Genomic DNA, 288,358 nt, shown 5'->3' on the forward strand with positions numbered 1-288,358 from the left:
CCAAACAATCAATTTTCCAGATGTCTCAAACAGCCGGAAGGGAGCTTCATCAGAAAAAAAATATTTGCACCAGTCTTCTGCTGTCCAATCCTTGTACTTCATGCAGAATTTCAGTCTATTCCTTGACATTTTTCTAGGAGAGAAGTGGCTTCTTTGCTGCTCTTCTTGACACCAGGCCAGTGTCCAAAAGTCTTCTCCTCACTGTGCATGCAGATGCTTTCACACCAACCTACTGCCATTCCTGAGCAAGCTCTGCACTGCTGGTGACACGATTCCATAGCTGACTCCTCAGGAGGAGACGTTCTGATGCTTGCTGGACACTCTGGGATGTCCTGAAGACTTCTTCACTGCAGTTGAACCTCAACTCCAGTTGATAGTGATCAACCTGACTACTCATTTACACTTCACATCTACTGCTGATATTATTAGTGAATTTCTGTCAGCTGGTCATTTAGGGTGTGTAATAATATAAACTCCATAATCATCGGGAAGAAGGAGGCGGGAACAATCAAATAACATTTTAATTATTCAAAATAAACACAAAACATCGCACCAGCCCCTCACGGACGACTGGTGCGCTCAAATAAAAAGCAAAACATAAAATAAGGCCCAGGCCTGGTCCTCTCTCGTCCTTCACTATCGTCGCTCCAGTTTTATGTCCTTCTATCTCTTACGTGAGACTCGAGACCGGCGGTGGGGCGCAGGTGTCGCTGATTTCCCAATCATTCCGCCAGCCTCACTCCTTGTTCCCACGTCCCTGGGCCCCGCCCCACTCGTCACAGGGTGCTTTCACACTTGGTTCACTTGCCTGGTCCGAACCCAGAGTTCGGTTGCGGTTCACTTCCATGATTTGGTATGACTGTGTTCACATAAGCAGCGGACCGTACCAGAGTTCACATGAAGCTTACACCAGACCACCGTTTTTAAGCAAACTCAGGTACGGTTCGCGGGTGCGCATCCGAGTACGGAAGACAGCGTTCACATCATCCAAACGAACCGAACTCTGACATCAAAGAACCCGGGTGCGCTAGTGTGAAAGCACCCTTAGTGTCAGGATCAAAAACAGTGAAATTAGTTTTTTTCTAAAAGTGTATTTTTGGGCCAATGAAGATTTTAGCAACTATTTAAAATGCATCTGATCATTCAAAACAATAATCTAGAAACAATGTGGATAAAAACCACAACAGCTTAAGCAGCAAACTTTGCAAAACACAACATTTATGTCACTGCCAAAACCTTTGGCCATGTATTCCTGACAAGCCTGTGATTTGTTGACCCACTGAGATCTCTGTGAAATGGTGGAGGTCCCAGCATTGACTCAGATTTGGTTCAGTGCTGGTAAGCATGATTAGTTTCTTGTGAGTGATAAATTGATCTGCTCTGTGTCACTGTTGAAAGAACTGATCAGTTATTCATTTGAATAAGAGCTTTTGTTCTTTGATGACTCATGGAGTAGCTGATGTGGTTAAATCATTAGGAGTCTGCACACTGTTAAACCTGGCCCAGTTATTTTGGTTCAGTAGGTTACCCAAGTATGCTTTCAACATGGCGGACATATTCTTTGACTTAGTCATTTGTAGAGTCAGCAGGCTATGTTAGTCTGTAACTTCTCTTATCCATATGTGACTCCTCATCAGAGCTTGTTATATTATTAGACCTTAAGTGCTCTTTGTCTCACCTAAGAGTAAGGCACAGGTGTTTTCCGATGTTTGAATAGACAAGCACTTCTCTGTCAAGCACTCTTTCCCTTTCACTAATAATACATGACCACACGCACAACCCCTGCTCTTCTCTTTCTTCTTTGACTGTCTCTCTGTCTCTCTCTCTCTTCTAGTAGTCTTCCTCATCCTTGATGTTGATTGTCTGATGAGTGTTAATGTGTTGGCCCCCAGGCATTTGTCATGTATTTCAAAACCATCTGACTGTTGTGCACTAGCTAGCTATTATTAGAGACTGGCAATAACGGCTGCTCCATGCTCCCAGTCTGTGGAAAAAAGGGTGTATCTAACTGGTAGAGTGGAGCTGAATGATCCTCAAGACCCAGACTAGAGTCTTCAGGGAGGAATGTTGCAAAACAGCACAGCAATAGTGGCAATTTCATGATCTTATGAAACAGAGTTGTTTTGCAATGTAGTTCATGACATGCTCTTTGTGTGTGTTTCCAAGAGTCTGATCATCTGATGAAAGGGAATCTCATATGATATTCTTGGTAGCACTAATGCTTAGCTGCCCCATGCAAATGCTTCTTCCAACACATACAGCCTTGATTTTGTGCTTGTACAAACTTGTTTCATAAAAAGCTCATTAAAGCCAGAAAATTATTTTCATATAACATTTTAATTGTGTGTCCATGCCAAACATCTGAAAATTGATTAAATAAAGTTTAATGGTCGAAAATGATGCACATTTTCTTTTGGCCAGGATCAATTAATTTATTACAAATTATGGAAATTATGCATGCAGTGACTTAAAGACACATCTTCTATGATTTAATTGTTTATCTTTTCTAAATTAAATTGTTTAATATTTTGTTGCGCAAGAAATGTATAATTTAGACCCCTTGTGTGTCAAACTCAATAAGTCAATGGCAAAGGCTAAGTTTGATGACAACAGCAAAACATTAATTAATTAATTAATTATTTTATTTATTTATTTATTTTTAGAGTCTAAATTTTTGTTTATAAATTTTTATTATAATAATGATTTTCTTTTTTTTAAAAGAAGAGTATTTAACCAAGAACCGAGAACAGTATTCCTTTGACCATAACATTAAACTAGCACCACATTTTACATACAAAATTTGTGAAAAAGTATTTATTATGTTGTATTGTCCCTTGTTTGGAAAAATAAATGCAATATGCCTTTTTAGTTTTAAACATTAAAGATGGTTTGATTTGGTTGCATGTTTAAGCTATGATAAATCTGAATGATCTTCATTCATTTTCTTGATTATGAAAACAGCAAGGACTGAGAATGCACATCTGAAGAGTGTGAACTGTTATACAGTATCTAAGTGAAACTGAGGAATCCACAGACATTAACCTGAAGAAGGTCATGAGTGGGCTGACAGCAGAATGTAGTCTGCTGCGGCAAGCTCCCTCCCTTCTAATTTATTAGAATAAACATTTTCATTCTTTTTATAACGTAAAACATTTATCATTTATTTCCCTTGCAAAAAAAGCTTAAGTATACAATTACACAGCTAAAAACAGTCTGATCCAGTCTCAGCCACAGACAAAATAATAGGGAAGTGTTGTGATTCATTCATGCTGTAAGCCAGAGATCACTCTTAAAATGCTTGTGTGTGTGCATGCTCTCTGGCAGCATTTCCGTAGTCCTGAAATATGTTTTCATGAATGTCAAATAAGAAAAGAAAAAATTGGCTAAAGCAGAACAATGAACCATTGTTTGACAGAATGTGCCTTTAATGTGCATATTGTATTAACATTTGCATTAGGCCTGTCAATTTAACTCTTTAATTAGTACAATTACATATACATAAAATAACATTCAAAGATACATTTTGTACATTAATTCCATTCCATCTATAAAAAGATTTTCCTATCCATGATTAAATGCATTTTCCTATCACAGGAACAATTCATTTCCTTAAGTCAAATATATATATATATATATATATATATATATATATATATATATATATATATATATATATATATATATATATATATATAGATAGATAGATAGATAGATAGATAGATATATTGTGTATTTTCATAGATTTACTCTTCACTGGGGGCTTGTCTTAGTAAATGTTTATATATAATGCATTGTATTAATAACTGTCATGTAATTATTTTATATTAGTTTGACCAAAGTTTGAATAGTAGATCTGATTATTATATTTTTTGAAATTTTAATGAATGTTGAATGTTTTTGCTTGAAGTGATTCTATCTGTTCTCTCAAATAAACAGCAAGCACAATTGGTGCTGTTCTTATTGTCTCACTATACTCCGTGTCAAACACACACACACAACAGTCATGTACGTCTGCTACTGCCAGCCTTGACAGAGAGGATCCAGCAGTCTTTTACATTTCCCCTGTGTTACTGAAGCAGACTGAGCATGGGTGGCCCTCCACCTTCTAAAAATATGTTAAATCCATTCTTTCAGCTCTGAAAACTGAATACTGTCTCCACTGATCAAGCACAGTCTGCAGTGTGTGATTAAACACAGGGGTTGTAAAGATGTATGTCCCATGTCAGAACTTCCTTTGTGGTCGAATTAACATTTAAATACTGCTCAGCTTTATTGTTGTGTGCAGTTACAGACCAAATATGACGATGGTAACAATGGCAATGAGGATGAAGATTGGAACCTTTTACCTTTACTCAATTACATTCCAAGTCAAAATATCGTTCTACATTCCAGTGAAACATTGGGTTCCTTGTTATCTGGAAGTAAAGTAACATTGAAAATTGATAACATGCACCACTCAGCAAGCTTAGCGATTATTTTCCCATAGCTTTGAAATCTCATTCACACTTCTGAATATTCAAACATGCTGAGACTCGATCAATCATGAAATAAAACAGCCAGTGGCATTCTGAATCACTGACTTCAAACTTGGTGCATTGCATCTTCACATGGCATATTTGCAGTTAATATAACTGAATTTTGAGAGCATTAGTCCAGGGAAATATTTTCAGCAAATCAAGATGTTTTAGTCTATTCCTTACACAAAACTATTATATGCCTTAAGAAGACTTGTAATATAGTGTATCAAGCTTTATGATGCCTTTTTTTTTTTTTTTGAATGGTCAAATGTTGCTATGCAATAATACAGTATCTGTCTTAGGATTCTTAACTTTACTAATTTTAATGGCCTGCCCTAAGTTATTACACAAAGCTTTTGAAGGCTTGTTTTCTCAAGAATATATATACTGCTGTTACCATACATACCAACACATGCATAGATTATTGTATTATTGTATTATAATTATATTCACACACACACACACACACACACACACACACACACATTGGTTTTCCATGTTTAATGGGGACTCTCCATAGGCATAATTTTTACATTGTACAAACTATTTTCAATCCACTTACCCTAAACCTACCTCTCACACAAAACTTTCTGCATTTTTAATGTTAAAAAAAAGATAATTCTATATGATGTATAAGCTTGTTTATAAAGGGACAAAAAATAATTATAGAGAATAAATAAAATAAAACAAAAAAAAAATGCAAAATAATATTTTAATAGCAGTTATAAAATACTATAGACTAATTCACACTAACCATAAAAAAAAGAAAGAAAAAAAACTTTTCATTTATATTTTCTTCTATTTTTTTATTATATATATTTTTTATACAAATAATAGTAATAGTAATATTTATCAGAATATCTGTAGTAGAGTTGAAATTTATTTGATCTGACTTCATTTTATTTGTTCTACACCAATGCTTACACACACTAAGAAGAGAACTACAGCTGGGACAAGCACAATGTTCAGTATTGCTGATTTAGGATGATTTTGGGACATTTAACTTCCCTTTTTTTTGATGGCCAATGATTTCATGTGAATTCTATGCAACCATTATTTTCGTACATGAAGAAGTAAATTTGTATTGTTTTTATGAAATGGTTCAGTGATTTTTTTTACAGGCAGTAAACAATTACAGGAAAACTTCAATAACAAAATCAAGCATATTCTGATACATTTTATGATACAAAATGTAGCCTATTTAGAATATATTTAAAGCTGTGATTTATGCTGCTACCAATCAAAGAAAGCATTAGCCGCCCAAGTATTTCAAACTGTACACAAGGCAGCAAACACCATTTTATTTTATCTCTGCATTCTCAACAGCAACGCTTGATTATACATTTCTTAGTTTGGCAGTTTGTCAAGTATAAGAGGCAATTCTGAGAATTAAAGGATCTTGTGATGTCAGGTGATGCCATTACATCTTCAGTTCAATTTTACATGGTTTCACAAAATGTAGTCATAGAACAGTCATTCATAGATTTTTACCCTGGAACAACATAGATTCATCTGAAATTGATACTGTTTTTATTAACTTCACTTTTATTAACTTTTAAGCTTTATTAACATAGTGTAATAAGTGTATTTCATTATTATATAAAAGACCAAAGCCACTTGGATATGGTTACTCTGAATGAACAGACCGTTCATCTTAGTTTTACTATCTTATGAGAGATTTAGCCTCAGGCTTCATGTCATGTGCATGCCCTCTTTAGGACAGAAAATGTGTGTAGAAGACACACACGTACGGAGTGTGTAAGAATGTTAAGCGCAATGCTAACAACTGAGTAAACAACTGAGAATTCATATGCAGCTGCCATCACACAGGAAAATGTTAAGGATGTAAAAAATAATTTCCTTTTAACAGCTTAAGACACAGGAAACAAAGAATACATTACAAATTCTTATAGACTACTTTTCCAACCAGGCTCTAATTTGTTGGTGTTTTTTTTTATTTTTATTTTTTTTTTTTTGGTTTGAAGAAAGTCTTTTGGATGTCATAGTCTTTGCTGCACATATGGGTGTGCTGCGCACGTCCTGATTTTGCCAAGTTCGATGTGTTCCTAGGTCAACATATTTTGTTGACCCTGGAACAACATTTTACTCCAAAAATATGTTCTTAACCATATCCCTACACCTAAACCTAACCTTAACCATGAGTAATCCCTAAAATCAGAGGAAATGATAGATGAATGACACTGATGTAAAAGCACCAAACACTGATTTTAAGCATAAACTTCACAAAATCTATAAACTGGTTCTTCAAATCTGATTGGTTAATCACAATGTTGTTCCAGGGTCAACAACGATGTTGTCCCAGGAACATGTCTCACTTGGTAAAATCAGGTTCTGCGGTGTGCTGCATGAGAGAGTGGAAGAGGCATTACATGTGTTATGTATTTTTTTCAATATAAAATTCCTTCAAATTAATGTTTTCCTAAAAGCTAAGAATGCTTGACCCAATAACCCTTTCACCCACTCATTTAGACTGGTCACATTTACACACACACAGTGTGTGTGTGTGTGTGTGTAATTGTGACCAGTCTTAACGAGTGGGTGAAAGGGTTATTGGGTCAAGCATTCTTAGCTTTTAGGAAAACTTCCACTAACCTCACAAGAACAATCAATCGTAACCTACACAAATCTCAACAAAACCTTTAAGGTCTCAACTGTGAATTTAAAACAAATTCTAACAAGCCTACTAAAAGACCTGCTTATTCAAATAGCTACTGTAAATTCTTCAAGTCTTCTGTTTTGCTTATTAATGTGTACAGGCTTGAAGAACAGTTTGTATTGCAAATTGTCATTTGGGTAGTTCATTAACATCAGTAAGGTGTTTCCCCAAGAAATTGCAGTAGTTTAGTGGAGTTTTGCCTCACGCAGATCTTCAGCGATGGCCATTATTCAGTACTGTTGACTTTTTGTAGGTTCACTGCATGGGCCTGCCATGGTAAACTCACTCTTTGCTTCTCAAGTTGGTGATTCTGGCACAGAACACTCACACCTTAGATGGGGGCCCCATCTGTTCTGAACACAAAGCATATAAAAAAATAACTGTTACAGAACACAGATAATACAATGTCAGACAGGTCCCTCCAGAAACTGAATTAGCTCTTCCATGAGTGCTTTTGTTTGATATTACATTTTAAATTATCTGCTTATGCGATGTTATGATTTTTACATAAAAACCTATGCAGGTAGGCAAGATTCTTTGGTATGCAATATGCCTAATTGTGAAATATTGTGATTTTTTTGGACATTTTAGAGCCTTTCTTTTGTAAATGTTTATAGGTAGTGGACTAGTTTTTTCTTAAATTGACTACTTTTTTAAGTATAAGTGTCTCAGTCTAATTAAATTCATAGTACTTTTAAGAATTAAAAGTAATTTATTCATTATATTTTAATGAAGTAATGTTCATTTATCTTAGTCAATGTTGCCTTTCTCTTTCAGTATTGGAGTAAATGTACTAAGCATCTTTACTCCACTACATTTGTAATGAGTGCTGCAATTACACATGACATTTTGCTTAGCACTTAGCTTTTTCTGCAGCAGTTTATTTCTGCTACAAAAGAAGTGATATCACCAGGTACAAGGCACTGAAAGTACAGTATCTTTTGTGTTTTGCCCATACTCACCCAAACTTGTCAACTATAGGCGACTTTATGTAAATGTTCATCCATTGGACAGAGGTTTCGACTTTTTAATTTTACTTTCACTCATCTCCTGTTTTATTATCATGTTACTGTTGTAAAAGTCCAATAAATAAATTGTAAATACATAAAAAAAAAAAAAAAAAAAAAAAAAAATTAAATACATAAGTACTGTTAAACTGTACATTTACTGGAGTTGTTTTTGAATTGGTGGCTTTGTAACATGTAGTGGAGTCATTTTCGCTGTACTTTTACTCAAGTATGAATTTCAGGTACTCTTTACATCTCTGAACATAGAACACATTATGAACACATGGGAAACATAAATAATTAAATACATGCTGTAATATAATTGATCACAAAAAAATCTTTAATGAGGAAATAAATGATGGCAATAGTCTCAATTTTCAACTAACAATGTGCGACAACTATGAAATATTTTTTTAATAAAAAATACATCACAAAATCCAGATGTAGAATCAATATATTTACTAACACAGTTTGAGGAGTGCTTCAGTTTGATTATTTCCTCTATGGGTTTCCTGGAAGGTTTTTTATTTAACCTTTTATTTCCAGCAACGCAATCTGAGGCACTTTTTTTTTCTTCTGAATAGGAATATTTTGTTATACTGTACACATTATGTTATATTATTACTTTTTTGCATAGTTATAATACAAAATATTACAACCTAATTAAAAATTGTTTGGATCCAGTTGTCCATTAGGAACATTAATTCCAGCTGCCTCTCTGCTAGCTTCCAGATGAAACCCCTGCCTCTATCAAGTAATTCATCCAAATATCAGCGATATTAAAGTGAATTGCTCTCCTGTGGAATAAGCTTTTCGGGATACAGGTTAAGCCTGATTTCATCATGCACAAAGTCTTGGCAATTAATCAGGAATCACTGTGCATAAACAGCCAAAACTATACTAACAGTCTTTCATAAAAAAAATAAAACAGAATCTGACATAGTTGGTTAAGCCTAACAACATAGAATGGATAATGTAAAAAAAAAAAAAAAAAAAAAAAAAAAAAACTATGGTGGGACAACTTTTAACTCTCATTTTGAGGCTTTTTTTTTTCTAATGCATATACAGTAACCCTCATGCTGATCATGAATCATAAATATACTCATTCAAAAAAGTTGTATCTGCAAGAGCCAAGACTGGGATTTCAGTGAGATGTTTATTTAACCTTTCCTCCTCCCGAGAAACAGTAATGCACAAACCTATTATAATGGTAGTACACATCTATATTAGTACTTAATGTCTTAAATTGTTTCATGCTGTTTAAATAGAATTTACTGTTTCATAAATACCATTGACGCTACATCATGTTTAAAAAGAAAGAGAATGCTCATAAATATTATAAATAATACCTTCACAAGGTGCCCTTTACAAGGACACAGCAAGCACTGGCCTCTTATTTGCTGGTTGTTCAAGTATGAGTTTTCCAACTTTTATATTGGAAGGTGGCTGCAGAAATCAGGTCGGTTAAGTTTAGCCCGGAGGTGACCAAGGAGTGTTCGGGTGGGGGAGGTTGCTACTGTCTTTCTACATTTTGCTTGCACATTGCCTCTCGGTTGTTATATGTGGACCAGTTCTTTTTGGATCCCACACCCACATGACTGTGGAACCCAAGGAAGATGTTTGAAGTTGACACTTTTTAATAGGGTGTGTCCTGTTCCAGTAGTGACTCATCAACCTCCCTGAGATTCACCTGTATACTGAATGTGTGGTGTTACCTTTACAAACGTGAGAACCGAAACTTAAGTTCAGTCTCTTATGCTCAACAAGACTGCAATTTTTGTGATCAAATATTATTACAATTTACAATAAACAAATTTTAATTATAATTTATTCCTGTGATGGCAAATCTATTTATGTTGCATGTATTACTTTAGTCTATAGTGTCACATGATCCTTTAGAAGTATGTTGATTTGGTGCTACATTATTTGGTGCAACTATGTTATTATTGGTGCTCAATTATTAATAATGATTCTTACTATTTTTTTTTTTTTTTATATAATACTGCTTAATATTTATATGGAAACGGTGATAAAAGAACAGCATTTATTTGAAACATAAATTTTTTCCCCCTCCATAATAAATGTCTTTACTGTCTTTTTAGATCAATTTTATTGTTCTTCCTATCCTGAATCTTTTATTGTGAGTGTATCACGGATTTCAAAACTGATATTTCTAGTGCACCAAATCAGCACATTAGGATGGTTTCTGAAGGACCATGTGACACTGAATACTGGAGAAATGGTTTCTAAAAACAATTAAGCTTTTCCATCATATGGATAAATTACATTATATAATACAACACAAGTTTTAAATTGTAATAATATTCCACAGTATTTTCGGTCGGACTTGGTGAGCATATGAGACTTCTTTCAAAAACATGAAAACAAAAACTGGTAGTATATACATACACACAGTAGCCCCTAAGCATGTATAAATGTCCTTGCATTTTATAATTGCAATATCAACCCAAGTGGAATTGCAAAATACAGATATAGCAGACTTTTCTGCAAAACGTTTCAGTAAATTTTCCCAAATGATAAAACAATAGTTATAATGTTGAAAATATATACTATATATATACACACACATATATCGCTCTAGGTGAAAAACTTTTCATAAAACATGTTTACAATGTGGTTACACTGTACACTTGTGTGAACCCCATTTCATTTATCCAAACAATGGTTGCATCGAAGTTGAATGAAATGTTGCCTTGAATTGCAAGGTCCTGAATTTTGCAAGGTCCTGAATTTGCACAAACTATTTCCCAGTACCATTTAAAGGGTTGCAATCGCACCGACAGTGTGTACTAGGAAGTGATGTAAGCTGGTTGACAGTGACGTAATTTGTCCGCGGCGTTCAACGGAAATAAAGAAGAACATCGTTAACAACAGGAGGATGGAGGATGCTGTGGTAGGAGCTGTGTTTTTGTTGTGTTTCGTGGGGTTTCACAATAATAGACGTGGAATGTCGACGTATACATAAAGCGATCGAAAGAACCAAAAGGAGGACTAAGAATCTCCAATCGACAAATGGCAGTGCTACAAGTGCCTGCCCTTCAGCATCCGTCCATCTATCGCTGTTCATCATACTTAGGAAATAAGTTGACACAATGTTTACAGTATGTTTACACAGCGTTTTAAATCATGGCGAGTGAGGCTGTTTTCGAACACGTCTGGTCAATCAATGTCTACTTATACGTCACGGGTAGTACCAGTTGTGCTGGTTAGCAGCATAGTAGAAGCTAATTTGGTTCTCAAAAAAGGCAGTCCGGTACTGAAATCGGCAAATGTGGGTGGTTCCACAATTAGTTCTGGAACTATGAAAAGGCCTGATGAGGCAGAGGCGACAAGTCAGCTGCTTACGATCTTGGATGTGGCCAATCACTCTATCAGCAGTTCCTTATAATTGTCAATCCAAAAACTGTGGAAATAGTTCAGAGAAAAGGTAATTTTGTCATACATTCATTTATACATTCTATGGCCAAATATTTTTTGAAACCACTGTGTTTAGGGGAGCATCGCTCTACAATTCATAGATAGTATGTAAAAACATATGCAGTTCTACTTCAGCCCATCCAGTATGGTTATTCGTAGATGTTCAAAAGTTGTGTGTTTTCTTGCCAGTTACTCTGAAAGGCCAGCAGCTCTCGAGGATCATTGTGCAATGCAATTTGCTGTCCCTGTGGACGCAGGTTGTTGCTGGAGACAGACAGAGTAGGCAGTCTTCACTTACTTCAGACAGAGTCATCAACATGCAGGCAGCAGAGAGAAGGAAGCGAGAACCTCGATCCTGTGATAGCCATATGAGATTCCACATGCTCTGATGAGTCATTTCTCCCTCCCTCCCTTCCTCATCCCTCCCTCCCGACATATGAAGCGTATGAGCCTGAGTCATCAGCTAGCTTTGTTTCTCTTGCTCCAACCATACCGCCTTGTCTCTTTTCTTTCTTTCCCACCCTTTACTTTCACTATTTCTGTTTCGCTTACGCTGCCGCCACTTTCTACCTGCCATTCTCATTCTCTTTCTCTACCTGTATGAAACTAACAGCAGGAGAACAATCGGTTAGAAATGAACAAATATTCTGAGCAAAGCCGCTGGTATTTCCCCATTCACATCAAAAATTCCCCTCGCTGCTTGCCTTGGAGACAACGGATGGCCCTATGCCAAGATGTCAAAATGCACTGTGAATGAGAGAAACAGATATTTGACCTAAGAGTTTCTGATTTGAATGCACAACAGATCACAAGCATTTGGATCTGGATTTTATGGGAAACATTTTTAGTACCTGAAACGTAACTAATTGTAATAACAAACCTCAGATTCTATAAACACTCTTCTCTAAAGGATGATGTCCATAAGGAAAGCACATTTTGGCTCTAATCACTATATTACAGATCCTGTGGGAGCGGTTATGTTAGGACTGATTTAAGAGCAGTTAATCGCTGAGCATTGCAAGAGCAATAAGGATTTTTAGGGGCATTATGACTGGGTCAGTATAACACAGCTGCCCCTAAAAGTCCCTCACTTTTCTTGCTGACATATTCAGTTTCTTTTTCTGCCTGCTTTTCGAGAAATTTTTAAGGTTTATTCCATGGTTCTAAAGACTCAAACTAAAGTCTAAAAGTCAGTCTAGTCTGGATTATAAAATGCCTCCTCTCCCAGAACAAGTGCAAAAGTTCAGACCCTTATTATTAGAATGCATTAAATGACTAAATGATTTCAAACGATAAACTACGTTTTTAACCGAACACAAAGCGGTTTTCAGCAGGTTTACAGCAACATTCAAATTACAAACACTTCTTTATCATTCAGGCAAATTTTTCCCGGTACAAAACTTTGCGTGCCCTGCTTGTTATAATCAAATTATGCAAATAAAATATTATAATATTAATAGAAGTCAACACAGGTGCTTGATTAAAACTCCTGTGAAACGGTCTGGTAAAATGGTAAAATGACTTGCTAATCATTGGTAAATGTGAGAATAAGTAAATATGAATTTATTTTTGTAAAATAATTGGTAAAGCAAATGTATGTTTTAACCTGTATATTACGACCGCATTATGGGTATTTCAAATTTAAATTCACGCGTTTAATCCCTATATTAGTTGCTTTATGGGGAAGTATAGCAAATTAGATATTTTATGGTATCTTAATAGGAACTAATCTCGGAACATCTAATAAAATAACTTTTAAATATACAATTCATTATAATTCCATGCTTTTCATGTGTGACATTTGAAGAGGTTACTTTACAATGATTACAGACATTTGCAAATGTCAAGTTGTGTGACTGCATCAGAACAATATACAAATCCTTTTCGAAACTATTGGCAGGAAACTTTCAGAACTGCTTAATACGGCAAACTGTATCAGACATGCTTGGCAGCAGAAATCACACTAACAAAGCTGCCTGTAACCTGCCTCTGCCACTCCCTAAACAATAAAATCTATATTGAGAACTGACATACTTTTATTTTCACAGAAACTGTGACAAATGAAGTCTATCTTTTTGCTTTTTAATATCTTTTTGTTGTCTTTGAACTCAAAACCTTACTTGCCGACATTCGATAACCTGACTTTTTTTTTATAGTTAAATAAAAACTAAATTGAATTACTTCATGACAATAAGTCTTAGTGTTACACAAATGTGCCATTATTGTGAGTAATGTTTTAAGTAAAAATTTTTTTTTTTAAATCCTATTTGTTTGTATTTTTATATTTTCTACATTTTGATTATAAACAAAAATAAATGTAACATACCACCTCAATACTAACAAATAGCTCTAAATTATAAAAATATATAATAATAATAATAATAATAATATGACACGTATCAAGGTTTTATACTGAAAAACACTCATAACTACATGTTTAACAAAAGTGTATTATATATTTCATTTAAACATTCATAATACATAATTACAGGCCTAAACCAGTAATAATCTTTTGTACAAATCTATTTAATTTTTCTTTATTTCTTTCAACTACACATCGAACTTTAGTTTAATAAAGATAGGCCTACTTTAAAACTAATGATGACAAAAGATTTCTACTATATATATGTGTGTGTGTGTGTGTGTGTTTTGCTATATTTACGTATACATTTATCAATTTTTTTCGTATATCAAATATTTTAAGTGCGTAAATAATTCTACATTTAAATCATAAATAAAAATGAAAGGTTTAAGAAAGTTTTAAAAAAGTGTTTAGAACTAATTTAAAAGATGAGTAATGATCCAATTATCACATAATCTTTAAGAATTATATTTTATTTTATTGTTCTGTTGCAGTTCTTCATCATTATCGATAGGCTACTGGAGATAAACTCCACTACACACACAGATAACACACATACACACACATTCCATTCAGCACGTTCAACTGACAGAGATGGTCACATGGGCCGAAAACTGGGACTTTGTAGGCCAGTTGAATACAAGGATAACTCACCTTGCCCGCAAAGACCCAGCCTCTGACACACTATCAATTGTTGCTGAATTCTGCTTCAGGCTGCGTGATCTTCTGTTAAAAGTGTGTTAGTCTGTGTTAATCTGTGCCATTTGCAATAGACCATCGGCAAATCTCGGAAACGCGATCATCCCAGTGCCTATTTCACGAGTAGGCTAATAACGACACGACGCGTCCGGTGAAGAGCGCGCGAGCCTATCCGTCAGGGTCTCACTTTTTACCTGTCATTTTCACCATGTCCAGCAACCTTCCTCCTTGGAGCTTCTTTAGAAAGAATGGGCATCGACTGAAGAAGAACGGAAAATGTTGCCGTGTAGTGAGAAGTTGCAGCCACTCTTAACACATGATCATCACCCGCCCCCTTATCTGCGCTCAACTCCTCATGAAGACACGGTATATCCACAGGGACCGCTTACAACACTCTCCTTTTGCGCAAAAGTGGACGAAGGGATAAAAGTCAATATTACGCGGCGGAGCCTCATTAATGCGCAAGCCTTTTGAAATTGTCCACGTAACGCGCGCTGTTTTAGCCAGAGCGACCCCATGTGCTTGTTATTAATGAATTATCCATCTGGCTGCTGTAGACATGTCATATTTGTACATGTTGCGCTGAAGCGCCACCGACTGGTTCCTTCGATCACATGCGAAATGAATTGTGTCTGGGACTAGAATCGGAAAACCTTACTATGGTGAAGGCTTAGTTTATGAATATGAATTAAGCCAGGCTGACGTTGCTTAGTAACCCTCCAGAAGTGTCCATTCTCGTACCCTAATTAATTTTTAATCTTTAGTTAAACCGCCTGATGGTTGACCTACCGGGTAGACGTCACTCGACCTAATAAATATTCATAAGACAATACTTCATCGTAGTAGGACGTGTGTATCCGCGCTCGGGACCTCCCAAAATTGGATCTTTGATATGACTGCATAGCCAGGCTATTTCAAGGTCCTCCTGTAGAGCCGATGAGAAATGCACTGGACCTGTCTGTCATAATAAACTATGTTCTTTATGTTGTATCAAAGCACTTACTAATTTAGTGGCATTTTATAAACAATAATAATAATTATTATTTATTTATTTATTAAAACGTTTTATTTTTAAATAGATTTAAATGTATTAACACGTTTTGTTTAGTGCTTTACGTAATATATAATTAAAATAATCCATTATTATTAGATTTATGTCGCCTCTAAAGTATCGTTTAATGTCTGTGCAACACAATTTAAAAAATAACATTAAATTTTGAATTTAATTTTGTTTTTTATAGCCTAGTCAGTTGAAATCTGAAAGTATTCCCTCATTAAACAACATACTGTAAATGTATGATTTTTTCTTCAATAATTTGGGATTCCCATTCTAAAGGCTTTGATTGCAGTGCAGTGTGGAGCGGCACCCTGTGGTGACATTAATATACCATTCGTAAATATCCGTATCGTTCTACTTTTTCCACGACTGTAGAACTGTATTACGTACCTATATAGAACAAAACATAAACAGGGCATGAAAACATATAAACAAAAATATGTTAAAAGCCAGATTAATTACCAGTAGTATTGTGTTTGTAAAAATTTTTTTTTCGTTTTTCGTTGTCTATGTTGTTTTCCCCCCAAATTATATTTAAAGAGATTTTTCATTTTGTACACAAGCTTATATAATAAACTGGCTTGTCATTGGAAGACACGCCCTTTACAATGTCGTCATCAAGGCAGCCGCTTCAGGCTCGCGACGGGGCCAGAGGATTTCTGTCATACGGCCCGGTATATTTTCACAAAATATTCAGCTGTACGAATGATCATCCACGTTGCATTCGTTGTTCAGCTAACATCGGTGATCCATTGGTGAGTGTTCATCATTGTTCATCACGCTGTTTGTTTGAGCAAGGATGCCAGCTGACGATTGTTTTCATCTCTGACGCCTCTCTCTCTCTCATCGTTCCCTAAATGCTGTGGTCTAGCTTCTTTCAAAACTGTTTGATACTATTTCACACATAGTGCATTTTATTCAGCACGGATGATGCTTATACACATAGGGAGATATACAATGGGCCTAGTGAGCTGAGCACTGAAGGCCTGTAAATCAGTGCAAAGTTGTACAGTTCCTCGTGATCGAGTAGGCAGTGGTACGGGCTTTTCAATTGTTTTCACAACATGTAAACATTAGGGGCTGTGAGTCGTATCTGGGGTCGTTCTGTCAGGTGGGCAGACTGACTGGTAAAAGCAGTTAACAAAAGAAACGACAATATTACAAGCAAATACGTTATAATATAAAACAGCATCTCTTTCAGTTGTATGGAAGCCCCAGAGCGTCCTGTTAATAATTCTCCATACAAACGCCTACATTGTTTTGATTATTTTCCATTTTGATTAATACAAGTTATTAGTGGGATATTGAAGATGCCTGCACACTTTTTCTTCTGTGTTGTCATGTGTTCCAATAATAGAAATTACATATTGCATAATTTTACAAATTCTTATAAAAATAAGAGTCAAACAGGACTTTGTCATCAGCTGTAGACAGGCATAAAGTGCCCTTAGTTTAGTGTGAGGAATCCGTTCAGTGTTGTTCTTTTATGATGCATAATTGTACAACCACACATCTGTTCAAGCAGATCTTTATCTAGTCACATGCTCAGTGTGATGGCAGTGAAATGCTTTTCACTTGGAATTAAAGGTAAAGTTCACCAAAATATATATATATATATATATATATATATATATATATATATATATATATATATATATATATATATATATATATATATATATATATATATTTGTCATTGTTCCACACCATATGACTTGCTTTCTTTTGTGGAACAGAAAATAAGATATTTTATTTTAATAATGTTGGTGACCAAAAAAAGACTTCCAATGTATGGACATGATAATAATAATAATAACTTAACTAATGCATACATAATTAATAATAATAATAATTATTATTATTATAATAACTGAACTAATGCATACATAACTTAATTAATGCTTACATAAATACTGACACATTTATGTCTTCTATGTTCTGCAGAATTAAGAAAATAGTCTGGATCAACTTGACGGTGACTAAATGATTATGACGAAATTTCATTTTTGGAGACCTATCCCTTTTACATGCTGTAGAATTTGTTGTAGAACCAGACAAGATATTATAATAAGAAATATTACAATAGAGGGTGCATAGAACATTAAATGTATAAAGTATGTACATTGTACCCAGACAGTGTTGCTACTTTATTTTGAGTGTATTTTAATTTGACCATGCCCCCAGGGTTTTTTTTCTAAAATAATTAATATATAATAATAATAAAAAAGGTTATGCTGGTTAAGCTTTTATTGTCTTTTGTCAATATACTGTGTGCTCCTCAGGCTTTCGGCATGCTGTACCAATTCTCTTCTCTGTCCCTTAGTGGGAGTGGGGTGAGTGAGGGCTGCTGTGAGGATCCCACACTGTGGAGCAGCCACACACTGAATGGTGTCTCCCACAATGAAGGCTTTGGTGGATGCAGTCTGGGTGGTGTGGGGCATCGGGGCCTCAATCTATGATTACATCCACACCAGTGCCATGGAAGAACGCATTCACTCACTGGAGAGTGCTATAACCATCCACCAGTGTGTCATTGGCCTGCTCTCTGCTGGACTTGTGGCCCTCTTCACCTACATTCTGCTAAGGAAGCACTGACACAAAATTTCAGCCATTGTTTGTGTGCAAGACTACATCAGTGATGTCAGAGGAAATTGAAATTCTGGAACCATGTTGATGTCAAGCAATGTTCAGATAATTTTAAAGGGATTTTAGAATGTATGAAGTTCACCTAATTGATTACTTACTAAACTTAATTAGTTTCCAATTCTGTTGAAATTTCCCTACGGTATTATCAGATCTGATGTGATTCGGTGTAATCTGGTAAACCAAAATAGGTGTGTCTCTTAATTAAAAATATTCTTCCACCATGTACTGTAAAGGATTTTCAAGGTCGTCGTTGGCCATCACAGATGAAAGGATTCAGAGATGCTCCCTGCCCATGGTTCTTTACACAACCTTGGTTACAGCCGAACAAACACAAAACAACCACTGGATCAGCAGGCTTTTCAACCTGTTTGCGGTTATTGTCAATGGAGTCAGCTTGTGTGTCTTGGTTACTTTTAACAAAGCATTCAACTTGCCAATGACTAAGCATAATGTCATTTATTTATTGTTAGCCTATGACATCTCATACAGCTTATTTCTTAACTCCATTGTCAATGAGAGACTGCGATTAAATTCTTTTTACAACTTGATAGAGAACTTGAAGTGTCCTTAATCACTAAAGATATCTGATGTAGATAACACCACAATGTTATCAGTGTATTATCTATTACTATGTATAAATGACAACTTTTATTTCATGTTAAAGCTGTGACATCAGTTAACGCACTGTTGTGTTTCATATTTTTACTTTTACCATGTTTCCTTAGAAACTTTTTTCATAGTGCAAAAAAACAAAAACAAATAAAAACTGCTAATGAAAACTACACCTGTTCTGTGTTAACAAAAATTAATGTCTAACTTTATGATGCAAAAGAAAAGTCACAGTATTTGAAATTGATGCAAATTACTTTTTTGTTTGTTTGTTTAGTGTGCTGATGCAAGTCAGGTTCTGTTAAAACACAGTGTAAAGCATTTCTTTAACATTAAGACAATTTTAAGTCATAAAATGTTTATTACTGGAACAGAAAAGCACAAAAGTCTATGCATCAACATGTTTGAACTTCATTTTTCCCAGCCTGCAACACGGGAATTGGGATTTTCAAAGAGAAATCACTGAAGCCAGTTTGTGGTCCAAATATGAACAATACAGAAAACACTGAAGATTTATGCTGTTTTTACATGTGCCCGGTCTGCAGAAGTGTGTACTGCGTGGTAAAACGTTCAACACTTTCACCCTCCAGGGTCTTAACAGCCCTCCAGTGGAGCTTCCCACAGTTCTCTGGGTTTCCGTGTCTTCCCAACTCTTCCTTGATATAGTCCATCCAGAGATCTAAAACATCAAATTATTTTGGTTAACTAGTAAAATATACATAAAGTATGAATGAGAGTTGCCACTTCAAAGGCTTTAAGCAATGAACCACTCACTTTCATCTGAGGAACCGAACTCACGAAGCGCTCGCTCATAGTAGTCTCTCAGGTTACTCATCTTTGGTGTCTCCTGGGAGAATAATACAAATCAGTAATACATTGTATGTGTTTATATACATGTCTGCTGGTTACTAGAGATTTTAGACGGCTGACAGGTGCTACATCACCTTTACCTGCTCTTTCTCAATCTCTATCATCATCATGAAGAATGCCTTCGTGAAGGGTCTGTGTTCATGCAAGCTGAAATCCAAGAGAAGGGGTTGTTTTAAAATTGCTTATGCCCAATTTCTATATATAGTAGTGTCCCAAAAGTCTAAAACCACATTGAAAATCTAATATTTAAAAATAAAACTGAAAATAACATTTCCGGATTTGGAATTAAAACAACTGTTTTAAACTAGAACAATGCAAAATATATTTGTAAAAATAATATAAAATATTTGTATTAGTGGCTTCAGCATTTTAGGACCCACTGTATATACAGAAAGAAAGAGAACCATAGAGCACAGCTGTATTTGATCTGTACCTTGTGAATGTTTTTCTAGCTCTTTTGTAACCACCAGTTTTATATGACCATTCAAGGTATTTTTCCTTCATGGCAGATGACACTGCAGGTACTAGGGAACGAAGACCTTTCTGCAAGTACAGGATCAGGAGCAATTTAATTACATTAACACTGTGGACTACATTAGAATTAAAACTTATGTAATCAAATTAAACATTAAGGAACCAGGAATATAAAAACATATCAGAAATGATCTGAATGCCTTTTTATCCACCATCATCACCTTGTCCTGGATGGGTTTTAGTGCAAACATATTTTTAAGTAATGTCCCACCTGAAAAAAGGTCTCCGTGTCCTCTGGTCTCTGTGAGATCATGCACCAATCAGCCTGCAGCTGCCATAATGGAAGACTTTCCTGTAGAACATATTATTGACCGATTATTAAATATATCATTTGGTTTAGGCTTCTGATAATACAATTCATGAAAATAAGAGCATTTGCACTACTGCTACAAGGATTTTGGACCTCATCATGTTACATTTCATTAGTAATGGGTTAAACTGACCATATTGTTTGGGGAAAAAACAAATAAACAAAAAATACAAAGATATAAAGAAAGACTGAGAAATGAAACAGGATAACTGTGCATGCTGATATCACTCTATATCATTATGTTCCCATGTGGTTGGAAACCAGCCTCTATGCAGGGTTATGGAACTACAACTACATTTCTCACTAGTTGGTTTATGAAAGAGTGCTGAGGACAGAGCAGAGTTAGACTAGCAGAGGATGACTCTTATCGCTTAACAGTAGAGCATGATGTTGGCAACACCAAGGTCTGGAGTTTAATTCCCAGGGCACGCATTTACTGATAAACTGTTTTAGAAGCAATGTTAAGTCACTTTGGATAAAAGCCATTAAAAGCCTTAATGTAACTATAGTACTTTTATTCAATTGTTATTTAATTTTTTTAAAGGAAAAGCATTCAGAAGAAGTTAATTTGTTCAAGTGGACTAATTAGGGAAAAATCTGCTGTTAGATGTCCCACTTAGATGCAGCTGTGGCACAACCGCTACCTTGGGATTCACATGTTTCAGGGCTTCCTGGAATAGATGTCCCGCCTCTGCACTCTCCAGCTGGACCAATGTCTGGAGGCTGAAGCTCCACATCTCAACTGATTGGCTGAAGCACTGGGTGGCTGTAATGGCGATCTGGGCAGCAGACACTGTATCCCCTGACGACAGCAGGACCTGTACCTGTTTTTTTTGTTGTTGAGGAAATAGAAATTGGCCTACATTATACCTGCAGCAGCATCAAGTTCTGCACAAGGTGTGTAAGCAGGAGGTTTTGTGACAGATTCCAATGCTAAGAGTGAACATTACCCAGTTCTTGTAGAATGACTCTTGCAAAAGCTTGGCATCGTGAGCACTCTGTAAGACTCGGAGTAATCGTTCCTTTCTCTGAAAAAGTGAACAGGCATAATATGTCCAAAAAATAAATTAAATAATAATAATCAGAAATGTAAAAATGGTTTAATATAATAAATCAAACTTCCCAAATACAGCAAGTCCATGTTAATCTGATCAAGATTATCATGAACACTGAAACACATTATGAAGAAGAAAAGAAAAAAACAGTTTTATTACCTTTTCCTTGAGTTCACTGACATTTGTCTTCCGCTTATATCTCTCAAGACAGAATGTGACATAACATGTCCACATGGCCTCTACAATAATAAATAACACATAAGTAGGCAAATAACACACTGCTAAAACCATGAGAATCCACTCATATTCCACCGCTGAATTCTAGTGTTACATCATGATACCTGTATTAAGGCTCTTAAAAGCCTCTTCATAAACAACACAGCAGCGTTCTTCTCTACGGTCTGTATCAGAAGCTCTTCCTTTCGCAGACTGGAGCTCTGGAGCCCCAGCAGCATCCAGCTCACGCTTAGCCATGAAATCCCACATCATGCAGTCATCGACATACTGACTCTGCAGTCTGAAACAAACAGTATTTAAACATCACCTTTTAAGGACTTCCTGTAAATGGATTTTCTCCAATACTAGTTTCAGCATTTATCTGTTCATTTACAATAAGTCCGACAGCATTTTTATTCAGCAAAAATTATAAATCAGTCAACCTCTAACTAAATGGATAGTTCACTCTGAAATTAAATTCTCACTGCCATTCACGAGAGTACCACAACTCTCACGCAGCGCATGCGTTTTCTATGTCATCAGCACCACACGTGTCTAGTGGTACTCTCGTGAATGGGGGAAGATGATGCCATGGAAAAGGAGAATCGTTGAATAAAGTCGTTATTTCTGTTTCCTTTGAACACAAAAAGTATTCTAGTAGCTCTATAAAATTACTGTTAAACCACTGATGTCACATGGACTATTTAACGATGTCCTTACTACCTTTCTGGGCCTTGAACGTGTGTAGTTCCGTTGCCATCTATACAGGGTCAGAAAGCTCTCTGATTTCATTAAAAATATCTTAATTTGTGTTGATGAACACAATTCTTACGGGTTTGAAACAACATGAGGGTGAATAATAAATGACATAATTTTCATTTTTGGGTGAACTATCCCTTTAATGTGATCAACTTAAAACTAAAAAAAAAAAAACACAGCAAGACACGTGTTTGCGTAAATTGTCTGATCTCAGAAGTGGTAGGGAAAAGACTCTGTACTCTTGGAGGATGGTGTCCTGTAGCTCCTTTGTGAAGTCAAAGATAGCAGCAATCTGTAGCAGCGACAAGATGAATTCAGCCCCTGATAAGACAAGACGGATAAATTTACAGCAGTCAGCTAATACAACCTGTTGAGTTAAACAGTTATGTGGAAATTTAGCTGACCTTTAATTTTTTGTGCAGCATCCCTGTACACCACCTCAGCAAGTTTCCCACTCAAGATTTCCGGAGAAAAATTATATTCCCCCTAATTTGAGAAAACATGTTTTGTTACTTGCTTTTTAATTAGCATTTTATTTACCCAAGAAAGGGCTCAGATATACACCTATAAACCTACCACATCTATTTTAGCTTGTTCCAACTCCTGCTGCTGTTTCCTCAGTTTCTCAGCATGCATGAGCTCCATCCGGAAATACTATGCACAGACAAATTATGGACCTTTTATAATGAAATGTTTTATTAGTTGTTACAAGCCAATTCAAAGAGATGCCAGTGTCTCCTCACCTCCTGATAGAGTTTTTTATTCTCAGGATGAAAGCGCAAGGCACGGAGGAAGAGATGTCGGGCACTCTCTGAAGAGTTTCTGTCCTCCATCTCGCACTTAGCAGCCATTATCCACAAAGCTGCAAGTATTATAATATTACTTTATTTGTGGCAGGCCATCGGCTTTGAAATATCTTACACATCTAAACCAAATGAATATGAATACTTTATAGAACAATAAAGATTTTAGGCAAGCCAACTAAAACTAAATTTATTTTCTTTTTTAAATAAAAGCTTACCTGGTTTGTCAGGATGGATAGCTAACATTGATGACAACACCTTGCTGAGCTGAGTCTTTGTGCCCTAATAAAAAGATGATGAGAACAGAATTAAATAATTAACATAACCATAAGAAAAGCACAGGCACTTTATAACAAAAAGTGTTATTAACAAAATCACATACCCATTTTTTATTAAAGGCAACATGTGAAAGCCAGAGCTGCACATCCTCCTACAGAAAGAGCATTGATTTGAAGCAAGGAAAAAAATGTACAACAAATTACAACATCTAAAGCAAGGTTATTGTTTTTGTTTTGTTTTTTGCATATTGTCCAACCTGCCATTTTGTTGTAGCCCTTCTGAAAACATGGTTTATGCGATGAATGATGGGATACTCAATTTCCTCCCGTTTAAAATGGTAACCAACTCTCTGTAAACATAACAGTACAGTTCAAAGGCATATATTCACTTTTACCATTCCACAATGTCAGGATTACCCATGACTAAAAATATAATTAAAAAAGAAATAAACAAAAGCTCTACTCACTGCTCTCCTCTTTTTGATAAGCTCTAGGACGTTTATTTCATACTGATGAAGAACAGAAACAAAAACACCCAATTACACGTCTCATGTTATACGCTATTAGGATCTTGGAACGGGTTAGAAAGGTAATTTGAAAACAAAATATATTAAACAGCCTTGTGTCAATACAGACCTGTATGTATGTAATAAAATCGTCTTTACTCTGAACTGTTCGGTGCAGCTTGTACTCCAGAGCAGTAGATCTTTTTAACATAGACCTGAAACAAAAGCCTTGTTTGAGGAATCTGTCTGTTTCAGAGTAGAACCGCTTGTTTTTATCTGTTGTGATTGTGTGTGCAGTAATACTCACTTGACTTCTTTATTGGTGAACAGACCCACTCTTTCCAACTGTTCAAGCGCTGGTATTCTCTCCTCTAATCGTTGTTGCACAATGTCAGCCATTTCTAAAGAGTGTAAGGTAAATCTTCAGATAAAGGTGTAAGATTTTCGCAGTTTTAGTGGAAGAACGAAACCTTGACTGTCTTCACATCCCTACACACGTGGGGACGGAAAGTTGTCATGTGGTCTACATCCGGTTGCTCATCAGAAAAACCTCCGACGGGAATTCTGCACTCGATTGATGGATCCTCGGTTTTTATTGTTTTTATTTTTAAAGCTCTTAATTTTAGGAGAACTTCATAATTTAGAATGTTTAAATTATGTATGTTTTCCTGAATATCGAAAAAGCTTTGTGGAGTGGCCGAGAGCCAACAGCTTTCAACAGTTTTCATTGTATAATTCGATTGAAATGTCGAACACAAATATCATTTCGGTACATTCTTTCATTGCTATTTTTATTTGAAATAATAATTTGCAATAGATAAGTAAACAGCCCGAGTTATGTGCTTTTCTTCCCCGCGTTCTCTCCCAGAATCAAAACATTCTTGGCGGCAATTTGTCTCCTCTACCAATCTTAATGTCGCGTCTATCAAGGCAAGTAAAGCCAATAGAAAACCTCGATGTCACCAGACGACGTCTCCGATTGGCTGCACAACATTGACATGGGCGGGTTCTCATGGCACTTCTCTCAATCACTCGGGCGATACAAGTAATATCGATATACATCACTTGGTTGATTTCTCCCATACAAAATAAACGCAATTTCGGGCGCAAATAACAGATATAAAAAAAAAAACACAACGTTTATCTAAACCAGTACGTGAACGGCCTGTACGGATGGAGAACCAGTTGCCGTTTAACTGTGTTTTCGTCGTTGTGAAGAACCGCATACTAACGTGTTTATTTTCATCGTTTGAGGGTCAGTGAGCAGACTGAGGACGTACATTTATAACATATTTACAACTCATATGTTTTATTCATATGAGTCATGTATTAGTCACAGAGACCGGTGACCACCGATATCTGATGTTTAGGTGATGGTAGGGAGCTGGTTGAAGGAGCGAAGTCAGCTGTCTGTCATTACTGTGCAAATATTCATTTTGCCTGGTGTTGTTTTGGTCTGACGTTTCAGTTAGTTGTTAGATCATAATGGCTCCTCAGAAATACCCGGCTCAGGTGATGAACTGTAAAGCGAATGGTGCTGTATACCCATCCTCTGGCATGAGCTCCATAAAGAAGCCCAAGATGGAGCAGCTGCAGGCCGACCATGAGCTCTTCCTGCAGGCCTTTGAAAGTGAGTCTGTGTCTGTCTCATTTCGCACACCAAGTAAAACTGATCTCCATTAGGAGAGTATTTTAACAACACACTTACATCTGTCACAAATCTTTATCATGATAAAGTTTTTTGTTCTGCTATTACTGCTGTTAGATATGTGGATCCTTGGATTTAATAGCTTTGTAATGCCTTATAGCTGTTTTTAAAATAATGCTGTTTTTCATCAGTATCTCTAAGTAATACTAATTTTGCAGACAGTTACTTAAAACCCTTTAGTTTATTGTTCATGAAGGGTTTAAAAGCCACATACAGAAGTTGCTTTGACTTTGAAGCTTTAAAATAGTATGTTTTTGTTAATTATTATGCATTTTGTCTTCAGAGCCTACTCAAATATACAGATTCCTACGAACAAGGAACCTAATAGCTGTAAGTATACCTTTATAAATTAATCAAAAGGCATAACATCAAATTTATATTAACATCTGGTCTGGTTGTACTTGTTTTTTACCACTTTCTTTCTCTTTCACAGCCGATATTACTTCATAGGACCCTCAACTTCATGTCTCATAGAAACTCACGAACAAATGCCACAAGGTAGGTCGTCTCTATGTTCTAATAATAGATATCTGAAAATCTGCTTTGCTTTGCTTTGCTTACAATGTGTTCATTAAATAAACTGGCGTTTTTCTTCAGGAAAACATTTAAAGTGGATGATTTGCTGTCCAATGTGGAGGGAATGAAAGGAGAGCCTGTGTCTCAGAGGTAATGGTCTTCAACAGATGTTTTGCACACTTTGTTCTTACACAGATATGATCCTAAAGGTTGTAATACATTACACAACTTTTATTTATCTGAATAGATTTTCAAGCAATAGGCCGTATACACTTGCCACCTTTATAAATGGTTACAGAGGAAAAACTGGGCATTGTATCCTCCATCTGAATTGTATCATAGTCTTAAGCTAAATAAGTCTGTGCCCATCACATATTATGCAATTTCCTGTGCAATTTGTCAACTCCAGTTTCCCTAAATTTGCAGAGTGGTTCTGATTTTTGGCAACTGGTGTTGACACTTCTAGTCAGCAAAGTTGAGCAAAAAATCTGGCCAAACGTTGTGTAGTCTATTAAATTGTGAGATAGAGAAGGCTTTGGCCCACTGTTTTAAGACTGACTGTGTTTTAAAGTGAGTAACTGAGTAGTTTTCAGTTGTGTTATACAAAATTGTGAAAGGATCATTTGGTTCTAAATAGTGATTTTTTTTTAGTAATATTTCATATGTGATTTCAGTTTAACTTCACATCTGCAACTGACATTCACTGGATTTTTTCACAAAAGTGGTGAGATTTTTGAAATCTAAATTTGCCTAAAGTGTACAGCACTAATGAACGTCTGAATGATCATATCTATATCTTACCATTATTTTAGAGTTCTGATATAATTTTGTTCTTTAAACAGATACACCATGTCAAAACTCAGAAAATGATCAAAACTCAGTTTCACTTGAGGTGCTACTCGTCAAAGTCTGTCATAAAAAGCGTAAGGTGAGCTCCTCTTTCATTTTATTTCATAACAATGTGTTATTTTGGGTTAATGTAAATGTAAGTAAATGTTTATATATGCTGCTTTAAATATCTCTCTTTTTTTGTTATGATGGTCATTCTGCTCCCTTAGGATGTCAGCTGCCCTATAAAGCAAGTGCCTACGGGGAAAAAGCTGGTGCCTTTGAACCCAAATCTCAGCCAGACCAAGTCTGGTGCCTTCCCTTCCCTGCTGGTGTCCAGCAATGAGTTTGAGGCCAGTAACAGTCACATGGTCAAATCCTATTCTCTTCTCTTCAGAGTGTCTCACGCAGGGAAAAGAGACCCCAATGGCTTCATCAACTATGAGGCAGATGAGAATTTTGGTGAGTGTATGTACACAGTGTGTGACATCTGTTAACATCAACTTCAAGTGTTAAATGCTGTGTAAAGGCTCTGCAGACTTCATCCTCATTTGTTTTATGGCTTTAGTGTGTTAGGTTAAAGAAAGTTCACCCAGAAATGAAAATGGTGTCATTATTTACTCATTGTCATGCTTTTCCAAACCTGTACAATTTTCTTTTGGTCCCTACAATTAAAGTCAATGGGGTCCAGTGTTCTTTGAACCCTACTAACTTACATTATGAGCACAAAACTGTTCTTTAGTCAACGCTGATAGCCTCGTGGTTAGTGCGTTGACATACAGCGCAACTGTGCTCACGGTGACCTGAGTACGCTTCCTGTCTTGAGGTCCTTTGTCGATCCTGGTCCCCTTTCTCCACCCAATGCTTTCCTGTCATCTCTTTACTGTCCTGTCCCAGTAAAGCAGTAAAAGACCCTTAATGTAACTTGTTCTTTAAAAAAAGAAAAACATATTCTTTAAAATATTGTGTATCACAGAATAAGGAATATCATACAGGTTGGATCAACATGGGTGTTAAAGCTAAGACAGCATTTCAAGTTTTGGGTGAACTAACCCTTAATATCCATATATCAAGGAGATAGATGACGATTTAAGAAGTATCATGTTTTTTCAGAAATTCTGATGGTGTGACTGACTGAAATCGAACCTTTTCTGTCGTCTGTCCATGATGATGTGAAGAGCAATTAAAGTCAGCACCCTACATTTTCAAATATAGTCAATACAGTTAATTGAGCACTGCCTTCCGCAGTTGTTGTAGCCTCAGCCTCACAAATGCCAGACAAATGCTAAAATGGAGCAGAACAGTCCTAATGCTTTTATTTATAGATGTGAAAGAGGAACTACCATCCAGAAAGAGGAGAAACTTATCCCACAGAGGTAACGGAGAGACCCCAGAAACATTTGTTGCTCAGATGACTGTTTTCGATAAAAACAGGTTAGTAATAGCAGTGCTTTCAGAAGGCTTCATTTTACTTAGAGGTCCCAGAAAAATTCCTTATGTGATGGAAAAACTGCACAGTATAGCTTTATAATGATTGTCCTTCAGACGGCTGCAGCTGCTGGATGGAGAGTATGAGGTTTCCATGCAACAGATTGAAGACTGTCCAATCAGCAAGAAGAGGGCCACATGGGAGACTATACTGGATGGAAAGGTTGGTTATGTGGCGGAAATAAGCTGCTGACTTTCCTGTTAAGCACTAAACAAAGCCAGTGGGGTGTTGTTTGGCAGTCAAATGTAGTCCTACATTTTTATTTAAAAAAAGCTAGCTTTTAAAAATATTACTTTATTTTCCAAATTGTAGTAGATGTATGATTTCATTAAGTGGCAATGTAGATCTTAACTTTTGATTCTTGTATTTTGAAGAGGCTGCCCCCTTTTGAGACCTTCTCTCAGGGACCCACTTTGCAGTTCACTCTTCGCTGGACAGGTGACTCTTCAACGGCCCCTGTGGCCAAACCTCTCTCCACTCGCAGTTCTGACACCAGCACCACAGAGAACAGAACCAGCACTCTCCGAAATGCACCTGTTGGTAAGGAAGCAAACTAGCATCGGTTTAAATTTGTTAGCAATCATGGCCTGCTTGGTCTGTTTAGATTTTATGAAGTTTCTGATTCTGTAATGTCTGTTTAAGGCTGTTAATCATTTTATTCTTTTAGTGGTGAAGGATTTAGTGAGCACCAGCATACAGCCCAGGAGAGAGCAGTCGCTCTGTGAACCCTTACAAAAGCTACGCATCTTTTATCAGGTAGCAATTATGAACTCTTTATTATAGGACATATATGTATATTGCACTATTTAAAGTCACTTGCATACTACATCATCGAAAACACAATTTACTCATACTGCAGTGTAAAAACAAATTTCCAGAACTTTATGCAACATGCTGGTATTTCTGTTTGTCCACAGTTTCTGTACAACAATAACACTCGTCAGCAGACAGAGGCCAGAGACGACCTGCACTGTCCCTGGTGCACACTCAACTGCCGTAAACTCTACAGCCTGCTGAAACACCTCAAACTCTCCCACAGCAGATTCATATTTAACTATGTGGTGAGCACAGTAGGACACATTTATAAATATCTGCCTGTTTAATTTCAACAGATGAATAGAATCAATTAATTAGGTAAAAAATTATTTATATAGTTATACATGGGGCTGTGTGGTAGGATGATACAGTATATATTGTGGTAACGATATAAAGTGTTTATGCATGGAGATTTTTATCTTGGTATGTAAATATATCCATTTATCTGTATGCAGTATTATAAGTTATTGATACATTAGAGTAAAGCAACACGCATGAATGAGAAAAACGGTAATGAGTGTAAAAAGCTGAGTTATTTCTGCTATAACTGTTGTTCTTGAATTCTATGTATTCCAGCCTCATCCTAAAGGTGCTCGGATAGATGTGTCCATAAATGAGTGCTATGATGGCTCATATGTTGGCAATCCACAAGATATCCACAGCCAGCCTGGCTTTGCCTTTAGCCGCAATGGCCCTGTTAAGAGGACAGCTGTCACTCATATACTTGTTTGTCGGTATGAAACGGGTCTCAATGTGTCTGTGTTTTAGGAAAAATGCTATTATTGTTGACTAGAGGGACATTTTGATTGATTTTAGTTTTATGTGTAAACCCAACATTAAATCAAAATGCACATTTCTCAATTAATAATGTAATGTTGCAGCTTTTATTATAAATGATTTATCCATAAAAAAAAGTATGGCCATGATTTCTAATTATTTTGAATTCAAACCCCAGGGTTTTGATGTCAAAATAAATACAGGATGTGCATATCGAATAAGCTGCCAGAATCCCTGTAAAGATTTTTATGAAGAACAAAATGGGGTTATGTGCTTAAGTCTTCGAATTGGGTTTTACTTAAACCATTATCAGTTTTACTTGAAAAAACATTTACATGACCTAACTTATTGTTGGCATATTAAGCATAATCTATATGGTTTTGCATCAGTCACAAGTGTTCTTTTTGCTGACTAAATCATGTATGTGGTGCAAGTCCTAAAAGTATAATACAGATAAATGCAGAATACTCCTGTTTTATATATGGTTGTGATGCCAGAAATGTTAATCATGGATGTTTAATAATCTCTCACTTTCAACTTAGGCCAAAACGAACAAAGCCAAGCCTGTCTGAATTTTTGGAGTCTGAGGACGGTGAGCCAGAGCAGCAGCGGACTTATGTTAGCGGACATAATCGCCTGTATTTCCACAGCGACAGCTGCATGCCCCTCCGTCCACAGGAGATGGAAGTTGACAGTGAGGATGAGAAGGATCCAGAGTGGCTCAGAGAAAAAACCACCACGGTTAGTCAACAAGATAGTAATTGATATTTATTTGCATTTGAATCCAACAGTTTACACTCTTTTATGTATTATGAGTCTGACTGAAACTATTCAGTTCATGCGTCATGATCAGTACGTTTTGTTTTGACTGAAGCAAATTGAAGAATTCACAGATGTCAATGAAGGAGAAAAAGAAGTAATGAAGTTGTGGAATCTTCACGTTATGAAGAATGGGTAAAAATGCATTCTTGTTGTTTGTCTTTTGCTCATGTTAATTGTATTATTAGAACATTTATCATACAGCCGTGGCCAGAAGTTTTGAGAGTTACACAAATATAAATTTTCATTAAGTCTGCTTTATATGAAGGCAATTTGCATATAGTCCAGAATGCTATAAAGAATGATTAGATGAATTGCAATTTGCCATGAAAATAAACGTAACCCCGAACAACTTTTGGAGGATGGTCTGGTGTCAAGAAGGGCAGCAAAGAAGCTAATTCTTAAACAAAAAAATGTGAGGGACACACTTAATATTCTTCAAAAGTACAGGGATTGGACTGTGGACTGGGGTGAAGTAATTTTCTCTGATGAATCCCCTTTCCTATTGTTTGGGGCATCTGGAAAAAAAACTGGTCTACAGAAGAAAAGTTGAGCGCTACCATCAGTCCTTTGTCATGCCAACAGTAAAGCATCCTGAGACCATTTGTGTGTGGGGTTGCTTCTTGGCCAAGGGAGTGCGCTCACTCACAGCCATGAATGAAGAATTTTACAAAACATCCTCTGAGAGCAGCAACTTCCAACCATTTAAGAACAGTTTGGTGATGAACAATGCCTTTTCCAGCATGATGGAGCACCTTGCCATAAGGCAAAAGTGATAAAGTGGCTTGAGGAACAAAACAACAAAGTTTTGGGTCCATGGCCAGGAAATTCGCCAGACCTGAATCCCATTAAGAACTTGTGGTCAATCCTCAGGTGGGTGGACAAACAAAAACCCACAAATCCTGACAAACTCCAAGCATTGATTATGCAAGAATGGGCTGCCATCAGTCAGTATGTGGCCCAGAAATTGATTGACCGCATGTCAGGGCAGGTTGCAGAGGTCTTGAAAAAGCAGAGTTAACACTACAAATATTGAGTCTTTACATAAACTTCATGTAATTGTCAAAAAAGCCTTTTACAGTTATGAAAATCTTGTAATTATACTTCAGTATAACATAGCAGACTTTATTAATATTTGTGTCATTCTCAAAACTTTTGGCCACAGCTGTAGACTTACAAAAACATCCAACATTGGTGGAATATTGGTGATGTCCTTATCTTGCTATCTCTCCTTTCTCCAGATTCATTTGTGATAATCAGATGAGTCAGGCGAGCATGCTGTTTGTGGAGAACTATGGGCCATACATCATTCGCAGAAATTTGTGTCGGAACTTTCTGCTTCACCTGGTCAATCTGCATGACTTTAACCTAGTCACCACAGCAACCATTGACCGGGCCATGGCCCATATGAAGGAGATGGAGGAGTCACTTCCTGAACTAGAGGAGGGGCAGAATTCAGCAGATGCCACTTGCAACGGGCATGCTGTGTCCTTGGGAATTTCATTACATGGCAAACGCTCCAAAAGTGGAGTATCAGACTGACAACAGTCGGTTTTACAAGAAAAATTATGAACATAATGAACATACTCTAGTTTGAACTCAAATTCTGCATACTTATCCCATGGAATCATCAATCTCAATCAACAATATATGTGGCTTAGAGCATTTGTTCTATTTCTGATCTGCCAATATATGTTCATTTATTAATAAGGGCCCCCTTTGAGCTGCTGGTATGACAGACTCACTCAAGTACTGTTGACTGAATTGATGCAATTTTTCAACGTGTTGTCCAGTGTTTTGGACACACTTTCAAACCAATATAATTTCTGCAGTCATGTCTAGTATAATCTTCAGTTTTTCTTCCGAAAACCCATTATGCGAAGAAGTGAGTTACTATAGGAGTACTGTTAGTTGACATTTTCTGTATATATTTTATAATGTTGTTTAATCACTGCATTCAGTGATTATTTAGCACATGGTAGCACTTGTACTACTTATTCAGTGGCTGTAGAATCAGAATTGGTGACATGGACACTAATTTGTGATATTCAGGTTTCTCAAATTGATTGGATTGTTTTAGATTGGACCGATCAGTATATAGGTTTCACAGGGAGTGAGAAGATCCTTCAATATTAGAATGGCATCTTCTCTGAATATTTTTTTAAATACCAGTTATATTGTTAATTAGCAATATAAAAGCACACACATGAAAGGAGAAGTGAGCCACTAGAAGTCCTTGTTTCATAAGTCTTTGTAAATCAACCTCATTATGCCATTTGAAGTGAGGATTAAGAGCAGTTTTAAATCCAGTGTAGGTGATGTCAAACTGATGTTAATATTGAATGTGTTGTTATAAAATAGTTTGTTGTTATTACAAGGTTGAGATGTTGTACATGCCAAAGTATATCAGAGACCGTATCCTTTTTTCCTTCGATTTGTTTCATCTGCAAAATGCACAAGTTTGGTCTACACAAAACTATTTAGAAATTAAAGATGTGTAAATGTTTGGTTTAAATGCATTTTAATTAATTGTGCTCAAAACTGCTATTGGTTCATCTATTATCAAAGATGTAGTGTTTCATAAGTCATTCTGAATGATGTAATAATAAATAAAAAAAATCAGGAAACAAGTGTTTACAATGCTAGAGAAACAATTTATTTAATAGTAAATGCTAGGTTACTTTTCTTCATCTGTGTATTGAACTTGCAGTGGATTTCTATGGGCAAGAAGTCACACTCCCTCAACAAAAATATCCAATAGTCGGAGTGAACGTCATTTGTAAGAAGCGATCTTATGGACCCTTTTCACATTTGAAATGTGAAATTATTCAGCCAAGCGATGATATCTCAGATCAATATTTAGTTTTGTGCAAACTTCATATAGCTAAAACTGTAAATTCTACTTCTTGTTACAAGTTTGGTCGAACCATCACTTCTACCACAAAAGACTGCTTTGTAAGTAATCTTCCTGATGTATCCCAATTCCTTAGAATATCCAAAACCTCCGAACAACTTGATGATGTAACATAAACATAAATGCATGGATTAACATTTCTGCATTTGACACTGAGATCATAGGCCGTAATTTAGATATATTTTTGAGATGGCAAAAGGCAGTTTTACAAATGCTAGAAACGTGGCTTTCTAAGGAAAGAGTGCTATAAAATAGCTCACCTAGGTTCCTAACTGAAGAACTGACAGAGCAGCCATCAAGTCTTAGGCAGTGTTCTAGTTTATTACATCCATAGTTTTTAGGTCCTATAGTTAACACTGTTTTTTTTTTTTTTTTCAGAACTTAGCAGTAAGAAATTACTCATCATCCAGTTTTTTATATCAACTATGCATTTCATTTGTTTTTCAAATTGGTGTGTTTCACCGGGCCGCGAAGAAATACAGAGCTGAGTATCATCAGCATAACACTGAAAGCTAACACCATGTTTCCTGCTGATATCTCCCAAGGGTAACATGTGAAGAGTAGCAGTCCTAGTACTGAGCCTTGAGGTACTCCATACTGCATTTATGATCGATATGATACCTCTTCATTCACTGCTACGAATTGATGGCTGTCATATAAGTAATATTTAAACCATCCTAATGCACATCCATTAATGCCAACAAAGTGTTCTAGTCTATGCAAAAGAATGTTGTGATCAATTGTTTCAAATGCAGCACTAAGATCCAATAGCACTAATAGAGAGAAACAACCGTGATCAGATGATAAGAGCTGGTCATTTGTAACTCTAGAGAGCAGTTTCAGTTCTATGATACGGTCTAAATCCTGACTGAAAATCCTCACAGATACAATTTTTCTCTAAGAAGGAATATAATTGTGAGGATACTACCTTTTCTAGTATCTTGGACAGAAAAGGGAGATTCAAGATCGGTCTAATAACTAGTTATTACAATAATCTAACCTTGAGGTCATAAATGCATGGATTAACATTTCTGCATTTGTCATTGAGAGCATAAGTCGTAATTTAGATATATTTTTGAGATGGGAAAATGCAGGTTTCACTGCATGGTTACAATTTTATCTCTAATAGTATCGATCTTAGAAGTAAAGTAGTTCATAAAGTCATTACTGCTGTGATGTTGGGAAATGGCAATACTTGTTGATGCTTTATTTTTCATTAATTTAGCCACTGTATTGAATAAATACTTGGGGTTATATTTGTTTTCTTCTAAAAGAGATGAAAAGTAATCAGGTCTAGCAGTTTTTAATACTTTTCTGTAGGATAGGTTACTTTCCCACCAAGCAATACAAAATACTTCTAGTTTTGTTTTTCTCAAGCTGCGTTTCATTTTCCGTGCTTTAGGGTGCGAGTGTGATTCTTCTGCACAATCTGACGTTGCTGCAGCCTGAAATTAAACTACTGGTATCGCCTGGTCAGAAGAGAACTGGCCCCCCAACTGTGATATATAAATAAAGGTGACTTGACTTGACTTAATGCTTAATTGGGTGGTTGTTCTGCAAGTTTAATAAGCAAACTCCAACTAGTCAAAATGCAGCGGCTAGAGCTCTTAGTACAATCAGGAAGTATGACCATATTAGCCCGGTCTGTCAACACTGCACTGGCTCCCTATCAATATCACTGCTGACTGTTATTTGCTGCAATGTTAAGTTTAGGAATGGAATATATCTATGGCAAAATGAAGACACCATTCATTCTACCTCAGCATAATAGAATCAAGAAGTGACTTCCGTAAGTATCTCTGAAAGAAGGGCCTTTGCGGAGAACCTACTAGAGCCGATGTTCTGACAAATAATGTTACCAACACTGTATTTATAATAGGTTTATTTATAATAGTCTGCTAGGTATTTTTAAAGGCAGCTGGTTAAAAGAATGTAAAATGAGAGCACTTAGGAGAGGAGAAGACCAGAAGAAAGGAGGATAAAGAAGGAAATCAGTAATGGTAATGAAATTGCAGACTGCAAACACATGCAGTTATTGCAATAACGAAATACAACATTAATCTGTATTTTTTTCCTTTATTTTCTTAAACTGACAAATGTGTGAATAGTGTGAAAGTGAAAGTGACGTGACATTCAGCCAAGTATGGTGACCCATACTCAGAATTTGTGCTCTGCATTTAACCCATCTGAAGTGCGCACACCCGGAGCAGTGGGCAGCCATTTATGCTGCGGCGCCCGGGGAGCAGCTGGGGGTTCGATGCCTTGGGCACCTAAGTCGTGGTATTGAAGGTGGAGAGAGACTGTTCATGCACTCCCCCCACCCACAATTCCTGCCGGCCTTGGACTCGAACTCACAACCTTTCGATTGTGAGTCTGACTCTCTAACCATTAGGTCACGACTTCCCCTAATACATTTCTTTGCCTTTAGAGTTGTGGGACTCTGGTGATTTTGAAGGTGATACTGTGTCTATAGACCATGAGCAGGAGCTGTGTAATACAGTGGTGCTCATGATTGGTCCATTAGGAGTGGGTAAAATGGCTGCTGTGTATGCCTGTGCTCAAGAGCTGGGATTTAAGGTCTCGGTGCAATATGTTCTATTACATTTATTACAATAAGCAATATCCTGACTGGCTCTTAAACCAGCATTATTTGCATCTTCCTCTGTTTCGTGGTCACACAGGTGTTCGAGGTGAATATCTCAGTCCTGCGCTGTGGTCATCCCATTCTCTCCCAGCTGACAGAAGCATTTCAATCTCATCAGGTGGACATTCAGAGAAATAAAAACCTTAAAACGGATCTTCCTTGTGAATGAACTTCTTTAGTTTATACAGTTTGAATCAGAGATCAGTGTCTGGTTTTAAGGACAACAAACAAGGTGATCAAGAATCAACGTGTCCTTCTAAAGGTCCTAATTCAGTTGGACAGAACCGAACAGAGTGATTATGGTGATGCACTTCATGATTTGTATCTCTGCTGTTAAATGATTATGACCGCATTAGAATTAATAAATTGTTTATTAGTAAATTGTTGATTTTATAAATAACTAATTTTGCTGATTTAACCCCCTTTACATTTTCCCTGAAGTTGTTGGATTCCTTGCAGCTATTAAGACTTTGATGAGCACAACCAAAAGAACCATGTTTCTGACAACCAATGGTGAGCGATGCTTTATTGAATCAAATCCACTAAAGCATTTATTTGTTTGTTGTAATATTGCTTCTTCACAAACCCATCATTTAGTGGAAGACTTAAGGGGGATTTTGATTAAATCCATTTCCTAACTCCTTCACTGGTGAGAAAAACCAATGTTTTGAAAAGCAGATATTGGAAACTACTTGTTTACCTTTTTATACTAAAGTTGTTGTGCAGTTGTTTTAAATAGCTATTATGGCACTGTTGTTATTTCAGATAATTGCATAATTATTTGAATTAATTATATTATGTATGATATTAAACTTAGCAAACCATCAGGAGCTATCTGCAGTGTTTGTGTGTGGTGGAGATTGAAGAACATGAGGACTGATCCAGAGGAAGTGGGCTTTTTGCTGTGTCAGAATAAGGGGGATATCAGACAGAGTATTCTCCAGCTTCAGCTCTGGGTCTGTAGGGCTGAAGGGAGCACAGAACAACAAATTCCCAAGAACATATTTAAAGTGAGCCAGACTGACATTCATGTATGCAATTATAGAGATGCAAGTAGTGGTCAGCTCCAAAAGTTTTTTATTTTGCACGATCACGATCACCAGCAAAAGGTGTTGCTGCTGTCTTAAATCTTATTACTAATATAGAATATTTGATTACAACTGTACCCATTCCAAGTATCCTTAAAGAATCTGGAAATTATTATTATTATTTTGCTAATTATATGTATACTGGAAATGAGGGCAAGTAAGTTGAGAAATTACTTTATGCTGACTGTCTCGCAGAGCTAGTAAGCCACTTGCACTGATTCATAAGCAGAAGTTAATGTTTGCATTCTGTCTTAAAATACATAGTGTGGATCCCGGACTGAGCTGGTAAACAACAGGTGTCTGGAGATCCTGGAAGAAAAAATGGGAGCAAGTCTGCTTTACTCAAACATCAGAAGTCTCTTTTCTCCACATTTCTCATCTGCAATCACTAAATTACTGAAAGAGCTAACCTGTAGCCGAAGAACCGCTTCTCAATATCATTAACTCGTCGTTATCTTTAGGTCACGTCCCAAAAGCATTCAAGCTGGCGGTTATCAAGCCTCTTATTAAGAAACCAAAACTAGATCCTAGTGTACTGGCAAATTATAGGCCTATTTTAAATCTTCCATTTATGTCTAAAATTTTAGAAAAAGTCTTACTTGATCTTAGTGCTACGTTCGACACCATAGATCATGACATACTCATAGATAGATTCAAAACTATACAGGTATTCAAGGGCAGACTCTACGATGGTTTAGATCCTACCTGTCCGATCACTACCATTTTGTTTACTTAAATGGGGTGTCATGTCATTTATCATCAGTAAAATATGGAGTGCCACAAGGATCCGTCCTAGGTCCCCTTCTATTTTCAACATACATGTTCCCCCTTGGTAATATTATTAGAAAATACGGAATTAGCTTCCACTGTTATGCTGATGATACTCAGCTATATATCTCAACGAGACCAGATGAAACTTCCCAATTATCTAAGCTAACAGAGTGTGTTAAAAATGTAAAAGATTGGATGACAAATAATTTTCTCCAATTAAATTCGGATAAGACAGAGATATTAATTATTGGACCAAAAAACACTACACAGAATCTTGTAGATTACAATCTGCAACTAGACGGATGTACTGTTACTTCCATACAGTCAGAAATCTGGGTGTTATATTAGACAGCAATTTGTCTTTTGAAAATCATATTTCCAATGTTACAAAAACTGCATTCTGCTATCTTAGAAACATTGCCATGCTACGAAACATGTTATCTGTTTCTGATGCAGAAAAGCTAGTTCATGCATTCATGACCTCTAGACTGGACTATTGTAATGCACTTCTAGGTGGTTGTCCTGCTTCGTCAATAAACAAGCTACAGGATGTCAGGATATAAGGCCCTAAATGGTTTAGCTCCTGCGTACCTAACTAGCCTTCTACCACGCTACAACCCATCACGCACCCTAAGGTCACAAAACGCTGGACTTTTGGTAGTTGCTAGGATAGCAAAGTCCACTAAAGGAGGTAGAGCTTTCTCACATTTGGCTCCCAAACTCTGGAATAGCCTTCCTGATAATGTTCGGGGTTCAGACACACTCTCTCTGTTTAAATCTAGATTAAAAACATGCAAACAACAATCTCTTTCGCCAAGCATACGAATAATGTAACTTTTAAATTGTGAGTGTAGTTGCATCTGATCAAATGTGCATTTTTATTCATTAGCTTGGGTTAAACTAATTTTACTTTGTTGGATCAGCAGTTATGCTAATGATGTCTCTATTTTGTTTCTATGTTTTGCCACGGGATTTACATCCTGGGGTAACTAGGATTTACACAAGCTCCAGTCTGGATCCAGAACACCTGAGAAGAGATGATGCTGACCCACAGAGGACCCCAGATGATGCTAACACTGAATCAACAAACAGAACTAACAATTATTGCTAAATGTGTGATTGCATCATATAATAACTATTAATTACTAATATTGATAGTTAATCGTCTAGCTGACTACGTCTTGTATTATTATTATTATTTTTTTTTTTAATCCTGTCAAACGTGCACAAACTACTAGCTACTACTAAATATTGTAGAAACGTAATTTTCTGTAAAGTTGCTTTGTAACGATTTGTATTGTAAAAAGCGCTATACAAATAAACTTGAATTGAATTGAATCAGCCAATAAATCCAAAGACGAAAGGAGAGTCAGAGAAAGAGAAAACCAGTCAAAGGCTTGATGTTACAGACCTCCACAAATGTACACAAGGTTAGACCAGACTGGCAGAAATAAAAAACTTTTCTCTTTGGACCAATCTTGTAAGTCCTCAGTGCCTTCAAAGCAAACAAAACATTTGGCTTCTGAAACAGATGTCCATAGAAAAGATGGATCAGTCATGCTGGTCTTTCAGCACATGGTGTGTGCATTGCAGTTTTTTGAAAACGACTTTCCTGGATGCTTATTTACAAAGACCACCTCTAAGAGGAACTGGATAATTCAGAACCTCTTGGTTGGATGGGTGCCACACTAAAGGACGGCTTATTGGACTTGCCAAGAGAGGAGCAGATCAGAGTGTTTTGAGAATTCATCACAGATATTGGCCATTGTGGAAGGTTTGGTGTTTCTGTCACTATCGGACTTTCCATGGACTACCTGCCCACAATCTGTAGATCTGAGCGAGATAAAGAATATCACTCCGTAAGGTATTTTGTAAGGAAATTTCTAATGCTTCATGAAAAAAATCTATATGCAGTAATTTTTTAATTGGTTCACTTTAAGTCGTGTGATTTAAACATGTATTATTTTTTTATGATTAAGACTTGCTTTTTTTTTTTTTGTCTCACTTTCAGACATTCACACTCCCTCTCAAGCCTTCACCTGCCCAGAAGCTTGCTGTAATTTATGGCTTTGGATTTTCCCGGATGTGTGACTGTCCTCCAAGACTTCTAAACTGTTTACTGTATTGTGACATGAGTGTGACTTGTGTTTGTAGTTGGTGACAGAAACATATTTGTCTGCTAGATCATTTATTCTTGGCGAATAAAGAAAATCTATATTTTTCTAATTAGCAGTGGGAATTTTAACCAGTACCTCAAATGAGCTTTGACATTCTCACTATACATTTCAGCAAATACGGTGGCTCCAAAAGGACACTTAAGTTCCTTTTAAAAAATGTCTTAACTTCACTGTATTAGACACAAGATGTCAATCAGAGTATCATCTGTGAACAAATAATACTAGAGCTTTCTCAGAATTTACTTTAGTGTCTTGGACCAGTTATTAAATGATTTTTAACTGTAATTCCTCCTTAAAGGGATAGTTCATCCAATTGGTAATTTTGTAATGATACTAGCAAAACATATACTACAATTATATACAAGTCAATGGCTACCAGCAACTGTTTGCTTACCCACATTCTTCTTTTGTATTCAACAGTAAAAAAAAAAAAAAACAGAAAAAGAGTAAAACACATACAGGTTTAGAACAATTTGAGGGTGAGTAAATGTTTACAAAATTTTCATTTTGGGAGGAAACACCCCCCTTTTTAAAATTGCTATAATCATGTGTGTTACTGTAGATTTTATTTAATAATATTTAACCTTTAAATATATAAAGTTTCTCCTCAACACCAACTAGGTTATAGTTTAACACTTAAATAAATACAAAAATTATTATAAAATCCTGTGTCAGGTTCAAGCAACTTAAATTAACTTTAATATGTAGTCTTTGTTTCAGAGAAAGCATAGCATAAAATTTTACTCAGTGGAAGGGAGAAGGAGCTCCAGAGTCAAACAAATGAGAGTCATTCAGTAGCGATTCACTCCTGCAGGAGTTCAAAAAACACAACAGCTTGCAGGAGAGCATCACATAGCTCTTCCCCTCTGTTCCTACTGCTCATCTTAAAGGAGTTTCTGTGCTTTAATACCAAGTCATGTGGAAAAATAACACGTGGGTTTTGCTTCATCACCGACTCCGTCATCATCTTCCTCACGGTCTCAGCTCCACTTGTACGACAATCTCCCACTATTAGGTTGAAATGGCGGCCGACAGCTGTTCGCATCATGTTAAGGACTTTGGGGGGGCTTCCTGGTTCCCTTGCTGGAGTGAGTAAAGCAAATAGCATGGCCTCTACTGTCCGGAGATGGGCCAAGACTGGATAAAGAGAAGTATTCTGGGGAGAGATGCTTGGTTTCTCCACCAAAAAAAAGTCGGCAGGAGGGAAGCTTGAAATAACAGTAGAGATCTGGGGTTGACAAACATATTAATAAATTAATTTATTAATAATAATCAATTATAATTCACATCCAAATAGGTTATTCCTCTCTATACAGAAGGTAAACCAGCAAAACTTGGCAGGAGAGCTTAAACAGCTAAAACATTCTTCAAAATCTATTCTGTTCTGCAGAATAAAGAAATGTATACAGATCTGGAACAGCACGAGGTGGGAGTAAATATTTATTTTAAAGAATATTAATTTTTGGAGGAAAGATGCTTAGAGTAAACATTAAATGGAAATTAACAAATATGTTTACTAAAAGCATGTTATTTATATTACTGTGAATGATTCGACTATGCAGGTTTCCTTTTTAAACATTTTTTTACCTAATAATTTTTTTATCAAAATGTCAAACCTGGATATTCGATCAGACTTCTCTCAGTCATTTTATGTTTTAATTTCCCCATTCTTACTATCGACGTCAAGCTTGCATCCAGATCGGCCTCTATCCAGTCAACAAGCAATGCATAGAACTGCACTACATCTCTTTCCCTTAGATGTACATCACAGTAATTAATCGAAGGGAACTGTAGCTACTTCCTTTAGCTACATTGCTTTAAGTTCTTTAAATCACAAGTGTTGCTGGTTTGCTTTCTTAAAAGAATATGCAAAAAATGTTATATGAATATTAAACTTGATACTGCTGAATCTAAAAAAAAAGGAGGATGAAGAAAGTTAAAAGTAACTCACATCTTCCAAATAATCGGATGCCATGTACATTCCTTTCATAAAACTCTTGCACTCTGCTTGCTGCCAGTCTAATACAGTTCTTGCACGATCCATGTGTGTCCATGCGATTTTATTAGTACCACAAACAATGGACACAATAGAGCTTGCATCCTGCAAGAAATTCATAAATAAGACTTAGCACAAGAACTCCTCATTCAGAAAAGCTATTAGATAGAGTGGTTTAGAAAGATTTGCCTCACCTCCAACAGAGCTCGGTCAACCTCAGGCCTTATGAATTTAGCCAGATGGACTTTTCCCTTTTTCCTCTCCTTCTTGTCAGTTGGTTTAAGAATGGAGTCAAAGACTATGACAGCACTCTTGTGTTTCAGTAATGGCACATTCATGACACTCTCAAGACTGTTGAATGGTCCATGTGCAGTTCTGTATTTGACAATGTTAACAGCTTTCCGTCCTCGTAGCAGTTTGACCTGCTCCAGGTCTGACTCTGTGGCTGTATTGAGGCACTGGAGGATGACAGCACGCTGCTCAGTGGTATAACATGAGTCCAGGGATTTGTCATTTTCTTGGCTTAATTCAGAAGAAACTGATGCATTCAGGATGTCAAGCCCAGAGATCATTATTTTGCTGCTTCTGCAACAGGTGCAGTGCAAGAATCTGAGCTCATATTGAGGCAAGGAGCTTGGGGGGCGACCGAACAGACTGTAATGTCCTGTAACCAATCAATGATTTAGTCAGAAAATAATCACACACACACACACACACACATATATACATACATATACATATACATATGTATATATATAATTCAAACAAGGTCACATTTTATTTAATTAATTATTGCAAAATTAATCAATCATAAAATGACAATCAATTTTAAATTTCAGCTATAAAGCAGCTCCACAGAAGACAATACTGTCATTATTCAGCTCAATTCGGTTCAAGATTGTGTGTTCGTATTCGATAGTGTCAGTAATTAGATCTTAGTCCCAACAAAAAAAAAACGTAATTCAACAAACAAACTCTAAAAAACAAACATTAAATACATATATTGAAATAATAAACTTTTTGCACAATATTTTACTTAAATTAGGGCACCTGAAAATCCAAGATCGAAAAAAGATCTGTGATACTGGAAGATACTAAGTTAGTCCTTGTGACTGACAAAGCATGTTCAAAATAAATGTCATACCTAATATCTTTACAAGTGTTATTTATTACCTTTGAGGAATATGGAGGATAAGAGGCGTTTTGCGATCCACATGTTTGATCGCCACATTTCTGTGTTTTTCTTACATATGACTGAACCCCATGCACCGGCTCTAGCAGCGGGGATTGTGACGTGTTTCCGACTACACTCTCTACTGGGCTAACAGTTTCCGGTTCCCGGTTCCGTATTTTCATCTGACGCTAACCCACGTAATAACCTTTTATATGGCGCTAAACTTAACAGTGGAAATAAAGCTTTTAGAGAGCTTTAAAAAAACCACACTCCCTCTGAGTTAAAACAAACCAATATCCCGGAGTAATTCATTTACTCAAACAGTACACTGACTGAACTGCTGTGAAGAGAGAACTGAAAATGAACACCGAGCCGATCCAGATCATGAACAAAACATTGACTCGTCCACGAGTCAAGAACCGGTTGCATCGGTTTTCGGATCACCAGTACTTCTTTCGGACAGTTCGATTCAATAAAACGGTTGAAGAAAATGGTTCACCGGTTCTTTTGCGCTCGAAGTAATGGCGTCATTGGCGATGATTACCCTTGATTCAAACCTTTGGTTTACTCATGCACATAACACTAGCACAGAATCAGTTCAGAATCAATCACCAAAAGAATCAGTTCGGTTCAGACGCTCTAAGAGAGCCATTGCCCTAAGAGGTCCGACTCGTGAGGAAACACAGCTGTGTGACTTTGGTTCCGACTACGAATGGACGCTTTGCTCAAGAAAATAAAGTGATCTGTGGGACTTTCAGTTTCGATTCCGAAGAAAACCGTCTCATGATGTCGCTATATGAAGATATTGTGAAGTTCGTCTCGATTAACCTTAAATGCCCTATATGTATGGAGATTTTCACAAAGCCGGTTACACTAGTATGTGGGCATAACTATTGTCAGAAGTGCATTTATGCATGTTGGGCAAAGAGCAGCGCAAGAAGGGATTGCCCACATTGCCGTGCAGATGTGAGCAGTAGTAAACTAGAGATGAATTTCACTCTGTGTGACATACTGGAATTACAGGACCTTGGTGGTCGCGAGAAATGGGAGCAAATTCTGGCAGAAGCAGATCAAACGCCACACGCTACGAGAACTGTTACAAGAGTGGCAAGTTTATGGTCTTATCTTATCAAATAGCTTAATAATACAATATAATAATGAACAAGGTAGTTGACTGAAAAGCCAGCTTTGAGCTTTTGCTAACTTTATAACTTTTACTGCGATTTGCTTGCTCTCTTTAGGATAGTTTAACGAAACGTCTGGATTGGTTAAAAGCTGAGATCAAAAAGACGGAAGCAACACTTTCAGCTGAACTAAAATCAAATCAGCCTTGTGAGGTAATACGTTTAAAGTTTTAATACTTTTAAATTTGCACATGCACTATGTGGAAAAAAAGTATCATAAGAAATAATGATCATTTTGAACCACACTCAGGATGGCATTTATAATTCCTCAATTGTTCCGATGGATGTTTCCAGTTCGTCTTTAGACAGTGATGCTTCAAGTTGCTATGCTGGCATAAGTTTGAGTCAGACATCATGGGATTTACCTTCTCAGTCTGAAGAGGTAATATGAGGTTTGGGAACCAAAGTGTCAAATCACCTCCAACATATGTTTTCACTAGTGATACAAGGATTTAAGTAATGAAGAATTCTGAGAAATATATTTACATATATATTCATTACTCATGGAAAGGAGCTGATTGTAGAAAACATGATCTTTCTCAGGAGAGTTCACAGGAGTTTGTAGACGAGGCTCCAGAGAATTCAGAATCTCTGTTTGAGGATGCTCACCTCACTCCCAGTGCTGGAGCACAGCAGCGCAACAGAGACAGTGCTGAGGGTTATGTTTCTTATGTTAACATTGATTTTTATGCATGCTTGAACTAAAAATGTGTCTTTGGTGCTATGTATGTTAACTTTAATATCTTTCTTTCTCTCCCAGCTGGTCTTCATGCAGAGTTCGTTGAGCTTACTTTTTCTCCCCAGCTGGGAAACAGGCGGCTGGTTTTTCACACGGAGAGCCGCAGAGTAGAAACACACCCGGGGCACCAAGCAAGAACCTCACACGGGCGTTTTGATGCCTGTCAGTGGATGGCGGAGCAGGAATTCAGAGGAGAGTGGGTTTACTGGGACGTGGATACCACATTCAGCACTGGATGGGCTGTTGGTGTGGCATATCCCAGTCTGAAGCGTAACGAGAGGTTGGGAAGAACACCCTCATCTTGGTGTTTGGAGTGGAGCAGTGGGCAACTGAATGCTTGGCACAATAATTTAAAAACCTCTGTTAAGCATAGTATCCATAATGGGATCAGAGTCATTCTGGACATGCCAAAAAAACAGTTGTCCTTTCAGAGTCTGTGCAATAGCCAGCTTGAATTACACATTTTCCAGGTGGATTCTTCTGGCCCTTTCATACCTGTCTTCTGGCTTTATGGACTGTCACATAATGCCTTAACCTTTCCTAGACATTGAGTTCAGGATAACATAGATCTGTAGCATTTACACTTTATACTTTTTACACTCTATTTTGTTTACATAATATGCATTCTATTACTAGTACTATATAAATCTATACTATATGAATCTTGAATTTTCTTTTTTTTTTATTTTTTTTTATAACATACATGTCTAATTTGGCTTTCTGGCTTTTAACCATTTAGCCACACATCCATATTATTCTAGGACTGAAGAATGTCCCTTTTATACTATCCTGGTTAATTCTACAATTTTAGATTGCAATACTGCTAATATTTTTGGCTCCTTTATGATGCTTTCTTCTTCTTCATTGTATTTTGGGCACTTTAGATAAAAGTTAAAATTTACATGTATAAATGACTGCTGTAACATACTGTAATCTTAATAAGTCCAAATGGGTGCCCTAAGCAGGATTGTATTGTTGTGCCCCCTTCCTCAAATTTGATGATGGAAAAAAACAACAACTATGGGGTGAAAATAGAACTTTAATCAAATAAAAAAGTAAATGAATAAATTTTATTATTTACAAATTGCAATTGTAGCTCTCGACATTTACCTATGGCAATAACTTTATTATGACTCTAATTTATTTTGTAGTCTCAAGCATTCAGAAATCATGCAAAAGAAAGTTAAGCAGTTTTACTATGATAAGGGTTGTGATATGCATGTTTTTTGTTGAATAAATTATAAAGGCTGTGTCATCTATAACAAAAAGGTGTCCAAAAATGAAAGATTAAGTGAATATTTGAATTAAATGTTTGGTCAGTAGCCTAAACAAGGATTTGATTGTCCTGTAAGTTTAACAGCAGCAATTACATGGCATTTTGCTCCCTTTGCAGGTATTTGTAATAACATGTACAGAAATTGTTTATTTTGTATTTACCTACATTATGTATTTTAACAATGTTATACCAATCATTATTGTATCATTGTATTTTTATATAATGCATTTTAAGTCATTTTAAAGGCCATTGAGGTCTGTTTTTATAGCAACAACACCACCACCAACAACAAAAAATATTACAGTATATTAATACTTCTTTGTAAATTATTATTTGAAGTAACAAAACCATGGTTAATTTGAAGTTACCATGTCTACAAGAACGATGATTTGTGGTGTTATTTTAAAAACCATGGGTAATCGTTTCGTAAGGCAACCTGAAAAATAAAAACTTTCACAGGAATTTGACTGAAAAGTGATAAACGGGCCTTGTTTTTACCTAATAGTTCATCATTTATTTTAATATATATAAAAAATGTTTAAAGTGTGCATTGTTGCTGACACTTAAATTAACACAATATATCCAATTGAAGCCGCGGCTTTCACCATAACACGACAGTTCTTGTTATATGAACTCGGGAGGTGAATTAATTGCATAGTTTATCTCTGACTGCATTCTGATTTCGGAATGTGATCGCGTGTGTGGACCAAAAATAAATTTGCTGCTGAAAATACAATATTTTATTTTACCTGAACGATTTAAGATTAAATTTAACGCTACTGAACAAAATTCAGAGTTCTGATCTTGTAATATTTAATGTACTTAATCGATATTATATCCACCAGTAATATTCAATATATTAGCCACCTAGAAATAATACAGTGTTTTATTTTTTGCATTTGAAGAGCGAGATGTTCCATTACTGATTGTGTTTGTAATATGTAGTATTTTTTCACTTATCTAGAGTTATTCATTTTGCAGGATCAGTACAGATTTGCTTCTGCAGATACAGTCTGTATATTGTTGGAAATTAAAAATAAATAAATAAAAAAACAGTGTTATGTTTCTTTGTTTGAATATTTATGGTTTGTAGTAAAATCACATATTTAAGCTAAAACATTTTTTCTTTCAAACACTCTCATCCACCCATGCAGCTTTCACAGACACCCCTCACAAACTGTCAACAAGGGCCTTAAATTTGTTTTAACATTTAGCTGTAGGTGGGACCCTGATGGGATTATTTTACGCACAGTTTTGGGAAGGTCACTATGGAATTGTAATAGGTTATAGATTACAAATTACCCTATTTAAAATTTAAAGGTATAGTGTAACTAGCTCAATTTCTTAAAAAAAGTAATGTAACTGATTATATTTATATGTTTTAAGACTTTTCTATATATGTAAAGTTTTCAACTGTTAATCTTTTGAAACATGTAAACCGGCCAGGGTTAACATTACAGTAGGTAAATATATAAATTATTTATTTATATAATAAATCAATAACTTAATAAATAAATATACATCACCCAAATAGGAAATAAGCATGTGTCCTTAACTCCTGAAACATCTGTGTCTCATATTTTAGTGCAGTTAATGAAATATATCCATTAAATCTATTTGTGTGTGGACAAAATATTCAGATGTAACCCCCCTCTGTAATCATTAACATTTTCATAATTAACTGCAATTTATTTATTTATTTTTCTCAATAACTGTTACTGATTACAATAACATTTATTTTGTAATCAAATTACATTATTTAGCTATATGTAACTAGTTGAATTCTAACACTGGTTATGCATTATAACAATAATAAATGGTCAAAGAATAATAAATGGTGAAAGAATGGTGTAAAAAATGCGGACAATGTCACTTAACACTAGTTTGGCAAACAAGGGTTTGCTCATAAAACAACCCAGACCCCCGACTTGAAAGCACCGTTAACAAGTATAGCCATTGCAGAAATGTATTATAGAGACACAGTAAGACAAAAACTCAGGATGTGCGATTGACCGACTTATCACGTTTACCATATTATTGCAATACCCTGCTTACCTATTTATGATTAAATATAGGTGTGAGCTAACTGTCCGTAAAAATACCCGTCAAGCTCAACATGCAAAGAGAAAGAGAGAGAAAGAGAGAGAGAGAGATTTTTTTTGTTGTTTTTACAAAGGGGGTTCAATTGAACACGTTTAACTAACACTTCAAGCGCTGCGCTGTAGACCTTCAGATCGGAAAACTACAATACCCAGCATACACCTCAGACTTCAAACATGGCCGATGTGGATCCATATTCCAAAATACTCATACAGCACAGCACTCTGAATCATTGGACTTCTGATTAAATGCATGCTCAGATAACCTATATAAAAAGACACACATTTCCACACTTTTTGTGAAGTATATGCTCCTTCCATGTTGTGAAGACAAACCCCTTTTTTTGTGATCTGTCCTAGTGATGCAAACTAGGATTCACTTCTGAAAAACAATCATTTGGACAGTTCAGTTCAGTGAACCAATTCATAGGCTCCTTAAGTCATCTCGCAGTTGTCAGTACAGACTTTCTTCTTCTAACAAGTCAGTGTCATTTTATATCAGTGAATCATTTTAAAGTTAACTGTGTGAACACATATTGTCTTTTCTTTTCTTTTGTCTATGTCCCCAATTAACCAAGCCAAAGGCAACAGTGGCAGGGAATCCAAAATTCCATTGGTGACAGAAATGGATAAAAAAAAAAAAAAAAAAACCTTGAGAGAAAGCAGGCTTAGTCAGGGGGCGAGTTCTCTTCTGGCCAGATAAAACCAGCATGGTATGGTTTAATTCCAGGCTGCAACACAGGTCAGATTGAGTCTAGGACTCATCTAGTTTCTAGTTTCTAGTTTCATGGCTGTCTAGTTGACGAGGTCTTCGCTGGGGTGAATCTAGTTGACATGGTCTCTGCTGACATTCAGGGCTGTAGAGGTTGTCTCTAGGTGCTCTTAAAAAATCTGACCACTGCTTGAGCATATGAAACTATTTGTATTAATAATCAAATACAGATTTATTTCTGAATATTTAAAAATGATCATGTACTGTGTAAATACAGCATGCATGTAAAAATTTTACTGGTACATTGGTTAACCAGAAAAATAAACGAAAATGACACTTTGTGAATCGAAAGATTGCCGACCCGTTTTAGATAATCTATTCATGGGTAATTGAGCCCTCTTGTGGTTGTTAGAATAACTGCAAAGGCAGAAAGTCACATCACATTTACTTATAACTTCTATACATTATATTATTATTATTATTATTATTATTGCTGTTTTTTCATGTGTATTTTGTTTATAGTTCTTAAAGTGGTCCTGACTAAATGTATTTGCTATTTGTTAGTGACCCCTTCAGAATAAACAGACGCAACGAAATGTATTTTGCTGTCATGTGTTTGGAATACTGGAAGTGGAAAAAGTGGTTTCCTGCTGGGCTTCCTCGGTAGAAACTTTGTGGTCAGTTGTGAAAAAACAACAACAACAACAACAGAAAAAAAACACACACAAAAAAAAAACCCCACCATAGCCTACACCACAAAAAGCCCTGAACAATAGTGGCCTTTTAACTTAAGTTAATTGTGACTTTCTTTTTTTTTTTTTTTCATTTGAATGAAATAAGCAGATAAGTTAACAATCTACAATAAAGTTCAATTTGTTAAAGTGTTCTAATTCATTAGGGATTATCAGTGCCATCCCTAGCTGAAGCGGGGCCCAGTGGATGGTAGAGAGCAGGGCCCCCTCCTTTCTTGATCACCTTCCAATCAGTTCGCGATTTGCGTTCTTTTAGTTTAATTAATTAATGCTGAATTATGCTACTTGAAATATTAATAATGCATTAGTATGAAAAATGTGAAATAAATTATTATATTAAATACTTAAAAATTATAGTTCATTGTTAGTTTATGACACAGTAATTAACTAATGTAAAGTATTACAGAAGCACTTTAATAAGGCCTTGGTCAGGTTTTCATCAGATGATTTCATCAGATTTCATCAGAGCTACTGTTTGTTCAGAGCAACACCCAACAATGATTTCAAAACGAAGGTATTTTACAATCTCATCTGTGGTACTTCTGATATAATTTGTGCTCTTTTAATAAAAAATAAATACATAAAATAATTATAAAATAATAATAATAAAATAAATAAATAAATACAATTCAAAGATTTTGATTTGCTTTTCCTCAGCGTCAGAGCGCCATAAAAAGAACACAAATCATGTTATGCAATCAGTACTGCACATTTATGGACAAGGGAAGTACTTAATGGTAAATAGTTATTTGGTTTACAGGAACTTACACTTTAGGTTTTTTTCAGTCTGTGGAACTAGGCTATAGTCATTCTGAGTACTTTCTTTTTAGATGGAAAAGCATGTTGCAGTTTTTGTTCTTAAATCTTGAAAAGAAACTGAAACTTTGTCCTGCATTTGTTTGTTTTTCCTTAAGCTCCATTAAATCTTTCCAGATTTTGATTTCCTGTCTGAGACAGAACTTTCATGTGACATTGTGTGTCTGATCTATGATGTCAGCAACCCTTGCTCTTTTGAGTACTGTGTACAAATCTTCAAGGTTTGCTTCTACACTTTAAAGAGCAAAGCCAATATGCTGTCTAATACATAATAATACATACAGAGCAAAACATTAACACATGACTTCACATCTTTGTTATCTTAAGACATTTACTGTGTTCTTTTTATATTATACTGATGTATGTGTACTAAATGCATTTTTGACTTTATTTTCCATAAATACTCCATGGATAGTAAGACTCCATGTATGTTGATTGATGCAAAGTCAGATCTGCCAGAAACAAAGCAGCAGTACTGTATGACTCCTCTGGAATTCTGTTGCAAGCACAAGATGCCACCACCTCAGTCATATACCTGTAACACAGCTGCGGCTCCCAGCAAAGACATCTTCTTTAAACTCACCACCATGGCTGTGTATCCATAAGTGATCTCTCATTATCCACAATTAAAAGAGTTTGAAGGTGTAGACCAAAGACCATGGAATTATTACATTGACCTTTCTTTAACAATTACTTTTAGGGTGTCAATTCAAATGGCTAATTTTGAGTTTTGTCTTTTGTATTCTCTCCGTTTTAACTGACCACTCTTGTTTATCTCTCAGGTTATTTCCACATACTGATAACAATAAAAACAATACATGATTAGGTGGTTTACTCAGAATGATTTCCCAAAAACAGAAAACTTCTCCAAGCTGTCTGGCTGCAGAGCATCTTATGAGTCAGATGATGGTTTTCTGTTCTTCAATTTTAGTCTCATCATGAAATCACACTATATACAGTAGAAATGCATTTTAATTCAGTACAGTTAGCAAAATCTTCAAGCGTTTGATATAAATCACAATTTTCTCAATTGTTCCCCTCAGTGTTTGAGACTAGAGACAATGTGGACAGAAAACACTAGAGAATGTTACATTAGTTTGAAAGAACCTCATGGAACATTCAAACTAACAATATGCATTTAAAATGATAGTTCACTCAAAAAAGAAAATTTTATGTTTATCTGCTTACCCCCAGGGCATCCAAGATGTAGGTGACTTTATTTCTTTAGTATAACACAAACAAAGATTTTTAACTGAAACCGTTTCAGTATTTCAGTCTTATAATGTAAGGGGAAAAATACACAAATAAAACAAAATTAAACCCTGCAAATTTTCATTGATGTGTAAACTAAAGACACAAAACGTTTGGTCTGTGCAAGAAACTGAACAGTTTTTATATTGTTGCTTACCTCTGATTTTCACTGCAATGTCCAAACTGTCCTAAGTGTGTTTGCGTCTTCTTCTTCTGTTTGAGCGTGAGACATCTTCTTCTTAACACTCCTAATTGAGATTTTATTCAATTTGAGAGACAGGTGGCAGTAATGCACTTATAAGTCTGCGATCCGCCATAAAGCAAAAAGAAGAAGAAGACCCCTCACACGCAGGCTGCGTCCGAAATCGCATATTTCTCTACTATATAGTATGGAAAAAGCAGTATGCGACAAATTAGTATGTTTGAATCTTTTGCGTCCATAAAAGAGTAGGCGAGAATTGCAATAATTCTCGCGAGATTCAGTTGTACATATACTTAATTTGCATTCTAATATGCCTACTCACCTACTATATAGTAGGGGAAAAAGAGTATGTGAAGAAAGAAGTACGTTCGAAACCTTAAACCATAAAACAGTAGGCGAGAAATCCCGGATGTCCTGTGTCGTGTCAAAATTTAAATCAACTCTCATCAGCATAAGAGAAAGACTCAAATTCCCAGGTATAATTAAAAGAAAGCTTTTATTCTTTGCAAAGAAGGTCAGACAGTCAGACAGCAACACTGAGTTCCTGCAGAGTGAAACCGACCTAGGAAGAGGGCAGTCCTCCACCTTATATATCTCTGCTGCTTCCAAGGTTATACAGTCTGAACAGCTGTAACTTTCCACACATAACAAGGAACACTCTCTATGGGCGGTTTCTCACACATTTAGGTGACCCCCTCAGGTCATCCTCAGACATTGTCCCCCCACTATATGGCCCAATGACCCTCTCAGGTCATTCTCAGACATCTGTTTTCCCCCCAGGTGTCACCCTTCTAAACCCACACAGCAATTCTAAGAAAACACATGCATATATAGGCATACAGAAGCAATGTTCAATGAATTTTTCCACCACACCTGCTTCAGCCAAGATTCTGAAGGGTTCATCGATAGATACTTTTCAATCCCAGGATGCCACGCAGAAAGGATAAATCGTCATCGAACGTGAAGGAGAGCAGCAACGAGGGTGTTTTCAAAGGTGAGTATTATAAAACAAAACACGGTTCCCATGTGTTAAAATCGTATATGTTGAGCTACTGTAGAGCAAACTGTTGATTTGTTAAGGTGTAAAGACGCTAGCCAGTAACATAACAGTATATTTGTAAAAAAAAAAAAAAAAAAAAAAAAAAATTATTATGTAAAGTGAACAGCGGATCTCCAGTAAGCACATGTACGTCTCCAAAGTGGATTTGCATGAACCATATACATCTTAAAGACGATTAAATGTCTGTTTAATATGAGACAGAGAAATGTTCTAAGAGAATTTCAAAAGAGCAAATCACATGAACAGACATCTGAGTCAGAGATGTGTGTGTTATCATGTAGAATCCACTGTCTACATTGCTTTAGATGAATGTAAGTGATGTAAATAAATAAATCTACATTAAGTAAACATAAGTTATCTATTTCATTTGACCATTAGTATTGTTGATAAATTGAGGAACATTTGTGTTGGATAAAGTGAGTGAACACATCAGCATCTAACTCAACATGTAAATGCAGTATATCACAGATAAATCAGAGAGGAGACTGACTGGATGTTACAAGGACAGATGAGACACACGTGTGTTTATCTGCTGAAGAGAGACCGATGAAGGAATGGTGCCATCAAAGACTCTCAGTTGAGTACACTACAGTCATCAATAAAACATCTTTTAAATTTTAAGTTGTAGTTTATTTTAAACAGTTATTACAGCACTTTTCTGATTCTTGATTGCTGTACATTTGATGCAGATCTTTTGTGGTTGAGCAGGTGACAGCAGCATCTGTGGAAAAAACATGAAACCAAAATATAAAATAAGATCATTCTGTTACTTCTAATACAAGAAATGAATTGACACTGTGCTGTTAAAATGACTGCTTTGGTTTTGTGTTTGTGCATCTTTGCAGGATCTGAAATATCTGCAGACAGCTGTGTGCACTGAGGATGGAGAAGATGGAGTGCCATTGGTGAAATGCTCCATCACTGCATCTCCTCTTGATTTCTCATCAGGACCAGATGTTGCTGTGGTCTCTTCATCTTCAGTGAACCCAGAGCCAGTGAGAACATCTAGAGAAAGGGCAAAAAACACTGAGGATGTGATTTTGGTCAAGTTTGTTCTGTTGGTTACTGTTCATACAACATCAGTCAATAAAACCGGAGTTTCAAACACAAACCAGCAGGAGAAACTTTGGACAAAAGATTGAACAGAATGGAGGCAAGTCATTATTGACTGAATTTATATGTTTGGATGATCTGACCCTTTAAAACCCAAAACAGAAAGTGTATTAAATGTATGCATGCATTAATATTATAGTAGCATTCACAAAATTCACATTTACATGTATTAATTGGCCAGACACTTTTATCTGAAGTGCTCTTATTACAGGATCTCAATCCCTCTGGAGTCACCTGGAGTAAAGACACACTGGTGGAGATTGATCCAGCAACCTTCTGCTGACCAGTCCAGTTCACTACACCACAGAAATAATGAAGCTATGGCAAATTAACATGCAATTGTAAAAATATGAAATTAAATTCAGCAATAAATAGAATGCTGACAACATGACAAGGTGTTTTACTCTGTGTAAGTGTTTTCCAGGTAGTGGTGCTTATGGTGAGCAGACACAGATGTTTGGAGCAGACACAGGTTCAGGGTCTTCATCATGGTCTTCTACATCCTCTCAGTGCACTCAGAAAAGCACTCGATGTCCCTATCTCATCATGATCAGATTCAGTCTGACTGCAGCAGAGAGGGACCTGATGGACAGATGTGGGAAAAAACAGAACAATGTCTGAATAAAGCTTTGTTTCATCGGTTGTTGACTTGTGTTTATTTATTGTGATGGTTACTTTTATTATTTTACTTGTTTATTCATGTCTCCTGTTGTTTTCAGTAAATAAAATTATAGCCTATAATTGTTTCATTAACACATGCATTCATTCATTACTTGACTTGAATATTTAGATGTTTTCATCTTGGCTGCATTTGTCTAGTGTGAAGTCATGCATAGATATGAAAAAAATTACAATTTGTTTTACAAAAAAATATATAATTATTAGTCCCCATTTATCATTATTATTGTTGATAAGTGTTGGGGTGGGCTAGATATGCTTCCTGTGATAATCTTAAATTTTTAAGTAAAAATACTTATTTTTCAAGTGTAAAATCAACAGTCTTCTCCAAAGGCGAGATCTTCAAGCAGCTGATCGATGTCTCCTTTGTGCAGATATTACAAATACTGCAAACGCTGAGGAAAACTGTACGAGGTAGGGTTGTGAAGTTACTGATGTTATGAGGTGTTTTATGAGGATTAAACTGTGGGTCATTTCAACAGAGTTAAAATTTAAAAAACAAAACAAAATGTATTGGTTAAACTACAATAACAATAAAAGGGCATCTGTGTATTCAACAAGACCACAAAAGGAGCAAATTGCATCTACATCAAAATATTTACATAGTAAATATTAAACCTGTAGCAGTCGGTCATATATTTGAAGTTGTTGCGCTTGTTATAACGTCATAGGTCACATGATAACGTAAACATGGCGGACCGCATTCATACTCAACGAGATTTGGCTGTAGAGTATGTACTCTTTTAGCGCTCGTTAAGTAAGTACTTATTGAAATTAAGTACCTACTCATTAAGTATGAGATTTTGGACGCAGCCGCAGACTGCATAAAATGCTAACGTGCTCAAGGCAGTTCTTACATTGCAATGAAAATCAAGTAAAAAGGTAAAAAAAAAAAAAAAACGATATATTTACAATATAAATAATATTCTGTTCAGACCAGTTGTTTCATATCTTTACACAGCAATAAAAAGCACCGAAGTTTAACTGGCTTTTTGTTTATGTTTTTTTTTTTTTACTCTCAAAGCCGTGATTTTCATCCCCTTGCATTACAGGACTGACAGACTGCAACGGTTTCAATTTTGGCTGAACTATTCCTTTAATTCTTTCACTTCTCTGTTTCAAGACTGTCAACTCAAAAGCACATTGTGTTATATCCTGTTTCTTAGTGACTCATTTCTTCTGTTTGACTATTTCTTTCTCTGTGTGTTGGCAGCCATGCCATCTGCAGTGCTGGTATACATGTAACGGGTGTACCTTCTGTCTGTATCAGAACTTTCTCAACTCCGAGCTCGTGCAGATGGTTCAGACCAAACATTACACAGTCATCTTTAGCAGGTTCTCAGGATGGCTTTATCTTGGTCTATCACCTTTCCTCTTTATAAATCTCTTTTGCTTTTTCTCCATGTACTTACTCTGATTCCGATTCACATTAATTTAGCAGTTTGGCAAAGTGCACCTGGCTTAACAAGCTAATAAACCTTTCACCATGTAGACTGCATGAAAATACACAATTTGGCAGGACTAGGCAGCGTTGTTGCATTTCTGATTTTCTGTGGACTGTCACCTTATAAAATATTCCCTTACATTTATATAGCTCTTTTCTGGGCACTCAAAGCGCTTTCAAAAATGTACTGTTTTGTGTAAAAAAACATGTAGATCCAAAGGAGTAGTGCCACACAAATCCCCCCAGTGAATGAGTCAAATGACAAGTGAGAAATTCCCAAAGATATTTAAGTAGATAAGAAAAATCTTTGGTGGAACCAAGAATGTAGGGAGTTTCTGGCTGGGGCAGCCCACTTTCTTGTGCTTTATACAAACATGTACAGGTGCATCTCAATAAATTAGAATGTCGTGGAAAAGTACATTAATTTCATTAATTCAACTCAAATTGTGAAACTTGTGTTTTAAATATATTCATTGCACACAGACTGAAGTAGTTTAAGTCTTTGGTTCTTTTAATTGTGATGATTTTGGCTCACATTTAACCAAAGCCCACCAATTCACTATCTCAACAAATTAGAATATGGTGACATGCCAATCAGCTAATCAACTCAAAACACCTGCAGAAGTTTCCTGAGCCTTAAAAATGGTCTCTCAGTTTGGTTCAATAGGCTACATAACCATGGGGGAGACTGCTGATCTGACACGTTGTCCAGAAGACAATTGTTGATACCCTTCACAAGGACGGTAAGCCACAAACATTCATTGCCAAAGAAGCTGGCTGTTCACAGAGTGCTGTTTCCAAGCATGTTAACAGAGAGTTGAGTGGAAGGAAAAAGTGTGGAAGAAAAACTTGCACAACTAACTGAGAGAACCGCAGCCTTATGAGGATTGTCAAGCAAAATCAATTCAAGAACTTGATTGAACTTCACAAGGAATGCACTGAGGCTGGGGTCAAGGTATCAAGAGCCACCACACACAGACATGTCAAGGAATTTGGCTAAAAGTTGTCGTATTCCTCTTATTAAGCCACTCCTGAACCACAGACAACATCAAAGGCATTTTACCTGGGCTAAGGAGAATAAGAACTGGATTGTTGGCCAATGGTCCAAAGTCCTCTTTTCAGATGAGGGCACGTTTTGTATTTCATTTGGAAACCAAGGTCCTAAAGTCTGGAAGAAGGGTGGAGAAGCTCATAGCCCAATTTGCTTGAAGTCCAGTGTTAAGTTTCCACAGTCTGTGATGATTTGGGGTGCAATGTCATCTGCTGGTGTTGGTCCATTGTGTTTTTTGAAAACCAAAGTCCGTGCACCCATTTACCAAGAAATCTTTGAGCACTTCATGTTTCCTTCTGCTGACCAGCTTTTTGAAGATGCTGATTTCATTTTCCAGCAGGATTTGGCACCTGTCCACACAGCCAAAAGCACCAAAAGTTGGTTAAAAGACCATAGTGTTGGTGTGCTTGACTAGCCAGCAAACTCACCAGACCTGAACACCATAGAGAATCTATGGGGTATTGTGAAGAGGAAAATGAGAAACAAGAGACCAAAAAATATAGGTGAGCTGAAGGCCACGGTCAAAGAAATCTGGACTTCCATACCACCTCAGCAGTGCCACAAACTGATCACCTCTATGCCACACCAAATTGAGGCAGTTATTAAGGCAAAAGGAGCCCCTACAAAATATTGAGTACATGTACAGTAAATGAAAATACTTTACAGAAGGCCAAGAATTCACAAAAAGGTTTTTTTTATCTTTATTTTTTTTCTGATGAAGTATTCTAATTTGTAGAGATTGTGAATAGTTGGTTTTTTGTTAAATATGAGCCAAAACAATCACAATTAAAAGAACCAAAGGCTTAAAACTACTTCAGTCTGTGTGCATTTAATTTATTTAATACATAAGTTTCACAATTTGAGTTGAATTCTTGAAATAAATGAACTTTTCCATGACATTCTTATTCATTGAGATGCACCTGTATGTTTGCTTGTAGACACGATTTAATCTCTGTGTTAGCAGTTTTAATGGTAATATTGAGTAACTTGTTTAATTAGACATAATGACAACACTGACTTATAATAATTCATATGATTTGCAAATAGTAGGGATACACCCTTGCATATACTACTTCAGCACAATACATTTTTAATGCTTTTAAAATTCAAGTAGTAATTTGTGTCATTCTCATATGATTTGCAGCCTTTTGAAATTAAGCAATTCAGTACTTCATTCTCCCACAGATTGCAACTCAATGGTCTAGTTGTGACCAGTTTCCTCTTTATTTGCTCTTCTTAAGGTTTCTTTGTGGTCTTCATGTGCCATTGCTACTTCCTGACACTGAAATACGTCATCTTTCTTCATCTTACTTTTTGTATTGAGTTTTGTAATATTTTAGTTTTGCAAATTCTATTTTCTTAATTCCCTTTAAATGACACTTGTGTGTACACAGCATTTATGCTCAATTGTCCTATTCATTTGAATTCATTGGTTTGTCTCTTTTCATACATTATTGTGCACTGAACTTGTACTTTAATTTTATTTCAATGTTCACTACTTAAGTTACTAAACTTTTGATTTAAATTGATCTTAAGATACAAAGGCAGTATAGTAAATGTAAGGTACTAAAACAAATGTAACCTTTTTATCTTTTAATTTCTATCTTCTTTCTCAGGCATATTAGCCATGCTGACCTGAAATGCTCTACGTTCTGGCGCAGAGCGAGTGTTGGAGCCACAGTTTGTGCTATGCTTGGCTTTGTCATGTACAGGGCCCTACTCAGATCTAGATGAGCAGACCCAAAAACTTAACTCACTTTTGTCTCCAAATGTCTGAAGGACTGTTTGCAGTCCAAAATCAACCAAGTGTGAGACAAGACAGGAAGCCACATCTTCGGCTTGTAAAAATAAGAAACCGCGCATACCCTCAGTGTTCTATAATTTATTTGCATGCTTTAATATTTGACAATGTCTGAACAGAACAATAATATGAAAGTGGACAACTGTACCCCCCCCCCCCAACTTTTCGCAACTTTTCAATAAACAGATCCCTCAACAATATATTTTTGTGAAATCAAAACACTTTTTTATGTAGAGAATGTTCAGTGGAAATGACAGTGGAAAACTAACACTTTAATCCTATTCAGTTCCACACAAGAGGTAAAAAAAAATAAATAAACAGCTTTTACAAGTGTATCACATAATACAAATGCTGTCTTGTATCATAACTATTTTGTGCTACAGACATAAAGCAGTTAATTTCTCTTTAGAAAAAGGCTGTAAGCTGACATTCTGTATTTGTAGCATTAAAACAAAGTAAAGTACCATTAACATGAAGGTATGGATGAAAGATGAAAAGACCTATTTCATGCTAAAAACCACTTTTAATGCTGATGATTCAGAAAGGTTCTGTGGGTGAGCTGGAGCTGGCATCACCATGAACGTTCACACTTCAGTAGTCACTTCCCAGTCAATACATTTTGTTAAATCAATTGACATAATGATTTTCATTGCTGAACAAGGGGGCCCCAGAGCTGTTTGCTTCCTCCAGTTTTGCAATATCAGTGTGACATCTTGTGGCTTTTCCTTTGGTGGGCCGCACCCCTGCCATATCCTCATAAACAGGAACTACAGGCTGTGGCTTTCTACGGTTAAGACATTTACACTGTGTGTGAAAGAAAATTGGTAGAAGGGAGGGTTAACCGAAATGTTGAATATATACCATACATCTCTCTCTCTCTCTCTCTCTCTCTCTCTCTCTCTCTCTCTCTCTCTCTATATATATATATATATATATATATATATATAAGTATAGAGAGAGAGAGAGAGAGAGAGAGACTGAAAGACAACTTATTTAAACCACATATAAAATGGCAAATCGATGTCACATAAGATTTAAAGGCAAATATAGGTCAAATGACTGAGAAGTATTCCAATTACTTTGTTTTAAATAAATACAAATTTAAACAACAGTTTATGAATTTGTATTTTAATATTGGATTATTGGATATTATTTTTTTTGAACCAATATTATAATACAAAAAAACAACAACAACAACAACAACAAAAAAACATTAAGTTAAAAGTAACCTGAAATGAGATGATGCATATATATATATATATATATATATATATATATATATATATATATATATATATATATATATATATATATATATATATATATATATATATGGTTTTCTTATATCTTTTTTGTAATGTAATCATTAACGTATTCCCAATGATGAGGGCCATAACACCACTTTTTGGGTAAAAATTAAATGATAACCATGGCCCTATTGTTATATGCACTTTCTTCAAATTAAATTTAAAAGCAGCCCTCCTTGATTATAATTAGGAGTGTGTTGTATTTCGATCTTATTTCTTCTTGGCCAGAGAAAAACCAAGTAAAACTTGGCAAGGGTTACTCCACTCTCCCCTAAAAATCTAATTAAAGAATTAAATACTTACACAGTAAGCCATAGTGAGTGCGAAAACCAGAACAATCATCAGACATGCACCTCCAGAGATCACATACATCAATGGCAGGTAACTTGAACAATTACAAGACTCATGAGCTGCAACACAGTCACAACAAAAACACACACATAAAGGAAAAAAAAAAAAAACATTTAACAATATAATCTTTTGTAGCATCATATACACAGGAAATGTCAATGGATGAATATCTTACTCAGTGGAAACAAACAATATCCCCATGTGCTGAGATGAAATGCCTAAGTCACATTATATATATATATATATATATATATATATATATATATATATATATATATATATATATATATATATATATATATATATATATATATATATATAATGTATGCAAACTACACACAGTGTCTGTGAATCACACACAACTGTGAATCAATCAACAGGATACAATTCATTGTCTTACTGTTGCATCCAAAAACAGCCTGCTACAATGCATAAAATCATGCTCCAAGTTAAATATTTTCAGTTGTAAATGAAGTGTATTCTGATTTATCTTTTTTTTAAGAGAACGGTATATTGAATGCTAGATTAACCTGTTCTGGACTATTTACTGTTTTGGAGGAGATGTTACTATAGACACTGAGGGTTTCATGTAAACAATTTTTTTAATTGATATCAGTAAAGGTCACCTACAGAGGTTTTCAACATAAATGAAGAACTCCATCTTGCCAGGAATGTTCTTGTCATATGGAAGATCACCATAGTGGAATTCACAGTGGTACACATCTGTGTCCTGTCCTTCCAGGTTTGAGATTGTCAGATGAACTGTGTGGCTGTCCAACTCATTACGTACAGTGATGCGATCCTTGTCATCAGATTTATCGATAAATGGTGGGAAATCTTTAGAAAGATACAGCACTCGTCTGGACTGTAGCAACCTGCGTTTCAGTGAAAAGGCAAATGGTTTTTCTTCTTGATTTGCCGATTCACAGGAAATGTCAATGGATGAATTTCTTACTCTGTGGATATAAACAATGCCCCCATGTGCTGAGGTGAAATAGCTTAAAGTTAGTCACATTTTATAGATGAGTCAAATGCATTGCAAAACACATGCAACTTACACAGTTTCCTAACACCACTGCTCTAGACATTCAAAATAAAATTCAGCATTAAGTCTTATGACAACACTTTTGCTGCATAAATGTAGCATGTCTGACTGCAAAGTGTTGTGGACAAAGATTTCTGCCAGTAAACTTTGGTTTCACTGCAGACCAATTCATAAATTTACCACAATATATTCAGTCTTTTACATTGAAATAATTATAAATTAAAACACAAAGTTTTACAGAGTGAAATATGAACTTACCAGTTACAGAAGGGGTGATCAGAAACAAGAGAACAACATGAGCATACTTAAAACCAAACATTATTAAAAAGTAAATCAAAGAAAATAGTGACTTTGATTTGAAAGCCAGATAGTCTCCGAGCGTAAATCATGCCACGTAAAAATGAGGAGCACAGTGTTTAGACTCCACCTTGAAGACTGAAGAGGAAAAGGAAACAAGAGTGGTTTGTCAACTTCAGTTTCATCATCGATTTTTGTATATAGTCATCTTCAAATTGAAAAACTGACTGTTCCTTACTGTCCTCTTCAATTACTGACAAACTATTTTCCTGCTTTGACGCATTCAATCTGTATTGTAAAGTGCTATACTATATAAATAAAGGTGACTTGTTTAAAAAGTCAAAAATGTAGTGTATTTAATAATAATGTCACACTTTAAGTTTGGGGACCAATTCTTAATATTAACTAACTATTAGAGGAAGTCGTGGCCATGTGGTTAGAGAGTTTGACTTCCAACCCTAAGGTTGTGTGTTCGAATTTTGGGCCGGCAATACCTCGACTTTAGTTGCCCTTGAGCAAGGCACCGAACCTCTAACTGCTCCCTGGGTGCCGCAGCATAAATGGCTGTCCACTGCTCTGGGTGTGTGTTCACGGTGTAAATGCAGAGCTCAAATTCTGAGTATGGGTCACTTGCTGTATGTCACATCACTATTAAATACATCAACAAACTTTGTATTACTTATGAACAGTTTGTAAGGCAGTTAAGTTTATGGGGTTAAGGGGATGTAGAATGTGTGGTCATGTAGAATTAGGCAGTGTCTTGAAATGGCAAAGAATGACATTGTTAGATTTCTGTGTCTAATGTGAATTGTGTTTAGTGTTTTGCAAAACAATGTGTGTAGTGTTTTACAAAAAGTGTGAGGCTGAGAATGCACTTATAGTTTGTATAGTATATCTGGGCTGAGGTTTTGCTTTTTGAGTGTAAGGTTTCACTAGCTGTTCACTAGCCACTCTTCTCTCTAGAAATATGGCAAATAGTCTTAGAGTTTATACTTGACTAACTGGGGCCCAGGTCAGGAAGCAGACAGACTGGCTAAACCAACCGTCTGCTAGCTGCCTCCCGTCACAGAGGTCAGTTAATTTTCAGCACATAGAGACTCTTTCACCTAGATATCACACTATAGAGACTGTGTCTGTTCCCCGAACTTGAAAATACAAAGAAATGTCCAAACCAAGTTAAGGTTAACAATTTAATTGAAGTTCAACAAATAAAAAAACAAATGCTATATGGATAAACAAATGATAAAGCTTGGCTTATTGAATATCGGATCCATTTCTACGAAAACACTTTTTGTAAATAATATGATCACTGATCATAATATAGATGTGCTCTGTTTGACAGAAACCTGGCTAAAACCTGATGATTACATTATTTTAAATGAGTCCACCCCTCAAGATTACTGTTATAAACACGAGCCATGTCTAAAAGGCAAAGGGGGAGGAGTTACTTCAATTTATAACAACGTTTTCAGGATTTCTCAGAGGGCAGGCTTCAAGTATAACTCGTTTGAAGGAATGGTGCTACATATAACATTATCCAGAGAAACAAATGTTAATGATAAATCCCCTGTTATGTTTGTACTGGCTATTGTATACAGGCCACCAGGCCACCATACAGACTTTATGAAAGAGTTTGGTAATTTTACATCCGAGTTAGTTCTGGCTGCAGATAAAGTTTTAATAGTTGGTGATTTTAAAATCCATGTCGATAATGAAAAAGATGCATTGGGATCAGCATTTATAGACATTCTGAACTCTATTGATGTTAGACAACACGTTTCAGGACCTACTCATTGTCGAAATCATACTCTAGATTTAATACTGTCACATGGAATTGATGTTGATAGTGTTGAAATTATTCAGCCAAGTGATGATATCTCAGATCATTATTTAGTTCTGTGCAAACTTCATATAGCCAAAATTGTAAATTCTACTTCTTGTTACAAGTATGGAAGAACCATCACTTCTACTACAAAAGACTGCTTTTTAAGTTATCTTCCTGATGTATCCAAATTCCTTAGCATATCCAAAACGTCAGAACAACTTGATGATGTAACAGAAACTATGGACTCTCTCTTTTCTAGCACTTTACATACAGTTGCTCCTTTACACTTAAGGAAGGTTAAGGAAAACAGTTTGACACCATGGTATAATGAGCATACTCGCACCCTAAAGAGAGAAGCCCGAAAAATGGCGGGAAAGTAACATATCCTACAGAAAAGCATAAAAAACTGCTAGATCTGATTACTTTATGAACTACTTTACTTCTAAAATCGATACTATTAGAGATAAAATTGCAACCATTCAGCCGTCAGCTACAGTATCACATCAGACAGTGCACTATAGACCCCCTGAGGAACAGTTCCACTCATTCTCTACTATAGGAAAGGAAGAATTGTATAAACTTGTTAAACCATCTAAACCAACAACATGTATGTTAGACCCTATACCATCTAAGAGGTGCTTCCAGAAGTCATAGATCCTCTTCTGACTATTATTAATTCCTTTAATTCCATTGTCATTAGGACATGTCCCCAAAACCTTCAAACTGGCTGTTATTAAAGGGTTAGTTCACCCAAAAATTTAATTAATGTCATTAATAACTCTCCCGTATGCTGTTCCAAACATGTAAGACCTCCTTTTATCTTCGCAGCACAGTTTAAGATATTTGAGATTTAGTCCAAGAGCTCTCAGTCCCTCCATTGAAGCTGTGTGTACGGTATACTGTGCATGTCCAGAAAGGTAAGAAAAACATCATCAAAGTAGTCCATGTGACATCAGAGGGTCAGTTAGAATTTTTTGAAGCATCGAAAAATACATTTTGGTCCAAAAATAGCAAAAACGACGACTTTATTCAGCATTGTCTTCTCTTCCGTGTCTGTGTGAGAGAGAGTTCAAATCAAAGCAGTCTGGATATCTGGTTCGCGAACGAATCATTCAGTTCACCAAATTGAACTGAATCGTTTTAAACGGTTCGCATCTCTAATGCTCATTAATCCACAAATGACTTAAACTGTTAACTTTTTTAATGTGGCTGACACTCCCTCTAAGTTCAAACAAACCAATATCCCGGAGTAATTCATGAACTCAAACAGTACATTTACTGAACTGTTGTGAAGAGAGAACTGAAGATCAACACCGAGCCGAGCCAGATAACGAACAAAACATTGACTCGTTCACGAGTCAAGAACCGTTTCTGTCAGACGCGTCCGATTCGTGAACCGAGGAGCTGATGATACTGCGCATGTTTGATTCAGCGTGAAGCAGACTGACACACAGAGCGTCTGAACTGAACTGATTCTTTTGGTGATTGATTCTGAACTGATTCGGTGCTAGTGTTATGAGCGCGGGTAAACCAAGGGCTTGAATCAAGGGCAATCATCGCAAATGACGCCATTACATCGAGCGCAAAAGAACCGGTGAACCGTTTTCTTCAACCGGTTTATTGAATCGAACTGTCCGAAAGAACTACTGGTGATCCGAACACCGATGCAACCGGTTCTTCACTCGTGAACGAGTCAGTCTATTGTTCGTTATCTGGCTCGGCTCGGTGTTCATCTTCACAGCAATTCAGTCAGTGTACTGTTTGAGTGCATGCATTACTCCGGGATATTGGTTTGTTTGAACTCAGAGGGAGTGTCAGCCACATTAAAAAAAAGTTAACATCTTAAGTCATTTGTGGATTAATGCGTATTAGACATGCGAACTGTTTAAAACGATTCAGTTCGATTTGGTGAACTGAATGATTCGTTCGTGAACCGTATATCCAGACTGCTTTAATTTGAACTCTCTCTCACAACAGACACGGAAGAGAAGACAATGCTGAATAAAGTCGTTGTTTTTGCTATTTTTGGACCAAAATGTATGTATTTTAGATGCTTCAAAAAATTGCAACGGACCCTCTGATGTCACATGGACTACTTTGTTGATGTTTTTCTTACCTTTCTGGACATGGACAGTATACCGTACACACAGCTTCAATGGAGGGACTGAGAGCTCTCGGACTAAATCTAAAATATCTTAAACTGTGTTCCGAAGATAAAAGGAGGTCTTATATGTTTGGAACAGCATAAGGGTGAGTTATTAATGACATAATTTTCATTTTTGGGCGAACTAACCGTTTAAGCCTCTCATCAAAAAACCACAACTTGACCCCAAAGAACTAGTTAATAATAGACCAATCTCGAATCTCCCTTTTCTGTCCAAGATACTAGAAAAGGTGGTATCCTCACAATTATATTCCTTCTTAGAGAAAAATGGCATATGTGAGGATTTCCAGTCAGGATTTAGACCGTATCATAGCACTGAGACTGCTCTCCTGAGAGTTACAAATGATCTGCTCTTATCATCTGATCGTGGGTGTATCTCTCTATTAGTTTTATTGGATCTTAGTGCTGCGTTTGACACAATTGACCACAGCATTCTTTTGCATAGACTTGAACACTTTGTTGGCATCAGTGGAAGTGCATTAGCATGGTTTAAATCGTACTTATATGACTGCCATCAGTTCGTAGCAGTGAATGAAGATGTATCATTTCGATCACAAGTGCAGTATGGAGTACCTCAAGGCTCAGTACTAGGGCCGCTACTCTTCACGCTTTATATGTTACCCTTGGGAGATATCATCAGGAAACATGGTGTTAGCTTTCACTGTTATGCTGATGATACTCAGCTCTATATTTCTTCGTGGCCCGGTGAAACACACCAATTTGAAAAACTAATGGAATGCATAGTCGATGTAAAAAACTGGATGAGGAGTAATTTTTTACTGCTAAATTCAGAAAAAAACAGAGGTGTTAATTATAGGACCTAAAAACTCTGCTTGTAATAACCTAGAACACTGTCTAAGACTTGATGGTTGCTCTGTCATTCTTCGTCATCAGTTAGGAATCTAAGTGTGCTATTTGATCGCAATCTTTCCTTAGAAAGCCACGTTTCTAGCATTTGTAAAACTGCATTTTTCCATCTCAAAAATATATCTAAATTACGGCCTATGCTCTCAATGTCAAATGCAGAAATGTTAATCCATGCATCTACGACCTCAAGGTTAGATTATTGTAATGCTTTATTGGGTGGTTGTTCTGCACGCTTAGTAAACAAACTACAGCTAGTCCAAAATGCAGCAGCAAGAGTTCATACTAGAACCAGGAAGTATGACCATATTAGCGCGGTCCTGTCATCGCTGAACTGGCTCCCTATCAAACATTGTATAGATTTTAAAATATTGCTTATTACTTATAAAGCCCTGAATGGTTAAGCACCTCAGTATTTGAATGAGCTCCTTTTACATTATACTCCTCTACATCCGCTACGTTCTCAAAACTCAGGCAATTTGAGAATTCCTAGAATATCAAAATCAACTGCGGGCGGCAGATCCTTTTCCTATTTGGCACCTAAACTCTGGAATAACCTACCTAATATTGTTCGGGAGGCAGACACACTCTTGCAGTTTAAATCTAGATTAAAGACCCATCTCTTTAACCTGGCATACACACAACATACTAATATGCTTTTAATATCCAAATCCATTAAAGGATTTTTAGGCTGCATTAATTAGGTAAACCGGAACCGGAAACACTTCACATAACACCCTATGTACTTGCTACATCATTAGAAGAATGGCATCTACGCTAATATTTGTCTGTTTCTCTCTTGTTCCAAGGTCACCATGGCCACCAGATCCAGTCTGTGTCCAGATCAGAGGGTCACTGCAGTCACCTGGATCCAGTACGTATCCAGACCAGATGGTGGAGCAGCACCTATAGAAAGGACCTCTACTGCCCTGAAAGACAGTGGAGACCAGGACAACTAGAGCCCCAGATACAGATCCCCTGTAAAGACCTTGTCTCAGAGGACCACCAGGACAAGACCACAGGAAATAGATGATTATTCTGCACAATCTGACTTTGCTGCAGCCTGGAATTGAACTACTGGTTTCGTCTGGTCAGAGGAGAACTGGCCCCCCAACTGAGCCTGGTTTCTCCCAAGGTTTTTTTCTCCATTCTGTCACAGATGGAGTTTCGGTTCCTTGCCGCTGTTGCCTCTGGCTTGCTTAGTTGGGGTCACTTCATCTACAGCAATATCATTGACTTGATTGCAAATGAATGCACAGACACTTTTTAAACTGAACAGAGATGACATAACTGAATTCAATGATGAACTGCCTTTAACTATCATTTTGCATTATTGAGACACTGTTTTCCAAATGAATGTTGTTCAGTTGCTTTGACGCAATGTATTTTGTTTAAAGCGCTATATAAATAAAGGTGACTTTGACTTTGTGTGTTATTTTTAATTTTAGCATGTAAGCAATCATAAAAATAAAAATAATACAGTGGAAATACAGAGAACACAACACAGAGACATTGGTAAACAGAAAGGCTAAAGGTCATTTCACTACAGATAAACCAGGGGAACATTGGGTGACATGAACATGCTGTTTCACATCTGAGAGGGTAGGAAAGCAAGTAGTCAAAAAGGATTGTAATGTATAAACTATATGAGAAGATTCATTTGGTTAAGTTATTAAAATGACAAAATCATTCGAGCAAAAAAGGCAAACTCCAGCATATCATGGAATAATAGCAAAAGGCTCATAACACCACCCCCCCCCACCCCCCGCAAAAAAAAAAAAAACAGGGACACACTGACTCCAATGTAATCAGTTATTATTTTGTTTCTCCCTTTGTTATTGATCAGCCTACAGCAGCCATTCTCGTGGGACTCACTTTGGCTGCTACTTTCATAGCGTATAACCGAATAACTGATGCGCTGCGAGAGTAAAAAGATTAGGCTAGCTTACTCCTCATTGAAAAAGTTTTTAAAAAGGTCTTTCAAAAAAGGTTTATTATACAATTAATTATATCCCTATAACTAAAATTATTACCACTGCAATTTTCAATGAAAAAGCTTTAGGTAATTTCAACAAACACCCCGCACACTAACCTATGTTCGGGCCACAAGAGAAATATTAAGGGAGTAAGTGAAAACATTTAGCAAGCCTATACCGTAATCAGCATATGAAGTAGATTCGTTTCTCGTCGCCTCTGACAGATATGAGCCGTTAATGCATCGACAGATGTAGAAATCGGCACCAGTTTTTAACTTCACTTTCTAGTGAATCGACTGAGATTAAGAGGTTAACCACATGACTCTTGCGTAAAATTAGCACGTTGCTTGTGTAATATTGGATATAGCCTTCCTGGTTTAAAACAAATATTTATTGCGATGTAACCAGGCCATCAAATCACCACCCTTGAATTTGTGGTTCGGGGCTGTGGAAATTCGCTACGCCACTGGACTATGTACGTTAGTTAGCATAGTGCCCGCTCAATTTTGCAAAGGTCCACCTTAAAATACTAATTATTTAAAACATCTTTAAAGACACCTTGCTACTCAATATCTGTAAAGAAAAATGCACAATTATCACTGCTGTAGGCAGACTACAAAAAAATTATAATAAAAAAAACATTTCTTAATGCTTTGCATTAAAATATAACAAATATATAATAACAAAATATCGTAAACTTCACCTTTAGGTGAAGGAAAAATTTGGTAAAATGTGGGTTTCAAGTTTCAAGATTATTCCAGGAAAAACATGGCCTCTCGGCCAATAGTTCCACAAATCATACTGACATGGCAGATAGTCTTTTCTTCATTCCATGATATATATACACTGCCAATCTCCATGCATACCCTGAAATCACAAACACTTGACACACCAATACAAACATTACCAACAAGAACAAGGTCACCTAAGTATTTATTGTTCAAATCCTCATATAAAAATCAATCATACAAAAATCCTTATCATCTTGTATCAGAGAAATATTTGATGGTAACTTACAGTAACTACAGATTCTCTCTGCGATTGGTGTATTACTCCATCTGCCTGTTTCTAAAGCAAGATGATGACTTGAACATCTAAAAAGGAATAATGATCGTACCAGCTGCATGTTAGACATGGATGCAATGTAGCTCTCTTGTATCAACGAAGACTTGCAATGTGAACATATATTTAACTTATTTTACAAAACTGATGTATACCATGCCTCATGTGTTTTTTTCTTTTAATCGTTGGTTAAGAATAGCTGTAAATGTTCTAATATTACCTACACTTTGAGTTTCCAAGGCACTAGAAAAACCATAAAAATATAGCAGAATATACGAGTTGTTTTTCTACCAACTTCATCCAATTGATAAAGCATATTATAAAATTTGTTTGGATAATGATAATTGGACATGTAGACACCAGTTTTATCCAATACATGATACATCTTTTCATATAAGAAGTGGATAATACAAGTCTACACAGATCACCCAAGACAGCCACATTGCTCAAACTTGTACTGATTTGCAGGAGTTGTTTTTTTATTTTTTTACAAAAAGATACCTGAATATTTCCAATTCACTCCACTGGTTCAAAACCCCATATCTCAGATCCATTATAAAGTATAGGTACAACCATGTGATCAAACAAACACAAAGATTGATTGCAGCTAATTTTATGTTTACGAACAAACCTTAGCAAAGAAAGCATTGTTTCAGTAACCCTCCAATTGTATCTGCTATTAGCTATATCATCAACAAATAACAAGGCCTGTGCTTCTGTCATACTTTCATTCTGATTACCTTTACAATTATTCTTCAGCATTGTTATATATTAATTTAAAGATTAAATAAAAGCAGACTCACCATGCAGGTTCTGTCTTACACCAGTGGTGCAGTTAAAATACTCTCTTAGACCATTGATTCCTTTCACAGATGATTTAAGTTTAGAATACCTCAATACACTAAAAACTTTTCCACCAATGAAATTCTTAATGAGAGTGAAATACAAAAGATTACGTTGGACACTGTCAAAAGCTTTAGAGAAATCAATAAATATACAATACATCCTTTTTGCTTTGTAATATATTTCTGAACCACTGACTATAAAATAAAAATATTATTCACTGTAGAATAACCTGACTTATACCCGGCTTTTTCTTCATAAAAGATATTACATACAGTATTGTTCAAAATAATAGCAGTACAATGTGACTAACCAGAATAATCAAGGTTTTTAGTATATTTTTTATTGCTACGTGGCAAACAAGTTACCAGTAGGTTCAGTAGATTGTCAGAAAACAAACAAGACCCAGCATTCATGATATGCACGCTCTTAAGGCTGTGCAATTGGGCAATTAGTTGAAAGGGGTGTGTTCAAAAAAATAGCAGTGTCTACCTTTGACTGTACAAACTCAAAACTATTTTGTACAAACATTTTTTTTTTCTGGGATTTAGCAATCCTGTGAATCACTAAACTAATATTTAGTTGTATGACCACAGTTTTTTAAAACTGCTTGACATCTGTGTGGCATGGAGTCAACCAACTTGTGGCACCTCTCAGCTGTTATTCCACTCCATGATTCTTTAACAACATTCCACAATTCATTCACATTTCTTGGTTTTGCTTCAGAAACAGCATTTTTGATATCACCCCACAAGTTCTCAATTGGATTAAGGTCTGGAGATTGGGCTGGCCACTCCATAACATTAATTTTGTTGGTTTGGAACCAAGACTTTGCCCGTTTACTAGTGTGTTTTGGGTCATTGTCTTGTTGAAACAACCATTTCAAGGCCATGTCCTCTTCAGCATAGGGCAACATGACCTCTTCAAGTATTTTAACATATGCAAACTGATCCATGATCCCTGGTATGCGATAAATAGGCCCAACACCATAGTTGGAGAAACATGCCCATATCATGATGCTTGCACCTCCATGCTTCACTGTCTTCACTGTGTACTGTGGCTTGAATTCAGAGTTTGGTGGTCGTCTCACAAACTGCCTGTGACCCTTGGACCCAAAAAGAACAATTTTACTCTCATCAGTCCACAAAATGTTCCTCCATTTCTCTTTAGGCCAGTTGATGTGTTCTTTGGCAAATTGTAACCTCTTCTGCACATGCCTTTTTTTAACAGAGGGACTTTGCGGGGGATTCTTGAAAATAGATTAGCTTCACACAGACGTCTTCTAACTGTCACAGTACTTACAGGTAACTCCAGACTGTCTTTGATCATCCTGGAGGTGATCATTGGCTGAGCCTTTGCCATTCTGGTTATTCTTCTATCCATTTTGATGGTTGTCTTCCGTTTTCTTCCACGTCTCTCTGGTTTTGCTCTCCATTTTAAGGCATTGGAGATCATTTTAGCTGAACAGCCTATCATTTTTTGCACCTCTTTATAGGTTTTCCCCTCTCTAATCAACTTTTTAATCAAAGTACGCTGTTCTTCTGAACAATGTCTTGAACGACCCATTTTCCTCAGCTTTCAAATGCATGTTCAACAAGTGTTGGCTTCATCCTTAAATAGGGGCCACCTGATTCACACCTGTTTCTTCACAAAATTGATGACCTCAGTGATTGAATGCCACACTGCTATTTTTTTGAACACACCCCTTTCAACTAATTCAACTAATTGCCCAATTGCACAGCCTTAAGAGCGTGCATATCATGAATGCTGGGTCTCATTTGTTTTCTGAGAATCTACTGAACCTACTGGTAACTTGTTTGCCACGTAGCAATAAAAAAATATACGAAAAACCTTGATTATTCTGGTTAGTCACATTGTACTGCTATTATTTTGAACAATACTGTAAGACACCAATCTCCCTTTCAAGACCTTTGTAAAAAATTTACCAAGCACATTAAGTCAAGTCACCTTTATTTATATAGCGCTTGATTGTGTCAACGCAACTGAACAACATTAATTAGGAAAACTGTCAATAATGGAAAATGACAGTTAAAGGCAGTTCATCATTGAATTCAGTGATGTTATCTCTGTTCAGTTAAATAGTGTCTGTGCATTTATTTGAAATCAAGTCAACAATATCGCTGTAGATGAAGTGACCCCAACTAAACAAGCCAGAGGCGACAGCAGCAAGGAACCAAAACTCCATCGGTGACAGAATAGAGAAAAAAACCTTGGGAGAAACCAGGCTCAGTCGGGGGGGGGGGGGGGGGGGGGGGTAGTTCTCCTCTGACCAGACGAAACCAGCAGTTCAATTCCAGGCTGCAGCAAAGTCAGATTGGCAGAAGAATCAACTGTTTCCTGTGGTCTTGCAACAGTTAAGCAATGAGATCCCCCTATAATTTCCTACATTTTTATCACCCCTCTTGTATAGCGGACAAATCACAGCCTCACACCAGATCTCTAGAAAGTCTCCTGTCTCTAATATTTTGTTATATAAAAAGAGCTTTAACGGACATGACATATGTGATGCAGCTTTCAGCATATCAATAATAATGCCATCTGGTCCAGGCTCCTTTCCATTACTCATTGACATAATAGCTTTAAAAATCTCATAAGTAATACTACTATGTAAAACTTCATGATTATTCAAACAATCTGTTTTCAAAATCCGCATATATATAAAATTTAGAATCCAATAATAACTTTATATATATTCTAGCCACTTATGTGCAATATTATTAGACTGTATATTATTAAACCTTCCATAATTTTGAATTTTCTTCCACAATTGCTGTTTTCATATTTTCCTGTAGTATATTACCTAAAACATTTAATTATACTGTTTTTTTCTTTCTATTACATAATTTTCGTTTCACAAGAATATAATTGTTCATAGTCCCCACATTACCTGTTCTTCTAAATTGATTTTAAAAAAAAAAAAATAAAAAAAATAAATAAATAAATAAATATATATATATATATATATATATATATATATATATATATATATATATATATATATATATATATATATATATTGAGCCATGTTTCCATTCAGTAAATAAAATAATCTTTGCAAAAACTGCCTTTCACCATTAGTAACCCATTTAAATCTTGTCCAGAGTCTTACATCACTGGGATTTTTTTTTGTTGGCATTTCTGTCCTTGATTCAACACTACTTAACCTCATGGTGTATAATAATGGGAAGTGATCAGAAATATCTACATATACAATCTCAAAATCCTAACATGTGTAAAGAGTTCACTGGATATAATACAATAATCAATCACACTACATCCAGCTGTTGATATGAATTTATACTCTCCATCAGTATCTTTTCTGGTTCTTCCATTGACAAAATGAATATTTAAATTATGACATTATCTAAAAGGCAATGACCAAATGTATTAACAACCTTATATATTTTGATTTTCTATACCCTTCAAAATGATCATTAGTATAATAACTACCACATGATATATATTCAAAATCATCACACTCAATGTAATCACATTTGTTACCAGTTCTTGCATTAAAGTCCCCCCCAATAATTAACTTTACATCTTCTCTGACTACTCTAACACTCACTTTTAGAATTTCATTTTCCAAAGAACTTATACCATTTTTCTCTTTTTAACATATAAGTAAAAGTAAGAATGATGTTATCCTAAAATAATCCGCTCTTTTTGTCTGAAAATAAAAATATGCAGCCAGTTGCTTGTTCACAAATCCAAGAAAAATATTTCACAATAGAATCATGTACATACACACAGATACCTCTAATGTTTGACACACGCTTATGCACAAGACAAAAACATGTATAATCAGCCAATAAATGACAAAACTCAGTCTCATCTTGTGACCAAACTTCACTCAAACTATTAATAGTTTCCCCACAAGGTCTCTAATAACTCACTATTGTTGACCTTAGGCTTTAATTCCTGAACATTCCATGAGATTATAGTGAGTTATATTGGGCCTAGGCCATCGTCCTACCTTATACGAGTGTCAGATGTTCCTTAATTGTTTAATCCAATTTCAACCATAGACATAAGTATAAACTCTACCGTCCACAAGTAATTTTTCAAAATGAAGAGACATCCGTATATTTGGTTGATTTTGACGTAGCGTTTGTATGTAATTAATCACCTTTCTCTTTATCTCACGCAACTGAGCACTAAGGTCTTCCAACAGCCGAATTCGGCCATTTATTCCATCATCTTCGGTGTTACATCCTTCAAGCCATTCCTCTGCTTTCTGTCATACTTTCTGCAGAATCTCTTCCTTATCTTTCCACCTGGTGAAACGGACCAGACTCACTCTTCCAGGTGATCTCTAGGACTAGCTGTAGTTTGTTTACTAAGTGTGCAGAACAACCACCCAATAAAACCTTACAATAATCTAACCTTGAGTTATGCATTTGACATTGAGAGTATAGACCGTAATTTAGATATATTTTTGAGATGGAAAATGCAGTTTTACAAATGCTAAAAACATGGCTTTCTAAGAAAAGATTTCGATCAAATAGCACACCTAGGTTCCTAACTGATGACGAAAAAGCAGTTCGTCATGGGCAAAGTCAAGTCACCAGTGTTCTTCATGGGCAAAGTCAAGTCATCAGTGTTCTTCATGGGCAAAGTCAAGTCACCAGTGTTCTTCATGAGCAAGGGCAAGTCACCATTGATCTTCATGGGCTAAGGCAAGTCACTAGTGTTCTTCATGGGCAAAGTCAAGTTACCGACTATCTTCATGGGCAAAGGCAAGTCACCATTGATCTTCATGAGCAAAGTCTGGTCACCTATGATCTTCATGAGCAGAGTCAAGTCACCATTGATCTTCCTGAATCCAGTCTAAAGACCACGTATCTATCAGAATCTCTCCATGTCTCTGCGGAACTACCAGAGCCTCTCCATGTCTCTGCTGAACTACCAGAGACTCTCCATGTCTGTGATGTACTACCAGAGCCTCTCCATGTCCCTGCTGAACTACCAGAGCCTCTCCTCATCTCTGCAGAACTTCCAGAGTCTCGTCACATCTCAGCCAAATTCTCTGAGCACTCAACTTATCCTGTCGTGGCAACAGAGGCCACCCTTAACCTGTTCATGTTCTCTGTTTCAGACTTGCCTAACTAGACTTGCTCTCCTGTGTCATCGATCCCAATGTGTTGGTCTTCTGTGTCACCCTGGTGGGCTTCTGTCTCGACTGCACGGATGTGGTGGTCTTCTGCGACGTCCTGGTGGGCTTTTGTCTCGACCGCATGGCTCAAGTTCCACCTTGCTCCACCCTGGATTCCTGCCCTGTTGGTTCAGCCCTGGGCCCCTGAATTTTCTGTTCTCTCCTGGCCTTGTGTTTTGTTGTTGTTTTGTTTTAGTTTTTTGTTTTCTCTCTGTTTCCCTCTGTGGACCTATCCCTCCGTACCTCCCCCTGGTCCTCCGCCGGTCCACCTCCCTCCTCGTCTCGTTGTTGTCGTTTTGTTTTTTGGCACTTCCTGTCTCTCTTACCCTCTATTACCTGGCCCTCCATCCTTCCTTCTGGTCCTCCGCCGGTCCACCTCCCTCCTGGTCTCCTTGTTTTTGTTTTTTGCACTTCCTGTCTCTGTTTCCCTCTATTACCTGGCCCTCCGTCCCTCCCCCTGGTCCTCCGCCGGTCCACCTCCCTCCTGGTCTCTGTGTTCCTTGGGTTGTTCTTATGTTCGGTTGGAGCATCTCTGTAGATGAGGGGGTAATGTCACGGTGTCTGTTCTGTGTTTCCCTAGGTCTCCACTAGTGGTCTCACTTCCCCATAGGCACCTCACCGCAGGCACTAAAATTCCCACAAGGCCTTGTCCCTTCATCATAGTAATTGCACTCCTGTTAATTGCACTCAGGTGTCTTCACTTCATAGTCATTACCCTGCCTATTTAAACCGGTTTGTTTCATGGAGTCCTTACTTTCTGTCACCCAGTTTCCTTGTGTTCCTAGTTTTCGAGTTCCTGTTCCTGTTTGCTTGTTTGTTTGTTTGTGTTTTGGATTGATTTTTGGTTTTGACCCCCTGCTTGTTGGATTCTGATTTTGGATTACCCATTAAAACTGCTTTTGAATCTCTCGTCTCCTGTGTCCCTGATCGTTACGCTAAAAAACAATTTTCATCGACTAAAACTAGACTAAATGCAGTGCCAGCCCGGGCTTTGTTGGTGCCCTTGGCAAGATTTTAGATTTCGCACATAGGTATTTCTTCACGCCGAATTACCATACCCATACCTTTCATTTACATTTTGTGCACACAGTACGAATGCCTGATTATACACTTTTTGGTGAACTAAAAGCCGGCAGTAATGTAATTGTAAGGCTATTTCAAAATACTACATAAACATCATGGCTAATATGAAGTTGTTACCTTTTTTTTTTTTTTTTTTTTTTACCTCTATATTGATATTTTTATGCTCCTCTTCTTTGCATCGCTTCCTGCCTTGTGTCTCTGATTACATTTTTTCACTCATTTAAAAAAAAAAATTATACTTTAAAGAGCACATAAATGGCAAAACTATTTTAACTGCATGTCATGCATAATTAATGCATTTTGATGATGCATTATAATTGATGCAGAATGTGTTTAAATTAGTCAATTTTATTTTAAAATTATTTTAATCAGTTTGATGACCGATCACTACTAAAATTGTTAACTGTCAGAAATTATTTTGCTTAATATGGGTGTGGGAGCACATGATGGACTTTCGACCAAAAAATAAATAAAACTTTCCTGCAGCAACTCCTAGTCATTTTGCACCCCTAGGCAATGGCTTATGTTGCCTATGCCACGGCCCAGCCCTGACTAAATGTCATCGTTTTTGTTAACTAAATCTAGTCGAAAACAGTCATGGATAATTCTGTGTAAAATAAGACTAAAATGCTCAGACTTTTAGTTGACCGAAACTTGACTAGACTAAAAAGAATATGAACATGACTAAAACTAATAAAAACTAAAATGACAGCTTCACACAAAGACTAGACAAACTCAAATTAAAACAGGCTGCCAAAAACAACACTAGTTGTGAGTGTGTGGGCACAGCCTCCGTGCTGCCATATCCAACTATTATACAAGTTTTTTTGACTTGTCTTTTCCACTTAATTTGACACGTTAGTAATTTAATAAAGTAGGAAGATGCAGTTTTGGGTCAGCTATATCTTTATCTTATCTCATTTTCAAAATATTTTAATAATTTGGGTTGATTTCTTTATATTTATTGATAGGTTTTTGTTTATTTCAACAACAATATCTGGCAACACTTAAACCTGCGGTAATCAAAAAAAGTCCATGGACAGGTTACTGCTGACAAGATACACATTTGGTAAGAGAAACAACAACAACAACAACAACAATTAATACAACAAATAATATTTTGGGGTATTTTAATAATATTTTTGGGTTTTTTTTTATATAAAAATAAAATATTTATTTTAGTTTGGGGAAGTTGTGGCCTAATGGTTAGAGGGTTGGACTCCCAATCGAAGGGTTGTGGGTTCTAGTCTCGGGACGGACGGAATTGTGGGTGGGGGGAGTGCATGTACAGTTCTCTCTCCACCTTCAATATCACGACTTAGGTGCCCTTGAGCAAGGCATCGAACCCCCAACTGCTCCCCGGGCGCCGCAGCATAAATGGCTGCCCACTGCTCCGGGTGTGTGCTCACAGTGTGTGTGTGTGTGTTCACTGCTCTGTGTGTGTGCATTTCGGATGGGTTAAATGCAGAGCACAAATTCTGAGTATGGGTCACCATACTTGGCTGAATGTCACTTCACTCACTCTTCACTCTTAATATTGAAATTATCTGTTAATTCAACGCTGTCAAAATCTGTACCATTTAACACTAGTACAGAGATCTGTACAACAAGTAGGTAACAGAATAAAATAAAATATGCAAACACTAGCCATGAAAAACTATGTCAAGTCATTCAGTATAGTAGTTAGATTTTTACAAATACTATATAATCATTCATAAGGGCTCTAGACAAAGTTATCAGCTATATAATGGTTATAAAAACTATAAAAAACAGCAATATGCGTGGTTGCATGAACTGATACAATTTTCCACCCCATAAGTTAAGTATTAACAAATTTTGATGCAATAAATAGGGTATGATTTAAAAATGATCATTCCTCCAAAACATAGAATCTTTTACAAACATCTGCATTATGTTTTTTTTTAAAGCATTAATAGTGTATAGAATTAGCACAATTCTATAATAAGGGGGTTATTATAGAAACCCATTGGACCTAATTTTCAAAGCCTGGCTATGGACATTTGCATACACTTATATAACTTTGTAAGAAGTATATTAAATATGTACAGTAAGAGTCTTTTTTTATCCTGTGGCCAAACAGTGCTTACTGTATTACTCAAGATTGTTGGAAACGCATCTCTATTGGCACCTCATGCTGCATTACAATATAACAAAATTGACGATTTACATTATTATTATTTTTTATTATCTTTACTAGTGGAATGTGTAGATAACATCTTAGACTGGTACTGTATATTGTGTATCAAAATCCAAGTAATGACACATGAAAAGTATGAGCATGTACAGTACTCAGTACTTAGTTGGGGCTCCTTTAGTTTGAATTACTGCAGCAATGCGGTATCAGTCTGTATCAGTCTGTGGCACTGCTCAGGTGTTATGAGAGCCCAGGTTGCTCTGATAGTGGCCTTCAGCTCTTCTGCATTCTTGGGTCTGGCATATCGCATCTTCCTCTTTACAATACCCCATAGATTTTCTATGGGGTTAATGTCAGGCGAGTTTGCTGGCCAATTAAAAACAGGGATACAACTGTCCTTAAACCAGGTACTGGTAGCTTTGGCACTATGTGCAGGTGCCAAGTCCTGTTTGAAAATGAAATCGGCATCTCCATAAATTTGGTTAGCAGCAGGAAGCATAAAGTGCTCTAAAACTTCCTGGTGACAGACTTTGGACCACTCAGTAGCAGTCCAGACCTTTTTAAAGTGAGATGCTTCTAACGCTGTCTGTTGTTCAAGAGTGGTTGGACACAGGGAATGTGACAGCTGAAACCCATGTCTTGCATACGTCTTTTTGAATCTCCCCCACATTTTTGAATGGGTTTTATTCCACAATCCTGACCTGTCAGGCCACGTCGCCCAGGACTCCTCCCCCCAGCCCGCTCATCCCGCTGCCTATCATCGAGGTGCCCTTCGAGCGGATTGGAATGGACATAGTGGGGCCGTTGCCGAAGTCTGCCCGAGGGCATGAGCACATCCTGGTCATCGTCGACTATGCCACCCAGTACCCAGAAGCAGTCCCCCTGCGGAAGGCCACCACGTAGTCCAGTCGTTAGTCCGGGAACACCTCACCAGGGCCCAGCAACGTCATTACGACCGGGCAGCCCAACCACGGGAGTTCCAACCGGGAGACCACGTCATGGTCCTGGTCCCCAGCTCCGCATGCTAATTTCTGGCCTCCTGGAAAGGACCCTACTTGGTGGTGGAGAGGATTGGGTCAGTCACATACCGCCTGAGACAGCCGGGACGACGGCAGGCGGAGCAACTCTACCAAATCAACCTCCTGAAGAAATGGGTGGGGACGCGGGACCAAGTAGCTGCCCTGAGCCTCACCGAGCCCGTGGTTGTGGATGTCAAACCCCCACCTTTCGGCTGCCCAGAAGACGGAGCTGCAGCACCTGGTCAGTCAGTTCCAGGATGTGTTCTCCTCTCAGCCCGGGCAGGAGTCGTTGTTAGGCAACGGCCCTACCGAGTCCCGGAGGCTCGTCGGCAGGCTATTGAGGAAGAGGTCCAACAAATGCTAAAGTTGGGGGTAATAGAACCATCCCGGAGTCCGTGGTCCAGCCCCATTGTGAAGGTCCCAAAGCTGGATAGCACCCTCCGCTTTTGTAACGATTTCCGTCGCCTGAACGAAGTCTCCGAATACGACGGGTACCCCATGCCTCGGGTGGACGAACTGCTGGACCGCCTAGGAAGGACCCAGTACATCAGTACCCTAGACCTCACCAAGGGCTATTGGCAGGGATATGACGAGCACTCCCAGAGGAATCAGCGTTGCCCTGGCAACCAACGGAAAACACCTGCACATCCTCATCACCGCTGATCGGTCACAGCTGCTCCCCATCAGCCAGCACACTCTTAAGGAGCACATGCTGCACTCAAACGACGGTCTCGAACCGAATGCAACGCTGGTCTAATCCCTGTCTCATCTCTTTACAGAAAGCAGCGAGTGACCGACAGCCCATCCACTTTGGAGCACGTCTGGACACCCACTTTCACCTTAACTGGCACAGAAGAGCACGAAGAGCACACGGGAAGCACCGGCCACCAGAAAGCGGAGTAGCACATTTCACCAGGCACCCCACAGTACTCAATAAATCCACCCTCACGTACCCCTTGTCGAGTGATTCTTCACCCCGTGACAATATCTATATAGGGTGTTAAGAGGTTACGCAACATTACACAAGTTTTTATTTTTTTATGCCTCCAAATTGATTTTAAAAGCTTTCACTCTATTTTAATTTGAAATATTGCATTTATTAAAAATAGTAAATAAATAAAGAGATAAAAAAAATGTTAATTAAAAAGCTCATTAAAATTGTATAAATATTGCATAGTATCATAAAATTCCCTAAAAATAATAAATAATTAAATAATAATCAAAAAATATTACTGAACAAAAATATATGACATTGGTTTTCCTGAAGAAAAAAAAAAATACATTTCAAGGTGAAGATGGTAAGTGTGACTCCTAAACGAAGAGGGCCAGAGGGTTAAATGTGTGCTTAAATGAATACAGGAAAAAAATCTATTCGCGGCTTTTGAGAATTGATATCGAACCAACATCATTTTAGATTTTTTTGCCCAGCCTTAGTGCACCACCATTCTTATTTTACTGTGTAACTAGCTATTGTCCTTTACTGGCACTGTATTTTTAAAATATAAAAGTACTTGTCTATTACAATGACCACTAAGTTTGGACTGTTTTTTTGTTTTTAAATCCAATAACTTTTTTGATGATCCCTTAACTTTATCTATTTACAAACAGTGGCTTCACACATACTCAACCAGTAAATAAGTCTGGTTCTATATTCAGTACCTGCATAGCACTGGGGAAGAGAGGTTTGGAAGCAGCAGACTTTGTGGCAGGTACAGCTTGTCTGCTGGCAATTCCAGGTGCTGTGACAGGGGCTGGGGGTGCCATAGGAGGCATGCCAGGCCTGGCAACATGAGGTGGCATTCCTAAAACAAAAAAGAAAATTATTTACTACCACAACAGTTCGACTAGGACCTTTTTTGTACTCAAGCTGATGCAAAAAAATGGCTATTAATATTAATAACGATATAATTATGCTTTAACATGAATATAATTTTGCCAGCTAAAAAATATTCAGATGAAACAGCAAAATTAATGCATGTTTGGCTACAATAGTTTCTCAGGGCAAAAAATAAAAAATAAAAATAAAAATAAAAATAATAATTGGCCAAAACTGTGATGTTCAAGTGCTGATCAAATGAAGAAGTTTAATTTACCTGAGAATAAGACAACCCGAACGGCACAAAAAGATAAACTATAACCTAAACTGAATTACCTTTGAATTAAAACTTTAAGTTTAGTTTTCAATATATCTATTTCAGTGCATCACAAAAAAAAAAAAAAAAAATTTATTAATATGAACTGGGTTTTCAGTAATTTATCACCAGTAACTGTCAACAACACTGACCTTGTGGCATGCCAAGCATCATCGGAGGCATTGCTGGACCTGGGGGCATCATCCCTCCCATTGGCATCATGCTATGCATAACAACACCATAAATAACTCACACTGGGCCATACATCAGCTTTTAAACTCTATACCTGAAAATTAAGACCTACCCATGTGGCATGCCTGGCATTACTGGTGGCATCCCAGGAATCATTGGTGGGACACCAGTCAACATAGGTGGCATGCCTTTAGGAAGAGATATGAGATATTTATGTGACACACTTTTGTTTGAGAGGTATTTAAACTATTGAATTTTTGTGTGTATTGCATACTCACATGGATAACCAGTGGGTGACATGCCCTCAGCCTGAGGTCCAGTATGCATGCTGGCCTGGGTCATTGGGGGCATGCAGGCTGCTTGAGGCTGAGCAGCAGGCTGCTGAAATGATGAAGGTCCAGCTTCATCATCATCATCGTCTTCATCTGAATCATCCTGACTCTGCTTCTTCTTCTGAGTCTCTGCTCGGTTAACAAGACAGGTTTATGTTTCTGTCACAAACCATTCTAGCAATATTTTATACACATATTAGTTGCCTGAGCTCTATAACACCATACCATGTGACTTTTGTTAAAGTACTCTTCTCCGATCTTGCATGTCTTTATCTGGAATACCCTCCATGCCGTAGATTTCTAGTTATATGTCAGTTCTTCCAGGTATTGCATTATAGTCTCTTTGTGCATCTTTAAAACAGATTTTATAATTCAACGCCCCTTACCAAACATCAACGTAAATGTTATTAAAAGTCATAAAAACTGTCATTACCTGCATGCAATGTATGGCCAATGCAAGTCCTGTGTAAAGCTTCTTGTGACATATATGAAATTTGAAATGTTTGGCTTTTTGGTGCTGAATGAGCATCTTTTCATCATCAAAATCTCTGTTGCAATACCTGAAAGTCTGATTAAGGATCACATTGAGTGAAGTTATATACCGCCAAGTATGGTGACCCATACTCAGAATTCATGCTCTGCATTTAACCCATCCAAAGTGTGCACACACACAGCATTGAACACACACACACACTGTGAACACACACCCAGAGCAGTGGGCAGTCAAAAAAAAACACACACAAAACACACACACACACAAATAGCGTAATTCCGTTGAGGTTCCTTCCTCTTCTTCGTATTCCGCACCTTAGGCACATACCGCCACCAATTGTACCTATTCATACATGGATGATAGTCTTGCATCTATTCAGATTTTATTCATTTATTTATTTTTAATTTTATTTCGGGTTCACCCAAGCTGTATTTCTGGCTGCTGAGTGTTCAGCTCCCAAGCCAAAATAATAATAATAAAAAACCCCGCTTGGGTGTTCCCCTATTCCTTTTGTCAGACACAGACGAGGACACAGAGGATTCAGTGATAAGGTAGTTTAATGTGAATCAGAGGTTTCAGACACAGGTGAATCTTGACACGTGGATAGAACGGTGACAACACAACTTCCCTTATGGTGAACGGTGATCCAGATGGTACTCAGATGAAGACGATGGGGACAGGAAGACTGACGAGGATGAAGAGGGTTCAAGAGTTCAGGTAGGTTTAATAATGGCGTTCAGGCAAGTGAGGAGATCGGTGCAAGACCAGACGATGAGTGATGGTGACTGATGGCTTTATATGTGGTTCTGGTGATGACGCACAGGTGTTTAGAATTCTGGTGATTGGGGACGAGTGGGTGTGGCGTAAGTGTCCGATTCCGGGAGTGTAGAAGGTGTGGCTGTGACACCTTTGCTTTATTTATTTAACTATAAAATTGGTTTATTTAATCCTGTTTCTACTATATATTCCATTTCTATTATTTGATTAATACTTTCTTTTAATCCTTTCCCTAATATCCAATGTATCTTCTTTTTATTTTTCTTTATAATTACCTTTTTAAGTTGTTTATCATTTTTATTATCTCTATATTATATTTTCCACATTTTAATATTACATGTTCAACGGTTTCTATTACCCCACAAAAGGTACATTTACCTGTAATATGTCTACCTATTTTATATAGTAATGCATTTAGTCCTATGTGTCCAAATTGTAATCTATTTAAAATCACCTCCTCTTTCCTACATCTTCCAAAATTATTTACTTCATTAACTGGTTAATTAATTTTATAATAAAACCTTCCTGTATCAGCTTTGTCCCACTTCTTCTGCCACTCTTTTTGAATATTTGATTTAATAATTGATTTAATTTCTCCTCTTCCTAGTGGGACTTCCATCTTGATATCTTTTTTTGGTTAGGTCCCTTCCTCTTCCTCTGGTATTAATGGTGGTTGGCAGACAAACTTAAATGGCGAATTCCCGCCACCTTTTGGATAGGAATGTGGAGCGCATAATGGTTGGGGACGGGAGTTAGAGAGGGAGAGAAAAGACAAAGAAAAACCTTTATTTTAATTCAACGGTATCTTAAATTCTATTAACCAGACTGGCTTATTTTTGGGAAATAGTTAATTCATTAAATATTCTCGATTGTTTCATGACATTTTCAAACAGAAACTGAGGTGACAAGTTATTCATTCCCAAAGATCTTGGTTGAATTAGTTGAAATCTTGCTCAATAATATGCAGTAAGTACATGTTCTATTGTTTCAACATGACCACATTTATCACAATTTCCAGTTTCATGCTGCCCCACACTATACCCAGATAAAATATTTGATAATAACAAAGTAAAGGAAGTGTCTTATAAAATATTGCATATAATTTATGCAGTGAAACATGTTTCGGAATGTTTTAAATTTAATATAGACTATTCTTGTGAATTTTGTAGTAATGAAAAAGAAACAATGTTTCAATTATTTTTTCATTGCAAAAAATAAAAAATTAATACAGCTGTTAAACTGGGTGGGTCTGATATAGAGATATTTTTCATTGACTATAGAATAGAAAAGGATCAAGCGTATATTAATCACTTACTGGTTGTAATTGCCAGACATCAAAGGGAGCATGGAGCGAGGAGATATAGTGTGTGTGTGTATATATATATATATATATATATATATATATATATATATATATATATATATATATATATATATAGATAGATAGATAGATAGATAGATAGATAGATGATATCTATATATCACATTTTTGTGTATTTTATATTATCGTTTAAGGTTTAAGAGTTGTGGTCTCATTGTGACGATCGGAGACCCAGTGAAGCTCAGGAGACGATCCAATCGCAGTATGGGTTTATTGGGTAATCCAAAGAGAAATGCACAAGCAGGGGTCAAAAATCCATCCAAACAAACAAACAAATAAACAGGAATGGAACAGGAACGGGAACGGGAACGGGAATGGGAATGGGAATGGGAATGGGAATGGGAATGGGAATGGGAATGGGAACTCAGAATACGAGGAAACTGGGTAACGGAAGGGAAGGACTCCATGAAGACAAACAAGAAAAGACTGGTTAATATAGGGAGGATAATGACTAACAAGTGAAGACACCTGAGTGCAATTAACCGGAGTGCAATTACTGTGATGAAGGGACAAGGCTTTGTGGGAATTGTAGTGCCTACGGTGTGGTGCCTAAGGGGAAGTGAGACCACTAGTGGACACCTAGGGAAACAGAGACCAGACAGCGTGACATTCATGGGCACAAATTAATGAAAATGAGATTATATCAGATTAGATATTGTATTGATCCCAACATCAGACAAACAACCTAATGATGACACAGTCATTGGATTTTCATTTTAGAATATAAGTCTATCTAAAGAGATTTACACTATACACACTATAACAGAACCAGTGTATAACAGAACCACTGTCTTGGTTCACAATGAAAACAAAAAAAATGTCATTTCCAATCACAGATTTTTAATGCACTCTATATTTACATATCAAATCTACAAAACAGGTGCATGTTAAAATATGTTTGGTGAACTAATTTCCAGTCCCATAGCCCTTTACACACAATTCCAGGTTACTGGTACAAATGTTCCAGGTAATTTTGGTGGAAACGCGGCATTACATTCCAGCATTACATTCCAGCATTACATTTTGACACTGTAAGGTCAGCACAATGCAAAACAAAAAGTATACTGGCACTTCAAAAGTATCTTAAACACACAGTTAAAGCAGATCCAGTTATCACAGAATACTAGTATAAACTGGGATTGATGTACTGGATTAAATAATTTTCAGAAGTTGAAGATTTTTTTTTAGAGTTTTCTCTTTTCCTGTTAGCTTGAGAATCAGTGGCAACAAACTATATACAGAAGATACTCAGAGTGCACACAAAGCTGTACCAGGATCAGTTTTGCTGTAAAGAGTGGATGTGCACAGAACTGAGAGGAGCTAACCAGTTACTGGAGGCACATATATTCAGCAACCTGTCCAAAAACAGCACCAATAAAAATAAACTTCATAATATTGACCACTTACAGTATTTGAGGCACAGTAGATGTCACAATCACAATTCGTAAAAAAACTACTGCAATACATACTATTATATATCAAACAGCAGAACAGATCAATTTAGTTGAGCATGTTTTGTAGTAACATTATAGCATATATGCCATTGCCAAAATACTAGTTTGTTGTTGTTGTTATTATTATTGCGTTGATCAATGATTTGAAATTGAGATCTCATGACTCCCTGGTGATGTTGTTGTTCTACCAACACATGATTAAAATATATAATCAAATATGATATGAATAAATCTAATTGATGTGGTACTGCAAATTACATTTCTTAATGGCAACAAAAAGAATGAACAGTGTCACTCAGTCAAAGGAGTTTCATTCACGAATGCCAGTGTTTCAGTGTGATGGCTCTACTGATTAGTAAATCGACAGAATGGATATTCAAATAATATTCAAATAATGCAATGTAAATGTCAAAAGGGAGAAAAAATAAATACATTTGACTTCCTTTGGCATAAATGAGAGGTAACCATTCAAGCTAACTAGCTTTCGGTATTATTTAATATCATGGAGACTTTCAAACATGTAGTCCAAACTCTAATCAGAAAGATTATACATGTCATTCATTATCAGGTTAATTACTAATATTTTTACATATTAGGGAGAAATCTTCTGTTGTCTGGGTACATGATTATCAGTAATACAATCTAATCTTTATTAATTAGATTAATCTTGATTTACATTTTAAAAATCTGGAAATTCTGTCACAGACTGTCACTGTTAATGGGACTGCAATGGATTTTAAACTGACCTTTAACACTGAAAAATGTATCAGAAAAGAACACATTGTTTGTAAAATAGAGAAATTCATCAAGTTGTTTCCTTGCTACTTCTGTTACTCTTAAATATCTTTTTAAAGGTCCTTCAAACATAATTGGGCTCATACAACCTCATGTACTTGCCTTTAGTCATTTATAAATATAGAACACTTATTAAATGTCCTGAAAAATGCTGACATTTCTCTTTACTCATGCAACATCAGAATCTGTGCTTTAAAGGAATGTATTCATTCTTTCAAAAACTGTTTGTAATCATGGTTCCCTGAGTAGGGAACGAGATGCTGCGGTGAAGTCACCAGCTATGGGAACACCCCTTGGTGTGACGAATGTCTGAAGCCCTATACCATCTCGCCAATCCTATTAACCACCCTTATGCATGTGCACGCATCATATACCTGGGTGCCGCGCGCCATTTCGCTCAGATTTCATTAACTGAAGAAGAAGAATGCTATCAAGGTATGGCATGGCCAGGACCGCAGCATCTCGTTCCCTACTCAGGGAACCATGGTTACATACGTAACCGAGATGTTCCCTTTCATAGGTCACTCCAATGCTGCGGTGACGTCACCGGCTATGGGAACGCTATACCATAAAGCCTGACGTACCTGATAGCTGGGATCCAAGGAAGCATCTGCTCAAGTGGAGAGAACCCGGGAGCCAGGGGCCATCCTCACATCCAGACTGTAAGACTTGATAAAAGTGCTCGGTGAGGACCAACCTGCCGTAGCACAGATGTCATCCATAGAAGATCCACTGAGAAAAGCACGAGAAGAAGCCACTGCTCTCGTGGAATGAGCTTTAACTCCTAAGGGCGAAGCGAGTCTGCACGCCTCACAGGCTAAAGATATAGCCTCCACCAGCCAATGTGACATGCACTGTTTTGTAACAGCATGGCCTTTACTCTTATGTCCAAAACAGACAAACAGTTGGTCAGACTCATACCATGGGGCTGTACGATCCAATAAGTCTTTAAAGCTCTCACAGGGCAAAGACTTAGATCTCTCAGCCGTCGCGCACCCTGTATGAAACGAGAAACCAGTGGATGATGGCCAAATCAGTCACTGTGCTTGTGATAATAAATCCTGTCTGAGGGGAATCTCCCATGGAGAGCCCGCTAACAGACTGATCAGGTCCGCAAACCACAGCTGTGTGTGCCACCGCGGAGCCACCAGCAGCAGCTGTTCCACTCTGTCCAGCCGTATTCTGGATAATACCACTGGGATCAAACGAATCGGGGGAAAAGCATACAAACTGGTCCTGGGCCAACTGTGAGCTAACGCATCCAAGCCCAGAGGCGATGGGGGGCATAGGGAGAACCATAGCGGGCAATGTCATGTTCGACGCGAATAAATCCACTCTCGCTTCTCCAAAAATCTGCCATAAGAGATTCACCGTTTGGGGGTATAATCTCCATTCCCCTTGCTCCAGAGTCTGTCTGGATAGCAAATCCGCTCCTAAGTTAAAACGTCCGGGGACATGAACAGCTCGGATCGACAGAAATGAGTTCTGAGACCAAAGAAGAACATGTCTCGCCAGCCTGCACAGGGGGTGAGAGCGAAATCCTCCTTGATGATTCAGGTATGACACAACCACTGTGTTGTCTGATCTGAGCAGCACATGATGGGCCGATCAGCAGATTCGAGAAATACTGGAGAGCCAGAAAAACTGCCAGTAATTCCAACCTGTTTATGTGCCAACTGCGTTGTGCCGCTGTCCACACTCCGTTAGGAGAAATTTGGTTGACATCCATAGTTTTAACGACATCACACATCTCCGTGTCACCGAAATTGTCCGATGCTGAAGACAACGGCGTGAAATATTTTGTCGTTTCGTCCACCACTGAAAATGGCACATGTGAAGTAATCCCAGACGAATTACGGGGAATGCTGTTGTCATTAGACCTAAAAGTCTAGACCTGACTGTGCGCGCGGGAGAGATTGCTTTGCTGTCATCTCGCAAGAGTCCAAGTCTATTCCCAGAAAGGTTATCCGTTGAGAGGGAATTAAAACACTTTTCTGGAAATTTGTGCGTAAGCCCAGGCTGTTTAAATGATTCAGCACAAGATCCCGATGAGAGTGTGCTTGAGTCTGCGATTGCGCTAACACCAGCCAATCGTCAAAGTAGTTCAAAACACGAATGCCCTGGAGCTGCAACGGGGCCAGAGCTGCGTCCATGCATTTTGAGAAAGTACGGGGAGCCAAAGCTAAGCCAAAGGGAAGAACACGGTACTGATACGCTTTGTCCTCTAAAGTGAATCTGAGGAACTTCCTGTGTCTCTTGATGATCTGAATATGAAAGTATGCATCCTTCAGATCGATCGTGACAACCCAGTCGTTTGTATGAATCTGAGACAAAATAGACTTTACCCTCAACATCTTGAATTTGCTCGCCCTGAGTGCAAGGGCCCTGTGCAGGACCCTTGAATCGCCCCTCGAATTATGAAAGCTGGATTACGCAGAGTGTCTGAGGGAACGTTTGGCGTTACAGCTCGATCCAATGCTGCTCGAGGCGCTGTTTGCGGTGAGACAGTCAGTGTTTGAGCATGGGGACTGCAGTGAGAGTGTTGGATGCGCGAAAGCGGTCCAACAGTGTTCTCTAGTGGAGGGCACAGTCCCTGGCAAGCAGCAAGAACATCAGGAGCTGCTATTCGGCGCCCAAGAACGAGAGGCATTAGCCATCGAACTCAGGTTTAACCTCTTGCGCTGATGTTGGTGAGCCGGTGGAAAAACCTTAGGGCCCCAATCCTTGCGAGAGGGCGCCATAGGTGAAGGCTCCTCCCGAGAGGCTACTCGCTGGCGGTGAGAGGAGGTTGAGCGAGAACACATGGGCGCATACCGGCGTTCAACCTCCCTGGGTCTGCGGGGAATCAGCTGGCAGAAAGCGGCTGATTGCTGTTTCGCTGCCCTGAATTTTTCCACCACCGAAGTGACAGTCTCTCCGAACAAACCGTCCTTGGAAACAGGGGCATCAATGAAGAAGGATTTGTCCTTTTCCTTGATGTCGGTGAGATTAAACCAGAGGTGGCGCTCAACCATAATCAAACCGGCCATGGAACGGCCCACTGCTCGAGCAGTATGTTTGGTAGCACGTAGCGCCAAATCCGTTGCACGCCGTAATTCTTTCACTGCCTCGGGTGTGATACCTTCCCCTTCCTCTAGTTCCTTTAATAGCTCCACTTGGTAGGCCTGAAGGACCGCCATAGAGTGGAGCGAAGCAGTCGCCTGGCCAGCGGCCATGTAGGATTTCCCAACTAGGCTGGACGTGACTCAACACGCCTTAGAGGGAAGAAGGGGGCGAGACTTCCAAGCCGCAGCCGAATTAGGCGCGAGGTGTTTGGCGAGAGTCTCTTCCACCGGAGGCATCGCTGCATAGCCATGGTTCGCCATATCGGAAATGGTGGTGAAATCCGCAGCCGCAGCATTAGTAATCCGTGCCGAGAACAGCTGTTTCCAGGACCTCGAAACCTCTTGGTGGAGGTCCGGGAAAAAAGGTAAAGGCCTTCGGGGCTGTGCAGGTGTCCGACTGGTTAGAAAACGGTCATCCAGCTTAGAGGAAGGTTGGGCCTAGGCCTTCTCAACCTCCCAATCCAGTCCCAATTTATCCACCGCAAGAGAAACCACATCCAACAGCTCACTGTAGGAGGGGGAAACACGCCTCTCCTGTCCGCTAGGAGGGAGAGGGCTAGTGTCGGCCGCAAAGTCCTCAGACTCCAAGGCCGCGGTGGATAAAACGTCGTCATCATAGCGTCCACAACCGAAGGAGACGGCAATACATGCCTCCGGTGTGAGCTGAAAAACCTCATTAGAGAAGACGACAGGCCCAATAAAACTTTTATTCTGCACCAGGGTAGGGGAGAGCGAGCGATGTGGAGAATATTCCAGTGCTGCGCTGTCCTCGAAATCCATGTCGCACGTGTCACCCCAAGCTATCGCCTTGTGCGGTGCCTTGGCAGTCGCAGAAGTGACATGGCGGGGGTTAGACACGGGGGCGACATCAGAAAATACTTCCATCCTCGAGCGCAGTACTCTGAGCCGCAGGCCATCACAATGGGAACAAGAAGAAAGGCCGCTAAGCGCCGCCTGTGCAAGATGTAAACCCAGACATACTACGCACCTGTCATGAGAGTCTCCCTTCGTGATGTACCTGGTACACGGCTCCTTGCACTTCCGGAAACTTAAGTTAACACTGCTCGTAGAAACCGCTGGAGAACGCGAGATGAATCCTAGGGCACAGATTATTTGCTTCCCTGAAGGAATGAAATCTGAGCGAAATGGCGCGTTGCACCCAGGTATATGATGCGTGCGCATGTGTAAGGGTGGTGCCAAGCGCTATTTGGCCAATAGGATTGGCGAGATGGTATAGGGCTTCAGACATTCGTCACACAGAGGGGTGTTCCCATAGCCGGTGACTTCACCGCAGCATCGAAGTGACCTATGAAAGGGAACCATAGATTCTAAACTCAAGTTTTATTTTTTAAATGAAAACTTGTGCTATTGCTGTCAGCCCTAGATTTGGTACAAAGTATGTAACTGTAAAAGGCATTAACCTTTGGGCTTCTTCTGCAAATTTATATTCACCATTGCTTAGAAATAGGAATCTGCTGTTTTAGCTGTATGCTTTCACATACACACACTCTGGGCTTCATGGAGGTGGAGGTAACTTGACATCCAAGAGACTGTAAGCAAAAATGTTCCAGAAGATTCCACAGAGGATAAAGAGTGAGTAGACACTGAAGAAGATCCAGAACAAGGACTGTTCCTGCAATCGCTGTTCATAGTTCTGAAGAACCACAATGCCAAGGGTGAGGCCCACTGCCACACCCCCCAGATGGGCCACAAAACTGGGATTAGGGCTTGGCGGGAAGGCTGGGGGATAGAATCGAAGCCAAACGGCACGACCAAACTCCACACTCACTGTAGATACAGAAAGCAATGTGAAGGTTTACATATATTCTACATATATTACACATTTCATTTAAAAAAGACAGCAAATCTTTAATACAGTAAACTTAAAAAGGGAACTAAGTAAATGTTTATATTTTTATGTTTCTTGAACTTATAATGGCAGTGGATGCAAAAGGTTTTAGTTATCCTCATCACTGTAGGAATTTTCTATTCACAGGAATTTGGAACCTATTATTTCTGATAGGGTCAAGATAAAGTGAGTAGCATTTAGCTGGTCATCTTATCTTGTATCTCACCTTATGTACAATAAAATAAAGGGGGGAAAATGTCTTAATGCAGTTTCATTGATTAGAACAATTCTGCATGTATAGGCCTACTGTATCATAATTCTGGAAGAACTTGACTTCATCATGAGTATGCTCTGTTTTGTTTTTGTTCTGTTTATGTTGTTCCCATTTTCCTGCGACTCATTTGTTTCAATAGCTTAGTTTTAACTTCACACCTGTTCCCTGTTCCACTGATTATTCTCTCTGTGTATTTAAGTTGTTTCTGTTCATTGTTCAGTCAGTGTTGTCTGTGATTTTGTGTAGTTTGTGGTGTTGGTTTTCCTGGCTAAATAGTATCTATAATTTATTCCATGCATGTGAACTACAACCCCTGACAACGATTTAAAAATCCCATTTTTCATGCTGAATTTAAAGCTAAGCATTGCAAAATTTTAAAATTGATTTTTTTTTTTACATTTAAAGTATATCTACTACTTTTAAATATTAAAATTGATATTCATTGAAAATTGTATCTAACAATATAAAGAGGAAATGAAAAAGCTCAACTAAATATCCAATAAATAATAATAATAATAATAATAATAATAATAATAATAATAATAAAATATGATATAAGCAATATGGTATATTTACTTGTACATTGTTACTCCCTGGTCATTCAATATTTCCAGCACAGAATTGCAGTCTCATAAACAAAAGACTATTTTAGCATGAATAACATAAAAACAGTTTACATACTGCACACTAGAGCCATTGCCATGCGTAAGAGCTTGAACTGACACTTCATGCCTGACCAGTTCTGTGAAGAGTGGGAGAGAAATATCAAATTAGGAGAAATGAAAAGAAAATTGGTAAAACACTTCAGTATTTGTGCTTAGACATTTTGTGTGTTGTTCCAGGGAATTGGTTTAAAAGGATATTTGTTCTGGCATTTTCAGTGATGCAGTGACATCTGGCAAAGGGAGCAGCGTTAGTACCTGTGATTCTTCAGCTACTTCAAGGTTTGAATTGCTGTTTTGTGGGTTTTAAAAATAATAACCGAGTCAGATATGACCTGATGAGAGATCAGTTTTAGTTGTAGACAGATTATGTGTAATCTGAGTCCATACCATGTAACAGTGCTGACTCGGTTCAAAGCAAACACAACCTATTATACAGTGCCCTTTACTAATATTGGCATCCTTGGTAAATATGAGCAAAGGCACCTGTGAAAATAAATCAGCATCTTTTATCTTTTGGATCTTTCATTAAAAGTATTTACATTACATTCTAAAGTATATTCCCATTCATATTATTATTATTTATTTTAGCACAAAAGGATGACTAGAAGCACGGAATTGTCCCACCACTTCCTGTTCCACAGGATTATAAATAGAAGGACACAATGGCCAAATTCCCTTAATCATCCATCACAAAGAGTAAAACCAAATAATATAGTTCCGATGTGTAGAACAAGATTGTTGAGGTTCAGAAATAGAAAGTGACTAAAGATGTTTCAAATCTCCCTGGAAGAGGACGTGTGTCTATATCATCCTTATGGTGAGGAGGTGAGTTTGAGTGACCAAAGACTCTCCCAGGATTACAGCTGGAGAATTGCAGAGATTAGTTGTGTCTAGGGGTCAGAAAGTTATAAAAAAATCACATAGCCCCTACATCACCACATATTGTTCGGGTGGGTATCAAGAAAATCCCTCCACACTCATCCAGAAACAAACTCCAGCATATTCAGTTGTCAGACACGACTGGAACATCAATAGGACTGACTTCTATTGTCTATTGTCAATAGAAGCCTCTTCTGACTATTATTAATTCCTCATTGTCATTAGGATATGTCCCCAAAACCTTCAAACTGGCTGTTAGTAAGCCTCTCATCAAAAAACCACAACTTGACCCCAAAGAACTAGTTAATTATAGACCAAACTCGAATCTCCCTTTTCTGTCCAAGATACTAGAAAAGTTGGTATCCTCACAATTATATTCCTTCTTAGAGAAAAATGGTATATGTGAGGATTTCCAGTCAGGATTTAGACCGTATCATAGTACTGTGACTGCTCTCCTTAGAGTTACAAATGATCTGCTCTTATCATCTGATCATGGGTGTATCTCTCTATTAGTTTTATTGGATCTTAGTGCTGCGTTTGACACAATTGACCACAACATTATTTTGCATAGACTTGAACACTTTGTTGGCATCAGTGGAATTGCATTAGCATGGTTTAAATCATACTTATATGACCGCCATCAGTTCGTAGCAGTGAATGAAGATGTATCATTTCGATCACAAGTGCAGTATGGAGTACCTCAAGGCTCAGTACTAGGGCCGCTACTCTTCACGCTTTATATGTTACCCTTGGGAGATATCATCAGGAAACATGGTGTTAGCTTTTACTGTTATGCTGATGATACTCAGCTCTATATTTCTTCGTGGCCCGGTGAAACACACCAATTTGAAAAACTAATGCAATGCAAAGTCGATATAAAAAACTGGATGACAAGTAATTTCTTACTGCTAAATTCTGAAAAAAAAAACAGAGGTGTTAATTATAGGACCTAGAAACTCTGCTTGTAATAACCTAGAACACTGTCTAAGACTTGATGGTTGCTCTGTCAATTCTTCGTCATCAGTGTGTGCTATTTGATCGCAATCTTTCCTTAGAAAGCTACGTTTCTAGCATTTGTAAAACTGCATTTTTCCATCTCAAAAATATGTCTAAATTACTGCCTATGCTCTCAATGTCAGATGCAGAAATGTTAATCCATGCATTTATGACCTCAAGGTTAGATTATTGTAATGCTTTATTGGATGGTTGTTCTGCACGCTTAGTAAACAAACTACAGCTAGTCCAAAATGCAGCAGCAAGAGTTCTTACTAGAACCAGGAAGTATGACCATATTAGCCCGGTCCTGTCAACGCTGCACTGGCTCCCTATCAAACATCGTATAGATTTTAAAATATTGCTTATTACTTATAAAGCCCTGAATGGTTTAGCACCTCAGTATTTGAATGAGCTCCTTTTACATTATAATCCTCTATGTGTGCTACGTTCTCAAAACTCAAACGCAATTTGATAATACCTAGAATATCAAAATCAACTGCGGGCGGCAGATCCTTTTCCTATTTGGCACCTAAACTCTGGAATAACCTACCTAACATTGTTCGGGAGGCAGACACACTCTTGCAGTTTAAATCTAGATTAAAGACCCATCTCTTTAACCTGGCATACACATAACATACTAATATGCTTTTAATATCCAAATCCGTTAAAGGATTTTTAGGCTGCATTAATTAGGTAAACCGGAACCGGAAACACTTCACATAACACCGTACTTTCTACATCATTAGAAGAATGGCATCTACGCTAATATTTGTCTATTTCTCTCTTGTTCCGAGGTCACCGTGGCCACCAGATCCAGTCTGTGTCCAGATCAGAGGGTCACTGCAGTCACCCGGATCCAGTACGTATCCAGACCAGATGGTGGATCCGCACCTAGAAAGGACCTCTATTGCCCTGAAAGACAGCGAGACCAGGACAACTAGAGCCCCAGATACAGATCCCCTGTAAAGACCCTGTCTCAGAGGTCCACCAGGACAAAACCACAGGAAACAGATGATTCTTCTGCACAATCTGACTTTTCTGCAGCCTGGAATTGAGCCTGGTTTCTCCCAAGGTTTTTTTTTATCCATTCTGTCACCGATGGAGTTTCGGTTCCTTGCCGCTGTTGCCTCTGGCTTGCTTAGTTGGGGTCACTTCATCCACAGCGATATCGTTGACTTGATTGCAAATAAATGCACATACACTATTTAACTGAACAGAGATGACATAACTGAATTCAATGCTGAACTGCCTTTAACTATCATTTTGCATTATTGACACATTGTTTTCCTGATGAATGTTGTTCAGTTGCTTTGACTCAATGTATTTTGTTTAAAGCGCTGTATAAATAAAGGTAACTTTGACTTTGACTATTGTCGGGACAATAGGAATAAAAAACTGGAATAAAAAAGTACTGCATTCCCACAGTTAAAATGCCGCTAGATCCTTAATGTTGTGGCCCTATTTGGACAATTATACAAAACAAACATCATAATCAACACAAAAATGGGTCACTGAGCACAAAATGAAGCTTCTACCATGGCCGTCATAGTTCCCTTACCAGAATCTTATAGAAAATGAGTGGAGTGAACAGAAGAAGCACCAATAGGAGCTGGGAATCTGAAGGATATAGAATGATTCTGTATGAAGGATTCGTCTCGGATGTCTTATTAGGTGATCTCAAAACTCAGAAGGCATTACAGGAGAAAGTTATCTTGGGAAAAAGACATTAAAATAATTGGGTCCCAATAATTGTTGCCATCGTGAACTTGTCACGCTGTCTAGTCTCTGTTTCCCTGGGTGTCCACTAGTGGGCTCACTTCCCCTTAGGCACTTCACTGTAGGCACTACAATTCCAACTACTTTGTCCCTTCATCACAGTAATTGCATTCCTGCTAATTGCATCAGGTGCCTTCACTTAATTGTCACTAGCCTCCCTATATTTACCAGTCCTTTCCTGTTGTCTGTATGGAGTCCTTACCTTTCATGTTCCCAGTTTTCTCTTCCTCCGAGATTCTTCATTGTCTTCTCGTCCTCCGAGACCCCTCGTTTTCCTAGTTCCCGTTCCATACCCTTTCCTGTTCCTTCCTTTGTTTGTTTGTTTTGGACTGCTTTCTGGTTTTGACCTTGGCTTGTTTTGGATTACATTTTGGATTACCCCATTAAAACATACCTGCTATTGGATCTCTCTCTCTCCCTGTGTTTATCTGGATCGCGATCATCACAGAACTAGAGAAAAACATTTATTTCATAATAGGATTTTTTTGAATGAAAGATCAAAAGGATGCAGATTTTGACAGTCACCTTTGCTCATATTTACCAAGGGTGCCAATATTAGTGGAGGGCACTGTATATATCATATGCATGGCTAAAAGACGAACCTTACAATACAGTCTGAGTCATGGGCATCCTGATATTTTTCAAAAGAGATTTTAAACAGGAGCTGAATTAAGATTGAAGTCTATATTCTACACATATAGTACCACTTAGTGTAACCTCTGTGATTAATGGATTATTTTATATTTCTAAGCATAATATTGATGCTGAACAATATTAATTTTCTAAATTTCTATAGTCATTTCTTGATTACCATGACAATGTTGGCTAGGTGGGCAGAGACCAGAGCATAGACTCCGCCTGATGAACCGACCACGGGTGCTGTCATGTCAGCCACTGACACAGCCAATGAACCTGCAGGAAGACAATGAAGACAAAAGTCACCATGAAACAAACATTTTTTAAACTGGAATCAAAATCTTTTAAACTGGAATCAAAATCATATGAAACAAAACCATTGTTTACCACTGACATCTGAACTACATTTACATTAAATTTATCAGATGCTTTTATCCAAAGCAACTTACAGTGCATTCAGGCTATAACCCACATGTAACCCACATATAACCCCTTATGCACTGCTAATGCAATGCTCTACCACTGAGCCACAGGAACCCTAACAATGGCACAAATGATGACCTAATGATGGCAAATAAGATTTAAAAGCTGGCAAATGGAAAAAGAGTATCAATGAACAATTACTAAATATCTATCGTAAATTAAGACATTCTGCCTAAAATCTCCTGGAGTTGAACATTTTAATAAAATTGTACCTATTCCTATAAAAATCATAACAAGCTTTAACCTAATTTACTGTATCAAGGCATCCCTGTGAAGATTGTATTCATGACACATGACTCGAGACTTCATGATAGAAATTGACATAGAACAAATTACTAAAATATGTATTCATTATAATATCTTATTTATTGCTCCACATTTTATCAATACTCAAAATAGCAAAATGACAGACAGTCTGCTTAAATTAACAAAATTTTAGGTAACAGTGGGCCCACATTATATCCAGACAATAATTTGAGTTGGATGCACACATTTAAAATATATATATATATGTTGAATACCTGTATGTACATAAATGATTAATCATACTCAGAGGCACAATAAAATACAAATAAAGGGGGTACTGCTTTATCTTTCGTGAATAAGCATTTTGCAAATACCATGTTGACTTCAGCAAGATTTGAAAAGCAGTCATCAGTAAAATGATGGAAACACAACAAAAGGTTCGGGTTATACTGCTGTGGTGTCACTGTAAAGAATAATTTTAACCACTGACTCTTTACATCCTCATCCTTTGGGAATCCATGCAAAGTGTTTTTTCTTCCACAGTGCAAAAAACAGATATTTTCTAAATATGGACACAACACAAACCAAACTCTTCCAGGCTACGACTACAGTTTTTGAAGGCGGGTCAAAGTACACGTAGTACATAGGAAGCTAATGAATACAATAGCTGGAAATTTTTAATTAACAGATTTATTTTTTATTTATTTTTTTGTAACCTGTCTGGTTTTTGCAGCAAGTAAAGCTGAGATTACTTGTGGCTTGTTGGCAGTTCAGAATTGGTGCTTATTTTGGAGGACATTTTTTTTTTTATATGAGATACATGATCTTTGAAAACATTTCAGACTTTATAATTCACAAACAGCTATTTTACACACTAAATGAAAGGTAATATTGGAAAATGCATAATAGAGGACCTTTAAGGAGTTTGCAAAAAAAATAAATAAATAAAAAATCACAAACAGAAACCCTTAAAATATATGCTGAGTTTGACTCACCTGCCAGTATGCCACATACATACACCAGGCCTATTCTTAAAGCTCCGTGGACCATCTCTAATGGCACACCCACCAAAAGCTGCATGGCCATGTTTAGACCCAGGTGTTCAATTCTGAAACATATAAATCAGCCATTAGCACAATTACCGATGTGACTGAGGAAGGGATTAATACTTTTTTCCCCATTAGATTACAGTGTCTGTATATTTAGTTATTTTCAGTTTGGTGTGCTCTAACACGCGAGTGATCTGACTCAGGCATGAGTCACTTCCCAATTCCACCCCATTACAAATTTGTTTAGCCCAGCTTTTTTCTCTAAAGCCCTGATCACTTCACCAACCGCTCTAATTATCTGACTTTCAGAACTGCACATGGAAAACTGTTACACTAGTTGTCCTTCACATCTACCAACAGCGTACATGACTTTGGCACTTAATAGTGACATATCTGGGTGACAGAGGAACACTTAATTACGGGAAATGTTCCTCATGTCACATACTTGGCTCTCCTCAGCATTGCCAAATAGATCCAATAGAAGCCCATAAGTGGGAAAAAATCTGGACCTTGATCTAAAATAATAAGAAGCAGGACAAGGTCAGAATAATTATTCTCATAGAACAAGGACCTGAAATTCACTAAACTTCAGATAACTGGGGCATCTACGATGATCATACAGAGCTAAGAATCACTGACAACAACTTACTCAGGATGCTGATAAAGACATCAGCCTAATAGACAAAAGAAACAAAGAAATGAAACTGGAGAGCCTTTAATAAAATGTCTGAACTTAAAATGAACAACTCGGAATATATTAGCCAATCTTTAGTAAAAGCACAATCTATATTATACACAAGAGGCAGTTCATTTCCCCAGAAACAGAATATAAATGTAATTGAATTACTTATCAGGACAATCTGCATGAATGATCTTGATTTATGAATAGCTAGGGGTTTGTATTAAAATATATTTTTGCTATGGAGAGTACAAACAACAGAAAACAAAAAAACATAAACCAAACTGGACAGAGGATGAAAAGGCAATTATTGTTTTCGTAAGTGGTTATATAATAATAATAATAATAATAATAATAATAATAATAATAATAATAATAATAATAATAATAATAATAATAATTTTCAGCCTTTCATCAACCATTCATAATTTCCAAGGGATTATTACGATCATTAAAAAAAAACACGCCTTGGTATTTCCTCCTCTTCAATTAACAATAAATCAGCAAAGGTGAAAAAGGGGAAAAACTTAATAACAGCCTTAAGTTCCTTAAGGAAAACCCTTAGGGTTTTTTCTTGCAACCCAAGTTTCACTAAGGGTACCCTTAACCTTATATCTTGCTCCAAAAAAAAAAAAATTATGTTTGATACAACTGCTGAGCATCTTAGACCATGTGGATAAAATCATGTGTTGTTAATGCTGCAATGCTGTGACACCATCTCAGAATGAATCATGTCCTACCCTGCTGCTGATGAAACCAGGTTAGAGAGTGACTTTTGAAACGCCTGTGTGTTTCCATAGACTGTATAAAAACAGGTGTGTTCTCCTATGAACAACTCTGAAGTCGTGGCCTAGTGGTTAGAGAGTTTGACTCCTAACCCTAGGGTGGTGGGTTTGAGTCTTGGGCCGGCAATACCACTGAGTTGTGCCCTTGAACAAGGTACCGAACCCCCGAATGCTCAATGGGTGCCGCAGCATAAATGGCTGCCCATTGCTCTGGGTGTGTGTTCACGGTTTGTGAGTGTTCACTGCTGTGTGTGTGCACTTTGGATTGGTTAAATGCAGAGCACAAATTCGGAGTATGGGTCACCATACTTGGCTGTGTGTCGTGTCACTTTCTGTTGGTGCAGTAGACAGAGTGGATCACTAGCTTGGGTTAATGGGGAGATTACTCTGTAGATGAGTGTAATATAAAACATTAAACATCACAGGGGCTCAAGCCGGAGACACAGGCCTTCAATCCTCCATGTCAAGCAGTGGAAATGTGGTTAAATGTATATAAGTATATAAAAATGGCATGAATTAGCAGCATTGAGCTACATTTTGAGGCTGCAATACTTTTGGACGTTTTGAGATACAAATAACTCTTTAAATTACAACAGAGAAAATGAAAATGTATATAAAATGTTTATTAAGCACCACAAAAACCTGACATGCACCCGAGAAAGGTTTTATTCCTGCTTTTTTACAGGTCTGTATTTATGTGTAATGCCCACTAAACTGTAACATACCAGTTGTTTGATGTATTTCATATCACTTAACAGACTCTTTGTTTTTTGTTTTATATATTTTTGTTTGTTTTACAGTATCCCAAAAGCATTAACTATAAAATGAAATAAATATTAGGCTTGGACAACTCTAATATTTATTTTAATACATATATGGTACAGGTAGCATATACAATTTGATAGAAGGCTAAACTCATATGACTGTTGCTGGTTTTAGTGGCTATTCAGGCAAGTTTGAGTTTAATTCAGCATTTTATTTAGTTTCAAGAAGGTGGATGGTTTTAGCTGGTGTTCATGGTAACGTACACTACATGCAACGACTAACATGCTCAGGAGTAGGTTTCGTTGTGGGTAAGAGATCATAAAAGACATGATGATTACTGTATTTTGGCTAGCTAAAATGCAGAAAAGTAACTTCAGTTCAATACTTAATTACTATTATATAAATTATTGTATAATAATACTATACTATATATAAATTAAGATTTAAATATTGTTGCCAGGATGATTGGATGGACTATTTGTATGTAAAAGAAGTATAAGCTAATCTCACTTAACATTAAAATAATTTCAAATATAAGTCAAATAAATGTTTTATGTTCATGTATTGATATAATCATATTAACATAATCAGTCACTGTATCCCGTTATAATATAGCTAGTTTATAACTTACCCTGCATGCATGAAGATGTAGCTAAGGTAGCGCCAGGCCTGAGCTCTGAGCTGCGGGTGATATGGCAATGGGCTCTTCAGGAAGTATGGTGATGAGACTTGCAGAACCCAGCAGTTAAGTTGTAATCCATAATACATAAAGACAATAACCTGAGGAAAATGTGGAAAGTAAAAGGCTGTTACTAATGTGACACTTGTGTTGTCCTTCAAAACATTGTCGGCTGCCTACAGAAGAAGCATTTTAAGTGCACTCTTCACACAGTGACTGTTTTGAATGGTAGGAAACATAATTATGCTGCCTCAGAAGCTAGTTGTAGAATTTTAAGGCAGCATAAGACATAGTACATACCATCCAAAATTACGGGCCTCTTATGCTCAACAAGGCTGCATGTATTTGATAAAAAATACAGCAAAAATAGACATTAATAAATATTATTACAATTTAAAATGATATAAAATCATTTTCTACTTCAATGTATCACTAAATTGCAATTCTGTGTCACATGATTCTTCAAGAATCATTCCAATTTGTGGTTTTGTATATTATGTAATAAACCTATTAGCTCAGTGGAGATGGTGATAAAAATGTTAATGTTAAATATTAGTAAACATTTAATTCGCTACTAAATAATAAAAATATTTATTGTAGTTAAACTTTTATTATTTTACCCCAAATCTGTGTTTTATGCTAATTAGAGCATTAGCTTTAGCTTATTAACATGTTAATGTCAAATTTATTGAAAATGATTTGCTAGTCAAGCCACCCATGCGGGGGGTACAGTGACTTTGACTCAGCTACCCGCTGCACTGTCACCTCACACCAAGAAGGTCCCCGGTTCAGGTCTTGGTTGAGCCAGGAGGCCTTTTAATTTAGAGTGACTGTTTTTCTCAGCATGGGTTTTCTCTGGGTACTCCCACTGTCTAAAGTCATCCAGGTCAGATGAATTAGAGACACTACATTGCCAGTAGGTATTAGAGAGAGTGTGAATGAGTGTTAGGCCTGTGATGGACCGGCCATCTGTCCAGGGTGAAAAGGGAGGATGGAGTCTCTGGCGCAGAGCACAATTTGGAAAGTTCCTGCCTATGTAGTGCACTACAACAGAGCAATTATTCAGCTGCAGCAGTTGCGGATTTAAGTGTTGAGGCAGCTTACAAGAATCTGTTTAGCTTTAATTTATATTATCTCCTACTGAAAAATGGGACCTGGTATAAAGATTTGTATACGTATAACTTGCATTTTTCTTGAACTGGAGGAAGACTTTCCATTTAATGACTCTCTATTAATTATTTGTTCGTTAATTTTAAATGTGAATTCAAGCACAGACATCTGACTAGTGTGCTCTCTAGTGACTTTAATCTATTTAGAACTGCACTTTATACCGTATTATATATTTTAAACTACTATGAACTAACAATTGATCATTTGATAAAGTCTTTAAATTGTGTTCTTACATTGTTTTACACTACTTTTAAAAATACCTGCATATAATTACATTTGTATTTAATTTCTGCATTTGCATGTATAATTACAGTAACTATCATACCAACTGATCTATATAATGACTGGATTGCTCAATGTGTTCTAAACTGCCATTTGGTGTTCGAGCTGCTATCTTAATATTTCCAACTGGCAGAGAGCATCATTCACTGACAGCCAAAACACTGACCTAAAATCACCCTATTTGAAGTGTATCAGTCACACAGGATTCGTTTTAAAAATATGTGTATGTTTATGTTTTTTGGGGTGTCAGAATGAGTGATATATTGAAATCAATAAGGTAGGCTTGTCTGCTGCACACTGCCGACACAGATAACTGATCTAACACAAAATAGATTTCTTTATGCACATATTTATGGTTGTATTAGTATCAGAAATGTATTTTAATATACAATGAATAATACAATACAAGCCTCTGTTACTATATGTTATATTGAAATTCAGAGCTAAAATGACCATGCGCCATCTTGGAAATAAAGCTTCATGTCCTTAAGTCCGTACTGTATGTAGTCAGCATTATTTTTCTGAATAAGTTATGTGTATATTTTTAATGTCCTGATTAATCATATCAGACTCCACACACAAATTGTATGGTTAAATAGCATTACAGTTTCCATAGGAATAAAATGTTACTGTATATATAGGCCTATATGTTGAATTAATCATTAATTCAACCAATGTTTAAATCACTACCTGCTTCAAAGTGAACAAAATCATTGTTGAAACATTTGCAGTTAGCCTACTGTATGAATAAAAACACTATAACAGGCAAATTAAGTTATGTCTGTACAAAGCATAAATCTTCGTTCAGATTTCGTGAGCACTTTGACATTTGAAATTCATATGTAGAAGATTCCATCCATCTTATGCTCATCATTTTCACCTGATGTTCACTACGATAATGTATATGAACATAACTTTTCAGTTAATAAGTAAGGGAATTTCACGACAATAAACAAATTACAGTTTACATGCATAGTGCATTTGTGCTGTAAGAATGTACAGGAAACGCTGACTTGTTAAGTGTATTTTCTCATTACGATTTCCTATTAATTCAATACAATGTGAGGGAATTCTAGGGATTAACAATATGGTGGTGCGGTGGCTTCACTTTTAACCCATCTTTAAACCAAACCTGTCTATAACCTTACCCTTATCCCACCTCAATAGCAGCTTTACAATCCAACATGAACACAATATGTACGCATACATAGTAGTCACTTAATAAAAAGTGTCTATAAAGTATCTGATGTTATGTTTTGAGGTTCAATAAAAAAATATATATATACTCATAGAAATTTTATAGAAGCAGTTGAAAAAAAATATATTTTGATAATCTTCAACAGTAGAGTCCAATCTAACCTCTGCTATAGTGATGGCCAGCATGAGCCATGGTGGTGGACAGTAGTTGTAACTGTCAAAGTACCACTTGCGGTCCACCTCTCTTGGCAAAGTCTCATAGTCAACGTGACGCACAAGTCTCCGAGACAGACCCAATCCCACTTCCTCTCTCAGTGCCGAATTCCTGAGCTGCCGACTCCCCTGAAGGATTGCTCGACGGAAACTGTTTGAACGCTTGTTGCTCACCTGACAAAAACAAAAACATGAAACAAATTGATCAGTCATGTTTATCATTACTTTCATGTAAATATGCATATGGTCACCTATCAGTAACCAAGTCAATCAGTATTGGTAGTCCCTTATTCCTGAAGGTTTTTATACACAGGCTGGCAGATACTTTTATATTTATGTGTGAGGGCTTTAACTGTAATCCTTAATCTTTATGGATGTGTTTTTTTTTTTCCATTCAGAATTCAGAATTCAGAAACTGTGACACCAGGGTTTTTGGGGGAAATATATCTGATGTTATTGGTCAGTACAAACCCATCCTACATCCCACCCACCCACAAACCCACCGACCCATCTGCTACAGACAGCATGCCACTGTTGTCACTTAGCAACCAATTAAAGATTCCACACTCGTATCCAAGAGCAGCTTTGTAACAGACAGTGTGTAAGTTATTGCATGTGCGTGTGTTTATGAGACAATGCTGTTCAAACAAGCTTTTCATTGCTGAAGCAAAAAGCCCTCCTCAAAAACCTGGAATGTTCTTTTATCCCATGCCAGGCTCCTGATCAGGAATAAAGGTCATGCATTATGTAAGTTGTTGAAGAGGCCCTGAGAAGGATGAAGACATTTAGTTGGAAAGCCCCTAAAGATGTTGCCTTTGCCATCACATTGGGATCAAATGAAATAGTTTAAAACATGATGAAGCTGATCTACAAAGCTTACAGTTTCACATGATTCACATGGTAAAGCTATAAAAACACTACTCGGTTAAATGCAGGAAAGAATGCAACTTTGTAAATAACTTGAAAATAACGACCACAGACCCCTGCCTGCATAACAGCTCATCTCAAATGAGATTCTGTGGATGAAAATGTGCACACCATCATCTGCAAGCTGTTTCTACTGATGTAACATCAGTACCTGTTTGTTTGATATAGATATACACATGTACACACACAACAAAATACTTACACACACTGACCAAATTTAATATGGATTATAGTTAAAAAATTAAGGATCAGTTTTTTTTTAATCGGTACTTTCATTCATCTAGGATTCATTACACTGATCAAAGGTTACAGTCAATGTGGTTCTTCTGAATAAAAAAAAAATAATAATAAATAAATAAAAAAATAAAAGCATCATGGTTTCCTCAAAAAAGAAAAATGTAAGCAGCTCAATCCTTTTCATGTTTGATAATAAGAAATATTACTTGAACACAAAATATTTTAATATTAGAATGATAATATTAGAAGGATTTCTAAAGAACCATGTGACACTGAAGACTGGAGAAATGGCTGCTGAAATTTCAGTTTTGCCATCACAGGTATACACTTCATTTAAAAATATATTAAAATTGATATTTTGACAATATTATTGTTTTTACTGTATTTTTTCCATTTGAACAGTATGGCATCAAATAGTATTACCAGTATAGTATAGTATTGGTGTTTTCATATGTATATATAATATTGAATAATTATATAATGATAGGTATTTCCATGATACTCCAAGATACTTTAAAAGAATACCATGTTTTTCCAAAAAATAAAAAAAAAAATAAAAAAAAATAAACAACAACAACATGGTAGCACAATGGTTCATTTGGTAATACTTTATAATAATGAACCCTGATAAACATTTATTAACTTAGATTAACATTAATTTAATAATATGCTGTTGTTAATCTATTATTACTTAAAGTCATAATTCATTAACTATTGTTAATGCACATATGAAAATGTTAAAAAATGAATTTTTAACACATTAAAAACCACTGTTCACAATAAACAATTGTGGCGAGTGGGGCGGGGCCGAGAGGCGTGGGAACGAGGAGTGAGGCCAGGTGTAGTGATTGGAGATGAGCTGCACCTGCGCCCCACCGCCGGTATCGAGTCCCACGTAGGAGATGGAAGGATATAAAACTGGAGGGACTATAGTGAAGGACGAGAGAGGACCAGGCCTGGGACATTATTTTATGTTTTGGCTTTTATTTGTGCGCGTCAGTCCCCGTGAGGGGCTGACGCGCTGTTTTGTATTTATTTTGAATATTAAAATTATGTTTTTGATTGTGCGCCGGTTCCCGCCTCCTTCTTCCCGATGTATATGGAGTTTTAATATCGTTACAACAATGAATGCTGTCGAATTATTCTTATTTTTTTCTTTATGATGCATAATCCATATTCTTAACAACAAAAGTGTTACCAGAATTTTTTGTTAGTGAATACGATTAAGTCACTGAAGATGGAAACATAACCACAAAATTATCAAGATGTGAAAGAAATGTTTCTTACTTAAGTTGCTTTAAACCTCACAAACAACCTACGGTACAATTTATTAATTTCTTGCTACTGTTACCTTTCAGCTTTAATAAAAGATCTCACATTAACAGTTATAGTCTGTGTGCCATAATAACTCTTTATACACTTTACTCATTCCCCCTCAAAAAGAAACAGACATTAAGTGCTCCCTAGGATGCACTTTTCTGTGGCATAATGATTTGTGGAAGATCGTTCTATTCGCTGTTTCCATGGAAACTACACAAGGGAAAGTCATACAATATGGGATTTAGACAGTACACACAAACTGTGATATCTCTGTTCTCAACTGTCACGGCACCATTGTACAGCCAGCTGAAAGACTGTACGGCTAAAGAATAAAAAAAGTATTCTCAGGAAAAAGAAATAAAGGAGTGGTGCTGCCACATTTTAATAGCTTCTCAATGAACATAATGTTGAACTCAGCTATTAATGCATGTACTGTACATAGATGTTTCCATCCCGCCCAGTCTCCCTCTAGCACATCCTTTCTCCTGTTTAATCTCATCCCTTAAAATAACATTTTCATCCACCACTTATTACAATCTGTTATTACCCTGTATTTCTCGTCTCACATTGCTATAGGGGACAATGAATGAAACATATACAGGAAAATTAGATGTGTGGAGACCCCAACTGCATGCTCCTCATTCATCTCTGTCCCACTTTCAGAAGACCTGCTATAGCCAATCAAAACACAGAATCCGATTCAATGTTTTACTGCATTGCTTTATAGCACTACAGATCTATTCTCCAGCCACTGCACAATGAGACTCTTTGAAAAGTTGCTGTATGTGTGAAAGAAAGACTGAGAGAGAATGTGAAAGAAACAGGGAAAAGGGCAGAAGAGGGTGTGAGACTGAAGATGGGTGGCATTCAGATTTCCCACAAATTTGAAGGCATTTCCATGCAAGTGGAATGGAGTATTCCATGTTTTGGTTTTAAGTTCAGGGTCAGAAGTTCTACAAACCTTACCTCAAGTTCATCTGCAGAACTCACCAGGTTAACAAAGTCCTGGTAGCAAATCTTTCCATCATCATTTCCATCAGCCAGGGCAATAAGAACTTCTAGCTTGTGGGGGTCTAGTTCTGATCCATAAGCCGCAAGCAGGTCTCGGAAATGCTCAGTACTAATGCAGCCTGAATTCTCTGGGTCATGCTGAACAAATCACACAGGAGAAAAAGGGAAATTAGAATTCATTTTCACATTCTGATTCTAATACATTTCCAAAACACTCACTGGGTGAAAATTATAAGAACATTTAAAATACTTCAAAACAAATTCTGTCAGCCATCTTTGAACTCATAACATGATGATATTCATTACTGAGGAATTTATCCATCATTCCATCCAAGGACAAAAACAGAGGGACATTACTGGATTTCATCTATTAAATAAGTTATTTTATACACTTAATATTGTTATGTTAACTCTGTCAAGTCTACACTTTAAAAATTATATATAATGTTTTTCATAAAATTTGTAGAAATAATTAGCTTAGAAATAATGCTTTCATTTACACAGAACAAGGTCTACATCTGAACCGCCTCTGATACTAGGGAATTATTCTGTAACTGTTCAGGGTGTTTAACAAAAGTAGAGTCATTTGCATTTGCAAGTCATAGTTAACACTAATGAGATTTGGTCCCCAAACTAAGGTCTCACCATTGGGGCTTACAAACATAAATTTTTGTGTTTAGGTAATCAAAAAGATAAGGATGGTTTAATGGCATAATGCCAATAAAATAATCTGTAGACAAAGTTCAATGAGCTCATCGTGTTTTAGTAATTGGTGTTAATGTGTCAGCCTTTCAGGCTTTCAAACATTAGTTCACTGTTTGCCTGGTCAGCTAAGGTCACAAGACCATAGAACAACAGGCTGTAGATTCAGAGTAGCAAGCGCTTTTTGAAAACCCTGCAAATGCAAACATTAATGCAAACACGCACTCACACACACACACACACACACGCACACACACACATGTGCACACGCACACACACACACACACATTCTTTAATTTATCTCACTGAATGGGAACATTAATGCTTTAAATGTATGCCGACCTTTCATGTCAGTGCAAAACATTCTTCAATGTCATTTAAGTGATGCTACAAACAATTGCTTTTAAACAAGATTTGCAGGAAAATGGACTTTAATGTACAACCTAATCAACCACTCATACTTTACCAAGTTTTACACTAATTTTATGTGGACTAACTAGAACCCTTTAAATTAATTGTATTGCACTGACCCATTTTCTTCCTTTCATTTTCTTTTCTTTCTTTCCTTTCCTCTTTTGTTTGTTTATTATTTATAAAACAAAAGAAAAACATTAAATTAATACATTTATCCCAATATAATCAAATACATTTCGAATTATAACATTCATTATTAATAATTAATTATTTTATAACATTCAAACAATTCATGCTACAATTATTACATTAAAATAACATAAGTTCATTAGGATGTTTCTGGTTGCCAAGTAACACTGCAACCATGTGCACTGATATGGAACAGGGTGTCTATTCTTGCTCCTGGAGGGCCAACATCCTGCAGATTTTAGCTCCAACGACACTTTCACAGAAGTTATTAGTAGTCCTCAAAGCCTTGACTCGCTGATTTAGGCATGTTTAGTTAAGGCTGCAGGACAGTGGCACTCCAGGAACAGATTTGGACACCCCTGAAATAAAATGTGGGGTCACATGTGTGCATTTATAGTCAGTGACTTCAAACATGGCTTATCCATTCAGAATTTAGAGACTATCTGTTTGGTTGCACTTTATTTTACTGTACGAGCACTTACATGCAATTACAGTGTACTAACCTAAGAAAGTACTGTGCAATAAACAGTAACTGCATGGTTAGAATTGGGTTCAGGGTTAGTAATAGTATAAGTATCATTCAGTTATTTTAATTAATGTACTTATGGAATAGGACTATAAAATAATATGCCACCATCTAGAGATAACTAGGGATAATATGAGAGAAAATATTTCTACAGTTATCCCTTGTGGATTGTTCAAATTCACTACCCTTTCGAGTTGTTCAGGATGAAAACATCCACTCAATTAAACTGCTGTAAAAATGTATCAGATTCATGTATTTGTTTTTTGCATAAATCTGTTAATCAACCTCAGTCCTGATCAAAACTACCAAATGTTTTTAAAAAATCCAAGATTTTAACTCTTTAATTGCCAAGTTCATAAATTATGTCACTGATTTGGGGGAAAAAAACACACAAAATGACTTATTTTCAATATAAAAGTAATTGTGGCTGGATTTTTTTTTTTTTTTTTTACTTTTTATAACAGTCTTGGGCATGTCAAAGATTAGCAGCAACATTGGCTTTGATGCATTTTTAGTTTTTGTGCAGCATTAGATTTAAATTTTTTCTCCCTAATTTGTTGTTGGTGGCTGTTTTTGCCCCATTGACTTCCATTATAATGACATTTTTTTATTGCAAAGCCATGACACTATGTAATCATGCATTCTTGATTGTTTGTGGTTTTCCCTTTTGGGAAGTGGTAAAATTTGTTAATTTTACAGTTGATCACTAGGTGGGACCATTAACCCTTTAGATAGGCCTGTGTTTCCAAAAAAGGCTTAGTTTCTGGCTTGTATATGGAGTTATATGGAGTATAACAGCAAATTATAGTGTGTGTGTGTGTGTGAGATTCTTGATTTTTGGTGGTTTTCCCTGTTGGGAAGAGGTATCATTTGTTATTTTTTACAGTTGATCACTAGGTGGGACCATTAACCATTTAGATAGGCCTGTGCAAAAAAAGCTTAGTTTCTGACTTGTATATGAAGCTAATATGTAATTTTGTGTGTTTTTTTTTCCAAATCAGTGACATCATTTATTAACTTGGTAATTAAAAAGTTAAAATCTTGGAATTTTTAAAAAGATTTGGTAGTTTTGATCAGGACTGAGGTTGATTAATAGATTTATGCAAAAAAAAATGGAAAAAATATTTATCTGATACATTTTTACAGCAGTTTAATTTAGTGGATGTTTTCATCCACGAACATCCCGTAAGGGTAGTGAATTTGCCCACAGTGTACCGTTGAGTTTTTGAAAAATAAGATGTCACCAAAAATCATTCCATTAGCTCAAACACAAAGAAAGTTTTGGCCAAAATAAGACTCAACTTTCCCCCGTAGTGGACGAAAACGTCCCCAACAACCCACAAGGGTTATTCAGACATAAAAACACACAACAGCCTCTCTAAAGATTATTTTTAATTATTTGTCACATACAAATATATAAAGCTACAATTACAATTACAAAGAAAAGTCGCAATTGTAAGAAATAAAAATAACACTGGAAGTGTTATGGTGTGGAGGTGTGACAACAGAGTTGAGGATCCAAATGCAGCTTTTATTCACAAGAGTGGTCAAAACAGGCAAGGTGAAACACCAGCAAACAGGTACAATCCAGGGTGAGACAAGAGTAACCCGATAAATATCATATATCAAAAAACAAGAAGACAAGGCAAAGCAAGGCAAGGAAACACTGAGACTAGGAACAGGGTACAGGCTAAACAGTAACAAGCAATGTGTGTGTGGATGAGTGCAACCTTTATAGTGTCACTGATAGGAAATAGGTGTGATGCAAAAATGAGTTCCTAGGCAGGGGTTTATGGCAAATGGAGTCTGGAAAGAACAAAGACAAAACCTCTTATTGTGACAGAACCCCCCCCCCCCCCCCCCCCCCACTAAGAGCAGATTCCAGACAGGAACAGATGGTTTCAGACGTCCGACTGACAGAAATGAGCCGGTGGATGGGGGGCCCCAAGCCGAAGATGGAGAGAGCCAAAGAGCCAGGGTGACACTGATGGATCGGAGGGCCATGGTGGAGCCAATGACTCTGGTGACCGAGGTGAAGGTGGGTTTCCAGAAGGCTGTGGTGGAGCTGGAGCAACCAAGGACCAAGGCAGAGCCAGGGGGAGAGAGAAGCCCAACGGAGCCAGAGGGATGGAGAGATGAGGCGAAGCTGGAAGATTGTAGTCCTGAGGTGAGGGCAGGTTGATGAATGACCAAGGTGGAGTTGGAGGAACAAAGAAGCCTGACAAACCCAGTGGACTGATGGACCACAATAAAGATGAGGGAGCTTTGAGGCAAGGTGACACCAAAGGGTCGAGGGACCAAAGTGGAGTTCAGGTCTCAGAGGCTGGAGACAAAGATCTGGGATCCTCCAAGCTTGGTGCAGCTGGAGGCTGACTATCCCGAGGCAAATGCTGACTGTTCACCACCAGACTGTTCAGTGACAGACGGACAAGAGCGGAGACATAACAAACAGCATGACTGGTAGAGGAAGAAGAGAGAGAGGGAGGTTGGAAGTGTGACGACATCTGCTGTTGATTCTGTGAATTGTGGTTGGCACCTGAGCCCATTAATCACCTAAATTGCTAGTCTAATGGAAACACCTGTGTTCGTGCCTTGGATGCTGTTTAAGAGATCACCAATTGACCTGGGACAGTCAGTCTTTGATTTTGGACTCTTTGATTGTGTTGTATTTTGTTACTCTTTTCATTTTCACTTCAACACTACATTACACTTCACACCTGCATCTTGCTTTACACACTGACCTTACTGATGAATACAGAAATACTGTTATTTTCTTTAATTTCTTTCATTTTATAATTTAGTGTTGTCTTATTTTGTAATTAAATAAATATTACTTTGAGCCTATAATTTGGTGTTGTTGCTTCCCTTGAGCCAAGGGTCATAACAAATTGGGGGCTCTTTTTGCTTAGGTTATTTGATTGCACTGATTATTTTTGGACATACAAAATTTATTTGTACCAAAGTCAATTTGTTCACCTTGTGAAATCACCAGTTGGTACGTACATGTACAATATTGTTTTTTTTTTTTTGAACGTGAGATTTCTCTGATAGGTATAGCGGCATGTTTCTTTTGAGACGTGTTGGATTTGTTATTTTTGTGTAGTGTTGCGGTGAAAGTGGAAAGTAGTAATTATCTCGGGAGCACATCCATGGTTTGACCAGTTGCGTTTTTCACCCAGCAGGCTATAGTGCATAAATACCCCCCACCGGTAATCGCATGAAGACTAGGGTTGAGTTAGGTAGAGGTACTGGAAAGGTAGAGGGAAAACTCTCGTTATTTGATTGCACTGTGCTAATTAAATTATTCTGGTGATTTTTAGCATGGCTGATATTGATAAGTTTGTTAGTTCACCTTCGCATGAATTTTTGGACAGGTGTACTAAAGAGCAATTATTAAGTATTGCCGAACGTTATGAAATTTTGATTAAAGATAAAAAGCTAAAAGAAAATGTTAAAATAGCTTTGAAAATGGAGTTATAAAAAGGGTTATTGGACAATGAGATAAAGGAATATGTACCGGTTGCATCTGATTTAAAAAGTAATTTTTCTCTTGAACAACAGAAAGAGCTGCTACTCTTACAGATGGATCACGAGAAGTAAAAACTGCGTTCTGAACAGGGTAAAATGAAACAAGAAAACGCAACATTGGATTTGGAATTACTCAAGTTCAACCTAATGAAAGAAGGTAAGCTTTCTAGTTTTGGTCAGGAGCAGAGTGTGTCTTTTTCCATCACTTCTAATCTAAAACTTGTCCCCAAATTCAATGAGGAAGATCCTGATACTTTCTTCACTCTATTTGAACGCATGGCAGAATTAATCAACTGGTCAGATGATAATCGTGTTGCACTGCTGCAGTGTGTTTTAACTGGGAAAGCACAGGTAGCATTTACTTCATTGTCAGTTGATGATTGTAAAGATTATGATACAGTTAAATCTCTCATTTTAAAGACATATAAATGTGTGCCTGAAGCATACAGACAGCACTTTTGATTGCAGAAAAAAGACGAGTTACAAACAAATTTAGAATTTGTGCGTGATCTGAGAAAACACTTCAATCATTGGTGTAAGGCATTAGACATTAAAACATTGGAGGATTTAATTCATATTCTTTATGGTGTTGGAACAATTAAAAAATTCAGTCCCAAGTCGTATTGCTTTGTATATCAGTGAGCATAATGTTAAAATGCCAGAGGAAGCGGCTATGTTGGCCAATGATTTTATGTATTGACGCACAAAACCACTTTTGTTGATTGGCATGCTCATGATGTTAAGTATGCAAAGTCTCCATCTACATATTATCGTGTTTTCACAGGAAAATTTGATCCAAGTAAGATTTGCAATTACTGTCATGAGAAAGGACATTGGAAAGTAGATTGTCCAGTCCTTAAAAAAAAATCTAAAAGTAATGCACAAAGTTCACAAGCTAAGCCTTCTGCTCTTGCAGCACCAGTCCTGTTGGTAGGGAGTGAAATCGTTGAAAGTCAGAAACTTGATGTTGATTTCTCTTCTTACTCACCTTTTATTACAGAAGGGTGTGTATCTCTGGTTGGAGAGAAAGAGGAAATCCCTGTTAAAATCTTGCAGGATACTGGCGCAATGGATTCATTTATTTTGGAATCAGTTGCCTTTTTCTTCACAGGCTCATACTGGTGAGAGTGTTTTAGTTCGTGGAATAGGACTGGATATTTTGTCTGTGCCTTTTTATAAGGCTTCAGTCCGATTTGATTCAAGGTGAGGTTGTAGTAGGAATACGACCAGCTTTGCCAGTTGAGGGGGTCCATATTATTTTGGGTAATGGCCTGGTAGGTGAACGTGTGTGGGCTGATACTTCAGTGTTTCCCATAGTGACCACTGATAATAAAATTGAGACTGAACTGAGTGTTTTGTGCCAGGATTCATCATGTGTCGTGACTCGTGCTATGAAACGTGCCAATGAGGATGAAATGTGTGATCAAAATGAGATTCAATCTGATAAAGGCTGTACTAAGTTGTTTATGCCTGACTTGTCTGCTTTGTCTTTTCCTGTTTCTTTAGAGGATTTAGGAAAGGAACAGCGAACTGACTCACTTTGGGTGAACTTTTTCAGAGTATTGTTCTTCCAGTAGAGGAGTATAACGTTGCCCGTGGATATTTCGTTCACAATGGAGTGTTGTTGAGAAAATGGAGCCCTCACAAATTTTTCGTTGGGGATCCTGATTTTCAAGTAGTTGTTCCTACTAAGTTTCGACAAATGATGATCAAAATTGCGCATGATCAATTAGGTCACCAGGGGGTGCGTAAGACTTATGATCGCCTGTTGCGATATTTTTTGGCCGCGTTTAAAACGAGATGTCTCTGCTTATATTAAAAGATAAAAAAACCTGCCAGTTAACCAGTAAGCCGAACCAGGTGTTGAAACCTACTCTGTTGAAACCAATTCCGGCTACTGGTGAACCATTCGAGCATCTTGCTGTTGATTGTGTAGGGCCACTTCCTCGTTTGAAGTCTGGTAGTAGTTATTTGTTTACTGTGATGTGTTTGAACACACGTTTTCCTGCGGCATATCCATTACGTACAATTACATCTCGTTCTGTTGTGAAAGCTCTAACCCAGTTTATATCTATTTTCGGAATTCCGAAAATCATCCAGAGTTATCAAGGTTCAAATCTTACTTCGCATCTCTTCCAGCAAGTTTTAAAACAGCTGCACATTAAGCATAATCAATCTACTGTGTTTCATGCACAAAGTCAGGGTGCATTGGAGAGATTTCATCAGTCGTTAAAGTCACTTCTCCGTGCATACTGTGTGCAGCTGGATAGAGATTGGGAAGAGGGTTTACCATGGATGATGCTAGCTGCACGTGAAGTAGTGCAGGAAAGTATGGGTTTCAGCCCTAACGACTTGGTCTTTGGCCATAATGTTCGTGGACTGTTGTCTGTATTTCAGCAGATTGGTAAAGCTATAGAACCTCCTAAAAACTTGGTGTCATATGTTTTGGGGTTTAAAAACAGACTCATCCAGGCTATAGAACTAGCGAAATTAAGGGCCCTATTTTAACGATCTGAAACGCAAGTGTCAAAGCGCGAAGCGCAAGTAACTTTGTGGGCGGGTCTCGGCGCTGTTGCTATTTTCCCGGCGGGATAAATGGCTCTTGCGCCCGGCGCAAATCTAAAATGGGTTGGTCTGAAGTAGCTTCATTATTCATAGGTGTGGTTTGGGCGTAACGTGAAATAAACCAATCGGAGCGTCATCCAACATTCCCTTTAAAAGCAGGTGCGCAAGTTCCATTATGGATTGCTATTATTATGGCATATTTACCAGGCGCACGCCAGGAGCGGTTCACAGCCGAGGAGACTGATGTTCTTGTAAGAGCAGTGAAAGACAGAGAAGTTGTGTTGTATGGGGATGGGAGAAACCCACCCAAAATAGCGTCGGTTAAACAGGCGTGGGAGGAAATAGCCACAATTGTTTCATCTATTTTTTTTTTCCTGGTTCTTGACGGACAAACAAATTTGTCAGATGTCCTTATATACATATATGTCTTGCCACTATCGGGCAAACAGGTCTGATCCTTAATTACTACAATTAGCCTGAATAATTTGTAAGCAAGATTTCACAATGATTTCCGTCATCTCATGTGTTAATATTTTTTTAGTGTAACAATTTATGATTTGCAAAAATAACTGTTGCATCTGTGTAGATTACATGAGCAAAGTGTATGCGCGTTGTGCACGCTATACATTATGGTCAAGCTTGCGCCCTTAAAATAGCATAATGAACAACGCGCAACGCGCCACTGACTTTAGACTAGGTTTTTTCTGGTCAGTGGCGCAATTGTTTAATGGAACAGCAAAATAGCACCAGGGATTGTTTGCGCCGGAACACGCCTCCTTTTTTGCGCTGAACCGCCCAGGGAGCGCAAGTTCATTCACTAGTTTAGCGACGTGCTTCTGTGGAGGGAAAAGCACGCTTTGCGCGGGTGCAAAATAGGAATGACACATGCGTCGGTGTACAAAGTCAATTGCGCTGGGTGCAAGATAGGGCCCTAAGTCTAGAAAAACATCAAAAAAACATGAAACGATTGTATGATCGTACGGTTGAGCATCGAATGTTTGTACCTGGTGATCAAGTTCTTGTCTTACGACCGATGGTATCTTCACCTTTTGAAGCCAAATTTGATGGCCCATTTGTTGTAAAACGGAAATTGACTGATGAAAATGATGAAGTCTCAATGCCATCACGGAAAAAGTCAGGTGCCATATAAATCTATTAAAACCCTATTATGAAAAAGAAAATTTGACATCTTTGCATCCAGCACTTTCGACCGTTTCCATGTGTTTGGGTAATGTGAGTTTGGTGGGTGAGGAAGAGGAGACCATTTCACCCGATGATTGTGTTTTCCGGGGTCGTTTGAATAATTCTGAGTCATTGCACAACTTGGGAGTTTACTCTCCATCATTTATCTCCTGTAAGATGTCTGGAGTTATGTGATTTATTACATAGTTTTCCTGAATTATTCGGTAATGCACCGTCACGTACTCATTGGGTTGAACATGATATTGATGTGGGGGACGCAAAGCCTATTAAGCAGCGTTTTTATCGTGTTGCACCTGAGAAACGGGAATTGATGGAGAGGGAAATTACGTATATTCAGGACCACAATATTGCAGTACCTTCATTTTCTGATTGGGCTTCCCCATGTTTTTTAGTTGGAAAGTTGGATGGTACTGTGAGATTTTGCGGATTTTCGCAAAGTTAACGCTTTAACAAAACCAGACTGTTTTCCTCTGCCCCGTGTTGAAGTCTGTGTGGACCAGGTTGGTTCAGCCAAGTTCGTCAGCAAGTTTGATTTGCTGAAGGGCTATTGGCAAGTGCCTTTAAATAAGAGAGTGCAAGAAATTTCATCTTTTGTCACTCCGTCAGGGTTACATTCTTATCAGGTCATGAGTTTTGGCCTACGAAATGCTCTGGCGACTTTTCAACGCCTCATGAACTGAGTAATTTGTGGTCTTGAGGGTTGTGCCCTCTATTTTGATGACTTGGTAGTTTTTAGTGACAGTTGGGAGTCTCATTTAAAACGTTTGCTTTTGGTGTTGAGACGTTTGGCTAATGCTCGACTTACAGTGAACTTGGCCAAATGCGAGTTTGCAAAGGCGACAGTGACATATCTCGGGAAGGTGGTGGGGAGCGGTGAAGTGTGTCCGATGCAGGCTAAAGTGCAGGCTGTTCAGAATTTTCCTTCCCCAACAACAAAGATAGAGCTTATGAGGTTTTTAGGGTTGGTCGGATACTATCTGTCATTTTGGCGAAATTTCTCTACTGTGGTGGCAACGCTTACAGACTTGTTAAAGGGAAAGACAAAGTTTATCTGGTCTAACACTTGCGAATTGGCTTTTGAGAATGTGAAATCTTTGCTGTGTTCAGTGCCTGAGCTTATGGCTCTGTACTTTGATAAACCTTTCACGTTGCACATCGATACTAGTAATGTGGGAGCTGGAGCTCTCCTGCAGCAGTCTGATGTGGACAGAGTATACCATCCAGTCAGTTTCTTTTCGCGAAAGTTTAACACATACCAATGTAACTATTCTGTTGTTGAGAAGGAAGCATTAGCCCTTATTTGGGCATTGCAGCATTTTGCGGTTTACCTTAACTCGAGTGCACCTATTGTGATCTACACGGATCAGAATCCATTAACTTTTTTGAATTCTTTGCAGTGTCCGAATCAGAGGTTGGTTCGGTGGTCCTTGTTCCTGCAGTCCTTCTGTCTAGATATTTGACATATCCGAGGATCGGAAAATGTGGTAGCTGATGCGCTGTCACGCGCCCCAGATGCAGTTTAATCTACTGGATTTGACGTTATTCCTCTTTCGTGTTTTTGGGAGCTGTCTGTGGTTCTGAACTTGAGTGTACCCTATGACTGAATTTTGTTTTGTTACAGGGATCTTTGTGGGAGTCCCTGTCTTATGGGGAGGTATGTGACGACACCTCCTGTTGATTCTATGAATTGCGGTTGGCACCTGAGCTCATTAATCACCTAAATTGCCAGTCTACTGGAAACACCTGTGTACATGCCTTTGATGCTGATTAAGAGATCACCAATTGACCGGGGAGAGTCAGTCTTTGGTTTTGACACTTTGATTTTGGACTCTTTGGTTGTGTTGTATTTTGTTACTCTTTTCATTTTCACTTCAACACTACATTACACTTCACACTTGCATCTTGCTTTACACACTGACCTTACTGATGAATACAGAAATACTGTTATTTTCTTTAATTGTTTTCATTTTATTATTTAGTGTTGTCTTTTTTTGTAATTAAATAAATATTACTTTCAGCCTATAATTTGGTTTTCGTGTGTCCCTTGTGTTGTTGCTTCCCTTGAGCCAAGGGTAACAGAAGGGACAAAAAGTTAAAAATAGTGACTATTCAGCATCGTAGAGCATGCAGCGAGTTCTGAGGCAGCCTCCTTGGCCATGACTGGACAAACAGAGATTTCAAATATGGCCTTCACAGCTGTCACAGAACAGGCAGGGAGTTCACTGAGGCAAGTGCCGCCATCTCGGAAGATACTGCAGTGGACACCATGTCCTCTGGGAGCACAGCAGCAGACATCTCTACCTTAGAAGGTTCTGCAGCATAAGCCGCCACCTCTGATGATATTGTAGCTGGAGCTGCTGCCTCTAGCAAATCAGTGGTGGTGTGCACGGCTCAGATTCACCATAAAGCAACACCCCCATACTGGAAATGCTGCAGACAGGGGAATGAGTTCATGAGCAGGAGGACTAGAGTGATTTGGTTTTGGGATACCAGCTGTGCGTGCTGACACCAGCGGTGGATCCTCTATGCTAGACACCAGTCGAGAGGACCGATGAACTGATCTCAGACTTCTAGTTCCAGCAGACTCTGGAAGATCATCTGAGATGTGACGAGACTCTGGAAGATCAGCTGAGACTTGACGAGACCCTGGAAGATCAGCTGAGATGTGATGAGACTCTGGAAGGCCAGCGGAGATGTGGCAAGACTCTGGAAGGTCAGCAGAGATGTGATGAGTCTATGTATGATCGGCTGAGATGTGATGAGGCTCTGGAAGATCAGCCGAGACGTGAAACAGGAAGATTGGCTGTGGCTTGACTTGACTCTGCGATGAAAGCTGGGACATGACACGAGACTCTGGAATGGTGGCCATTTTGTGGAAAGTCAGAAAAGTGTAAAAAATCCAACTCCATACCATGAAAAGAGATCCTCTGTGTCAGGGAGAGTTTGATCTTTTCCCAGTTATCCCAAAGGCCCAACTGGCTGAGGTGTGATAGCACCAAGTCCCTGTGTTCACACAGTTGATCCTGAGACTGAGCTAGTATGCAGAGATGTATAGTAACGAAGTAGAACTACTTAACTACTGTACTTAAGTACTAAAAGGCGGTATCTGTACTTTACTACAGTATTATTTTTTTCTCCTACTTCCACTTTTCTTCAGTACATTTCTTTTCTTCCACTTCAGTACATATTTTCGATGAGTTTAATACTTTACTCCGAAATTTATTTGTGTGCTGCATCGTTACTCGTTACAATTATAAAAATGTTACAAATCATTCCATTACAAACCCACATTACCACTGCCGGAACTGTGGATGGCAGGTTTGATGAAGCTGGCACATCACTGAGCGAATCAAGCGATTAAGAAGACTGTGCGTGCTGACTGAACTGCTGTGAAGAGAGAGATTAACACCTAGCCGAGCCAGATAATGACTCGTTCACGAGTCAAGAACAGGTTGCATCGGTTTTCGGATCACCAGTAGTTTTTTCTGACAGTTAGATTCAATAAACCTGTTGAAGAAAACAGTTCACTGGTTCTTTTGCGCTCGACGTAATGGCATCATTGGCGATGACTGCAAGCCTTCGGTTTACCTGGGCTCATAACATTAGCACAGAATCAGTTCAGAATCAATCACCAAAAGAATCAGGTCAGTTCAGACTCTCTGTGTGTCGGTTTGCTTCACGCTGAATCACACATGCGCAGTATCATCAGCTCCTCTGTTCTCGAATCGGACACATCTGACAGAAATGGTTCTTGACTCTTGAACGAGTCAGTCTGTTGTTTGTTATCTGGCTCGGTGTTCATCTTCAGTTCTCTCTTCACATCAGTTCAGTCAGTGTACTGTTTGAGTAAATTAATTACTCCGGGATATTGGTTTGTTTTAACTCAGAGGGAGTGTCAGCCACATTAAACAAGTTAACAGCTTAAGTCATTTGTGGATTAATGCGTATAGGAGACGCGAATCATTTAAAACGATTCAGTTCGATTTGTTGAACTGTTTCAAAAAGATCTGCTTTGATTTGAACTGTCTTAGAACAGACATGGAAGAGAAGACAATGCTGAATAAAGTCGTAGTTTTTGCTATTTTTGGACCAAAATGTAGAGCTCTCGTACTAAATCTAAAATATCTTAAACTGTGTTCCAAAAATATAGGTCTTACGGGTTTGAAACAACGAGGGTAAGTTATTAATGACATAATTTTGCAAATTGTGCGAACTAACCCTTGAATCTGTTTTTTGTTTACAAAAAGTTACAGTCAAAGGAATTGTGATGGTCCTTTAGGTTAATTATTATACATAATAAAAACAATATGTTCAAACTTTTGACTACTTTCTTTAATAACTACATAACACAATACTTGTACTTTTACTTTCAGTACTTGAATAGTAAATTTTAAAATAGTATAATATCGGCTGGAGGGATTGGCTCTATCGCGTCCTTCACCAGTAGGACTGCAATCTCAGGAAGTGACAGAAGGAGGAAGTGTTATATTTACCATCTCCCGAAGAGCAGCTGTCTCCACCTCTGGGTCACTCATCTAAGAGCCTCTTGCTCTTCCACTTCCATTGTCATCACATGCCAATGTTCATTGGCTCATTTACACTCGAAGTAGATTGGTCTCTCTAAAGCGAGATGCCCACCATCAATTATGTATCATTCTGCTGTACTGCAATAAATACATACACTAGACTGTACAAATATATTTTCACATTGAAGCTCCAAATTAGTGTAGTGTACAGAACAGTTCACTTTGGAGTTCAGTTAACCAGATATAACTTATTTTATAAAAACTAACACTGAATACAAATTCTGTATTCATAAGTAAGTTTTATTTATTTGAGTCCAAAGTGAGAAAAAAATTTAAAATCCAGTAGCAAAACAAAATCCCTCTTCAACTCAAAGTAATTATAGACCTCAAGTTACAAGACCTTCTGTTCTCTCATTAATAGCTAGACCAGAGGCTGGTGACTCTACAAATAATGACATGAAACAATAGCAGCAGGGTCACAAATGTCACAAATGTCATCAGGTATGAGTTACAGCCTTAATACAGCATTTAGAAGAAGAACCGTCCTGACCACCAATAATTAAAAGCTGTTAATTAAAAACTACTACTCAGAGGGGTCTCAAAGACAGCATTCACAAAATCATTAATAGCAGAAACACTGTGCCCAGATTACTGTATGATGGCTTTAACAACGTTGATTAAAAGAAATGTGAAAACAGAATACTATCCTGGGAGTGTGAACATAAGCTCATTTTCACTGGTTGGGAGCACAGTAATTTCATGGCTGGTACCTTCAGCACTGAAGACACTATTCAAAATTACAAAGCAATAGTGTGTGGAAACAAGTCAAGAATGTACTGACAATTGTAATTAGCACTTGAAACAAAAGGTGTCATCAAAAATTATGCATAGACAAAATGAAACACTTTTGGGTGTTCAGTTCAAATGAGCTTTTTTTCTCAGCCTCCAGGGCTTTGCATATGTTAGCTACTGCTCAGCTGCTTCAGAAGACAGTACTATAAATCGGCCCGGCCTTCATGCTGTGAACCAACAAAAGCTGCACTGCATGTGGTGTACAAAACCACCCAGGCTCATTGGAAAAATGTGCCTGTGGTGTCATTTCTGCAAAATGATATTATGTTGCTTCTTGACACTTTGAAATTGAACTGAAACAGATGAATATGATTGTGGCTAAGTTTTATTCAATTGGTTGTCGTCAAATTGGTTGTCGTACATATTGAAGCAGTTCAGAAATGAAATGTCAAGTGACTGGTGCTATAAGGTTATTCATTATGAATAATGAGCATTAGCTCATTTGAATAATAAATCTTTGTTGTTGTTTTTTTTATGTGACTTATGTTTCTCTCTCTCTCTATTTACATGTATATATAATCTGTCAAGTAAGATGCTGCACAATAGAACTGTATAACTTAGTTAAAAATACCTTGGTTGTATGATATTCCTTAAAATAATAATAATATTATTATTACTTTGACAATTATATTTTTGTATACAATAGTAATATAATTTTGTCATAATTTCTTCAAGTTAAACCAGACTTGTATTTTTTTTTTCAGGTTGTTGTGAAGGTCTTTCACTTTTACTTTCCATTTCAGTGCGTATTTGATGGTAGTAGTTTCTCAAATGAAATGGTGTGAAGCTGGTGAAAACACAGATACATGTTATCCAAACTTCATGCATCACAGAAAACAGTTTGCAATGGACACCCCCAGTTGAACGCCGGCTGATTATTTTTTTTCTCCATTAATATCTTATGGATATTTTCCTTCCTTGTAGTTGTCTTGTGTGTGTTAAAAGGATTATAAAATCTTATTCTGAGGATATTCTGTTACTGTGTCTTGTATAGGTCCCTACGATGTAATTGACATAAACCACTTGAAATAGCCAAAAGATCAAAATTGGGCATGATCGGTCTAGGTGGAAATGAGTGTAGTTCAGCTGGAATTTCTTCCCACTAAAACAAAAAGGCACATAAGACAGCTTATCAAGGCAGTTCCGTCTTAGCTCACTGCTTTAAATTAAAGACAACCTGTACAGCCTGTCATGTTCTGGATGTTTTCCCACACATTTATATGTTTATATGAAATGCATTAAACCAGCACAGCTCTGTTGAAATCCCTTGCCAGGGTTTACAGTCAAAAATATGTACTACATTTCCAATATGCTTTCTCTTTCTCCTAGGATTGTGAAACCAGATATCATTCGTCATGTTTCAAATGCTGCTCTGAGTTTAACAAGCAAACTAGTTCCCTTTCAATACTTCACTCGTACTGCGTCGAAGACGCATATGGGAAAAACTTTTTTCTCCTGAACTGAAGCCTTATTCAATCACGCAGTGAAACTGCACAGCCATTGGATCGTGCAGTGTTATTAAGACAAACCTTAACAGCGAACCTATGGCAGCGAAGCCCGCCAAAGGCCGGCGAAATGGGCGGAGAATCTGGCTATATATTGGCCGCTTCGCCACAGGAATTCAGATTTCTTCTCCTTCAGCGACGACGTCACATCGCTTCGCTGATCTCCGCTGAAATGCTCGCCGTTGACACGCCTCGCACTGGAACGCGACTGCCGGTCCCTGCTGCAGACATCGCTTCCCTGCGGCCATCCGGTGAGATATATTGAAAGAGCAAATTTCTCTAAATTTTAAATTAAATTAAAAATTCTTTCTAAATCTAAAAGCCTTTTTCTACGACGTTGTTGCAAATGCCGTCTCGTCATTGCAGCTTGTGCAGAGCCCCTCTGCACGCTGATGACGGGCACAGCGAGTGTGTCGCATGCTTGGGGAAACCCCACGCTGACACAGCACTCGCGGGGAATTCATTTTCTCATTGCGAATCGCTTTCTTTTCAGAGAGCGATCTTGCTCCTCGCGCCCTCCCGTTTTCTTCCTCCCGTGAGCCGGCGGGGAAAAAAAGGCGGGGCAGAGGATTAAAGCAGCAGGATGAGAACGAGCTCACGCCGGCTCAGCCCCCGCGTTCCTCGTTCTCTCTGCCCAGAGAGGATTCCCCAGTCCTCTTTGTACAACCAGACCAGTGTCCCTCTGCTGCCGCGAGTGATCTGGTTTTGTTTGGAGGGACTGAGGAGGAACTGCTAGAGGACAGCATGTCTCTAGCTGCTTCAAATGCTGAGGAGCTGTCAGGCTTGCCGGACCCCGCCCCCTCTATGTTATCTGAACCCAGCCGCTCGAAACTTGGGATGGACCCCGAGCTTATCCGCATTCTCTCCAGGGCAGTGGATGAGCTGGGTCTGGATTGGTCTCCTCCAGAGGAACCAGCCCGTAGCCGTCTGGATGAATGGTTTCTGCCGGGGCGCCAACAAGCCCCTCGTCAGCGAACTATAGGCGGCCCTTATAGCAGGCCAGTCGGTGGGTAGAAACGACTTAGTCGTCCGATTTATGAGAGGTGCCAGAAGGCTTCATCCGCCTTGCCCTCCCACCGTCCCTTCATGGGACATGTCCACGGTACTGAGAGCCCTAAGGGGGGCCCCCTTTGAACAGCTCCAGTCTATAGGCCTTAAGGCCCTGTCGCTAAAGACCGCTCTGCTGTTGGCACTAGCGTCTGTTAAGCGTGTGGGCGATTTGCAAGCACTCTCAATAAGCTCTAATTGCCTAGAATTCGGGCCTAACGACTCGAGGGTCGTCCTTAAACTGAGGCATGGCTATGTGCCAAAGGTGCTCTCCACACCCTTTAGAGCACAAGTGGTCACTCTCTCTGCATTACAAAACACAGAGGATGATCCAGGGCTGAATCTGCTTTGCCCAGTGAGGGCTCTAAAAGTCTACATAGAGCGTTCTGCGCCAATAAAGCGATCAGAGCAGCTCTTCATATGCTTTGGAAACCGCACCAGAGGGTTACCGGTCTCAAAGCAAAGGCTTTCAAGGTGGATTGTTGATGCAATCCAGCTAGCCTACTCTTCTCTGGGCCTGCAAAGCCCAATTGGAGTAAGAGCCCATTCGACAAGAGCAGTGTCTTCGTCCTGGGCATGGTCTAGTGGTGTGACTATCGCAGAAATTTGTGCGGCGGCTGGTTGGAACTCGCCGTCCACATATGCTAGATTTCATAATCTAGACGTCCCGGCGCTTCATGCTAGGGTACTTTCTGTGTGAAGGTCACCTTCTTTGTTCCTCATTTGCATGCTCTTGGCCATTCTTTGCCCAAGACTCAAACTCTACTCGTATGCACTCGGTCCCTTTGGTACTGAGGCGATACGAACACGGGATGATCAGGCTAGGCCAGACGTAACCTCATTGAGCTTATTCTGCTCCTAGTTGCTGTTGTCATATCTTGGTTTCGCAGATCAAGTATGATTGCATTGGTCGTCCTCCCTTCTTAGCATGGCGTGATTGAACTGGGTTCCAATATGCGTCTTCGACACAGTACGAGTGAAGTATTGAAAGGGAACATACTCGGTTACTAACGTAACCTTGGTTCCCTGAAATACGGGAACGAGTACTGCGTTCCTTGCCATGCTAAAAAGGCTGCACAACTCAGTCGTCGCTTCAGTCGAAGTAACCTGAATTCCTGTGGCGAAGCGGCCAATATATAGCCAGATTCTCCGCCCATTTTGACGGGCTTTGGTGGGCTTCGCTGCCATAGGTTCGTGCAGCACCGCTGCCAAGCCATTGGTTTGTTTTAATAACACTGCACGATCCAATGGCTGTGCAGTTTCACTGCGTGATTGAATAAGGCTTCAGTTCAGGAGAAAAAAGGAGTTTTTCCCATATGCGTCTTCGACGCAGTACTCGTTCCCGTATTTCAGGGAGCCGAGGTTACGTTAGTAACCGAGTACGTTATTTGTCATCAATGAAGCCACTCTGAACTGATGGATTAACAGTCAGGGGCACTGGCGTTTGTTTGCAGGCCATAATTCACACAATTATTTGCCAAGACACCTTTTCTAACATCTGCACTAAAGGTCCTGTCTGGCTCAGATTGGCCATAATCATGCAATTAATCTCTCCGAGGATAATTTTTACAGAAATGAAAAATGTAAACTACTATTACACTTTATTGTTCTATTAATATTTATCTGTATACATACATGCAAAATTTTGCCTTTATCTCTTTGAAAACATGTTTAAAGCAGTTTTAATATATCCCATCTTTCATTTAGGCCACAATGAGTCTCATGGTTAGTTAATGAGACCCATTAACCTTGTTGTTAGACTAACTGCTCTATCTGAACAAATTATTATGTCTTTACCATGTGTTTAAAAACATAAAAATAGGCATTTTCAACATAAAATTACTAATTAATTCCAAAACTAATTGATTGAGCAGTGCTGTATATTGGCATACACAAAATTCTGTCACATTCTTTGCATAGTCTGCAGAGACAGCTCAGAAGTGAGCCCCATATTTGGCCTAATTTCATGGGATTGTAACAACTCTCCATCTTGCTCGCCATAATGGGACATTTTTTTCCAAACATCTCTCTGTGCATCATAGAATCTAGATAAATGGTCAGCCTATATAAAAAAAAGGAAAAAGCCAAAATTGGACCAGGTATGGTAATAGCACCACACATTACAGATCACAAAATGAAACATGCCAGTCTCTGTTTTTTTCTTTTTCTTCTTTTTTTTTTTCTGTGGAAGACAATTAAGTAATGTTGGTAACCAATTTTGAGACATTAACAAAAAAAAGTTATGAAAAAGTTATGAAATTTAGATTAAAAATATGAAGGCCTAAGAAAATGCATGGATTAATTATTCACAATAAGAAAAAAAAATCAAAATGGTTAATTTTGATGTCATCATCATAATTTTTCAGCATTTTTTTAATGAATAATTTGTTTATATTTCCTCACAAGTTGGAAGGGTATACATACATATATTTGTTATTTTGAACACAAATTATGTTTTTGGTTTATGCATGTGTATAGATAACAAATCAGTTAATTCTCATTTCCTTTAGACAACACTCTAAAAATGATGGGTTAGTCAATATTTGTCCCAAAGTTGGACTGAAACAACCAACAACCAAGCATTGTTTTCTTTAGAGGGAATGATATAAGAACACAACCAGAGCAGAGTTACATTTAGACATAATAAAGTGGCAGATATATGCCCCCCCAAAAAATATATTTTAAATGCGTAAAGTATTTAATCCTGGTGTCAGCAGTGTAGCTGCCACATGACCATCATGTTCTACACACAGAAACACACACATATTCTATGCTACGACACACTTTCACTTCTCCCAATGTCAAGGCCAAAACACTTGCTTCTGATTTAATTTCTTTTACCATTAGATTTAGGCTCTGAAAACATACATTACAATTTTTTTCAACAACAAACTTCTTTCTCATTTCACCCATCTACAATAGATATTTAATATGCTTAGAAGAAAGGGAACTTCATGAAAAGTTAAGACATACAGTATCAAATGCAGCCTTCGGGTCATAGACACAAAGAATGTCCTTTCTTAGACATTTAACCCTGGTGTCGCTGTGAAATCTTTTAGAACACCATCTCTCAAAGAAATACTATTTCATCAAGTGAAACCTGTCTTCTACCTAGATTGAAGATTGAAGAAATAGTCTGGACAAAAAATAAAAAAAAATGTTTAATCACCATATTTTTTTCTCATTTGACTTATTCAAAATAATGACAAACAAGTTTAAACAAAAATGACACAGGACCGTAACTTGCACAATGTGGTCGCCAGTCCAGCGTCATGACGCAAGATGGCCGCCAGCCCAGTGCCACAGCACAAGATGGCGGCCAGCCGATCACCACTGCCCAAGATGGCCGCCAGCCCATCGCCACAGTTCAAGATGGCGGCCAGCCGATCACCACTGCCCAAGATGGCCGCCAGCCCAGCGCCACAGCACAAGATGGCCGCCGGCCCAGCGCCACTGTCCAAGATGGCCGCCGGTCCAGAGTCATGGCACAAGATGGCTGCTTGTCCAGTGCCTCTGCTCAGGATGACAGCCACAGTTGACCCTGCAGAGTCGAGTCAGGTACCCATTGACCTTCCAGAGTCGAGTCAGGTTCTCGTTGACCTTCTAGAGTCGAGTCAGGTTCCCGTTGACCCTCCAGAGTAGAGTCAGGCTCCCGTTGACCCTCCAGAGTTGAGTCAGGTTCCCGTTGACCCTCCAGTGTCAGGTTCCCGTTGACCCTCCAGAGTTTAGTCTGGTTCCCGTTGCCCCTTTAGAGTCAAGTCAGGTTCCCGTTAAACTTCCAGAGTCGAGTCAAGTCACCGTTGACACTCCAGAGTCAGGGCTAGTCACCGTTGACACTCCAGAGTCAAGTCACCGGTGATTTTCATGGGCAAAGTCAGGTCACCAATGATCTTCATGAGCAGAGTCAAGTCACCATTGATATTCATGGACAAAGGCAAGTCACCATTGATCTTCATGAGCAGAGTCAGGTCACCATTGATCTTCATGAGCAGAGTCAGGTCACCAATTATCTTCATGAGCAGAGTCAAGTCACCAATGATCTTAATGAGCAGTCAAGTCATCATTGATCTTCCTGAATCCAGTCTAAACTCTGCGAAACTACCAGAGCCTCTCCACGCCTCTGCGGAACTACCAGAGCCTCTCCTCATCTCGGCTGAACTACCAGAGCCTCTCCTCGTCTCTGTGGAACTTCTAGTCTCTACCGCACGGAGGTGGTGGTCTTCTGCTCCGCCCGGGTGGACTTCTGTCTCGATCGCAGGGCTCCAATTCCACCTTGCTCCTCTCTGGATTCCCTGGGGACTGAACGTTATGTCCTTCCTGGACTTGTGTTTTGTTGTTTTTTTTGTTTGTTTTTTTTTGCTCCACTTCTCTCTGTTTCCATCTATGGACCTTGCCCTCCGTCCTTCCCCCTGAACCTCATCTTCCGAGTCCACCTCCCTCCTGGGCTCCTTGTTTTTGTTTTTCTTTCTGTTTCCATCTATGGACCTGGCCCTCCATCCCTCTCCCTGATCCTCCGCCGGTCAACCTCCCTCCTGGGCTCTTTGTCTTTGTTTTTCTCTCTGTTTCCCTCTATGGACCTGGCCCTCTATCCCTCCCCCTGATCCTCCGCCTGTCCACCTCCCTCCTGGGCTCCTTGTTTTTGCACTTCTTGTCTCTGTTTCCCCATTTTACCTGACCCTCCGTCCCTCCCCCTGGTCCTCCGCCGCTCCAACTCCTTCCTGGTCTCTGTGTTCCTTGGTCTTTTCTTAGGTTCGGGTGGACCATTTGGTAGCTGCTCCGTGGATGAGGGGGTAATGTCATGCTGTCTGGTCTCTGTTTCCCTGAGTCTCCACTAGTGGTCTCACTTCACCATAGGCACCTCACCGTAGGCACTGCAATTCCCACTAAGCCTTGTCCCTTCATCACAGTAATTGCACTCCTGTTAATTGCACTCAGGTGTCTTCACTTGTTAGTCATTATCCTCCCTATATTAACCAGTCCGTTTCTGTTTGTCTGCATGGAGTCCTTTCTTTCTGTCACCCAGTTTCCTCGTCTTCCGAGTTCCTCTTCTTCCGAATTCCTGTTCCCATTCCTGTTCCTTTCCTGTTTGTTTATTTGTTGGATGGATTCATGGTTTTGACCCCTGCTTGTTGATTTCTCTTTGGATTACCCATTAAAACCCATGCTGCGATTGGATCTCTTGTCTCCTGCGTTTCACTGGGTCTCCGATCGTAACAGTCACAGGAGATGCAAATTCAAATATTATTAAGTGACCCTATAATCTAACATACATTTAACATAGAATTTAGCTAGTAAAATGTATATATCCAGCCCTTTAAAATGGTGAATGGTGAATATTTTTATTTTCATGGGAAACTATACTATAATCACTATAAATCAACTTTTGGTCCCAAAAGTTTATTTATAAATGTTGTCTAACAAATTAATTTAATTAACATTTAGTAACTCTTCAGCAACGTTTTTGTTAAATACCAGCTCTCACTGTACAAGTAAATAACATGCAATAGCAAGCCAAAGCTCAGGATTTATGTGCTCACACTATACGGTCTGTTTGTCGAGTTGGAAATTGACTGCTCAAACTATACGTGTACTAAACAAATAAACACGTGCAGAGGCTACCACATGCCATATTGCCATGGTTTCATTTCTGTTCTCACACAGGCGCAGTGACGGAAAAAGAAGTTTAGGGCAGTAAGTTTGTAGTTCTGCCTCAACTGTGCAATACCCTTATGAGGGGCAACAAAAATTTCTGACGTGAGAAATTAATCCAACCATCCAATTCAGCTCAAAAACGGACGGAAATCAGAGTCTATACCAAGCCTAATGCACAAACAAATAATAAGAAATATAAACTTTTTCTAAACTTTATTTAGACTAGTTTTGGACATTTTGGTCACAGAGTTGCATAGATTGAAAATCAATAATATTTAATTTACATATCCTTTGAGGCCATTAAGAGTATCCTACCTTATTTGTGAGTGCTGCATACAATTATAAATATGCTTTATCGTAAATAAGTATAATTATTCTGTCTTCATCACTTTAAATTGACCACCCAACATACATGATTAACACATTGACAGAATATAAATATACAAAGACTGATATAATGACAGCATTCATATTATTTACATATGAACAACTTTGCAGACACACAGTATTGTTCAAAATAATAGCAGTACAATGTGACTAACCAGAATAATCAAGGTTTTTAGTATATTTTTTATTGCTACGTGGCAAACAAGTTACCAGTAGGTTCAGTAGATTGTCAGAAAACAAACAAGACCCAGCATTCATGATATGCACGCTCTTAAGGCTGTGCAATTGGGCAATTAGTTGAAAGGGGTGTGTTCAAAAAAATAGCAGTGTCTACCTTTGACTGTACAAACTCAAAACTATTTTGTACAAACATTTTTTTTTTCTGGGATTTAGCAATCCTGTGAATCACTAAACTAATATTTAGTTGTATGACCACAGTTTTTTAAAACTGCTTGACATCTGTGTGGCATGGAGTCAACCAACTTGTGGCACCTCTCAGCTGTTATTCCACTCCATGATTCTTTAACAACATTCCACAATTCATTCACATTTCTTGGTTTTGCTTCAGAAACAGCATTTTTGATATCACCCCACAAGTTCTCAATTGGATTAAGGTCTGGAGATTGGGCTGGCCACTTCATAACATTAATTTTGTTGGTTTGGAACCAAGACTTTGCCCGTTTACTAGTGTGTTTTGGGTCATTGTCTTGTTGAAACAACCATTTCAAGGGCATGTCCTCTTCAGCATAGGGCAACATGACCTCTTCAAGTATTTTAACATATGCAAACTGATCCATGATCCCTGGTATGCGATAAATAGGCCCAACACCATAGTAGGAGAAACATGCCCATATCATGATGCTTGCACCTCCATGCTTCACTGTCTTCACTGTGTACTGTGGCTTGAATTCAGAGTTTGGGGGTCGTCTCACAAACGGCCTGTGGCCCTTGGACCCAAAAAGAACAATTTTACTCTCATCAGTCCACAAAATGTTCCTCCAGTTCTCTTTAGGCCAATTGATGTGTTCTTTGGCAAATTGTAACCTCTTCTGCACATGCCTTTTTTTTAACAGAGGGACTTTGTGGGGGATTCTTGAAAATAGATTAGCTTCACACAGACGTCTTCTAACTGTCACAGTACTTACAGGTAACTCCAGACTGTCTTTGATCATCCTGGAGGTGATCATTGGCTGAGCCTTTGCCATTCTGGTTATTCTTCTATCCATTTTGATGGTTGTCTTCCGTTTTCTTCCACGTCTCTCTGGTTTTGCTCTCCATTTTAAGGCATTGGAGATCATTTTAGCTGAACAGCCTATCATTTTTTGCACCTCTTTATAGGTTTTCCCCTCTCTAATCAACTTTTTAATCAAAGTACGCTGTTCTTCTGAACAATGTCTTGAACGACCCATTTTCCTCAGCTTTCAAATGCATGTTCAACAAGTGTTGGCTTCATCCTTAAATAGGGGCCACCTGATTCACACCTGTTTCTTCACAAAATTGATGACCTCAGTGATTGAATGCCACACTGCTATTTTTTTGAACACATCCCTTTCAACTAATTCAACTAATTGCCCAATTGCACAGCCTTAAGAGCGTGCATATCATGAATGCTGGGTCTCATTTGTTTTCTGAGAATCTACTGAACCTACTGGTAACTTGTTTGCCACGTAGCAATAAAAAAATATACGAAAAACCTTGATTATTCTGGTTAGTCACATTGTACTGCTATTATTTTGAACAATACTGTACAAATGTGTACTAATCGTTATGAATATTGATATTGTGGCACTAACATTTAATCTATATCATTGCGAGGAACAGACTTAAATTCAAGCCTATTCACCAATCTTCATCTCCATCCTCAGCAGTGACTGTAAACGTCAAATCGTGCACTCAATACAAATTCAAAAATTGCAGCCTCAAGGAGCTTCATTACAGCTTTTACAGCAGTGTTATTAAATGTTCATTTGCTCCTGCCAATAGAAATATACATTTATTTATATATTTCATGTCTATGCTCTTGCCTGGGTCATTGCAAATTGTGACTTGTCATAGGGTGATGTGCATATGAATGAGAAAGTGTGCCTTCATGGAGTGGACCGGGATAAGATTTTTTTTTAGCTATTAACAACTTAGATTCAGCTCTGTACCTCACACAAAATTCGGTAAAAAGAACTAAGACTCCAACACATCATTTAGACAACTTCTGGCACCAATTAATTAGTAAATTGTTGTTATTGCACTTATCTGTCATGTTTTTCTTTATATAGTACAACAATGTATGAAAGTTCATTTATTTATTTTATTTATTTTTTTGTAGGAGTGGGATTAGCGACTCAAAAAATATCTTATTAATGCTATATTGCCACTAAAATGGTAATTTATGCACTTATTATGTTTTATGTCTTATTTCTTGTTAAATTCCTTTCAAATTTGTAACACAGTTGAACACACACACTGGGAGGGTCGAGAAAGAGTTATGTTAAAGAAGATATAAAGCTCTGTTTATAAAGCTCTTCTGCAAACTTAAGTGAAAATGGAATTGATTGCTCCATTCAACCTCAATACTGCAATCACTCACCAAAAACTCTGACAAAAGGCACTCAGCACAATAAGAAAAAGAAAAAAAGCAACATTTTCTCATTGTCTTGATCTTCATTCACTCTTTTCATAGATGCATCTCTATATTCAGCAGAGGGAGTTTTGTTGTAGAGGGGCAGGGGAACAGGAGGTCACTGTCTAAGACATTTTCAAAGTTGCCATCTGGGCCCAAAAGAACCCATCATTGACTTTCCATGTTATTCTCACTCCTAAAATAAAAATAAAAATAAAAAATAAAAACCTTTGCAATAAAAAGAAAAAAAAAACTGTCTTTAAAAAAAAGTTATGTAAAAAAAAGTATTATTCAATATCCCTGCCCTATATGGGCATTTTATTATTATTATTATTATTATTATTATTATTATTAAAACTAACATCTAACATGCCATTATTGTATACTCTTTATAGTTTTGTTCCAGACCTAGAGTTTCAATCACTTTGCAAAACTATAAAAAAATTATTATTACCAATTATTATATTAATTTAACTATGATAATGTAAATACATTGTTGAAATAGATAGAACATTTAATTAGTATATCATTTTTCATTTTTCAATCAAAATGTGTTCCTGTTCAATTGTAAAGTGTACTAAAATAATATTTAATTACATGTATGTTAACATAAAATGCTAGTTATATTATTAGATTTGGCAGGACAAAGGATTCACCCATTTTATAAAAAAAAAAAAAAAAAAAAAAAAATTCTACCCAATATCTAAACTTAACAACTACCTTACTAACTTTTAATAAGCAGCTAATTAGGAGTTCATTGAGACAGTCATAGTTAATGGTTTGTTAATAGCGAGAATTGGACCTTAAAATACAGTGTGACCAAAATTTAACATGATACGTAATTCAAGATGTTTTGATTAATATATATATATATATATATATATATATATATATATATATATATATATATATATATATATATATATATAAAAAAAGAATAAAAAAAGACAATTATTTTGTGATGGGGATATGTCCTCTGTTGGATATTGTTAGAAATTATAAAACAAGTAATAATGTGAAAACATTTGACAATAACAAAGGGCAAAAAGTGTCTATTGTTATATGTAAACCATAAGTATATGGGGCATGCAAACTATAACTTAACAGAAAACTGCTAAACACACAAAAGTGGTGTTCAAATTACATGCACCGTGTTATAGCCACATAGCCACCACATTGCAATGCTCTGGTAACCTCCCAGAACACCAGAACTGGTAATTTTTGCTCAACCTAGCATCACTTTTATTGGAGCAAAATTGTTTTCAGAATTTGCACAACTACATGTGCATCTCAAAAAATTTGAATGTCATGGAAAAGTTCATTTATTTCAGTAACTGAACTAAAATTGTGAAACTTGTGTATTAAATAAAGTCAATGCACACAAACTGAAGTAGTTTAAGTCTTTGGTTCTTTTAATTGTGATGATTTAGGCTCACATTTAATAAAAATCTCAACAAATTAGAATATGGTGACATGCCAATCAGCTAATCAACTCAAAACACCTGCAGAAGTTTCCTGAGCCTTCAAAATGGTCTCTCAGTTTAGTTCACTAGGCCAGCGGTGTCCAACCCCCGGGCCGCGGACCGGTACCAGTCCGTGCGGCATTTAGTACCGGGCCGCACAAGAAAGAATAAATAATTTACATTAAAGGGGGGGTGAAATGCTATTTCATGCATACTGAGTTTTTTACACTGTGAAAGAGTTGGATTCCCATGCTAAACATGGACAAAGTTTCAAAAATTAAGTTGTACGTTTGAAGGAGTATTTCTGTTCCAAAAATACTCCTCCGGGTTGTCACAAGTTTCGAAAAGTTTGTTTCGAGTATGGCTCTGTGTGACGTTAGATGGAGCGGAATTTCCTTATATGGGTCCTAAGGGCACATCTGCCGGGGCGCTCCCGTATAGCAGAGCACTGAGAGCACAACAGACATTTACTGATTAGAGCGAGAGCGTCGCGAAATGTCACAAAAGAAGTGTATTTTTGGTTGCCAGGGCAAGACAACCCTGCACAGATTACCAAAAAAAAAAAAAACAGCATTAAGGGACCAGTGGATGGAGTTTATTTTTACAGAGCATCAACGGAGTTGTGCAAGTGTTTGTGTTTGTTCCCTGCATTTCGAAGATGCTTGTTTTACAAACAAGGCCCAGTTTGACGACGGATTTGCGTATCGTTTATTTCTTAAGGATGATGCAATCCCAACGAAAAAGGGTCACGATCGTGTGTTGAAACCGCAGGCGGTGAGTAAAACTGCTTAAAATATCTCTGCCTCCTTGTTAGTGCGTCCGCCTCCCATGCCGGAGTTCTGGGTTCGAGCCCCGCTCGGAGCGAGTCATTGCTGCTGCTGGTCTCTTCAGTTTCAGCCTCGGGATCTGATTCTGGATCATAAATAAACGGCTGAATCTGACTGTTAGCCATGATTTGTTTTGGATGATGGTTTTTTCCTCATGGTAATGTCACAGCTTCCAAACGCTCTCAACGCAAAAGCCTACTGGCGCTCGTGATTCTTTAGCTCCACCCACACGTCACGCCTCCAGTCGGTCGTGTTTTTCCGGGAAAAATCGGTACAGACTATCTTTCTCTTATGAATATAATAAAACTAAAGACTTTTTGGAGTTATGAAGAATGCAGTACTACTCTATAGGTACTCAAGATTAACATGATATTGAGTGAAAACGAGCATTTCACCCCCCCCCCCCCCCCTTTAAGCTGCAGTCGGTAACTTTTGGCGATCGCGTCTGGCGGAAGAACATTGTAGCCGGAGCTACTTCTCTCTGTTTACATCTGCGGCGAGTCACGCAGATACTTTGCTACTTTGCAGCATTGCCGAGCCGAGCCCAACCAGACTAAAATAGTCCGAATTATAGGTGTACCATAGTTATTAAGGATAAGACAAAAACATGGTTTGAAAATGGATTCATGATGTACTCGCTCATTATATATTATCCATGTTATGTTGGCACGATGTTACGAGGACGCTGCATGAATACAAATACACAGTGGATTCATTTTTATTATATTTACAAAATACCACAGTTTTTATGCCAGTCGTATCGTTTTATTTTGTTGTATTTATGCTTCACACCTTAATGCCCGGTCGGTGAAAATATTGTCTGACATTAAACCGGTCCTTGGTGCTAAAAAGGTTGGGGACCGCTGCACTAGGCTACACAACCATGGGGAAGACTGCTGATCTGACAGTTGTCCACAAGACAATCATTGACACCCTTCACAAGGAGGGTAAGCCACAACCATTCATTTCCAAAGAATCTGGCTGTTCACAGAGTGCTGTATCCAAGCATGTTAATAGAAAGTTGAGTGGAAGGAAAAAGAGTGGAAGAAAAAGGTGCACAACCAAACGAAAGAACCGCAGCCTTATGAGGATTGTCAAGCAAAATCAATTCAAGAATTTGAGTGAACTTCACAAGGAATGGACTGAGGCTGGGGTCAAGGCATACAGACGCGTCAAGGAATTTGCTGAACCACAGACAACGTCAAAAGGCGTCTTATCTGGGCTAAGGAAAAGAAGAACTGGACTGTTGCCTAGTGGTCCAAACTCCTCCTTTCAGATGAGAGCAAGTTTTGTATTTTATTTGGAAGGGTGAAAGGGAGGAAGGGTGGAGAAGCTCATAGCCCAAGTTGCTTGAAGTCCAGTGTTAAGTTTCCACAGTCTGTGATTATTTGGGGTGCAATGTCATCTGCTGGTGTTGGTCCATTGTGTTTTTTGAAAACCAAAGTCACTGCACCCGTTTACCAATAAATTTTGGAGCACTTCATGCGTCCTTCTGCTTAACAGCTTTTTGAAGATGCTGATTTCATTTTCCAGCAGGATGTGCACCTGTCCATACAGCCAAAAGCACCAAAATTTAGTTAAATGACCATCGTGTTGGTGTGCTTGACTGGCCAGCAAACTCACCAGACCTGAACACCATAGAGAATCTATGTGGTATTGTCAAGAGGAAAATGAGAAACAGACCAAAAATGCAGTTGAGCTGAAGGCCATTAAAGAAACCTGGGCTTCCATAACACCTCAGCAGTGCCACAAACTGATCACCTCCATGCCACACCGAATTGAGGCAGTAATTAAAGCAAAAGAAACCCCTACCAAGTATTGATTTGAGTTGAATTACCGAAATAAATGAACTTTTCCATTACATTCTAATTTACTGAGATGCACATGTATATAGTTTTACTACAATCTTACAGGATCGGAAAACAGGGAAAAACAGGTCTATTTTTGTAATTAACAAGAGACAAGAAAATTATTTCCAAAATTTATTTCCAGACCATGAAGGTAGGCCACTCAATGTTTCAGGTACCACAACTCGAGCTAACAAGGACTGCTTGTTTATCAACATCAGTCTATATGAAGATGCCAAAATACCCCAAAGCCAAAAAGAGTCTTGTATCCTTACAGTATACTGAAGCTTACCACAGTGTTTAAAATCCCAGGATTTCTACCCTTAATTTGTGGGATGACAGAAAGTCTGCAGCTACAGTATCGCATCAGACAGTGCACTATAGGCCCCCTGAGGAATTCCACTCATTCTCTACTATAGGAGAGGAAGAATTGTATAAACTTGTTAAATAATCTAAACCAACAACATGTTGTCAGACACAGACGAGGACACAGAGGTTTCAGTGAAACAGTATTTAATTTAAATCAGAGGTTTCAGACACAGGTGAATCTTGACACGTGGAAGACACAGAGACAACACAACTTTCCTTCAGGTGAATGGTGATGCAGATGGTGACTCAGACGAAGACGATGGTAGTAGGAATTCCGATGAGGATGAAGAGGGTAAGGCAGATCAGGTAGGTAGACGAATGTCGTTCAGGTTAGTGAGGAGATCGGTGCAAGACCAGACACTGAGTGATGGTGACTGGTGGCTTTATGTGTGGCGCTGGTGATGATGCACAGGTGTTTAGAATTCCGGTGATTGGGGACGAGTGAGTGTGGCGTAAGTGTCTGATTCTGGGAGTGTAGCAGGTGTGGTTGTGACAGTACCCCCTCCTCCACGGGCGGCTCCTGACGGCTGGGATCTTGTACGACGACGGGGTCTACCTCGGCCACGGGGAGCGGGGCTGTCTGGATGGTCTCGGTGAAAGTCCGTGAGAAGGCTGGGGTCCAGGATGTCGTTACGATTAACCCAGCAACGCTCCTCCGGGCCGTAGTTCTCCCAGTCTACAAGGTACTCCAATTGAGGACCCCGTCGTCGAGAGTCGAGGATAGCTCTAACCCGGAAGATGTCGTTGTCTTCTTCGATGGCTGGAGGAGGAGGTACGGCATCATCACCAGGCTCTGTGGAGGGAGGAGACAAAGGTTCAGTGAAGGGTTTGAGGAGTGAAACATGGAATGAAGGTGAGATACGGTACTGTGCAGGTAGCTGGAGTCTATAGGTCACTTCGTTCAGTTGCCGTTCAATTGTGAATGGTCCGATGTATCGGGGACTCAGCTTACGGCAGGGCAGCCGGAGGCGGATATCCCTCGTCGAGAGCCAGACTCGCTGTCCAGGTTGGTATTGCGGCGTAGGTCTTCGACGAGCGTCCGCTTGCTCCTTATGCCTCCGCACTGCCCGCTGGAGATGCACGTGAGCCGAGTCCCAGACCCTCTCGCTCTGTCGGAACCAGTGATCTACCGCTGGGACCTCCGAGGGCTCACCTGACCATGGGAAGAGTGGAGGCTGGTATCCGAGGACACATTGGAAGGGGGTGAGCCCGGTGGTGGATTGCTGGAGGGAGTTCTGAGCATATTCGGCCCAGGGTAGGTACTGGCTCCAACAGTCCTGGTTACTGTGGCAGTATATCCTCAGGAACCTCCCAAGCTCCTGTATCTTACGCTCCGTCTGGCCGTTGGTCTGTGGATGGTATCCGGAAGAGAGGCTGACGGACACCCCTAGAAGACGGAAGAAAGCAGACCAGACTCTGGAGATGAATTGGGGACCCCGGTCGGAGACGATGTCCTCTGGAATGCCAAAGTGGCGGAATACATTGTGGAATAGTGCCTCTGCCGCTTCAAATGCAGTGGGAAGCCCTTTGAAAGGGATGAGTTTACATGACTTTGAAAACCTGTCGACCACCACCAGCACACAGGTGTAGCCTTGAGAAAGAGGGAGGTCAGTCATGAAATCTATACCAATATGGGTCCATGGACGCTCAGGAATGGGCAGAGGCACCAGTTTACCCTCCGGGAGTCTTCTAGGGGTGTCTGCTATGGCGCAGACGGAGCATCCCTTGAGGTAGCGGACAGTATCCAGAGCCATCGATGGCCACCAGTAACGTTGTTGAAGGAGCGAGAGGGTCCGCCTCCTGCCTGGATGTCCAGATCCCGGAGAGGTATGAGCTAAGTCCAGGAGGGTAATCCGATGTTGAGGAGGGACGAAGAGTTTCCTTTCTGGACCTCCCGGCGGAGCAGGGTGTTGAAGGTTTTCTTGTTCAATCAGATGATCAATATTCCATTGGATAGGACTTACAATCATGGCTGGAGGGAGGATTGGTTCCGGAGATTCGGGTTCAGGATCTGCTTGATGAAGACGGGAGAGGGCATCGTCTCTATTGTTCTGGGAGCCAGGGCGATAAGTGACCTTAAAGTTGAATCTCGTGAAGAACAAGGCCCATCTGGCTTGGCGATGATTCAGTCTCTTAGCTTCACGGAGGTATTCCAGGTTCCGGTGGTCTGTTACTACCTCGAAAGGGAACTGGGCTCCCTCCAGCCAATGACGCCATTCTTCCAGAGCCAGCTTGATGGCCAGTAGTTCACGGTTACCGATGTCATAATTCTGCTCCGCCGGGGATAGCTTCTTCGAGAAGAAGGCGCATGGATGGAGTCTTGGAGGATCCCCCTGCCGCTGGGATAGGACTGCTCCGACCCCGGTTGATGAGGCGTCCACTTCCACAATGAACTGTTGGTTGGGATCAGGGTGGACTAGGATCGGAGCAGTCTTGAAGGCCTGCTTGAGTAGGTGGAAAGCTTCTGTGGCCTTGGGGTTCCAGGACAGAGACTTGGGCCGGTTCCGGAGGAGAGAAGTTAGCGGGGAGCTGAGTAAACTGTAGTCTTTGATGAATCTTCTATAGAAGTTGGCAAAGCCCAGGAAGTGTTGGAGTTCTTTAATGGAACCAGGTTGAGGCCAGTGTGTAATGGCGTCCACCTTCCCCTGGTCCATCTTCACGCCTTATGGGTCGATGATGTATCTCAGGAACTGGACTGAGGGCGTGTGAAACTCACATTTTTCAGACTTGAGGTAGAGGTGGTGTTCCCGGAGTTTTCGGAGTACGAGTGTGACATGTTGGATGTGTTCCTCCTTGGATGTGGAGAAAAATGAGGATGTCGTCGATGTAGACAATTACGAACTGGTTAAGGTATTCTCTGAAGACTTCATTCATGTAATTTTGGAAGACGGATGGACTGTTGGATAACCCATACGGCATGACCCTGTATTCATAGTGCCCGGAAGCAGTAATGAAAGCAGTCTTCCACTCGTCCCCCTTCCGGATGCGGATTAAGTTGTAGGCGCTCCTCAAGTCCAGTTTAGTGAAGATCTTGGCTCCGCGTAGTTGTTCTAATGCTGCTGGGACCAGGGGAAGAGGATAGCTGAATTTGATGGTTTGAGAGTTGAGGTGGCGATAGTCGATACACGGCCTCAAGCCTCCGTCCTTCTTGGCCAGGAAGAAAAAGCTGGAAGCGGCAGGGGAAGTAGATGGTCGGATGAACTCCTGAGCGAGGGCTTCCTGTATGTACTCCTCCATGGCCTTCTGCTCCGGGATGGACAGTGGATAGACTCGTCCTTTAGGAAGGGTTGCTCCAGCCAGGAGGTCAATGGCGCAGTCCCATGGCCTATGAGGTGGAAGTTTCGTTGCCAACCGCTTACTGAACACATCCTGGAACGCCCGATATTCAGGAGGGATGATATGATCAACCTTAGTGTCGGGGCTTTCCACTGATGTGGACTGGACCGGTAGGGATGACTTCTCAATGGGAGGAATGACCTTGGGAATTTTAGCTGGAGGAGTGATACAGGTAAGATGACAGGATTGTCCCCATTTCAGGATCTCACCAGTGGGCCAATGGATGTGAGGTTGGTGTTGATTAAGCCAGGGGCGTCCCAGGATGATGTCTGTGGTGGATTCCTCCAGCACCATAAACGTGATGTCTTCCTCGTGCAGGGGTCCCACGCGGAGGATGATTGTGGGGGAGAAATAGTGGACACGACCCTTGCCCAGCGGTTTTCCCTGTATCGTCGTTATTTTGAGTTCGACGGGGCTTCGATGATGTTTGGCACTTAGACGAGTTAATGTTTGCCGGTTGATGAAGTTCCCCGCCGAACCGGAGTCGATGAGGGCTTGTACTGAAACAGAAGAATGGAGATGTCTTAGAGTAACCCAGGTTTTAGTCAGAGGAGCAGTTAGAGGCGGAATATGGATGGTACTCACCGCTGGGCGTGGAGGCCGTACTGGACAGGATGGTAAGAGGTGTCCATCTCCCCCACAATAGAGACACAGCCCGGTGTTAATCCTCCGCTGACGTTCCGATGTGGATAGGTGGTTAGAATCCACTTGCATGGGCTCAGGTGCTGGAGGAGCGACAGATGGTATAGCGGGCGGAGGAAGTGCAGCGGGAGTGAGCTGATGACAGGCAGTGAGTCTCTGGGCAACTCTAATGGATTTCTGGATTAGACACTCAAGTCCCAGTGAGTCTTCATATACCACAATCAACCCTTGTACTTTGTCACACAATCCGTGGCGATATGCTGTAATTAAGGCAGTTTCATTCCAGCCGCTTATGTAAGCGAGTGTACGGAAGCGCACGGCATAATCACTTACGGATTCATCTCTCTGTTGGCGAATTGTAAATAGTTGATCATGTTTGTTGACCAAAGACGGATTTTAGCTGAGAACAGAAATTAGTGACTGATCCGATGGCAGAGGAGTTCGAGTCCCAGAGAGATTGAGCCCATTGGAGAGCTTTACCTGAGAGCAGGTTGATGATGAATGCGACTCGACTGCGCTCAGTGGTGAACAAATGGGCGTTGGACTCCATGTAGAGAGAACACTGTAGTAGGAACCCGCTGCAATCCTCCGCCGTGCCGCTGTATGTCGCAGGTTTGGCCATGGGACTCACAGGGGCAACTGAAGAAGTGACCGGCGGTGTAGCGGTGATAGAACTGTTGACAGCCGGTGAAGAAAGTTGAGTTTGTTGTATAAGTGAGGACTGTACAGCGTGAACCAGTTCAGTGAAGGGATCCGCGGTGCGGTCCTCGCCTGCATCTGGAGAGCTCTGCATTTGGTCTGGTCTTCTGTCAGACACAGACAAGGACACAGAGGATTCAGTGAAACAGTATTTAATTTAAATCAGAGGTTTCAGACACAGGTGAATCTTGACACGTGGAAGACACAGAGACAACACAACTTTCCTTCAGGTGAATGGTGATGCAGATGGTGACTCAGACGAAGACGATGGTAGTAGGAATTCCGATGAGGATGAAGAGGGTAAGGCAGATCAGGTAGGTAGACGAATGTCGTTCAGGTTAGTGAGGAGATGGTGACTGGTGGCTTTATGTGTGGCGCTGGTGATGATGCACAGGTGTTTAGAATTCCGGTGATTGGGGACGAGTGAGTGTGGCGTAAGTGTCTGATTCTGGGAGTGTAGCAGGTGTGGTTGTGACACATGTATGTTAGACCCTATACCATCTAAGGTCCTAAAAAAGGTGCTCCCAGAAGTCATAGATCCTCTTCTGACTATCATTAATTCCTCATTGTCATTAGGATATGTACCCAAAACCTTCAAACTGGCTGTTATTAAGCCTCTCATCAAAAAAAAAAAAACACAACTTGACCCCAAAGAAGTGGTTAATTATAGACCAATCTTGAATCTCCCTTTTCTGTCCAAGATACCAGAAAAGGTGGTATCCTCACAATTATATTCCTTCTTAGAGAAAAATGGTACATGTGATGATTTCCAGTCAGGATTTAGACCGTATCATAGTACTGAGACTGCTCTCCTAAGAGTTACAAATGATCTGCTTTTGTCATCTGATCGTGGTTGTATCTGTCTATTAGTTTTATTGGATCTTAGTGCTGCATTTGACACAATTGACCACAACATTATTTTGCATAGACTTGAAGACTTTGTTGGCATTAATGGAAGTGCATTAGCATGGTTTAAATCATACTTATATGACCGGCATCAGTTCGTAGCAGTGAGTGAAGATATATCATATCGATCACAAGTGCAGTATGGAGTACCTCAAGGCTCAGTACTAGTGCTGATACTCTTCACGCTTTATTGGGAGATATCATCAGGAAACATGGTGTTAGCTTTCACTGTTATGCTGATGATACTCAGCTCTATATTTCTTCGCAGCCTGGTGAAACAAACTAATTTGAAAAACTAATGGAATGCATAGTCGATATAAAAAACTGGTTGACGAGCAGGACGGCAGATCCTTTTCCTATTTGCCGCCTAAACTCTGGAATAACCTACCTAACCTTGTTCGGGAGGCAAACACACTCTTGCAGTTTAAATCTAGATTAAAGACCCATCTCTTTAACCTGGCTTACACATAACATACTAATATGCTTTTAAAATCCAAATCCGTTAAATGATTTTTAGGGTGCATCAATTAGGTAAACTGGAACCGGAAACACTTCCCATAACACCCTATGTACTTGCTACATCATTAGAAGAATGGCATCTACGCTAATATTTGTCTGTTTCTCTCTTATTCCGAGGTCACCGTAGCCACCAGATCCAGTCTGTATCCAGATCAGAGGGTCACTGCAGTCACCCGGATCGAGTACGTATCCAGACCAGATGGTGGATCAGCACATAGAAAGGACCTCTACTGCCCTGAAAGACAGCGGAGACCAGGACAACTAGAGCCCCAGATACATATCCCCTGTAAAGACCTTGTCACAGAGGACCACCAGGACAAGACCACAGGAAACAGATGATTCTTCTGCACAATCTGACTTTGCTGCAGCCTGCAATTAAACTACTGGTTTCGTCTGGTCAGAGTAGAACTGGCCCCCCAACTGAGCCTGGTTTCTCCCAAGGTTTTTTTTCTCCATTCTGTCACCGATGGAGTTTCGGTTCCTTGCCGCTGTTGCCTCTGGCTTGCTTAGTTGGGGTCACTTCATCTACAGCGATATCGTTGACTTGATTGCAAATAAATGCACAGACCCTATTTAACTGAACAGAGATGACATCACTGAATTCAATGATGAACTGCCTTTAACTATAATTTTGCATTATTGACACACTGTTTTCCTAATGAATGTTGTTCAGTTGCTTTGACACAATGTATTTTGTTTAAAGCGCTATATAAATAAAGGTGACTTGACTTGACACTACATGCACTAAAGACTATATATATGTATATGTATATATATATATGTATATATATATATATATATATATATATATATATACATATATTCATGAATGTGTTTTTCTGACATGACAGGAAGGATCATTCTGCATAACCCATTTGCTTTCACCGCCTTATATCTTGAGAGTGGTAAATTCATTTTTTTTTTTTTTTTAAAAAGGACACTAAACTAACTGCAGGACCAGTTTGCCTGGAGCTGTTTTACTGAAGGACTCAACACTTATGAGAAATCTCAGTGACTCCTGGGCTTCCCCTACCTGAGATTTAACCTGCAACCTCCCTCTCTGACCACTAGACTGCCACCACCCCCACTGATAAGCAGATGCTGATCACATACTGTGTATATGTGAGTGTGAGAGAGAGATAGCTGTGTGCTGGCTAGACAGCAGATGGGCTGTGTGCTCAATTTTCAGCCAAAGTGATGAGAACAGCAGAGCATGAAAGCAAGCAAAGTTCTTTATTTTGGACACACAGCTGTCGAACACATATCCCATGCAACCCTTAAATGTACACCCTGTCCCTTTTCTTTTCATAATTTTATTTTATTCTTGATTCAAGCCTAAAAGACCCGAGATATTGCACCTTCCTCTCCTTGCCACTTAATTACCACATCAAAGATGTATTTTTGAATGTTTGTGGCTTTCTTGGCCAAATGATCCCACTAATGATACTGATACAGTACAAGTATCAATTCTCCATAACTCTCTACACATCTATCTATATAACTAACAAAATAATTTTTGTATGTAACTCTAACCCTAACTTGAACACAGAGGAAGGATTTGTATTTTGATATACTCAATAAATAAATTAAATATATGTATATATCAGTATTTTCACATTTAAAGGAGGGGGGGGGGTTCAATGGTGTTATATGTATTCAGAGTTGTTCACAGTATTAAAGAGATGAATCTCATGCTAAACATGGCCAAAGTTTTGATTAAAAAATAATTTAGAAGAATGACTGAGAATATCTGTGCTGAAACTTCCGGGTTGGTACAAGTTTCAGCTGGTTTTTTTTATCGTGGATCTAATGACGTAGACGTATGACCAGATTGCGTTTGTGTGTTCTGATCATTTGAGTGATGAGTGCTTTATAAACAAGGTCCAAGTCAATGCTGGATTTGTACATCGTTTGCTATTAAAATGTGTAGCCGTCCCTGTGATAAAAATCCCCATTAATGTGAGTACAATTGCATCAGATTTCTGTATTTTGTTGGAAATCAGCACATAAGTAAATATATGTTAATGTAAACAACACAAAACATCAGTATTATAGCTCTGCTCAGGGCACACCTCCAAGAGCTCAGCTTTTATAAATATGATAAAACTAAAGACTTTTTGGATATATGAAGGATGCAGTACTACTCTATAGGTACTCAAGATTAACATTATGTTAAACTGTGTATGTTATGAACCCTTTAAACTTTTTAAGGTTGAATGAAGCTACACAGTGCATTTATTTTATATTCCACAATATCTATCTATCCATCAATCCATAAATTTATCTAGACAAGTATATCAAATTCAGTAATGTTAGTACATGTTAATATAATGTAAATAATGCATTAAATATGTATCTAATAACAGACTACAGTTTGAAAACCACTTTTGTTTTAATTATCTAGTTGAGCTTTATTCAGTATTATCAGGTGCATCATATCACGCACAAAACCATACAATCAGTCCTGGACAAACATTTTTAGAGGTTGTCCAGTGTCTTTTCCAGCACCTGTGTAGAAAAAAAAAGAGGTAAAAAATTTAACAGTTTATGGGGTCAAACTTGACTGGCCTGCACAAAGCCCTGACCTGAACCCCTCTGAACATGTTTAAGAAAAATTGGAATGCTGATGTTGAGGCAGGCCCCACTGCCAACATGCCTAACATTACTGAGGTGTCTGAAAGAGAGAAGTTCTGTACATCTAGTACAAAGCATTCCCTTGTTTCTTTACACTCCCTTTACATGGTTTAAAGAAAACACTTCCACGCTCCAGAGAGTACTACTGAACTGATCTTTTAGGCAACAGTCTATTTATTTATTTATTTTGTTCAAACACTCCAAGATATTTTTTCATGCTTTGCAAGTTGGAGATTCCTCTTATTATCACAGTCTCTTAAATAAAGTGTCAGGGAAAGAGTGGGCTGTTATGAAAGACGGTAGTATAGTGTGAGGCAGAGATAAGATAAATACATTGAAAATAGAAAAAGTAAAAGATATTGGATAATGACTCGCTGTTTGTGCCTGAAAACAGAAACAAGGCTACATACAGAGATATTTGGCCAACTTTCATCACTGAATATCAAGAAACACAGAGAGGGACACACACAATTTATGTGATTGTTATATGTTAATTGGCCACTGGGACACATGGGGTTGTGTATATTCACATGGCCCTCTTTTCTGTTGCTTTCTTTTATTATTTCTTTCGTCCTTTCATAGACAGAACCTCTCTCAGCTTGTAGAATGAGCGATAAGGAGCAGGTGGTGAGCAACGGCACACTAATGGGCCGTCTCTTCAAAACAATACAAGGAGAAAGGAGACAGGCTACACATTTGATGTTAGATTTTAGATGTCCCTTGTGAAAGAAGTATACTTTAAATATACTTCTTATAACTTAGAAGAATATCCTTAAGTGTAATGTCATGTTTTAAATAGATAAAAAAATGGGTACAATGAAACTCAAGACAAAATTATAGCTGAATTATTAAAATAAATGTTTACATATGCTTGATTCTCAATACTGTGTGTTGTTACCTAGATGTTTTTATTTTTATTTTTTATATATATAATTGTGAGCCCGCATATTAATTCTAAGACCCTTGTGAGCTGCAAGAAGAGTAGAGGGAGTGGAGGGGTTACCAGCTGCTCAGTGAACTATGGAGGTGCCGGCTGCTTAGAGGACCAGGGAGGTTCAGCCCCTGTGTCCTAACATTGGGCTCATCCTCAGTGGCCAGGGCTTAGTGCCATAAAAAAAATCTTACTGGGAGGAGCTTGGGTTATCCCTTTGCTCAGTTCAGGGTCAATAGCAGGCTCGTTATCTAGCGGATATATGAGCTGAGTACTGAGATGAAGATGGGCACTGGGCTAAGCTCTGGGATGACCACCACTAGGCTGTGATCAAGCCCTGGAGCAATCGCAGCGTTGCGTTTGGGAACTAGATCCAACAAAAGGCTTCATTTGGGCACCCGGAGCCAACACAGATCTGAGTTTGGGCACTGGAGCCAACACAAGGCTGCACTTGGAGCCATATCTGGGCTGTGTTTTGGAGACTGGAATCATCTCTGGGGTAAACTATTGAAGTGGAGTCATCTCTGGGATGAATTTGGGAACTGCAGCCTTCTCTGGGCTAAACTTGGGAACTGGAGCTAACTCTGGGCTTAACTTTGGGGCTGGAGCTATTGGGTGTGCAGCCAAGAAACACAATTGCTAACGCCATTATGAGACTGCATTCAGGGGTTGAAGCCATCTCTAGACTCTGGTCAGGGGCTAGAGTCATCTCTCGACTCTGTGGAGGGAATTCAGGGCTTTCATTTTTCTGGAGAGGAATTGGGGCTTTCATTTTCTGGAGTTGATTCTAGAGCTGGAATCAACTCTGGGCTGAACTTGGGGATTTCATAATCTGGAGTGAACTCTGAAGTGGCCTCCATTTGGCCAACTTTGAATGAGGATCCTGCAGTCATTAATGCAAAGACCATAATCCTGCAATCCATAGTGCAAAGACTGTAATGACCAGATGTAATCTCCTCAAAGCAAAAATGCCTTGTATCCAGCCAAAATATCTAATATATATATATATATATATATATATATATATATATATAAAAAGAATCAAGAAGGACTTTCTCATTTTTTTTTTTTTTTTTATTATTATTGTCTTGTTTTCAGAAAAAAATAATAATAATAAATTAAGTGAGTTTTTGTTTAAAAGAAGCTAAATAATCTGCCAATGGGGTAAACAAAATAATATATATTTTTGCTTACCCCGTTGGCAGATTGTTTTTTTTTTCTGAAAACAAGATAACATTTTTTTTACTTTTGTAGAAAATCCTTCATTTTTTTTTTTTTTTTAGATATTTTGGCTGGAAACAAGACACATTTTTTTACATATAAACATTTTTTTGCAGTGTGTTTTTCAAATCTTGAACAAATTGTTTGTTTGAGCCAGTTCTCAGGAAGTAACTGGTCGAGCCATTTCACAAAAATCGAACTGAATTGAACTTTAGTTCTGGGGGTGATGACGCATTATGCACAGCTGAAGTAGCACGTCCTACTCAAAAGGAACTTAAATGAGCTGGTTCAAGTTTCAGGATTCTTTTATTCTTTCAATATAATTTAGACATATAGAACATAGCCGCGTTTGTTTAACATTGTCTGTAATGTGTGCTGTATGGTAGGAGTGAAGCTTTTAGGAATCTTTTCCAAGTAGGCTAGTCATATCTGACATAAAGGTTCTATGAATGAAACTGTGACCAGAAACTGTTAGTGAATGAAATGCAATAATCAGCCATTTGGAACACACACAATGGGAAGACTTGGAGACACAGAGAACAGGGACTTGGAGAATATGTTGGAATACCACTAATGAAATTTGGAATACAGGTAAGCAGTCTTTACAGTGTGAATGAGTTGAGCAACTAAATATGTAATTTAACTGAATCACTGTATTTACTGAATCACTTTTCATGAAACTTAATTTAACTGGGGTGAGAAGCCAACATTCTGTGCTATTGTAAGATAATTATTTATCCACAATGAGAGGTTAAAAAGCTTTCCATGGTTAATTATTATTATTATTTTTTTTAATGCAGTCAAATTCAGTTTTCTTCTGTCACTTGCACCACAGGGTAAGAATGCAATCAACGGATGCTGACAGCTTTTCATCAGCCGTCAGGTTAGAGCATAATGAAAATTTATAAGTTAATTATAGATTGTTTGTACTCTAACATTGTGTCATATAATGACCCAGCTCCACCTCCTCTTTTTCATTAGTTTGTTTCATCTGCAATCAGTGAAGTGTGTTCCTGGCATTTAGATCCCACAGCACACAATTTACAGTTTTGCAGGACACTGACCCCAACACTGGACGAAACCCCAAAACAGTAGGACACTTGAGGGACTCAAACTGTTGGCTGTATAAAGGAAGCGGAGTGAGAGGCCCACCTGTGAGGCAGCCCCTTCCTTCCCTTATCAAATCTAACAGAGGGGATGTGCCCCGAGCCTGCACCCTTAGAGCTACCGTTCTCTAGTCATGTCTGGCTCCCTCTTAACTCTAAAATCTCTCTTTCTCTTCACATCCTTCATGTAACCATCTTTACCACTGTGTGGGAGGTCAGAGTTATGCAGGTGCAGAGCCAGTGATAAAGCCTAAGAGCAAGGGAAAAGAAGGGGTGGAGGGGGGACCACTCTCTGTCACTCACCCGAGAAACCACTAACTACCCCCCCTCAATGCTGGATCAAGGGTGGACCTGACTAAGAACTGTAACCATGACACTGTATGTGTATTTAAATCACACATTCACGGCTTCCCCTGAGACTAGTCGCAAACCAGTATATTGAGATTATTAGCTTCAGCCAATAATTATGTCCACTTGGCCATTTAAATGAAGACTCTATTTCCTTTCTTTGTAGGATGGACATATGCTCTGTTCATAAGGGACACATCCTGGCCAGGATTTTAATATTGCCTAAAATATCCAGGTTTTGGCTGTATGCACTGTGCAGGCCGATCCTTATGATTTCGAATCGCTCTCACACCTACTTTGGTGTCTTTTTTTACCAGTTCGCAGCGACACTTCAAGTCAAACAAATTAACAAACACATTTGCATTGCTTTGATTGTTCCCTGTAGATCTCACCTAAAGCACAGCCCCACGATTGGCTTGATATTTACAATACCTGCATGTTATTGGTCAAACTGCTTTGGATGTTTTAGGCAATATTATAATTCTGGCCAGGACGTGTGCCGTATAAACGGTGCATATGGCCTCCCTATTGCTTTGTCAGCTCCAAAGCCTGCTGGCCATTTTGTCAATGCCATTTCTGTTCAGATTTGTGAATTTTGAGTAAGTGTTGTATAAAATACATTTTCAGTTCAGTACGTTTGTGTACCATGGTTGTGAATCTTTTGGAAATGAACTGAATCCCTTTAAAATTTCAATTCAGGTCTTGTCTTGAATTTAGATAAAAAGAAAAAGACATAGGACAAAGATTTGTGTTATTGTGACAAAGTCTTTATAGTACATCATAGGCCTTAAACAATGCACTAAACACAATTTCTAGTGTAACTTTTTTTATCGCTTTTTTTTGTCATTCAGCATCGGGTCTGACAATCAAGCACCCTCTCCCCTCTAAGGAAAGCTGTGACAAAGTTAAATTCATTAAATGTCCAACATTATACAGTTTCTTGGGTACATTATGTGCATTATCTGAATATTTGATTTGCACTGTGTTGGATTTCTTTAAATTACAATTAAGCAAGTTCCACTTCTAGTTATTCCAAATCAAATTCAAAACCCGTAGAATGTTGCAGATTCAATTCAAATTGAAACTTATGAATTGAAAGAGAGGCGATTAATAAATAAAAAAAAATTCTAATCCGCTTGTACATATTTAATTGGGTATCATTCAATTGTATTATGTATATAGCGATGTTATATTATATAATATTGGTCGACCACTATACCTGGAATATCACCTTTTCATGATTTTACTCTTTTGTCTTTTTCCTTTATTTTATAGAACCATTTTATCAGTTATCATCATATTAATAAACAAGCATGACCTGCACGTTACACGACACCAAACCCAAACATACAAACAAGAAACTGTCAAGAACAATTGCAGTAATCCTACCTTGTCAAAAAGAGACTTCCATTGCTGAGAGAAGCATTTGTGTAAGACAGAGAACGAGGTATGGGAAAGGAATGAACACAGATATTATTGAGAAAAAGATTCCAATCTAAAATTAATCTCAGTTCATTTCTGCTTTTCAACAACATATATCATCCATCTGCATATGGTCACTTACATCCTCTGGAGCTGCAGGAAGGACATCGGTGGTCTCTAGCACCTCGATCTCTTCACCCTCTGCGTGAGCAGCGACCGCTGGGGATGAGTTCACCATAGCCCCTTTGCCCCTCTCAATCCACCCAAATAATGACTATCTCTTCTCATAAAGTTATGCCACGATGTCTTGTTCAGATATATTCCGCTACATATATCCACATATGGTTTTGACAACTCTGAAGTTCATGCAGAGCTAAACTGGCATTATTCCAGCCCTGTCATAATATCCCATGGCACATGAGCTTATCCCAAACTAAGTGGGTATGTGGAGTTCCTCATCGCTTCCATATTTCATTACAGGATGTTTTAATAATTGTAAATCCACAGTACGTCATACTTGGCGTTAGATTTTTAAACAAGCCTGTCTTTCCCAGTAGCATCTGGCTTCCTCAAACAGTCACCTGCAAGACAAACATCGTTTCTTTCTGAAATCCCTTTATGCTGTTTTGTGTTTTTTATTAAATTATTTTCATCCAATGTCGTGCCTGACGTTATTTTGCTCAAACTGGATACCCGGTGTGTCACCAAACAGAATGCGATAACATAATAAAGCGTAATGATCAGGTTATTTACAACATATCTTCCATAGAGTTTATCTTACCATAGTTAAACCACGCAAGACTAAAAATAAAACGCTAAGCATTAATTTGTGGTGCGTCATCGTACCTTGCGGTTGTTTCGCATCCACAGCGCGTGCCAGCAGTGCCCGAGAGGAGCGACTCCTGCCTGCATCCACAGAGCGCTTTGCCAAAGTTCACTGTGACCGAGGCGAAGCGCAGACAGCATGTGGAGGAAAATAATAGGCATCAGGCTCCTTTCACTGATCCTTGTCACGTGGCCGCTATTTCAAGTGCTGATCTCAAGTGATGGGAGGTGAATATGGATGCGCGTGAATTATATTTCATCTTGTTTGTTTGTGTATAGTTTGTCTTTTTTGTTGTTTCGCTTTTGCCACTGGATTTTTTATCTGGATCAATAAAGTTCATCTGTTTCCAGCGACTAGGGTAATTTAAAACCAACGGAAGATTACTCATGTGGTTCTGGTAATAATAATAAAAAAACTCACACAGAAGTTTCACATTTTATTTAAATAATGGATTGCGCCTGCGAAAATTTGCCGAACAATGTAAATGTTATAACATTTACTACACCACCAGCGTTAATTTTAACAGCAAATCTATACAACAACAACAATATATACATACATACATACATACATACATACATACATACATACACACACACACACAATGTACACACACATACATAAGATTAAATATTTTATTTGTCACGTGAAAGCTATATGCCATACAACAAGCAGTGAAATGCAAATCTGGCATATTATTTTTAGACTGCAAAAACATATGAGAAAATTAAATACAAATAATGAAATATACACTATATTAAACTACTACACAAGTGATGTGCAGAGATGCTACACAGAAACTGCTACACAGATGATGTGTAGAGATGTAAATGTGCAGTGAGGATGAGTTGCATAGCTAGCTTATCTCAAAAAAGTGCAGTGTGCAGAGAGTTACTGGGTAACTCTACACTACCAGTGTCTCTAAAGTGCAGTGTGTTTAATGTCCATGTTTAGTAGTCTTATAGTAGAAACTCTTTCTGAGCCTCTCCGTTTTTGCCATCAGACTGCAGAAGCATCTGCCTAGCTGTAGCAGATTAAACAGTTGGTTTCCAGGGTGGGTGGAGTCTTTAAGGATCTTAACAGTCCTAGATTTACATCTCCTGGTTTGATCTTGCAGAGAGGGGAGAAATGTTCTAGAGAAGCTGAGCACACTACTCTTTGCAAGGCTTTACAATCCTGGGCTGAGCGGTTTCCATACCACGATGAAATGCAGTCATATATACAGTATACTTTCATGATGAGTCAATATACTTTCTATAGCCCTGATATAGAAAGTTTTCAGGAAACCAGGGGAAACCTTGAATTTTCTCAGAAGACTCAGATGTTACAGTCATTGTCTGGTTTTTTAACTTGAGCTTGAATGTGATTAGTCCAAGTCAGGTCCTCGGAAATGTGTACACCAAGGTATTTGAAGCTGCTCACTCTCTCCACAGGGGTCCTGTTAATGATGAGTGAGGTGTAGATCCGCTGCTGCCTCCTCCTGAAGTCCACAAACAGCTCTTAGGTTTTGCTGACATTCAGAAAGAGACAGTTTATTTGGCAACATGATGTCAGACTTTCTACCTCATCAAGGCCCATCACCACTGTATCATCCGCATGAGAGGACATGCAGTCATATGTGTAGAGAGAGTAAAGCAGCGGGCTCAAAACACATCCTTGTGGGGCTCCTGTACTCGGGGTGATGATGTTGGAGGTGGTCTGACCCACCCTCACTACCTGAGGTCTACATGAAAGAAAATCAAGAACCCAGTCACAAAGTGGGGCATTCAGTCTGAGGTTTCGGAGCTTGGAGACCAGATTGTGGGGGACTACTGTATATTGAAGTTGTGTTGAAGGCTGAGCTATAATCTATAAACAGCAGCCTCACATAATTTCCTTTATTGCTGTCAGTGTGGGTGAGAGTGGCATGGAGGAGATGGGAGACAGCATCCTCAGTAGACTTATTAGGACGATAGATGAACAGCAGGTTTATTAGGCTGATGTCACTTTAAGACCTACAGTAATGCACATATCCAATATACCGATAAGCATCTGATAGGGCTGTGAATCTTTGGCAAGGCAGCGATTCAATTCGATAACGATTCATAGGTTTTCGATTCGATTCAAGAACGATTTTTGAACGATTCAATTCGATTCAATTATAACGATTCGATTCTGCAATCTTTAAGTGCATTCATGGGATTATTTAAATGCTTCTACTAAATTCTTTAAATGATTAGTCAGGGGGCAAAGTACAGTAGCATTTATGGTTAGAGAACCATAGGTTAGAAAAAAAGAAAAAAAAAAAACTTTTGTCCATTGTTAAATGCTAGTTTAATGATGCGACATGGCATACGTAAAAATGTATGTAAGCCAAGTTTTTAAAAAAGAGCTTAAAGAGTATTATGTATAAGCAAACATTTTGTCACACCAGGGGCGTAGCCATAGTTTCAGAAGTGACAGAAATGTCAAATACAATCATTTTATGTATGTAGCCTATATAATAATAATAATAATAATAATTATTATTATTATTATTATTATTATTATTATTATTTTTTTTTTATTATTATTATTTTTTTTTTTACAAGGAATTATCTTCTTTTTTAAGTACTTTTAATTAGCTGAAATAAATCAAATACACTGCTGGACAATAATCAATCATTTGTAATTGATATTATTTTCCTAATGGCAATTTTATGATTGTTTTATATACTAGGCTACATTTAATTAGCAATTATTTAGATTTTCTGCACAGAATAAGGTAGAAAATATACTTTATATTTTCTGTACTGTAATAAATGTCAGTTAGCACTGCATCATTCATAAATTTTTTTTTTTTTTTTTTTTTTCATCAGTTCATTCAGTTTAGCTGCAGATATAGCCTGGCGAGATCGCTTCTCTTTCAGTGTGAAAACGTCTTCATCTCTATTTTACTTTTCCTCTCCATCAGCGAATGATTCTGAGAGAAAACGCGCCAGATGTCTGTATGCTAATGAAACAAATGCTACTTTCATGCATATGATTATCAGATAAATCTTGCGGTCTTATTTCAAGGTCGTAGTTAATGCTGTTGTTTATTTTAAAAGTTTCCTTCTATTTTCGGTTCATCAGCATTGTTTTAAAACATTTAACATTCATCTGTGCGTATGATTTAGACACTTACATTGCTCCGTCCATGCAATAAATACAGCTGTCGACGGCTCCGGTAACTCCGTCGGTAAGATGCAGAGAGCCATTGACAAACTACAGAAAAGTAAAACTACTTCACGTTAGCATTACTGGCCACGAGTCCTATAGATCACACGTCAGCTGCATCAGAGACGAACGGAGCGCGAGCGCAATCCTGTGACAGTCTCAGGCGGTAAACAGTGGAGCGCGTAAAGGACAGGTAAGATGCACGATTCACGAACCCTGAGGTCTCCATTAATTTGTGCGTGTAGTATTTTAATGTGTATACATTTTGAAAGCATTGAATCGCTATAGAAATCGCGATCCATTCGATTCTTAGCATTTTTAATCGATTACTGTCCAAGATCGGCGATTCACGATTCAAATATCAAGATCGATGCATATGAATCGACAGGGTTTGTAATCGATGCATCGAGAAAACGAGTGAATCGTTACACCCCTAGCATCTGATATTCTGCCAACTGTTATATTCACGTTATACAAAACCATTTGGGCCCAAAAATAATTTTGTGTGTATCTGTCCATTCAAGTGTGATAAGACGCAAAGGATGATTCAGGACGCATCTGTGCACACAGAAAACGTACCAAAATAGGTTTCTTTAACACCATCAACCTTTTAAAAAATTCTTACATATTATGTCTGCTCTTCTCTTTTGCCCGGATAGTGACTTTTTACATTTTTTCTTTTACATTATATGAGACACTAACTTATACCCTTCCAGGTTGATCAGTATCTAACCTACCTATCACTCTACAAAATAGTTCTGTTTGAATTTCTTTCCAAATCGTCCCTCCCTAACATTTAATCTAATTTGTATTTGTTGAGGAAAGTTTCAATAGATTTTCATCATAGTTTTTGTATTTCAAGATTGTTTTTTTATTTAGCTGTTGTTGACTGTCACGGAACGCTCGACAACTCCTCCTCCTGGTTTCACCAGATCCCCCTCTCCGGCGCATTAGCATCTACTGCTAATTAGCATCTACTGCTTTGCCCATTACTCACCTGCTCATTATGTCCTGATTAATCTTCTTAGCATTGCATTATTATCACCTGTGTATCCTCAGCTTCCCTTTATCTGGACTGCTCTGCTGATCGTTCATTTGTGAAGTCTTGATTTACCCTAACTCTGCCTCTAGCTTGTTTCTCGTGTTTGTTCTTGTGATTTTGACTTGGACTCTAATCTCGTTTGTGAACCTTAGCTGCCAGCCCTTTGACCCACGCCTGTTTGAGTTACGATTCTTGGATTGCCCTTACCTGTGTGCTGTTTTGAGTGATTTATTCTGGCCTTGCCTAGTCTCCTTGAGTTCTATTACTGTCTATCTCTGCTGGCTTACCTGTGTTAATAAAATACTGCAGATGGATCCGACCGCCTCAGCCTCTTCGTCACAGAAGACTTCACCTAAACAGGATCCAGCAGATTTCCATCGACTGGCCCCTGAGGTATCCTCTCAAGCTAATGTGCTGGCCACCCATCAGCAACAGCTGGTCAAATTAACAGCTCTCACCGGGGAGCTCGTGAGATCCTTCCGAGCCTTATCCTCGCCGAGCACGGCTGAGAATCAAGCTCCGAGTCCTGCTGCATCCGCTCCCGTTACACCTGCCAGCCTATATTATCCCTTCCTGAGAAATTTGATGGCTCACCTTCTTCCTGTAAAGGATTTTTGTTGCAGTGCAGCTTGTATTTTAACCAGCAGACACAGTCCTACTCCACTGATGAGAGCCGCGTTTCCTTCATATGCTCTCAACTCACCGGCCGAGCTCTGGAATGGGCTACTGCACTCTGGTATGGAGGTCAGCTCTCTTTCCCCTCTTATGATGAGATTTTAACCCAATTTAGAGAGGTGTTTGAACATTCAGCGGGAGGAAAGGATCCAGGAGAATTACTGCTCACGTTACGCCAGGGTAATTCTACCGCAGCGGACTACACACTCTCTTTTCAGACCCTCGCAGCTCAAGCTGGATGGGAGGAGGAACCTCTTAAGCTCCTGTATCGCAAGGGACTCAACTCCAGCTGACCTCCAGCTGGCGTGCCGCGACGATGGTAAATCCTTGAATCAAATTATGGAGCTCGCCATCCGCCTTGACAACTTGATTCGCTCCCGACGCACACCTCTCAGGTCCAGTTTCTTTGAGTGTGCTTCCCCCAGCACGGAGTCGGAGCCCATGCAGATTGGTTACACGCGCCTCTCTATGGCGGAGCAGGAAAGGAGACGCCGTAATCATCTTTGCATGTACTGCGGAGAGGCAGGACATCTGAGAGCTACCTGTCCAGTTAATCCAGCACTCAAGAATTCTGCCGCGGTGAGTTCTAATCACTCTTCTAAATTAATCTCTGTGGATAGTTCTTTGAAGTTTAATGGACAAACTTTAAGCGTAAAGGCCTTGATTGATTCTGGAGCTGCTGGAAATTTTATCGACCTTGCATTTGCCAAAACTCATCATGTTTCTCTCCTCGCATGTGAATCCGGTGTGACCGTGGAAGCACTGGATGGACGCCCCTGGGGACTGGAGAGGTGCATTACACCACGCAACCCCTCACGCTCAGCTTCGGGACACAGCATTCTGAAACTATCCAGTTCTTCACGATTCACTCACCTGGGCATCCTATAATCTTGGGTCTTCCTTGGCTAGAGAGACACAACCCCCAGATTTCCTGGTCAGAAGGGAAAATATCCCGGTGGTCCGCATTCTGTCAGATCAACTGTATGGCTGCTGTCCAAGGTTCTGAACTCCACAGCACTTCCCTCAAGGGAGTGGATTTTCATAGGATTCCCCCTGAATACCACGATCTAGCTCTGGCTTTCAGCGAAACCGAGGCTTCTCATCTTCCGGCTCACCGTGCCGGCGACTGTGCCATTGAGCTTTTGCCTGGGGCTGTACCTCCACGCGGAAGAGTTTATCCGCTGTCACAACCTGAAACAGAAGCCATGAGGGCGTACATTGACGAACAGCTCTACATCTCTACATCTCCGGCTTCCGCTGGATTCTTTTTCGTTAAGAAGAAGGATGGGGGTCTTCGGCCGTGCATCGACTATCGTGGTCTTAATGAAGTAACAGTGAAGTACCGCTATCCTCTCCCGTTAGTCCCAGCAGCCCTGGAGATGCTTTGTACTGCCCGCTACTTTACCAAGCTGGACTTAAGAAACGCATACAACCTGATTCGCATACGGAGTGGTGACGAGTGGAAGACTGCGTTTTCTACTACATCCGGGCACTATGAATATCGGGTAATGCCGTTCGGCCTGTCAAACAGTCCTTCAGTTTCTCAAGCCTTTGTAAATGAAATTTTCCGGGACATGTTACATTAGAGAGTTATTGTCTACATTGATGACATTTTGATTTATTCTGATTCCCTTGAGGAGCATGTCCAAGATGTTCGTGCGGTCCTCAAGCGCCTGATTGATAACCAGCTCTATGCCAAGCTCTCCAAGTGTGAGTTCCACCAGACACGTATCTCATTTCTGGGCTATATTATCAGTGCGGATGGAGTTTTAATGGATGACAGCAAGGTCAAAGCCGTGGTGAAGTGGCCCCAACCTTCCTCTATTAAGGAGCTGCAATGCTTTTTGGGCTTCGCCAACTTTTACCGCAGATTCATCCGCAACTTCAGTGTAATTGCATCTCCCCTCACATCTCTGCTTCGAGGAGGGGGTAAATATTTTAAGTGGACAACGGAGAGTGCTGCGGCCTTTGCTCAGCTCAAGGAAAGATTCACTTCTGCTCCTATTCTCCATCACCTGGATCCTGAAAGGGAGTTTATCATTGAAGTGGATACATCTAACACAGGAGTGGGGGCTGTGCTGTCTCAGTGGTGTGGTAACCCTGCGAAAATGTTCCCGTGTGCCTTTTACTCCCGCAAAATCAACTCTGCAGAACGCAATTATGACGTGGGTGATCGCAAACTCCTGGCCATGAAGACTGTCTTCGAGGAGTGGAGGCACTGGCTGGAGGGAGCTCGTCAGCCTTTTACAGTGCTTCCTGTCCTGACAGTTTGATGGTCCCAGTGAAGTATCTGAGCCAGAACCCATGATTTCCCCTGCACTAATCGTGGCACCTGTCCAGTGGGACATAATCTCTGAGATCACGGCGTCGCTAAGTAATCATCCCGCTCCGCCAGAATGTCCCGCCGACCGCCTCTTTGTTCCGTCCAGGCTCCGCCACCGTGTGCTTCAGTTGGTTCATTGCACCCCTAGCGCTGGTCATCCTGGTATCGCGGCCACCATGCAGTTGGTTTCCAATCGCTTTTGGTGGGCTTCACTCCAGTCTGATGTCATAAAGTTTATTCATCAATGCTCCGTTTGTAACACTGTAAAATCCTCCCATCTCAAACCCGCTGTATTATTACAACCTCTGCCAGTACCATATCGCCCCCTGGTCGCACATCGCAGTGGATTTTGTTACGGATCTGCCTCCATCCCAGGGGTTTACGACCATCCTCTCTGTGGTGGACAGTTTCTCTAAGTCCTGCCATTATATACCCCTGGCTGGCCTGCCCACGGCCTTACAGACTGCCGAGGCTCTTCTCAACCAAGTGTTCCATCTCTTTGGTCTGCCTGAAGACATTGTCACTGACCGCGGGCCCCAGTTTACCTCCCTTGTCTGGAGAGAATTGTGTTCCAAACTCAATATCAATGTCAGTTTAACTTCTGGTTACCATCCCCAGGCCAATGGGCAGGCTGAACGTCTAAACCAGGATTTGATTCGATTTCTAAGAACTTACTGCCACCAGAATCAGCAGGACTGGAGTCGCTTTCTGGCCTGGGCGGAGTATGCCCAGAATTCCCTGTTAAAACCTGCCACTGGTCTAACACCTTTTCAATGTGTTTTAGGTTTCCAGCCTTCCCTCTTCCCGTGGGTCGGGGAGCCATCCGACCTCCCAGCAGTAGATGCATGGCTCCGGCGCAGCGAGGCCACCTGGGAGGCTGCTCACATTCACTTGCAGCACGCCATTCGCCGTTACCAGCATCAGGCAGATCGGAGGAGGCGTGGGGGTCCCAGTTGAGGTTCATGACGCAGAGGCTTTCCGGGTGCGAGAGATCCTGGACTCCAGACATCACGGTGGGGTGTTGCAGTACTTTATCGACTGGGAGGGGTACGGTCCCGAGGAGCGTTCCTGGGTCAGGTCTCAGGACATCCTGGATCCCACATTAACTGCTGCTTTTCAATCACCTTTATTTATATAGTGCTTTAAACAAAATTTTTCACCGAGACCATCCTGATCGACCTGCTCCTAGACCCCATGGTAGACCCCGCCGTCGGCCAGGTCCTCGCTTCCGGAGCCGCTCGCAGGGGGGGCCTCTGTCACGGAACGCTCGACAACGCCTCCTCCTGGTTTCACCAGATCCCTCTCTCCTGCGTATTAGGACTGCTTTGCCTATTACTCACCTGCTCATTATCTCCTGATTAATCTCCTAAGCATTGCATTATTATCACCTGTGTATCCTCAGCTCCCCTTTATCTGGACTGCTCTGCTGATCGTTCATTTGTGAAGTCTTGATTTACCCTAAGGGCCCTATTTTAACGATCTGAAACGCAAGTGTCAAAGCGCGAAGCGCAAGTAACTTTGTGGGCGGGTCTCGGCGCTGTTGCTATTTTCCCGGCGGGATAAATGGCTCTTGCGCCCGGCGCAAATCTAAAATGGGTTGGTCTGAAGTAGCTTCATTATTCATAGGTGTGGTTTGGGCGTAACATGAAATAAACCAATCAGAGCGTCATCCAACATTCCCTTTAAAAGCAGGTGCGCAAGTTCCATTATGGATTGCTATTATTATGGCGTATTTACCAGGCGCACGCCAGGAGCTGTTCACAGCCGAGGAGACTGATGTTCTTGTAAGAGCAGTGAAAGACAGAGAAGTTGTGTTGTATGGGGATGGGAGAATAATTAGCCTGAATAATTTGTAAGCTAGATTTATGCCTATTTTTTTCACATCTTCGTGTCACACCACAATGATTTCCGTCATCTCATGTGTTAATATTTTTTTAGTGTAACAATTTATGATTTGCAAAAATAACTGTTGCATCTGTGTAGATTACATGAGCAAAGTATATGCGTGTTGTGCACGTTATACATTATGGTCAAGCATGCGCCCTTAAAATAGCATAATGAACAACGCGCAACGCGCCACTGACTTTAGACTAGGTTTTTTCTGGTCAGTGGCGCAATTGTTTAATGGAACAGCAAAATAGCACCAGGGATTGTTTGCGCCGGAACACGCCTCCTTTTTTGCGCTGAACCGCCCAGGGAGCGCAAGTTCATTCACTAGTTTAGCGACGTACTTCTGTGGAGGGAAAAGCGCGCTTTGCGCAGGTGCAAAATAGGAATGACACATGCGTCGGTGTACAAAGTCAATTGCGCTGGGTGCAAGATAGGGCCCTAACTCTGCCTCTAGCTTGTTTCTCGTGTTTGTTCTTGTGATTTTGACTCTGATCTCGTTTGTGAACCTAAGCTGCCAGCCCTTTGACCCACGCCTGTTTGATTTACGATTCTTGGATTGCCCTTACCTGTGTGCTGTTTTGAGTGATTTATTCTGGCCTTGCCTAGTCTCCTTGAGTTCTATTACTGTCTATCTCTGCTGGCTTACCTGTGTTAATAAAATACTGCAGATGGATCCGACCGCCTCAGCCTCTTCGTCACATTGACGAACATTTTTATACATAAATGGAATTATTACTGGACTTATCCTTTAACAAAAATAAATTACTGTTAATTTTAAAATTAAGCTCACATTTACTCTTGTTTGGTGCATTTTCAGTCAAATTGAGTAACTAGGAATCTGCATGATTTTTTTGCATGAAATTTCGTTTAAAAGGTTTCCTCACACAGATTTTGAACCACGTTGACCAACAGAAAGCTGGTTGATGATTTCCATAGTAATTTCCATATCAGCTATATATACTGTATATATATATATTACTATGTTCATGTTTTAAACTTTTAAACCAAATTTAATACCCACTAGACATTAACTAGACATTGTATACGCAGTTTTAGTCTATTTTTCTTTCACAACAAAAATAGTTCTATCAAAAGGCAGGACAGAATCAACAGTTGTGTCAAGCAGTACACATTAGCTGTTTTTTTTTCTTCTTCCTGACTGAATGTGATTTTCAACAAATCAGCTGAGCAAATTATTCAATGACTCACTCTTGGGGCATTCACATGGAGTTTAAATTTTAATGCTTCTCATTTACAGTACTTTGCACGTCATGCATTATTGCTAAACTGAATTGTGGATTCGTTGTGTCTCATCACTGGCATTGTTTGTGTTAAGGCTAGATGGCAAACAGCAACAACTACTGGGCATGTGCACATCAAAATAGCATAATTTTTTTCATATTGTACAAAAATAATTACTATTTTTACATTATTATAAGGGGTAGTTTTAGTGTTGAGTAGGGTTTATATGTTAATAAAACAACCTAATAGGTAGAAAATTAAATGTATTGTTAACTTCCAGATTTAGCTTTTTTTTTTTACGGCCAGCTTGTAACCGCAACAAAGACCGCAATCCCTTCTAGCCACAACCCATTGACTGCGGTCAGACTGCCTTTATGCAAGTAACATAGCACAGACGTTAGCCAGTTGTGTTCATGCAACACTGGAAAGGTAATGTGATTGGCTGTTGTCACTATGAAGGTCTGTCTTCACCAAGCTTCTGACATGCCCTCCATCAAGCCTTGACATCAACACTTCTTGTGAATGCCTCGTCATATACACAAAATGTCCCTTGTTGCCATTGCCATCTACTGGTGTAACAATATAACCAGCAAAAAATCCCCACCACTAATACTCAAACTGACTGTGAGACTGGAACTCCACAAAGAAAGACTAGCAGAGTGATACTAACAGTGAAAAGTCCCAGTACTGCTAATTACTCCTAGTCGTCTGATCAGCCAGTCAAATTTAAAAGGGTCCTTTTATGCTTTTTACACTTTAAACTTCCTTTAGTGCATATGTTGCTGTTTGTGCATGAATAAGATCTGTAAAGTCCACTCCAAAGGGATTTGTATTCTCTGTATCAGCACTATTTCTGATCTCCACGAATGCCTTGATTGTAGTCCACTTTGAGGATGGGTATTCAAGAAACTTAGCACATAGAACATCCTCATTTTTCATCACAGTAACTCTTGGCATTGGTTGTGAGGATATATTTCCATAGTAGCTTATAGACCATAGTTATTTGTAGCATAAAACACAAGCAATTTTAGTCTTGGGAGTTTCTTCACAACATTGCCAAAAAAATATTCCAAGAAAGTGATAGCTGAGAGAAGAGTGCAATTTTCAAATTTATTCTGTAAAAAAATGAACAATTATATTATTAGACCTCCATAATGTATCATTCACACTCGTTTATGTACAGGTGCATCTCAGTAAATTAGAATGACGTGGAAAAGTTATTTCAGTAATTCATGACAGGGTCTGAATACCTAGGACCATGTGATATTTCAGTTTTTCTTTTTTAATAAATCTGCAAAAATGTTAATAATTCTGTTTTTTTTCTTCTGTCAATATGGGGTGGTGTGTGTACATTAATGAGGAAAAAATGAACTCAAATGATTTTAGCAAATGGCTGCAATATAACAAAGACTGAAATATTTAAGGGGGTCTGAATACTTTCCGTACCCACTGTATAATCTAAACTGTTCTTAAGAAAAAAAATGTAGAAAGGTTGTAGTAGTTTTTCATATTTAGCCTATATCCCTCTTCCTTGGCAGTAGGTTTAGATAAAGTTTACATGTTAATAATTTAGTAAATGTTCTAAGCTGAAGGCAATGCAAAACTGAACCAGAATGATCAAAGAAAGCACGTTAACTTGTGTGTGCAATGTGCCATTCAGCTACATAACTTACAGGTGTCCTGCAGTGAAGTTTTCCACATTACATTATTTTTACACAAAGACATGACTAGTACTTTTGGAAAAATAAATAAATAAATAATAAAAAATTAACTAAACTAATGTTGACTAAATTTGGGGTCAATGAAATATTGGCTCACAACGTAAATTTAAAAAAAAAATACAAATAAACAACAAAATACAAAACAAACACAGATCAAGAGGAAAATGCTGTTTATTAATATAAGCTGAAATAATCTCCATACCACATGGAAATACTTCCTCAATGATCACATACTATTAAAAGGATATTTCACACAAAAATGAAAATGTTATCGTTCATGCTGTTCCAAACCTGTAGGAATTTCTTTCTTCTGTTGAATGCAGAACATATTTTGAAGAATGTTGATAACCAAACAGCTGTTGGTAGCCATTGTTCTCTATTGTATAGCGAGTGTAGAAGAAGAAGAAAAAAAAGAACTGTAGAAGACAATACTACCAGCAACTGTTTGGTTCCCAACATTTTTCTAAAAATATTCTTTTGTATTCACCAGAAGAAAGAAACTCAAACAGAAACAGATTTGGAACTATTTGAGGGTAAGTAAACGATGACATGATTTTCATTTGTGTGTCAACGATCCATTTTAAAGGCAAGGGAAAAAAGAATGAAAAAAAAAAAAAACATTTAAAAGCCAGCAACATTGTTAAATCTCATTACAGTCATGTTCTTAATATCTGAACAATAAAGAGAAAGTTAAATTCACAAAGCATCATTTCCATTTAAACACCAAGAATGTCAAGAGATTTGCATAAACCCAGTGCTTGGTTGATGATGATGCTCCTTGGTTAAGAGACAAAGAGCATGGTGCTGACATTTTAATATCTGCTGATTCAAAAACTCTTAAACTTTAGAAACTTTAAATCCCCGCCAGTCATCCCCTTTACCCACCCCACCAAAAAGATCCTTGTATCCTTGTAAGAATAGCGTGTCCGGACATACTGTCCCCTCAAACTTGTGCAGATTCTTAATCCTTTTACAACATCTTATTTCTGCATCTAGTGTTAAACCTAGATGGAATTCAATTCCACACTCGAAACCTTGTAAGAAAATCTAGTAAGAATTAAAATTGTGTGTGTGGATCTGCAATTCACAGGCCTTTGTATACAGTCCCCTACTGAATTTTTAAAACAAGTAAAGACAAGAGGATGGAATATCAAGCATCTTTTACTGGACCTCATTAAGAATCATCAGGAAAGGTAAAATCAAAAAGTGGTAGGTCCTTCCACAACCTAAACAAAACTGTATTTGCACATAAAGAGACGGATAAAAAAATATTTAATATGGAAAGTATAGTACATAGGTTCACTACAAATTGAATATTTGGTAAATGTGTGTCTGCTACGGATTAAAATACTAAAAAAAAATCCATAACCTTCAGTGCTTAGAGCTGGATTTCCATCAGCATCTTTTTTTCTCTCTTTCATTTATCAATTTTATTTTTTTTAATTCTCATGATCATAACACTGGAACTGGAACCCCTAATCATCCTGAGGAAATATCCAAGTCTATTGTCAGTGTGCAAGACAGTGACAAAATCATGTTGCTTTTGCAGAAACTAAAATTGAAGAAATCTAGGCATAAGTGCAACAAACAAGAACAATAAGCAAAATACAATGCAACACTGAAAAAAAATCCCAGAGTTCAGCAAGTAGTATACGCCTTCATTTGAAAAGGTTTTTTTTTTTTTTTTTTTTTTTTTTTTTTGATGGAAGATGCAAATTGCAAGTTTTTTTTCCCCTTGCATTCCTGTAATCAATTTCTTTTTTTGCAATTGAATCATTTGTAAACAACAGGTAGATTTAAAAATATATATTTTTTTGTTTTTGTTTTTTTTATAATGCAATTGAAATGATGAACACTCTTCAAAATGATAACTCTTGTGGGAATAAATCCACAGGAAAACCACTATGAAAATAAAATGTTACAGGTTTTAAACATTTTAGGATGAATAAAATATCCATAAAATCCTTGAGTAAACATTAGCACATGAATTGTCATCTCCCTTGCAGTTTTCACTTTTTCTTATATATATATATATATATATATATATATATATATATATATATATATATATATATATATATATATATATATATATATAGCTGAGCAAGGGAACAAAGACACTCAGTGCAATGCTAGATAGTTACCATGTTGGAACAATTTTTAAAACACAGGCACACACAATAACAGACAGTACAACCTACTGAATAAATCATAATTGCAGACAGTTGCCCCGTGACAAGAAGCAGTGATTAGAGAGCACACATTTTTTTTTTTTAAGATCACTTTTTTTTTCGTGAAGAATGTTTAACCTTGTGAGCATGCTATCAAATAACTTGAAAGTGTCAGACCCAAACAAAAATCAAACAAAATATAAATTCACATTTTAAAATTGGCGCACTTTAATTCAAGTATCGGTGAAGATATATCTTTTGATATGTTTATGATTTTTCATTCTTTTCATTCTCTGCACAGAGACAAAAACATGGTTCATAATTATGGGTTTCAACATAGGTATACACAAATACTGCATGTATGTCCTGTGTCATTTCATTTTCAACATGCTACTCCATTAAGACTATTTGGTTCATATCTATCATTAATCGCTCTGTTGTTTTTTTTCCTTTAGGCAAATTCTCTTGAATGACACACTGTAAGGATCAAGGTCTATTGCTTATTTCAAATTATATTTCACCCAGTAGTTTCAAAAGGGAAGGAATCAGAGATTCATTTTTCTACATTATAAGTGTGATAATATACAGGATAATGTTTAGCTGTAGTCTACCTATGCTGGTTTCACCAGAGACTTTGACTGTTTGGAATTACAGCCACATTGTGGTTCACTGTCAGCCAGCTGCAACTGAGTTAGGAACAAGGCAGTTACATACACAGGCAACAGTGACCCCCCACCCCACCCAGAAACAAACAAAAAAAATAAGTCAATGAACAATGTTATTATCTTAAGACACATCTGTTGAAATGTCTTTTCCCAAAAGAAGAAGAAGAAGAAAAAAAAGGTTTATACAGCATAAAGGCCCAAAACAAGCTGATACTGAGATGGAAATGTACATGTCGGGGCCCCAATTTTTTTTTTTTTTTTTTTATACAAACAAACGGTTAATACAGCATACACAAAAGGCACTCCAGCTTGCTGTCAACCTTCAGAATTTGACCAGCAAACAGGAGATAATTTCAGCAAGAAGTGCATTTTTAAATGTTATAGATCATTTTCCTTCATTGTTCACGTGTTTTTGTCAAACTTTTATATGTATGAAAAAAAAATTTATAATACTAAAAAGATATTAAAATGCTATTACATTTTTTGGTATTCAAAAAAGTATGCCATTAGCATACCATAATCCCCAATGCTGTTAAAGTTCTTGTTTGTTATTAAGGATTCTTCCAATGACAGTAACAAGATTTATCACAAATAACCAGCATGAGGTGAAAAATATCTGACGAATATCCTCAACCCTTTTGAATCCAATCCCACCTCAAACACACAACAATCATCAAAGTGCCACCCAACAGAAGTGCTCACCAACAAAACGACACACATTGGAATTTAAGAGGTGAAGTCAAGAGATGCCACAGTGTACTCTACATATATCTATGTATATATTGGCACATGAGAGCATAAGGAGAATTCAACACAACCAGCAGCAGAGAGGTAAGATACACAGGTCCCATTTACTGTATAAACAAACTATTGGCTCTGCAGCAGTCCCTATTCAAAGGGATTGAGAAAATTTAAACTAGCCACCCTCCTAAATGTATTGCCCCACTGATAAATATCCTCTTGCGTTTCTTTAATGTACACTTTATAAGCTTCATACACATCATTTGATGTGTAAAGCTTACTAATGATAAATCTCCAAAACGATTGGCTTTCAATAAACATAAATTTAGCAAATCCTGTCGTGCCCTGAGATTATACTGAAATGAGATTGATCAAATTCAGCAGAATTAACACACAGACCTCCAAAAATAAAACTGGCTTAGTGTCAGACAACATGTAAGAAAGTATTACCGGAGGAGGACTGTGAGATATTTCCAACTTTCTTTCGAAGCCACAGATTGGCACAGGACGGACATTACTTGCCCATCTTCTCTAACTTTGCATAGTGACTGCATGGCATGTGCTATAGTTAAAGAACCAGTGGCAGAAAGAGTCTGGCCATAGAAACACTGCTCGGACAGGGCTTTTTCAAGTATGAGTGGCTTGTCTCGATTACAGGGTTGGCTTCACTGAGGCCACATAAGAGAAAGAGGATGCTAGCAGCTGAGTTAGAGGTGGGAAACCCAGGGTGAGGTCACACATGCACATCAACAAAAGAGGCCTAAATTAACTAAGAACACTGTTAACAACAAAAACAAATATGGCCTACATCATTGATTTTCGTTTGCATTCCTTACACAGGAAAACTATACAGAGGCACCCCTTTTAAAGTGTATCTGCATATGAGCACTGCAAGGCAGTTAAAGATCACTGCATGAAGTTCACAACACTGGCAATTCCATTCAGTCTCAAACTCCAGTGAAAAACATCACACAAGACCACGCAAAGGGAAGGAGTAGGTAACGGCGCATGAGGTGTGATGTTATCCAGAGAAGGAACGGGGAGACATTCGAAGATCCGTACCCAAATTACTACAACAAGGATGCAAATGATAAAGGATGACGACAACATCCACATCATGACGTCATTAATGTCCTTTTTTGCATTCCATTGTACTAGGTGTGCGGAGAGAGTTTGCCTTTCAGTTCACACACTGAGGCACTAACACACCACACATCCTCCTTTTCAAATCCAACCAAATCGGGGAGCCTTCTTCAGACAGATAAAGACATCTGACTTTCATTCGAGTAACAATGACATTCACTTTGATAGAGAGGGTGGAAAAGTACAGACAAATATGTTTTTCTGAATACCAGTAAGGTTAAAAAAACAAACAAAAAAAAAAAAAAAAGGTAAAAGTTGCCCTAAGAAGTTTTTTTGTTGTTGTTGTTGTTTTTTTTAACCATACGCATAACTGTAATAAGTGCTATGATAATACCCCATTTAAGAAGAGACATAGAACGCACAGATGTATTTTATGTTTGTACCAAATGCTAAGTTCTCTTACTCTATACTGCATTAAGAAAAACCCATTGTATTTGGTATTGTGCCTGATTCCCGTGTCATGTGCCTCCGCTCTGGATTCCGTTTCTGTTCGGTGAAGAAGTGGCTGGGAGACTGTGTTATCCCACACATGCTGAGTTTATGCATGGAGTGACGTCAAACACAATTAACAGTTCCTCCTTTCCACGCAAATACCGAAACGCCAGCAAGCCAGACAAACAGAGGCGAGGTGGGAAAATCAGTTCAGAGGTTAAATTCTTCCAAAATCTTCCAGAGAGAGAGAGAGAGAGAGAGAAAAAAAGAGGAGTCTTAAGTTTCAGTAAGCTTCAGTTTGGACTGAAGAAAGGGTCTCTGGCTTCTATTGCACAATGCATCAGAATTAGTTTCTTGTCTCGGTTGTCTCTCAATACAATGGCAGATCAGATCCATAACATAGTAACTGTATAACTTCTGATTGATTCAGCACTGAAGTCCATTAGGTATAAAAAAAAAAAAAAAGCCTCCACTGAGTGTTTTTGACAGTGGTTATGTACTCGTGCACAGATGCTTGGTCAAATTCCAGCAGACACTGACATTCATTCATCTACATCAAAGCTTAAAATCCAGCTTATTTTTTTTTTAACCATACACATATTAAAAAACAAAACACCGACTGGCTTGAGTAAATAGAAATCATAGAGCAGTGCAGCTCCCTTTTGTAAAACTAAGATAATTGAAGAAAAAAGATCATTGGTGATTCGTCACGCTGACAGGCCACTGCTAGGAGTGTTCTTCTCATTTGCTCTGGCCTATTCGCTGGCTCAGAAACAGAACTGTGCAAGATACAAAGTTTTTTTGTTTTGTTTTATAAAATAAGTTTTTAAGGAGGAACTGGAGAGAGAGCACTTATGGCTAATAGAAGTTCTGAAGAAACTGCAAAGTTTAAAACCAAATAGTACCAGGATCATTTCAATCATCAGAACAGTGTCGTTACAGAGTGTCGTGAGGTTTCACTGTGCCTGGGTCGCTTTCAGATGGCTGCCTCGTTGATGGCTTCTCCTGAACTACACTTTTGAGCAAAAAACCCTTTGGAAATAAAAGTGCATCAAAAGGCTTCTGCTTCTATTGATTCTTGCTTCTCAAGGTCTTTGAACACTAAGAACAAAATCCACAAACACAACAAACAGTCTGACGTCAAAAAAAAATAAAAACAGGACAAATAAACAGCAGTGGAAGGTTTGCAGCTTTGTTTCACCTTAAACCTCCATTATAGCTCCACAGAAAGTGATTATCGCCACACTGATTTGCTTGGGTTTTAATCCATTAGGTCTCTTGACTTTGTTGGTCTATGATGTCTGATACATCTTACATGCTCTCTCCGCTCAGCAGGTCTCCCGGGAGCAGAGTGTTCATTGGGATGGGGCTGCCAATTACCCTGGCATCGTCTTCATTTTGGGGACCCCACAAACTGGAGTACTGTGGCCCACTGCCCCACAGCAGGTTGCCTCCATGTCCGCTGTTGCTGTTCCCGGTACTACAGACTGTCTTGGTACCTCTACCTCCTCCACCCCTGCTCCAGAAGCCTGTGGGGTGGCTGGCAGCAGGGTTGCACAGCCGGGGTTGATTGGAGCCTGGTGCTTGGCTGGCCTGCCAGCTGGTGGTGGGGGTGAGGGACTGGCCCTGTGCAAAGAAGCGGTTCACATCGTCCTCACTGGCAAACTCTGCCAGGATTGTAGTGTTACCCAGCACACACCTTGAGAGGTAGACAAACAATTGGAAGGGATTCGAGCATTTCTGATGGATAATACACAAAATCAGCTTGAAGAGAGAAAGACAATGCGCATTTATCTAGAAGGTTTTCAAAAAATATAGGACTTCAATTTAGAAAAAAAAGGCATACAGCTAACACTCTAAATCGTAAATATAACCATAAATCTGTTCTTGAACATCCTCTCAGGTCCTGTCACAAATGGCACGCTTACAAGACCAGCCACATGCACATGACTGTAAAGTAGGGCTCCTTAGCAGACTTTTAACCAACAGTCAAAGCGGCATTATGTTACAAAAGTGTGGATTCCGTGGGGTTTAGGTTGCCATTTGGGACAACGCCTCAGAGATGTATGATGTAGAAAAGCTTGTAGTCTTACATGTGCAGGGATTTTTGGGCTTTGGCAGTCTCCTCCTTGGAGCTGTAACGTACAGCAGCAATGCCCTGTGTCAGGTTCAGATGGAAGGTAATGAGAGGGCCGTGCTGCATGCACAGCGTCCGCAGGGTGGAGCCATCAATCTGATGCAAGCATATACAGAAATTATTAAATTAATTGTTAGACATATTCAAGTGCTAAAGTGCTGTTCAGTGAGTATCTGTTCTTCCAAAAACATGCACGGAATAGTGAAAAAGACCTGCACAGAATGTAAAGGGTTTTGAAATGCCCTATTTACGATTATTAACATATTATACACACATAATTCTGTGTCTCGTTGCTAGGTGCTGAGTTAGAGACAGATAAAAACAATGTGTTCTAAAATCCTCTATTATATGCCTGTATAGCTAAAAAGCTCATATTTTAATGCTGAAAAATGATACATGGATGCCACTGTAAACTCATTCTTAGAAAATGGTCGGCAGTGTTTTGAAACTGAAATTGTCGAGGTTTGCTGTGTAAAACTTTTATACTCATATAAGAGATGCTGAAAAAACAGCAAGACATTTTGCAACAGTAAAGAAAGTATTTACATTTTTTTTTTAATTTACGTTGCAAAACAATTAAATAGCAGCACAGTGGAACACACAAAAACACAAACAGTATAGTGCATAATGCTTCATAAAACACTTTTGTTACATAAAAAGTGACATACTGTATAGTTCTGTAATTTCATGGGATATGAATAGAAATAAGTAATATTCCTTTTTACAGTAATATAAATGATTTGCGCTATGCACCTGAGGAGTGAGGTTTCTCAGCACCAGCCAGCTGCTTCCTCTGTTGGAACTGTCAGTGCTCCAAGTTCCTCCTTCTATAAAATTTTTTACAAAGAGACAGGTCTTGAGAGACATGTTACAGCTCAGCATATTTTCAACTAAATTCTTGACTTCTATACATTTGCAAATTTAAACACATAACTTGAGACAGAGTCTGACTGGTCGGTCACACTACAGCAGAACAGAACGTAAGCAACTGGTTGTGCTGCTTTTTACCACACAGGTGTACTGAGGATTTACCTGAGGAGTACGAGCTGTTCCAGCCCTGGCTGAGGCCAAGAGAGTTCCCTCCCCAGGTGGAGGAGGGCTTGGTGTTGGTCAGACCTGGAGGGGGACGTGAGGGAGCACTGGAGTTACGTGTCCCTGGGGAAACCTTCCATAACTCATGAGATAAAGAGGCCTGTGTGTGGGAGATGGGTCCAGGGGACCAAGTAGACTTCATTTCCAAGAGTTTACCTGAAGAAAAGGAGGAGACAAAGTAGGAGAAGGACAAATTAATAACAGCAGTAGGTACAGTCACCCCCCATTGTTGCCTCTAAGGATTGGTTAAAACAAAATGAAAACAGCAATTTGTTTCTGCTTTGGGTTATGCAAACAGGCACAGTGGGGTAGAGAAAGACCATTCAAATGGCAATTTATTTCAAATAAATGCAGTTCTTTTTACATTTCTATTTATCAAAGAATGCAGATTTTTTTAAATCAGTTTCAACAAATATATTAACCAGCATAAGTATTATTTTATTACTAAGATTTAGTTATTGAGCAGCAAAACATCAATACAAGAATGATGAGACACTGAAGACTGTACTAATGGCTGCTGAACATACAGCTTTGCCATTACGTTATTTATTCCTGTGTTGAGAAATATTAATTAATTAAACGATTTTCACAATATCACTGTTTTGTTTTGGTGTATTTTTAAACAAATAAAAGCAGACTACTTAAACCAAAGATATTTAATTAAGAAACATAAAAAAATATTACTGATCCTAAAGCTTATTAGTAAATAGCTAAACATGTTGACAGTATGACCAGTTTTATCGAAACGGGAAATCAGGGAAACTGTGTGTTTAGAGAGACTTGATTCAACAGAATGATGTAAGAAATGAAGTGTTCTACTTTTCGTAAGTGACCAACATTTTTTATAATATTGTTCATTTTTATTATACGATTATTCTTAATGAATGCTTGTATACTGCAACCTTTAATGTTTTAAACAATGAAATATTCACTCTTACAAAGTATCTCACTGACCTTTTCAAATGCTACATGCTCTGAATGGTCTCAGATATATGCAGATGCATATATATATATATATATATATATATATACACACAGTACAGACCAAAAGTTTGGACACACCTTCTCATTCAAAGAGTTTTCTTTATTGTTTGGACACATCTTCTCATTCAAAGAGTTTTCTTAATTATCATGACTATGAAAATTGTAGAGTCACAATGAAGGCATCAAGGGCTATTTGACCAAGAAGGAGAGTGATGGGGTGCTGCGCCAGATGACCTGGCCTCCACAGTCACTGGACTTGAACCCAATCCAGATGGTTTAGGGGTGAGCTGGATCGCAGACTGAAGGCAAAAGGGCCAACAAGTGCTAAGCATCTCTCGGTGAACTCCTTCAAGACTGTTGGAAGACCATTTCAGGTGACTACCTCTTGAAGATCATCAAGAGAAAGCCAAGAGTGTGCAAAGCAGTAATCAAAGCTAAAGGTGGCTACTTTGAAGAACCTAGAATATGACATATTTTCAGTTGTTTCACACTTTTTTGTAATTCCACATGTGTTAATTCATAGTTTTGATGCCTTCAGTGTGAATCTACAATTTTCATAGTCATGAAAATAAAGAAAACTCTTTGAATAAGAAGGTGCGTCCAAACTTTTGGTCTGTACTGTATATATATACACACACACACACACAAATTACAATTAGTTTGTAGTTTCTGACAATGACCAACATTTAAAACAGGAAGAAGTATAACAGAACAAAAGAGAATGTGGGTTTTAGGAGAACACAGACTTGATGAGGGAACTGTCTAGGTGTAAGGACAGGGGCCAAATAAGGGTATAAGTAGGTCTAGTTTGGGGCAGGGTCATTTAGGATTGAGTGCTGTACCTGAATTGTTAGCATCCCTTTTGTTCTGAGAGGACAGACCAAACGAGTTACAGGCACTGACTAGCCACTCACTCGAGGAAGACATAGTCCCATTCTGAGATGGGGATAAGGCTATTATGGGTATTTGTCCCAAACAGACAGCAAAAGGGGCAGGGAGAAACAGGGAAATACATTTACTTTGTAATGAAACGGAAATACATTTACTGTGTAATGATCCCTAAAATAGTGATTTCTGTTATAGCTTTTATTAATAAGCAAGACAGTTCAACTCTGATTTAGCAGTAAAAATGAAATCAAAATTTAAAGTAACAAGCTCTGTTGGTCTGTTATAACTTATGTCATAAGCCATCAATCATTCCTTACCTCCATTCCTGTCACGTAACAGGTAGCGATTCACATCCTGTATGCTAGTGTTAATGGTGGGGCCACTTGGAACGCTTCCTGGGGTCATGTTGGGGTCATTCTCGGGGTCAACATTCTGCAGACCTTTCCAAGGCACCCCAGGGCAGAATTCTGAAAGAAAGCAAGGACAAAATTGGTTTTCCAGAGTAAAATTCTAAGTATATAACAGGAGTCTGCAACCTTTTGGTCATGTAGTTCCATCTTTAATTTTTCTGTTTAATCACTGTGTCTTCCCATACACATAAAAAACATGGCCATGTTATGTGCAGACCAGGCTCTATGGTTTGGTATGCATGTGCTTTGCAGATTAGTTGCCATCATAGAGTGAAAGTATATCATTTGAACTTGTGTCTAAGGTTGCCAAATTAAACATTCAAGTGCAAGAAAAGGAATCTCACAACAGTCGGTTATGACTTAAGTGAACGCAAACAGAAGAGAAAGAAATCGCATGTGTAACAGTATATTGGATCCGTGCATTAGGTCTTAGAGGGACAGCAGCCAATAATTATTTGCTACTAGGGTTGCACGATTAATCGAACGTGATTTATTGTGATTGTCATGTGCATTTAGTCAGTAAAGGTTCTGTGATTAGCAGTAAATCTCCATCACCTGATTTCAGGTGGAGCAGCATTTACTAAGCAGAGCCATAGTTCTCTGACAAGCCATGCAAAATCGTGTTCATAATCACCGACGATATTAATTGTAGGATTATGAAATCAACTAAATCGTTCTCTAATTGTAATTATCCATAATGAATTTTAATTATAATAATACGTACATATAACATGTAACAAGGACACCTTGAAATAAAGTTTTACCCAAAGAAAAAACTATATTTAATTTATACAGTGAATACTTTGCAGTGCTAATTTAAACTGAATTATTATATTTCTGTACCTGAAATCTAGTGCACTTTTGTTTACTAGTGTTGGTTATTTCTCACACTTTGTAAGTATTTAAAGCTTCTAATTTAATAAATTGTGAGGAATCAGGCTATGCATGCAAGTTGGTATGAGGGTTTGAGGGACTTTAATCAAATTAAACACCTCTTTTGCTATTGCTTGTGTGCCAGTGTTTATGCCTTTCAGTGCCAATGCTAAATGGATTTGTACCACAGGTTGACGATGTTGGGTCTACAATCACTATGACCAATGGCAATATTTTTTATTTATTTTTTTATTATAATATGTCACTGAAGCTCACCAGGAGGCCAGTTGACACTGGAGTTACTAGATATTTTCTCATTGGGTCTTCCGCCCTGTGTCCAGCTGTCTGGAGACACCAAGGTGCTGGTGGGGGATTCAGATCTTGACATCAGATTGTATGGGCTGAAGGAATCTTCCATGGTGCTCTTTCTGACAGGCACATGGGACTGAGCAGAAGATATTGAACCTGAAACAAAAGAGCTGTATATTCAGAGGATGTTTTACTCAAAAACATAATTTAAATAAAAAATTTAGAGACTTAGCAACCAAACTCAGATATACAGTATATTTAGATGCCCAATTTCTGAACAGCTATTTAGCCTCTCTAAAAAAAAAAAAAAAATCCATCTTCAAAAGATACAATCTGAATAATACAATTCCAGATTACAGGCTTGAGCTTTTGTCCTCAGATGAACTCACCCCAGTAAATTGCTGCGGGTTGGCTGGACTTACTGTTCAGGCAAGGTTTATTGAGAACAAATGCCAAGGAAGGATAATATTTTAAAAGGCCATGCTGACTCAGAGTAAAAGTAACTCTGGAATGTCTGCACGCACTTAACTTGAGAGGGAGTTTTGTCTGTCCTTTTGAAATACACAGATCTCAGCGACAGAAAATGTGACTCAGTGTCTGGAGTTTGATGTTTGATTAAAGATATTGCTGTGTTTTCATTGAATGGAATGTTATTTGTGGAAGCAGAAGTCTTTTATAAGATGTTAGACCGAGAGGACATCTTGACATTAAAGATTAGATTAGAAAAAATTATGTATGTCTCAGCACAAAATCAAACCCATAATATGTCTGGGGCAATAATAAAATAAATTAATACCGTGCTTATTGTGGTTTGCCTCCATGTGCTGAGTGCTAGCTGACAGGGAATCTATGGAGTTTGAATGAGTCCACTGTGAGAGCCGGGACTGAGGCTGAGGGGGGTCTTTAAGAGATAGACTTCCCACCTCCATACAGTTTACATTCATGTTCGGGTTCAAACCAGCTACAGGGGGGCAACAAAGAGACAAGGAGATTAATGTACACACACACACACACACACATATATATACACACACACACACACACACACACACACACAAACATCAAGCATAAGCATGTACACATGAGGCTTGTTCTCTTACAGAGTGTATAAGGGCTGAAGGAGTTTGGAGAAGACTGCTGCTCTTTGGTCTGCAGGTCTGAGACGGAGAGGCCTGAAGTCTGAGGGTGACCCATAAAAGTATCCAGGCTGGCCTTGCCAAGGTTTGGGTACAGGCCAGTGTGAGAGGAAGATGGAGGCTGCTGCTGTTTCATAAGCAGGGCCTGGGCCAGCTGACGCTGGTGCTGCTGGATCTGCTGCTGCATGTTTGTGATTGTACGTGCAACCTGTGTGAAAGGATGCAAACGATAATCATTTTCATTGTATAAGGAGGATTATTTGTCATAGTCATCAAAAGATAACTATGAAATAATACTTTAGGATATAAATGGCTGTATAAATATCAGGGCCAGTAAAATTGGAGTATGTCGTACTTGCTGCTCTTGTTGTTTGATGGGACCAGAGACATTACGCTGAGCCTGCATCATTTGCTGCTGAATCTGCAAACGCTGATACGCCTGACAGAAAGAGAAAAAGATGCAAGGTGAGAAAGAGAGGAACACGCAGAGAAATATAAAGAAAAAAAAATAGAGAAAGAAAGGCCACAGGATCATTATCAGAATGGAAAGCACTAGCATCTCGCTCCCTGCAGATAGGCCAGTGGGGAGATGACAATCAGTGGTATTCATGTGGAAACAGCAGAGAGTGAACTACTCACCACTTGCAGTTGTTGTAGTTGGTACAGCAGGGTCATTTGCTGAGGATTTATTGGTGAGGTTAAAAGTGCAGGATTCAGTCCAATGTTTTTTGCCGCAAACTGTAAGAGCTGTGCTTGAACCTACAAAAAACAAGCAAAAAACAAGCCGAAAAGAGAATTCTCTGTTATAGTGGAAGCAAGGAAATCTGACTTTTTGGTCAATTTCACAAAATTGTTTTTATTAATGACATATATGATACTAAATATACGTAATTAATTTCACATCAGTGACACCTAATGAAAATGAACAAATTTTAATTTATGGGCAAACTACCCCTTTAAGTTACAATTACATTCAATACTGCATATATTGTACATTGAAAATTAGGGGTGCACGTTATATATCGACCGATGATTAATGCATATTTAGTCAGTAAAGCCAGTTCTCTAATCAGCGGTAAATACCATGAGGTGTGTGATTTCACATAGAGCAGCTGTTACTACATGGAGCCATTGTTAACCGACAAGCTGTGCAAATCAAAGCTGATAATGAATGTCGAATTGCGCTGCTAGTCAGTTAAAATGGCTCCGTGTGTTGACAGCAGCTCTATGTGAATTCACGCACCTGATGGAATTAGATAACCAGCTTTACTGATGAGGCGCGCTTTAATCATTGGCCGATATATATCGTGCACCCCTAATGAAAATATTTCCAAACTATGCCACAGAAGAACAATATATTTTTTCCATAACATTGAATGAAGATGATGGGGACCATTAACTGTTTGGTTACCCATACGTATTTTGACTACGTCAAAATATCTTCTTTTATTTACAAGATTAGGATGAGTAAACGATGAAAGAACTTTAATTTTTGGGTGAAATATCATTAAGTAACAGCCCTGTAGTGTCTTATCTTTCTTCTGGTCTTATTATTGATGGAGTTTGGGCTCCTAGGCATCTGACTTGCTTAGTTGGGGTCTGGAAGACACATAACTTTCAGTAATTTATAAATATGACCGCACTGACTGACCCTATTGGATGAGAACAATACATGAACTGAATTAACCTGGATGATGGCACTATTGTTGTCTGTAGAGCTGCTTTACAGCTGACTCACATCTTGCAACATTGACATTGGTATTGAACTGAATGTAATCAACACTGAACTGACTCTGAGCCGATTAACAACATTGCTACATTTTGTAAAACTGCTTATAGCTGATTAACTTTACAGTGTTATCACATTGAACTGACTTAAGCTAAATAATGACACTACTGCCTTTTAGGGCCTGTCCACACCTGGTCAACTTCAAGTGTTTTCTTTGATCAGATAGCTATTTGATCATGAAAAGATGTGCAAAATGAAACTGAAAGTAAGTTGCACATGTTCAACAAACAAGGTTCGTTAAAAGTAGAAAAACTAAATTATTTTAAGTACATTATTTATTGCTACATACATTTGATAAGGTAAGAAAAAATAGCACTTAGAGACATAAAAATGTCATTGGAAATTTAAGAGGGAAAATACGGCCCCTTAATGGATAAGTTCATTTGTCACAGATGCAGTCACACTGGAATTTGAAATAATAGGTGCAACTTGTACCTGAGGGGTGAAAAGCTGAGGCACTTGAGCACGTAGATTAGGCTGGGCGGAGCTAAGTGGTGGCACTGGTGGCTGAGAGGGCGGGGCCTGCTGCTGCATGACCCGAGTTTGTGCTGCTCCGTTAGTGCCGAACATTCCATTTTGGATCTAGAAAACAAAGAGAGTGGGGGTGGAGATCAATACAAATTAAGTGCTTTTATACACTCTTAATAGCTGGATGCACTTAACAACAAATTTCAGCAATTTCAGCTCAAATTTACCAAAATCTCTCTTACAATGCAGTCTCTTCAAAAAATTAATGTGCTTTTAACATTGACCTAAACACAATGTCAAATTCTCCTGCCAATTTCAGACTAAAATAAATAAATATATTGTAATTATAAAAAAAAAAGGTGTGTGGGGGGGGGGGGGGGGGGGGGGGGGGGTTGGCATTATACCAGACATTGCAGCTTCAAAGCGCCCTTTGCAGATATTTTACAACACTTACCTGTCTGTTGTTCAAGTTTTGCATGGACAAGCCAGAGGAGATTCCACCCAATCCATGGTTAGGGAGGCTGCTATTGGCCAGTGGGAGCTTGAGGCCAGGAGAAGGCGTAAACGGTGAAGATGAAGCATCATCTGACAGCCTTCCATCCTGTGAGACCAGAAAATACTTGAAGTAAAATATACCTAGATCAAATTTCTCTCTACTCCCAGTCGAGAAAATTTCTTGGAAAAAAAGTCTGAGAAAAAGCTATACCTTGTCCAAGAAGGGGGAACGATCCAGTGAGGGGTCTTTGGAGAGGTTTGTGGGTCGGCACACTATGGACTTCATTCCATTACTGTAGTCTGACATGCCCATCCCCCATTTGTCCAGTTCACGTTTCTTCTCCAACAAAGCGCCTGAAGAAAATACATAATCAGTGTTCTAGACCAAGATCATATGACTCACCGCATGTCTGTCTGCTGTTATGGGTTAACTTCAAAGTGTACTACGTACTCATGGCCTGATCCAGATTCATATTGTTTCTTTTTAGGGCTTCTTCTGCAGGATCCTTCTGTACCAGGTAAAATAAAAAATAATTGTTATGTTAAACAGCATTTATTTGACATATCTTGTTAAGGATTTAAGCAACAAGTCTTTTCAGAGTAAATTTTTAGGGTTTTAACATACTGGAAACCCCATATCTGTAAGCTGCTTGATAAGTCTGGTCATAATCCAAACATCATCCTGCTTGTTGGAGACCTTGCCCTGCAATGAACAAACAACAGCAATATTACATATGATATTTATAGTAGTCATAAACAAAAAATAAAATGTTAACAGTTTCTTAACCACACTTTAAGCATGTGTCATTACACAACATCTTCATGGCTTTAAATGGCCTACCCTTTGTGGGCCCGTCTTGGATTGACCCCAGGAGTTACAAGTGGAGTCTTGGGATGTAGGAATGCTCCACATATCAGCATCATCAGCATCCCATTTGCCAGTATTCATGCCAATCTCTTCCCCTCCTGATCCCCAGTGATCTTGCATAGATTTGGGACCTGGCGAAACACAAATGGTCAAGACTGCTCATAATCAGGGCCATTACCTCCATATACATTTTATGTCCCCATTAATGGATGACCAACATGGTTGACTAAACTATTACATTTGGTCTGCCCAATACAAAATATATTGTTACATGTTGTTTATCAAGTATGATCCACAGAAAAACCTTAAAGGTGAAGTATGCAATTTCTGTGGCACCAGGGTCACCAAACTAAACTGCAAGCATAATGGCAGTTTTCACACAAGCCTACCAAATACTACCACTTTCTGTCACTTGTTGGACAAACTGATAGCACTGTCCCAAACCCATGCCACTGGTTGAACATTTCCAAGTAAATAGAGCAATTATTATTTTTATTTTTTTTAATCCCAGATAGACACAAAATTAATATTTTATAATACGAATAAAAAAATAAATAAAAAATTAAAATAAATAAACACTAACTTCAAATGTTAAGTGAGGTAATGCGATCAGTGCTCGATTAATTCAACCACCAGAGGTCAGTATAGTTTAACTTTATCATTAAATGGCAACAAAACGGAATATGAATTACATATTTGAATACAGCTAATTTATGTATGAACAATGTCTTTGTTTCTAGCAATGTCCAAACCTCTATAATAGCTAATGCTTTAATATGAAAAGATTTATTTAATTTCATTACATTCCTGACAGGAGCCTGATCCAACAAGTGCATTTCCTCTGCCATAAGGTCCATTGGAGTCATGGCCACCTTCACCCAATCCCCCACAGCCCCTAGAGGGCTGGCCCCAAGCTGAAGTTCCATTGTCCTCAGAAGTGTTAGAATTGGCTGGCTCACCCCATGAAGTGGGTTCTGTGTTTGGCTGTACATTAGGGAGCTCTCCCCAGCCTGGTAATTAAAATACAGAAAATAAAATTGGCTTTTTATGTCCAAATAATCGATTATCAAAATAACTGTCTTACTTGTTTTGTATAATACAAAAAAAGCTTAACCGAGTAAGTGCACTGCATCAAATAAAGTGATCAAATTATTACTAACTGAAAACTTGTATTTCAAACTGACACTGAAGACACTTGTAGATAAATAAAGATATCATGGATCAAGCTCTCGGAAATATGAAAAAAACTAACTTTAAATTTCAATATCCTAAATTATCCTCCAGTGTTGCAAGAGATGGGCAGACACACAAAACAGGATTATAACAGGGCACCTAGGCGTAATTCTTGGCTCAAACCTGAACTGGCTGGCAGGGAAGGTGCAGCAAAAAGCACACTTTATCATCTTAACTGGTGGAGTTGTTTGTTTTGGGGTTTTTTTTGACAGTGGACAACAGATATGGCACTAACCTTGACTTCAACAATCAAAGCATATTTTATTAATGTTTGTCAGATGTGCAGATATACACATTCTCTTACCAGGGTTTACTATGAACATTCTGTTGAGAGGAGATTCACCTTGATTTGGTGAGCCATTGTTGTTGCTACCATTGACATGGTTCTGAGAAGGACCTTGGCTGTGATGTTGGTGGGGATTGCTATTATTGTTTGAACCAGTGAGGCTATCACTGTTGCCGGTTCCCGGATGATTTTGGGAGTTATTCCTGTCCCACATGTTTACACTATTACTGTAAGCACTGGGGTCACCCCAGGTGGAGGTCCCATCATCAATTTCCATTTTGCGACGAATAGAAGAAGGAGAAGGATCTTCCCAGCCTGTGGTCTCATCTCCCGTATCCTGTCGGCCTCCTAATGCGCAGCTAGGGTTGTTCTGTTTCACAGAATTTGGACCACCCCATGACCCTATGCCTCCAGCTCCACCGTTGCCAGATGTGGATGTCTGAAGTTTTCCACCCCAAACTTGTGTTGAACCATTGGAATGTTGGGCATCACCCCAACTACCACACTGTGCTGGTGCTGCTTTACCCCATTCTCTATGGGTTTCTTTCCAGTTTCTTTTGTCAGGTTCCCAAGAGGAACTTCCAGAGCCGTTCTTCTGCACTTCTGAAGGGTCACTCCACTCTCCACTATTCCCATTGCCAGTACTTCCCCATCCTGAGGAAGTTTTGTTTCCATCACCCCAACCTTGTTTTTTCGTCTGAGAAGTACCATCATCCCAGCTATTGGACTTTTCTTCAGGCCAAGATTGGCTATTACAGCCATTGGTATTGGGAACTTCAGCAATACGATCACCCCAGCCACATACGGATCCATTAGGAACCTTTTTATTTGCAGGTGGTTCCTCCCATCCACTGTTGAGCTGAGGCTGAGCAGAGACTGGGACTGATTCTACCCAGCCTGCATTTGGCATAGCTCTGCAAGGTCCCTCACTCTTGCTTGTCTCCATTCTAGGAGGTGCTCTGAGGTTGGGACTGGCACATCCAGAAGGAGGTGGTGCAGGTCCAGTTGAAGATGTGTTGGAGGAAGACCCCCAGACCTCTTTCCCTGCAACATTCTTTTTGTCTGGACTTTCTTCCATTTCCCAAACAGTGTTCTGGCGAACTGGTGTCTGTCCCCAGCCTGTGTTACAAAGGACACGTGGGTCCAAGTCCTGTCTCGGGAGCAAAGTGGCCAAATCATCACTTGAGGACCTCTCTCTTCTTCTTGGGTGGCCCTCACTACTATCCCTGCTGCGCTCACTAGCTGGAGTATCAGGGCCCCAGGAACTCATATGTTCCTGCGAAGGACCATCATTAACATTCCATCCCGTACCTTCAGTGCTTGGTTGCTTGCCCCATTCACCCCAGCCGCCACTACTGCTAGCTCCTCCTTGCCCCCAAGAGGAGACGCCTGCAGAATCCCAGCCTGAGTCCTTTGAGTCTCCCTTTTTGGCATCTCCGTTGCCCCAGAAGGCAGTTCCATCTTCACTGGCAGGCTCAGTAGGTGACTGACTACGATTTTCTCTCCAGCTGTTCACTGGACTCATTGGCTCTGGTTTAGTGTTATTTGGTCCTTCAGTTTTAAGGTTAGGAGGTTTCATGTTGAAAGATACATTTGTGGGTGACTGATGCTGTTCTGGGATATCCGGGCTGCCCCATGCACAGTCCCCTACAAGGTTTCCACTGACACAACCAATGCTACCATTTCCATTAGTGCCGTGAGGTGGTGCCACTCCTCCTTGGCCACACATACTAAGCGAAAGTGGATTTGAGCAAACCATGCTACTTGGGCCTGATCCTACCCCAGCTCCCTCATGTCCAAGAGCTGGCCAAGCAGCAGGGTTGGCACTAGGATTTAGGTTCAGATTAGAGGCACCCCAGTTGGACTGCCCTCTACTGCCCATGGACAAGTCAATCTTTTCCTCTAAGACCCAGCCCCTGGTAGGGCCACTTTGACTAGAGACACTGCAAGAAGATAGATTAATGCTGGCTTTGCTGATTGGGTAATGACCCTGCTGGCTAGTTCCTGTAGCCATAATAGTGCTGCTACTGTTGCTGACAACCTCTGATGTGCGTTCAGCATCCAAGGTGCATTCTGGTATCTTGCCGTATGTATTGGAAGGCCAAGTTTTGGTATTGTTACAGTTAATAATCACTTTATCCCGGTTTCTGCTGTTGCTTTTGTTGACTGGGATGCTCCAAAGACAATTCTCATGCTGGTCTCCCTGTCCACTTTGAGGGGGAAGTCCTGTAAAACAAATACACAGGATACATTTACAATACATTGTATTAAAAGCAAAAATAGATAAAAATGTATCTTAAAATATCTCTTATATATAATTATCATTATTTTATTTTTTTCATTTTAGCATCTCCATCAATGAAAGGGAAACTGAGGTGGAGCAGCGTTCATTTACTAGAATTAATCAAAGACAAGCCAGTTATACATCATTCCTTGTGGTTTGCCAAGTCCCCACAAAAATTAAGCTTCACCAACATGTTCCATGGATACTCAAGAGGATGCATACTAAACCAATGTGCAAGTTTCTCTCTCTCACATACACTCCCAGCTTTACTTCATTCCAGCTATAATCAATCATGAGCCAGCAGGTAATCGATGGTGTGTAAATTATGGTAGAGAGCAGAAAGAGGTCACTGATCTACAATGCAAAAGCAAACGCACTCTCCACAACCACTCAGAGCATTCCTAGAATAGAACAGTGTTCATTTACTTAAATAAAACGCAAAACATTAAAAACATTTCTGTATCAGCTCAAACAAGGGGTTTATGATATTGCCTGGCCACAATACTACCCAGTCCCTCAGAATGCAGTTCTTCCATCTTTACACTTATCTCCTCTTTTTGTGTAACCTTATCACACAGGCCTGCTTAACTTAGCATTACAACAAAGAAACAACTAAGCTAAAATATAATTAGATTGACTTCTGCTACCATTGGTGCAACTGCAAGATTTGAATAACCTGACATCTTAGGTGTAGCTTTTTCAAATCAACATAAAAGCTGAAATGTTTGCTGAACACCATGTCAAAAGTAGTGGTTTTGAACATGGCAAAGAAAGAAACCCAGTGTTTGTATTTTAATTTTTTGATGGAGCTGACAATACAGCAACTTATTCTCCTGTAGCCAGACACTCATAGGGATGCCATTTTATCAGAGCTGAAATGTAGCCAAGAGAACAAGGCTGCTGTCTACAATTCTGTCTCTCTTGCTTTCATTCCCTTTTTCACTTTCTCCTTATACACCCTCCTTTGCTCGCTCTTGTTATTAGTCACATTCTCTCTCCCTACAGGGAGAAAAAAAAGGCTGCATAATAAATTGACCTCACTTAAGGCAGAGGCTTTTTCCTTTCATCTTGCTACTTGAGCATACTGGACAAAACAAACCAAAACAGAAGACGCTGGAAGTGGAAGTTTATATACCTCTACAGCCCTACCAGTGGAGACCATGTCATCTAGACGAACCCTAGAGACAGATCCCCTGTGAAGACCTTGTTGGCCATCGGCACAAGACCACGAGAACCAGACGAGTCCTCTGCTCAATCAGACATGCATTGCAGCCTAGAATTACACCATACCATGCTGTTTTAGTCTGGTCAGAGTAGAACTGGTTCCCTGACTGAGCCTGGTTTCTCCCAAGGTTTTTTATTTTTCCATTTTGGTCACTACTGGAGTTTTGGTTCCTTGCCACTGTCACCTTTGACTTGCTTAGCTGGGGACAAAATTTCTGGCAAAACTGTTGTCTTGACTGCACAGACAGTCTAAAAAAAGCAAGCGAGAGAAAGATGCCGTGACCATTTGACACCAACTAACTTCTGCAACTTACGCCTGAGTCTTTATGCAGCATGCTGCCTCTGCTTGTAGTGCCTCAAATTGAACATTAATCTGCAGAACAATTACTTGTATTTTTGTTTTTCATCCTGGTGAATGCCCAGAAAGGGGAATTTATAAACTTTGGAAAATAACAGCTAACCCAAAGAAAAAAAATATCTACAAATTTAGAATTTCTTAAACATTTGCTTTAATTCAGTCTACAGTTACAGCTTTCCAGTCCCAGATTTTCTCTAGCCAAAGTTCCAATGATGGAAAAGATTTTTGCCTGAAAATAACTTCCTTTCATACTAATACTGTTCTCCGGACCAAAGGCCTCACTTCTTCCAAAGAGTGGAATGACAAACATGTTTTAAAAGCGCAGTAGTCATGTTTTCCATTTGTCAAAATCAGATCGCAGTGTTCTTTTAGAACGGCACTGAGAGAAAGGAGTAAGAAATAGACTGAGTGAAAGAAAATAGAAATAGAAAAATAGAGCCCCCTCAGCCAGCACATCTCAGAACTGACTTTACAATCCAAATCCCCAGCTATATCTGGCATGTCCATGCCTTTATAACTGTGTCAATAATGCCTGTTCTATAACCAATCAATGCTAACTGCAAGACTACAGTATATAGCACTTAAATTGACAAATTCCAAAATTGTGATTTGATCTGTTAAATTATTTATATATAACATCTGTTGCTTTAGATATCTTAAGACTAAACGACAAAAAGGTACTAAAATCACATTGAAATAGCAGCTCTCAAAACTTGTTTTGCATACATTCTGTTGTCTGCTTTTGAGTACAGCAATATATCTAATGTAAATGCTCTAAGAAATGTGTCTGATCAGGTTCATGTAAAAATGAAACCATATACTGTAGGACTTCTCTAAAACTGATTTATTTACTAATTATTATTAAAGGAAAACCACTGACTAATCAATTATGAAAAAATTTAGTTCTGCACACCCCAAAATTATACCTTAGCTTTTGCAGTTCTAAAGGCCATTTCAGATAAACAAATTAACCTTGTTCTCTGCTTAACTTGGATTTTTGATGGTATTTGAATCTCAGAAGGACATATTTCTAAAATATTAATTAGCAAAAAATGAAATGCGTATAAAACCGTGAAGATAATGATTCAAGAGTTGACAAAGCCATTACTAGGCATGAAACTGGTGAGCCCCTGTTCCCAGGGATTTGTCTCTGTCCAAGCTCTGCTCTTCCACCTGCCATTAAAGCAGACTGGAATGAATCGCAAACACTCTCAGCCATCAACCAGAAGGATGTAGGGGATGGGGCCAGTAAACAATAAATGCAAAAAACACTAGAGACAGAGTCCCTCAACCATGCCGCTCCCATGACCTCGGGCTTAGAATGAGACTTAAGGTCAATGCCATGATTTGTTACGGTGAAGCAGGCAGGGGGACACAATCCCACCCTCTGCCTTTAAATAATAGCCCCTCTGCACTTCTACATCCCAGCTGGGTCATAAAGAGGAATACAATCTGTCTATTAAGAAAAAGTAAATACCACATTCATCTCTATTCACAGTGAAAAGCCTATGAAAATAAATATCATTGTCTCCCCTTCAAAAACAGAACATGATTCTCACCCGTGTGCCGTTTGCTGGTGGGCGTCTCGGGAGGGGAGATGACCCCGGACTGAGTGCAAGCAGAGGTCGGGTTCAGAGCGCCTGTAGGTAAAGGTTGACCCCTCTTCAGTAGCTGCCTATGCTCCTGCTGTTGGAAGCGTGGAGGAACCTCTCTGGACACATGTCGGGGACTGGGCTGCTGTAATGGAGGTAACTGCTGTTGTAGGGAATTACAAGGGCTACGCTTGCCATTGCTGATGGCGGCAGAAGAGGGTACAGTCAGGTTCAGAATGGGGCTTGAAAGGATGCTGGGATTGGGTTTAACAGAGTCTGGCACTGCAAGAGAAGGGAACATTTAAAGACAAAGTTTAAATTTAGATAAATTAGGTGATAGAAATAAGTGTCCATATATCAAACTACTATAAAAATGCAATCATCTTATTTTTTTTAAGCTGCACCACATAACTTTTTTTTCTTAATTAAAATCAACAAAGTTCAACAGTTAAACGAGTATATAAAAATAAAAATAAAAAAGAAGGTCATAAAATTCATATTTTGGCATTATCCTGATTCACTACGGTAAGCCTAAATAATTAATTTACAATTTGAGCTGTCAAGTCAGATTTTACATTTTGTGCCTATGCCATCCAATATTGTTTACGTCAAGCACAGTACAGTAGAGTAGCATCTGTAGATGCAGTTTACAACAAGTAGTGTGTACTTTTTAACTAGCTAGCATTTAACATTACCCGTTCTGAACAGCAACCCTGGTTGACCTTTTGGGAATCACTCTTTCAAAATGAAAAAGAAGACAAACTCCAGAGAGTCAAAAGTGGAAAGCAACAGAGCCTGTGTCAAAAAGTTCTGAGCAACAAAGGCAGAAATGATTCTTAATTACTCAAATTACACACTTTCTCAAGTATACCATTTGCTGGACAGGTTTTTTTATGGTCTATCATTTATGAAAACCTTGACATTAGATTTCCTTGGCATATTTCTTGAGAATTCATGAAAGAAACATTAACATCTGTTTTATGAAATAATAATTTTTGATAATCATTTCAAAGAAGCATTTGAGCAACTTTGTAAAATGCTCTCAATAATTAGTTGATGACACAGACTGATCCAGTTCTTAATATTAAGTGACCAACTCAATGTATCAGTTGCACTGGTTAAAGGGATAGTTCTCCAAAAGATATAAATTCTGTCATCAACTAACTTTCAAATAAGATATTTTGTGTTAGCTAATTTTGTCCATACAGTAAAAGTTTTGGAGTTAATTCTTTCCTATTTAATTTACTAGAAAGTAGGGCTGGATGATATGGGCAAAAAAATAAATAAATAAATTCACGATAAAACGTTTCATATCAGTTGATACTGATAATTATCACAATAAATTTCAAATAATTATTCAAGTTTAAAGGCAGATTTTCTACAACTAAGTTAAAGTTGTAGAAACCAGAACATTAATTATGTTTTTAAACTACTCTTTTTGGTCAGAACATGACAAACACTGCACATTTTTTAATTCTTTACAGTTTTCCAGTCATTTTACATTTTTCCTTATAAATAAATGTAACCACAGAAAAATTAATTTCTTGGTATCTGCATGTTCCAATGAGTGATATTGTTTCAAATCATGAAACAGGTTTGTGTTACCTGACTTTGATGATGTGTATCTTCAGCACAGTTTGCAGTGCAGACTGCAATATTAATTATATAATGTATTTTTGTCTCTTCAAAATCCACATTTGACAGTAGCTTGAGTTGACAATTGTAGCTTTACGCAGATGTAAATTTATGTTCTTTATCAGTAACATCTGTAATTATAACAACCTAATTTTTATATGATGAAATGTATGCGTTTTATTAAAATTAACCATTGGTCTTCCATAGAAGCATAGAATTAGATCATGATAATCAGTTAAAACCAAACATTAGCTCATCAATACAATGGTAAAATATAACTATGGTACGCTTCACACTGGATCTCACAGCATTGTTTACTGTCACGTGACAGACTCATCAGCGAGTGAACGCATCTAGGGCCAGTTTTAATAAGGAGGTTCAACCAACTCGGAGTTGAAACTTGAACTCTGAGGTGACTTACACTGAGATGGGAGTTTTCGGGTTCAGTTCAATCGACTTGAAAGGGTTGCCTCGTAGTTTAGCGCATTCACTACAAATATGAAACTATATGAAACTATGATCAGTGGAGCTCTGAAATTATGATTCACCATGGCAACAGCACCTGGCAAAAGGACGTCTGGGTAAGGATAAAAGAAACTCAGATACTTTGATCTCCTGAGAAACAGACAATGCAAACATACATAGGCATCTTCGAGAAACCCTACAAAGTGAAGGTGCAGGAAACATCTCTCTCCCATGTGTTATCAGTTCCTTCTCATTCCCTTCATTACCCATTCTCCCTCCACTTGGTTCACTCAGAATGGTCAATAGTATAATGTTATACATTAATGCAAGTAATATTTTCAGTCATGTTTGGTATCATTTGAATAGTCTCAGGGCGAGAGGTACAATGGTCTCAATCTTGCAAAAGCAGACTAGAAGATAGTACAGATCCTAAGAGTTTAGATATATTTTGCTTACTGTAATGGGAATGCCCCTTTCCAGGGTGTTCCATGTAAATTACCTTCTGTTCCCTTTGAGGTGTAAACCACCCAGGTCTTGGACCTGGGTTAATGCAGATTCCAATTGTTTGTACATGCTTCCATTTGGGGGATGTTTTATCTTGTTTTTGTTCACACACTTCAAATTGTGTTTTTCACTAAAAGTCAGGTGTGCATATTTTACTCTTAAATTCATCTTTGAAAATTGGATGTCTTGTGTTGATCTGATATCTTTGAATTGGCTGTGTAATTGGCATAATACATATTTACTAGGGCTGTCAAAAATAGCGCGTTAACGGCGTTAATTAGTTGTTTGTTGTTAATTACGTCAAATTTTTTAACGCATTTCACGCATGCACAGTGTGACAAATTATTCAGGTCAGGAAAGTCTCGTCGATCTCTGAATTCTCAAGATAGTAAAAAACAGCGGAGAGCGCCGCGACGAAAACACCACAGAAGCTTAAGGTTTTACCCCAGTTACTCTCAAATACATACATACATACATACATACATACATAAATACAGAGACGACTTTGGTAGTTGATACGCTGGAGCTTCTTCCTGTTATAGCGTCCTGTGTTTCACACTGCGCATGCGCAGAACACCTACATGCAATGCAGTGAAAATTCCAGCATATGCATTTTTACTTGGTTTTACTGGCACTTGAAGCCTTCAGAACGCGAAAATATCGATCCTAAAGTATTGTGGCAGAGCAAATGAACACCTCCCAAAAACGAGTGCCCAGAGTGCTGCTTATGTGATGGTGGCGCATGTTTGTGTTTCTGAGTTCATTCTTTCGAGTTTCTCTATGCATAATTAAATAGATATGTGGCTATATTTAACCACCTGTTCACCTAAAACTCTTACACTATTTGTAGTTAAATGGCATGGTTTGATATAGTGCTCAGGTAAATTTGATCTAAGTAAATGTTAAACTTTTGAAATTCAGAAAAAAAGAACTTGTGTATTGATGAATCAATACATGAAAATTATGTATCTGTGTCCTGTTATTTATCTTTTGGTATGCATTTCAGGGGAAAAAAAAAATGGTTAGGATTCAGGTGCAATTGCAAATAGTGATTAATCCTGATTAATCCACTGAAAATTCTGATTAATTTGATTAAAAATTTTAATCATTTGACAGCCCTAATATTTACCTGACTGTTAATAAACGATTACATTTGATTCTATTCTGTTTTACTCTGTAATTATTGACTCTAGTAGATTACGCTGAATCCTTGTTACTGCACTTCCTGTGTCAGGTTAGTTACGGACTAAATTTCAATTGAGATGGAGCATAGGGCACACCAACTGTATCTTTAGAGATCTGGCTAACACTTTGTATTATTTCAAGTGTACTTAGATTGTAAGGGCTTATAGGGAATTTTTGTTAATGTCAATTGGATGTTGTTTGACCAACCTAAATAGGGTGAGCCTCACCTCTGTTTATTGAAATATTACTCTAGCTAAGTGTACATGGTAAACTATGGCATTACCATACCAACACTACTATCAGGGAAAGTAATGTTGGCCTATACCTATAGCAGTGGTTGTGACCTCTGGCTAGAAATAATGTTGCTTTATTCAAATGTGTACAAATCTATGGGGGCTAATTAAAAGTACTTTTAAAATGAGCAAGCATAAGGGCGTCCATCTAAAGTATTAGCCAATTACCTCTGTCTAATAACCAAGACTGACGAGAATGTGACAGTAAAATATGCTAAGGCCAGAGGGATATCGTTGAGTGACAAGAGCTCCCGAATGACCAATAAAAATATTACAGTATTACAATTTTACAATAATATTAAAGAATAAATAGAATAATCAGATGTCAGAATAAGAATAATTGGAAATGGTCAAGCAACCAATTCGTATGACAAATTCGAGGTCATATTAAAATGGAGTCAGATTACATAATAAAATGAAGTCAGATTTGAGTTTAACCTAAATGTAATAACTTTGCACGCTGAAAAGACTGAACACGCAAGAAACCTTCAGCCAGCACTGGATACCTTCCTAATAAAGATATCTGAATCTGAATCTGAATCTGAATCTGAATCTGGACCGAGTGCGTGGACCTTACACCCGCATACTTCCGAGTCAACAAGTTAACACTACACAGGAGGGCCATCGGGGGCACAGTTCTTTGAGAAGCTTACTTACACACAATCGTCAGGAGAAAAGAACAGGATTTACATCAGCCTCAAGCACTGAGCAGCTCTGGGCACAATTACTGTTTACAAGGATTTGGGTTAAAGACAGACACAGTACCAAGATGAGCCATTTATAACAGCCTGAATGGCAGATTTGACTTAGAAAATTAAATCAAACCAATAGCATGTTCCTGCACAACCGGAGACTGCAGATTCAGGACCGCAGTTCTAGGACCCTAGTTTTTCGTGACAGCGCCACCTACCGTGCTGGACGACATAGCGATGGCTGCAGTTTCAGGAAGGCAGTTCTAGTATCCTGTTGGTTTAGTTTGCACTTGCAGTCACGTTACATTGTATATATTGTGGGTGGGGGGAGTGCATGTACAGCTCTCTCTCCACCTTCAATACCACGACTTAGGTGCCCTTGAGCAAGGCATCGAACCCCCAACTGCTCCCCGGGCGCCGCAGCATAAATGGCTGCCCACTGCTCCGGGTGTGTGTGTGTGTGTGTGTGTGTGTGTGTTCACTGCTCTGTGTGTGTGCACTTTGGATGGGTTAAATGCAGAGCACAAATTCTGAGTATGGGTCACCATACTTGGCTGTAAGTCACGTCACTTTCACTTTTCACATATACAGTACAGACCAAAAGTTTGGACACACCTTCTCAATTCAAAGAGTTTTCTTTATTTTCATGACTATGAAAATTGTAGAGTCACACTGAAGGCATCAAGGGCTATTTGACCAAGAAGGAGAGTGATGGGGTGCTGTGCCAGATGACCTGGCCTCCACAGTCACCGGACCTGAACCCAATCGAGATGGTTTAGGGGTGAGCTGGACCGCAGACTGAAGGCAAAAGGGCCAACAAGTGCTAAGCATCTCTCGGGGAACTCCTTCAAGACTGTTGGAAGACCATTTCAGGTGACTACCTCTTGAAGATCATCAAGAGAATGCCAAGAGTGTGCAAAGCAGTAACTAAAGCAAAAGGTGGCTACTTTGAAGAACCTAGAATATGACATATTTTCAGTTGTTTCACACTTTTTTGTTATGTATATAATTCCATATATAATTCCACATGTGTTAATTAATAGTTTTGATGCCTACAGTGTGAATCTACAATTTTCATAGTCATGAAAATAAAGAAAACTCTTTGAATGAGAAGGTGTGTCCAAACTTTTGGTCTGTACTGTATATATATGTCACTAGTGCCTTTTTTAATCATCTGTCCTACAATGAGCCCAACCAAATCCATAAAATCACTTCCTATTGGCAATGCAGAACATGACAGAAACACGTGATAACAATGGACTATATGTGGAGTAGACCTGCAGATTAGGCCAAATTGTAACAAGCTATTAAAATTGCAATTCATCATTGCAAAACAATGGCAAAACAACAGGCTAACACATACTGCAACTAGGCAGTCAGTGCAATTTAATTATGAACGTTTTTTTATACATAAATATGGTAAAACAACGACTATGCCAGTATTCACACTAATACATTAAGCTGCAGGTAAATCTCACAAACCTTACATCAACCATGCTCTTCTCATCTGATAAGTTTAATTAATGTGCAGGCTAGATTCACTTATAATACTTCGTCATTAAAACTCAACAGGGATTTATGAAATCATGGCCACAAACTAACGTTGTAGAAATTAATAAAACTAGCTCACAAATTCTTAATTTGGTGGGAATTAATTATTAATTCATAGTTAGCAGTTCTCACTATGTAAACTTTGCACCGTTTAAACGTTATAAAATAAAACTAAATTAAATATCGGTACTCACCGTCTGATTGCTGTCCACGTCGTCCATCTTTAATTAGTATTGATCCAGTACGGTAGGTGTCGCTGTCACAAAAAACTAGGGTCCTAAAGCCGCGGTCCCAGTGTTGCGGTCCTGAAACAGCAGCCTCCGGTTGTGCAGGAATACCCTTCTCAATCAAACTGCCTTGTGCATGTGCACACACACACACACACACACATATATATTTGTGTGTGCGTGTGTGTGTGTGTGTACGTGCACAAGGCAGTTTGATTTAATTTTCTAAGTCAAATCTTTTCTAAGTCAATAGAATATATATATATATATATACAATACTCCGCACTCCGCAACCAGACCTGAGGCTACAGAACTAATATCAAAAAAGACAACTTGCTCCATTATATGGAGATACCTCGGTTTTAAGGGGTCGGACGAACAGCAGGCAGATATCTACTGTAGAGCCCTATGATTTCCGCGATGCAGAAAACGCGGAGGGAATCACGGAATCCAGTCATAAAAATGAAGTTTACAGTTTAATGCGGAATGTCACAGAATTTGTCAAATTTTGAATTAATTAATCAAAAGTAGGTCATTGCACTCACATCAAATCGCGATATGGACTAATATCTGTAAATATTAAGCAGAAAAAGTCTATTTAAATATGAATCCTGCATGTTCTGCGTGTCTGTGTAAATGAATGGCGCAGAAGCGTGCGTGACGCTCGTGGTGATTTCAGCATCTTTCCTTTCACTAAATAAAGACGTGAAAACATGAGGAACACCTCCAGAACTGCACTGAGAGTCACTTCATGAGCATCTGACCATTGCCGTTAAAACTAGCATCATATATCACATCATAGACTGTAATATCGAATAATCTATTACTATTATTCAGCAGAATGTACATAGCCTACTACTACTATTAAAATGAAACTAACATAATTTTTTAAGGAATAATCACACAACATTTCTTCCATCTTTTATTTTTAATAGTAAATCCCCTTTGTTTACCAAAAAATAAAGTTTGCTTAATTTTCAATAATTAAAAGATAAATTAAATGAATGTTTTATGCCTTCATTTGATAACCAGAAAAATTTAAATACACAGAATTTCAGAGGGGGAAAAACATTTCATAAGGCTATTTTAAGATTTTATATATATATATATATATATATATATATATATATATATATATATATATATATATATATATATATATATATATATATATATATAAATATTTATTTATTGACTTTGTCTCACAGTTAGTGTGTGGGATCAGGAGCAAATTACTAACCAAGCAAAGAACTTCAGTTAATGTTTTCCAGTTGTGAATTGAATACAGAGATCCCCTGGAGTCATTTAAAAACAGAAAGCTGCTCAGAACTGCTGGCCGCTGTCTGAAGATGGTGACGCACATCTATGATTACATTCTGCTCAGCGTGCCTATTCATCGACTATGTTTCCAGCCAATCAGGATGCAGAGCATTCTTTTCTGTCTCTTTCTCTCCTGTGCCCTTCTCTTCGCACATTTCCCCTCCTCCCCCTCCTCTTTCCCTCTCTCATTCTCTACTCCATCCCCCACAGCCTCTTCGACTTTTTCATTGTCCCTATTGTTCAAAATACTTGTGAATTCATTAGAGGAAGCAGATGGACACTGGGACCACAATATCTTCACACTGGGAATCTCAGACAGGCAATTTGCTGTGGGGTGTCTCTTATTCAATCTCTTCCTATCTGCTTCTATTTTGTATTTGTTTTATTCCATCTACAGCTCCAACTCTCTCTCTCATAAATGCACATACGCAAGCAGAAATGGAAGCTGGAGAACAAACTGACGCTTTAATAAATTACAAATATAATGTACTGTATATGTCTTATGTGTTAGGGGTGGGAATCATCAGGGACACTGGCAGAAAAATACTTTATCATTGTTAGGGCCATGATATAATGATGTTTTTTTTTGTGTGTGTGTTAATTGTTTATATGTTTCCTTCTTTTATTGTCACAACATTAGTCTGGCTGCAGTTGAACCCTCTAGATTACCCAGAATTCCATCCTTCAGTTTAACAAATACGAAAAGATCCTAGAATCTCTTAATAATAAGTTTCTTCCCATAAATATTAGTGCATTATGAACACCTTATATATACTCATATTAAATCAATTCCATTTGCATTTGTCTTGGGATGTTATTCGTTTAATGATGAAAAGAGAAAATGGGAAATTTGGCACAAAGGCCTGAAATGCAGACAAAGCGCATTTGAGTCAGTGCCTTTTTAGTCATTCTACTTAGTTTTAAGCTTGAAATGAAAACAAAGTTCAAACATTGATGTAACTTTTCTCTATATATATTTTTATAATATATATATATATATATATATTTAATCTGTCTTGACTAGTTACTGGTTTCTGTTTAAGAGGCAAGAGGTTTTTTTTTTTTTTTATGGAAAATTTCAAGAGGGGATATAGTTGGTAAAATAGGGGCTTGAGAAAGCACCGATTATTATTTTTATTATTTGAAACAACAATTAAATGTTGCTAAAAATTTAAATTTGGTTAACTGGGTAATTGAACCTGCAATACCATTTAGGGTGTCACGTCAGGTGATACATCAATCCAGTTGTACTAAAATTATTTGACAACAATTTCAGAAGGCAAGTCTTTAACATCAGGACAAACAATGAAGGAAGTACATATTTTTTCTTCACTGCAATTATATGGCAAGTAAAACCTTTTTAAGTCAAGAAAAAATTTAAAACATAAGATATTTCTGCCTTTCAGTCTGCAGTATTTGAAAAACCAGGAGAAGGATCACAGATTAATATAACTAATTAAATGGACCTAAAAAAAAAAACATGCTGTGTGTTGTTATGTGGGTTTGTGGATTTGTGTGGAGGATTATATATATGTGTGTGTGTGTGTGTGTGTGAAATATTATTATTATTGGTATGATATGCATCACTTTACTAAAGGGTGTTCTTTAGACTGTCTCTTTCCTGTGAGGGTTAGGGTTAGGTGTAGGGTTGGGTGTATGTGTGTGTGTGTGTGTGTGTGAGAAATATTATTATTATTGGTATGATATGCATCACTTTACTAAAGAGTGTTCTTTAGACTGTCTCTTTCCTGTGAGGGTTAGGTGTAGGGTTGGGTGTAGTGCGATAGAATATACAGTTTGTACAGTATAAAAACCATTAGGCCTATGGGATGTCCCCACTTTTCACAAAAACAAATGTGTGTGTGTGTGTCTGTGTGCGCGCACAAGCAAGTGTGAGACGAGAAATGTATGAATATAGACCTTTTTTTCGCAAGAAAATAAATCTTCAAAATACTTTTGTATAATACTTTTATTGAAAAAGAAAATTGCCACGACAATTTGCCACTAGTCCACCTGTATGGAGTCTGAATTCATTTTGACTATTTCTAATGGACATCTGTAAACTGTACTACTGTGACGGCACTGACAGTTGCCCCTGCAATGTTGTAATGTCAATATGCATGACAGATAAATTAAGTCCACTAAATTGATTAATGTTCTCCATAATAAATCAACATAACAGAATCTAAACTTTGATGATTCATTTGAGTATTTATAAATGTCATAAATGAAAACCCTTGTTCCTTTCTTTTTAGGCAAATTAGCCGCTAATTAGATTGCAATTCGTGAAAATCTGCCTCATGGTGAGTTGATGCAGTTTATTGGATGAGCAATTGCTAATTAATTGCATCAAGAATTGTATTTTATAAAGCAGAGAATTAACACTGTTATCATTTGTGACACTGTAATATTCTGCTACAAAGGGAAATCACTGTGAACCTCAAAAAAATAAAAAAATAAAAAAGGCGTGCATTTAAGTTTTCCATTACCCATTAAAAAGTCAACTCACTGCAGGAAATTTCAACCACAGCGGGGCATAATTGGGGCAGAAAATGCCTCAGTCTGAACTCTATTATTGTGGCCTTGCTTTGCCACACTAAGAAATTGGTTGACCTTTCCAAAAAGACATTTTCACTCTTCACACAGTAAATTATTTTGCATGTTATGAGGAGATGTACCTTTTTAAATCAGACTGAATGTTCAAAAGCACAGGCATGCTTACTGCAGCTAGGGCCACCAGCTTGTAAGAGAGGTCTCGAGTAGAAAAGATTGCTTCTATCTATCTCTGGTAGCCCATATCTAACAGAAGTTTCCTCAGTTAATTAAGCTATAATCATAGACCTTCCATATTCATGTAAATATGCATGAAGCACACAGATCGATATTTCAGGATGCGACAGGCACATCAAATAACCATCAAAATCTGTCAATGCAAGCAAACAATAAATTCAAACATCCCCGGACACAATAAGTAACACTTCATGCCATACTGTCCATCAGCAGTTATATCCCGAGTGCACAGATGAAAACGTAAACTGATTACAGCCACAATACTCAAAAACTGTTCTATATATTTGATTAGCTTCTAATAGTGCCAAGACAACATTACAGTAACACATACTGATGTGTCAAAAAAACAACAACAACAACAACAACAACAAGAGGTACGTTTGTAATAGTTTGTTGGACGTAAACACCAAAGATTTTAGAATTTAACAAGGTGATGCCATCTGAATATAATCGTTAATGATATGGTAACCCTATATTAATACCAAACTATTAGGGCTGGGTAACTATAGGTAGTGTGGGGTTCGAGTCCATTTTGTCAAGTCCAAGTCGAGTCCAAATCCTTAACCAATCAAGTTAATGTGGGAGAACTTTATTAATGTCTTTTTAATCTTAATTTTATATAGATACTTTTTTTTTTATCTCTCATGTTACATACGACGTGGAGTTTGTCAAGTTCAATTACGAATTTACCAAAGAGTGTGACAAATCTGAGTTCATTCATAATTCCACTGAAGCATGGGCGTAGGTTTGGTCTCAGCTTTGGTGAGGACACCCCCATACACCAACCCCCAACCCCCCCCCCCCCCCGCAGAATTCTTTTGTTGTAAGATTTCAGTGATTTAATGATTTCCTTTTTTATTTCAGACTGGTGGCAAAACAGAATATCACAATACAGAAGTGAATCTACTTCATCTCACTATATTGTGCCCTGACCCCGATATACCATCCTGTATACTGTCCCTAAAGAGCTAGTATAACTGTATAATCTCATAAATGCACTCTAAAAAAAAAATAAAAAAAAAAAATAAAAAAAAACCTGAGACTGTGTAATGCTAAACAACCAAACGTTTATTAACATAAATTATTATGTACATTAGTATTTAAAATAACAAAAAATACACATCTAAATAAATAAATATAATAACCTTTTTCTATTATAAACACTATTTACCCTAGAGTAGACTCACGTTTATGTTGACTGCAAGATTCTAAGTTAAGGTAAAGGCTAATTGACATTCAGTTACTTGCTAACGTAGCATTCTATCATCCTGGGTGACACATACTATCACCAGTTAATACTATTTTCCACAGTAGAACATTTGAAAGCCTGGTCAGTCACTACTGCTAGTTTATTTGTGTGGCTAGCTAGTTATTTTGCTTACTTACACTCTGACTCTTCTTTATGAAAAAGCTTCTTATGTCCCTTTTGCATAAGGCATCTACAAAGTAAAAAAAGGGGCAAAAAAACAGAATATTAAAATGTTTTTACCCTGGCCTTTGTATGTGGCAGAGAGACAGCCCTGGTAACTTACTGTCGGTGTCGTCAACATGCGCGCACATCACCCGCTCGCTGCTAGTGCAAGCACAAAAGTAGTCCCGGTCCGCGCGTGTAGCCTGCCAGATACCCCGCCGTCAATCAAATTACAGCGTTTCTTGTACTGTCGCCATCCTGGCCGTGCAAATAGCAGTGCAAAGATCCAAATAGCAGTTCAAATAAGATTTGTTAAATACTGGTGGGGACAAATTTGTCATCTCAAAATATTGATAGGGACTAGTACCTAGCGTCCCCCCCTAAACCTACGCCCATGCACTGAAGGCAAGACTTGTTTCTGAGTCTGACATCAAGTATCCTATGGAATGACATTTGGTTCAATAAAAATGAACGAAACTTCAATTTAGTTAACAACGGACCTTTTTTGTCTGTAAAATATTCACTATAGTCTGAAATTTTACCTTGAGTTCTCAAAAAGCAAGTAACTATATATATATATATATATATATATATATATATATATGCCTGAACTTTTTTCAGAGGGCAGGTGGGGCAGCAATGACTGTGACAACTTTAACATTTGAAAGGATACTAAGGCAAAGTTATTGCTTTCTTTATTCAAACTGATTTTCTGTTTCATGAATACACGATTGAACTGAAGAATGAAAGCTTTATCCTCCACTATCGACACTAGGGTTGTTATAATACACTTTGGCTCACGAGATGAGACAAAATAAAGATACTTGGTTCAATAGACTGTGAAAATATTTTAATATAATTTTACACAATTATTTTCCTCCCATACCTCTGGTAGCGAACTCATGGACTCAAAAGTAAAATCAATCAACAAGATTATTATTATTATTTTTTTTTAATGTAGGATTTTTTTTTTTTTTTTGCAGCCAAACGTTGCACACCGGAAATCTGGTGCCAGAGAACTTTAAGTCCACTGTATATATATATATATATATATATATATATATATATATATATATATATATATATATATATATATATATATATATATATATATATATATATATGAAAATTAGAGCTTCAAGTGATTTAAACCATTTCAAGACTATATGAAAATGTTTTAAATAATAATGTGTCCATAAATTAAATCCTGCAAACCGCTAATACTGAAGATTCTCTTCCATCCCAGTATTACCCATCTGGGTTTCCCTACATCCCAGTGAACATATGCTAATGAAATAATACATGTGTCACTAAGCATTAGATCGCACAGGAATTAAATCAGAGTGACAAAAGCTATCTTCAGACTAATGAGGGAGATCTCCATATCTGCTGACCTTACTACACATGAGCCAAATTAAATTTTTACTCACTTACATTACTCTTCTGTTGAAATATTACAATATTGTATTTTCAAAGACTAAAAATATTTAAAGAGTACTTACCTTTGGTTTTCTGTTCAGTATCCTGTAAATGAAAGCAAGAGATGCATTATTAGCAAAAGCCATGATATATTTCATTTCAATTGCTCAGTGTAGTAATTTACATGTTATTTGCATAGTAAAATGAATATTTATAATATATTTTTGTAGAATGCTGCCCTGACATTTAACTGCTAATAAATTATGTATTCCAATTGTGTATTTCACTTATGCTTAGATTACATTTAATTCATCATCAGAATTATATAAATACATGTGTATTAAATAAATGTCTGTATTAAATGTGTATATAAATAAAAGAATACACAATTATCAACATAGATTCACCACAGTTATCAGCATCCTAGAAGGATGCACAAAAAAAGGATACATTATTTGAAACAACCTTATTAGTGTCATGTTCAATATGCAAATCAATATGCAATTATAGAGTGTGTTTCTGTTGTGTTCCTGAGTGTTTATTTTTTAATATATACAGTATACCATACTACTCACAGCCTGCAATTTACTTTATTAATGTACTGTTAATGTACTTTGGTAATAAAATCAATACTAGCATTAAAATAAAAATGTAACCATACCAGTAACATTATTAATGAAGGCAGACTCGATTTGGTACAAAAGTGCTGTCCGACTGACAGGTGGTACAACATTTTTTACATTTGTTCTGAATAAGAACGGTTTCTCGATTTCCAACATTAGTCATTCATAAGAATGCTTATAAAATTGTTTGATATAATGATTTTGTTTACTAAAGAAATGACAATACATGTCATTGTTTTCATAAAAATATTAAGATTTTTAAATATGTTCAAGAGCCTAATTTGCTTTCGTACCAAGTGTGAAAACAAAAGTTTGTTTTGCGTTTTTTGAACTTGGTGAGACATAACGCCTCATAAACTTGATAAAATACAAATAATAAAACATTTATTATTATTATTTTTGGTTAAAAATTGTACACAGCCCAAAATAACCTGACTCAACAAGCACTAACCAAAAACGAAACTCAACTTCAAGTCTTAAAACACACCCTGCCTCGTAATCTCGATAAGAGGCCCAGCCGGGGCCTAGAGCGAATCGCATTGGCACAAAGAGTGGCCTGCTAATTGAGTGGAAATAGACTACAAACGGCCCTCTGTCAGAGAGGAGGCTAGGGGGAAGAGGAGTAAGAGAAGGGAGCAAGGCCAGTGTGCAAGTTTACATTCCCTGGTGCCATTCCAGAACTACTACAAAGACTGTTCTTTTCTTCTGCCCTTTCAACTACAGAACACCAACTTCAGAACACCCATCCGAAAGGTTTGGAATGAAGATACTTAAGAAATTTGTTGAATCCCTAAAGATCTTACCACCATTCAAACACTAATAACAAATTTTTGACAGGAAAGAAGCTTGACGGATGAAAAACTGTTAAAGCAAAATAATAATCTGTTGTAACTGATATTTAAATAAACACGATAGGGTTGAATAGTTTTTCTGTAATAGTGATGCGTGGGTCGTCTCATAACCCGCGGACCCTGCGGGTCGGGGCGGAGCGGGTAAAGAAAATTGGCACTTTATTTGTGGGGCAGGTTGGGGAGGGTCATTAAAAACAAAATACAATTTTTAAAAAATGTTGCGTGCAATTCCCTATAACCTATATTAAATATTTGGAATATATATTTTTATGGCATTATTTTACTGACAAATGTCAAGAGCGCATTATTGTAGCACGAAAGCACATTAATACAGTGTGAGAGAATAAAATAGCGCGTCGCCAGGTCCCGTTTTGAATCAATACGGGATGGGGTTTTTCACATATTTTCGGAGTTGTCTTCAATGCAGCATCTCATGCAGACCATCCCACTGGCATTCTGTGAAGGCACGTCCTATTCTGCCCCTGATTGGGTAATACTCGCTGCCATCGTTGTCGGGGTGGTGTTGGCACAGTGGATAAGACACATATGCCTTTGGTGTGGGAGACTGTGAGACACCAATGTGTCCCTGAGCAAGACACTTTACCCCTAGTTGCTCCAGTGGCATGCGACCTCTGACATATATAGCAATTGTAAGTTGCTTTGGATAAAAGCATCAGCTAAATGAATAAATGTTAAATGTCAAAATGTCGTTGGATTGATTGGTTTGTTTCATGTTCACAGGCAATCAAAGTCAGAAGAGGGTGGGTCTCTTGGCAGAGAGTCGATTTGAAAGAATGGCGGAGGCTGCTCCAGATACCCCCCGTGTTCAGTGCTGAAACGAAAGCGGACACAAAAGTACCCACGAGAGTGGGAGGAATCGATTACTTGGCTGGAAAGTGTCAGCGGAAATGAGTATCAAGCACAATTTGTCGGCGAGTGTTCTCTGTTGCGCACGGTGGCTTGTCAGATGTGCTACAGCATGCCTCGGGAGAACAACATTCATACACTTTACAATAAGGTTCATTAGTGTATTAACTAACATGAACTAATAATGACTAAGTAATACATTTGTTAAATTATTAATCTTTGTTAAAGTTAGTTAATAGAAATAAAGCTGTTCATCTTATGTTCATGTTAGTATTAACAAGATTATTAACAAGATATTAACAAGCTTTTAATGAACAATTGCTGTTTACGTGCAGTTCATTATTAGTTAATGTTAATTAATGTAGTTAACTACTGAACCTTATTTTAAAGTGTTAGCGATTTGTTTATTACGGTTAAGGTGTACAGTCAGACACATAAACATTATTTTAATAAGAGATAAGATAGATATATTTAATAATAAAAATATAGCGCCTAAGTGTAGCAAATAAACAACTTAACCAATTTAAATGATTTCACTATTCAGTAGGCTACTGTAGAATTAACAATAGACTATATGGGTGTACTCACACTAGGCACGGTTGCCATGAACCGGGCCCGAGTACGATTGTCCCCCCTCCCCACTCCCCCTCTGGCCTGCACTCACATATAGCGTTTCAGCATTCGTGCCAGAGCACGCTTACGTCATTATGGTGCGACGGTTTCGGGATAAACAGGAAGAGTGGCGCTCTCTGAACGCAATGGAGTACATCGCTCTGTTTTCTTTGTGGATAATTTTGTGTTGTTTGGTCCACAGCCTGTTGTTAAACAGATGTGTCGCCTTAGTGGCGCGAAAATTTTCACGTAATCGCGCTGTTCGTATGAGGATGTTTGCCAGGTACCAGCTGAAGTGCAGCAAGGACTTTGCAGTTTTTAGTTTTTATGCGTTTTGCACCTCTGCCGTAAACCAAAGCGACCCTTTCCCTGCCATGTTGGTTTTGGAGCGTCGCAAAACCGTGACGCAACGCGTCCTTTTCCGTGCTCCGGCACAGTTAGCGCTCACACTGCATGCGAACCGCGCCCGAGTCCAACTGAACCGTGCCCTGGCCCACCTCTTCCAAGCGGGCCAGGGCCGGCCAATCGAGCCGCGCCCGGGCACCATTCGGAGCACTCACACTAGTCAAACAAACCACGCATTGGTGGTCAAACGCACCCGGGCACGGTTCAAACTGGCTAGTGTGAGTACACTCTATAAAATAGATTAACTTACCAATAATAATACAAAAAAAATTAGAGGTGCTCCGATCACGATCGGCCGATCGTTATGCGCATCTCGTCAGTAAAGCCGGTTCTCTAATCAGCGGTTAACTCCATCAGGTGCGTGATTTCACATAGAGCAGCTGTTACTACACAGAGCCGTTGTTAATAGAGAAGATGCGCAAATCCACTTCATTTTCAGCGTTTTTTGGTGCATCTTCTCAGTTAACAACGGCTCTGTGTAGTAACAGCGGCTCTATGTGAAATCACGCATACTGGTGGAATTAACCGCTGATTAGAGAACCGGCTTAACTGACGAGATGCGCATTAACGTTTGGCCGATCGTGATCGGAGCACCCCTAAAAAAATTTTTATGTTTTACATGAATTTAGAAATGTTTGTAGATCGGTTATTTATTATGTGGTTTCACTGTTTGGATGGTGTTACTGTCTGCAAACAATGACAAATATTTTATCCAAAATCTGTGTTCAAGCCACCTTATACAATTACTAAAGTTAATTAGCAATTAATATTTTTATGAAAAAAAATTTACAAGTTGTGATTTACCACCACCGGCACGTCATCGGACCTGTGGTCATCGTGGCCCGATTAAATTAAATGTTCATATTTGCCATAACATTACTACATTATATTCTATGGGTTTAATGCATTTGCAGACAATGTAATTACATTTAACTATCATATAACTGTATGTTCACTGTTTTAAAGAAGAGTGCCAATAAATGTATAGCTAATATTAAGTGGATTTTCATGGAAAAAACACTGGATTTTAAAATAAATAAATTAATAAATTAAATTCCCAATAAATGTCCAAAACATACAAGAACATTTATTGTTATATTAATTTATATATATACGCCCCCTTTTTTTTCTTTTTAACCCTCCTTCTTTCTTTATTTACATAAAATTTTAGATAAAAAAGGAATTAAATTAAAACTAAAATTAAAACAGAATTAAAACACACTGACCGGTTTCTGCGCAGTATCCTTCTTTGTCTCTTCTTGCTTTTCTTTTCTTCCATCAATTGGTTCCTTCCTTGTGATGTTCACCTTCTCTTAGCTAGAAGATAGACACAAGTGAATTGTTAATAACTGTCAGGATGAAAGACCCATCCCATGAGACCATACAAGATCTTAAAATTAAATCAAAGACTTGTGGCCAATAGTATCTGCAAAATTTGGACAATGAAAGAAAAGACAGATACAGTAGTTTCCAAATCCAACTCACTCATATAAATTATGAAGTGGGAGGAGGGTGAATGATTAATCAAGCCTTTATTTAATGTATCTGGAAACCTGTGGCCAATTTGAGGGCACCCGTTTCTAAAGTAAGTCTAGTTAAGTTCAACAGTGAGCCAAATCGCATACAAAATCATCCTAAAGGCCTTGGTAAAACTTTAACCGTGCATTGATTTGAAAAACGATCATGCTAAAGGGGTCCGTCCACATTTTGTCAGTGCCAGTGGGTATTTTAACATCACTCATCTCACTAATGTACTGTTTAAGCAGCATGACCAAGCCAAGTGTACAGATGATCCTCATCTTTCCAAATGTAAGACTGTGCACAATATATTACACCCAAAATCCAAATGCATTTTCCACCCAACAACACACAACGATATCTCCATTCCTCTGACAATGCAAACCAAAGTCACAAGTCAGACACTAAAAAATACCAAAAAACACAAGTCACCAAAAATAATGGCAAAGGTGTCCTTCTGTGTTGCCAGTTTGTAAATGAAAAGCTGTCAATCAGTAAAACTGCAAGTGACAACAGTGCATTGCACTGCAGAGAGCCATGGTGTGGCTGGACAAATGCTTAGAGATGACAATCAGCTGTCCTGATTTACCCTCTGGCTCAAACCCCTCCCATTGGCTAGTAAACTTATCCCCACTTTTACTGTCCAACCAGAACATAGGTGTTTGAGCGATTGCCTTTCACACTGCCTTTTGACAGAGCTCCAGAGAAAGGAGATAGGAAACTGCAGAGGATCATATTGAAATTACCCGGCACATTTTGTAGAGGCGGACACTGAACGGCTTTATAAATATCCCACACCCTTTGTGCGCTGGAATTTTCAAAAGCCTAAGTTCAGTTGTTGATAAAATATAACCTGCTCCAGACACTCAAGCTGATTCAGTCCCATTAGGACTTATGTAAACATACTGTGTTCTTTGATTCTCATCCATTTGTTTTCAATGGCACAGATTATAATTTATTCCAGGTTTTACTTGCTTAACATCTCAAATAAATGTAAAATTACATAGTCAGTGATTTGTTAAAACTTATATTAACCAATATGCTTAAATTGTATATTAATATATTTCAAATTTTGCCCATTCATCAATATTTATTAATATAAATATTTTTTAGGTTTAGACATTTTTTTTATTTATTTATTTATTTTTTTGCTGTAGTTGCTTACATGACTCTTGACCAAAATTGGACTATCCCTCACTACAAATCGGTTTCAGTTTATCAATATATCTGAGTGGTCATGTTATTACAGCCGTCTCTAGGTTTTGCCACAGCATCTGTATTGGGTTAAGGTCAGGGAAACGCATTTCTTTTCTTTTCTTTTTTTTTTTAAGCATTCTTTAGTTGATTTACTTGTGTGGTTTGGGACCACTGTGAAGTTGGCCACCAACCCAATGCAAAACGTTGCCAAAATAGTATCATACATTTGTGCTCCATTTATGTTGGTTTGTGCCTTATTTTTTTATTTATTTTTTGTTTCTGCTGCTTTGTTTTTATTTTTAACAATAGCCAAAAAAACATTTTATGGGTCAAAATTATCTATTTTTATTTTATGCCAAAAATCATTAGGATATTAAGATATATATTTATTAAGATATTTTGTAAATTTGCTACTGTAGTTGTATCTCGGGCAAATATTGTCCGATCCTAATAAACCATACATCAATGGAAAGCGTATTTATTCAGTTTTCAGATGGTATATAAATCTATAGCAAAAAAAAAACAAAAAACTGACACTTAAGACTGGTTTTAAAAACCAATCAAAACTTCCAGTTCTGCGTTGTCGTTTTGAATCAGCATCATTAGCGTTTCAGTATTTTAGTGAATGTGAGCTATGCTCTGATTTTAAATCATAATTTTGTCAGCTCCTGAAATGGGTCATACTGTCGATATTACACTCAGTTGATAGAAGGAGCAAGAACAATGTAAGTGTCTAAAATACATGCACATAGTTCAGTTGAATGGTGAAAATCACAGTGCAGTTTAACAGTGCAGTTAAACTAGAGGTACGAAGTTAAAATAATCTCAACATTAACAACACGCATTAAGAGCATGCAATAAGAGTGCACGCATTTTTCTTGCATCTGGCTAATAGATAAACCATGATTTATTTGTCAATCAGATGATTTTTAAAATCACTTCTTCTGTGTGTGTGCTTTAGATGTGAGAGCACATGGACGTATAAACAATATAGTTTGTGTATGACCAGACAATTTATTCATATTCAAAACTAGATGATGTGACATAATAGAGAACTTAACACTTTTTTTTTTTTTTTTTTTTTTTTTTTTAAGTGATCAATAAAACTCGAAGCCGGAAGGCACAGTCGAGCAGAAAGTCCAAAACGGCCATGTGCAGGAAATCTCTTATATGGACAAAGGCATATTGCTGCAGCTTTAAAAAGGTAATTTCCATTCATTTCAAGGTAATACATATAATTATAATATATAATATAATAATAATAATACAATGCCAGTGAAATAACATTTAATACAACAGTAACTTGAGTAGTCTTCCAGCAAACTACTTTTTTACTTACTTGAGTCATATTGTTTTTCAGTACTTTTATTCAAGTAAATTACTCCTTAAGTAGCAATACTTTTACTTAAGTACTGTGCCAAGCTGCATCCACCAATGGAAAAGTAGTACACAAACTTCCAAATGTGTGTTCCCCTGAAGAAAATAGTTGACATTGCACTATGGAAGCTGGCAACCAACACTGACTACAGAAATATTGGGCATCTTTTTGGTGTCATCAAAACAACAGTGTGGTGGTGTGTGCAAGAATTTTGCAAGACTGTCTGTACATTGTTAGCTCCTGAACAGATGTGTTTTCGTCACCAGCAGAAGATTAAACAAATGGCGTGGGTCTGATGAGGTATTTGAACAGTTAAATCTTTTTGTCTTGGCAGTTGTAACAAAAGCAGAACCTGTGTAAATTCTAGGTTATGTTTTGTTTACCTGTTTTGACTGATGTTTAATTTTTCCCTGCCTCTTCACATTTTGTAAAAGTGAGGACTTATTAGTCTCTGGCTCTGCAATAAAATGTAGAGAGAAATTAAGATTTTTCCATTACTAGTTTAAAAATATGATAAAAATGATAAATAATCATAAAGTAACACATTGACAAATCTTGTATGTTAAAGGTAGAGCATAATCTCCCAAATGGTGATTATAACAAGGTAGCAAACAAAAGGTCCATACACTCTGGCATTGTTAACACCTGATGGCAGGAACGTTAAGCAAGTTACATCAATTTATAGAAAGGGTATGGGAAGAAGCCTGTGATACAGTCATTGAACACATGACACATGAGGTAATGGAAAAATTACTTTAATTTGAAAACAGTCAAACAAATGCTTGAAATACAATGTGCTGTGCAACAACAGAAAAACTGTTTTGTGCAAAGAAAAAGTGTCATTTGTAAAGTCCTGTGCTGTGTGCAAAGCACTAGTGGCTGGATGGTGGCACAGCATCAAGGTGACTACTCAACATCTGCACCAGCTGACTGTGTGTGCAGAGGAAGGGCTGATCGAAACTTGCAAACTGCTCCGTGTGATGCAGAGTGAGTTCAGCCTCATGCTGCCTTGCCTCACGGGCATCCTGCAGCATCATCTCAAGTGCCAGTCATGACGATCCTCCAACCACTCCTGCTGCCTCTAATCAGCTGCCTGCATCGTTACCAGGGCCTAAATGCAACATGGACAGGAATATTGCCTGTTTAGTGAAGTGTTTTTATCCTTGTTATTTGAGCCAAATTAAGTCAGTCATGCAGATATATAAGGGGTAGACAGCTATAGTAGTCCAATGCAATGTCCAAATTATACTATATTACGATCAATCCAAAAAAATATATATATATATACAGTGCAAACACAGTTCAGTGTGTGTTTTTTCACTCTGGTTTTCATGTCTTACCGAGGTGTTAATGCCAGGGTAGACTCAAAGGTGATGGAACCGATTCTGGCAGTATTGGTGTCGATGTCCATGCAGGCAAACTCAAGCTTGAGCTCTCACAGGTGGACAACCTCTTGTCAAGACTCTGTGTGGATCCTCCTGAAAATTACACAAGTCATGTTATTCATTTAAACTACAACAGTATGGTTCGCGATAACAAACAAAATACTAGAACTGAATGGGGAGCTAATGACAGTGGTGGACAGTAACAAAGAATTAGGTAAAATTTTCAAATATCTGTACCAAGAGTATTTTTTATAAGAAACTTTTACTTCACTACATTTTAGGGCTGGGTGATAAATCGATTTGATCGATTAACTCGAATGTGTAGTTTACATCGATTTGTTTGAATGAAAATCGGTTTTCTTTTTAACATCTGCAATAACATAATCCTTATATATATATATATATATATATATATATATACTGATCGATTTTTTTTTTTTTTTTTGAAGACCTCTGACAGTCTTACTAACATTTACAAACTGTATCCAGTATGATAAGAATGTTATGTTACATTTTATGTTATCTGCTTCACTGTTTACAATGGCAGGGCCTGCCATCTTGTCTTTTGGCTTGTTGTTTCTGATTGCAAGGGGGAAATCCAGATCAAATCCCAGAAGGTAAAATCAAAACAAAATAAAGATAAACTTGTTTTGAACAATTTCTTTGTATTCTGAATATTTATTTTAGTTAGGGAGAAAAATTTTTTTTAAATCGATGTAAATCAAATGGGATTTGTTTTTAGGCCATATTGCCTACTACATTCCAAAGAGTAATATTGAACTTTGCTCCACTACATTGCTGTAAAATGGTGAGATGTTTTTAGCCCAACACATTCTCACATGTCTATCTACATTTCTTAATTTCAGACCTAAAGCTCTATCATTACACCTGTCTCTCCTTAATAGCTATCTTGAGCAGTAGGATGGATATAAAATTGCATAAATATTCTAATTTGAGATTAATTGATTAGTACTTTTGGTTTTAGTATTTAAGTACATAAAAATTAAATACTTATGCACTTTTACTCAAATAAATATTTCAAATGAGTACTTTTACTGAAGTAATATTTCATTATGGTATCTGTACTTCATCCAACACTGGCTAATAAACTAGTGTCTTGCTAGCTTGCACATAATTGGGTGCTCCTACACTGGCTAGCAAACAACAAACTAACAATAGGCTTGCTCTAAAGTTGTACCCTGAAAGTGAGTTTTTCCGTTTTCCTTTAATACTTTGTTTTACAACTATAAGAACTTACCGGCAGACGCCATCATTTACTCCAGTGGAGAGGTGTCCATATCGATGATGTCTTCTCTTCCCAAACTCGTCAGTCTGTGTCCATAAATGGCATCCATCATATCAAACCATTTCCAATTATTTTGGTTTTTGGTCTTTCAACTTCCAGTAATAACTCCACAGCTTTTTGCATTTAATGCTGCACTGCTCGGATGTCAGTTTGGACCCCTCCGCAGCCATCCTCTCAGAAACATTCTGTAAACCTTCTCATTTTTCCACCATGCCCTCGAGTTCCCTTCGCACACGTTCTTCACCGATGGGGCAAGATGGGGAGGTATAAAAAAAAAAAAAAAAACACTTAAAAGGTAGTGTGTTTTGGAGTGGGTTGGCTAATATCCAGACCTGTGGAGGCTGTGAGCAGAGGCTTGTGTGCTCAAAAGGACTTCTGGCAGGCCACAGCAGAGGGGAGAGAAAAAAACGTTAATCTTTGGCCTTCCTGCCATAGAGTATTAGCAACCTGCAGCTCTCCTTGGCAGTTCACTGCACTGACTGGGTCATGAAGAGGCCTTCTCAAACAACTAAAGAGCAGCTTAGCACTTTCTATGTGCTAAGATTAATAAGTGCTATGGATCTGTGGGACTGGGGTAATAGGCACAACCTGTTAGATTTAGGTCGTTACAACCTGATTCCAAATGAACTGCTTTGAAACATGAAACATGAATGAAACATTGAATTAATGATCTGTGATTTGTTGCATTAACAGCTAAGACTATTATAACAAGTTAGTTAACTGTATGAAAACATAGACTGGAACTTAAATTAGTTTCATTAATTGAGATCCTAGATATAGATTTATAGAGTTTACACAGAAAAAAAAATTATAAGAGAAGACACACACAATTCTGTGACAGGTAGAACTTAATTTAAGGCACTACTTATTAGTGCTGTTCAAAATATCGATACGAAAATGTATCGTCACAGGGATTTGACAATACGAATATCGATACAGCTGGCCCTGTATCGATATTGTGGCATGTGGCAAATAACGTGTTTTAATGTCAGAAATATGTATCGTCACAGAGATTTGACAATACGAATATCGATACAGCTGGCCCTGTATCGATATTGTGGCATATAACGTGTTTTAATGTCAGAAATAATTTCACCACCACCACCAACACATCTAATAATCTCTCTGACATTCCATGTTCCCTTACGAAAATTAGCCATGGTTCTAACACGAATAACACCAGAAATCATTGTTCTTTTAGCCATGGAAACTGCAAAATAGCCATGGTTTTGTTACTTCAAATAATAATTTACATATAAGTATTAAGATGATCATTTATTTTGGTTATAAAAATCTAAGCCATCAATAGCCTTTAAAATAACTATGCATTAAATAAAGACAAGGAAATAATGATCGGTTAATAACACTGTTAAAATACATAATGTAGGCTAATAAAAAATGAACTATTTATGTACATAACATGTTATTACAAATGCCTGCAAAGGGAGCCAAAGGGTAATTGCTGCTCTAACACTTACAGGGCAATCAAATCCTTGTTTAGGATATTGGCCAAACATTCAACTCAAATATTCACTTAATCTTTCATTTTTTGGCCAGATGACACAGCCCTTATAATTTCTTCAACAAAAAACATGTGGACATCACAACCCTTACAAAAATAAACCATGGTTTTATCATAATAAAAGGGCTCTATTTTGACCCCTGTAGTAGTTTTTTTTCCATAATATTTCATAATATTTTCAATATATTGTATTGGGCACAACAATACAATCCTGCTTAGGGCACTCATTCAGCCAGCATCATAAGGCCGTCTCTGCCTTGGTCTCAGCTATTAATGCACCACATTTACTATTGGCAAATAACAATTTAAATTTTCATTATATTTTCCACAAAAAAGCTATTGTTCAGCTTCAATAGATTTGGAATATATGGTGCTATTTTTTTAAGCATTCACTTTAATGAGTACTCTTAATGCTCTCAGTAAAGAGCAGTGACTACATTCTGCTAAACCTCTCTTGTTGCGTTTCCCAATAGCTTAGAATAACACAAAGGCAAGTAATAGTTAAGATTTTGAGTAAACGATTCTTAACTCACAACCAAATAGAGACCAATCAGTGAATACCTCACCTTTAAAATTAGAAACAGTCTTAGGCCCAATCCCAATTCTACCCCTTAGCCCTTTCCCTTTCCCCTACCCCTCCGTTTTGCGCGTTAACGTGAAGGGGTAGGGGTGTCTCGATTCTATTTTGGTTGGAGGGGTAGGGGTAAGAGGAAGCGCCAGATGGCCCTTCAAACGAAGATTTTTCGGGACCACACTTCAAAAGAAGGGGTATGAATTATCTCGGCAACATGGCTGCTACAGCGAACAAAAAAACACATAAATGTAAGCTTTTTTGGCATAAATAAAGATTTTAAAGAAAATTAATCATTTGTTTTATGTTCAATCATATAATGTAGCGATCCAGTTTTTAAACAGTATTCAATAAAACTCGTGGGGCAGCATTGACAAGTTTATTTTCTCCTGGATGTGTAGAGCTGGGTACCAAACTTCGATGCCTATATGGTATCGAACGAAAAACTTCGATACTATGAGTATCGAAAAATTATTTATCTTTCGGTGCCAAATTCGGTTCCAAAAGCCAAGCGGCGGTTTTAATTTTTTTGCCAAACAGCTGTGTCTGTGTGAGCTTGTAGCATACGTGCATGTAAGGACCCAAATTCGCCGTGATTGGCTATCCACCACCACGTGTCGTGACGGGACGGGGAGGATTTCTGAAAATACTCGCAGTCACAACACAACTGTAGTTGTTTTTTCTCAAAACGTTTCCGGCTACACTTTATTAAAGTCGATGTCGAGTCAGCAAAATGCAACATATGAAATAAGAGTATTGCAACCAAAGCCGGTGTTAATGAAGCATTTGTTTGGATGAGTACTTTGCCCTCCCTCCCGGTTTAGTTTGGTCTACTCTATCGCGTATCTTGAAACACGCCCCCTTTCACGTCGTCTAAAAAACAGAGAGAGAGAGAGAAAGATTTATCCAGTACAGCGAATTTCTTTAAGCAGCAGTCCACTGTATACGTTCACTTAAAACATAACCGACTGTGTTTACGAGAATACTTGCAGAGACAATTATTTTGATATAATTGTGTGTGTTCATTCAGAAGTTACGATACTCGAAAGATGAATTCATTCTCTGTACGAGCATTGTCTGAAATGCTGCTCACAGCTTGTGCTTTGAATGAGTGAGCTCCGAACGCGCACAAATTGTTTAAAAAGCTTAAATCAGCAATATTTAGAAACAAATGCGAACGATCGGCTACGATCTGTTTCACCCCTTCAAGCGAGTGAACAACGCAAAGCAAGTGAAGTTAGGAATTTTACATCACTACTCACGATAGCCCATCGGACTGGAAAACACATAGCCCCGGGACGTCAGGATAGCGATTTTGCGAGCCCTTCACCTCAGATCTATCCAGTTTGTGAAACACTGGTTTCCACACTGGTTTCTAAAATAATAAATTATTATTTTAAAAGATTGACTCAAAAGAATAATCTGTTCACTAATCGGATAATGAACTTGTATTACCGAGCCGATTATCTATTATTGAACATCTCGAATGAATAAAGACTTCAAGTTCATCTGTAAAGCACATAAAGCTATCGTTTGAGTTTATAAACTTCTATTTCTTGCATGACTCATATGGATCTGCTAACTGAATTCAAAGTGTGGGTTCTAGAAGAATGTTTCTGTCTTGATGAGCATGTATCGCTCACTAGGAGTCGCTAAATGAACAGCTGTTGTTCCTTTTTTTTTTTCAACGGAGGATCAGTTGCCCTATTGGTTAAAATCCCCAAACTGTTTACTTAAATATAAAATTAATAAATTACATAAAACAGGGGCGTTTGCGTTATGACGTGGTGGGCTGCTGTGGGCCAGAAAGCCTGGGCAACTTTTTGGTCCCAGTCCGCCGCTGAATGGCACACCCCTATCCAAAAAAAACAACCAGTTGTATTTATAATGTTATCCTGAGTGTGAAGTGTTACCAGAATTTATTTTAATTAAGGTGAAAAATTAAAGTTGTGTGTTTAATGTATTTGTGCTGATGTTGAAATGGATTTTAAAACATATGGTATCGAAAAAAGTATCGTTAGGAACCGGTATCGAAATTGGCACCGGATCGAAAGATTTTGAACAATACCCAGCCCTATGGATGTGTGAGCTGCGTGATTTCCGAAATGTGTGTGTGTCAGTAAGCAGCTCATTAATACAGAACGATAATGAAAGGCTCTAATGCACACCAGCACACCAGTATATGTGTGTACTGTAAGAGCTAGACGACAAATGATGGCGTGTGACGTCATGGTAGTGGTGTCCCAATCCTTAGGGGAATATTTTATCTCCTACCCCTTGACACTCTGTTTCAAGGACAAGGGGAAGGTGAAGGGGTGAGAGGTAGGGGAAGGGGAAGGGGTATAAAATAGAATTGGGATTGGGCCTTAAGTTGTTTTTCCAGGCTTACCATGTGATGTTTAAGAAGTCAGGCATACAGCAGAATTGAAGCTTAACAAGCCAGGATTGTACTACAGAGGAACAATAGCTTATATTGCAATAACTGTCAAAACATCAATGCCAGCTCTATTCTGATTACATTTATCAAAGTGAAATCAGATAAGACACTATACAAAAACACAGCTCCAGGAGATGGAGTCAGTTTCATTCCCGAATGGTTCTTCTTTTCATCCTGAAGGTTACACTGACAGCTAGCACAGAGGCCACACACAGTAGAACAGACAACTGCTTCTGACAGCCTGTCAGGGGTACAATGCACAATAAAAGCAAACAAGAATTTCTAAATCGAGAAAGGAAAACCACTCATTTTTAATAGTACACCTGAGAGATCAAGCAGTACTGATTCAATCCACAAGACAATACAACTAATGTAGCTAGAAATCGGTTTAAATTCTTGAAACCTGAAATTATAGCAAAACAGAAAACAATAGAAACCTTGAACCATCTTGAACTACAACTTTCTTGGAGTGTTTAAGCCATAATTTATGATGGTGATTTTAGAGATACATTCTCTTTGTGGTTCTTCAAAACAACAAATCCCCATTATTCACATTCATTAGGACTGAATGATAATGACGGCTGGCTGGCAATTAACAAAACTGTTACTTGCCCTATTAGGCCATTTCTGTGTTGTCACTGAAATTCGTTAATCAAATACGTGTCATTTATTCTTTCTATCCCTTGTTTTTGGGGAGTTCAACTGGCTAGAAATTATATTCTAGTTCTAATATAAATTAGAATATGTTGAAAATTATAAAACAACCAGTGATGTTTTGCTTCAAAACCATTATATTTATGTTAATATTTTTTGGAATAAATATTTTTACTACTGCACTACTAAAATCTGTGATATTGGCACAACTAAGCAGATTTATTATTATTACTATTTTTTTTTTTTTTTACAAAACTGTCCTATAACTATACATAGAAACCAAAAAAAATAAATAATAATAATAATATATATTAGTAATTGTGTTCTTCTGACACAACCTTTCACTGGTGCATTTATTCATGTTGGTTTACCTAGGCTCTGAGAACACAAACATAAAATATATGTTTTTAAATATATTTTTTCTAAAAAGTAGATTTGAAGTATCAGTCCTCAAAATATTAGCAGAAGTCATTAAATTAGTGTTTTAAGATTTATGCTTTCTGACCTATTAATACGGAAACAGAACAAGGGTTAAACCAAACTTGTAATCTGAAATGCAATATTCCACAAGCGAGAACCATCCACAACATCAAAATCTCACAGAAATAAAGCTTTACTCTACCTAGAGTCTACAGCAAAATGCTATCATAAGATTGGGGGAAGGACCCTGCAACACAGCAGGGACATTTTCTGGGACACCAGCCAACACTCACAAATGCTTTCTTCTCCAGTTCTTTCCCTAACCCGTACCCCATCCTGTCCTGCTGCGTGGCGCACCATTCTCCTTTCACATGTACAAGAGGATTTCAGCCTCTTACATCAGATGGTACAATGTTAAACTGAACTGGACTGAACTGTAGTATGATGATGAGGTAATGAGAGAAATATGGGTGAAAAGATCTCGTAAATTTTCCCTCTTTAAATTTGAGTTATTTCCTTTTTAAACTATCTTAAAACAATTATTTGACTAAAAACAATTCAGGTAGACACTACATATCTAATAACCAGACAGGGGTTTTGATGTCAGGTCAGCACTGTCTAAACTTTGAGATATTTTATTTTTGGTAATTACAGAAATTTGGTTAGATAGTACCCAAAAGCCTGAAGAAAAATATCTCCACTAAAATAATAATAATAATAATAATAATAATTAAATAAATAAATAATACAAAATTCTATGCACATGAAAGGCATAGATAAGGAACCATAAATCGGGCAAATTCTACTGTTAAAAAAAATGCAACCTGAACCCCGGCAAAGGACAGTTCACCACAGCCAACCTTTGAAGTCTGTGCAGACAAGAACAATGTGCTCTAATTGTATAGAGCAAGACAGAGGCAGTGTGCACACATCACAGAAGCCAATATTAAATTATGTCCATCTATAAAGTGGGGCTGACACCATATATAGAAAGCCACAACATACACATGGAATCTCATGAAATAAAAGGGAAGGCCCAGTATCTTTCTGATTTTATAAACTCTGTGATCTGCACCCTTACAGTCCAGAGTTAGATCGCTCATCTGTATTGCTTGCCCTTTTTGCCTTTTTGACACAAGCTGAACACTGGCGTCTCACGCCTCCAAGATTTGACCCCAATCCCCTGCAGTGTTGGTTTCCTAGACCCAGACGAAAGGGGGGCGCGCTGAATCTGGTGTATTTGGGGAAAAGGAGCTCCTCGTATTGGTGTGATTTATAATTAAAGTGGAGCAGCACACACTCAAAGGGTAGACGGGCTATTAATTTAAGTGAATTGCCATATTAATTTTATCAATGGCATCAGTCAAGTGTGACATGATTTTCAAGAAAGAAAATAGATTGAAGAATAAAATGATTTCTGCATAAAAAGAAAAAATCGAACTGCTTTTAAGTATTTAGAAAATAATATTGAATTTATTTATTTATTTATTTTCACAAGGGAAGGAAAATGACCCAGAGTATGTTACTACAAACAGCTGACGTCTGTTGAATCTTGCCTAGATCTAAGAAACTGATATAAATATATTCTAAACAAAAGCGTGTTAATGGTCAATCTCGTTTTATGTCATGTCACAACACACAGATATCTCCAACAGATTAGACTACAATTGAATTCGCAGCCTGTTTCAGAGATGATCAGAAGGTTTTTTTTTTTTTTTACCTAGTGAGCTGCCTACCTAGACAACCTTGATTGGTCTTACTGTGTAGATGTTAAAGAGTCAGTCAGCACTCAGCCGAGGTTTTGAGACAGATCCAATCGCTCAACTTACCTTTTTGTTCACAAGTCGAGCTTTGGCAGCTTTCAGTTGCATGTTGTTGTTGTTGTTTTTTTCGCGGAAAAAAGTACCCGTAAAAACAGACTGAGCCAAAAAACACTGTACTAAATGAGCAGCTGTACTTCCGAAAGTGTCCCAAAAAGGCAGCAATTACGAAAAACAAAAAACAAAATTCAATATGCAAAGAGAAAAGGACTGACGTCAAATCTATGCAAACTCAGAGCTTTGGGCTCTGATGGAGATTATAGATGCATGCATGCATGCATGCTGGAAAAAACAGCAGACATTTCCATGACATATACGCTACGAAATACCCGCGAAAAGACAGAAAAGAATACATTAAAATGGAGAGGCAGTTTGTCAAGTACAGTGGCATAAATTGGTCATTAGAAATATAATCTCTTCTACGGTGCAAAACGAAGAAGGCAGTTTAAAGCTGCTACTGTCTGGTAGACTGACGTGAGATTATGCGATGCAAGCTGTTTCATTAAAGTGCAAAAAATAAAGATGGCTAGCGATGCGGTGAGCAGCCTGGCTGCAGTTGTGTGGGAAAATCCAGAGATGTTTTTAAAACGACAGTGAAAATATCCAGGAATAAATTCGGAGTGTCCAGATAAAGCGCTGAGAGTGTCGGATCAGGATCAAGCCTCTGCAGCCATTTTGTTCAGTATCAACACAGCAGACGAGCGCCTGGTGGGAGGGGCTAAACCGCTGAAATTATTTCCATATGTCGCTTAACCAACCAAGCAGGCCAGGCAGACTGATTTTACATAGGAGCACCGCCCATAAAAGGTTTCAAAGCGTCCAGTTGGAAGGGCTGGAATATGGGCGTTCAACTGACCTTGCATGCTCTGTACAGAAACAAACAAACTATTTTAAACCCAGTGTTTTCATATCACATAGGGGCCCAGACTAGTCCCCATAAAAAATCTACATATAATTTTTTTGGCTTTTAGTATGAATATGTAAGCCTTATCTATTTATAAGATGGTGTGCTACAAAGGGATTACACAATTTAAGCATTAAAAACTTACAGTCTTTCAACTTCCAACAATATGAATCAACATTTTGATGACGTCAGCCCTCACTTTAGCTTCTCATCAAACTTTCTGTCCAAACAAATGTTGTCTACAATCTGAAATGTACCGTCCCCTACACTATAAATAGATGCTGAACTATGGATGAAATAAAGTGAATGGAGAAACTAACCATTTCTTAATTCGAATCAATTTAAATTGCTTCGCAAACTGTTTCATTGTTTGCTATATTTTATTGTGATTTGGATCAGATTAGAAGGAGAAACGGCTAAAAAAACAGCACTAACTAGTAGAAGAGAAAACACCGGTGTCCTGCACCAACCTACACAATTTTCAATATTACATAACCTCAGCATCATTATAATCACTAATTTGCTTAAGTAACATTTTCATATTGAATCTAAAGAGCTTATCTATTAGAATGTTGCAGTCAAATGTGCTTTTACAAAGCTCAAAGGTTGTGGCCCAAGTTGTGATATCAACAAAACACTATTGGCTATTTAAAAGGGGGCGGGGCTGTACAATATGTCCCACCCGTCTTACTGTTTCAGTTTAAATTGCATCACATAGCACAACGCTGCATGTATCAAGGTAGTTTAGTGGAGATTTAAGTTTATCTACAAGCTGGGTGTTCGACTCAGGAGTGCAAGCATGGAAATTCTGCATCTTGAAAACAGCAGCATACTTGATAACACCACTCGGCTCGCCTTGGCTACTCCGGTTATCCTCAGGGCCGTCCTTAGGGGATTGCAGCTGGAATGCACATAAATTCAGTTTACATGTCCTTCATAAATTGAAGAAAAACAGAAAAAAGCAAGAACACAATGATACACATTCTTTATTCATCATTTTGTAGATGTAGAGTTAAAAAATCATTGAATTTTATGTAGAAAGGTTAAATCGCCAATTTGTACCATCCAAAGTAACTTGAACGCACCTGACATTGTAATTACGACTTACCAACTCGTAAATACAAACTTCCCAGGAAGACTTGAATGCACCATAATTATATCTAATGTTTAACAACTACAGAGATATCGCCAGCAGAAAATGTCAGAATGACTAGCCAAGATAAGGCTGCTCTTGGTGGGAAACACTGACAAGCTTGTGGGCAGTATATAATGAGGTGAGAGCGACAATTGCCTGGAGGCCCGGCCCCCAAGCACTGCATCCTGCGTTATGTCCCCCTTGTTCCTACAGGCAACAAATGCAACATTCATATTTCTATTTGTTAAATAAAAACACAAACACCCTTATAAAACAGCCTCACTGGCTGTTCCCACCTCATCCTTTCGATACAGCGTTACTCATCCTGCCTCAGAGCAGTGCAAAGCCACTGGCCTCCCAGTGTTATTCTCCATGAACCGTTTCCCCACCAGCATGTTAAGCCTCGTAGGAGGCAAGGTGCCAGTCTACAAACATCACTGCCAGTGATAGCAACCTAAATCAGTTCCTAGATGCCAGAGTCCCTCTGAGCAAGCATATAACATATCTGCGTGTGTGTTTCAACTTGGTAGAGCCCTGTGCTGCTTTAGACCGGGTCGGTCTATTTCCTTGAGGGAACTTCAGAGGCTTCTGGGACTTATGGCTTCGGCCTCATGAGTTGCCACCTGGGTCTTCTTCACATGTGGCCACTGCAGCTGACAACTCGAGTCCCGTGGAGAGTATGGACATCGGGACATATGCACATCATGGTCACACACATCTGTGTCAGTGATCTGAAACTAGGTTCACCTGGGACTGGTGACACGCACTTTAGTGGTGAATTGTCTCCTAAACTGCATAGCGGACATGCATGACATCCCAGTTTGGTTCAGATGATTTGAGACTGCCTTGGGAGGGCAGAGGTGGATCTGTTTGTGACAAGCGAAACATCACTGTCCACTGTTCTTTTCGCTCTCTCACTACTTGCTGACAGGGGATGCTCTGATGTCATGCTGGCCGAGAGCCAGACTTTATGCATTCCCTCTGGTGAAGATTTTGCCTCGGATGTTATGTAAATCATGGAAGAGAGAGCGTCGTAATCCTCATTGCCCTGCAGTGGCTGAATTGGTTTTCGGACCTAAGGAGATGCTAATGTCTTCCCCTTGACAAATTCCCCTCAAGAGGGACATGCTGTCTTAAGCAAACAGCATGATATGGCACCTTCATGTGTGGTTGCTTCAGGGGTCTTAAAAGAGCTATGCACCCTGCCTCCCTGCATGCTTGAAATGCTCAACTGGGTCTTGTGCAACTTCTACAAGCCATTTGTACACTCTCAAATGGGGAGTGTTTGTGAAATGAAGCTGTGATAGAGATACATCTTTAGTGCCACCATGGTACCTAGAGCTGGAAATGAACGTTCTCCCTCTATCACCATTCAAGACTTTGAGGGAGCTCTCTCTCTCTCAATACTGCTCTGCTTCTTGCGCTGGCTTTGGCTAAGTACAGAGGTGATTTGCATGCGTTCTCAGTGGACTGCAGTTGTCAACCTTGCGTGATGCAAAGGCTCACAGGATTTATATTGACCACTCTTACATCTTTAGACAGTCTGACCAGATCTTTGTGTGTTATGGTGTCCGTACTAAGGGACGAGCAGTATCTAAGTGGAAGCTTTCCTACTGGATAGTGGATGCCATTGTGTCTGCTTATGCGAGCCAGGGACAGGAATGCCCTTTTAAGTATCAGAGCTGATACAACGAGGGCTATTGCCTCTCATGGGCCTGGTCTAAAGGCACGTCTATTCAGGATATATGCTTTGCAGCCGGCTGGTCCTCACAGAATATTTTTGCCAGGTTTTACAAGTTGTAAGTTCCATCCTTGGCATTTCAAGTGCTTTCAGTAAGTGACAAACCACTTTTTTTTCTAGTTTTATTACTTTGCTGCTTCGGTGCACAGTTTATTACCACTTATTGCTGTTGACAGTGTTAAGACCTATGTACATTTTTATATGTGTTTTTGTTATGTTGCACAGCATTACCATGCTTAATGTTGCCAGGTGTAGGAGCTTGAAGGAGTACGAAGAAGGCAGATATCAAATAAATCATATTTTATTTAATACACTTAGGAAATACCAGGAGAAAAGAACCTCTTTACATGATGGAGACAGAACAAAGAAATCGAGGAAAGGCAGGGATATTTATCCTAAACCAAACAATACTCTAATAAGATGATAAATGAACACAGGTGGAAACTAATGAATGATGATTAACTAAATGAGAATAGGAATAGAACCAAATAAGGGCAGACAGGAACTAAACAGAAACAAACATGTGACAGTATGCTAATATGGTATACATGAGTTAGGACATTGGAAATTTGTCAGTATTTGCATGTGATTAGCATAATTTGTGACAACTGGACAGTTTATTATATTGGCTTTATCCTATAAGGTTTCAGGAATTTCAAAATTTTCGGTATTTTCTGTATGGTGTATGGCACATATGGTGTAGTGCACTATACAGGGGATAGGGAAAGATTCAGAGAGTGTAAATATGCTTTCCCTTGGCACAAAAGAAGTCTGGTTTTGCATTGTGTCACATCAACTGCCACAATGCACACACAGTCTGCTCCATTCCAGAGACACGATAGTACTGAGTGGATCATATGCCTTAATCGGCTCCATTGGAGCAAAAAAAAAACTGTAGACGGTATGCAGTAGACAGTATGAAGTGCATGGGGCGCTGCACATAGAGCACCATTTTGCCAAAATCATTCTGAGAAAATCTTCTGTAATATAACATCATGATAAATAATCAAATTAATGTAACTTTTTAATTTAAAGGGGGGGGTGAAATGCTCGTTTTCACTGAATATCCTGTTAATCTTGAGTACCTATAGAGTAGTACTGCATCCTTCATAACTCCAAAAAATCTTTAGTTTTATTATATTCATAAGAGAAAGATAGTCTGTACCGATTTTTCCCGGAAAACACGACCTGCTGGAGGCGTGACGTGTGGGCGGAGCTAAAGAATCACGAGCGCCTGTAGGCTTTTGCGTTGAGAGCGTTTGGAAGCTGTGAAATTACCGTGAGGACAAAACCAACCAAAACAAACCATGGCTAACAGTCAGATTCAGCGTATATTTATGATCCAGAATCAGATCCAGAGGCTGAAATTTAACAAGAGCAGCATCAGCAACAACGTCTCTATGTGGTATGTACTGAAACTGTATATATTTGCTTAGCGGTTTTGGAAAATGACTAAGTTCCACTTTGTCGTCTTTTTTTTTTTTTTTTTTTAAGCTGTACATGTGGAAAGTGCAGTTTGATGACAACATTGCATGTTGTTTACTTGATGTGCTTACGCGCCGATAGCTAAGTTAACAACACAGAGATATTTGAAGCAGTTTTACTCACCGCCTGCGGTTCCAACACACGATCGTGTCCCTTTTTCGTTGGGACTGCATTATCCTTAAGAAATAAACGATGTGCAAATCCGGCGTCAAACTGGGCCTTGTTTGTAAAACAAGCATCTTCGAAATGCAGGGGAACAAACACAAACACTTGCACAACTCTGTTGATGCTCTGTAAAAATAAACTCCATCCACTGGTCCCTTAATGCTGTTTTTCTTTTGGTAATCTGTGCAGGGTTGTCTTGCCCTGGCAACCAAAAACACACTCCTTTTGTGACATTTCGCGACACTCTCGCTCTGATCAGTGAATGTCTGTGCTCTGCTATACGGGAGCGCGCTCTTCCGGCAGAAGTGCCTTAGGACCCATATAAGGAAATTCCGCTCCATCTAACGTCACACAGAGCCATACTCGAAAAAAACTTTCCGAAACTTGTGACAAACCGGAAGGAGTATTTTTGGAACAGAAATACTCCTTCAAACGTACAACTTAATTTTTGAAACTTTGTCCATGTTTAGCATGGGAATCCAACTCTTTCACAGTGTAAAAAACTCAGTATGCATGAAATAGCATTTCACCCCCCCCCCCCCCCCCCTTTAATGGTTATAGCATTTACAAAAAATAAATAAATAAATCGGTAACACTTTAGAATAAGGTTCCATTAGTTAATGTTAGTTAATGTATTAATTAACATGAACTAAGCAAGAACAATCCTTCTACAGCATTTATAAGTCTTAGTTCATGTTAATTTCAACATTTACTAATGCATTATTTAAATCAAAAGTTGTGCTTGTTAACATTAGTTAATGCACTGTGAATTACCATGAACTAACAATGAATAACTGTATTTTCATTAACTAACATTAACGAAGATGAATAAATACAGTAATAAATGTATTATTCATTGTTTGTTCATGTTAATTAACACATTAACTAACATTAACTAATGGAACCTTATTCTAAAGTGTTACCAATAAATCAGCTAAGCAGCTTTATACGAAACATGGGTACATCACAGGGAAGAAGGTATTGTATGACAGCACACAAAATTACTACATTGAAATTCATACAGCAAATTCTGTGTAACCAGCAGAGTAACTACCCTAGCAAGTTTGTCCTCTTGTTCTCACTGTATCCCTCTTCCTCTCAGCCATGCCCCCTAGTTAGCTTGCAGGTGGCTAGTCATTAATTAGCATTAATGACTCCTCATATAAAACCGGCTCATCGGGTGGAAGATGAAGTAATCCCTTTGTTTGTATGTCCTCCTGATATTGTGTTTGCTGTGATGTTGATTATGAAAGACGCTTCCGAAAGGCGTTGATTATGAAAGACGCATGTAACGATACAAATCTCCATATTCATCGGGAAGAAGGAGGCGGGAACCAGCGCACAATCAAAACATAATTTTAATAATCAGAAATAAACACAAACGGCGCGTCAGCCCCTCACGGCGACTGACGCGCATAAATAAAAGCCAAAACATAAAATAATATCCCAGGCCTGGTCCTCTCTCGTCCTTCACGGTCGTCACTCCAGTTTTATATCTTCCATCTCCTACGTGGGACTCGATACTAGCGGTGGGGCTCAGGTGTAGCTCATCTCCAATCACTACACCTGGCCTCACTCCACGTTCCCACGCCTCTCGGCCCCGCCCCACTCGCCACAACGCATATTGTTGATTTACTGAAGGTCTTGGCCAGAATACACTGTGCACGTGTGTTCTGTCATTGTCTCTTGGAATACGAGTTGAGGTTTGTATGTGGGGGACGTATAACCACGGAGTCCCATTTCCGTTTGTTGAGTGTTGTATTCCTACAGAAAGATTGTCACTGCTGCTTTTCCTCCTGTAGATTTAATGTAATTGTAGGGTGTTATTTTTTTATTATAATTTATTTTCCCCGCCTGAGCTGGCCTTAACATATATATATATATATATATATATATATATATATATATATATATATATATATATATATATATATATATATATATATATATTGATATCACATCTGTCATTACTTTAGTATCCGTGTGTGAGAACCCTCTTGTCTAAATCAAGGTGTTGAAGGTACATCTTGGTGTGAAAGGCCCCAGGTGGCGTAGTAGAGCACCCTACCTACAATACCTTTTGTCACTTTACTACTGTAGGTCACATATGCATCATAAGTAACAATGATCTAAAATAAGCCAGAACCCCTTTCAAAGGGGCGCACACAATGTCATGTTGCCACGGTTTTGGCTCAGACTTTCCCATTAAACTAATTATGGAAAATCAGTCCATTGCTGGTTTTATGGTGTTTTGGAACTTGACTGGTAAATCTAATTTATTACACACTTAAGCTTAATTGATTGCCTTCATGAATGAGGAGCTAATAAGCCTTGTCTTTGTTTCAAGAACCTGAAAAATCACAATCATATATAAAGCTAATCAATATTTGATATCAAATGAATGAAAATTGGTGACATTGGCCATCAGAAGTATACTTTCAATTGAAGAAATGTATTTCCTTGCTCACAAGATGCTTATTTGATTCTGCCCCAAAAATGCTAACCAAATGATTAGAAATTCAATGATTTTCAAAAATATAATTGGTAATGTAAAACGCAAGCATTGGGGGATGTGACTATATTCAAACGGGACTGAAAAACCGCAATACACCACCTGCACCTGACTGAATCCTGGTCAGACCAATAATTGTATTGACTTAATTCTCAGGTTAAGTCTAATGCCCAGAGGATGCATGAACCAACAGATTTATATGGTATGTACAATATTTGTGTTGACAGGATTTGTCTGAATGAAGTTGTCAGAGCAATATTCTATAGATCACTGGTTCTGACTGTTCAATCACTAATTTGCAATTGGATTTTGCTAGAAAAAATAAAAATAAAATAAAAATACTCTTGGCTCTGAGCACCAGCTCTAGCAGTCCCTCAAGCCCAAAATGAGTGTTGAGGCCAACAGCAGCATCTCCTCTGTTTTGATTTGATCCTTTAATATGCAAGGAACTAAAGCTATAGACTCACACTATGAACCTCACACTATGAACTCTATTTGCCAAAAGAACACAGATGAATTCCACCTTTGTTATAAATGTTAGAAGAATTTATCTCCTCAGGTGTGGGGTGATATTCAGGAGTACAACACTGTAATAGGGGTTGGAAATGGGTTAATTTAGTTTTCGTGAAGCAGAGAAACCGAGGTCTTTTGCCACAGGCAGACAGCGCAGGAGAAAGAAAAGAGACAGAAAAAGGGAGAGTGTGGGAGCAAAAGATTGGAGGTGTTACTGTCTGTGGCACAACCCCTCCTCTTTCTCTCTGTTTCTCTCTCTCTGGTTTGACAGGGTATCATTGTGATTAATGCAGCTTTCTTTTTGTATGACCTGAAGGTCAAAGGAACAGAGGAAGTGAGGGGTGACACCGAGGGGGGTAAAGCAGTGCATAATTCACTCCTGCAACAAACGCCTTTCTGCTGCTCTTATCTGAAATGTAATCAAACTTGCTTTAATGCAACTGGCTTGGAAGAACCAAAGATTGGTGGAGGGGGTTCTGATGGCAGTAAGCATGAATATAACCGACACACACAGCAAACACATGATTCACACCATACAGTATATACAGATATATATATGGTTCCTTAAAAACAGTGTGTATTTACTCTGAAAATATAACAGATATTTAGCATGTGCAGGATGATGATGCATCAGCCACTGTGTTATTGTAGGAAATAAAAGCATTTGCTGATTTAATTATTAGGGTTGGTGGGTGATCTTACTCCAGGAAGCAAGATAACTGATACATAATTATTTTAAGTGTGAAAATATAGGGAAAGTAAAACAGAAATTCAATAACAATGCACTTGACAAGGTCCCTGTAATAACCAGGACTTACTTTAAACATAAATTCATGATGAGTGATGTTTTGCTAGTAAAAGAGCAGGAAAAATACCAAGCAAGTGTCTCAAAAGAGTAACTGTTTCATCTTACACCGTAAGATGCAACATGCAGACGTTATCACAATTTACACAATTTATGAGTGATTACGAGTTGTTGCAATGCATTTTGAAGAAAAGTTGCAGCTAATTTCTACATATACTTCAAAGAAATCACTTCGAGTGCTTTGCCATTCAAAGGTAGCAGGGCCCAGGGATGCTAATTTCCATTTAGAAATGTTTAGCATACTTCTTTGCACCCAACAGCAAGAGCTACTGTAGCAGGCTGAGCCAGAGAATGTTTAGCCCATTAATTAGTTGGTATGGGAAAATAAATTCAGAGTTACAAAGGTGCAAGCCAAAATTTAAACAATTGACAAAATACACAGACAGGTAATGGGGTAAAACAATGGTAAACATTGACAATGGTTTTACAAGATGGAAGATTTTGATGGATGTTTGGGTTTCACTTGATATGGCAAACTATTAGAGTGTATTATAGAAAGGTAAGCTAAACTTTTAGTAGTTACTACCACTAGTAATATGTGTAAAGATTAGGTTTAAGGTGAATTATATCATATTAGTTAATTGGAGAAGTTGTGGCCTAATGGTTAGTAATTGTACTCCAAAGGTTGCAAGTTTGAGTCTGAGACTGGCAGGAATTGGACCCATGTGCAGTATATTGACAGATAAACCAGATACAAAACAAAGTAATCAAGACAACAATCCAATGAAAACATAACACTCAAAGCAAAGGAAGCACATGACAAGATCACACGATGAGCAAAGGGAGTCACATGGCACAAAGCAGGAAACATGATTGACAAATTTCTAAACAAAAGACATGGAATCATGAACAAAATCCTAAAACTGACGTGGCACATCCAGTTCCCAACCGATTTTAATATCTGTGATTCATAATAAATTCATAATAAATTGTCCTGTCCTACATTTTTTTTCTTGTGGAAAAATGATTCACTCAAAATAAATTTGAACAGGCGTTTACAAACTGGTCCATATTGGGGTCCTAGGATAATTCTGTTTTTGTACAGAATCTTCTGCAGTGGCCAACTGAAATAAATAAATAAATAAATAAATACAAACAACGCACCCTAAAACAGAGAAATTAAAAAGTCATAGCCACTGCACACATCTATGAATTCACGAAAGTGTAGATATGTACATATGCACATAAACAAAGATGAACTCCCGTTTAACCTTGATTTTTATCAAAACACATTTCTGGATCAAATTCTTTGTTGGTTCTGTTAAAACACGCTTATCGGCCGGTCAGAATGTAGGGTTAGGACTACGACTCAGGACATGAAAAATGCTCCTGGACCAATAAAGGCTAGGCTACTGATCTAGGAACAAATTGTACTTGACTAAATCTTGTGCACTTTACAGTGTTACTGCTGTGATAAGATATGACAAAATAGCTTGTGTGTTCACTAACAGCCACTTCAGAGCAGACACTTGAGTTCCAAGCATCCTTAAGTATTCAATTACTTTTCATGCACAAGTAAACAGAACCATTATAGAACTTCAGCATAGGCTTTGAGATTCATAGCATGGCATGATGATTAGATGGGCAGGCTCTGACTGAATATCTAATGCATTCACACAGTGTTTCTGTGTGATTACTTTATGCTGATATGAGTCACATCTTTCTGAATCAGACTTAAACAGCTCAAGACTCCCAACTAATAACTAAGTGAGTCTTTACCTTTGAGTCTGCTGTATGTGGTGCCATCCATTACTCTTAGTCTTGTGTCTGTGTTGCTAATGTTTTCTCTCTCTCCTTTCTTCCTGGCTCCTTATTTTTAGTCTGAGCACACACACACACACACACACACACACACTCCTGGGTGTCATGAATCTTTCATTCTGCCGCTTTCTATAATCCCTGAGGCGTGCTCCCAGGAGACAAACACACAGACACACTCACACACACAAACACATACATGCCCATTACCTTACACCAGAGGAGAGAGAGGGAGAGAAAGGGCAAGGGCAAGAAAGAGGATGACAAATTGATGCATACTGCAGGACTGAGTTTCAGAGCAGCTATTAGACTTCTTTTGCAAAAAAAAGTTTCAGAGACAGTCAAAAAGAAAAGGGGAAGATTATTTTTTCTTTTGTTCTTGCAGCTCTATACCCTTCACCTCTCCCAGCTATGCCATGTCAGACTCACACAATTTGCAAACATCTTCCTCTGTCTCATTTTGAACAGTCATACACATCAGAAGCACTCATGGGAGAGGATTTGCCTTTAGGGGAACATCTTCACAGTCTCTATAATGACTATATAAAAATGCACAGAATCTAATCTAACCACTATCAGTAACACAACTAATGTCCTAACAAGCACAGTAAACATATGTAGGAGTTATAAAAACATCTGTGAGTCGTCCCCCATGTAATTTCACTTTCTTAATTCTATTCGTGTTATTCCATGTGAAACAGAATAAGTTTGAGCTCTGTTAAGTAATTAAGTGTTGTTGCACCAGCCCATAAATACACAGTCTATATGATGCTACCGATAAAAAAGAGATATTACATAACAGTGAAGATAACATGAAAGACAGAAAAAGGAGGCATGATAGGCCTATTTTTCAAATAATTACAGCCTGGGGAAGTTGTGGCCTATTGGTTAGAGAGTTTGACTCCTTAACCCTAGGCTTGTGGGTTGAAAATAATATCACTTTTACTTTATAACAATTCAAAATACAGATTTTTTTGTTTGAACTTTAGTATACAGTATGTGCACTCGCCTGTACTTAATTTACATAAGAAAGTACTGATAATATAAAGTAACTACATAGATTAGGGTTAGGTTAAGGGGTAGATTAAGAGTGAGTACACAGTTATTACACAGTTATTGTAGTTACTATAACAAGTACATAGTATGTACTGTATGGAACAGGATGCTACTGATTATTTTGTTTATTTTTTTTTTACTTTTTTTTTTTTTTTTTTTTTTTTGCAGCGCAGACAAGAGAAAGGTTTGCAATTGCAGCACTGAGGGAGATAGAAAAAAAGAAAGCAAGAACCACCAGCATATTGGTTAGGTCTTTTACCTTTCAGAATAGAAGGAAAGAATTGAAATCAAGTATAAATTTACAGACACCTAAAGTAGCCTTGACTATCGTCTACCAATCCCCAAATATGTTTCTGTGTGTTGTCTCCACACATATTTATGCGTTATAGTATTCTGATAACCATTTCTGAAACACAATTATAGTGAGTTATAGTGTGTGCAGAAAGTGGGGGAAGGGAGGGAGCTCATCAGTATAGCTGTGGTCTTGCAGTCTTGAGTTGCTGCCTCTTGGAGGGTGCAAATGGAGAGGACAGAGCAAATTTCACGCTTCTGCCACCATTTTTACAAGCTATACTTGTTCGCCAACACCAGTCCCTCTCTCTGCCCTCATTTCCCCATCCCCCTGTTCCCACGGTCAGAAAATGACAAAAGCACATAAATTTATCTCCAGCTAAACCAGCATACCATCATCCACATAATGATAGAAAAAGAGAATATCAATTCCAATGCTTCAGCCACAGTCACAGAGCTGTTTCCATATGCACAGGGACAACGTTTGCTTAATTGGAGATGTTAAATGGCCTATTTATCATGTGTCCAACACCTCTCCACCAGGACATGCCTAATTAATGCCCATAACTGCATAATACGATTACAGTTATGTTATTTAGATGCAACAACACAGTGTTGACATGAACCCACTCGTGTTCATGTCAGATGAACATAATTTTAGCTGCTGCTTTCTTAACAGTATTAGAACCAGCAGGATGCCTCATTTCACTGCCTTTTTAGAGCTAATCTTTAAATGCACATAACAGGATGAGGGGGTGTTTGATTCCAGTTGTTATGGTTGAATGTTTATTCCAAAATAAAGCAGTGTTAATGCCTTTGTTTCTGCAGCCATCTTAAATGACAGTGATAAGACATAGTAATTCATTTCAGACCCCTGGCAGCCATACACAGACAGTTTCCCATGGGAGGTATATGTCTGGGTGGAGGCTTTCATACATTCCGTCCTTCATTTTCAAGTCTGCAGGCTGTTTACCAAGGACACATAAAGGTCATTAACATTTCAATCAATATGACTTCAGACAGGGCCACAAAGGCAGAATGTTTATCACAACTGCTAAAAGTTCTTTGCAGCTTTCATTATGATCTTTAAGATATGAAGACTCTTTCCATTAAGTTATGTTGCATCATCTCGTGAGTAATCATAACAACAATTATGATACTTACACACTGAATGTCATTTTAAGTCCACTTAATTTTAAATAGATGGTCTCATATCTTGACATTGTTTATTTTAGATCTGCACATTATCTTACTGCATCTTGTGAAAGGTTAGGGGTGGTTGAGTGTTTTTGAGTGTTATTCTTTTATTATTATTATTATTATTCATAAGTAGCCTTTGTCTGCTTTAAGTAAAGCAAAGTTACTTAAAGCAGACAAATAACACTAATAATTTTTTGGCCTCGCTACTGTATGTGTACTGCGTTAAGTTAACTGAGACTTGTTATAGCACTTTTATATCATTGCTCTTTTGTTGATTTAGATTGCTTCCATTGTCCTCATTTGTAAGTCCCTTTGGGTAAAAGCATCTGCTAAATGTCTAAATGTAAATGTAAAACTATTCTTATGAGCATTTATGAGATGATACAGCATACTATACATTTTTTTAAATAATGCATTATTAATTCATTATAACGCCTTTAGAATACCCAATGTATCATAAAAACGGGCTTCATAGAAAGTGTTACTGAAACAGTTTAGGTACTGTAGGTTTGCAGGAAAGCAGCATTTACAGATGTAGGGGTGCCAGCCATGTCTTAGCATGATTGAACACACATTACTGGAGCTGAAGGGCTCATATCCCAACTCTTCCCAAATGGGATTTTACACAAGAATGAACTGTGAAAATCCATATTTCCATGACTGCACCCCTGCATTTCAGAAGGGCAATTACTTTCCCCTCTAACACTTTACCTCAAACTAGAGAGATGTTCATGAGAACGAATTCATTATTGGTTGGGTTGGTAAAACTAACACATTATAAATGTAGCAGAAGTAAGCTATTAAAGGAGAATCAGACATTATCAATGTGGTGACATCAGAAGAGTAATTGCAGTTAACCAAATAATGAACTATCAATCATAGGTCACTTAACAGATGGGGGTTGGTGCTCTGGAACAAAAGTGTTTACACAGACACAAGAAGGAATATTTTGGTAATAATTCAGCTGGGTCTTCTGTAATTTGGAAACATACAGGAAATATACTTTTGTAGCAAATTAGCTCAAAAGACAAATATTTAAAATGAGTTATGTTTTATAATTATAAGTTACGATGAATTATTAATACATTAGCAAAATATTACAGGTTTAAAAAATATCCTAACTTATTAATGTCATGTTAGGAAATGGCTTTGTCTTGTTTTATTGTGTTAGGGACTACACAATATTTTTGTTGGTCACGATAGTTACTGTGTCAGATTACATGATTTTGACTCCCAAAATCTTGTTGTGTCATGGACCAGAAACATGTTAGACTACACGTTGCTTTAGGAACATTCATTGCGTGCTATCTTAAATGATGTGCATGATGTCATCAAGAACGCAAAACTAACGACTGACTTCCGAAAACAAGAGTGTAAACATTGCTTAAGTTTTTCCGCTATCATTTACCATCATTTTTCTTTCTTTGTTCTGTCTCGTTGACACATCATACAGGCAGGAGTTCTGTTGGCACAGCTCCACGAAACTTTCTTCCATCTCATAATTTCACCTAGCAGCACCATCATCTGTCTTTCTTTTCACCATGTTTAAAAAAAAAAACATGTATGAAAGAGCTTCTTTGCTGCTATTGTGATGGAAGTCTTTGTGGACGACGGGGGGAAGAAACTAACATTCTAGTCTTTCTGTCGTGTTATCATGAAGCATTGCAGATGCCGAATCGGTTGTGGCTCCCTATGACACACTACAAGAGCTGAAATAATGGAATCTTGCATCCTGACGGCCATTGTCATTTACAAATCCCAAAGACAACCTACGTCTAGCAAATTGTGGCAAAATTGGGCTTAAATTAAGTAGTCTGAACAGGTTTTAAAATCCCCTGCTTAATTCTTTTGCAGATTCATACATGATTACTCACATTAAATACTGGAAACGCGGCCATAGATGACCTGCAAAGACCAGCAAAACAAGTGAAACATAAAACAGATCAACTCAGTGGTGCTAACAAAGAATTACATCCATGACAAGGATGTAATTGTGTCTGATTGCAGTACTATTACATCTATTTGCATCACCTTTCATTATGGTTACTTTTTTGAGTGGCTGCTAACCTCTAAACTGCCTCAGGTTTTATGCATTCACGTGTGAAGGCCTTGATATGTATGCACTTTACGCAAGCATGAGTGCACGCACATACACACACAATTATTTATGCATGAGTATGCAAACACATTCATAGATGCACACATACATATTCAGTCACTTGTAGTCACACACAAACACACACACACGCACATTCTTAAAGCTTCCAGCGACACTGCATAGATCTCCATTCATAGGCTGTAATTATGGAATCCCGAGATAAATCAATTAACACGAACATATAGTCTTTAATTTAATCCACAACTAATTAAAGCCACCAGAGGAGGGTGGGCCGGGGTGTTGGTCGAGCCATGGGAGGTGTGTGAGTAATGAATGAAAAGATGTCTAAATGAATGCTTCAGAAAGATTACAGTAATCTAATCAGTCAATTGTTTCATTTGTTCTTTTTTTAGACAGTCTAATTACTTATTTTGAAAATAAATAAAATTAATAAACTTATGCATTTTATCCAAAGCAACTTACAATGCATTCAGGCTATCAATTTTTACCAATCATGTGATCCCGGGAACAAATTAACATACTACAATCTGCAGCAGCTGACATGAAAGGTCCCAAACTGATCAATATGTTTCCCTTTGCATCTGATACATCCCTGCTAGCCATTTATCTTTCTCTGCATCCTTCTCTCATTTGTCTCATTGTTTTGGACATGGCATAAAATCCTGGTATAGATTGGATTGGACAGCAAGAGTCTGGTCTTATCAGGACCGTGCCTTCTGAAACTAGCATGGGCCAGCTGAGAACAGACTGGTACACTCTGGTTGCAGCATTTAAATATATTTTTCATCAGATTCATTCAGGCACAAAAACAATAGCTGCTTGAGTTACTGTAGCCATTCAACTATGAAAAGTAATCAAGCCCAAGAAATCCAACCTTCATATCAGTGATTGCAGTGGTTTACTCATCCCTAAATGTACAACGTTTGCTTAAATAGAAGTAAATAGAATGCTGATTTTCTACAGGACTACAGTCCGTTATTATGAACAGTAGCTGTTTGAGGTGAAGTAGAACTCAATTTTAGATGATAATCCATAGCTGTTTTTGTGTAATAAAATGTATTTATTTAATTATTTTTCTCATAACTGACTTTGATTCAAGGAGAAAGTATTCAATTATGTGTAAAGAAAGAGACTATGGAGTGATAGGAGAGATATGCAGATATGTATTTACAGTAAGTTAGAATTTGTTGAAACACTGAAAATAAATTTTGGTCCAAAAATAACAAAAAATATGAACAGACCCAGAAGAGAATACAATGCTGAATAAAGTCATAGTTTGTGTTATTTTTGGACCAAAATGTACCCTCTGATGTCACATGGACTACTTTGATGATGTTTTTATTAACTTTCTGGACATGGACAGTGAAGTGACAGAAAGCTCTCATACTAAATCTAAAATATCTTAAACTGTGTTCTGAAGATGAACGGAGGTCTTACAGGTTTGGAACGACATGAGGGTGAGACATTAATTACATAATTTTAATTTTTGGATGAACTAACCCTTTAACATACTACAAGGTCATACTTTCCAGTTAGGTGAAGGAGAATATGGAGGAATGGATTCAAAAGTTAGTTTACTGTTTTTCTTGTATTTGTGGAATTAATGCTGTCTTATCTCAACCTGTCCTAAATTCTTATGGACTTTGCAAAGTAAAATCATGTCTTCATTTTTTATAAAATTTGTATCTTATTTGTTTATAACAAATAACTCCTTCCAGTTTTCATATAAAACCAGAGCTTTGAATAATTTGTAATTCCACAAAATGACATTGTTATGATAAAACTCTTAAAGGGACACTGAGTAGGAATTACTCCCATCTAGTGGTGAAATTGTATTTTGCATTCAAACTAATTTTGCTCTCCAGCGCCTCGCTTTTTCAAATGCGCATTGCATCTACGGTAGGCGATATGTACCAAAAAGCTTTGACAGGATGTATTCTAATAGCACTTCGTCGAGTTTTCCTTCAGGTGAACAGGTGTGTTATTTCAAACAAACTGCAACATGACAACTAACAAACGAATGTTACAGTATGAATTACTGACTGTGGAAAACATGAAATATTGTAATTAGTAGTTATGTCTAATTTATTCGTTATATTTTCTGAATTATATGCATTGTTAGATATAAAAAAAAATATTATAATATAGATTGTAACACTGACTTACCTGTCGAGAAGAAAACTGGCCACTTCAGCGTCTCTTTTGAAATCTTTATCCAGCATTAGCTCTTTCCACATAGAAAAAGCTTCCCCGACATTAACTCTTGTTTTCTGTAATCTACGGTCACGTTTCCTTTTACGTTCTATTTTTGACTGTTTTGGCGACGATGTTTTCTTCTCCTGTGGCGCGGCATATGTATGGTCCATAATAAGAATGCAATCCAGACTTTTAAACTTGCCTGTGCAGTTTCAAGCGCCTCTCACTGCTCTGCACCTGCGTTTCTGGCTCTGACCGAAAACGCGCTGTGGAAACGCGTTGGCTTAGTACTTTTTGTCCCTCTCTGCTATTATAGTTTTGCAAGATGGCGGAACTACATGGAAGCCTCCGTCAACCTACCCGTCCCATGTATATAAAGATAATAAATTCTTCATTTACAAGGATTAGTTTAAACATTGGCATAGGTATTTGTACACCATTGAGGGCATATTTATGAATAAAAATATTGATTTTAGATAATAAAATACCTAAAAAGTTACTTATTGTCCCTTTAAGATGGCATCCACTTACAACTAAAATAAAATACATATTTTACAGTGTCTTTGTGAAGTCCACATGTACTTATGCATGTCAACTGTTCAAAGATTAAGGGTTTGGCTATTACACCATTTCTTTACACCCCATGAATTACTCCATAACATCCATATGTGCTCCTTTTCCCCAAGTATAAATTGACACAATGAAAATATGAATGATTGTTGTGAGTTTGTATGGGTAAGGAAGAGGACAAGGGGTCGGCTGGACTGCTGACGTATATTTATTAACTGAAACTAAACAAACGTTTTCAAACACCATATGGTGACTTCTATTTTGCTGCGTTCACTCGGGGCTTTCGCTTTCCGGCTTCCGGTTTCGACTCCCGTCAGCAGTCCCGCTCTCTCTCGCTTGCTTCCGTCTCTCCTGGCGTTTTATACCCGCTCCACGCCAATTACTAGAACAAGAAACAGGTGATAATAATTTCTGCCCAAACCACTCACTTACCGCTCGTCTCCTGATCCTCTCTCCCGCTGCAAACTTCGCTAAACCACGCCCCCCCTGCCACATACCCCCACCGCCCGACTCAGGCCGGGGAGCCGTCCGGCCTGCAGCCCCCCCCCCCATTCCTGGAGAGGAAGTCAGCCACCGCCATCTGAACACCTGGCCTGTGGATCACCTTGAATTTAAAAGGCTGAAGAGCTAGATACCAACGAGTGATCCGCGCGTTGGTATCCTTCATGCGGTGGAGCCACTGCAGCGGAGCGTGGTCCGAACAGAGGGTGAACTCCCGTCCCAGGAGATAATAGCGGAGGGTGAGGACGGCCCACCTGATGGCCAGGCATTCTTTTTCAATTGTGCTGTACTTAGACCTGGGTAAAAGCCTGCTGACACGGCTCCGTCCACTGGACCGTATCTGGCACCTCCTTTTTAGTGAGGTCAGTCAAGGGGCTGGTGAGGTCCGAATAATTAGGAATAAACCGTCTATAATATCCCGCCAGCCCCAAGAACTGCCTCACCTCCTTTTTGGTCTTGGGACGTGGGCAGGTCGCAATAGCGGCTGTCTTATCAATTTGGGGACGCACCTATCCATGCCCCAAGTGGAAGCCCAGATACCTTACATCCTCTCGCCCAATCGCACACTTCTTTGGGTTGGCCGTGAGTCCCGCTCCTCTCAGCGACCTCAGAACAGCCCTCAGATGCTGCATATGCCGCTGCCAATCATTACTGAATATAATGATATCATCCAGGTAGGCAGCCGCATATGCCGCATGGGGCCGCAAGATTCTATCCATGAGGCGCTGAAAGGTTGCAGGCGCCCCGAACAAGCCAAAGGGAAGGGTAACAAATTGGTGTAAACCAAATGGCGTTGTGAAAGCTGTTTTTTCTCGGGATAATGGAGACAAGGGGATCTGCCAATAACCCTTCGTTAAGTCCAATGTCGAATAAAAGCGAGCCGTGCCTAACCGATCAAGCAACTCGTCAACCCGCGGCATTGGATACGCGTCGAACTTCGACACAGCATTCACCTTGCGATAATCCACACAGAACCGGACTGAGCCGTCCGTTTTCGGAACTAAAACTATCGGGCTCGCCCAGTTACTGTTGGATTCTTCTATTACCCCCATGTCAAGCATAGCGCCTAATTCAGCCTGAACTACTTTTTTCTTGCGCTCAGGTAAGCGATACGGCCGGCTGCGAACTACCACGCCCGGCTCGGTCTCGATATGGTGCTGAATTAGGTTAGTGCGGCCCGGTAGGGGCGAAAAGACATCGGCAAAATCTGCCTGTAACTTCGTTAAATCAGTGAGTTGGCACGGCGAGAGATGATCTCCACCTGGAGCCAGGGCGAGGGATTGTGGTTTGAGATTTGCCTCTGGCCCGAGATCATCCTCCCCCCCAATCACCGTTGCCAACATCACTGATTCCGCCTCATTCCATTTTTTAAGGAGATTGAGATGGTAAACCTGATGCGCCCCGTTCCTATCGGACCGTATTACCTCATAATCGAGATCCCCGACTTGGCGTGCGACCTCAAATGGCCCCTGCCACTTAGCCAATAATTTAGAGCTCGACGTTGGGAGTAATACAAGTACTTTCTCTCCCGGTGCAAATTTGCGTAAGCTAGTTCCCCTGTTATACAGCCGACTCTGGCGGTCCTGGGCTTGTAACAAATTCTCCCTTGATAGCCACCCCAATGTGTGGAGTTTTGTTCTCAAGTCCAGTACGTATTGAATTTCGTTTTTGCCCTGAGATGGTCCCTCCTCCCAAGTTTCTCTCAGAACGTCCAGCACCCCCCGGGGCTGCGACCATAGAGAAGCTCGAAGGGGGAAAACCCCGTGGAGGCTTGTGGGACCTCTCGCACAGCGAATAACAAGGGCTCTAGCCACCTATCCCAATTTTTGGCGTCTTCCTGAACGAACTTACGGATCATGGATTTAAGAGTGCGATTAAATCGTTCGACCAGGCCGTCCGTTTGTGGGTGATAGACACTTGTTCGAATCGACTTAATTCCCAACAATCCGTATAGTTCGCGTAGCGTACGTGACATAAACGCCGTGCCTTGATCAGTAAGGATTTCTTTCGGAACCCCCACCCGGGAGATAAGACGAAACAGGGCATCCGCAACACTTTTAGCGGAAATGTTGCGGAGGGCCACTGCTTCAGGATATCGTGTTGCATAATCAACTATGACTAATGCAAAGCGATGTCCTCGTGCCGATCGCTCTAATGGCCCGATGAGGTCCATACCAATTCTTTCGAAGGGGGCCTGCATTAATGGGAGAGGGCGCAACGGCGCTTTTGGGGCGGCCGGTGGGTTCACCAACTGACATTCCGGACAAGACGCGCACCACCTGCGCACGTTGTCATGAATGCCCGGCCAGAAGAATCGGGTCATGAGGCGATTTAGTGTGGCTGCCTGTCCCAAATGGCCCGCCATAGGATTAGAATGAGCCGCATGGAAAAGCATTTCCCTGCGGCTCTTTGGAACTAACAACTGGGTTGTATTTACTTTTGTCTGAGCGTCTTGGGTCACTCGATATAACCGGTCTTTTAAAATGGCAAAATAGGGATAGGAGAGCGGAAGGGCTGGTCGGAGAGGCTGGCCATCGATGGTGCGGACCTGCTGGAACGCATGTTTTAGCGTCTCATCCTGAGACTGCTCCAGGGGAAAGTCATCGTGGTCCGAGAGAATTAGTCTCCCGATTCCACTTGGTTCCCCTGAAGCCGGCCTCAGCGGTCCTGGCTCAGTTTCCCCCACCTGCACCCGCGCGGTCCCCTTCCGTGCCATATTTCCCCAAGAGGCATCCGCACATAACAACCCCAATAAGACTGTAAACGCGGGCCAATTCGTCCCCAAAATTACGGGATGCCGGAGGTGGGGACTAACCACCACCTCCACACTATGTTTTTGTCCCTGAAATTGAATCAAAATTGGGACGACCGGATATTCCACCACATCCCCGTGTACACACCGCACCTTAACCACGCGGCTTGTATCCAATGCCCCTGGTTGAACCAGGCTTTGATGGATTGAGGTTTGGTTGCATCCTGAATCCACCAAGGCCGGGTATGTACCCCCCTTGATACTCACGGGAATTTGGTACTGGCCAGCCTGACCGGGGGTGGCCCGTGGGTCGTCCGGGACCCAGACCATCATCTCCACCTCCATCACTGGACACCTGTCCACGAAATGCTCCGGGTCCCCGCAACGCCAACAGGCCAGCCCAGACCTACCCGCCGCCCCAATGGCAGGGAGTGGAGAGGGGAATTGGCGTGGAGAGAGCGGAGAGACGGAATTACTGTCCCCTCCTGCAGCCCCCGGGCCCTTGTACACGCGAAGCGGCCTTGGTCCATCCCGCTCCGCCCCCGGTGCGGGACACGAGGAGGGCCAGGTGGACGGGACCTAGGGAGAGGGACAGGGCGAGAGAGAGAAGGGGGAGAGAGAGAAGGGGAGAGAGAGTTAGTAGGTGGGGGTGTGCCGACCCCTGGGCACGCCACCATGTGGTCCTCCACCAGGTGGATGGCCGATTCCAGCGACGTGGGGCGGTGGCACTGGACCCACTCGGCCGTCTTCTTGGGGAGCCGAGTGATGAACTGCTCCAGCACCACCAGATCGATGACACGCTCCATGTCGCTTCCCTCGGCCAGTAGCCACTTGCGGCAGGAGTCCTGGAGCTGTTGGGCCAACGCGAAGGGTCGGCCGGCCTCGCCCAAGTCCAGGGAGCGGAAGCGTTGCCAGTGTTGTTCGGGCTGGCCCTCTTCAGATCGTCGAAGACCAGGAGGTTCGCCACTGGCAGTTGTTGTGCGGCCACCTGGGCCTCGCCGGAGAGCAGGGGAATAAGGCGCACCGGCCACTGCTCACGGGGCCACCCACAGGCCTCAGCCGCTTTTTCAAAAAGTTCCAGGAAGGCCTCCGGATCATCCTGGGCCCCCATCTTGTGCAGTGGCAGGTGCATGGCGGGCGGCCCGGCGGCCTCAGCGCGAACCTCCCGATTGAACCAGCCCCGGAACCTCTCGCGGTCCTCCTGCTGGGCCTGGACGATGGCCTGGAACCGTCGCTCCTGGTCGGTCCTCAGATCCAGCAGCGCCTGGTGTTGCTCGCCGTGGAGGACTGCGAGGGAAGAAATGATGTCCGCAAGCGGCGTGGAGGACGGGCTTTGCATGGCAAGGGGACAAGGGGTCGGCTGGACTGCTGACGTATATTTATTAACTGAAATTAAACAAACGTTTTCAAACACCATATGGTGACTTCTATTTTGCTGCGTTCACTCGGGGCTTTCGCTTTCCGGCTTCCGGTTTCCGGTTTCGACTCCCGTCAGCAGTCCCGCTCTCTCTCACTTGGTTCCGTCTCTCCTTGCGTTTTATACCCGCTCCACGCCAATTACTAGAACAAGAAACAGGTGATAATAATTACTGCCCAAACCACTCACTTACCGCTCGTCTCCTGATCCTCTCTCCCGCTGCAAACTTCGCTAAACCATGCCCCCCCTGCCACGATGATATTAGAATTTATATATAAAAAAAAAAAAAAAAAAAAAAAACACACACACTCCAGGAGCTTCCTCAAGTAAACGTACCTTAAAAGATGGACAGATTGACAGAAGGAAAGCCAAAAAGAGGAAAAGACAGTGACACATACAGTATGATTATTCAGACAATCTGATAACTGATAACAAGACTGATTACATATATGGTAACTCTGATAAATGTTAACATTTGGAACATACTTTTGGAAGAATTAGTTTGCATTCGGGCCCACTCTTTTCTTCCCCCTTTTCTGTCCGAACTAAGTAGCATCCATCTTTGATGAACCTTTCAATCCCTCCATCTGATGCACTGCCAAAAAACGCAATACTATAGACCAATACTATTGAATACAGTGTGTGCAATTGAATATTTCGCTTTATTAAATTTTTTTTATTCAAAACCTCTCAAATAATTTGTTAGCGTGTACTGACTATGGTGGAAATGGTTCTGTTTGCTGCCCCCCCCCCCCCTTCAACTACTGTGAACTTCGCTTGCACATGGTACTTTGCATCTACCACAGAACAGCCGCGTGACAATCGGTGCATCTCCCCCAGAAACGCCGCGTGACAATCGGTGAGTATTAGTATTTAGTTGTTAATTTTATGTTACATAATCCGTGCATTCAGGAGGTAAAGTCAGGGTTCAGTTGAATTGCTACGTTATACATAACGTGAATATACCAAAGCACATATTTGACGTTAAATCAATTTTCTTGTTTGTTTTAGTATATTGCTCACCGAGTTTTATATCTCTCAATTGCAAAGCAAATCAAAAGATGCCATGTTTAAGCAGAGTAAAGCTACATGGTATGACATTGTTAAATGATATTTTCCTAGCCTACAAAACATTTGAGCAAGCTAATAAGTGAAGTGTGACCATATAGTCTATACAATTATTATATTAATATATGGTCACACCTCACTTATCAGCTTGCTCAAATGTTTGTATAGGGAAATATAATTTGATGATGTTATACCATGTAGATTTTACTTTTTTTGGTAGTGAGAGATATGTATAGCATATGCACAGCTGCACTACTTCCTGAACTTCAGCTAGCTCCTTTGTTTTCTGTCTGCCATTATTGGACAAACTGATTAATCCAGGTGTGCCTGACCTAAGGAATCACAGCAACAATAATCCGACAAACCTGGATTAATCAGTTTCTCCAATAATGACAGACCAGAAACAAAGGAGCTGGCTGAAGTTCAGGAAGTAGTGCAGCTGTGCATATAGCCCAAAAAGAATGTATGTTTTGGGCTTCATGTATGTTTTATTAATGTAAAAATAGAAAAAATAGAAATGTATAACAGTTTGTATTAAACAAAAACGTTTATTATTACTATTACAAAACAGAAAACAAATATATTTATAATGACTAACAATTAAAATAGTATCATAAACAAACACAAAATCTGTAAAAATACTCTGACTTTTGGTAAATGTTTTTGTTTAAAATAAACTATATTATACATACTGGTGCCTTTTATATTTAATAATATAATTACAATAAATTATAAAAGTATCATCATAAATTCATTAATATAGGCTACTCTGACTTTTTACAGGCTTAATAATGCTTCATGAAAACCAGTCATCATATCAGCTTTGTAAACAAATATAAAAACAAATATATGTTCAATAAATATTAAACAAAAAACTATAAATATACTGACTTTTAATAAATGTTTTTTTTTAAGCAAACTATTATACACACTTAATAATATGATTACAATAAATAATAATTAACAATGTATCCTCATGAATTAATATACTCTGACTTTTTACAGGCTTAATAATGCTTCAGTGTGTGGTACTCCTCAAAACACGGGACAGCACACAAGGGAGTGTTGCATGGCACACACATGTGCTTGGTGAGGCGCCTCTGCTTGCCCTTGCGTGTGCTGGAGAGGCAGACCTTGCAGTGCCGCCTGGACTTGCTGCCCTGGGAAGTGGTCTGAGGGACTTCAGATTGGAAATGCCTGGCTGTAAGGCGCAGAGGAGTGTCCAAGGCAGGACGCCCGCCTTTGGTTGGACCTCGCAATGTGCTGTACTCCTCCAGCAGCCCTCTCATCAGGTTCGTCCTGAATTGTAGGGAGGTGATTTCCTTTCCTACTCATAGTAGAGCACATCAATAGGAAGTGAGGAGAAAATAATAGTATGTGACCGTGTGGTCTGTTTATTATTGTGAATTTGTTAACACTTTAAATTACATTAATTAAAAATATTAGCACTTTTTATCTCGTTTATATTTATTTGCATCCATTTCTCACCAGTAATTTGCCGGTAGACGATGTGGCTGTTGAGTAAAACAGTGTCGAGTACATGAAAAAATACTTTCTTGTACCACTTGGTAGATTTCTGGTGCATTCATGAAAACCAGTCATCATATCAGCTTTGTCAACTGCACCCATCTTTTTGTTGTACTCCAGCACACAGACTGGCTTCATCATTGGTTGCCCAGTGAGGTGATCCAGCATGCCTGTGGCTGCCATACCAGTTGGATGGACTGTGGTAAGGACATGAACATCCCTCATGTCATGCCATTTTACTGCCAACTTTGACCCATTCTCTTTGAATTCCACCTCACCTTTTTTCATCCTGCAGGTGAACTTTGGCATCCCTTTTCTGTGTCCGCGCACGGTCCCACAAGCTCCAGTGCCAAGTGACAAGAGGTGCTGGAAAAGTGTGGGACTACTGTACCAGTTTCAACATATAGAACATGACATTTGCTTAAGTAAGGTGCTAAGAGTGTCATCACAACGGACCCAGAAATCCCAAGTCCTGGGTAATGTTGGATGTCAGTGGAGGATCCGGTGTAAATGATCATGTCCTCCACATAACCAGTTAGCACATCACACAAAACAAAAAACTTGATCCCAAATCAGTGCCGTTTAGATGGAATGAACTGACGAAATGCCCGCCTGCCTTTCCACTTCATCAGAGACTCATCCACACACAGATCCCTGTATGGCACAAAAATGCGACGAAAAGAGGAGGTGAGCGCAGTGAATATGTGTCTCAGTCCTCAGTCCTTGGTTGAAATTCCGAGGATCCTCGACATTGGAACAGTCCTTCGACAGATGTCGATGACGTAGCATCCTCGAAATACTGGCTTCCGAGGAACCTTCCTTGACATTGAGAAACACCTAGGTTGTTTGTCTGAGATTCTAGCACGCAGTAGGGGCGTTTCATTGTCTGTCTGTATTTCCAAACTGGATAAGCCGGCTTTTGTTTCTTTTATTATTGCCCCCGCCCTCCGAGGGAAGCGTGGCTACTTAGTATGCAGCGCTCTGGCCGGCTGTAACTGATATCAAAATTCAGTGAAGATGTATGCCGCAAAGATGAACGCAGACGAGCTGAACCTTGGCCGTTACACCGAAAATGCTTTGAAGTACTTCTTCGACAAGCCGAATGCTTATAAACAAGCGCTCACTGATTCTGAAGATGATCTGAGCGACGATGAAAGCGGCATAATAAGACTCTATAATATCCCTAATCTACAACTGAGCGAAGATGACGACGATGAAGAATGTATTGGACTGGCGTCAGACGTGTTGGACCATAAGATATCAGAGGCTATATTGATAGTAACATTTGATGGGGAAAATCCGTAACATTTAGAGGCAAACAGACACACAGTGAAATCAGGATCACAGTTTCTGTTATGTTAAAGTTTTTGTGGTCACCAGTATGCTGAATAGCAGAGCTGGTGGTTATGCCACCCATTTGCATGCCTGCTTGTCCTTTGGACTGAGGACACAAAACTACAAAATAATACATTTTTCTTCTTACAGCTGAAATTAGGACAAAAATGCCTTACTTGCATTGTACCATTACTGAAAGGTCAAATAGTGAAATCATTGTTTTTCCATATTCAGTGGTCCAACGGGTCACAAATATATTTGAGTGGTATGAAAAGCACTTAGTTATCAGGACCATAACTCACAGCCCTAACCATTTCCCACAGGAAAATAAAACAAAGGCCTTCATTAGCATATGTGACCCTTCATTACACATATGACTACTGGATGATGCATAAGAGCTCTACAGAGCTTCTGTTATTATCAAGGGCCTTCACTTTTGACCTTTCATCCCTCTTATATTTCACACTTCCATAACAATTATTCATAAAGAATTTGATGTATATCACTCGTAATTGGATTAAGATGTCACTGGACTTTAACTGTCACATTTGTCGGGAGACGTAGTGGCAGGCACAGGGTGGTGAAGGCAGTGATTTGAGGTTAGTTAACTCTGCTTGCTTCACCCTCCACTCATTTAATATGTCTCAATTCCGCTAAAATCAAAGAGTGAGAGGAAATGCTATCCAACTCATTTCCACAAATATGAGAGATCTTACACCAGGGACTGACACTGTGCAAAACATACGACTTCTAAAAGTATATATATATATATATATATATATATATATATATATATATACTGTACAGATTGGACTGAAAATTGTCCTAAGAGAAGACTGCTCAAACTCTGATCATTCATGCAGAGGAACCAATTGGGTTTGACAAGGACTGTCAAAGGTCAGTTTTGACAACATTGTGTCTGGCCATCTGTGGTTCTTGGTTGTGTGGTGTAGATTTATTTTGTTTTCTGAATATACCAGACAAGTAACCGGTGATCAATTCACTTCTTGTCTGAAACCCTGACTCCCAAAAGAGACCTCTAGGTAAGAGGTCATGAGCCAAGTCTGACCTCTTCCGTGTTTATATTTTGATAGCAAGCTAACAATTCTTTGTAATCAATATCACAGTCGGATTATGTGATTCAACCAATTCAGAAAGCTCCTATTTATAGGATCAGTCAAGATAATGCCCCATGAGTACAAAGATAAAAATCTAAGTTTTAATTTCTCACACAATAGGCCTAGAGAATTCTGTGTTAGACTTTGTAGTAATATATGGCTTAAAAAAAAAAAAAAAAAAACAGTGACATTTTCAGGTCAGTCTGGTCGAAGAGAGCCTTCCTCTTCATTTTGATCAAAAGGTCAACACAGCAGGGTCTGTTAAGAGCCTTATAAGCAAGCAGTGAAGAATGAGATGGCCTGGGTTATTTTGTTTTTAAGCAGCAGAGGTTCCGCATTTCTGCCAGTGTGAGATTATTGTCAAGTTTCTCCCACATGGCTTCACTCTCTGTACAGACTTTACACATCTCAGCAAAGCCAGCTAGTGATAACAGATTTCATCAAACTTCAGCTTTTACTCTCTCTTGCTCTCTCTATTTCTCTGTTGCATGCTGGGAGTCGGTGAGAGTGGTGGTGAGAGCTGTTGTGTGAGTGGTGAGAGTTTCTAAATCATGTTTTTTTCCTATTTACTTTTTCTTTTCTTTCCAGAAAATACATGGTTTAGAAGGTAAATTGTAAAATAGTTGTATATTGGTAATTATGTGCAAGAATGGCATCTCTTGATGAGACGCTGTCATTAACACTCCATAATGGTTTCAGGTGCATTCCTAAGGGTAATATCACAGTAGAGGATGTCTTAATTGCAGTTGGAGATCAGATTGGTCATGAGAACATTGTGTTGGCATCACAAGTGAATCACAACTGTTGAGCAATCTGATCATAATGAATCACAAGTTTCTATGTGTGAAAATGATGGTGGTTCACAGGAATTTACATTAAATGCGTCTCAGGCAGTTTTTTTCAGAAGGTCTCCATAAAGAATCCTTGTATAGTCTGGAACAAATCAATAGTTTTCTGGATGACATTGACATTAATGACTTCTTCTCTGTTGTAGACACTTAGTAAGAAGTGACCACTATAGGAAAAGGTAAAACAAAGAATAAGAGAAAGAGCAAATCAAAATTCGAAAATCATCTATTACACTCTGTCCTTTCTTTGCTTTCCTATCATGATTTCCTTATTTCTTAATTTTGTGTATAGAGGTTTTGAGTATTGGCTTTTAAAATATTAACGGTGGGAGAGATTAGAATACTTCGAATAGATGTAGCAGGGCTCTCTCTCACACACACACACTCACACTCACACACACTCACACAGACACACACAGACACACACACACTATAATTTGCTGTTATACTCCATATAACTCCATATACAAGCCATAAACTAAGCTTTTTTTTCTTTCTTTTTTTCAAAACATTTTCCCAAAATATCTGTCAAAATAAGATTTGTCACCAAAACCATTCCATTTGTTCAAACACAGAGAAAGTTGTGGGCAAAGTAAGACTCAACTTTACCCCCTAGTGGACAAAAACGTCCCCAACAATAGGTTAAACGTCCCCAACAAAGGGTTAAAGTCCTATATAAATAAAGGTGGCTTGACTCCATTGGGCGGTCCAGAAACGGGGGGGCCAGGGACTTCCCAGCCTAAGCCGGATCTGAGGGCTGTACTTCAGGCTAGGAGGTCCTCTGCCAAGAAATCTTGAGGTGTGTTGGCCAGGACTGCAGAGGGTGGCCCCTACTGGGTTAGAGCAGTGTTTACACGCATTATACAGTACCTGTCTCTCCTCAGTGACCTCGGGAAGTCGATCTGCTAACCCTGCCAGAGCTCCAGGGTGCCACGCCTTCCAGCGAACTCTGCTCTTCATTTCTTCCGCCTGTGCTCGAAGTGAAGCTGAGAGGCTCGCTACCCCCTTGGGGGTCTCTAAAACAGATCGGTTGCAGGGAATAATGCTCTACTTCAGGCACCGATTTAGCTGCCTCAGTTACACCAGAGGTCAGTCTCGAGAGACTGATTGCCATAGTAGATAGCATCATTTGATCTCCAATTAATCATCATTTGAATGACTGCTAAATATCCCAATGGGTCCTGCTTATGGTAGAAAGGCTATCGCATTCATTTCGGCTCTTACCGTCGAAATTCAAAGGGGTTATTCCGACGTCTGACGGACGCCAGCAGGCTCTGGTTATGGAACAAGAATTGAAAACCCTATTAAAGAAGGAGGCCATCGAGGTGGTCCCTCCTCAAGTCAAAGTCAGGGAATCCGTGCTTTACAGCCGGAAATTCACAAGTTCCAAGGAAGGATGGGGGCTGCATCCAACTATAGATCTGCGTCAGTTAGTCAGTAAATGCTCATTTTCAGGCATGTTGCATCACAAATCAGGTCCAAGGACTGGTTTGTTTTCATGTTAGATCTCAAGGATGCATACTTTCATGTCTCCATCCTGCCACAAAACAGGAAGTTTCTGAGGTTCGCTTTCGGGGGGAAGCATACTAATACTGAGTACTTCCATCAGGACTTGTACTCTCACCTGTGCATTTATGAAGTGTGTGGATGCTACTCAAATGGCTCCACTATGACTCCGCATACTTAATTGTATCAACGATTGGTTGATTTTAGCTCAATTAAAGCAGATGGTGGTTCGACATTGAGATGTCATTCTTGCCCACATGAGGGAGCTGGATTTAAGACTCAATGCCAAGAGAAGTGTAATTTCTCCAGTTCAGAGAACCACCTATCTAGGCGAAGTGTGGGATTTGACCACGATGCAGGCACGTCTGTCTCCTGCTCGTATTGAGTCAATCCTCATGTCAGTCAAGAGAGTCAAAGAAGGCAAGTCACTCACCGTAAAACAGTTTCGGAGACTGTTGGGTCTGATGGCAGCTGCATCTAATGTGAGACCGATTGGCCTGCTGCCATGAGACCCCTACAGTGGTGGCTCAAGACCAAGGGATTTTCCCCAAGGGAGAATCCACTTCGAGCTATCAAGGTCATGTGATGATGCCTCCATGCCTAAGACATGTGGAAGTAACCTTGGTTCTTGAGTCAATGTCCAGTGCTGGGAGCTCCTTGTTGCCAGTAACGATAGTGATGTACTTTTTCTTCACCAGCTGGGGTGCGGTCATGAGTGGCCACAGTGCCCGTGGTCTGTGGAGCAATCGCCATCTAACATTGCATATCAGAGATACTGACTATGTATAAGGCATTAATTTATTTCCTCCCAGACCTGAGAGGTCACCATATGTTGGTGTGCACTGACAACACATCAGTGGTCTCTTATATTAACCACCAAGGAGGTCTGCGTTCACGACCCTTGTAAAAGTTGGTGCACCAGATCATTGTGTGGTCCCAGGAAGACTCCTCTCAACCAGAGCAGTATATATTCCTGGAAATCCTAATGTAGAAACAGATGTCCTGTCGAGACAGGGGCCAAGGCCCGCGGAATGGTTGCTTTATCCCGAGGTATTGGAGCAGATATGGAGAGTTTTTTGGAAAAAGGCCCAGGTGGACCTTTTTGCAATTTAGGAGACATCTAAAGGTACACTCTGGTTCTCTCTAGTTCATCCAGCTCCTCTGGGACTGGACGTTATGGTACAGACTTGGCAGAGGCTTCGTCTGTACGTCTTTCCCCCGATTGTTCTCATCCCAGGAGTTTTGGTGAGACCCTCCTCCAATCCAGAACTCCCTCAACGAGGTAACTGTACGCCCTGAGGTGGAAACTCTCCACCTCATGGTGCAGAGACTGACAGCTTGACTCAGCTAACTGCCCATTCAGTACAGTTCTGGAGTTTCTACAAGCCAGGTTCTCTGCTGGGTCGGCCCACTCCACCTTAAAAGCTTACGTGGCGGCCATTGCGGCCTACCATGTCCCCTTTGGTGACCAGCATTTCTTACCCTCGAGCAGGTTATGTTTCAAGGTTCCCTCTGTCACACCACAACCGATAGTACTGTAGGCCTTCTGCCCTCCTCCCTTCCGGGAGTCTGACCAGAAGAAGCCAATTGTATATATCCAACTCGAGCACTGGATACATACGTCCACAGAGCTGCACTGTGGACCAAGACAGCCCAAGTGCCTGTGTGCTATGGTCCCCCCAAAGTGGGATTTTTCCTGCAACTAAGCAGAACCTTAGTCGTTGGATAGCTGAGGCTATCATCTGACCTTGAGTCCTCTGATCTACCCTCATCTGACCATGAGTCCTCTGATCTACCCCCATGGTAGTCAAGGCTCACTTCACATGTAGTATGGCGGCCTCTAAAGTCTCTTAGCAGGCGTATCCATGCAGGACATCTGCAACACTGCGGAATGTTCTGCGCCCTTCCACTTTTGTGAGGTTCTATGACCTTGATACACAAGCCTTTCCAGCTCTTCTGTTCTCTCGCCAAAGCTGTGCTCTTCGGATACACACTAGGCAGGGATTCGGAAGTCTGGCAGCATGGGCACCTCGTTCCCCATAGTGTTTCGATGCAGCTCAAGTTCCTCAAGAGGAACATCTCAGGTTACGTATGTAACCATGATTCCTCGAGGGAACGAGATGCTGCATCTTGATGCCATAAACCTGGCACCCCAGCCAGCACTTGCTTCATTCTTAGAGGCTGAAGCTGGCACTGCCGCAAGCGCTTTTAAGCTTCCAGGTTAATGACATCAACCACCTATGACGTCTATGCATTCCATTGGGCTGACTACACATGTGATTCAGAGCACGGTCACGCAGAGGGCGTTCCCCATAGCTTTTCGACGCAGCATCTCGTTCCCTTTAGGAACCATGGTTACATGCGTAACCTGAGACATTTCTTTGACAGTGGCCTTCAGCTCATCTGCATTTTTTGGTCAATTTTTTTGGTGCACTTTCCTCTTGACAATAATCCATAGATTATCTATGGGGTTCAGGTCTGGTGAGTTTGCTGGCCAATCAAGCACACCAATACCATGGTCATTTGACCAACTTTTGGTGCTATTGGCAGTGTGGGCAGGTGCCAAATCCTGCTAGAAAATGAAATCAGCATCTTCAAAAAGCTGGTCAGCAGAAGGAAGCATGAAACGGGTGCAGTGACTTTGGTTTTCAAAAAACACAATGGACGAACACCAGCAGATGACAGTGCACCCCAAATCATCACAGACTGTTAAAACTTACCAATGGACTTCGAGCTACTTGGGCTATGAGCTTCTCCACCAATTGCAATGATTGTCTTCTGGACAACTTTCAGATCAGCAGTCTTCCCCATGATTGTGTAGCCTAGTGAACCAAACTAAGAAATCATTTTGAATTGGTATTCTTATTATATTCTTATTTGATGAGATAGTGGGGTTTTGTTAAATGTGAGCCAAAATCATCACAATTAAAATAACCAAATACTTAAACTACTTCAGTCTGTGTGCATTGCATTTATTTAATAAACCAGTTTCACAATTTGAGTTGAATTACTGAAATAAATTTACTTTTCCATGACATTCTTATTGAGATGCACCTGTAGATATCCTGTTAATTAACCCCAAGGCTGTGCTGTTGCATACTATGTTCTACTATTCAAGCTACATATACCTTTCTTAACAAAAACATTCACTTTTTTTTTTTCAATTTAAGGAAAATATTGTTTTGAGTGCATATTACGCATTTCTGCTATAGCTTTAGCATGTTTATGCCCATCCATCCTGTTAAGCTACAACTAGTGCATACATTTTTTTTTTAGATGAGCAGGTACATTGTGATGTGCATAATATGTCAGTGCATTTTTCAGTGTATACACAATGCTCAAATTATATACTGTATACTACAAATGGTGTAAAATAGAGTAATAGTCTACAAATGTAGACACGGACCTGTACACATATTTTTCTAGTATTGTTGTATTTTTTGAATTGCTCTTGTCATATCTTGTCCTGAATCGTACATTTCAATGTTACTAAACACTGTACTTGGGTTTCAACTGGGAATACTCGCTATAGCTGTCAATGCAAAGAAAACTGTAAACACAAAGTATGAAAGAAAAGCATGAAATAAAGATGTTATTTATGGTGAAACAAAAAATAAAAAGCAAGAAAAGCAGACAAAAAATAGTTTATAGCAGTTTGTTGTGTGAGGCTTTAATTGGCTATGTGGCTGTTCAGCATTTGAGCTGTATTTATTTGATGAATTAGAGGAGAGGTTTAGTAATAAATCAGCTGAATGATGAATGAAGGCCTTAAGTAGGATATTAAGATTTATATCAGCAGCCTGGTACTCACTGACAACTACACAATCACTCTCCAGCTCACAGCACACAAATCCACATGGCTGCAGACAGTCTGTTTCCTTATCACAGAGAGAGAGAAAGCAAGAAAAGGAGGGGGTGAGGTGCCCAGGGAAGAGGGATGGAGCTCAACTGCATTAGAGATTGAAGAAGGAGGATGAGGGTGAAAAAAGAGAGAGGGTAAAAAATAATAATGTACATGGGCATGAGAAATGGGGGTAGAGAATGAAGGCTAGATATGGGGGAAAGGTACAAATGAGAGGACACATGTTTCAGAGGAAAGAGGAATTTCTTATTAAAGGCTGGCACATGAGAGGGGAGTGTGTATGTGTGTCACAATCTACCTCACTCTCAGTGCTCGCTGGTGGTGAGTTATTTACCCCAGTGCAGGCTCTGAAGGTCATGGTAATTGATTTTTACTGCTCCTGCAGCTCAAGGTAGGAAAGAGGCTTTGCTCCTAAGATGCAAGTGATGTCCACCACCTGCCATCTCTTTGTAGAGAAAAAAATTCTGACAGGAAGGACGGCATCGTTTGTGTTAAGGGAGGTGGGGACATGTCCTGGCAGGGATGTACACTACAAAATAAATAAGTTAAAAGAGGTATTATCTTAATTTCCAGCAAAATTGTTTAAACATTCTTAAAATAAAGTTATTTGAGGGAAAAAAAAGCTCAATTTAATTGTTTTCACAGTAAAATATATTGAATTAAGGTTATTTATTTATTTATTTTACAGTGAATGCTTTCTGTTTTAATAATGCTTCCCTACAAATTTAAAACAGTAATTACATCAACATCTACTGCACCGGCCTCGCTTCGCTCCCATGGCTCTCAGAGCTACCCCACTTGTCACACTCATTTTAGTTTTTTGCCATTTTTCATGAATTCATCAAACAACAGTGGTAAGTCAGAATCATTCTTTAATCACTGCGAGTAATGGCTTCTTATCCTGCTATTGTTGTTTGCACCGTTTGCCACATGTACAGTTTAGCTCTCTTTTTTGGCAACGAGAGATTGACATGTGAAAAATGCAGGGAGTAGTTAGGCTGACAGAGAAGGTTTCAGAATTGTCTGTCAAGTCACCTTTATTTATATAGCGCTTTAAACAAAATACATTGCGTCAAAGCAACTGAACAACATTCATTAGGAGAACAAGTGTCAATAATGCAAAATGATAGTTAAAGGCAAGTTCATCATTGAATTCAGTGATGTCATCTCTGTTCAGTTAAATAGTGTCTGTGCATTTATTTGCAATCAAGTCCTAAAAGTGTACGTAGGAACACAAGCTAGATTTTGCATATGCACAAAAGTTTTCAGATTTATAAAACCATGCATACGCCAGAACTTGCACACAAATCCCTTTATAAATCCCAGTCAGGGGAAGGTTGTGCGTACATGCATTTCCACCTCGTCTCATCCCCTAAATAAACAGATGTGGAGCTTAAAACGCCTAGTTTTACTATGCATAACCTAATTTGCATATAATTTCAATGGTTATTCCCACCACGTGACACCATGTTTAAGACCGAGTCATTAAGGAAATATGAGATGGGGACTATAATGCAATTTGTGCCATACACATTAATTTTTATTGCGAAAAATTATCCAGTATCCTTGTTATGTTTCATAATACATATATGAGAATATACATAATAACAAAATTGTTTAAAGTTGTTCTCAGATATATTGTAGAATAGAGTGATCTCATTATTTTACACTGGCCAAATAGTATTTCAATTGTTTAAATGTTTTAAATGTATGCAATATTGCTGATAAACATCTTTTAGCTTTTTTTAGTGGAAACAGATAGGCCCATATTTATTGCAGTGTAAATACAATTGTCTGATTCAGGTTGTCACTGAGTATTTTTAAAAGGAAATATGGAAATCTTACTGTTTTCTCCTAGTTATATCCTTCAAATGTGATCTGTAGTTTGGTTTAAATAATTATTGTGCACCTATAGTACTCCTCGCTGTCATTAAAATATAGCATACCACAGGAAAATGATGTAGCGTATTTTTATTAAAATTTGAATTATGTTTTTTGTAAAATTATGTAATTTTAGTGTTTATCTCCATTAATGCGAGTGGAATGTTTAATGTAAATGTGTATATCGACATGAAAACAGAGTCTAAAATCGTTGTTTACTTCATAACTTTTCTCACTCCAGGAAAAAGAGGGTGGGCTCATTTGAAGTAATCGTGCTTCATATAACATTATCCAGAGAGTTAATGATAAATCCCCAATGATGTTTGTACTGGGTACTGTACAGTCAACCAGAGCACCATACAGAATTTATTTAAAAAATTGCTAATTTTATATCTAAGTTAGTGCTGGCTGCAGATAAAGTTTTAATTCTTGGTGGTTTTAATATTCATGTTGATAATGAAAAAGATGCATTGGGATCAGCATTTATAGACATTCTGAACTCTACTGGGGTTAGACAACACATCTCAGGACCTACTCATTGTCAAAATCATACTCCAGATTTAATACTGTCAAATGGAATTGTTGTTAATGGTGTTGAAATTATGCAGCTAGTCTGGTGTTAACTTCACATAGCTAAAACTGTAAATTCTACTCCTTGATAAAAAGTATGGTAGAACCATCACTTCTACCACAAAAGACTGCTTTGTAACTAATCTTTCTGATTTATCTCAATTCCTTACATCCAGAAACTCAACAACTTGATGATGTAACAGAAACTATGGACTTTTCTAGCATTTTAGATACGGTTGCTTTTTTATTCTTAAGGAAGATTAATGAAAACCTTCAGACACCATGGTATTAAGATATATAAAGATTTTAAAATCTTGCTTATTACTTATGAAGCCCTGAATGGATAAGCACCTCAGTATTTGAACAAGCTCTTATGGCACCATAGTCCTCCATGTCTTCTGTGTTCTCAAAACTCTGGCAATTTGATAATACCTAGAATATCAAAATCAACTGCGGCTGGCAGATCCTTTTCCTATTTAGTGCCCAAACTCTGGAATATTTAGATTAAAGACCCACCTCTTTAACATGGGTTACACATAACATACTAACACATAATATATAAATTCGTTAAAGGATTTTAAGGCTTTATTAATTAGGAAAACCGGATCTGGGAACACTTCCTATAAAACACAATGTACTTGCTACATCACTAGAAGAATGGCATCTACACTAATATTAGTCTGTTTCACTCTTATTCCGAGGTCACCATATCCACCAGATCCAGTCTGTATCCAGATATGGATCAGCACCTATAAAGGACATCTACAGCCCTGATTGTCAGCAGAGACCAGGATAACTAGATGAGCCCCAGAGACAGATCCTCAGTCAAGACCTTGGGCCCTATCATACACCTGGAGCAAAGCGACGCAAGGTGCAGCGTAAGTGTGTTTGCTAGTTTCAGTCCGGCGCCGCATTTTCCCATCACACTTGGTTTAACTTTTCACACGAGCAGATCGGTTTCTTCGCTTGAGAAGCTTTCAGCTTTTCCGCCAACAAATTCCACCATGTAAATGAGCACATCTCGCCATGACGCGAGCACATCTTGCTCTTAAAGGGAATGTTAGATGACACTCTGATTGGCGTATTGAACGTTACGCTCATTACACATTAAGAGAACAGGGACAACCCAATCCAAAAATGCGCACAGACTGTTTTTCCAGCATTAAAATAGCAAAAGTGGATTTGGACATGCCCTGAGTGCACCGGCGCCGTACGCTTTACAATTTGCATTTAGATTGTTAAAATAGGGCCCCTTGTCTCCTAGATGGCCACCGGGACAAGACCACAGGAAACAGATGAGTCCTCTTCACAATCTGACTTTGCTGCAGCCTGGAATTGAACTGCTGGTTTTGTCTGGCCAGAGGAGAACTGAGACTGAGCCTGGTTTCTCCAAAGGTTTTATCTCCATTCTGTCACCGATGGAGTTTGGTTTCTCGGCGCTGTTGCATCTGCCTTGCTTAGTTGGGGACACTTAATTTCAAGCGATTTCGTCATCTTGATTGCACAGGTACTATTTAAACTGAACTGAAATGGATGATGACATCATTGAATTCAATGATGGAATGCATTTTTGCTTAATTGACCCCTAATTTCCTATTTAATGCTTTTCAGTTGCTTTGTTACAATCTATATTGTTAAAAGCGCTATATAAATAAAGGTGACTTGACTTGAATGTAATTTTATTCTCTCATCTTATACTATTTGTAAGATTTTCCCTTGATGAGCCTAGACATTCCTACACAAGTACACTAACAAGCAATCCAAGTACATTAAACAAGTCTCATTAAACATAAACTTAAAGGCTTAGTCCACACAAAAATTTAAATTCTGTCATAATTTACTCACCCTCATGTTATTCCAATCCAAACCCATGAGACTTTTATTTATTTCGAAAAGAAAATACAGACCTTTTTAATGAAGCCTGAGAGAGTTCTGTCCATCTATTGAAAATCTGTTTATCCAAATTTTTCATGCTTTAAAAGTCCATAAAGACATCATAAAACAAATCCTTATGATGTAAAGATTTTATTTAAACTTGTATTTACAAATAAACATTGGCAAATGCACATTGTTACGGTCGGTGGCTTGGTCTGTGTCTGTTTTTCTTTGTTTTGTCCCTCCCTTGTTTTTTTAGGCATCGCTCTATCCTTTGAGCTTGTACGCACTCTATCTCTCTCTTAGGTGGATGCACCTGTTCGTGATTTGAGTGGCTGATTGATGGAGCTGATTGATACCGGTATAAACGTCAACGAGGAGGAGAAATAAGAGCGTTACCTCTATTGCAGGTATGATAAATAATGATGATGTATGTGGGATGATAGAGTAGGGTTCAACCAGGAATCATAGTTAATGGTCCATTTGTGAAAGAAGGAAGAGGAAATAGCTTTAAACTTCAGACTTATCACCCAAGGTTAATTTGCCACCCAACACAGTAGGTGGCGATAATGCTCCTTTGGAGTTAATCACCATTTAACAAGAAGAAGAAGAAGAAAGAAGAGCGTTGGCAGATCTTGTGGGCTAGTCAGCAAACAAGCATTTTTATTTGTATTTAGTTTTTTTATTTAGGTTGAGTGTCTTTGCTATTTACTTGTTCTTGTTTATGCTACGTAGATCTCTTCTCTCTGAGCTGATATTTATTTATGAGAGGTTGTAACATAAAGTGGGGGAACGTCTGAGATCCTGAAGTAATTTTAGATATATTGTAAGGATAAGGTAATTTGACGCTCCAGTTATTTAGAGTGATCCAGCAGGACGTGCTTAGCGCCGGACCTTCCATCGGATTACTGTTTTACTAGTTCACGCTTACAAATAATTAGCTGAGGTATGGTATGCGTATTTGGCGTGCTGTCCGGGCAAGGGCCCCGAGCTCGGGAATGGCCCGAACCTAGAGTACCCCCCCTTCCCCGTCTATTCATAAAGCGAACTCAAAGTGAGGAGATGGGGTGGAGGAGGGATGCTGATAAACCATCAATGGATAGAGGTAAGTCAGTAATATTTATACTATGGGATTGATTACTTGATTATGGTCCACCTGTGTCAATTAGGTTAAGTTTCTGACGCGGTCCTCACGAATCTTGTTAATTAAAACGTCATTTCACTAGTTCACTCTTACATATAATTTGCTGAGGTATGGTATGCATATTTGGCGTGCTGTCCGGGGAAGGGCTTCGAGCTCGGGAATGGCCCGAACCTAGAGTAACCCCCAAAAAGCAAATGTACAAGAGGACAGCCTCCAGTTTAAAGAACGCCCCCCCAAAAATAGCATAGAGTACTTTGCTGGGGCTGATTTGATTTTCTGAGAAGTCGTCTCATTGGCAGGCCGGAAGGGCCTATGTACTCCGGTGGTGCGACTTGGAAGAGTAGGCCCTACCGGCTGCACGTACTGAACTACGTGGTTGTTGGCGCCCGGTCGGTAGGGCTCGAGCCGATGCTCAACGGGTGCTTGTGACGTTGGAATGGTGAGCCCTACCGGCCGATGAGGAAGAGCAGCATGGTTGTGGTGCCCGACCAGGTGGTCCCGAGTTGCCTCGACCGGAATAGCTCATGGTGTCGGCGTACAGGCCCTACTGGCTGATAGCCCCTGCTATTCAGTGGGCGAAGGGCCTAATGCTGACCGAGAGGGCCCATGAAGCCTCCAACAGGAGATTGAGACTCAGGATGATGGACGTATGGGTCCTCTCGGTTTGGCAGATAAAAAGCTTTGGGCTGGCCGACAAGGAGGACTCTGGCGGCATCTGAAGGGAGATCCCAACTCACGGCATTGGAATGGATGAGACTCGCTTGCGGCCGGCAAGCATAGGCCCAACCGGGAGAACTCTCTCCAGACGTCTGAAGGGAGCGCAAGCATCAGATGGGTAAGCCACGCTGGACGGGGAGAGTGGAAAGGAAAACCCGACTGGGAGGACTCTCACGGCATCCGATGGGGCCTTAAACTCCGAACATCGAACAGGTAAGCCTCGCCAGGCGGGGGTTAAAAGATGTAAGGATAGCTGAGAGTTTTTTTTTTTTTTTTTTGCAGGATTTGATGAGAGGTCAAGACCCGTAGCGTCGGACGGTTAAGCCTCGCCTATCGTCAAATGGAAAGGTAAGTTGCGTGGCTGAGAGACTCTTACCGATGTCCAAAGGGAGCACACGCATCGAACGGGTTAAGTCTCGCCAACCGTAGAGTGGAAAGGTAAAGGTTGTCTGTTCAGGAAGCTCTCGCCGGGGTCCGAAGGGAGCACACGCATCGAAACAGGTAAGCCTCGCTGACCATAGAAAAGGAAAAGGTAAAGTTGTCTAACCGGGAGGCTCTTGCTGGTGTCCGAAGGGAGCACACGCATCGAACGGATAAGCCAGGGTGGCCAGAAGGTGGCCAGGAGGCTCTCGCCAGCATTCCAACAGGGACTTCCTGCTCCCGGAAACAACTGGGTGAGCCCCGCAGGACGTAGGATGGAAAAGGTAAGTTTGTGTGGTCGTGAGGTTCTCATCGACGTCTTATGGGAGTTTGCTCATCACGGCATGAGACGGGTAAGCCTTAACGACCATAGGAAGGAAGGAGGGTTTATTTGTGTGTTTGGTACTTGCGGCAATGGACGGCTTACTTATTGGGTTTTGCGACCTAGACCACATGGAATGGTAGTGGTTGTCTGGCCAGGAGGCTCTCGCCAGCATCCAATGGGAGCACTCGGGTAAGCCTCGCTGGCCAAGGATAGAAAAGGTCAGGTTGCCTAGCCGGGAGTCTCTGACTGACATCCGATATGAGCTTAGCTCCAGGAATCTAATTGGTAAACCTCTCTGGCTGAAGGACAGAAAAGGTAAGGTTGTCTAGCCGGGAGGCTCTCACCTACATCCAATGGGAGCCCCGACTCCATGCATTGGATGGGTAAACCTCTCCGTACGTAAGACAGAATGGCAAAAAGGGTAGCCGGGGGTTTTCACCTACGTCTGAAGGGAGTGTGAGTTCCTGGCAACGAACGGCTAAGCCTTGCTGGCCGCAGAATGGAAAAGGTGAGGTTGTCTGGCCGGGAGGCTCTCGTCAGCATCCGATGGGAGCTCGAGCTCTGGCATCGAAGAGAGAAGCCTTGCCAGCCATAGGATAGAAAAGGTAAGGTTATCTGGCCGGGAGACTATGGCCGGCATCCAGTGTTTGTTTTTTTTTAAATTAATTTATTAATTTATTTTATTTATTTATTTATTAAATTTGCGACACCGGATGGGTAGTCTCTCCAGCCATCAGAGGGAAAATTGAGATTGTTTTATCCGCAAAGCACCCGTTGGTGTTCTGCAAAAGCGTAACTTGCGGTATTGGATGGGTACATCTTGCCATCGGAGGGAAAATTTGTTTTAGCTGCGATGTACTCATTGGTGTTCGAATAGGTAAGTGTCGGTGACTGGAATAATAATAATAATTATTATTATTTTTATTTTCATTTTTTTTATGGGTTAATCGAGCTTTAATCGGGTAAGTTTCGCTGGTGGTCCGATGGAAAGTCCAAGATTGCTTAAGCGGGAAAGCATCTAACAGGAGTTTAATACTCACAATGTCATACGAGTAAGCTTTGCTGATAGTTGAACAGAGAAGGCACAGGTTGGCTCAACCGGGAGCACTCTTGCAGCACCTAACAAGGAGTTCGATACGAAGGATGATTTGGTTGTCTAAGAGGGTAGATGCTGTGAGGCTTACTTGAATAATTGTTTAGCAAATCCAATGAGCTGATTCCGACAATCTTGCATGGCTGAAGTAAGAGAAAGATTCTTTATTCTTGGCTGAGCTTACTATTTGCCATTTTAACCATGCAGGTGCACAAAAAGACCCTATGGAATCACCAATAATCGAAAAATATACTTTTGGACGTACTGATAAACTGGCATTAATTATAAAATACTATATTTAAAATGGCTAGTTCATGTAGTCGGCACTACTGTCATCTCGCTTGTCCTGTGATTTTTTTTTTTTTTTTTAACGATAGTAGATTCCATTTAAAGTCCAACGATTTAACCCTAATTTGGACGTAAACTAATGCGTTAAATATAAGGTATTCAAAAACCGGTAAGTTCATATATTTGGAGTGAGTTCGGTTGAAATGATGCCTTGGTCATACGCGTTCCGGACCACATGCCTCATGATGGGACCGACGCGCCGCTCCGGAAACAAGAATGAGATGCGTTCTAACGTAACTGTGGCATTAAACTCCGTTAGTGAGAGCTCCTTTAAAATATGCCGCCTAATAATTATAATAAAAAACGTTGGTTGGAGAATGAGCCTAATGTCATCTTGGCTATCATTGATACATGATGCTATCACCGCAACCTAGGATGCATGGCATACCTTTAAGTGGAGGTGATGTGTTTTTTGTTTGTTTTTTGTTTTCTTGTGAACATATGCTGCTGCGGCAGTGGGGAGATACGGGAAAGGCTCCTGCAGGAGCATACACTGCTGCGGCAGTGAGGAGGTATAGGAACACTGCTGCGGCAGTGGGGAGATATGGGAAAGGCTGCTGTAGATGTTGGCAGCTTAGCAATGGGTTGCCTGATTTGACAATTCCTCAAGCCTTGTCCACATTATTATGTTCCTGTTGGAAAAGTATCTTTCCTCTCATTTGGCCTCCGGGCTCTTTAGATGGTCTCCAGAGCGGATACGTTTGGAACGCTGTTTTCACATTGTAGTATGGACTGTGGAAACCGAGGTTTTTGGAAATGATGAAGCATTTTTAATCTTGTAAGACGTTGTACCGAAAGACATGATTATAGTAGTAACGTTAACCCCTTACCAGTTACCAGTTTCTGCTCATTATTCTTTCTGACTGGATACATGATCAACATTTGTGCATGAGCTAACACTTCGACGTTTACCGTTCAGGAATAGGAATCATTTTCCTGACATGAATTACTAAATAATTTATTTAATACTAATAATTATTTAATACTAAATAATTTGTTTGTTATTGCTCAGCAGTATGAGATATCAGTTTCTAGAGTATTATTTAAGAAAAGAGTTGAAAGCTTGTTTGCTGACTGGTCTTATTGAAAAAGGGGTGTTACCTGTTGACACTGAATCAATGCAGCAGGGTGAACCATCAGTCACTGTTATTGGAGATCAGTCTCTTATAGCTCCTGTTACTCCACTGAATGCTGGTATGGTAGGTCCTCCGTTGTCAGTTTCTACTGATGTCATCAATGTCTCTAGTAGGGGCCCGTGTGACGGTACAGTTAGCTCGACTGCAATTGGAGACCCAAAATAAGGCTAATGCGTGAAAAGACTAATTGCAACATCAGTTGGAGAGGTATCGTATTGAGGCAGAAACTAAAATTTGGCTGCGAGAGTTAGAATTGGGAAAACAAAAGGATGCGGCATTTAGAAAATCAATTGTGTGTAGACTCTAGAGTGAGTAATGTTAACTCCGTAGCAGTTGCAAATTATGCCAGTATTTCTGCGACTGTCTTCATCAGATTCTTTGTCAACAGCTGCGTTTAGTGTGGTGCAAAATATTGCCCTGGTGCCGCCTTTTAAAGAAAAAGAGGTTGAAGCATACTTCCAGGCTTTTTAGCGTATAGCTATGGCTTTAAAATGGCCAAACGAAACCTGGTCGTTGATGCTGCAGTGTAAGCTCAGGGGGAAGGCACAGGAGGTTTGTGTGTCATTACCCTTAGAGTAAATAAGTAAGTAAGCTTTATTTCTATAGCACTTTTCACAGACAAAAAAGTCACAAAGTGCTTCACAAAATTAATTAAAATATACACTTAACAGAAATACTCATGCACATAACATACAAATATACACAAATACACAAAAACATACAAAACCATATTGCTAATTAAATGCTTGTCTAAAAAGATGCGTCTTAAGGCATTTTTTAAAAGCTTCCACTGAATCCAAAGCTCTCAAGGCTAATGGAAGGGAGTTCCAGAGCCTTGGAGCCACCACACAAAAGGCTCGGTCACCTCTTGTTTTAAAACGTGTTCTAGGAACAGTTAAAAGGTCTTGACCAGAAGATCTCAAAGAGCGACCAGAAGTGTATACATGCAGTATATCCTGGATATAAGAGTGAGCTTGCAAGGCTCTGTAAGTAATGGTTAAAATTTTAAACTGTACTGTAAAACTAATTGGAAGCCAATGTAGAGCCTTAAGTATAGGTGTAATATCTGTTCTTCTATTGGTCTTATTCAAAAGTCTTGCAGCTGCATTCTGTACCACTTGCAACTTGTCCATAGAGGATTTGTTTAAACAAGTGTACAGTGCATTGCAAAAGTCAAGACGAGAAGAAATAAAAGCGTGAATAAGCATCTCCATCTCTTTTTTAGAAACCACAGATCTAATCTTAGCGATGTTCCTGAGATGGAAAAAACAGGAACGAACCACAGATTTTACATGACTGCTAAAACACATAGATTTATCAAAAATGACACCCAAATGTCCTCACAACATTACAGTCCGAAGATGATAGAGCCCCATTTTCCTGCCTAATCCTAGGAATAATGTTATCCGGTGCAAAAATCAGCACCTCAGTTTTGTCTGAATTTAGTTGCAGAAAATTACCTGCCATCCAATTTTTAATGGAGGCTAAGCAATTGTGCAACAAGGACAGTTTGTCCAACCTATCAGGGCTAAAAGATAAATATAATTGAATATCATCAGCATAACAATGGTATGATATTTCTCCAAAACTACCAATAATCTTCCCAAGAGGAAGCAAATACAGGCTGAACAGCAGAGGGCCAAGCACAGCCCCAGGCACACCACAAGACAAAGGAGCAGAAGCTGACATAAATGTTCCTACGGACACAGAGAAACTCCTTTCTGAAAGATAGGAGGAAAACCAATCCAGAGCTGATCCAGTAATGCCCACAGTTGTTTTCAGTCTATCAATCATAGTGCAGTGATCGACGGTATCAAACGCCGCACTAAGATCTAATAGAACCAGCACAGAGCATTTACCCCCATCAGCAGCCATCAAAATATCATTTGAAACCCTAAGTCTCAGTTGATAGATTTTTACGAAAACCAGACTGAAACTTATCAAAGATATTATGGGAATCCAAAACATTATTTAGCTGCTTCGCAACAACCTTTTCTAAAATTTTAGAAAGAAAGGGCAACTTAGAAATAGGCCTATAGTTTTTAAATGAAGCTGCATCAAGATTGTTCTTTTTCAAGATAGGCTGAACAACAGCATGCTTAAAGCAGCTAGGAACCTGGCCCAACTGAAGAGATAGGTTTAAAATTGAAACCAAACATGGGCCCAGATGATTTATGGATTTTAAAAGTAAAGTAGTAGGTAAAATATCAACAGGACTTTGAGATGGTCTCATCGAGCCCACTAATTCAATGATGTCATTCAGGGTAATAGGGCAGAAAGAGTCCAATATTGAAGGTCTATGATCTTTAACTATATGATGGTTAGCTGATGGAACCAAGCCTGTCCTGACAGCTCTAACCTTGTCCACAAAATGAAACAAAAAGCGATTGCAGTCAACATTTGCAAACACAGGGACAATACATGCAGCAGGAGAAACAATGTTGTTAATAGTTTCAAAGAGAGCTTTTGGATTCTTTTTACAGGCAGAAATCAGATTAGTATAATAAAAGGCTCAAGCCTCTTTAATCATTTTGTGTAAGTCCCTATAGAGCTCTTTAAGATACAATCGGTGAACTTGTAGCTGAGTCGCTTTCCATAAGCGCTCAGTTCTCCGACAAACACGCCTTAAGCTAAGAATGGCGTCATTCATCCACGGTGATGTATTGACAGATGAAATTTCTCTAGTTTTAAAAGGTGCCACTTTGTCCAACAACACAGTACAGTGATCATTAAAGCCTGTGCACAAGCATCTACATCTTTCCAAATAAGAACCAGGCTTGAATCGAATGCAGCTGAAAATTTCTCAACAGTACGCTGGTTAATCAAACGTGAACAGGACTCTCGTTTAGCAGGGAGAGGATCCTCATCATTTAGAAATTGAAGTGGCAATATGATAAGCGTGCAGTTGTGCGGAATTTTGTGCCAGGGTGTAAAAGGTTCGTGTACTGTTGCCCTTGCCGGGTGCTGCTTTTGCTGCACGTTTTTTCTTTGACAGCTTTATGCAGTCCAAAAAAACCTTTTTGCTGGTCTGATGTGTGTCAATATTCTTTCAAATTGAAACCAAACATGGGCCCAGATGATTTATGGATTTTAAAAGTAAAGTAGTAGGTAAAATATCAACAGGACTTTGAGATGGTCTCATCGAGCCCACTAATTCAATGATGTCATTCAGGGTAATAGGGCAGAAAGAGTCCAATATTGAAGGTCTATGATCTTTAACTATATGATGGTTAGCTGATGGAACCAAGCCTGTCCTGACAGCTCTAACCTTGTCCACAAAATGAAACAAAAAGCGATTGCAGTCAACATTTGCAAACACAGGGACAATACATGCAGCAGGAGAAACAATGTTGTTAATAGTTTCAAAGAGAGCTTTTGGATTCTTTTTACAGGCAGAAATCAGATTAGTATAATAAAAGGCTCAAGCCTCTTTAATCATTTTGTGTAAGTCCCTATAGAGCTCTTTAAGATACAATCGGTGAACTTGTAGCTGAGTCGCTTTCCATAAGCGCTCAGTTCTCCGACAAACACGCCTTAAGCTAAGAATGGCGTCATTCATCCACGGTGATGTATTGACAGATGAAATTTCTCTAGTTTTAAAAGGTGCCACTTTGTCCAACAACACAGTACAGTGATCATTAAAGCCTGTGCACAAGCATCTACATCTTTCCAAATAAGAACCAGGCTTGAATCGAATGCAGCTGAAAATTTCTCAACAGTACGCTGGTTAATCAAACGTGAACAGGACTCTCGTTTAGCAGGGAGAGGATCCTCATCATTTAGAACTTGAAGTGGCAATATGATAAGCGTGCAGTTGTGCGGAATTTTGTGCCAGGGTGTAAAAGGTTCGTGTACTGTTGCCCTTGCCGGGTGCTGCTTTTGCTGCACGTTTTTTCTTTGACAGCTTTATGCAGTCCAAAAAAACCTTTTTGCTGGTCTGATGTGTGTCAATATTCTTTCATGTGTGCTAAGTCTCTTCTTTGCAGTGCTCCAGTCCTGTCAACTCCTGACCTGTCCCGACCATTCACGTTGGAGGTGGATGCAAATGTGACAAGTGTGGAAGCTCCTAGTGAAAGTCGTGACATTTGCCAAGTATGTTTACCCATACTCAGAATTGGTGCTCTGCATTTAACCCATCCAAGTGCACACACACAGCAGTGAAAAGTGAACACACACCCAGAGCAGTGGGCAGCTATAGATCCAGCACAACTGGGGGTTCAGTGCCTTGATCAAGGGTACTTCAGCCATGGGTATTGAGGGTGGAAGAGAGCGCAGTTCATTAACTCCCTCCCACCTACAACTCCTGCCAGCACCGAGACTCGAACGAGCAACCTTCTGGTAACTGGTCCGGCTCTCTAACCATTAGGCCACAGCTGCCCCGATTGTTTTGTATTGTATTGTTGCAGATGGTCTTAATGTAGCCCATGCATGTTGTAATTGCTTTTTTGGCTTCTCGTGTACACTCAACACAACTCAAAAAAAAAAAAATGTATATATATATATATATATATATATATATATATATATATATATATATATATATTTTTTTTTACCAGGCCATCAGGACAGTGTTATGCCCCACATATCTGCTGTTGTTAGGGCTGCTACAGCGCAGGAACACAGAGCAAAGAACAAAGGTGTTCCTCATCCTCCCCTTATCTAGCCTTTAAATAGTGTTCCCAGTTTCTATTTCTCTCTCCAGTTTTGTTTGTCATCCCCATAGGCTACATGTGATTCCCTACTATAACTCCTGGTCTCCTTGTTCTTTGCTCTGTGTTCCTGCGCTGTAGCAGCCCCGTGACACCATCCAGTTGTTCACATGATATTATCATGTTCATAGAAACATCCGTGTATACACACATTCATAGGCTCAGTACAACACACATCTGGAAACCATCAGGAATGCACAATATCACATGTTGCGCCAACATAGGAAATTCTAGATTGTTATTGATATTTTTCTGATTTTAAGAATATGTCAAGGCCTTGAAAATGTCACCAGGTCTGCTTTTCCTCAAGTTATTCCAACTTGGATAAACATGTCATACTTTTCAAATGAAATTCAAAGGTTGAATTTGTGTTAAAGCAGAATTTGTGTTAAAGCAACCAATCAGATGGAATTGGTGAGAGTTATAGTTATGTTATGTTATAGTTAACTTGAACTAAGCATAAACAATACTTCTACAGAATTTATTGATCTTATTTAATATTAATTTCAACCTTACAAATACATTATTACATTCAAAAGTTGTATTTGTTAACATTAGTTACTGCACTGTTAACTAACATGAACAAATAATGATTAACTGTATTTTTATTAAATTGAGCGCAGAATTAGTTCAGTCAGGCCACGGAGACATAGTCTGTGACCAGCTGATGCAGTCAGCTGTCAAATTGCTCCAATCACTAGCACTTTCCCATTAGACATGGGACATATATATGTGGCACCACTGTTTGGTAAGTATGCTCAACAGCTCGGAATGTGTTCAAACTGGCTATCGCTCGCTCAGGAACTATCAGTCAGCGAATCTATCTCCATAGGAAGCTTTAAAATCAGGATTTGGCAGGATTCCCACAGTATCTCACCAGATTTCAGTTGTGAATTTAAGCGAATTCGCCGTTTTGTTTGTCAAGTAATGGACTGAATTGATATGAGCGAGAACTTGACATAGATACTTCACACGCGATTAATCGTCAAAGTGTACTAATACGACCGAATCACAACTTTACACGAGATCCTCTCCCCGCTGGAAGAAGCTATATATTCAACAAATCAAGCATCCACAAACAACTGGCAATTCACCTTTAATTCATCTCTGGACGTCTTCACGAAGCTAAGCAAAGTTCTTTCATTTTATTGCCTACTGCTATTTTGGCGAACATTCTCAGACATTGCTATTGTACAAGCTAATTGTTCAGTTAAGTTGTGAGGCAAGCTATCATATTACCACACCGGTAACACTACCAGTTAAATAAACCCACAAATCTAGATAATACGTGCTCAAGGCTGTCCATATCAACTGGCTGCTTCTTCAGGCCATCTATTGGGGATGCTTTCTTCAAACTTATCCGACTACTACAACACACTGGGTGTAATCAGTGATCTGCTTTGGCTCAAACTAGTTTATCGATCAAGTGCTTGATCCTAAATGTACAGATCGTAAATTTTGATTGTATCAATGCTAAAACGTATCCGACAAGGACATGCTGTTGCCTAAATTAGAGTTCTGACCATATGGCATACTGCTTTAGATTAGATTAGATTAGATTCAACTTTATTGTCACTGCACATGTAGGTACAAGGCAACGAAATGCAGTTAGCATCTAACCAGAAGTGCAATAAGCAGTAAGTACAGAATGAAGGTCTATAATATGTACAATAACTATACAGGTAAGTATTATGGATATAATTTACAGATATTAAATACTATAAGCACGATATACAGATAGGTGTACTATGAACATACTATACAGATGGGCTATGTAAAAGTGTATGTACACTATAGGCAGAACTATGAACATAATTTACGGTATTGCAATGGACAGTAAAGTGCATAGAAAAAATATTTCAGTGTGCAAATGGATTATACAGTGTTCCTGGATGAACAGGCAGTAGTGCAAGTAATAACAAGTTACTTTTTGCTTGTGAATAAATAAATAAATCAGAGTGTTGAAGAGGGGGAGGAGTCTATGTGTGGTGTGGGGGGTGTTGGGGGGTGTTGAGGGGTGTCAGAGGGCAGAGTTCAGCAAGGAGACAGCTTTAGGGAAAAAGCTGTTCCTGAATCTTGTGGTCCTTGTCCGGAGGCTCCTGAAATGCCTCCCGGAGGGGAGGAGGTTAAACAGTTCATGGTCAGGGTGAGAGGAGTCCTTGAGAATGCTGTGAGCTCGACGTAGACAGCGTTTCCTCTGGATGTCCTCAAGAGCAGGAAGTGGTGTCCCTGTGATTCGTTGGGCAGTTTTCACCACCCTCTGCAGTGCCTTGCGGTCAGCCACTGAGCAGTTTCCATACCAGACTGTGATGCAACTGGTCAGGATGCTCTCAATCGCACACCGGTAAAAGTTCACCAGGATGGTTGAAGACAGCTGGTTCTTCTTCAGTGTCCTGAGGAAGAAAAGGCGCTGGTGAGCCTTCTTGACCAGGCTGGAAGTGTTTGTGGCCCAGGACAGTTCCTCCAAGATGGTGGTTCCCAGGAACTTGAAGCTGGAGACACGTTCACCAACCATCCCGTTAATGTGGATGGAGTCATGCGTGCTTCCTTTCTTCTTCCTGAAGTCCACAATGGGCTGCTTGGTCTTATTGGTGTTAAGGAGCAGGTTATTGTAAGCACACCATGTGGCCAGGTGCTGTATCTCTTCCCTGTAGGCAGTCTCATCGTTGTCACTGATGAGGCCAATCACCGTGGTGTCATCTGCAAACTTAATGATGGAGTTGGATCCATGCACAGGCTTGCAGTCGTGGGTGTAAAGGGAGTAGAGGAATGGGCTCAGCACACAGCCCTGTGGTACGCCAGTGTTAAGTGTGATGGTGGTGGAGTGGGTGTGGCCTGACCGAACATGCTGAGGCCTGTTGGTCAGAAAGTCCATAATCCAGTTGCAGAGGGAGGTGTTAATGTCCAGGTCTCCAAGTTTTGTGGTCAGCTTGGAGGGAATGACGGTGTTAAATGCTGAACTGAAGTCAACAAACAACATCCTAACATACGTGTTGTTATGGTCCAGGTGTGTGAGTGCAGAGGGGGTCAGAGTTGGAAAAGTGTTCCTCTACCTTCAGCTTGTAGCAGTACTTGGCCTTTTTGATGCCCCTTTTCAGGTTAGCCCTGGATTTACTGTAGGCCTGAGCGTCGTCTGACCTGAAGGCAGTGTTGCGGGCTTTCAGCAGAAGTCGCACCTCCTTGTTCATCCATGGCTTCTGATTAGGGTATGTTGTTATCTGTTTTTCTGTTGTTACACTGTCAATGGTGGAGTTGATGTGATCCAGTACAGAGGAGGTGTAGATATCTATGTCCGTGTGAGAGCCACAGGCAGCCTGTGAAGCAAACATACTCCAGTCAGTGTGTTGAAACCTGTCTTGAAGTAAAAAGTCTGCTCCAGTTGGCCACACTTTGATGGTCCTCACTGATGGCTTCACATGGTTGATGAGGGGTGAATACTTAGGGGTGAGAAACAAAGAAAGGTGATCAGACTGTCTGAGGTGGGGGAGGGGGGTTGCGATGTAAGCTCCATTAATGTTTGTATAAACATGATCCAAAGTTTTGTCTCCTCTGGTGTGGCAGGAAACATGCTGGTGAAATTTGGGGAGTACTGTTTTTAATTTGCAGTGATTAAAATCACCCGCGACAATAAAAGCAGCCTCCGGGTGAGCAGTCTGTTGTTTACTAATGGCTGCATGAAGTTCGTTCAAAGCAAGCTTGGCATTAGCATCCGGTGGAATATAGACTGCGGTTATTATGGTGGAAGTGAACTCCCGTGGCAGATAAAAAGGTCTACATTTAACCATGAGAAACTCTAGGTTAGCTGAGCAGTGTCTCCCAACAATGACAGTGTTCGTACACCAAGTTTTGTTGACATAAATGCACAATCCACCACCTCTTGTCTTGCCGGAGTCATCTGCCGTTCTATCTGCCCGGAGCGAGTAGCGTCCGGCTAGCTCAATAGCATTGTTGGGTACGTCGCTGTGCAGCCATGTTTCTGTGAAAACTATGACATTGCAGTCCAGAAAGCTTTTACTGTGGGTGATGTGGAGTCGTAACTCATCCATTTTGTTCACCAGTGATCGCACATTAGCGAGGAAAATGCTGGGTAAAGAGAGCCGGAGCGGTGTTAGCTCTTAGACCTCTGTGCTTCCCCTGCCTTTGTTTACAATCTCGACGCCGCCTGCGAGCACTTCCGCCCGGCCGGCTAGAGTGCGAATCCTCGGGTGTAGGGGTGCTCCGATCACGATCGGCCGATCGTTATGCGCATCTCGTCAGTAAAGCCGGTTATCTAATCAGCGGTTAATTCTATCAGGTGCATGATTTCACATAGAGCAGCTGTTACTACACAGAGCCGTTGTTAATAGAGAAGATGTGCACTGTCTCTGATGCGCATTAACGATCGGCCGATTGTGATCGGAGCACCCCTACTCGGGTGTTCTAGTGATCTCAGGGATGTGTCGAAGATTTGGTGATGAAACTGCTGGTAAAGTCCTCACCGATATCCAAAAGCTCCTGTCGGGTGTATGATGTTAAAGCAAAGCTGTTCAGTATGAACAGACCCGAGATGAGCAGGAATAAAACTGCAAAATTGCAAAAACTGGAGAGACGCTGAGCCTCGCGATGTGTTTGCGCCGCCATCTTGGTCTTTTACAGGTGCATGTTGATCTTTTAGCTGGTTAAAAGAGCACCCTTCGCTATTCCTATTTCCATAGGCAATCTCGCCCCACTACACACACTAAGAAGGTCTTTGCTTAAGCTATCGTGATATGGGACTGCTTGCTTGTGAGATTATCTATTGTCCAGCATCATGAGCTAGTCTGCCGTTGCATAGGAGGGATTTCTGCTTTCGCTGGCTCCACTTGCGAGCCTCCACTGACTGAGCGCACACTTGTTCAAGTGGTCAATGGTTCATACTCATCACATTTGCCGTCATACAGGGTCATACGGGTGCCTGAAATCCTTGAAAATACTGTAAAATTGAATGCAGTGTTTTCAAGGTTAATTATAAAATGATGGATTCAAATAGTTGCCTGGAAATGCATGCATTGGATTAATATTTGCTTCTTTCTAAATGGGTAACCATGTTTTCATTTTATAAGCAGCTCCGCTCGAGTCTGCGTCTGTGGCTGTAGAGTGCTCTATCAACGCAAGCCCTCCGATAAAAGAGAAAAAAGTCTGCTTGGTTTGTTTTCCATGGGAGAGTGTGCGCTTGAGCATATAAGGCATAGAAAAAAAATAAATAAATAAAAAATCCCTGCTCAGTGAAACTACATTCTAAGACCACATGAATACAATCTTATGCAGGGTTCCCTAGCATCAGTTTAGGTATTATTGGCATTATAATTAATCATACACTGCGTTGAATGTTACAGTCGTGTTCAGATCATGCGTCACTGGACTAGACTCTCTTGAACATCGTCATATAAACAGCGGAATTATGTAAACAATAATTAATTTGTGGCATAGTCCGCGAGATGCAGTGGTATCATTAGTCATCAATCAGGGATATTGTTTGACGTTCTGTAATAAATCCCAAATGGATTAGCCGTCTTTTATGCTACTAAAATAACCTATTGAAGGAAGTATGAACATGACGTGTCATTCCCCCACAAACATTAATTGTTATTGTGACAAAATCTAAGGGCATCATATATTGTAAGGACATTCATTCAAACCGTTGTACAGGTTCAATGCGCCGCCTGGCAATTTGATGATTTTGTCATCAAATGTATTGTTCATTGTTAGTTCATGTTAGTTAAGACATCAACTAATGCTAACAAATGACACCTTATTGTAAAGTGTTACCGTTATTTCTCTTGTAGGCACAGAACATACATGTTCTGCTAGGAATCTGTTGGCTGTAGTGTTTTTGGCCCAGATGTAGGTAATGCAAAGCAATGCCACAATCAGCTTTCCTTGCTGTTATTTGAATTTGGTTGGTGTATCACGGCTTTAAAAGAAGCAGTTGAGCAGGCAGATAACTAGAACATTCCACAGAGACTAATAATAGTTATATTTATAGGCAGAGTAATATTGTAAATATTACACTCAACAGAGAAAGTGTAAGCTCAATATGGCATGAATGCTGTAGAAATCCCACATTTCAGTAAAAAAGGGACAATCACCTTTTTCTTTAATGTCAAATATTGTTATCTGGATTAGTTTGTAAAATATTGTTTAAGCATTTTTTCCCCATGATTTCCTCCCACGTCTCCTTTCTCCTTGCCCCTTCTCCCCGTTTTTTTTTTCTTTGTTTTGAAAGTCTTTTGTTTTTCCTGTTTCTCCTCATGTCCATGGAAGTTGCTGTTTGGTTCTAGCCTACAGAGATCTCTCCTTTGTGGAGTACACTCTGCGGGCTAGTTATTATGATGATGTTGGATGATGTGACGCTCCCTGACACTACTGGACTGTGCGGGAGGGAAGGTATCCTCTGATGTCTGGATAGCGTTCAGTCAAGCCCATCGGCCACTGCACTCTCAAGCCTGCTGGCTGTGGCATTCTCAAGCCCACTGGCTGCTCCATTGTCAAGATCACTGGCCACTCCAAAGTCAGTCCGCCAGCTACGGCATTCTCAAATGAGCCAGCAGTTCCACTGTCAAGCCCACCAGTTGGTACACTCTCAATCCCTCAGTTGACAGCAGCATGATACAGTACCATAACCACAAGTCATGGGAAGTGCTTTATCTATCTGTTTTTAAGAAGAGTTTCTGCATAAAGTCCCCATTATAAGCCCATGCTAATGTCATAATCTGTCTCTTGCATTAAGTCAATAAGAGGAGAGAAATCTACATGCTAATTTGTATAACTCAGTGTCCGGTCTTGTTGGGGGCTAATTTAACTGGTTAAAATGGTTGTGGTTGACATGCAAACAGAAGGAAGTACACAAATGGGATTGACATGGCTCATGACATAGACTTCCCTCCTATATATTTATGTTTATTTTGTCAAAACTTTCAGAATTGGTAAAACAAATGAAAGTATAAAGAAATGAAAACCTTTTGCACACATTTACAGACAAATAATAATAATAATAATAATAATAACAATAGTAAATACAACTGATTAAAAATACTTTCTCAATAAAAAAACTCAGTGCAATAATTCAAAAGATGTAGAGAATTGTCTATTATGCTTATATATGCACAATTAATCATTGCCGTGTTCTTAAGAACATCACAGTAATCTAACGCTGTCTGCTTTAGTACGACTAAAGCTTCATTTGTCTAGATTGATCCAATGAATTGTTTTTGCTTTTATAGATGATGGTTAGTTGAAATTATTAATTTAAACTGTTTTCTTTTGAAAATTATATATTTCCTCTCATAACTCTTACATGCTCATTGATAACCATCCCCACATTCACTTCATCTCTTGTCTCCTCTTAGCATACACACTTTGGTTTTCTTTCATCCATTAGGTTTCCCTAGTTCAATGTCAGCACTAGACTGCCCATATAAGGTCTTCACACACACTCTTTTTACAGCGATATCGTTAACTTGATTGCAAATGATTGCACAGATACTATTTAAACTGGACTGAGATGGTGACATCACTGAATTCAATGATAAACTACCTTTAACTGTCATTTTGCATCATTGACACACTGTTTTCCTAATTAATGTTCAGTTGCTTTGACACAATCTTTTTGTTTTTGTTTAAAGCGCTATATAAATGAAGGTGACTTGACTTGACTCCCCCCTCACACCTCCCCTCACTGTCTCTGTAATGGTGAAAGAGTTAATTAGGCTCCTCTCTCACACTCTCACTTTGAGTGAGTGAAAGTGGGTAGAAACTCCCCTCTCTGTCACCGATCACAGCTTTATTTTTAGAAACAGAACACAAAAGAGCCTTCTGAAGGTCACATTGCCTAGTATGCGTAAGTGTGAAAGAGCGACACCATTAAAAACTTGGCTGACAGACTTGTCTGTGAAGAATAATGGATCTGCTCTGCCTGATTTTTGACTGATTGGGAAGTTGTGGCTTAATGGTTAGAGAGTCAGACTTGCAATTGAAATGATGTGAGTTTGAGTCTCAGGCTAGCAGGAATTGTAGGTGGGGGGAGTGCGTGTACAGTTCTCTCTCCACCTTCAATACCACGACTTAGGTGTCCTTGAGCAAGGCACCGAACCCCCAACTGCTCCCCGGGCGCCGCAGTATAAAGGGCTGCCCACTGCTCCGGGTGTGTGTTCACAGTGTGTGTGTGTGTTCACTGCTCTGTGTGTGTGCACTTCGGATGGGTTAAGTGCAGAGCACAAATTCTGAGTATGGGTGACCATACTTGGCTGAATGTCACTTGACTTCACTGACTTCACTTTAGAAATGATCACACCGGTGTGATTATCATCAGCTGCTCAATTCAAGTCCGCATTCACATTCTAACTGGTACTGAGCAAGAGATATACACGCTTGTCATCTGTTAAAATTTTCAGTGTTTTCAACCATGTTTATTTTATGTTTCTCACACTGACGCAAATAAAGTGAAAAATGTAATAAAAAATTATGATTGTACATTAAATTTATATCTTCTCATGTTTTTGCAGAGTTGTGGATTACATCAATCACAGTAGATTCTGTTGAGCTTATGAATGCAATGTCCAATCAGAAGCATTCAGATTAGTCAACTGAAACGCCAGGGAGGTTTGTTCTGCACACATGCTCTCTGACAGAATTCTGCATCTCATTGCACATTCTCTAATCAAAAACATCAGAGTGCAAATTTGTGTATGTTGTAATTAAATAAACAATACAAACAAGGTAAATTAATGACACTCAAGAACTAATAAAATCAGTAACTTTGCCAACAAGCGGGAAGGTCAAACCAAGGCAGACAGGAACTAAAGAATAAAAACTACAAGTCCATGAACCCTAACTGAACATAAATGTGACAACAAGTACCATTTTGGGTTCCCCAAAAAACTTTCAGTTAGTAGTTCTTAAAAGGACCATTATTTTCTTAGTGTAAAAAAAAAAAGGTTAAGGTTTTTACCACTATGAACAACCTTTTGTGGAATAGAAAGGTTCCACGGAGGTTAAAACTTTTTTAATGGAACCACCAATCCCAATAAATAACCTTTATTTTTAAGAGTGTATGCCCTGCCATTTTTACCACTGCAGATTGAAGCGTGTCAGTGAATAAAATTATTGTTTTGAGTTTTGCTCTGAAACCGGTAGCTCACAGCCTATATTTATGCTTTTTTTTTTAATCTTATACAATATTACAGTTAGTCGATCCTGTGATTGTGCATTAACAGCTGGTACCCATGTCGGTACGCAAATAAGCGGTCTAAACTTTTTTTACCCTGTGCATTACTTATGTGCATCCCTGTCTGTAATTACACTGTTTCACAGTAAGCTTTCATCGCCATTAGTTCTTTGTCAACTTGGTGTGTCTCAATCTTAACAGGTTCGAATACATTTTAAAATGAGAATTAGTAATCAGTACGAAAATTGGTGCAGCAACCAAAACAAACAGATACATAACCAAAGAGAGGCCCTGCTTACACCTGATAGTAATGGGGTCATGCTGCATACATGCTAATCTTTTTTTTTTTTTTTTTACTTCCTGCACCTTTAAGAAATACCTTTTGCACAGACAAACTGTGAATAAACTGTGAATAAAAGTGATGTACAGTCTTTTAGTGTCAAAGCCTTTACAGTGTGAATAGAGTGAGAAATACAGGAATGTCCCAGCAGAGACATCTACAAGTCTTACATCTCACCAAAACAGACCACAGGCTTCCCCAAGAGAGCCATTAAAATCTCCTCATAACTGCAGAGCTGTTTGTGAATCTTGCTTCCTTCTAACCTTGAAACACAAAGACACACTCATACATCAAACAGAGAAAAACCTTGAAATAAAACAAAGAAGAGATTAAATAAGAGTCTGACTGCTCTGGCCTTGAAGGAATCTGTGTGTCTGCTTTTTTTTATAACTAAATTTGATAACTGCAGAGGTTTGCTGAGGTACGAGTCCTCCCCTAGTCTGAGGCTGTGTTCCAGGGAAACATAACTAACTCTGGGATTACGTTTGATAGAGCCCACCCAGCCTTTACTGGGATCTCAAACATGAGAGCACCTCTTAATGTACATGCCCAGAACGTTCCCAGAACATTTGTTTCTGTTTATTATAAAATGAAACCTAGAAATGTTCCTACAGCATCAGGGGTTGATTCATGAAGAAATAACAAAATAACCTCCTGCCAGAGAGGAAATCAAGGTCCCCTTCTTATTCCTTTCTGCTTTCCCTCCTCTCTCATTCCTCCTGCTGAGGGCACATGTCTGAGAGATGGATGTAGTTGGCAAGAGTGTTGCCATGGTGCTACCTGATGGTAAGGAATGAACCACAAGGTGAATACAGGGTGTGAGAAAGTAAGTGAGTGAGAGAAAGAGAGAGCATGTATAACACAAGTGGCAGACAGTGAATGAGAACAAGAATGGGAGGATCTCTGTTTCATAGAGTGTAAAGAATTGAATCACTGTACTTTCCCATAGACTCCTCACTAAATTATTTATGTTCTATCTATGCCCGCTCCACCTCTAATAAAGTTACAGCTGCCACTAATCTCCAATTTGATGAGGTGAGCTTCAAGCAAGGGATTCTGGGCAAACATCAAACATATATTGTCTTTACAGATTTGATTGCTTTTTTATTGTTATTGTTATTAATGCACAAGGCACAGTTCCTGCAAATTCCAATCTGAAAAAAAATCAAGCTCCTCTGGCTCCTCCCAGTGGTCCTATTGCCATTTGCAGAAAGTCATGCGCTCCCGGTAAAAACCAACAATTAGAGCTGCGGTCCGTAACTTTGTTTGTGTTCAAAATGTAGTAAAATGAACATAATAAGCGAGTACACCATAAATCCATTTTCCATTTTTGTTTTTAGCTTGTCCTGAATCACTAGGGTACTGTCACACCTGGACTCATTTAGTGTGTTTTTGCCCGTGACCCAGTTTGTGTCTTCGGTGTTTAGTTTGATTAGTTCCCAGGTGTGTCTATTATCTTCCTCATGTGTTCCATGTCCCTGTTAATTTAGTTATTCCATCCACCTGTGTTTCCCCATTATCCTCTGTACATAAGCCTTTACCTTTCAGTTCTGTTTTGTCGGGTCTCCTCACTTGATGCATCACTTGTGACTAACTCACTCACTTACGTGTGTCTATCGCTGTGCTCCATGAGTTGTATATATTAAAAGTCTTATTTCGTTTATCCTCGGCTCCGTATTCCTTCAGGCAGCGTAAAACCGTGACAGAAGACCCGACCCAAAAAAGAAAGTTTAAAACTGCGTGTTTTTCCCTCCGTTTTGCTTTCGTTTTTTCACAGTCTTTTCTTTTCTTAGTTTCTATGGATCCCCTCTATCGTCCCGAATTCCTCATCCTCCTGCTGAAGCAGGAAGGACGTTCTCTCGAGGACCATACCAGACAGTTTCTTCTATTAGCTAATGCCACCAGCTACCCAGACGACGCGCTCTGCATCTTCTACAACACCAGCCTGAACTCCAAGTGCAGAGCGTTGTCGCCCGAAGATGGTCCTCGGGAGGATTTCGCCGCATTCGTGGAGTGGACTCTGGCGAGAAATGGCTCACCTTTCACCGTCTGCCCCATTGAGGATCTCGCCAGTCCCACTCCCGACCCAGAGACCAGCCAGCCACCATCTCGCTACACGGAGCCAGAGCCCACCGCAGCCGCAGAGCCCGAGCCATTCACCGACAGGGAGCCGGATCTCGAGAGCGCGACTGACCAGGTGTGTGAGCCGGCAACACCGTGCATCGTGGGAGTCCTCGTGGAGATCGAGGGCGTGGAGGAAAGCCCTGCCCACACTCCTGCGACTGAGGGTGAGCTGTATACAGTCTCTGAAGGTCATATGGAGCAAGTTCTGGATCTGATGGACTGGTCTATGGAGGTAATCCCTAATTTTCCTGTTTCCCTGCTGGTTCCGTCCAGCCCTGATTCCCCTGTATACCCTCTCAGTCTCCCACTCCTACCTCCTCCAGTCATTTCCTCTGCTCCATTTCCGCTGGTTCCATCCAGCCATGAATTTTCTGTTTCTCCGCTGGTTCCGCCCAGCCCTGAGTTTTCTGTTTCTCCGCTGGTTCCGCCCAGCCCTGAATTTTCTGTTTCTCCGCTGGTTCCGCCCAGCCCTGAGTTTCCTGTGTCTCCGCTGGTTCCGCCCAGCCCTGAGTTTCCTGTTTCTCCGCTGGTTCCGCCCAGCCCTGAGTTTTCTGTGTCTCCGCTGGTTCCGCCCAGCACTGAGTTTCCTGTTTCTCCGCTGGTTCCGCCCAGCTCTGAATCTTCTGTGTCTCCGCTGGTTCCGCCCAGCTCTGAATCTTCTGTCTCTCCGCTGGTTCCGCCCAGCCTTGAATCTTCTGTCTCTCCGCTGGTTCCGCCCAGCTCTGAATCTTCTGTGTCTCCGCTGGTTCTGCCCAGCCCTGAATCTTCTGTGTCTCCGCTGGTTCCGCCCAGCCCTGAATCTTCTGTGTGTCCGCTGGTTCCGCCCAGCTCTGAATCTTCTGTATCTCCTGTGTTCCCTCCCGGCCTCCCTCTCCCACCTCCTCCAGGACCTGCTGGTCCCTCTGCTCCACTTCCGCTGGTTCCATCCAGCCCTGATCCTCCTGTCCTTCCTCCCATCCTTCTCCTCTCTCCTCCTCCTAGACCAGCCAGTTCCTCGTCATCCCTGCTGGTGCCAGTCAGTCCCGCAGCTCACCCTCAGTCCGCGCCATCGGGGCGCGATGGTTCGCCGCTGGACTGCCAGTCTCCAGCTCCGCCTTGGCACGTTAAGGCCCTGTCTCCGCCTCCAGCCTCCGAGCCCTGGACTCCTCCTCGGTCCTTCGACCCAGTGGCTCCGCCTTGGCTCTTAGCTCCCTCGTCTCCACCGTGGCCTGTCATCCCACCTGCTCCACCGGGCTCCCTCGTCCCTCCGGCTCCACCTTGGTCAGTCGTCGACCATCCGCCGCCTCGGGACTCCTCTCCTCTGGTTCCACCTCGTCACTCCATCCCTCCGGCTTTGTCAGGCTCCTCCTTCCCTCCGGTTCCACCTCCATCCTCGGTCGCTCCGGCTCCACAGCGGTCTGCCAGGACCCCGCCTCCGCCTTGGTCGCCTGAGCCTCCTGCTCCACCTAGGCCCTCCGGATCCTCGACGTCACCCTGGCTCTGCGGCTGTGCTGCTCCATCTTGGGCTCCTCACCCACCGGTGCAGTCTCCGCCTGTCGGCCCCCTGGTGTCGTCGACCCCTCCTTCACCATGGCTCCTCCCGCCGTCGACTCCACCTTGGATCTCCGTTCTGGCTGGTCTCTGGTGGACCATCTGTCTCCTCCTGCTCCTGGCTCCTCCCTCCGTCGTCTCCTCCCTGGCTCCTTCCTCCGTGGTCCCTGTCTGCTGGCCCCCTCCTGGGAGTCCGTCCTCCACCGGAACCTCCTCCCAAGTTCCCACCCACGCCTCCCTCGGTTGTTTCTACGGTGTGAGGACGCACCTACCGGGAGGGGGGAGTACTGTCACACCTGGACACATTTAGTGTGTTTTTGCCCGTGACCCAGTTTGTGTCTTCGGTGTTTAGTTTGATTAGTTCCCAGGTGTGTCTATTATCTTCCTCATGTGTTCCATGTCCCTGTTAATTTAGTTATTCCATCCACCTGTGTTTCCCCATTATCCTCTGTACATAAGCCTTTACCTTTCAGTTCTGTTTTGTCGGGTCTCCTCACTTGATGCATCACTTGTGACTAACTCACTCACTTACGTGTGTCTATCGCTGTGCTCCATGAGTTGTATATATTAAAAGTCTTATTTCGTTTATCCTCGGCTCCGTATTCCTTCAGGCAGCGTAAAACCGTGACAGGTACACCTATAATAAGTGTTTATATTCTGACTATTTTAGATTGCTTCGGGGGTACCGCGGCGGAGTAACCCAGTACCTTTATAATTCTTCATAGACATAAACAGAGAGAAGTAGCTCCGGCTACAATGTTCTTCCGCAAGACGCAAGCAGTTCTGTTTATTAACCGCTAGAGCGTCAAAAGTTCCCTACTGCAGCTTTAATCTTGTAATCATGTGTTGTCTTCATTACTTCCTTCCTTTAGTTTTATATTTATACTTCCTTTTTTTTTTCAGACCCATATTTTCAAATTGGAAAAATAGTAAAAAAATTATGAAACAAACATAACATTCCATTTCTACTTTAAACTACACTGAATGTTTATTTTGGAAAATTATTTTACAAATCATGACTCCTATTCAGTCATGATAGTCAATAGTATGCATTTAGGATACATGCAATTATGTTAGATTATCATCATCCAGTTTTGAATTTGTTATTATTTGTTATTTTATTTTTTTAATTTATCCACAACATTCTATATCTCACTTTAAATAGAATTTCTTTAAATGCATTTCTCTTTCTACATATAATGCCAATAGACAAAGACACAATTAGTTCCGGAGTGCCATATACTGAGCTTGTTAACTGTCCCATTAGACTGGTAATACACGCAAAGATCAGCATGCTCTAGTTGCGAAGGCCATTTCCCTTGTTATGGCTCTTATCTGGACAGGGATAAAGTGAACTGGTGCAATTATCTCTGCTAAGAGATGCTATGCAGCTTCAGTTTAATTAATCGAAACAGGACATCAAGAGCAAAGATGCTCCTCAGACCCAGATTTTGATGTCACACTTACTTGCAACCATCCTTTAAAAAGGAAAAAAAGCAGTCACCTAGTGGTGTATGTTGTTACTAAGACATCTTAATCACGAGTTATGGCGAGTGGGGCGGGGCAGAGAGCGAGGCCGGTGGAGTGACTGGAAATCAGCGACACCTGCGAAACTCACGGGTCTCGAGTCCCATGGAGGAGATGGAAGGATATAAAATAGGAGCGACTACAGTGAAGGGGGACCAGAGAGGACCAGGCCTGGGTTTTATTTTATGATTTGATTTTGTTTGTGCACGGCAGTCATCCGTGAGGGGCTGCCGCGCTGTTTTGTGTTTATTTTGTAATTAAAGTCTGTTTAATTGTCCGCCGGTTCCCGCCTCCCTCTTCCCGATGACTATGAAGTTTTAATGCGTTACACAAGTATATGATGCTGTGAGCTTGTAAAAGCACGTGCTCATATGATGTATATGCTCTATAAATTATAATTTTGCATGATTTCTGTGAGGGGTAGGTTAAGGGGTGGGGTTAGGTGTGGTCGTTTTAACGAATAAGCTACCTACAGTAGTAAAATATGTACGAATTACTGTGAGATTGGCAGAAAGACGCAACACGATACTGCCATTATTTTGATGCCCGCATATTAATTCCCTAATAACATATTTTATTAACTAATGAAGTAAATTCATATGTTAATTACCACAATGAGTTGCAGCATGCATTTCAACTTCCAGTTGTCTGCTTTAATTTATCATTGGCTAATGATTTGCAAAGGTATCATTCTGTTATAACTTTACTCGTTGAGGCACATAACTATTAACTAATTGTTAAGTAATATGTCATTGTGGATATGGATTCAATTATTTAAGTTAGTCGTGCTTCAACAAGTAAAGTCGTAACATGATACCATTGCAAATCATTAGCTAATGAATACTCAAAGCAGACAACTGGAAGTTGAAATGCATGGTTCAACCCATTGTGGTAATTAACATATGAATTTACATTATTTGTTAATATAATATGTTATTAGGGAATTAATACTTTAAGACACAATTTACTAATAATAATTCATTGATTACTTAATCAATGAATCATATAAAATGTTATGTTAAATTTGTTGCAGATGCAGTGTCATTTTTAATATATGGTTTCATTCTTCACGAGTTATACATTTACTCATGATTATCTGTGCATTAGTTAAGCATGAATTAATGCATATTAGTGCCACCGTATTGTAAAGTGTTAAATATTTAGTCTCTTAAACTTTCTGTGCTTGGAGGAGGCAAAATCCAGACCGAAGTCAACAACAATAACAACAATAAAGTTTCAGCTTATTTCTAAAGTGTTGCCGGCAGACCAGAATGCTCTGACGCAATTAGAATGAGCTTCCAAGTGGTTGAAAAACACTATACTTTAAGCAAACAATCAAAAATTCTGGTTTGCAGAACTATCTTCGAATCTTAGACCAGAGATATGACTGTAATTTTATTACTGGAGAACATGACCAGACAATTTATTAAAAAAAAAACATTCAGGGGTAAAACTCCAGAAACTTGCCTACTTAGTAAATACATGCAAATAACAATGTCAACAGTTACTCTATTTTGACACACTATTTTGTGGTTACTGATGGAAGATATCAGTGGAATGTGCAGCATTACAACAAGTAACAACCATTCAACAGAATGGGGGATGAAAAAAAACTGAAAAGACAAAAAGAAAGAAAAATATAAGAAGGATGGACAATTCACATATTGAACTCAGGGAATGTTTGTGGAACTAAAGACAAAAATACAGCAGAACACTTGACTCTTTAGACAAAGGCAAATTACATTGCTTCTGGGAGAAACAAGATTCACTTTCCTATAGTGTTCCATGTCATTTGCATGGTTTATAAACAGTCCTCTCAAAAAGCCTATGTAAATGAATCATAAAGCCACAGAGAGCAGAGAGGAAAGTACATTAACAGAGGCCTGGCGGCCCTGAATCTAATTCAGTTAGATGACACTTTCATTATCGTGCGTCTGATTCAGAGATATTGAAACCTCTTTTTTAAGCACACAACATCTGCAAAAGCAACTTTCTCTTCTGCATGCAATATTCCAGCTTTTGGGACATTTCCATGGAATTAGGTGAATTTTCAGCACAACATTGATTAGAATCAGCAGTAGAAGGGATAAATATAAAAATAAAGCTGCTTTGGTCAGTCAGACACATTTCACACAATCGTACTTGATGACAATTGTTCTTTATTTCTTTATTTATTTTTTATCTGTCCTCTTTCTCCCTTTCAAACGCATACACATTTCATGTTCTAGCCAATAAAAAAACCATCAAAGGAAACAAAGGAATATTATCCCCTGCGAATGAGGATGTGCCCATCATTCCCTGCTTTGTTCCTGAAAGGCCTGTAACTTTGATAACATGCGGGAGAACATAGGTAATATTGTAAAACTAATGAAAGTGAACTAGCCTCAAGAATCCTGTCTATCAATAGTTCTCTCCCTCTGGATGGGAAGGACATTTTCAAATTCAGCACACTGAAATAAAGAGCAGAGAGATTATTATGAGCAGGGGTGGATGTGGATGTATCTATGTCCGACATAACATTCTCAGCACTGAGAAGTAATAGTTTTCTCCCTCTGGATGCGAAGGACATTTTCAAATTCAACACACTGTAATAAAGAGCAGAGAGATTATTATAAGCAGGGGTGGCAACCCATTCTCACTCCAAAGGCGTCAAAAACCGAAGCATGGTCAAGCGCCCCTAGCGTCACTTTTATGACGCCAAATGTGCCTCTCGGCGTCGAATATCGAAGCACTACGACCTTCATTGCTTTCAATGGGAAACTTTTGGCGTCAGAATTCGACACGAGGACATGAGATGTTTCTCGCTATGAAATCACGTTCAAGAAGTCTCATTCAGCACACATCGCGATACTTGCTATCAGTTCCACAGTTTGGGTGAGTAGTCGTAAATACGCTCTTTTAATGCCTTTTATAAAATGTATTCTGTCTTATTTATTAATCAGATTAGTGCCATATGTTTAATCGCTGTATTATATCGGTCATCCGCGGCTGTCTTTGAGTTTCATTGCGTTTAAATAAATGAACACAGCTGCTAATTAGTCTGATTAAACTCTTATCTGTCACCTGATGTGCCATAGACCTTCGAACAGTTTTATATCATTATTAATTTCAGGATTAATGATGTAAGTTGTATTTGTAGTAAAATCATGGTAATCACGACACTTACAATAGTAATAAATGAAATGTGAAGTTAAAACAGTAAACAGGACATTAGTAACTGTAACTGTAGTTTTACTGTGGTATATTAATAATCAATACAACAATACAATAATCACCAAACCAGCTATGTTTGTATC

At 39.0% G+C, this 288,358-nt stretch overlaps 7 protein-coding genes, 2 long non-coding RNA genes and 1 pseudogene across 12 annotated transcripts; 3 read left to right on the forward strand and 7 right to left on the reverse strand.

Annotated features, from left to right (window-relative positions):
• The first annotated feature begins 16,355 nt into the window (after positions 1 to 16,355).
• On the forward strand, positions 16,356 to 19,182 carry LOC128015491 (uncharacterized). The gene is made up of 2 exons (XR_008183921.1): positions 16,356 to 16,512; positions 18,081 to 19,182. It is a non-coding gene; the product is annotated as an uncharacterized LOC128015491 (long non-coding RNA).
• Positions 19,183 to 19,353: 171 nt separating this feature from the next.
• LOC128015490 (U3 small nucleolar RNA-associated protein 6 homolog) lies at positions 19,354 to 25,204 on the reverse strand. The gene is made up of 19 exons (XM_052599351.1): positions 24,651 to 25,204; positions 24,474 to 24,558; positions 24,305 to 24,346; positions 24,095 to 24,187; positions 23,942 to 23,989; positions 23,778 to 23,841; positions 23,500 to 23,618; positions 23,333 to 23,410; positions 23,161 to 23,242; positions 22,996 to 23,077; positions 22,123 to 22,298; positions 21,941 to 22,020; positions 21,677 to 21,754; positions 21,371 to 21,550; positions 20,628 to 20,708; positions 20,316 to 20,425; positions 19,963 to 20,029; positions 19,787 to 19,859; positions 19,354 to 19,691 (listed from the first exon to the last, which is right to left on the reverse strand). Exons 1-19 carry the CDS (start codon positions 24,740 to 24,742, stop codon positions 19,537 to 19,539), a joined length of 1,785 nt encoding a protein of 594 aa, XP_052455311.1. The 5' UTR covers positions 24,743 to 25,204; the 3' UTR covers positions 19,354 to 19,536.
• A 144-nt stretch (positions 25,205 to 25,348) lies between these two features.
• Positions 25,349 to 33,936, forward strand: LOC128015487 (polycomb protein suz12-B). The gene is made up of 17 exons (XM_052599349.1): positions 25,349 to 25,598; positions 25,812 to 25,973; positions 26,335 to 26,381; positions 26,485 to 26,549; positions 26,649 to 26,717; positions 27,242 to 27,291; positions 27,410 to 27,495; positions 27,626 to 27,857; positions 28,721 to 28,829; positions 28,941 to 29,046; positions 29,259 to 29,424; positions 29,552 to 29,640; positions 29,802 to 29,945; positions 30,277 to 30,434; positions 31,020 to 31,218; positions 31,352 to 31,431; positions 32,538 to 33,936. The coding sequence occupies exons 2-17, from the start codon at positions 25,829 to 25,831 to the stop codon at positions 32,836 to 32,838; spliced, it is 2,046 nt and encodes a 681-aa protein (XP_052455309.1). The 5' UTR covers positions 25,349 to 25,598; positions 25,812 to 25,828; the 3' UTR covers positions 32,839 to 33,936.
• Positions 33,937 to 41,561: 7,625 nt separating this feature from the next.
• Positions 41,562 to 44,295, reverse strand: LOC128015493 (transcription elongation factor, mitochondrial). The gene is made up of 4 exons (XM_052599353.1): positions 44,060 to 44,295; positions 43,081 to 43,550; positions 42,842 to 42,991; positions 41,562 to 42,118 (listed from the first exon to the last, which is right to left on the reverse strand). Exons 1-4 carry the CDS (start codon positions 44,115 to 44,117, stop codon positions 41,693 to 41,695), a joined length of 1,104 nt encoding a protein of 367 aa, XP_052455313.1. The 5' UTR covers positions 44,118 to 44,295; the 3' UTR covers positions 41,562 to 41,692.
• Positions 44,296 to 44,702: 407 nt separating this feature from the next.
• On the forward strand, positions 44,703 to 48,319 carry LOC128015492 (E3 ubiquitin/ISG15 ligase TRIM25). The gene is made up of 5 exons (XM_052599352.1): positions 44,703 to 45,167; positions 45,302 to 45,397; positions 45,495 to 45,626; positions 45,788 to 45,902; positions 46,005 to 48,319. The coding sequence occupies exons 1-5, from the start codon at positions 44,844 to 44,846 to the stop codon at positions 46,532 to 46,534; spliced, it is 1,197 nt and encodes a 398-aa protein (XP_052455312.1). The 5' UTR covers positions 44,703 to 44,843; the 3' UTR covers positions 46,535 to 48,319.
• Positions 48,320 to 60,495: 12,176 nt separating this feature from the next.
• LOC128015494 (uncharacterized) lies at positions 60,496 to 63,381 on the reverse strand. The gene is made up of 4 exons (XM_052599355.1): positions 63,200 to 63,381; positions 62,527 to 62,880; positions 61,849 to 61,955; positions 60,496 to 61,042 (listed from the first exon to the last, which is right to left on the reverse strand). Exons 1-4 carry the CDS (start codon positions 63,258 to 63,260, stop codon positions 60,866 to 60,868), a joined length of 699 nt encoding a protein of 232 aa, XP_052455315.1. The 5' UTR covers positions 63,261 to 63,381; the 3' UTR covers positions 60,496 to 60,865.
• An 18,859-nt stretch (positions 63,382 to 82,240) lies between these two features.
• On the reverse strand, positions 82,241 to 92,176 carry LOC128015101 (BUB3-interacting and GLEBS motif-containing protein ZNF207-like; annotated as a pseudogene).
• A 1,170-nt stretch (positions 92,177 to 93,346) lies between these two features.
• Positions 93,347 to 155,120, reverse strand: LOC128015496 (rhomboid-related protein 3-like). 2 transcript variants are annotated; one of them, XM_052599358.1, is made up of 10 exons: positions 155,010 to 155,120; positions 154,306 to 154,744; positions 154,131 to 154,154; positions 110,163 to 110,321; positions 106,638 to 106,862; positions 103,779 to 103,927; positions 100,865 to 100,977; positions 99,316 to 99,416; positions 94,870 to 94,930; positions 93,347 to 93,853 (listed from the first exon to the last, which is right to left on the reverse strand). In XM_052599358.1, exons 2-10 carry the CDS (start codon positions 154,399 to 154,401, stop codon positions 93,582 to 93,584), a joined length of 1,200 nt encoding a protein of 399 aa, XP_052455318.1. In that variant the 5' UTR covers positions 154,402 to 154,744; positions 155,010 to 155,120; the 3' UTR covers positions 93,347 to 93,581. The 2 variants fall into 2 exon arrangements, with proteins under 2 accessions (XP_052455318.1, XP_052455317.1); XM_052599357.1 differs by having other exon boundaries at positions 110,139 to 110,321.
• A 12,092-nt stretch (positions 155,121 to 167,212) lies between these two features.
• Positions 167,213 to 208,800, reverse strand: LOC128015495 (trinucleotide repeat-containing gene 6C protein). 2 transcript variants are annotated; one of them, XM_052599356.1, is made up of 21 exons: positions 208,714 to 208,800; positions 204,213 to 204,234; positions 190,605 to 190,919; positions 185,198 to 187,405; positions 184,464 to 184,670; positions 183,634 to 183,791; positions 183,418 to 183,495; positions 183,244 to 183,301; positions 183,004 to 183,146; positions 182,752 to 182,898; positions 182,265 to 182,411; positions 180,680 to 180,799; positions 180,396 to 180,479; positions 180,005 to 180,248; positions 179,701 to 179,865; positions 178,872 to 179,060; positions 177,630 to 177,779; positions 175,381 to 175,596; positions 175,102 to 175,175; positions 174,305 to 174,444; positions 167,213 to 173,910 (listed from the first exon to the last, which is right to left on the reverse strand). In XM_052599356.1, the coding sequence occupies exons 4-21, from the start codon at positions 187,191 to 187,193 to the stop codon at positions 173,523 to 173,525; spliced, it is 4,704 nt and encodes a 1,567-aa protein (XP_052455316.1). In that variant the 5' UTR covers positions 187,194 to 187,405; positions 190,605 to 190,919; positions 204,213 to 204,234; positions 208,714 to 208,800; the 3' UTR covers positions 167,213 to 173,522. The 2 variants fall into 2 exon arrangements, 1 of the variants encoding a protein (XP_052455316.1); XR_008183922.1 differs by lacking the exons at positions 167,213 to 173,910; positions 174,305 to 174,444; positions 175,102 to 175,175 and adding an exon at positions 177,267 to 177,360 and having other exon boundaries at positions 175,447 to 175,596.
• Positions 208,801 to 212,319: 3,519 nt separating this feature from the next.
• LOC128015497 (uncharacterized) lies at positions 212,320 to 222,396 on the reverse strand. 2 transcript variants are annotated; one of them, XR_008183924.1, is made up of 4 exons: positions 221,705 to 222,396; positions 214,224 to 214,509; positions 212,921 to 213,058; positions 212,320 to 212,691 (listed from the first exon to the last, which is right to left on the reverse strand). It is a non-coding gene; the product is annotated as an uncharacterized LOC128015497 (long non-coding RNA). The 2 variants fall into 2 exon arrangements; XR_008183923.1 differs by having other exon boundaries at positions 214,224 to 214,646.
• Positions 222,397 to 288,358: the final 65,962 nt, after the last annotated feature.

The sequence above is a fragment of the Carassius gibelio genome, chromosome A6 (assembly GCF_023724105.1).
Source record: "Carassius gibelio isolate Cgi1373 ecotype wild population from Czech Republic chromosome A6, carGib1.2-hapl.c, whole genome shotgun sequence".
Taxonomy (NCBI): domain Eukaryota; kingdom Metazoa; phylum Chordata; class Actinopteri; order Cypriniformes; family Cyprinidae; genus Carassius; species Carassius gibelio.

What these genes read in the sequence shown, in the direction of transcription:
- LOC128015493 (XM_052599353.1), bottom strand. Translation starts at nt 44,117, where the DNA reads ATGTGGCGATCAAACATGTGGATCGCAAAACGCCTCTTATCCTCCATA. An exon ending in TTGACCGAGCTCTGTTGGAG is followed by an intron (nt 42,992 to 43,080) that starts GTGAGGCAAATC and finishes AATTTCTTGCAG; the next exon opens with GATGCAAGCTCTATTGTGTC. An exon ending in CATCCGATTATTTGGAAGAT is followed by an intron (nt 42,119 to 42,841) that starts GTGAGTTACTTT and finishes TGTCAACCCCAG; the next exon opens with ATCTCTACTGTTATTTCAAG.
- LOC128015496 (XM_052599357.1), bottom strand. Translation starts at nt 154,401, where the DNA reads ATGGTGAACTCATCCCCAGCGGTCGCTGCTCACGCAGAGGGTGAAGAG. An exon ending in TTCCTGCAGCTCCAGAGGAT is followed by an intron (nt 154,155 to 154,305) that starts GTAAGTGACCAT and finishes TGCTTCTCTCAG; the next exon opens with CAATGGAAGTCTCTTTTTGA. An exon ending in TGTATGTGGCATACTGGCAG is followed by an intron (nt 99,417 to 100,864) that starts GTGAGTCAAACT and finishes GTCTTCCTGCAG; the next exon opens with GTTCATTGGCTGTGTCAGTG.
- LOC128015494 (XM_052599355.1), bottom strand. Translation starts at nt 63,260, where the DNA reads ATGTTTGGTTTTAAGTATGCTCATGTTGTTCTCTTGTTTCTGATCACC. An exon ending in GATCACCCCTTCTGTAACTG is followed by an intron (nt 62,881 to 63,199) that starts GTAAGTTCATAT and finishes ATTTCACCTCAG; the next exon opens with CACATGGGGGCATTGTTTAT. An exon ending in CACTCACTATGGCTTACTGT is followed by an intron (nt 61,043 to 61,848) that starts GTAAGTATTTAA and finishes TTTCACACACAG; the next exon opens with TGTAAATGTCTTAACCGTAG.
- LOC128015492 (XM_052599352.1), top strand. Translation starts at nt 44,844, where the DNA reads ATGATGTCGCTATATGAAGATATTGTGAAGTTCGTCTCGATTAACCTT. An exon ending in AATCAAATCAGCCTTGTGAG is followed by an intron (nt 45,398 to 45,494) that starts GTAATACGTTTA and finishes AACCACACTCAG; the next exon opens with GATGGCATTTATAATTCCTC. An exon ending in CAACAGAGACAGTGCTGAGG is followed by an intron (nt 45,903 to 46,004) that starts GTTATGTTTCTT and finishes TTTCTCTCCCAG; the next exon opens with CTGGTCTTCATGCAGAGTTC.
- LOC128015495 (XM_052599356.1), bottom strand. Translation starts at nt 187,193, where the DNA reads ATGGCTACAGGAACTAGCCAGCAGGGTCATTACCCAATCAGCAAAGCC. An exon ending in GAACAGCTCGTACTCCTCAG is followed by an intron (nt 175,176 to 175,380) that starts GTAAATCCTCAG and finishes AAAATTTTATAG; the next exon opens with AAGGAGGAACTTGGAGCACT. An exon ending in TGAGAAACCTCACTCCTCAG is followed by an intron (nt 174,445 to 175,101) that starts GTGCATAGCGCA and finishes TGCTTGCATCAG; the next exon opens with ATTGATGGCTCCACCCTGCG.
- LOC128015490 (XM_052599351.1), bottom strand. Translation starts at nt 24,742, where the DNA reads ATGGCTGACATTGTGCAACAACGATTAGAGGAGAGAATACCAGCGCTT. An exon ending in GGGCTACAACAAAATGGCAG is followed by an intron (nt 23,990 to 24,094) that starts GTTGGACAATAT and finishes CTCTTTCTGTAG; the next exon opens with GAGGATGTGCAGCTCTGGCT. An exon ending in TTTTAAGAGCCTTAATACAG is followed by an intron (nt 22,021 to 22,122) that starts GTATCATGATGT and finishes TTATTATTGTAG; the next exon opens with AGGCCATGTGGACATGTTAT.
- LOC128015487 (XM_052599349.1), top strand. Translation starts at nt 25,829, where the DNA reads ATGGCTCCTCAGAAATACCCGGCTCAGGTGATGAACTGTAAAGCGAAT. An exon ending in GGAGAGCCTGTGTCTCAGAG is followed by an intron (nt 26,718 to 27,241) that starts GTAATGGTCTTC and finishes ATGTGATTTCAG; the next exon opens with TTTAACTTCACATCTGCAAC. An exon ending in TCAGAGAAAAAACCACCACG is followed by an intron (nt 31,219 to 31,351) that starts GTTAGTCAACAA and finishes TTTTGACTGAAG; the next exon opens with CAAATTGAAGAATTCACAGA.